The following is a 265987-nucleotide window of genomic DNA, read 5'->3' as shown; positions in this document are numbered from 1 at the left end:
ATATAAATGATACTCAGGTTTAATCTTCCACTTTTGAAAACCTCCTTTGCCAGGTTGCACGATTGGCTGCAAGTTATGAATAGGCTGCAATTGCCTCCATTTTGACCCAAACCATTATTTTCAACATCTGGCAAATGTCAATCCCGTTTCCAGCCATTCACTAGTAGTGAATCAAGTGATACAAAATCCTGGCATCCTGTTTAACCCAGGACTAAGCTTCAAACCTTGCATTCCATCAGTCACCCAGGTTACCCAGGCTATATATCAACCCACTATTGACAAAATCCACAGCTAGACATTTTTCACCTGCCATTCGCTTTCCCAATTATGCCCACGCTGGTTTCCCACTAGCTTCCTTCCATAAACACCAAACCTCAGCCAGTAGATCCTGTCTCATCTTAATATCTCTACTCAACCATCACCCCTATCGCGCTGGACATGTTTTGAGTGAGAATTAAAGAAGTTCAAATATTCTGAAGTTTCCTGGCAACATGAGCAGAGATTCCATCCATGGGATAAACTTGCCTAACACTGCATTTGTAGTAATAGATATTGCAATGTAAAGAGTTCCTACTGACCAGAAAGCTTTGTGGTCATTCAAAAAGTCCAGAATGCAGAAGTGATGAGTATTCAGTTCCTCTGTTGTAGCACAGAGAGAGAGAAAGAAAGAAAGAAAGAAAGAGAGAGAGAGAGAAAGAGGAAGAGGGGGAAAGAAAGGAGATGAGATTGTTTTGATGAGTTTCTCTATCACCTAGGAATGAGTCTGTGGTCAGGGGGCATGCATGGTGATTTAAATCCTGACCTAAAACAGCCTCTGTACAAAAAGCGAACATCATGTGATATTTGGGTGTGCAGAATCTGCTGGACTAGGTGACAATTTCCCACTCATAAGTTCCTATCAATCTGTCCAACTCCCAAACGGAAGCAGTCAACTCCCAAACGGAAGCAGTCAACTCCCAAACGGAAGCAGTCAACTCCCAAACGGAAGCAGTCAACTCCCAAACGGAAGCAGTCAACTCCCAAAAGAACCAGTCAACTCCCAAAAGAACCAGTCAACTCCAATCATCTCAGTGAACTGGAGTCAGTTTTATTCACCTTGCAGAATACATGCTCTTAAATGTGCATATTTTTTTCCTTTTTGTATATTTTTTTAAATAAAGGTCAGAGGACTATGCAGAAAAAAAATGAAGAGGCACAAATAGTTCCCATGGTAAGCAAAGAGCACAGGAATAAAGAACTAAACTAAGCAAGTTTAGTTAAGGATCAACAGCTACAAGAGAACAGCTTTCAGCTTCAAAAGTAAACTGTAACATAGTCTTTAAACAACATCCATGTGTGTTGGGTACAACAGTCTGGAATCGCAGAGTTTACAGGAAGACAGAATGCAAAGTGTCACCATAACACACATCATACATCCCTGCTACTGGTCCAGAGTCAAAACATTGATTACAATTCAGAATACATCCTTTTCATTCTTCAGCATTAAAGTATACAGGCACTCCCTGTACATTTTGTTAAAATTACAAAATGCATTATTTACATATTTGTACACACAGTGTAAACACACAATTTGTCTATTAATTACAAGTTGCTACAATGTATGATGTAAAAATGAGTCATGGCTAAAAGAGTTTTAGTTTATTAAAAAAAAGAAAAGCACTAAGCTCTCAATATTTGATGAGGGAACAGCCCAAGTACCTTCACATCTTCCTATGAATGAACAGACCTCTTGAGAATACTGCAAAGAGCAGCACTGCGTATGTGCCGTGTGCAATCTCTCCCGCTGACTGACTTACAAAAAACTGACAGAAAATGGCCAGTGACGTTGTTGAGGACAGGCAGTCCCGTCATGTGAAACAGCGCTGAGAGAGATGAGGAAACTAAGCGCGTTAAAGATATGTCTTTGGCATCAAATTAATAACATGCAATTCAAGACATGGCAGAGAGGATTGCATTTCAACCCAAAAAGAGTGCGGTGAAGTGAATAAATCATCACTCCTCCTTCCCCAACCGAGCAGCGAGACCGGCTGTGTGCATGGACTGGGCTCCTCTCCACACGCCAGTCTCACCCAATTAGCTGGCACTATACCCTGACACTCCCCAGTGGATAAAACACATTAATCAAGTAATTAAAGTGTATGTAGTGCAAATGATATAACCCATTTCTATAAAAACGTGCTACTGACTAAGCTAGAGAGATAGGCTGTGCCTAAACACACGGACAAACTGTCTCTGCACACTGTGCTGGGACACAGAAATATGAGTGTATGGAGTACCACAACACTACAGGAACACCTAGTAACAGAAACCTGAAACACTGTCCAGACGAGGCTCATACAACTTGTGCTTCTCGTGTCTGCAGCTCCATTGCCTGCCTCTACCTCTACAGACTCAAGGCAGGGCAGAGCCCAGCTGGTTTGTACTGTACAACTGAGGACAGAAACTGGCATAATGCAAGCATGGAGCTGCATACCCCATCGCTAGGGGCCATCACCAGCGATGAGGTCAGTGACAAACCAGAACACCGCCCCCACCCCCACCCCCCTATCCAGATGAGGCTAGGGCACGGTGTAGATTGGATCATGCTGTTCTGTACAATTGTGGCAGCAAATCAAGGCACACTGTACTAAACCGGTAGAGTCCTGGTTGGTTCGATGAGAATGAGGCTCACTGGGTCAGCTCTGTGGTTGGAGATTGGCTGCTGGGCCGGGGGGGGCCATAAAGTGTTACTGATGCTATGTGATTGTTCTGCATGACCTGCAAAGAAAACACAGGAACAGGTGATCTCAAATACTTCAAACATATATTTATGTATACACAAAGACATGCATGCGCACACATATGGGAAACAAGTCTGCACATGTGCATGTGTGTGCACAGAGCCACATATACATATGCACATACGCTATGTTCCTCTTGTTATTAATTTTTCCTCTACGGGCTGGTATAAGGTTCCATAAGTGGGAATTCTGCCCTCTGGTGCCTGGCTTTGTGGCCATTATTTAGGGTCTTAATGAGGAGTGCTAGGATATCTGGCTGCAAGGAGGATCAGTGCTGAGCCGATAGCCATATTACAGTAACAGTCAAAGGAAAGAGAAACAGGGGTACATTCCCCTCCCCAATGCAGAGACCAATTTATCATACCTCAAAGATCATGCGCTGCAGTCCAAAGCAGAAAGTTGATCCAAAAGGGTTTGTGTTGTTTGCTGAAGAGGATCTATGCATAAAAGCAAAGTTAATTAATATAATTCAAAGATAGAGAAAGACTCTACACCACCCAGCATGGCACCACTTCCACGTTAAGGGGCTGGATCCTCTTATTGCTCATTTCCCCCTAAAAGCTTTAAAAAAAAAATCAAGCATCTTTGCTTCATGAAAGCGCATCATCCAGAGAATGATGGATGCCATTTGAAAATAATTTTGATTCTTTTTTTTTAAGGAAGTGGCTACTCAAAATGATTGTTAAACAAGTAAAATTCCTTGGGATGTTGCCCAATTTACAGCATCCATGTGCAATATCTGACTTTTAACCATACCTAGAATTCTAAGCACGTCTTTGTAAAATAAACAAGTCGGGCTTAGCAGGAACCTCCACATGCATTTTTATTTGGTTTGTTCAGTTGTTGAATTGACTGTTTTGCGCCTCCGCCTCCACTGCTACCCTCTTATTGTTCCACTTCACGTTCAGATGCTCGGGCTGGTTTAGCACACTGGGCTAATTAGCTGGCTCTTAAACCAGACCAAGGCAGGCCAGCAGCACGGCTCAATTCCCGTATCAGCCTCCCCGAACAGGCGTTGGAATGTGGCGACTAGGGGCTTTTCACAGTAACTTCTCGTGACAATAAGCGATTTTCATTTCATACTCTACCTGTGAAGGACCACTGGCTTCTCCATGGAGTGTCCAAGCAACTCCTGAATGGCATCCCACTGAAAAATCGTAAGACCAGTATCAGTGCCATCTATTTCTCACCATTATATTGGAAGAGTTAATTAAACCTGCATGTTATTTATAACGCAGCATCTCAGCTTCATCCAGGCCTGGACACGGCGTAAGAAAGGTTAAACTTGCACGCTTGAATAGGGCAACTTAACTTACAGTCTTTCCGTTTGCCATCAATTTGTAGGCAGCATTGATGTTAGTGGTCGGAGGTCGAGTCAGCTGGCTCAAACAATCTCATGTTAGACATTTGGACATAGAATTTACAGTGCAGAAGGTGGTCGTTCGGTCCATCGAGTCTGCACCGACCCTTGGAAAGAGCACCCCACACACCTATCCCCGTAACCACACCTAACGTTTTTGGACACTAAGGGGTAATTTAGCATGGCCAATACACCAAACCTGCACATCTTTGGACTGTGGGAGGAAACTGGAGCACCCGGAGGAAACGTAGACAGGGGGAAAACATGCAGACTCCGCACAGAGAGTGACCCAAGCCGGTAATCGAACCTGCGACCCTGGAGTTGAGGTAACTGTGGTAAGCACTGTGCTACCGTGCATACTTCACCAAGATTGGGAATTTGGGTGTTGGATGGGAGGCTAAAAGGACCGGAGAGAAACAAAGTGACCCAAGTAACAAATCTGCTGCCACCTCCAAATACATCTTGCCCAGTTTCACAGCGATTTATCTAAAATTTGTTTCAAATCCTACTCTTATGCAATATAACAAAGGAAAACAGAAGGTATAATTGGAAGAGTTCCTTCAACAAACTCAAAATGGCTGCTGGGAAAGAAACAATTAAGAATCCAACAAACTGTAATTCTTAGTGAAGGAATGATGGAAACTGTGGCTCTTGCAAAGTCGAAGGTGAACAGAAGACGTGGAGCGCAAATACTCATTTTTAAAATGCCCCCTTGTGTTCTAAATTTCTACATGATTCTTTGGGTCTGGGCATCACTGGGAAAGCTGGTATTTATTGGCCATCCTTAGTTGCCTGAAACAAATGGTGGTGAGCAGCCTTATGATGCCGCAGTCCATGATTTGAAGATTCCTCCCAGTGTTGTTAGATGGGGAATTGAAGAAGCTTTGAGCCATCTGATGAAGGAACGACAATATATTTCCAATTCAGGGTTGTGCATGACTTGAAGCGGATCTCAATAGTGATAGTGTTCCTTTGCGCCTGCAGCTCTTGCCCTCCTAGAGGCTGCTTAGTGAATTGCTTGTAGAACTCTTATAGATTGTACAGCAACAGCACATTGATGGTGGGGCAGTGGACGGGGTGCCAATCAAAGAGACTGTTTTTGACCTGGATGCTGTCAAGCTCATGTAGAATGAAATGGAGCTGTGAAGGTTTATTTTTAAATGGCATGAAAAACTGGGGTAAAGTTTGTACTCCAGATGAAACATTTGTTGGGACATTACTGGGTTGCCACTTTTTGCATCCAGTGTTTCAACTGAGCATTCCCAACCAGTTAAAGAGTGGAATTTAAAAGTAAAGCTATTTGATTTGATTTGATTTATTGTCACATGTACCGAAGTACAGTGGAAAGTATTTTTCTGCGGCTGAGGAACATACACAGTATATACATAGTAGACGCAAGAATAATCAACAGGGCACATTGACAAATGGTACATCGGCAAAAGTGTGATTGGTTACAGTGTGGAACAAGGGGCCAAACAAAGCAAATACATGAGCAAGAGCAGCATAGGGCGTCATGAATAGTGTTCTTACAGGGAACTGATCAGTCCAAAGGGGAATCATTAAGTCTTGTAGCTGTGGGGAAGAAGCTGTTCCTATGTCTGGATGTGCGAGTCTTCAGACTTTTGTACCTTCTGCCTGATGGAAGGGTCTGGAAGAAGGCAAAGCCTGGTTGGGAGGGGTCTCTGATAATGCTGTCTGCCTTCCTGAGGCAGCGAGAGGTGTAGACAGAATCAATGTGGGGGTGGCAAGTTTGTGAGATGCATTGGGCTGAGTTCACCACAGTCTACAGTTTATTGCGATCTTGGACTGAGCAGTTGCCATACCAGGCTGTGATGCAGCCGGATAGGATGCTCTCTATCGCACATCTGTAGAAGTTTGAGAGAGTTGATGTAGACATGCCAAATTTATTTAGCTTTCACAGGAAGTATAGACGTTGTCGGGCTTTCTTGACTATTGCATCAATGTGAGTGGACCAGGACAGACTGTTGGTGATGGTGCCCCCCCCCAAGAACTTAAAGCTATTGACCACTAACTGCTCTATCCCACCAGATATTTCCAGGAGATGCAAGGTAGGCAAGATGTATTATAAAGGTCTTGATGTCATCTCCATCATATATGCCCCAGAAACACATCCCATCACATCAGTGTGGCATTGTGATTTCAAACAGGACATCACAATGGAGCCTGAGCTGAATGATAGGCAATATTATGCAGTGTATTTAAATTCATTAGGTACTGACTTCATTTAGAATCAAAGTTTGCCTGGTTATTGGTTTTCTGACTGTCATACATATTAGTTTTTTTCCATATCTGGTGACGTGATCTATGCTTTTATATTCAAACATTTTCCACAACGAGAGCACTATTTTCATTTGGGTAGCTGACAGTCTTTCAGGAAGTCAGTGGAGAAGTGTATTAAACATTTGGGAGGTGGTTCCCAAACACAAAACCTTGAAAAGCACTTTAAGATCTGCTCTTAAACAGTCCTGTACCAATTTGACTCCATGTCAATTTTTCAGTCCTAGACAGAACTAGCATTGTATCTCCCATTTATCCAATCAGCATAATGCACTGAAGTAAATAATTAATCCATAAATATCAACGTTGATATTTATGAATGAGCGAGATGAATGAGTACTGCCCAGATACTCTGGGTATATATGTAAGGGACGGAGGGGGAAGAAATACATAGCAATGAATTATTCAGTAGTTTCACTTCCAAAGCCTCACCTTGCTGTATGTGGTTACAGTACACGTTCTTGCATGTGCATCAACACTGTTCTCTGTTGGGAAAAACAAAGCCATCAGTAAGAGGGAGAATAAGCTAAAATAAATAAGCCAAAAAAAGTTATCGCCTCATATGCTACTACCAATTTGAAATTGTCCTACTCCAGTAAGTCTTAAGTAGTGCAAGTCTGCATGGGTGAGACACACACTTTTTGACACCCATATGTTCTCAACTGCAGAGCAGAAGAACCATTTACAATTGGCCACGTAAAGAAAATACATAAAACGATTACCATTAACTTAATGCAGTTGGGTCTTGAAGGAGAATCAGTTTTCAGTGCATAAAAGCAAATTACTGCGGATGCTGGAATCTGAAATCAAAAGAAAAAATGCTGGAAAATCTCAGCAGGTTTGGCAGCATCTGTAGGGAGCGATTAGAGCTAACTTGAGTCCAGGTGACCCTTTGTCAAAGCTTTGCTGCCAGACCTGCTGAGATTTTCCAGCATTTTCCCTCTTGGTTTCAGATTTCAGTCCAGTTGGGACAAGGAGCCTGATAAACACTAAAATCATTGCATCCTTCCGAATGAATTTACAGACTGGGCAAGCTATCACTGTTACATTAAGACTTAATGTCATGTTGTGATCTATTACTTTTTAAAAAAATAAACATTTTATTGAGGTACTTTTTGGTATTATAACAACACAATAAACAATGTACATGAAACTATAAACAGTGCAAAAGCCGTCTCCCTCCCTTACAGGTCCCACCTTTGTTAACCTCCTACTCTACGATTAATTTTCCACAAAGAAGTCGACAATTGGCTGCCACCTCCGGGTGAACCCGAACAGTGACCCTCTCAAGGCAAACTTGATTTTCTCCAAACAGAGAAAGCTAGCCATGTCCGATAGCCAGGTCTCCGACTTCAGGGGCTTTGAGTCCCTCCAAGCTAATAGTATCCGTCTCCGGGCTACCAGGGAAGCAAAGGCCAGAACGTCTGCCTCTTTCTACTCCTGGATTCCCAGGACTTCCGACACCCCGAAAATCGCCACCTCCAGACTCAGTGCCACCCTTGTTTTTAACACCATGGACATGACATTTGCAAACCCCTGCCAAAATCCCCTGAGCTTTGGACACGCCCAGAACATGTGGACATGGTTCATTGGTCCTCCTGCAGATTTTGCACACCTGTCTTCCACCCCAAAGAATCTGCTCATCTGGGCCACTGTCACTGTCTCCTCCCAGCTCCTCCTCCCACTCTCGCTCCAGCTCCTCGGTCTGCGTCTCCTCTGACCCCATAAGTTCCTTGTAAATGTCAGAGACGCTCCCTTCTCCTACCCACCCTCTGGAAAATACCTTGTCCTGAATCCCCCTTAGCGGTGGGAGCGGGAAGGTTGACACCTGTTTACGTAGGAAGTCCCGCACCTGCAGATACCTGAATTCATTTCCCCTCGTCAACCCAAACGTCTCCTCCAGCGCCCTCATACTCTGAAAACTCTCCGCCATATTCGGAATCCCCCAGCCATACTTCCCGGGGCAAACAGGTGATTAATACAGATTGAGGACTAGACCGATGCTCCCTCTGCTCCCACATGTCTCCTCCATTGCCTCCAGACTCTTAGGGCCACCACCACGAGGCTGGTCGAGTACCATGTCGGCAGGAATGGCAGAGGCGCAGTTACCAACACCCCCAAACTGGTGCCCTTTTATGAAGCCGCCTTTACGTTCCCATGCCGAACTCTCCCTCACCACCCACTTCCTGATCATGGCTATATTCGCCGCCCAGTAATAGTTACTAAAATTTGGCAGCGCCAGCCCGCCTTCTCCCCGATTCCGCTCAAGCATTACCGTCCTTACCCGTGGGGTCTTGCCCGCCCAAACGAAGCCAGAGATCACTTTGTTCATCCGTTTAAAAAAGGACCGCGGAATAAAGATGGGGAGACATTGAAACACGAACAGGAATCTCGGGAGGACCATCACCTTCACCGTCTGCACCCTCCCAGCTAACGACAACGGGAGCGCGTCCCATGTCCGAAAATTGTCCTTCATTTGGTCTACTAATCGGGCCAGATTTAATTTATGCAGCAAGTCCCATTCACGCACCACTTGAATGCCTAGGTACCTAAAGCTTCCCCATGCTAATCTAAACGGCAGCTCCCCCAATCACCTCTCCTGTCACCTCGCCTGGACCACAAACATCTCACTTTTCCCCATATTTAGCTTATACCCTGAAAACCGGCCAAATTCCCATAGAATCCTCATGATTTCTTCCATCCCCTCTAATGGGTCCGATACATACAGAAGCAGGTCGTCTGCATACAGCAAGACTCGGTCCGGCCCCAGGGCTTTACCCGCCTGCATGGCCTTCAGACCCTCCACTATCTCTTCCCGCCTGCATGGCCTTCAGACCCTCCACTATCTCTTCCAACCCGATCGAGGCCCCCAAGCCCTTCTACCAGCTCCCCGTCCACCTTTGGGAAATTCAACCCCCCCCCCCCCCCCCCCCCCAAGAAGTACCTCATCCCCTCCGGCCCCGTAGGTGGTTCCGACCCATACAGCCTATTGTAGAAACCCTTTAACGCTTATTCACCCCTGCTGAATCTCCAACCAGGTTCCCATCTCCATCCTTCACGTTCCCTATCTCCCTGGCTGCCTCTCTCTTTCTGAGCTGCTGTGCAAGCATTCTGCTGGCCTTCTCTCCATACTCATATTGCCCCCTCGCCTTTCTCAGCTGCTCCACCGGCCTCTCTGTGGTTAACAAGCCGAACTTCGCCTGTAGCCTCCGCCGTTCCCTTAAAAGCCCTGCCTCTGGGATCTCCGCATACCTCCTATCGATCTGTACTATCTCCTTAACCAGTCGGTCCTTCTCTACCCTGTCCACCTTCTTCCTACGGACTCGTATCGAGATCAGCTCCCCTCTGACCAGCGCCTTCCCAGACCATCGCTGCTGAAATTTCCCGTGTCACTGACTTGCAGGTAGTTCTGTATACATTTCCTCAGCCGTTCGCACACCCCTTCGTCAGCCAAAAGTCCCACATCGAAGCTCCAGTGTGGGCGCTGGTCACTGTCTTTACTAACCTGCAGGTCAACCCAGTGCGGAGCATGGCATGAGATTGTGGTCACCGAGTACCCCGTGTCCACCATCCCTGCCAGTAAGGCCCTGCTCAAAATGAAGAAATCAATCCGGGAGTACACTTTATGAACCTGTGAGTAGAAGGAGAACTCCTTCACTCTCGTCTGCCCAAATCTCCATGGATCTATCCTCTGCATCTGCTCCATGAACCCTTTTAGTTCCTTTGCCATTGCTGGCACCCCGCCTGTTTTCGAGCTTGACCGGTCCAAGCAAGGGTCAATAACTGTTGAAGTCCCCTCCCATGACCAACCTGTACGAGTCCAGATCCGGTATCTTCCCCAGCATCCTCTTTATAAACTCTACATCATCCCAATTTGGCGCATACACATTTACTAATACCACCTGCACCCTCTCCAGTTTCCCACTGACCATAATGTACAGACATCCCACATCCGAAACTATTCTACCCGCCTCAATCACCACCCGCTTGTTGATCAGGATCGCAACCCCTCTAGTCTTTGAATCCAATCCCGAGTGAAAGACCTGACTGACCCAGCCATTCCTGAATCTAATCCGGTCAGTTACTCTAAGGTGATCGACTGCAACATTACCACGTCTGCCTTCAGTCCCCTAAGATGCATGAACACGCGTGCCCACTTGATCGGCCCATTTAACCCTCGAACATTCCAGGTGATCAGCCTAGTTGGGGGGGCTCATTGCTGCCCCCCCCCACTTTGCCGATCAGCCATCCCCCTTTTTGGGCCTACCTCCAGCCCATGCTCTGCGCCTCCACCAGCCCGCCCCCAGGCAGCCTCCACCCCCAACCTTCTCTGTCCCTTGGTCCAAATCCCTCCCTCGTCAGCAGAACATTTCCCCTCACCTCCCCCTCCCCCCCCAGTCACAACACTCTGTAACCCAATTCCTTTGATAAACCGAACATATGCACACCCCCCATTGTGCCTCCGTGAGCACAGGTAGCTTGGTGACCCCCATACCTGGCGCCGAATAGTCTCCCACCTATTGTTCCCTCTCCACCTCATAGAAACATACTCCAACATCAAACCATCCCCACACAATTGCCCGACAGAAAAACACCAAAATCTAAACAAGCACACCTCCATCCCCCAACAGTGCAAATGAAAACCTTAACTGTTGTGATCTATTCCTTGATGATAAGATGCAAAGCAGAATGTGTGAAGATGCAGAGGTTAAGATTCAATTTTTTCCTATGAAATACAAATTATTTTCTTGCCCTACATCTGCCTTCTTTACCGGTCAAAAACCTGAACAAAATCTGCACCATTCAAGAGTCCAGATCACAGTAATGACTGCAGACAATTTGACTGTCGTGGCATCATTTCATAACAAAACTTGACATTTTGATTCAACATCTTGCTCCAATACTCTTAGCTACGTTAAGAGCTGGGGTTAGGCCGCACTGATATCTTTTCAATTTCCGGCCTGTAACTATGCACTAATTCAAGAATTGATTTCCACATCTGCGTGCCAGCAGTGGGTCTTACTGATGATTGTGTGCTGGAAGAGTTATCAAACTAAATTCAAGCATTAACAGGATTTCCTGCTCTTGGCACTACCAGACTGCCACAGTTTTGACAATTATTAGCATCTGTCCAAAATAGTCAATAGGAAAACCACTACTGGGCCAACAAACTCCACTGGTCAATAGTGCACGTTGGCCATTTTCATTGGATATTGCAATTTAAGAAAAGTTGAAATGGGACTGAGTACCAATTATACATCTTTAGTTATTAGAATGCTTAGAATTCTGAAAAACCCCAATAGATGCCAATTTCCTGCCACCCTTGCCAGCTTCCAACAAATCAGTCTCTGAAATGACTTGGTTCACTACAATTTCAAAGTCAGATAGGCCACCAATGTTTGCTTTAACCATGTCAATAAGAACTGCCCACTGCAAGAGAGATCCTGCAGTTCATCATCATCCTATTTAGTGAGGGGACCAGCTAAAATATAACAAATGACACAATCCCTTAAAAAATTTATTATGATCTCAGACCAGACCCCAACATTGACTAGGATATTGGACCAAAACTCCAATATTTTGTAAGACTGTGCGAAAAGAATGATTTGCTCCAGAAGTGATTGCATGCAAAGACAGGGCTTTGTTATTTTAAAACAAACCTTTGTTATGAATACAATATTAAACTCTAACTTCACACCCGAAGAGAACAGCTTACAATTATTCCTTAACATTACTACTCAATTGCCCATTAACCCGTAACACTACGACTCAATTGTCCATTAAACAACAAGAAAAGAAACATCCAGCTCTCAATCCAGCTTAAAAATGAACAGGACACAGTAATACTTGCTTTGCAGAACAGATTTGGGCCCCGGTTAGAATCCCTGCAGACCCTGGCTGAATGTCTTCACATAGCTGATTCAACTTGGTTGTTTCAGCCTCTTCCTCGTCTTCAGACAAGACTGCTCTGCTTTAAAATATTACTGTTTTTAAAAAACTATCCCATTGGAAAAGAAAACTGCTTTTACTAAAAAACTAGGGTTGTCAGATCAGACTTTCTTGCAAAAAGTGTTTCCAAAACGTCTCTCTCTCCCCCTTTGCTCCATCCAGCACGGACATCATAATAATAATCTTTATTGTCACAAGGAGGCTTACATTAACACTGCAATGAAATTTCTGTGAAAATCCCCTAGTCGCCACATTCTGGCGCCTGTTCGGGTACACAGAGGGAGAATTCAGAATATCCAATTTCACCTCACAGCACGTCTTTCGGGACTTGTGGGAGGAAACTGGAGCACCCGGAGGAAACCCACGCAGAAGCGGGGAGAACGTGCAGACTCTACACAGTGACCCAAGCTAGGAATTGAATCGGGGACCCTGGAGCTGTGAAGCAACAGTGCTACCCACTGTGCTATCGTTCATCTCCCCCCAAACTGGAAAAAAAACTTCCAATACTGAAAGCACACCAACTCCCCAAAGACTGTCCCCAGTCAAACCACAGTGCATTAGCCTCGATTTAAAAAAAAACACATTCCTCTGTCAATTTCACCTTCAGGCTGCTAAAATCTCCCAGGACCTGCATAACAGAAACCTTTAAAAAAAAACAGGACCACTGCAGTTAATCACACTCTAACCCTAGGCTTTTAACCCTTAAATTGCCCAATACCGTTATAATCCAATTTTCCTAAAATCTTCCATTTGTCACAAATGTAAATTTAAAGGAACAATGGTGATAAAATGAAACTTGCTGCATGAGACACAAAAATGGGGTCTCCTCCTTAAACAGGAATGGATACCACTCAAAGTGCAGGTGTGGGGTGACTGGAGTTCAGCACCAGTTGCAGATCTACAACCTGGAACCTGGATATTTAGCGAATCAAAACTAAAGCCATTGAAAACAAAGAACAAGACAGCACAGGAACAGGCCCTTCGGCCCTCCAAGCCTGTAACGGTCATGATACCACCCTTGGCCAAAACCCTCAGCATGTCCGAGTGCTGTATCCGTCAACAAATAACATTAAGATTACATAACCCCGAGGACCACAAAGATTTAAATACAGCAAGTGTAGGATGCAATTGTCTTTACTTCACCCGCAGTGCCCTGACCAACAAACTCTCCCTTGTCACTGATTCCACCCCTATCGCCAGTCTGCCATCCTAACTGAATCATGTGGTTCATAAACTCAGCTTCCTATTTGATCTCAAACTAAGCTCATCACCCCTTATCCACCCCATCATAAAGACCGTGCACTTCACCACCCAGAACGTCATCACCCAGCCCTACAACAGCCCACCTGGGCATGTTCTGTTGCAGAAAAATATATGGAAATGGATGCCACGATTAGTCAACAGCTCCATTATTGCTGTATTACGCAACTACCAGGATGGTAGAAGGTAAATTTCTATGTTCTATCAGCTGCTGAAACCCTCTTCCACACTTTAGATACTTCTAGGCTTCACTAATTATGAGTTCCTGGCCAGTTCTATATTTTCTACTTTCTATAAACTCTTTGAAACTCATTCAATGCTTGCCTCCACCTTAATCTGTATGGAGTCCTGGTCACCCAACATCTCTGGGTCCACAAACTTTGAATCTGCAATTCTCGTGTTTAAATCTCAATTCCATCACCTCTTCTTCCCTGTCAAGCACATGACCTCCTGAGCATTCTCCATTCCTCCAACTCGGACCTCATGCATTCTCTACTCCCTTCGACCCATCATTGACGACCATGCTTTCACAGCCCTAAGGCTGATATTCCTTACCCAAAGTACCCCCATCTCCCCCAGCAAAAAAAAAAAGCCTTTCACCGCCCCTCCTCGGGCTCGATGTCAATTGTTGCTTGATTTAATTTCTGTGAAGTGCCATTGGATAGTTTCCCGGGTAAACGTTTTGTATCAAAGCAATTGTTGTTATTTTGGATATGCCACATTGCCACAATCAAATAATCCCCACATTTACTTCAAGAATGAAGAAAGTTGCTCTTAATACACTTTGATCTGGAACTTGGTTGACAGAGACAGATACAGGGAGCAAGAAATACACATGATCCATAAAAAAACTCTGCTGGCAAGACTTGAGGCTCCAGCAATTAGTTTAACAAGTAGATATTCATTTTCCTAAAAACAAAATCAGAGCTTTCAAACAAAAAAAGTAATAAAATTAAACAGTGTTATGTTTATAATGAAATGCTGAATTTACATTTGTTTGAAGTATTTAAAACGATAAAGAGAGCATGAACTGCTCATTTGTTCTGTCAATTGCTCTCTTCTCGCTCAGCAACTATCTCATTTGTCTCTTCATCTGGGCACAGTGCCACAGCTGGCAGTTCATTTAAAAATGGAGCCGCAACGTCTTCTTTCAAGAACATCTGTTTTGGATTCTCTGGGACTATCGACTTGCCATGGCAACAAGAAAGCTGAAGTCTGCCCCAAAAGAAGCACTGCAAACCTCCCCCCACTGCTCCTCCATCCCAATCTCATCTGTTCCAAAGACAGGGATCTCACCTCGTTTAACTGCAAGTGGGATCTTGAAATCACAGCGATGGTATCTGCAGAAAAAAATGACAGTCTATCAAATGCCTGCAGTCATCCACACCACATAACAGCTGAGATTTCAACTCCCTTGGGTATCGAGAGGGTAAAACCCACCAAATTTAAACGCAATGGCCCAAAGAAATCAGACTCCCACACACCAAATACACACAGGACTGCGAAGACCTCCCATCTGACACAACTAATACTTAGGAGTCAAGACTCCTATCCTATCTGGAATGACAGGAACAGAAGGAAAGTTAACTCTCAATTAAATTATTAATCTGCGAAGGATTTGCTTGAATATAACAAAACTTTCCGCAACACTGGAGGGGACTGTTGCCCTGCCGATCACAATGCAGCTTTCAAACGCATAAACCGTCACTTTGAAGACGCACTTACCAAGATGAGGTATTCTTTTCCAAAGTTAAGCTATTCTTAAATTTTTACTTTTGCACAAGCTTTGACAACCAATCTCCAGGACTGCAGAAACATCATCACAAGATAAATAAAACTCTGACTGTAACCCATTATCTTAAACACAATACCAATAAAACTGATACCCGGACAGGGCATTCGTTGCAAGATCAGTCGGAAAAATTATTAAAGCCTAGTCTTCATAGAATCACAGAACTGTTGTGGCGCAGAAGGATACTATTTGGCCCATTGAATCTGCAACAGCTTTCCAAACGAGCATCATGGCTTAATGCCATTCCCCCATACCCCAGCACATTGTTTCTATTCAAGAAATTAGTGAATGTCCTCTTGAATGCCTTGTTTGAACCTGCCTCCACTACACTTCCAGGCAGTGCCTTCCAGGCCTGAACCAGTCGCTGTGTAAAAATGTTCTTTTGCGCATCACATTTGTTATTTCACAAATAACTTTTATTCTGTGCCCTCTCGTGATCAATCGATGTTTTACAAGTGGAACAGTTTCTCACCATCTACTCTGTCCAGCCCGCCCTCATGATTTTGAACATCTAACAAATTTCCTCCAAGCCTGTCCTCTCCAAGGAGAACAGTCCCAACAGCGGCAATCTATCCTCAGGACTGCAGTTTCTCATCCCTGTAACCGTTCTTGTAAACCTCTTCTTCACCCTCTCCAATGCGCTCACACCCTTTCTATAGTGTGGCACCCAGAACCGTAAACAATATTACAGTCTAACTAGTGTCTTGTATAGGTTAAGCATAACTCCTTTGCTCTTGTACTCTATGCCCCTATTAATAAAGCTCAGAATACTATATGCCTTATTGACTGCTCTTTCCACATGTCCTACCACCTTTAATACACATATACACCCAGGCGCCTCGGCTCTTGCACCCACTTAAGAATTTTACCCCTTATTTTATATTGTCGGTCTTATGTTCTTCCTACCAAAATGCATCACCTCACACTTCTCCACATTGAACGTCATCTGCCACCTATTTGCCCACTCCACCAACTGGTCTATGTCCTTTTGAAATGCCACACTGTCCTCTTCACAGTTTACAATGTTTCCAAATTTTGCATCATCCCCAAACATTGAAATTATCCCCTGCACACTAAAATCTAGATCATTAATATAGATCGGGAAAAGCCAGGGTCGCAATGCTGACCCGTGGGAACATCAGTACAAACTTTCCTCCAGCTCTAAAAATATCCATTGACTATTACTCTTACTTCTATTATTCACCTAATTTTGTGTCCACTTTGCTACTATCCATTTTATTCCTTGAGCTATAACTTTTCTCAAGTCTGTTGTGAGGCACTGTGTCAAATGCTTACTGAAAGTCTATGTACACCACATTAACAGCATTTTCCTCATCGACTCTTTGTGTTACCTCCTCAAAAAAAGCTCCAGCACATCAGTGAAATACAATTTCCCTTTTAGAAATCCCTGCTGGCTCTTGTTAATCAACCACATTTTTCCATGCGACTACTAATTCTATCCTGAATAACTGTTTCTAGAAGCTTGCTCAGCACTGGTGTAAATTGATTGGTCTGTAATTGCTGGGGATATCTTTACAACCTTTTTGGACCAGGGAATAACACAAGGAGACACGGTGGCACAGTGGTTAGCACTGCTGCCTCACAGCACCAGGGGCCCGGGTTCAATTCCGGCCTTGGGTGACTGTGTGTGGAGTTTGCACGTTCTCCTCATGTACGTGTGGGTTTCCTCCAAGTGCTCCGTTCTGCTCCCACAGTCCAAATATGTGTAGATTAGGTGGATTGGCCGTGGTAAATTGCCTCTTAGTGTCACAAGGTTAGGTGGGGTTACAGGGTTGCAGGGGTAGGGTGGGGGAGTGCGCCTAGATGAGGTGCTCTTTTAGGAGGGTGGGTGGGCCGAATGGCTTCTTTCTGCACTGCAGAGATTCTGTGATTTGGAATTCGCCAGTCGTCTGACACCTCCCGAGTCTAGAGAAGACTGGAAGATTATGGCCAGCGCCCCTGCAATTTCCATTCTCACTTCCTTCAATATCCTTGGATGCATCTCATCCTGTCCTTGTGCCTGGTCAGCGTTCAGTGCTGACAGTCTGTTCGGTCTTCCTCTATATCAATTTTGAACCCTTCCAGGGACAGAATTTCCTTGTCTGTCACCATGTACTTTTTGTTTTATAAATTCGGCTGTGTTTAAGAGAGATGGGTTTGTGTGATCCACACTGATGGGTCTTTGTCCTTCTTGGGGATCAAAGAGATCAAGGCATGTGCCAGTGTGGGCTGCAGGACCCTCTGACAGCGAGTCGTTGAACATCCCCCACTGGTGCAGAGCCAGTGCTGCTGAGAATGTGTTTTGTAAAAGTCTACGGGGGATCAGACGGTGCCGGTACATTCCCCCGATTGTATGGAGTTGATGCACTCCATGAATTCACCCAGCCCCCAATGGTGTTTTCCAGCGTCCAATTCCTGTCTTCCTCCACCACCGGCATATCCAGTCTGTCGAGGATCCGTTCCACCCCCGAGACCCTCTCCAGGGGCTCGGAGGTGTATAACCCTCGGTTAAAGTTCATAAAGGCCTTATTGACCTCGTTTGGGTCCATTACCATCCTTTTTTAATAAATTTAGAGTACCCAATTAATTTTTTCCAATTAAGGGGCTATTTAGCGTGGCTAATCCACCTACCCTGCACATCTTCGGATTGTGGGAGCGAAACCCACACAAACACGGGGAGAATGTGCAAACTGCACACGGACAGTAACCCAGAACCAGGATCAAACCTGGGACCTCGGTGTCGTGAGGCAGCAGTGCTAACCACTGCGCCGCCATGCTGCTCAAGGTCAATTACCATCCTATCGTTACTGTCCCTAACTTGAGCGATCTCTTTGCGACCACTTGTTTTCTGGACTGGTGTGGCAACATGTGGCTGGCTTTGTCTCCATGTTTGTAGACTGTGCAGACGTGTGTGTAGACATGTGCCTGGCAGAGTTGGTGGACTGCCTTCCGTGTGGAGAGCAGGTCAAATTCAATCTGTAGCATTTTCTTTTTTGTAGTTCCACAGTTAGGACCATGGAGTACTGCCAATCCACCTCCAGTATGGAGTCAATCAGCCACTGCTTGGCTTCTCCTCCTTCCTGTCCCTAAGCACAGTATAAGCTATGATTTCCCTCCTTGATCACTGCCTTCAGTGCCTCCCAGAATGTGGAGAGTGAGACCACCCGGTTGCAGGATACATGCTCATTGATGCCTTGGTATATTTTCGTACTGAATTCCTTATTGATGAGGAGAGCTGCATCCAGCCTCCATGGGCAGTGTTGGGCCCGTCCCATCTCGAACCACAGGTCAGTGTAGTGCGGCATGTGGTCAGTGATTACACCAGCGGACCAGTCCGCCTTTGTTACCTCTGGAAGCACCCTCTTTCTTACCACAAATGTCTCCATGAATAGGGCTTATACACGTGGGAGGAGAGTCATTTTTCTCACGGGTGGTGGAACCTCCACGGGTCTAACCCCTCCCTCTGCTCCACAAAGGCGTTCAATTCGGTGCCATGCCTGACACGTTACCTGTCCTGGGTTGGATATGACCAATGTCGGGGTCTGTACACAGTTAAAGTCGCCCCCATGAATAGGCGGTGGGTGTCCCAAGTCCGGGATTTCGGCCATTGTTTTCTTGACAAACTCTACGTCGTCCAGTTTGGGACGTATGTTTACCAAAACTACCAGGGCCTTCCAGGATCCCACTGACCATTACGTACTGCTCCAGGTCCGTCACCATGCTCGTGGTCGTAAATGCGACTGTCCTGTTAATCAGTGTGGAAACATGAGTGAAACATCTGTTGCACCCAGCCCTTCCTTACCCGCTATTGGCCCCTATCTCTCTAGTGTGTTTCCTGCAGGAAGGCTACGTCCACCCTCAGACTCTTGAGATGGGCAAGGACTCTGGATCTATTCACCGGCCTGTCACCTTCCATGTAACTGTCCAGATTTCTTTTCTGGGGTGGGGGTGGGGGTGGGAGGTGTTGAAGACCCCCCCTCCCCACAACCTGCGGGTTAATCGTATTTACCTTGTCAGCCCTGACCCAGCCCTTGCTCACGGACCACTCAAAATGGCCGTCACTTCCCCTTTTTCTCCATCTCCACGTGTTGTCTGTTGCAACCAGCACTCCACTCCACCCCCCCCCCCCCCCCCCCCCCCGCCACCCTCTGTCTCTCCCTTTCTCCTTTTACGCTTGTGCTTCCCCCTCCCAGTCCTGCCCCCCCCCCCCCCAAAAACAATCCCGGTCCCGCCTTCTTTTGCCCTTTGCTTTCCCGAAATTTCGGTCTTTCCTCTCCCTCCTGGAAGATGGGCCGCGGCCTCCTCCTCCACTTTATTCTCCCGCACACCAGCTTACTCACTAGTGTAGCAGCTCTACTCTTGGTCAGATTCCCCTATTTAACCCCCATCTGTCCCTCGCATTCCCCCACATCAGCTCTCGCAACTCGTCCTTGAGCCCAGGTGCGCCATCACAGCCTGCCCAGACCATTCTTGTGGACAAATTTGTTGGCCTTGAAATAATACCCTTTCCACTGGTGCGTGACCCATGACCTGGCAGGATAAAGCATGCCAAACCGCACCTTGCTTTTGTATAGGGCAGATTTGGTGCTGTTAAAATTCAGCCGAGCACATGGCCAGGTCTGTCCCAATGTCTCGACACAAGCAGATGGCATGTCCTTCCCACTTGCACCCTCTCGTGCTTTTCGCTCACCTCAGGACCTGCTCCTTATTCTGGTACTTGTGGAACTTAGGTTTTGGCATTGTGACCTGTTCTCCTCATTGTCTATTTTTCTTTTAAGCCCTTCTGGGTCTTGATCAGATTTGCCACCTCAGCTTCGAGTGCTGCGATCCGCTCCCCTTGGTCTGTGGCAGCCTTAGAGGTCTCTCGCTGTCGACATTTGGGCCTCAAGCCGCCGCTCCATTTTGACTATAGCCTCCCTCCTGGGGGATGATGTCGCCTCCACTGCTGTCTCGACGGAAGCCAAGGGGTCTCCCAAAGGTGCATGATAAACGATCCCTATGACTTTTAGAACCCCTCCTTCACCCCCCCTTTGCTCAAACGTTACTTTCTCCAAGGTCAAGAATTACAGCAAGTCCCCCTGCCATGCCGAGGCACAGGGCGGAGAAGCTGACATCCACCCCAGCACGACCCGCCTCCGGGCAATCAGCGAGGCGAAGGCTAAAACACCTGCGCCCGCACCCGCCTTGTTCTACTTTCAGAAAATGGCCTCTAGGGGACTCGGTTCCAAATTCATATGTAGTACCCCCGAGATTATACTGAGGAACCTCCCTCCAATACCTCTCCAACTTCGAGCAACCAAATCATATGTACATGGTTTGCGGGGCCCATCATGCACCACTCACTTATATCATCCACCCGCACAAAGAGTCGGCTCATCTTCGCCCTCGTGAGCTGCACCCTACACAGGACCTTCAGCTGTATCAGCCCCAACCTTGTTCAAGAGGTTGAGGCATTCACCCTTCGTATCACCTCACACCACAGACCTTCTTCCATTACCTCCCCCAACTCTTATTCCCACTTGGCCTCAATTCCTTCCATGAACACCCTATCCGCCGCCTGAATCTTCCCATAAATCGCAGACACCACCCCTTTCTCCAATCCCACTGCTGACAGTACCTCCTCCAACAACGAGGGGGCTAGCATCATCGGGAAACTCGGAAACTCCTTCCTTACAAAGTCTCAGAGCGGCAGGTACCTAAACCCTTCCCCTTGCGCCAGTCCGTACTTCTACCCCAACCTCAAAAGTTCGCCCCAGGAACAGGCCTTCTGTTACCTTGATCCCCCTCTCCTCCCATCTCCAAAACCTCCCGTCCAACCTCCCCAGGCTCAAACCTATGGTTTCCCCTAATCGGTTTCCCCTTGACCCAGACCCCAATTTAAAGTGCTGCCTCAAAATCTTCAGTGTTGCCACCACCACCGGAATCCCAGAATACTGCCATCAGAAGCAGCAACGATGCCAGCACCCTCCACTTCGGCCCCCAGCACAAACCTTCATCCATCCTAACCCTTCGGGACTCTCTTACCTACCCATCTCCCCCACCCACCCATCTTCGCCACCCAAAAGTAGTATAATACATTTGAAGGCCCAACTCCCCTGCCCGTCACCCTCTCTGCAGGACCACCTTCCTAACCCTGGCTACCCCCCCCCCCCCCCCCCCCCCAAGAGATCACCTTGCTCTCTTCTTTAAAAAATGACTTGGGTAAAAAGACCGGCAGGCACTTAAAAACAAAAATCGCGGTAGCACATTCATTTTAATCGCCTGCTCCTGGCCTGCCAACGACAGAGGGAGATTGTCCCATCTCGTCAAGTTAGCCTTCACCCTCCCCACCAAGCTAGTGAAATTGCACCTATGGAGCCCAACCACACCCCCAGATACCTGAAGTGGGTTGGCGGCCTGCAAAATGGCAGACCCCACCCCCCCCCACCCAAATCCGGCCTGGACACCATAAAATACTCCCTCTCCCCTCAATTTAGTTTGTACCCTGAAAACGACCCAAATCTTTGGAGAAGTCCCACTATGTGCCCCACTGACGTACTCAACTCTGAGATATACAGCAATAAATTGTCCACGTACGAGGATACCCAGTGTGCCATCCGCCCTCGCACTATCCCCTTCAGCAGTCCCAAACTCCTTAAAGCGATGGCCAATGGCTTTATTGCTAATGCAAATGGCAGGCCGGGGGGGGGGGGGGGGGGGGGGGGGGGGGGGGGGGGGGGGGGGAAGAACGAGAGAGAGAGAGCGCGAGAGAGAGGAGAAACATAGTAGTCCCCTGCCTGGTACCCCGTGCAGAGCAAAGTACCCCAAACTCACTATCCAAACGGACATTCACCATTGGTTCCTTATACAGTAGCCGTACCCCTCTGTAAACCTCTGCCTAATCCCAAATCTCTTTAGGCCTGCCATCAAGTGCACCCACCCTACATGACCAAATGTCTTTTCCGCATGTAGCGCCGCCACCACCTCAGTCTCCTTTCCCTCAGCCGGCGACATGATCACGTTTAATAACCTTCTGACATTCGAGAATAGCTGCCTTCCTTTCACAAACCCTATCTGGTCTTCCCTTATCACCCTCGGGAGGCACCCCTCCAGCCTAGTTGGCAGCACCTTTGCCAGTATCTTGGCATCCACATTCAATAAAGATATGGGCCGAGACGACCCACTCTTGAGGTGCTTTGTCCTTCTTCAACAACAGGGAGATTAAAGGCTGTCCCAAAATTTTTGTGGTGGAACAAATTTTTGAGCTAGCACCTCAAACATCCCCACCACCTTCAGCGCTAGCTTGTCTTCAAACTTCTAATACTCCACTGGGAACCCATCCGGCCCTGCCGCCTTCCCGGACTGCATCTTCCGATTGCCTCCTTTACCTCCAGTTCCCCCCAGCCCAGTCCTATCCTCGTCCCACACTCTCGGGTACACCAACCTGCCCAGGAATTTCCTGATCTCTTGTTCCTCTCCTGGTAGCTTCGATCTATACAGCTTCTCGAAAAACTTAATTGATCTGCTCTACAGCCACTATCAATTTTCCTGTCCTATCCCGCACTCAGCTGGCGCACTGCCTTTCCCGTAGACAACCGGTCAAACCGAGCCTGACGTTCCTTCGTCTTGACAAGAACGGTCAGATCTGCATCTCCCACATACCTCCTGTCTACCTCCAACATCTCCTCTTTGACGTTTCTCCCTCTCCTCTTTATCCAACTTGGCCTTAAATACTCCCTCACTACTGTCTTCAGGGTCTACCACACCACTGTCTACGATACTTCCCCTGTACAATTAAATCCCATATACTCCTCAATCACCTTCCCGATCTTATCACAAAAGCTTTGGTCCCCCAATAACCCTACATCCATTCTCCACCCCGGCCTTTGGGTTGCCCCCCTCTCCAGGACCACATCCACCCAATGCGGTGCACGATCCAAGATCGTTAACTCCAGCCAGCAACGCCATCCCCACCACAAAATAATCTATTTGTGAATATACTTTGTGTACCGGGAAAAGAACAAATACTTTCCAGTACTGAACAAGGTATACTTTCTACCTATACAGAACTGAAGGGAGCTCGACTTCCTCCTAAACCAAGATGGATAATCAAGCTGGATAATCAAGCTAAGAGCACTCTGTGGTGTTGTACATTAGTATAAATGGAAGCAGCTCCACAACATGGTTCAAAAGCTGCTCTCAGCATCCAATCTACAGCACTGAAATATCCAGTCCAGCAGCAGGTAACAAGTTCAAATTATACTCTCACAGTAGCTGCAAGCCTTCTGCATTGGGACCTATAGAAGACGTAAAGTTCCACAAGAATCAGCAATGCTTTTGTTACCCTTTTAAATCGCTACATTTTAGTCAGGAACCAAGACAGCGAACATTGGCTAGATATTCAGCCGAGTCACATCAATCCCAGCCCTCATCCAAAATCCATACCATCACATTGGTCAATTTTTCCTTGCCGAGATTGTAAATATTTAACACCAACGCATTGTAGAGTTCTTTGCCAAAAAACACCAGTGTTTAAAACTTCAGGAGTAGGAATAACCTCGTCTGTGCTGCATCACTCTAGGATTCTCGGCCTACAAGTATCACCGGAATGCACTGTACCCTGCTGCAGTTGACACTCACATATTGAAGTTGTAATGACCTGGGTAGTTGGTGTGAAGGACAAATTTCTTCACCTGATGCGTGGTGGCGTCAAACAGAACGTCCTGCCGAGGAGAAAGAGATGAATAAAAGTAGCAAGAAGTGAGTGAACAGTGTAAAGCCACCTCATTAATAAGTGAGACTGCTGATACGCACCACTCCCAGAGTAAAGTAGTTGAAAAAGTAGTCATTGCACTTGGAGGGAACCTGCTTGTGAGGGGAGGGAGAGTGGATCTTCATCTGTAGAAACAAAGAGCAAACAATCAATAGCCAGAATATGCACAGCGCAGTGTTGCAATGGGGCAGACCATCAAACTTGGCTCTGCGTATACACATACAAAATCTACAGCAATTTGGACAAAATACATGCGGTTTCATAACTCGAGTCTCCACAGCCAATAAAGGATATTTCTCTCTGTTACCACCCAATGTTGGATGTGGGACCTTAATTAAGTCTTCAGGACATGAAGTAAAACTGTACAGAATAGAAAGGTGCTTCTACTGTTTAAAGGTCACTGGTATTAAACAGAAGATGGGAACGGTTCTATGTGAAAGCTGCACAAATTGTTTAAAAAGCAATTTGAGGGACTTCCGGTTACGGCGATGCGGAGCTAAGCCGCACATTCGGCAGTTCCCGCTATTAAAGGACTTTTGGTCCTATTTTAGGGCCCCAAACGGCGCTGTTTCGACAATTCCCGGTGGGGGAAGGTGTTTGGAGGAAATTTCCCCGAAATTTATGGTGCTTACCCGGAGTGGGGCAAAGGAAAAGGCTGCAGCAGCTCCTCAGGAAAAGCGGGGGAAGGAGGACAAAATGGCGGCCGGCCAAGCACCCGAGGACTGGTGGAAGTGGGCGCAGGAGCAGCAAGCTGCTCTTCTGCGCTGTTTTGCGGAGCTGAAGGCTGAGTTGCTGGACTCCCTGAATGAGACTACTAACAAGCTGCTTGAGACCCAGACGGCCCAGGGGGTGGCCATTCGGGAGTTGCAGCAGCAGGCCGCTGAGCGGGAGGAGGAGGCCGTGGTCCTCGTGGGGAAAGTGGAGTTGCACGAGGCACTTGACAAAAAGTGGCAAGACCGCTTGGAGGAGCTGGACGTTCGCACGAGGCGAAGGAATTTGAGGATCCTGGGTCTGGCGGAGGGGCTGGAGGGGTCGGATCTTCCGTCTTATGTGACCACGATGCAGAGCTCGTTGATGGGAGCGGGGTCCTTCCATTTGCCCCTGGAGCTTGAGGGAGCCCACAGAGTGCTGGCCAGGAGGCCCAAGACCAATGAACCCCCACGGGCGGTGCTGGTGCAGTTCCATCGATTCAGCGACCGGGAGTGTGTGCTGCGCTGGGCCAAGAAAGAGGGGAGCAGCAAGTGGGAGAATTCGGTAGTGCGAATCTACCAGGACTGGAGTGCGGAGGTGAATAAGCGGCGGGCCGGGTTTAACCGGACGAAGGCGGTGCTGCATGCCAAGCAGGTCAAATTTGGAATGCTGCAGCCTGTGCATCTGTGGGTGACGTATAAGGACCGGCACCACTACTTCGAGTCCCCGGAGGAGGCGTGGGCTTTTGTACAGGCGGAGAAGCTGGACTCGAACTAGGGTCTGGGGGCTGCAGGGTCCGGTGCACTATGGTCGTTGCTGTTTTTGCTGTTACTGTTTTTGTAACTTTGACAGGTGTTTTTTAATGCTGGTTTTTTTACTTTTAGGTGTGGCAGGAGGGGGGATGACCCCATGTCGGGAGGGGCCGGGTTTTGGCGGGAGTTGCCGGGGTCAGCAGAAGTCAGCTGACTCACGGAAGTACCATGGAGGGTGCGTCGCGGCTAGGAGGGGTCCTAGCCTGGGGGGGGGGGGGGGGGGGGGGGGGGGGGGATAACGGGTTGCTGCTGGAATGGCCAGGAAGGAGCTGGTGTGGTCCGGGACTGTAGAGGAGAGGCGTTATCGTCATGGGGAACGGGTTGGGCGGGGTGTGCTGTCCTGGGGCGAGCAGTCGATGAGCTATGGCTAGTCGGCGGGGTGCCCTCTGATCCAGCTGATCACCTGGAACGTGAGGGGGCTGAATGGGCCGGTTAAGGTAACTAGGGTATTTTCTCATCTGAAGGGGCTGAAGGCGGACGTGGCTATGCTCCAGGAGACCCACTTGAAGGTGGTGGACCAGGTTAGTCTGAGGAAGGAGTGGGTGTGGCAGGTTTTCCACTCAGGATTAGACGCGAAAAACCGGGGGGGGGGGGGGGTGGCGATTCTGGTGGGGAAGAGGGTGGCATTCGAGGCGTCTGAGGTGGTGTCGGACAAGGAGGCAGATATATTATGGTGAAGGGTAGGCTGCAGGGAGAGAAGGTGGTGCTGGTTAATGTATATGCCCCGAATTGGGATGATGCTGGCTTTATGAGGCGCATGTTGGGCCGCATTTCGGACCTGGAGGCAGGGGGCCTGATCATGGGGGGAGACTTTAACACAGTGCTGGATCCCACACTGGACCGGTCCAGTTCAAGGATGGGTAGGAGACCGGCGGCGGCCAAGGTGCTGAGGGGGTTTATGGACCAGATGGGAGGGGTGGATCCCTGGAGGTTTGGGAGGGCGAGGGCACGGGAATATTCCTTTTTCTCCCATGTCCATACGGTTTACTCCCGAATAGATTTTTTCGTCCTGAGCAGGGGATTGATCCCAAAGGTGCAGGATGCCGAGTATTCGGCCATAGCAATTTCAGACCATGCTCCGCACTGGGTCGATCTGGAGATGGGGGAGGCACGGGACCAACGCCCGCTGTGGAGCCTGGATGTGGGGATGCTGGCTGATGAGGAGGTGTGTAGGAAGGTCCGGGGAAGTACTGAGGGGTATCTTGAGACCAACGACACGGGGGAGGTCCGGGTGGGGATGGTCTGGGAGGCTCTGAAAGCAGTGATCCGGGGGGAGCTGATTTCCATCCGGGCCCATAGGGAAAGGAGGGAGAGGAGGGAGGGGGAAGAGACTGGTGGGGGTGCTCCTGGATGTGGATAGGAGGTACGCGGAGGCACCGGAGGAGGGGTTGCTGGGGGAACGGCGTAGTTTGCAGGCCAAGTTCGACTTGTTGACCACCAGAAAGGCGGAGACACAGTGGAGGAGGGCGCAAGACGCGGTATATGAATATGGGGAGAAGGTGAGCAGGATGTTGGCGCATCAGCTCCGTAGGTGAGATGCGGCTAGGGAAATTGGTGGAGTGACGGAGAAGGGTGGGAATGTGGTGCAGAAGGGGGCAGAGGTGAACGGGGTCTTTAGGGACTTCTACGAGGAACTGTACCGGTCGGAGCCACCGATGGGGGGGGGGGGGGGAGAGAATGGAGAGCTTCATGAACAGGCTATGTTTCCCAAAGGTTCAAGAGGAGCTGGTGGAGGCGCTGGGGGCGCCGATAGAGTTGGAGGAGCTAGTCAGACGGATTGGTCAAATGCAGTCAGGCAAGGCGCCGGGGCCGGATGGGTTCCCGGTGGAATTTTATAAAAAGTATGCGGATCTGGTGGGCCCCCTGTTGGTGCGAGCCTTCAATGAGGCATGGGGGGGGGGGAGGGGCTTTGCCCCCGACAATGTCACGGGCGCTGATCTCTCTGATCCTGAAGCGGGATAAGGACCCCTTGCAGTGTGGATCATACAGGCCAATCTCGCTCCTCAATGTTGACGCTAAGTTGCTGGCGGAGATCCTGGCCACCAGGATAGATGACTGTGTGCCAGGGGTGATACACGAGGGTCAGACAGGATTTGTCAAGGGACGGCAGCTCAACACGAATGTGCGGAGATTGTTAAATGTTATTATGATGCCGGCGGTGGAGGGGGAGGTGGAGATAGTAGTGGCGCTGGATGCAGAGAAGGCGTTTGATAGAGTTGAGTGGGGGTACCTATGGGAGGTGCTGGTGCGGTTCGGATTCGGGGAGGGGTTCATCAAATGGGTGAGGTTGCTCTACGCGGCTCCGATGGCGAGTGTAGTTACCAATGGAAGGAGATCAGAGTACTTCAGGCTCTACCGTGGGACCAGGCAGGGGTGCCCCCTGTCCCCCTTGCTCTTTGCACTGGCGATAGAACCTTTGGCTTTGGCGCTGAGGGAGTCAGGGAGGTGGAAGGGCCTGGTGCGGGGTGGGGAAGAACATAGGGTATCGCTGTATGCGGACGACCCAGAGGGGGGAATGCAGGGGGTGATGGGAGCTGTTGGCTGAGTTTGGGAGCTTCTCGGGCTACAAGTTAAATCTAGGCAAGAGTGAGGTATTTGTAGTACACCCGGGTGATCAGGAGGAGGGAATTGGGAGGCTCCCGTTTAAGAGGGCAGTGAAGAGTTTCAGATACCTGGGGGTGCAGGTGGCCAGGAGTTGGGGGATCTCCATAAGCTTAATTTTACCAGGCTTGTGGAGCAGATGGAGGAGGAATTCAAAAGTGGGACATGGTGCCGCTATCGCTGGCGGGTAGAGTGCAGTCCGTCAAAATGACAGTTCTCCCGAGGTTCTTGTTCCTCTTTCAGTGTTTGCCCATCTTTATCCCTAGGGCCTTTTTTTAGGAGGGTGACTAGCAGCATCATGAGCTTTGTTTGGGCGCATGGGACCCCGAGGGTGAAGAGGGTCTTCTTGGAGCGGGGTAGAGATGGTGGGGGGCTGGCGTTACCCAATCTCTCGGGGTATTATTGGGCAGCCAATGTGTCGATGGTGCGCACGTGGGTGATGGAGGGGGAGAGGGCAGCATGGAAACGGATGGAGAGGGCGTCCTGTGGAGATACAAACCTGGGGGCCCGGATAACGGCGCCGTAGCCGCTCCCTCCTACGAGGTGTACCACGAGTCCGGTGGTGGCGGCTACCCTCAAGAATTGAGGGCAGTGGAGGCGACATAGGGGGGAAGTGGGGGGCTCGATGGAGGCTCCGTTAAGGGGGAACCATCGGTTTGTCCCGGGGAACATTGATGGGGGGTTCCAGGGTTGTCACAGAGCGGGCATCAGACAGCTGACGGACCTGTTCATTGATGGGAGGTTTGCGAGCCTGGGGGAGTTGGAGGAGAAATTTGGGCTCCCCCCTGGGGAACATGTTCAGGTATCTGCTGGTAAAGGCGTTTGCTAGGCGGCAGGTGGAGGGATTCTCTTCGCTTCCCGCGAGGGGGGTGAATGACAGGGTGCTTTTGGGGGTCTGGGTCGGGGAGGGGAAGATATCTGATATCTACAAGGTAATGCAGGAGGTGGAGGAGGCGTCAGTAGAGGAGCTGAAGGCTAAGTGGGAGGGGGAACTGGGGGAACAGATCGAAGATGGGACATGGGCTGATGCCCTGGAGAGGGTTAACTCTTCCTCATGTGCGCGGCTTAGCCTCATCCAATTCAAGGTGCTGCACCGGGCCCACATGTCCGGGTCTAGGATGAGTAAGTTCTTTGGGGGCAAAGACAGGTGTGTCAGGTGTTCGGGGGTCCAACGAACCATGCCCATATGTTCTGGGCATGCCCGGCACTGGAGTTCTGGAAGGGGGTGGAGCCGGGAGTGCAGGAGGCGAAAGAGGCCGGTGTGCTGGCCTTTGCGTCCCTAGTAGCCCGGCGGAGGATCTTGCTACAGTGTGGAAGGATGCGAGACCCCCAAGCGTGGAGACCTGGATCAATGACATGGCGGGTTTTATTAAGCTAGAGAAGGTCAAATTCGCCCTGAGAGGATCGGTACAAGGGTTCTTTAGGCGGTGGCAACCTTTCCTCGACTTTCTGGCTCAACAATAGGGTACTGGGTCAGCAGCAGCAGCAAGCCGGGGGGAGGGGGGCGGGGGGGGGGAAGGTTGACTATATTTGCTTATTTAATTTTAATTTATTTTTAAGTTTTCTTGTTGTTTACTGGGTTTGGGGGGGTGGTACATGCGTTGATACGGTCTTGGGGGTGTGACAGTTATTATGGTGTTTTATTGTTGCTTTTCATTGTTTGTTGTTATATTTTCTGTAAAAAATTCCAATAAAAATTATTTAAAAAAAAAGCAATTTGCACTGGATTCAAAAGTTATTCACGAGAAAGATCTCAAAGTCAGACTTTAAAAAAAAACCATTTTATTGAGGTATTTTTGGTATTATAGCAACAACAAAATAAACAATGTACATGAAACTATAAACATAGTGCAAAAGCCGTCTCCCTCCCTTACAGGTCCCACCTTTATTAACCCCCTACTCGAAGCTCAATTAACTAATCCCCCCACCCTGAGCCCACCCTAACAGTGACCCTCTCAAGGTGAACTTGATTTTCTCCAAACAGAAAGCTAGCCATGTCCGATAGCCAGGTCTCCGACTTCGGGGGCTTTGAGTCCCTCCAAGCTAATAGTATCCGTCTGTCTCCGGGCTATCAGTGAAGCAAAGGGCAGAACGCCTGCCTCTTTCTTCTCCTGGATTCCCAGGTGTTCCGACACCTGAAAATCGCCACCTCCAGACTCAGTGCCACCCTTGTTTTTAACACCATGGACATGACATTTGCAAACCCCTGCCAGAATCCCCCAAGCTTCCGACATGCCCAGAACATGTGGACATGGTTCACTGGTCCTCCCGCACATTTTGCATACCTGTCTTCCACCCCAAAGAATCTGCTCATCTGGGCCACTGTCACGCGAGCCCGATGAACGACCTTGAATTGCATCAGGCTGAGCCTGGCACATGCTGCAGATGCGGTGACTCTACTCAACGCTTCCGCCCATAGACCATCCTCTCTCTATTCTCCCAGCTCCTCCTCCCACTTGTGCTTCAGTCTGCATCTCCTCTGACCCCATAAGTTCCTTGTAAATGTCAGAGACGCTCCCTTCTCCTACCCACCCTCTGGAAACTACCCTGTCCTGAATCCCCCTTAATGGTAGGAGCGGGAAGGTTGACACCTGTTTACGTAGGAAGTCCCGCACCTGCAGATACCTCAATTTGTTTCCCCTCGCCAACCTAAACTTCTCCTCCAGCGCCCTCATACTCGGAAAGCTCCACTCTATAAACATATCCCCCATCCTCTCAATCCCTGCTCTTCGCCATATCCGGAACCCCCCATCCATACTTCCCGGGGCAAACCGGTGATTACTAGAGATTGGGGACCGGATCGATGCTCCCTCTGCTCCCACGTGTCTCTTCCACTGCCCCCAGACTCAGGGCCGCCACCACAGAGCTGGTCGAGTACCATGTCGGCAGAAATGGCAGAGGGAGTACAGTGCTGGCGGAAGCGACAGAGGCTCAGTTACCAATGCTCCCAGACTAGTGCCCTGGCATGAAGCCACCTCCATATGCTCCCATGCCGACCCTTCCCCCACCACCCACTTCCTGATCATGGCTATATTCGCCGCCCAGTAATAGTTACTAAAATTTGGCAGCGCCAGCCCACCCTCGCCCCGACTCCGCTCAAGCATTACCTTCCTTACCCATGGGGTCTTGCCCGCCCAAACAAAGCCAGAGATCACTTTGTTCATCCGTTTAAAAAAGGACCGCGGAATAAAGATGGGGAGACATTGAAACACGAACAGGAATCTCGGGAGGACCATCATCTTCACCGTCTGCACCCTCCCAGCTAACGACAACGGGAGCGCGTCCCATGTCCGAAAATCGTCCTTCATTTGGTCTACTAGACGGGCCAGATTTAATTTATGCAGCCGGTCCCATTCCCGCGCCACTTGAATGCCTAGATACCTAAAGTTTCCCCCCACTAACCTAAACGGCAGCTCCCCCAATCGCCTCTCCTGTCCCCTCACCTGGACCGCAAACATCTCACTTTTCCCCATATTTAGCTTATACCCCGAAAACCGGCCAAATTCCTCACGATTTCTTCCATTCCCTCTATTGGGTCAGATACATAGAGAAGCAGGTCGTCTGCATACAGTGAGCGGTGCTCTACGTCTCCCCCCCACCCTCCACCAGCCCCTTGAGGCTCTCCGAGCAATTGCCAATGCGAACAAGTGAGGAGAGGTGGCATCCCTTTCTCGCCCCCCCGGTGCAGTCTAAAATATTCCGATGTTGTCCTGTTCATCCGTACGCTTGCAATAGGAGCCTGATACAGCAACCTGACCCAGTCAATAAAGCCCCGCCCAAAACCGAACCATCCCAGTACCTCTCAGATAATCCCATTCTACCTGATCAAAAGCTTTTCCTGCATCCATTGCAATCACTACCTCCACTTCCCTACCTTCATGATCTCAGAAAGTCGGACTTAACAGTGTAACTCTCAGGGTTCACAAGTGGACGGCAAAAGGCTGCACCGTGACGGTCCCATAATCCTCCACCTAACCACCCCCAAGTCAAACTTGCCTTGTCTTCAGACTTGTAAAAGACTTTGTGTGGAGATCCCAGAGCACTCAACACATCCTGGCAGGAATCCCCAAAATACACACAACGCTCAAACGTATGCATCTTTGTATCAGCCAATACCCCAGGGCCACAACCTGCAACCAGAGAGAAAAGGGTAGCTTAGAATCAGCTCACTACATGGAATAAAGAAACATGTTACAGTTCTGTCAAGGCAGTAACATCTATTTAAGGAAGTTACCAAAATACCGGCACCCAGTGACAAAGCAGTCTGCTTCGCCAACATGCTACACTGAAATGTTGACATATGGCTTTCAAACATTCCCTACATTTCCCACCCCTGACCAAACACAATAGTCCAGCTGGGTTCGGCAAGAAATGTCAGAGACACTACAAAGCTATTGCACCAGGTTACCCTTCTGCAACTCAGAATCCAACTTTAAATAAACACCAGCAGAAATTAAAGGGTCACCTGTCAGCATTCGCAGCCAGGGGACTATGTCTGACCCAGAGTGCTCATGTTCAGAGGAACAGAAATAAAGAAATCCCTGTTCCCAGGAGCGTTACTGTGTTAATCAGTAATAAGTTCTGCAGTAGTCCACAATCAGTTAAACCGTAACCAGAGCACAATTGAAGTCAAATTCCATCTTTATTACATAGCATTCCATGATCTGTAACCAGCAATTTAGGGATCAGTTTATGAAATTCTGCCCATTTAAGCAAACCAACAAATATATCCAATGAGCAAATCAAATTCGATTTTTATCAGATGAAATTACCAAAGATGATTAAAGTTTTGTACATCGCACTCAAATTCCAATCACCTTTCCAATGCAAACTTCAGATCCTGAAGCTTTACAAAAGAGATAGCCTGATGTAGAAAGGAATGCTCTAATTTGGAATTAAAATGTACTGTTGGAGCTTCTCAATTGTCACAACCAACAAGACCAAAAGGTCAAAGGTCAGTCCAAAGTTAGCTGAACTGAAGTCAGGAGTGGCACTAGGCGAGTTGCTGTTTCAGAGAGCAAGCACAAGATACAACAGGCTGAATGGCCTCGTTCTGTGCTGTAACCATTCTATGATTCAATTCTGTAGGTTGGCATTGGGGCTCATGTAACTGGATTCATCTCAGGTTTAAGATTATCTTTGCTTTTGTCACCAGCATATTGGACAATTCCAATGCTTCCCTGGCCAGTCTCTCATGCTGTATAAACTTTAGCTCAATCAAACCTCTGCTGTTTGGAGTCTAATCTACCCCTATCCTCATTGAACAGCCACTTTGTGCTCGCTCAGTTGCATTCACTCCTGGTTCCTGAGCTCCTGGAATTCAAAATTCACCTGCCAGTGCCCAAAAATCGAGAGAACTAGTGAGGGCACAAGGGTAAGCAAATGCAAGAGCGAGCGATATATAGAGCATGAGAGCAAGCATACGCAAGAGCATGTTTTAAATATAATCCCGAGATAGACATATATAAATATAACATTAGATAGTATGTAAGATATAAGGAGAGATATTGGGGGGGGGGGGGGGGGGGGAGAAGAGAGAGAAGAGAGAAGAGAAGAGAGAGAAAAGAGAGAGATAGAGGCACACTCGGGTAGTCAGGACTAATTGGTTATTTCTGATTTGCAACAATACCGGCACCCAGTGACAAAGCAGTCTGCTTCGCCAACATGCTACACTGAAATGTTGACATATGGCTTTCAAACATTCCCTACATTTCCCACCCCTGACCAAACACAATAGTCCAGCTGATTCACCCCATCAGTGAACAACCGGAATCTTGCAATGAGACGGACATTTGGATGGGCCACTGTGTACCAGGAATCAACTGATACAACCATATAAATAAAGTGTTTACATTATCAGGTCAGATGTGGGTATTCTGCAATGAATAACTCATTCCTAACTCTCCAAAGCAGGCCCATCATCGAAAAGCACAATACTGCGGATGCTGGAAATCTGAAATAACAACAGAAAATGCCAAGAAACTCTGCAGGCTAACTCTCTCCACAGCGTCTGTGGAGAGTGTTAACATTTTGAGTCTAAATGACCATTCTACAAAGTTTACAGTCCTCAATGTTGAGTCCAGAGGGCTGTAACGAGCCTAATTGAAGTTGAGGTGCCATTCTTCCAGTTTGTGTTGGGCATCACCGGAGCATTGCAGCAGGCCTAGGACAGACACGTGGGCTTGAGAGCAAGACGGCGCGTTGAAATGGCATGTGACCAGAAGGTTGGTGTCACGCTTGTCACCAGAGCAAAGGTGTTCCGCAAAGTGGTCACCCAGCCTGCATTTAGTCTCCCCAATGGACAAAAGAACTGAACTCCAGAGGTCAAAGTGACTGCCCTTGACATCAAGGCAGCATTTGACGAGTATGGCACCAAGGAACCCAGCAAAACTGGAGTCAATGGGAAACAGAGGGAAAACTCTCCATTTGTTGCAGTCATACCTGGCACAAACGGAAGATAGTTGTGGTTGTTGGAGGTCAGTCATCTCAGTGCCAGGACATCACTGCAGAAGTTCATCAGGGTAGTGTCTGGGACCCAATCATCCTCAGCTGTTTCATTAACGACCTTACTTTTAACATATGGAATCCTATAGTAAGCAACTCACTCCCCGACTCTCCAAAGCCTGCCCACCACCCGTGATGGAATACTCCCCACTTGCCTGGATGAGCGCAGCTCCAACGACCATCCAGGACAAAGCAGCCCGCATGATTGGCATCCCTTCCACAAACATCACTCCCTCCACCACCAACGTACAGTAGCAGCCGTGTGTACCATCTACAAGATGCACTGCAGGAACTCACCAAGGTTCCTTTGGCAGTACCTTCCAAACCCATGAGCACTACCAACTATTTTGGGGGGGGGGGGGCGGGCAGCCAGACATGTCCAAGTGCTGTTTTCAAAATTGCCATCATTGGGACATCATCTACAAGGCTCTATCTTGAGTATGATGGAATGGTTTAACAATAACCTGCTCATTGTCAGTTTGGGTTCTGCCAGGGTCACTTAGCTCCTAGACTAAATCACTGGCTTTTAAAGCAGACCAAGGCAGGCCAGCAGCACGGTTCAATTTCCGTACCAGCCTCCCCAAACAGGCACCGGAATGTGGCGATTAGGGGCTTTTCACAGTAACTTCATTGAAGCCTACTCGTGACAATAAGCGATTTTCATTTCATTTCAATTACAGCTGAATACTGGAGATGAGGTGGGAGTAACTACCCTTGACATCAAGGCAACATTTGACAGAGTATGTCATCAAGAAGTCTGAGCGAAACTGGAGTCAATGGGAATCAGGGGGGAAACTCTTTGCTGGTTGGAATTATAAGTGGCATAAAGAAAGATGGTTGTGGTTGAAGGTCTATCATCTCGGTTCCAAGAAATCACTAAAGGAGTTCTTCAGGACAGTGCCCAGGGCTCTATTATTTTCAGCTGCTTCATCGATGACCTTCCTTCCAACATAAGATCAGAAGTGAGGATGTTCGTTGATGACTACACAACATGAACAGAATGGGAATGGAGGGATAGGGCCTCCGGAAGTGTAGAAGGTTTTACATTAGACGGACAGCATGGTCGGGGCAGGCTTGGAGGGCCGAAGGGACTGTTCCTTACATTTCTTTGTTCAGTACAATTCATGACTCCTCAGATACAGAAGCAGTCCATGTCCAAATGAAGCAAGACCTGGACACGATCCAGACTTGGGGTCATATGTGGCAAGTAACATAGGTGCCGTACACACACACCAGTGCCATGTAATGACCATCTCCAACAAGAGAGAATCTAACCAAACCACCCCCCTCCCCATGGCGGCATTAGCTGAATTGGCACTCACAGGGCAGCAGGTCCGATTCACGGCTTGAGTTACTGCCTGTGCGGAGTCTGCATGTTCTCCTGTGTCTGCGTGGGTTTCCTCCGGGTGTTCCGGTTTCCTCCTTCCAATCCCGAAAGACGTGCTGTTAGGTAATTTGGACATTCTGAATTCTCCCTCTGTGTACCCGAAATTAAGGCGTGCAGAAATCTTCGTAAAGGGAGTTCAAACATCTTCGGTGAACCAGGAAAAGTCCTTTCACAGACTTGATCATCAGCCTTGTATTGTGTGGTAATTATACGCTGGATTTAACTTATAGGTCTACTTGATTTGGATGTTGCTTTGGAACAGGGGAATTCATATGAAGTTCAGGGATCGAGATATATTTTGTGTGTGTTTAGTAATTCATGTTCTTAGAGTAGTGTAGTCTTGTTCGTGTGTATTTATCTTTTCTTTAATTTAGTAAATAAATAATTGCTGCATAACAACTGGACTGCGGTGGTGTGGTGATAATGCCACTAGATGAGCAATTCTCCCACAGTCCAAAGATGTGCAGGTTAGGTGGATTGGCTGTGCTAGATTTCCCCTTCGTGTCCAAAGTTTGGGTGGAGTTATTGGGATGGGGTGGAGGCGTGGGCTTAAATGGGGTGCTCTTTTCAAGGGCCAGCACAGAGTTAATGGGCCGAATGGCCTCCTTCTGCAGTCTCAATTCTATGATTATTCTCACTGGGGTTTCACTTGACTCTTCACACCATTCCAAAACCAAAACAATACATCTCCATGAACTGGTGCTCCAAGTTGAGATAATATCAGCGAGATTTGTGACAACAATGACATTTAGACGATCCACTGAAGCAGTTCAGCAAGGCTCCATTTCAAACCCATGACCACTAAAACAGAGAAGAACAAAAGCAGTAGTGCATGGGAACACCATTACCTGCAAGCTCCCATCCATTCTGACTAGAAACTGTTCTGCCATTCCTTCACTTTCACTGGGTCAAAAGTCTGGAACTCCCTCCCCAACAGCACTCTGGCTGCATCTACACCACATAGACTGCAACAGTTAATGCAGCAGTTCTTCTCAAGGGCAATAAGGGATGGGCAATAAATTCTAGTCTTGCTACCACACCCATATTTATCAAATGAATACAAAAATGCTTGAAAACGGGAAATATTCAGTGATTGGCTTGCACTCCATTTGGATCAACTGATGCACAAGTTAATAAGAACATAAGAACTAGGAGCAGGGGTAGGCCATCTGGCCCCTCGAGCCTGCTCTGCCATTCAATGAGATCATGGTTGATCTTTGTGTGGACACAGCTCCACTTACCCACCCGCTCACCATAACTATTAATTCCTTTACTGTTCAGCAATCTATCTTTGCCTTAAAAACATTCAACGAAGTAGCCTCAACTGCTTCCCTGGGCAGGGAATTCCACAGATTCACGCTTGATGGAAGAAGTGGGAAACATCCCAAGCACTGCACAACCAATCTACCCAGCAGTGGCCAGAAGCGATTCTAAAACGACTGCATTCACGAGTCTAGCAGTGAAAACCATTTCTTTGGGACACTTGCGTGGGACTGACGTACATCAGCCTTTGCCTTCAGCACTCCGTGGTCTCTCACTGACTTTGATTGGCTGGTAACCATGACAACCATGCCCATGTTCGTCATGAAATCATGTGACTTATACTCTGGGGAGCACCATTAGGAAGGCATGACCTCCTTCTGAATAAATGATAGTATCCTGTCCCAGTTAGAGCTTTGAACTGGGAATGCAGAGCAGGCAGGCATGCATGGGGTCTGTAAGGGCACAGCCATACCATGGACAGGAGGGGCTTTTCGAGAATAGATTTTGCCCAATGCCTCACTCAAGTTGTTTTTCATTTTGCAGGAAATCAAATCCTTCCAGTTGATGCTGGAGGGACCTACTTCCACATAGTAACAAGAATAGGATGGCTAAATAATATCAGATCAGAGACGCAAGCAAAATAGATTTCAAATCATGACAGTTGGGAAAGCAGGAAAGTAAAAGCGACTAACAACACACGCAATCCAGGTTCTCAGTAAATTCTCCATATCTCAAATGACTGACAAAGAGAATTGGGTGTTCAGCGTTAGAATTTACCCTCCAGTGAAGCTACAGCGTTAAAAGCAGCCCTTTCCAAACCTCTGCCACTACCATAAATAGGCCCAAACAACAATAAATAAACAAACATGTAAACACTACGAGGTCAACTGGGTTTTGCCTAAATGATTTCCAAGGCTTAAAGACTGCAAAGTTCTCATTTATGGGCTCTGCTTCAGCTTTCAATAATGAGTTCTCACCCAGCTATATACCATTTAATATTTTAATGATTTTCTCAAGAGCAGTTCAAATTCTAAATCTATGGTGAGTAGGGCAGCACGGTAGCACAGTGGTTAGCCCTGTTGCTTCACAGATTCAGGGACCCGGGTTCAATTCCCGGCTCAGGTCACTGACCCTGTGGAGTCTACACGCTCTCCGAGTCTGCATGGGTTTCCTCTGGGTGCTCCATTCCCTCCCACAAGTCCCAAAGATGGGCTTATTAAATGAATTGGACATTCTGAAATTCTCCCTCAGTGTACCCGAACAGGTGCCATAGTGAAAAAAAAAATGAAAATCGCTTATTGTCACGAGTAGGCTTCAATGAAGTTACTGTGAAAAGCCCCTAGTCACCACATTCCGGCGCCTGTCCGGGGAGGCTGGTACGGGAATCAAACCGTGCTGCTGGCCTGCTTGGTCTGCTTTAAAAGCCAGCGATTTAGCTGAGTGAGCTAAACCAGTGTGGTGACTAGGGGATTTTCACGGTAACTTCATTGCAGTGTTAATGGAAGCCTACTTGTGATACTAATAAAGATAAAGAGACCGGTTAAAGGGAAGGACTTCAATGAGGCACATTAAATATTAAAGGTACTACGTAGATGGGCAAGCCCACACCATTTCTTTCAAGATTTGCTTTGTAGTAAGAACAGAAGCCATAAAATGTTTAAAGCAGACTAGGAAGAACACTTTAAAGGTGATAAATGTTTGGAATTATTTGCTAATCATGGTATTGGCGCAAAAAACCATTAGCGGTGCCCCAAATGCAGCAGCAAGAGAGTCAGGCTTACTAAACAGTTGAGTGCTGATTGTTTCTCTTTCCTTTTTAAAAAAAATAATTTTAGAGTACCCAATTAATTTTCTCCAGTTAAGGGGCAATTTAGCATGGCCAATCCACCTAATCTGCACATTTTTGTGTTGTGGGGGCGAAACCCACGCAGACACGGGGAGAATGTGCAAACTCCACACGGACAGTGACCCAGAGCCGGGATCGAACCTGGGACCTCGGCGCCGTGAGGCAGCAGTGCTAACCCACTGTGCCACCGTGCTGCCCTTTGTTTCTCTTTCCTAAGCTTCATCCTTTCTTGCACACTCCCACATCATGGGTGCTTCACATGTGAGTCAAACACCGATTGTACAGAGCATAATCCCAATCGCATTGGTCTAAGAACATTGGAGATAACTATACAGCCCCTCTCAGCTGCTCTGGCAGCTGACTGTATTTAAATTTGGGAGCTTCCTGGATCATGGAGTTCAGTATCACAAAACATGGCTTGTTCAACCACTGAGCCAAAGGATTCAACAAGTACATTACACCACTGTCCTTCAGGTAATGCTACATGGCTGATTGACCCTGGTATTTCTAGTTGCACAAATGCAACTGGGGCTGTTTAGCACACTGGGCTAAATCGCTGGCTTTGAAGGCAGGCCAGCAGCACGGTTCGATTCCCGTAACAGCCTCCCCGAACAGGTGCCGGAATGTGGCGACTAGGGGCTTTTCACAGTAACTTCATTGAAGCCTACTCGTGACAATAAGCGATTTTCATTCATTTTCATTTCAAATGCTTTGAATCTTCATTTTCTTCTGAAGATAGTGATTCCTAATTGGGTACGATTCCACTTGTGAGCCTGGTTTCTCCAAAGTGCCTGTACCTTCTGCTTGAGTTTGGACAAAGGAGCTATCCAACTACAGGAGTCATCACAGCCAAGCCTAATTACATACATGGACTTTCAGTTTGCACGCACTGGAATTTCTGAAGATTACACGAGATACGCTTGAACCTTTTACACTCCTAAATCAGGAACACAAATCAATCTGTCACCTCAATGACAGAGTTTAGTGGACTCAGCACAATAAACAACATGCTGCAGTACAAGGCTCAGCCAGGCAGTGCATTTATTCATCTGAACCAGCAGAGGGAGACAAAGGATAATTCCAAGAGAGAGTCAGACATACAGCTAGTTTGAGAACGCCCTGTGGGGCTGGGTTAACTAGTTACTACAAACTACAACTTCTTGGGTTCCGCTGGTTATTTAGTCATAACAACACTCCAAGGATGCCCTCCCGCCTTCATGGGGAATGAAGCGATATGTTCAATATATATGCTATTGAACATTATGGAAAAGCAAACTGCCTTGCTGCTGTCAATACCTGGAAGCTCTTTCTGAAAAGCATCAGTTACACCTTGTATTTTTCATCAATAGGCATTTATCAAAGTCTGGCCTCTGCAAGGGTATTTAAATGCGAGATTCATAAAGCCAAAGGGGTCAATCTGTAAATAGTGTAATTTGACATGCACTGGAACATTTTTTTTGAGTAAACTCTCATTTACAAACATTGTGCTCTCACATATTGATGGGGAAAAGGCCAATATTCCAGATAGGGGTTGGCAATGTGTAGGTAATAAATCAGAAAGCCCAGTGTCAGACTGCAAATAATACTGACTATGCATTTCTGCATCTTAAGACACCTCAACAGTCAGATATTGAATGATTTTTTAAATACAGCAATGCTACATAAGCAAACACAGCAGCTACTTTACATATCAAACCCCATGAACAGCACAGGATTAAGGATCAGTTTACATTTTCACGCTATTTTTTAAAAATCGGTAGCGTTTGGGTAAGAAGGTTGGTCAAAGAGAACTCGCTGCTCTGAAGAGTGTCACTGAACCACACCCAAGACCCCGCAATGACCAGAACAGACGAGAGTCGCAGCTTAAGCCCCTGATAACATTGTTTCTTCAGGGCTCCATTGGGAGTATCAGCCTAGATTAACCACTCAAGGGCAGGGATGAGGCTTAAACTCTCAAACTAGGGTGGCATGGTGACATAATGGTTAGCTGCCTCACAACACCAGAGACATGGGCTCAATTCCAGCCTTTGGTGACTGTGTGGAGTTTGCACATTCTCCCCATGTCTGCGTGGGTTTCCTCAGGTTGCCTCCCATCGTCCAAAGATGCAGTTTAGGCGGTTTGGTCTTGCTAAATTGCCCCCTTAGGGTAGGGTTGCAGGAATAAGGTTGGGGATTGGGTCTAGGTAGTGTGGTATTCCGAACGGTTGGTCAGACATGATGGGCCGAACGGCCCCCTTTGACACCGTAGGGATTCTGTGATTCTGACAAGTCACACTGATTGAAGCAAGCAGCAAAGTCGGGCAAGATTAAAAGTTGTTGGTTGCATTTTCCAGAAGAAAAAGCATATGTTTATTGGGTTGACCTGTCAATGCTCGTAATTTCCCTCAGCCAATAACCAATACTGTGCCCACTCTCATCAGCCTGCGTGACTCCCACTGTGTATGGTGATGGGACACATTTCCTGGCTTTTCTCACATACACACCTTAGCTGCCCCCTTTCTATATATGACTAAACAGGGTGACTATAGCATCACTTGCGCTCCTTCATGTAAACGGGTCACTAGATTTCCCCTTTCCCAATCCATACCCCAAAAAAAGAGAGTGCAAAATGATTTGTGTTTTACCTGCTGTCAGCAGTCGCAGGCGGAGGCCCAGGGGTCCCACACCATCTCTTAATACTTCAACAGTCTCTGCATACACGTTACCATAGAAACAACTGAGTGGCATCGTGGGAGCTCTATAAAAGCCAGATTGATGCACTCAGTACACAAGCAATTCAGGAAACTCCACTGATAAACATATTTATCTTCACATGCTTAGACTCCCTGTATAATTCCCACATTCTGTGTTTTTATGGATTGTTGTTGTCTGGATGAGAGGTTGCAGTGAATATTAAACTCTATAGTGAGCATACTTTATTGTGCCGCCTGTCTTTAATTAGCCTTTAATATTTTACAGAAGTATCATGCATACACTGCGCAAGTAAGTGGCATTGACTAACCAAGCCTAAGCTTTAATTACTATCTGATGGCTGTGGGGCTGTCATAAAAACACCACAAAGGCATTGGCCATTAAAGGGGCACCTGCTGACAAATACAATCCAGGTTTAAACAGCGGGCCAGATCTAGCAATTACCAAATACGTGCAGCTTTAGGGATATGTTTTAAGTGGCAAATTGCTACAAGCTGACGTTCAGCAGTGTTCAGTTCAACTGAATGTTCTGCTTCATTAAAGTTATTGGACAACACAGATTTTTGAATCATGCAAATTTTTTATTTTTTAAAAAAACACATCGCTTGCTGATGGAACATGCAATGCCTACGGCAACCTAACCAATCAGGGAAATCACATGGTGTTCATTCTTTTGGCAGTCTACTTACTTTGTGTCCTGCAGACTGTTTGCAGTGTATATGTACATGCGTTTCACGGTAGCACCATGAGGAATCTGTAGTGAAGCCAGGCCATGTGCAAATTTGGGCTGTGTAAACACAAATTGGTTCAACATTTCTCGTTTTATTACAATCAGCAAGTGGAAATAGCGCATAAAGGAAAAAGAGATTTGGATGCCAACAACCAAGTAATGAGCCCGCACCTCCCACATCAATTAACTTGCTTGTTGCTCTCAATCCACACTATTCATCATACCCAATAACTAGACAGCCTCCACCAATCCAGATCTTTACCTTCATCTTCAATTTCTAATCCAGGATTGGCCCTAGAGTAGTTTCATCCACAGCAGATCTCACTCATTATCACATCATTCGGCATCTTCCCTTCGCGCCCCGCCCCTTCCCTTTGCACCACGCCCCCCTCCCTTTGCACCACGCCCCCCTCCCTTTGCACCACGCCCCCCTCCCTTCGCCTTCTGCTGGCATGCTCACTTCCCCCTTCAAGCCCTTAGCTGCAATCTCATTATACTCAGCCCAGGTGAAGGAGAGAGAAAGACAGGTAAAATCTGCCCTAACAGAAGAGTTGCATCACTGGGCTCGACCAGTTTTTTCATTTTACACCAGAGTACTGTGTGCAGTTCACACTATAGGAAGTGATTGCACTGGAGAGGGTGCAGAGGAGATTCGCATTGGGCTGGTGTGTTTCAGCTATCGCAAGAGGCTGGATAGGCTGGGGTTGTGCTTCTTGGAACAGAGAAGGCGGATAGGGGACCTAATTGAGTCGTATAAAATTATGCAGAACATAGATAGGGTGGATAGGAAGTGACTTTTCTCCTTCGAGGAGGGGGTCAATAACCAGGGGGCAAAGATTTAAGCGAAGGCGAGGAGGTTTAAATGAGATTTGAGGAAAAACCTTTTCACCTCGAGGATGGTGGGAATCCGGAAATCACTGCCTGAAAGGGTGGTAGAGACGGCACCCCAACTTTTAATAAGTATTTAGATGAGCACTTGAAATGCCACAGCACATAAGGCTACAGACCAAGTGCTGAAAAATGGGATTTGAATAGATAGGTTCTCGATGACCAGTGTGCTCACGATGGGCCGAAGGGCCTCTTTCCGTGCTGTAAAAACTCTGGCTCACGTATTGAGCTGCGAGAAATTGTTCCCATCTTTTTCCTTTTGCTTTTCAAACTGGGTTGTTTGGAACATTCCCAAACATATTTCCAGATAGAATGATGGCAGACTGATAGAGAGCATCACAGCTAACCGTAGCCAATCCCTGACCGATGCGGATAGCTTGAATCAATGAATAGTCATTGAAATTGGAAAACCGGGCCAATTTTCTCTCTATTTGATGGAGAGAGTTTTCACATCCTTGGCAGAGATTTACCCTAGTGATCAAATTCTGAACTTCCTGGTTGGTATGACTCAATCCACACTGTGCAGTGCGTGTACCAGCTAAGCCATCAAGGGAGCTTGTTGGGGGTGATGGGTAGTTGTGAGCTTTAGCAGTAAAGAACAATGAATCGCATCTGAGAACAATGGAAAGCTCCAGATCAATTGAGAGCAGGATCATTACAGCTGGTGACCTCACCTCAAATTTTGGAGCTTCTTTCCAGGAGTCCAGTTGAAAGGAAAATGAAAGCCCTCGGAAATTGAGATGAAAAAGTTGTTCAGCTGCATTGTACACTAGAATGCAAGAGAAAGGGAGAGCATTAAAGGTTAAAACTCATGTACTTCAACTTGTGAGCAAGCAGACTGTAAAGGATTCTCTTGGATCCCTCCCAACACAGTTGCACACTCCACTAAAGCATATTTTATTCAAGTCAACCTGTACTCTACTTGTTCATTTTTGTTTCTCTCTCACAAATACCCAGGCCTATTGGCCTACAGGCTCTAGGAACCAGGAAACCCTGATTATCCAGAACCTGTTGCAGTTACAAAGCGGTTGTGTTTGTTGAACTTATGGCTGTGTCAAGCTCAGCAGAACTGCATGGCTTGAGAGGTGAATCTGACCATTGTTCTGGCAATATACACTGTGTGCATCATTCTCACGATGTTACTGCACACAGAAACATTAGGCACAATGCTGCCTCACTTGCTGACATCCGAACCTTTCTGCTCATTCTCTTTTTCTTTGCCTAGATCCCAGAGCGGAACACCCACTATGCAAGGCAAACGATGGCCAACAACAACAAACAGCTTCCCCTGGATCAGAGCAAAAGCCCTGCCCCTACACAATAAAGGATACACTTTATAATCAACACCTACACATGACAGCGACAAAATAGCGGCAGTAAAAATAAAAAGAGCATGCGAGTTTCTCATCCTCCAACTAATTTGCGTTATAAGCTTTACTTTTAAACTCGGTTAATAGGAGCGAGCATTACAGCTAACCTGCACTCAGCAGCATCATAAGAAATGATGAGGAGGGCAGGAAAATAAATCATTTGTCAAAACATCAAAATTCATACGGCTTCACCAATCTCAGGTACAAAGCTCCTGCCTATGTCTATGACGAATTGCATTTCCTTCATTTAACAACTCCCACCCAAGTGCTAATCTGGTGAAAGCAGTTGGAAAATTGGAACCTGCAATTCTACAAATCAAAAAGAATTTTACAGCAGTCAAAGTGTCCATTCAGCCCACTCTGCCTAACAGTTCCCAAAGGGCCACCCCCACTTAATCCTAGTCTCCTGCCCATTCTATTTAAAGCTTCTTTTGTCTCCCAAAATATTATCCACTTCTCCTTTTAAAAGCTGTTGTAGATTCTGTTTTCACCACTATTCCTGGTAGGTCATCCTAGGTGCCATTAACTCTCCAAAATATATTCTCCACTCTTTTTGCAATGATCTCAAATCATGTCTTAACTTTTCCCTATTGACTTCATTGGAAGCCTTTCATTTTTACACCTTGAATTAGATTTGCTGTGCACACGCACACCCAGCAGTTACCTCCAGGATGAGTTGCTCCAAACGACTGGTCAATCTGCTCTATGGTTGGAGCTATAGCCTGAGAGTTGAAGTGTACACCACTGCAACAGAATAAGAAACAAATCAGAAAGATCCATTTAAAAAGAAAGTTTATAACCGAGATTGGAGACTTACCCAGTAGGAGGAAAAGCAGACTACAAACTGTTTTATGTTTCCCCCACTCTTCCCATCCAAAAATCAACCTCGGGGCAAATGATGCATTGCTAGCTGGCAATTACGTGCAGCAGCAGACCCAAGAGGGTCTGGATTGCCAGCTGGAATGCGTGATTTCTTTGAAGCTTGCTCCAAAATATACGAGTGGGTGTAAGTAGACAGCAGTTTTTAGTGCTCCTCCCTATGACAGAGGCATTCTTTCCACACCCTCTCCACTGATCACAATAACCACTGTTCACCACTACTCCTCGCTTTGTGGGAAGATCCCGACGCTGAACAGACTGTTCTTAGTGTTCAGTCAGAATGAATAATACAGCACAGGCACTCGAACCCTTGATATTTTCCCAGTGAACCTCTGCTAGAATGTGCAGCAGCCTAAAGGTGTTTAATGGACCCTTCCAACAAAAGGCACTGGCTGAGCTTCAGTACGTTACCAAAGCGGCTGGTATTTGTGAAAGCCTGCGTGACATCCCTACTGACAAACGTACTGCCCGAGTGCTTGCAACAGCAGCTGGTTAATGATTGGAGCACGAATTTGGACAAATTTTCCCTTCGCGATTGAGAAATAATTAGATCAATTAATTAGAACAGCAAGCATCAAAGCAGAGTTTTTTGTGGATATTGGCTAACATCAATCAAGGATGGTTTAGTTATGCATAGATAAATGCAAGGTAGAAGCTCTGCTAAGCCTGAATCAATGATAGAAGGTCCTGTCACAAGGAAATCCTAAAGAACACACCCAACCTTGTGTGGTTTGGATTAGTAACCATGATGCTTGCACTCAAACCCTTTCCAGAATTGGCACTGAGCACTGTGCAATGAGAGAATAAAAATCAAGTTAACAAATAACTGAAGTTATGGGCTGATTGGATGGTTCATTCAACACCTGAAGCTGAAGGGTTTGAAAGACTAGGGCTTGGATTCCATCTTAAGGTCACTTGTTTGTGATTAAATACATTGGAAAGAATTCACTCATGGTTATAGCTTCTTTAAGAAGCCACGTACTCTTTCAACTTCACAATACTGCTTGTAGTGGCAGCTTCTGGACAGCATTGTGATCTCCAACAATCATTTATCTGCTTAAGCGTCTGCAGAACTAGAAACTTTGCCTCAGTATTGTTGAGCTGAACTCAGTTGCAGACATTGTGAGCCAGTAGAGAAGGTGAAGTGTTATCTGGACACTCTGTTGCAGGAGGCAGTCAAAGTCCTTCAGAGTTGGTCAATGGTTATGGGTAGGAGGGTGTGACTGAGCATCAGACAGGTATGGGCACCTAGGATGCAGTGGAGGGACTTCAGTCCATTACTTTGACCAACATGTCGGAAGTACTCGCTCCCAAGTGGATCAGTGCAGGATAGCAGGTACGTTGGGCAAACCAACCACGGCATCATAGTTCAGGACGTCATTCAAGAGGACAGAGTTAAAAGGAATGCATTGGTGGTAGAAGGCAGTATAATCTGGAAAATAAGAGTTGTTGAGTTCCGAAAGTTGGATTGCCATGGTTAACAACAACTCCTCCCAGCTGGAGAAAAACCTGGATTGACAAGAGGAAGGATCCAGGTGCCATGGTTCATGTAGGAACCAACATGATAGAATTAGGAATGATGTTCGGAGTGTGGTTCAAGGAGTTAGGATTAAAATTAAAAGTAGAACCTCAAAGGCCATAACCTCCAGATGGTTATCTGAGCCACACCTCAACTGTGTAGGGATAAACAAATTAAAAGGTTAGACAGGTGGTTGAAAGAATGGTGTAGGAGGCAGGGATTTCACTTCGTGGGCCATTGGCACTGGGAAAAGACGGAGCTATTTTCCTTTGGGTCAGGCTCCACTTAAACTGGGCTGGGATCAGTGACCTGGCAAATTGAATAATTAGGATAGTAGACAGGTCTTTAAACTAATAAAGCTGGGGTGGGAGGATTCAGGAAATAGTAAATTCAAAAGCAGCAAGGAAATTGTCACGGGCAGAGTAACAGATTAGACAAAACAAAGCAGGGACAGGTGATAGGATAATTGTGACTAAGGTTACGCAAGGGAAAATTGTATAGCAAATTTCCAGAAAGGACATTAGTGAACCAGATGGGATTTAATGACTCATGACAAATGATTTCATGGTCATCATTAGAATTTTTAATTCTGGGCGGTACAGTGGCGAGCTCTGCTGCATACAGTGCCAAGGACGCCAGGTTCGATCCTGGCTCTGGGTCACTGTCCTTGTGGAGTTTGCACATTCTCCCCGTATCTGCGTGGATCTCACCCCCATAACTCAAAGATATGCAGGGTAGGTAGATTGGCCACAATAAATTGTCTCTTAATTGGGAAAATAAGAATTGGTTACTCTAAATTTATTAAAGAAAATTTTTTTATTCCAAATTTTTTTTTAAAAGCCGAATTCAAATTTCACCAAATACCGTGGTGGGATTTGAACCTGGGTCCCCACATCCTGCCTTGGGTTTCTGGATTACTAGTCCAGTGACAACATTGCTACTCCACTCACTGCCTCCTCTTGATTGAAAAATGACCAAGGTTGGGAACTAAATACAGAATTGCAGGATACCTAACATTTAGAAGAGATAGCAAAATGAAAAGAATAGCTCTGATGATAAATAGTGAAGGTGAAGACAGTAGAGAGAAAGGATCTTAACTCAAGATGCAGGATTAGTTTGGGTGGGAGCTAAGAAACAGCAAGGCGCAAGAAACATTAGAAGGAGCTGTTTATAGGCCCCGACAGTAGTGGGGGTGTAGGGTGGAGCATAAATCAGAGGTGCACCTAAGTAGGGTAATACGGTAATCGAGGCTTTAACCTTCACATACACCGGGAAACCAAACATGCAGCAACATTGTGAGGAATGAGTTTACAGGATGCAAACAAGGTACGTTTTAGATTTATATGATCTATAACCAACTAAGGAACAGGCTAATTAATAACCATGAAGTAAAGGGCCTCTAGGGAAGAAATGATAGAATTTTATATTGAAATTGAAAATGATTTAGTAGAGTCTGAGACTCGGGTTTCAAATCTAAACAAAGCAAATTACACAGATGAGTTGCCAAAGTGGATTGGGAAACTACATTAAGAGATTTGGCATTTGGCTAACATTTAAAGAATAAATAATTTACTGCAAATGTACATTCCTTTAAGATACAACAACCCCACAGTAAAGGTGGTCCAACTGTCGTTAACAAGGAGAGTTAAAGATAATGAGATTAAAGGAAGAGGCTTCTAATGCTGCCAAAACGAGTAGTAAACCAGAGGATTGGGAGGATTTAAAAATACATATGGATAAGCAAAGTGAAAAGAGAATGTGAGAGTAGACTAGCAAGAGACATAAAAACAGAGTTAATGTTTCTGTAGGCACATAAAAAGGAAGAGACTGCAGTGCCAGGGACCTAGATTCAATTCTAGCCTTGGGTGACCGTCTGTGTTGAGTTTGCATATTCTCCTGGTGCCTGCGTGGGTTTCTCCAGTTTCCACCCACAGTCCAAAGATGAGCAAGTTTGGTGAACTGACCATGCTAAAAAATGACCCCTTAAGTGTTCAAAGATGTGCAAGTTAGGTGGGGTTATGGGGATAGGGCAGGGGTGTGGACCTAGTTAGGGTGCTCTTTCAGAGGGTTGGTGCAGACTCGATGGGCCGAATGGCCTCCTTCTGCACTTTGACATTCTCTGATTCTATATGCCCAATAGAGGCAGAGATAGGTGAAATTATAGCAGGGATTGGAGAAGTGGTAGAGAAATTATCCAAATACATTGTCTTGGTCTTCAATCGGAGAAAACACAAAACATTCTGGAAATAATGGGGAGCCATGGGTCCGGCAAGAATGAAAATCTTTTTTAAAAAAATAATACTGGGGAAATTAATAAGATTAAGTAGCGACAAATCCCCTGGCCTTGACAACCTGTATCCTAAGGTTTTATGGTAGCTGCAGAGAAAGTGGATACAATAGTTTTGATCTTCCGACTTCCGGTTGCGGCTATGCAGAGCTAAGCCGCACGTTCGGCAGCTCCCGCTAGGAACGGACTTTTGGGCTCTTATTAGGGCCCCCAGCGGTACTTGATCGACGGTTCCCGACGTGGGAAGGTCTCAGTGGTAGATCCCCAGTGTTCTATGGTCTGGACCAGGAGTGGGGCCAGCAAAAAAGCGGTGGCAGCGCCTAGGAAAAAGCGGGGCAGTAAAACAAGATGGCGGCCGGCAGAGGCCTCGAGGAATGGAGGCGGTGGGCGCAGGAGCAGCAGGAGACTCCAGCGCTGCTTTCGGGAGCTCAAAGTGGAGGGGCTGGAGAGGTCAGACCTGGGGGCCTATGTGGTCATCTTGCTGAACTCGCTGATGGGAGTTGGGTCCTTCCAGGGGCCCCTGGAGCTGGAGGGGGCTCACAGAATACTGGCCAGGAGGCCCAAGCCAAATGAGCCGCCACAGGCGGTGCTGGTGCGGTTCCACCGGTTCGTTGACCCAGAGTGCGTGCTTAAGTGAGCCAAGAAGGAGCGGAATAGCAAGTGGGAGAACACGGTGGTACAGATCTACCAGGACTGGAGTGCGGAGGTGGCTAAGCGGAGGGCCAAGTACAACCGGACGAAGGGGGTGCTCCACAGAAAGAGTGTGAAGTTTGGCATGTTACAGCCGGCGCGTTTGTGGGTCACCTACAAGGACCGTCACTTTTACTTTGCGTCCTTGGAGGAGGCGTGGGCCTTTGTGCAGGCCGAGAAGTTGGACTCTAACTGAGGGTCGGGGGCGGGGGTTTGTACGTAACTGTGTTAATTTTTGGTGGGGGGGTTCTCTGTTTTATGCTGGTTGTGTGTTGTTCTAGGACGGGTGGGGCGTTGTCTTTTTGCGTGGGTTCGGTGGATGGGCTCAAGTCGGGGGGTAGACTTGGAGTGTGGGGAGCTGGTGGTGGGGGCCGACAATGGGAGCTACCCTAGAGGAAGCGGGGTCGGGCATGGTGAAAGCGCGGGCTTTTCTTTGGTTTCCCGCGCTGAGGGTGGATGGGGGCGGGGTCAGAGCTGAAAAGCACGGGCTTTTTTCCCCGCGCGAGAGGAGGGTCTGCTGATGGGCATGGGGGAGGAGAAGTAGCCCCACGTTGGGAGGGGTCTGAGGTGTGGCGGGAGTCGCCGGGGTCAGCAGAAGTTAGCTGGCTCACGGCGTGCTATGGAGGGAGTAACGCAGCTGGGAGGGGTCCTAGCCTGGGAGGGGGGGGACCGGGTTGCTGCTGAAATGGCCAGGAAGGAGCTGGAGGATGCAGAGGGGGCCGGGGTGGAGGTTTGCCGCCGTGGGAAACGGGCCGAGCGGGGGGGGGTGCTGGCCTGGGGCGGGCAGGGGATGGGTTATGGCTAGTCGGCAGGGGAGGGGGGGCAGGGAGCCCTCGGATCCGGCTGATAACTTGGAATGTGAGGGGGCTGAATGGGCCGGTCAAGCGGGCCCGGGTGTTTACGCACCTGAAGGCAGACGTGGCTATGCTCCAGGAGACGCACCTGAAGGTGGTGGACCAGGTTAGACTGAGGAAGGGATGGGTGGGCCAAGTGTTTCATTCAGGGCTGGATGCAAAGAACCGGGGTTGGCAATCCTGGTGGGAAAAAAGGTGTCGTTTGAGGCGTCAAAGGTGGTGGCTGACAGTGGAGGGATGTATGTGATGGTGAGCGGCAAGCTGCAGGGGGAGCGGGTGGTGCTGGTGAATGTCTATGCCCCGAACTGGGACGATGCGGGTTTTATGCGCGGGGGGGACGGGGGACTTTAATACAGTGCTGGATCCCCCATTGGATCGATCCATGTCCAGGACAGGCAGGAGGCCTGCGGCGGCTAAGGTGTTGAGGGGGTTTATGGACCAGATTTGGGGGGGGGGGGTGGATCCTTGGAGGTTTGCGAGGCCGGGGGCCAGGGAGTATTCATTTTTCTCCCACGTGCATAAAGCCTATTCCCGGATCGATTTTTTTGTCCTGAGCAGGGGGCTGATTTAGAGGGTGGAGGATGCCGAGTATTCGGCCATAGTTATTTCGGATCATGCCCCGCACTGGGTGGACCGTGAGCTGGGGGAGGAGAGGGACCAGCGCCCGCTCTGATGCCTGGGGGTGGGGCTGCTGGCGGATGAGGTGGTGGGCGGGCGGGTTCGTGGGTGTATCAAGAGGTACTTAGAGGCTAATGATAATGGGGAGGTCCGAGTGGGGACGGTTTGGGAAGCATTGAAGGCGGTGGTTAGAGGGGAGTTGATTTCCATCCGAGCCCATAGAGAGAGGGGAGAGTAAAGAGAGGAGAGGTTGGTGGGAGAGATGGTGAGGGTGGACAGGAGATACGCGGAGGCTCCGGATGAGGGATTGCTGGGGGAGCGCCGTAATCTTCAGGCCAAGTTCAACTTACTGAGCACCAGAAAGGTGGAAGCTCAGTGGAGGAAGGCACAGGGAGCGGTGTACGAATATGGGGAGAAGGCGAGTAGGATGCTGGCGCATTAGCTCCGTAAGCGGGACGCGGCCAGGGAGATTGGTGGAGTGAAGGATAGGGGAGGAAATGTGGTGCGAAGGGGGCTAGACGCTGGGCCCCCTGTTGGTTAGGACCTTTAACGAGGCAAGGGAGGGGGGGGGGCTTTGCCCCCGACTATGTCACGGGCGCTGATTTCCTTGATCCTTAAGCGGGATAAGGACCCCCTGCAGTGTGGATCATATAGGCCAATCTCGCTGATAAATGTGGATACCAAGCTGTTGGCAAAGATCTTGGCCACAAGGATAGAGGACTGTGTGCCGGGAGTCATTCATGAGGACCAGACGGGGTTTGTGAAAGGAAGGCAGCTGAACACCAATATACGTAGGCTTCTAAATGTTATAATGATGCCGGCGGTAGAAGGGGAGGCGGAGATAGTGGTGGCGTTGGACGCGGAGAAGGCCTTTGATAGGGTTGAGTGGGGGTATTTGTGGGAGGTGCTGGAAAGGTTTGGGTTCGGGGAGGGGTTTGTCAGTTGGGTGAGGCTGTTATGAGGCCCCGATGGCAAGCATAGCCATGAATAGGAGGAGATCGGAGTACTTTCGGTTGTACCAGGGGACGAGTCAGGGGTGTCCCCTGTCCCCCTTGCTCTTTGCGCTGGCAATAGAGCCCCTGGCCATGGCGTTGAGGGAGTCGGGGAATTGGAGGGGCCTGGTGCAGGGTGAGGAGGAGCACCGAGTGTCACTTTATGCAGATGACTTGTTGCTATGTGTGGCGGACCCAGTGGGGGGAATGCCGGAGGTGATGAAGATTCTCAGGGAATTTGGGGGCTTTTCAGGGTACAAGCTCAACCTGGGTAAGAGTGAGTTGTTCGTTGTGCACCTGGAGGATCAGGAGGAGGGGATTGGTAGGCTCCCACTGAAAAGGGCAGGGGGGAGCTTTAGGTACCTGGGAGTCCAGGTGGCTAGGAGCTGGGGGGCCCTACACAAACTTAACCTCACAAGACTGGTGGAGCAAATGGAGGAGGAGTTTAAAAGATGGGACATGTTGCCGCTGTCGCTGGCGGGCAGGGTGCAGTCAGTCAAGATGACAGTGCTCCCAAGGTTTTTGTTCCTGTTCCAGTGCCTCCCCATCCTTATCCCGAAGGCCTTTTTTAGGAGGGTCAACAGGAGTATTACGGGATTTGTATGGGCGCATAGGACTCCGAGGGCAAGAAGCAAGAGGCGCTGGTAACGGCGCCGTTGTCACTCCCTCCAACGAGGTATATCACGAGCCCGGTGGTGGCAGGTACCCTCAAAATTTGGGGGCAATGGAGACAACATGGGGGGAGGTGGGGGTCTCGACGGAGTCCCCGATACGAGGGAACCACCGGTTTGTTCCAGGGAGCATTGATGGCGGGTTTCTTAGCTGGCACAGGGTAGGTATGAGGAGGTTGGGGGACCTGTTTGTAGGTGGGAGGTTTGCGAGCTTGGGTGAGCTAGAGGGGAAGTTTGGGCTCCCCCCGGGGAACATGTTTAGGTACATGCAGGTTAGGGCGTTTGCCAGGCGGCAAGTGGAGGGGTTCCCTCTGTTGCCCCCACGTGGGGTACGGGACAGGGTGCTCTTGGGGGTGTGGGTTGGAGGGCGGCGGATTTCGGACGTGTACCACGTAATGCAGGAGGTGGATGAGGCCTCGGTGGAGGAGCTGAAGGGTAAATGGGAAGAGGAGCTGGGTGAGGAGATTGAGGGGGTGGACGTGGGCGGATGCCCTGGAAAGGATGAATTTCTCCTCTTCTTGTGCGAGGCTTAGCCTCATACAGTTCAAGGTGCTACATAGGCTCATATGACCAGGTTCTTCGGGGGCAAAGGTAGGTGTGCTAGGTGCTCGGGGAGTCCAGCGAACCATGCCCATATGTTCTGGGCATGCCCAGCGCTGGGGGTATTTTGGAATGGGGTAGCAAACACGGTGTCAAGTGTGGTAGGATCCACGGTCGCGCCAGGCTGGGGGCTCACGATATTTGGGGTAGCTGTGGAGCCGGGAGTGCAGGAGGCAAAAGAGGCCGGTGTTCTGGCCTTTGCGTCCATAATTGCCCGGCGGAGGATTTTGCTTCAGTGGAAGGATGCGAGGCCCCCAAGCGTGGAGGCCTGGATCAATGATATAGCGGGGTTCATTAAATTGGAGAGGGTGAAATTTGCCCTGAGGGGATCAGCACAGGGTTTTTTTTTAAGACGGTGACAGCCTTTCCTTGACTTCCTGGCAGAACGGTAGGAAAATAGGTCGGCGGCAGCAGCAGCAACCCGCAAGGGGGGGGGGGGGGGTTATTTTTCGGTGGAGGGGAGGAATGTGTTTGTTGAATATGCCGGGTTTTGGGGTTTTTTTCTTTTTTTGGGGTTTTTTTTTTCGTTTTTGTTGTTAATACTATTTTCTTGTTGATATTTTCTGTTTTTGATATTTTGTGAAAATCTCAATAAAAATTATTTTAAAAAAAAGTTTTGATCTTCCAAAATTCCTTAAATTCGAGATTAGTTCCCAATAATTGGAAGGTAGCAAATATAAACACTGCTATTTAAGTAAGGAGGAAGAGAGAAACTGGAAATGATCAGCCAATTAGCTGTATGAAAATGCTGAAATCCATCAGGAATGTGATGAAAAAAAAATGAAAATCGCTTATTGTCACGAGTAGGCTTCAACAAAGTTACTGTGAAAAGCCCCTAGTCGCCACATTCCGGCGCTGGTCCGGGGAGGCTGGTACGGGAATCGAACCGTGCTGCTGGCCTGCTTTCAAAGCCAGCGATTTAGCTCAGTGAGCTAAACCAGCCCCTATAACTGCGCATTTAAAAATTCTAATAGGATTAAACAGAGTCAGCACAGGTATGGACAGAAAACAAAGTAAGAATAAACTGGCCATTTTGCCGTTAATTATAACTAGTGAGGTATTGCAAGGATCAACACTTGAGCCGCAGCTATTTAAAATCCATATCAATGACTTGGATGAGAAGACTCAGTATAATATGATTCAAATTTACTCACAATATAAAATTATGATGTGGAGATGCCGGTGTTGGACTGGGGTGAGCACAGTAAGAAGGAAGGAAGGAGCAGTGCTTCGAAAGCTAGTTTTCGAAACAAATCTGTTGGACTTTAACCTGGTGTTGTAAGACTTCTTAATATAAAATTAGGCCACTGAAGTAAGTACTGAGGAGGACGCAGAGAGGTTGCAGAGAGATATAGATAGATCAGTTGAGGGAGGAAGGAACATGGCAGATGGAAAGCAATGTGATCAAGTGTATAAAATAGAAAAGGAAAATATTTCCTAAGTGAGGAGACACCGTGAAACATTTGTATTCACAGGGACCAGGCTTTCCTTGATGGAAAGTTAGCATGGAAGAACAGCTAGCACTCAGCAAAGCAAATGGTACAAGGGGATTGCAGTATACAAGGAAAGATGTCTTCCGACAACAATGTAGAGCATTGAAGAGGCCACACCTGGAGTACTGAGTACAGTTTTGGTTTCCTTGTCCAAGAAACTTCCAGTAACTTAATTGCAGTGTTAATGTAAGCCTACTTATGACAATAAAGATTATTCTTAGAAAGGAAGTACAATGAGGGTTGCTGGATTAGTTCCTTTGATAAGAGATTTGTCTGATGAGGAGAGATCACAGATTTGCTACAGCACAGGAGATGACCATTTGGCCTATTATATCTGCACTGGCTCTCCAAGCGAGATCGAGTGGACTGGGCCCATATTTCCTGGAGTTTGGAAGATTGACATGATTGCATTGAAATATACAAAAATTCTTAAGGGGCATGACAGGGTAGATCTTTAGGTATGAAAGGAATGGAGGGATAGGTGGACAGTATGGCAAGGTGGAATTGAGGTTGAAGATCAGCTATAATCGTATTCAATGGTGGAGTTGGCACAAAATGGGAAAATGACCTACTCCAGCTCTTATTGCTTATACTTCTTATAACAACATTTTGTGATACGTTGGTGCTTATGATACGTGAAACAGCAGAGAAAGACCTCTACTAATCTTTCACGTTAGAGACATTACAGTACATCAGGTATCCATTCAGCCTACTCCTGCTCTCAGTAGAGGAATTCAAATCAGTCCTGTTCGATCCCAAGAGCTCTGCAAGGTAAAGTGCCGAACCCAATTACCCTTTGAAGTCAGTGATTGTCATCATTCTACTACCCTCGTGGGTGGAGGGTTCCAGGTCATTGGCACTTCCTATGTAAAAATGTTCTTCCTCACATTTAACACCCCAATCCCGTATCTGCTTTTCCTTGTCTATATTATTGAAACACCACCTTCTCTAATCTAACCTTGTAGCTAAAATCCCTCATCCCTGGAACCATTCTGGTAAACCTCCTCTGAACCCTATTATGTTCTTCGCATCCTTCCTAAAGTGCGACGACCAGACCTGGCCTAACCAGAGCTTAATAAAAGGTTCACTATCACCCCCTGACGATCTGGAATCTTTGAAGTAATTATAGGTCCTGCGATAATTCCTAAAGTAAACAAGCAATCCAGTATGGTTCTCAGAGCTGTCACGTTCGAGTTTTTATCCATAATTGGTCATAGTCTACGCCGTGGGGGTGGTATAAGCATTGCTTGCTGTTCACTGCAATTATGTACGTTGCTGTCAATCCTCCCTCTGTCCAGTTTCTGATGTTGTCTGTCCACCCAGTCCTTCTCTGACCTGTTCTTTCTTGATGTTTTAACTTGTCGCCAAAATTGGATTCTTATCCTGTCCTTTCCAGTGGTTACACTTAAAACTTCCAGCTTCCACCTTAAAAACTCAACAAACCCTTGCCTCAATTTTCATTGGGCAGGCACTCAAAAATCTATCCTGTAATAGGGATGCACAAATACTTTGTAATTACCAACACAGAAGAAAGGCAGCTTTGTTGGATTACACATTGTTCAATGATCTGTGACAAATGTTGGCAAATTTTTCAAAACAAACATCGTTCGAGGTAAGCTGCAAGTCAATTGTGAAGAAGACAGTGCCACAATGGCCAATAAAACTGCTTTTCCAATGTGACTACATAGCCAGAAAAACAAACTACTCAATGGAGGCTAGGGTTAAAATAAGACGACAAAGAGAGTTGTTTTCATTAGATAGCTATACCAAACTCCCTTCACAAATTGTTTGTTGGCAACTTCAGAGCAGCACTGAAAGAGGCCTAGAGGCCTGCGAAAAAACACCCACCTATCCTATTCTCCTCAAGTTGGCGCATGATAAAAGTAGGCTATAGGAACGCAAAAGATCAGAAATATTCAATCTGACAAACAAGATAATCAAAAATCTTCAATTAAGAAAAGGAAGAAGAATAATAAATTATAACATCTCAGATTAATTCTAATGTTCGATTGCAGTGGTCCCTTTGAACAAATGTCATTTTCTATTAATGTGTTTATAAATTGCCTGGCATGTGAAATTTTTTTTCTCTTTTTTTTAATGAATTTAGAGTACCCAATTATTTGTTTCCAATTAAAGGGCAATTTAGCGTGGCCAATCCACCTACCCTGCACACCTTTGGACTGTGGGGGTAAAACCCACGCAGACACGGGGAGAATGTGCAAACTCCACACGGACAGTGACCCAGGGCTGGGATTCAAACCCAGGTCCTCAGCACCATAGTCTGCAGTGCTAGCCACTATGCCACGTGCCGCCATGCATGTGAAAATTAATGGAATTAGCTGCTGTCAAATAAACTTTAAAAAAACATAAGCCTACTCAACCTTAAAATGGACAACCCCATTTTACTCACCAGTTACCAGACAAAAGAAAAAAAAGTGGAGATTTTCCAATCAATTGGTAGGAAAATGCAGTAATCTATGCACTATTAATGAATAAAATGTTCCAGATTAGTAGTTCTCAACTTGGGTGGCAGCACAAGTGTCCACTCCTGGTCTCAGTATCAGTGGAGTAGAGGTGGGAAAGAGCAGAGGCTGAAGTGCCTAAAGACAAAGCTGCCACGCATCATAAACACAGTTAATGTAAGGAGTGCTCTATTCCTGCGGAATCGTACTCCACCTAGGCATCAATACTAGTGGGAAGGGTATAGATCTTTTTCTCTCTCTCAAATTAAATGACACTATCTCTACCTAGTCTCATATCAGGGACTTGTGTGTTAGGCAAATGGAAAGCCACTACATGACAGAAAACATTATTTTTGAAATTTTCAAATAATGGCATTTTCAATTGTGTTAGATTTGAGCTTTGGGTCTGTGCTTGTTCTTGGCAGCGGTAGTTCAGTCCAAACATAAAATCTGGGTTTCCCTTTTCATGTTAAAATACTGTCTCATCATAAAAATTAACACACAAACTCCAGGGAGCTTTTATTTACTAGAGAAAACACACCATACGATTATTTTCATTAACTTTTTACATTCTAACATCTTTAAACAAAAAGATAAATGGGAATTCAGCATACTCAGTCTTGGGATCAGTTTACCAAAATATATTTGGATAATGCACAGTATGTTCTTTCACGGTCCTGGTTAACACCACTGCAGCCATTGGCTTATACTTTGGCAAGATTGGTTAACGAGGGAAGCACAGTAAAAATACTCACCAATATTTCAATTTAACTTTACTCAAGTCATAAACTTCAATGACCTGTAGGGGTGGGGAAAAAAAATGAAAAAGGTTAGTTTTCCCATTGTGCCCCACAAATTACATCAGATTTGGAGATAGCGAGAGGCCTCCCTGCTGTTGCTGCATGTGCATCATGATTCTGTATTGTTTCGTCTCCATCCTGCTATACCTACAACTAGGGTGGGAAACAGGTAAATAATTTGCTCTTTAACTACCTCTTATAAATACATAACTAGTCACGGTTAACATTTGATCAAATCTCTCTCTTACCAAGTACTAAATGATACCTTCACAGCCTTCAGCCACTTCCCTTCACCTCGGCTAACTGAAATGAAAAGTTTACTGTGTGAAGACAAAGTCCAACACATCTACTATTCACCACCCAACCTATTGGCTGTTCTCCACTCCCTTGCAATAAAGGCTAACATTCCATTTGATTGCCTAATAACTGGCTGTAACTGCCGGCTTTGTGACACAAGGACACCTAGATTCCTCTGTGCTGCAGCATTCCGCAGTCTTCCTTCATTTTAATAATTTTATACTTTTCTATTCTTCCTGCCAAAGTGGACAAACTTCAATATCTGTACATTATAGTCCTTCGAAATGTTTGCCTTCTCACTTAACCTGCCTTTTTCCCGTTGCACATTTTGTGTCCCCTTCACAACTTGCTTCCCCACTTTTGTGTTATCAGTAGATTCGGGCACAATGCACTTGGCCCCTTCATCCAATTTATTAGAAGAAAGAGAAAATGCTGGAAAATCTATAATTAATGTAGATGGTAGAGTTGAGGGACCGTCACTTAACCTGGGTACAATGCACTTGGCCCCCTTCATACAAGTTATTAATGTAGATGGTACAGAGTTGAGGCACCGTCACTCAACCTGTGGCACTCCATTAGTTAGTTTGCCAATCTGAAAATAACCCAATTATCTTGACTTTGGTTTCCTGTTAGCTCGCCAATCCTCTCTCCATGCTAATAAATCGTACACAGCAATTTAAAAAAAATAATTTACGGGATGCAGATATCGCTGGCTAGGCCAACATTTATTGGCCATCCCTAATTGCTCTTCAAGTCAGAGTGGCAAATGGTTTGAAGGGGAATTTCCAGATGAGGGTGCTCCCAAGTGTTTGCTGTTGCCTTTATCCTTCAAGATGGTAGCGAGTTTGGAAGGTGCTGGCGAAGGAGCCTTGGTGAGTTCCTGCAGTGCATCTTATAGATGGTACACGCTGATGTTACTGTGCGTTGGCGGTGGAGGGAGAAAATGTATGTCGATGGGGTGACAAAGTGGGCTGCTTTGTCCTGGATGATGTCGAGCTTCTTCAGTGGTGTTAGAGCTGCACTCATCCAGGCAAGTGTCGGGTATTCCATTACACTCCTGACTTGTGTCTTGATGATTGTGGATAGGCTTTAGGGAGCCGGCATTGTAAATTCTATGATTCTATGAGTCAGGGGTGTTACTCACCACATGGTCCGGGCCTCTGACCATTTCTTGTAGCACACTATTTATATGGCTAGTGCAGTTCAGTTTATGGTCAATGGTAACACCCAGGCTGTTGACAGTATTGAATTCTGTGATGGGAATGCCATTGAATGTTATGGGGCAATGATTTGATTGCCTCTTGTTGAAGATGGTCATTTCCTGGCACATGAGTGACACAAACATTGCTCGTCACTTGTCAGCCCAAGCCTGGATATTGTCCAGGTCTTGTTGCACTTGTCTGCTTCAGTATCTGAGTGGTTGCGAATGGTGCTGAACATTGTGCAGTCATCAGTAAACATCCCCACATCTGACCTTATGTTGGAAGGAAGGTCATTGATGAAGCAGCTGAAGATGTTTGGGCCTAGGACACTACCCTGAGGAAACCCTGCAGTGATGCCCTGAAACTGAGATGATTGAACTCCAACAACCATAACCTTCTTCCTTTGTCCTAGGTATGACTCCAAAGAGGTTTCCCTCAGATTTCCATTGACTCTGGATTTGCTAGGGTTTCTTTTTCATATGCTGCCTTGATATCAAGGACAGTCACTCTCGCCTCACCTGTAGCATTCAGCTCTTTTGTCCATGTTTGAACCAAGGCTCTAGTGAGGTCAGGAGCCGAGTGACCCTGGCGGTGCCCAAATTGAGCAACCGTGAACAGGTTATCGCTAAGCAAATCTCCATTGATAGCACAGTTTTTGTTAATAAATTTAGAGTACCCAATTAATTTTTTCCAATTAAGGGGCAATTTAGCGTGGCCAATCCACCTACCCTGCACATCTTTGGGTTGTGGGGGCCAAACCCACACAAACAGGGGGAGAATGTGCAAACTCCACAGGGACAATGACCGAGAGCCAGGATCGAACCTGGGACCTCGGCGCCGTGAGGCAGCAGGGCTATGCGCTGCGCCCCCGTGCCGCCCTACTGATAGCACAGTTGATGTTCCCTTCCATCACTTTACATGAGAGTAGACTAATGGAGTAGTAATTGGCTGGGTTGGATTTGTTCTGCTTTTTGCGTACAGGCCATACCTGCGCAATTTCATATTGTCGGGTAGCTGCTAATGTTGTAGCTATACTGGAACAGCTTGGCTCAAGGCATAGCAAGACTTTGGTGCTATTGCCAGAGTGTCAGAGCCTATAGCCTTTTCAGTATCCAGGGCCATCTACCATTGGATATCATGTGGAGTGAATCAAATTGGCTGAAGACTGGCATCTGTGATGCAGCGGACCTCTAGAGCAGTCAGAGATGGATCATCCACTTGGCACATCTGACTGTGTTGATTGTTTCAGTATTGTCTTTTGCACTGACATGCTGGGCTCCCCAATCATTTAGGATGGGGACATTTATGGAGCCTCCTCCTCCAGTTAGTTGTTTAATTGTCCACCACCATTCACGACTGGATGTGGCAGGGCTGCAGAGCTTAGATTGGATCTGTTGGTTAAGGAATTGCTTAGCTCCCCGCAACCTCACCTAACCTACACATCTTTGCACACTGAGGGGCAATTTTATCATGGCCAATCCACCTAACCTGCACATCTTTGAACTGTGGGAGGAAACCCACGCAGACACAGGGAGAAAGTGCAAACTCCACACAGTGACCCAGGGATGGAATTAAAACAAGGTCCCTGATGCTGTGAGACGGCAGTGCTAACCACTGTGACACTCAATCTTCTGGCCTACCCACTAATCCTCGCAGATCTACTGCTTTTCTTTTAACATGATACTATCCTTACCTTCCTTAGTTAGCCACACAAAGCTCCCTTTGGTATTGTACACATTCCCATATCAGAAAGCCAAGAATGCAGGGTGCTGACTGAGTATTTACATCAGATTGGTACTTGCCTAGAGTTAACAATGCCTTTCACAAAGCATAAGACTGGTGTATGAACACTTTAAAAACTGGCAGCAACAGGAAGCAAAACAACGAACGTTGAGTTTTGTGGAGAACTTTCATGATTCCGCCTCAAATTTCCGATTTACAGTTTGGGCCATTCCGGTTGAAAAGGAGCAAAAACTCTAACCATCGGCACCATACGGTTCGAGATAAGGGGCCTGTAGATTAAAATACGCGTTTTTGTTAATGGCCTAAAATGGCTTTCAATTGCGAGATTGGATGTCTCTGTAATTCATGGAGTCACCGGTACTGCACAGACCGTCTCTTCAGACCTCCTGGTAGCAAATGCCATACCAAGCATGGAATTCCACGTCAGATGCGCAGAACATTACTCAAAAGGGCCTGGATGTGATAGTTTACTCATCATTCAAGGTCTGGACAAGCTGGTAAAGCTATTAAATGAAAATGAATAGAGAGATAAAGAGCCAGAATGAATATGGCAGCCTAGTGGTTATGGTGGTGAAGTAGAAACCCAAAGGCTAATAGCTCGAGTGATGGAAAGTTGTCAACCTAAGCTTTTAATAATTTTGGGGGTGAAAATGAAAATGGTTTGGGATTTCTTCCCATAAAATTATTTTTGGAAAAAAGATATGAATACTGGAGGTTCTGTTGGAGCTTTGGAAAGTATTGGTACAATTAATCAGAGCAGCTCAAAACCATAATAAGACATGATAATGAGTTAGGTTATGAGGAGAGATGAGAATAAAATTAAGAACGTAAGAACTAGGAGCAGGAGTAGGCCATCTGGCCCCACGAGCCTACTCATCATTCAATAAGATCATGGCTGAACATTTTGTAGACTCAGCTCCACTTACCCATCTGCTCATCAAAATATCTTTTTGGGGTTGTGGGGGGGGGGGGGGGGGTAAGATCCATGCAGACACGGGGAGAATGTGCAAACTCCACACGGACAGTGACCTGGGGCCGGGGTCAAACCCGGTTCCTCTACTGTACTTTACAAAGTTTTTATTAACATACTAACAAAGTCTACCAGTTGCAGGAACAAAGGACAAAATTATTAACACATCTCAGGATGTGGTCATATAACCTATGGATAACTTTTGAAGTACAACTGTTTGCTTACAAAATCAACACACAATGAGGGTGTGGGAGGGGTGTGAAGAGAGAAGAGTGGTGGAGGAAGAGAAGTAAGAGAGAACACGACAAAGGGGAACAAGGGAGGAGGATGAGCAGAAAGTTACATCTCCTCATGATGGACTCCCTCCAACAGCAGAAAAATATTTTGCTCTGTCCCCAAAATCTTAAAACCTCAATCAAATCACACTTCAGCCCTCTATATACAAATCATGATCATTGAACAGTTAGTTTGTTTAGTTTTTTTTGAACAAAAGATGAATGTTGCTTAGGACACCTGGGGAACTCAGCTTCTCTTCTCCAAGCAGCACCTCTTCAACCACGAGGGGAAGCCAGAGCCTTGTTTTTTGTTTTTGTTTTTTTTATAAATTTAGATTACCCAATTATGTTTTCCAATTAAGGGGCAATTTAGCGTGGCCAATCCACCCACTCTGCACATTTTTTTGGATTGTGGGAGCGAAACCCACGCAGACACGGGGAGAATGTGCAAACTCCACACGGACAGTGACCCAGAGCCGGGATCGAACCTGGGACCTCAGCGCCGTGAGGCGGTTGTGCTAACCACTAGGCCACCGTGCTGCCCTCCAGAGCCTTGTTTAAAAGAAAGCCAACACCAGGCAGCACGGTAGCATGGTGGTTAGCATAAATGCTTCACAGCTCCAGGGTCCCAGGTTCGATTCCCGGCTGGGTCACTGTCTGTGCGGAGTCTGCACGTCCTCCCAGTGTGTGCGTGGGTTTCCTCCGGGTGCTCCGGTATCCTCCCACAGTCCAAAGATGTGCGGGTTAGGTGGATTGGCCATGCTAAATTGCCCGTAGTGTCCTAAAAGTAAGGTTAAGGGAGGGGGGGGGTTGTTGGGTTACGGGTATAGGGTGGATACGTGGGTTTGAGTAGGGTGATCATGGCTCGGCACAACATCGAGGGCCGAAGGGCCTGTTCTGTGCTGTACTGTTCTATGTTCTACCTCCAACAATGCAGCACTCCTTCAGTACTGCACTGGACCATGGTCGAGATTGCACGTTCAAGTCTCTAGTTCATAGCACTGCTGCCTCATGGCGCCGAGGACCCGGGTTCGATCCGGCCCAGGGTCACTGTTGGTGTGGAGTTTGCACAATCTCACCCCCACAACCCAAAGATGTGCAGGGTAGGTGAATTGTCCACTCTAAATTGCCACTTAATTGGGAAATTAAAAAAAAAAAATTATCTAGTTCAAACCCTAGGCTCCGAGGCCCGAGTGCTACTACTAAACCAAGCTGACACTTACATTCCCCTTTTGCCCACACCTTGCCAGTGTTAATTCAAAACCAAGAGGAAACAAAAGGCAGATGCACAAGTCTAAACAAAGTGACACTGTGGCCATTCCCCATGAATTAGGAGCAAAAGAACATTATGCCATTCTTTGAAAACATTCTGTATTCCAAACAACTTTTGCAGCTGCCTTTCTCAATGCCTTGGCTCCAACCCAAAAAAGGAACAATGGCATGAAGCTTGATGCCAACTTCAGACGAATTAGAAGATCTGTTTCACAGTGTCAGAATAGAAAACTAGAATCCAATACAAGAGTCACAACTCCACACCCCAGGTTGGGTTGCACTGCCATGTGAGGCTGTTAGAGGAGATCTGAAGACTTGCCTGTCCAACCAGCAAAGCAAAGTTGACATAATTCATTCAGCAGGATCTCTACAGATTGCATTAAAAAACAAAACAAATTTAGAGTACTAAATTCATTTTTTCCAATTAAGGGGCAATTTAGCGTGACCAATCCACCTACCCTGCACATCTTTGGGTTGTGGGGGCGAAACCCAAGCAAACACGGGGAGAATGTGCAAACTCCACACGGACAGTGACCCAGAGCCGGGATCGAACCTGGGACCTCGGCCCCGTGAGGCAGCAATGCTAACCACTGCACCACCGTGCTTCCCCATTAGATTGCATTTTAAAAGTGCATTCCCATCCCCAGCACACAGAGCAACTTCAATGAAATGCAGTGAAATTTTCAATCCAGAGTTTGTCCAAAGCAAAGCACAAGTTATATTTACAACTCCTTAGATTTACAAATTTGCAAAACCTGCATCAGCGTACCTCTCTGCCTGACAGAGGCAAGTGGAAATTTAATCTGCAACGCAACCTCTTCCATAATATACTGGTTGGCGCCAGAAGTGAGCGCCCATTTCACTACTTGGTCTACTATAGAACAGATTAACCTAGGCTTTTCCCCCCAGCATCCCTTTGACTGGGTACATCACCAGCAGAGCAGAACCTCCATAGAGCTAATGCAGATGGGGAGAGACTTGCTGAGGTTGGCTAAGAAGGCTACAAGCAGGAAAAAGAGTCAGCCAGGATAAAGAAAAGCTCCCTTTTCAAATTCCCCAATTTTGTGGAGAAAAACAACTTGTTAAATCCTGCTTCTGTTAACCCTCAAGAGTATGTCGCACAGATTTCATTATTCTATATTTTTTCAAACACCTCAGTTCTATAGAAATGCAGAGGGATCAGGTATTTTATGGCATTCTCTAAATAACCTGTCATTTTTACAGTATTGCTGTCATCTTCAGGGACCAGCTGTTTGGAATAGCTCCCTTTTAGGGTGGGCTTTCACGAATTGAGACATGCTTTCAGATAGGCCTGCTCCTTGTACCTCACAAACACTGCAATTACGGTCAATGGATTGAAAAAGAATGCAGATTTAGGACCCAGCATAATAGAGGCAGGGAGAGATCACTTTGCTTTGGCCCTGTGAAAGTTAACTGCAATTTTCCACCATTTCTAAGCTATTTAGCGAACACTATAAAACTGCCAGTGCGCTGGCACACTTGCACAAATGGTGATGAAGTGTGGTGCAATAGTGTACGCATACTTTTGTGAAATGAAAGATGGATTCCACGATTTGTTCCCCACCTAAGCATCCCGTTCTACTTGCCTGCCCACGTTCCTCCATCAGCCTCAACAGGATAGTCTGGACCCTAAATTGCTCAAAGGACTACTTGTGGCAATAAGCGATTATTATTATATTATTATAATTAATATAATATAATTAATATTCTCCTGCTTTGACAGTGCATAGGGGCTCTACACAGTAACTTCATTGAAGCCTACTTGTGGCAATAAGCGATTATTATTATATTATTATAATTATTGCCATAATCCTCCAAGAACCCAACAAATATTCCTGCTAACGGCAGCAAGTTCCAATAGATAAATCTGGCAGTTAGTATCGGTGGGAATCCTATGCTCAGCTGCCAGACAGCTGTGGCAGGTTACCACAAGGTGGTTAGAAAGTTCAAATTTTCATGGCAGCTTTCCAACCAACATCTAAATGCTGCTTGAGAGGTCAATGGCCTCCACATCTGAGCAACAGCCCCTCAGGTAATTAACCACAAAAATGTTCATGGCTGAAGGAGTCGAAAGTGTGAGCAGTACACTGCACTCCCCATTGAGAAAGAGGAACATATTCAGCTGCTTGCCTTTTATTGGAGTTATCCTTTAAGCCACAGAACTGTGCTGCAAACATTCTTGCATCCCGAGGGAACAAAACTGAGACTCCAGGCAAGGTTTCTGCCATGAAGGGAAAATAAGAATTCGACAGCAGCAAACATTGTGGAAACATCAAGAATACCAAGACTTGGCAATTTTTTGAATGAGTTTAATGCCCATCACTTTAAATGCAGTCAAACCCTATCTAAAACTTTCTCCAGCAAAATTAACACACAATTTGGTAAATTTTAAAATGCCCTTTTTATTACTATGTATTAATGTAGGAATTTGACATTTGTAATGAAACATGGGAGATATTAAAATAATATACAGAACAGGAAATAGTAGAGAACATGAAGAGGGAGTAAGACTATAATCGACCTCACCACCCCCCCACCCCCCCCCCCCCCCCCACCCCCGACCCTACCTGCTCAGCCTCATCTCCACTTTCCCTTCTGCTCCCCAGATCCCTTGATTCCAAGGGGCAAACAACATGCATCGCTGCCTTAAATATATATATTTTTAAAAATAATTTCTATTGGAATTTTTTACAGAAAATATAACAATAAAAAGCAACAATAAAACACCATAATAACTAACACCCCCAAGACCGTATCAACGTATGTATCACACCCCCCCCAAACCCAGTAAACAAGTAAACATAGTCAACGTCCGTCCCCCCCCCCTGGTTGCTGCTGCTGCTGACCCAGTACCCTATCGTTGAGCCAGAAAGTCGAGGAAAGGTTGCCACTGCCTAAAGAACCCTTGTACCGATCCTCTCAGGGCGAATTTGACCTTCGAGCTTAATAAAACCCGCTATGTCATTGATCCAGGTCTCCACGCTTGGGAGCCTCGCATTCTTCCACTGTAGCAAGATCCTCCACCGGGCTACTAGGGACGCAAAGGCCAGCACACCGGCCTCTTTCGCCTCCTGCACTCCCGGCTCCACCCCAACCCCAAAAATCACGAGTCCCCAGCCTGGCTGGACCCTGGATCCTACCACCCTCGACACCGTCCTCGCCAACCCCTTCCAGAACTCCTCCAGTGCCGGGCATGGTTCGCTGGACTCCCCGAACACCTGGCACACCTGTCTTCGCCTCCAAAGAACTTACTCATCCTAGACGCGGACATGTAGGCCCGGTGCAGCACCTTGAATTGGATGAGGCTAAGCCGCGCACATGAGGAGGAAGAGTTAACCCTCTCTAGGGCATCAGCCCATGTCCCATCTTTGATCTGTTCCCCCAGTTCCCCCTCCCACTTAGCTTTCAGCTCCTCTACTGACGCCTCCTCCACCTCCTGCATTACCTTGTAGATATTAAATATCTTCCCCTCCCCGACCCAGACCCCCGAAAGCACCCCGTCACTCACCCCCCTCGCGGGAAGCTAAGGGAATCCCTCCACCTGCCGCCTAGCAAACGCATTTACCTGCAGATACCTGAACATGTTCCCCAGGGGGAGCCCAAATTTCTCCTCCAAATCCCCCAGGCTCGCAAACCTCCCATCAATGAACAGGTCCCTCAGCTGTCTGATGCCCGCTCTGTGCCAACCCTGGAACCTCCCATCAATGTTCCCCGGGACGAACCGATGGTTCCCCCTTAACGGAGCCTTCCACTTCTCCCCTATGTCGCCTCCACTGCCCCCACATCTTGAGGGTAGCCGCCACCACAGGACTCGTGGTATACCTCGTAGGAGGGAGCGGCCACGGTGCCGTTACCAGGGCCCCCAGGCTTGTATCTCCACAGGGCGCCCTCTCCATCCGTTTCCATGCTGCCCCCTCCCCCTCCATCACCCACTTGCGCACCATCGACACATTGGCCGCCCAATAATACCCCGAGAGATTCGGTAATGCCAGCCCCCCACCATCTCTACCTCGCTCCAAGATGACCCTCTTCACCCTCGGGGTCCCATGCGCCCAAACAAAGCTCATGATGCTGCTAGTCACCCTCCTAAAAAAAGGCCCTAGGGATAAAGATGGGCAAACACTGAAAGAGGAACAAGAACCTCGGGAGAACCGTCATTTTGACGGACTGCACTCTACCTGCCAGCGATAGCGGCACCATGTCCCACTTTTGAATTCCTCCTCTATCTGCTCCACAAGCCTGGTAAAACTAAGCTTATGGAGAGTCCCCCAACTGCTGGTCACCTGCACCCCCAGGTATCTGAAACTCTTCACTGCCCTCTTAAACGGGAGCCTCCCAATTCCCTCCTCCTGATCACCCGGATGTACTACAAATACCTCACTCTTGCCTAGATTTAACTTATAGCCCGAGAAGCTCCCAAACTCAGCCAACAGCTCCATCACCCCCGGCATTCCCCCCTCTGGGTCCGCCACATACAACAGCAGGTCGTCCGCATACAGCGATACCCTATGTTCCTCCCCACCCCGCACCAGGCCCCTCCACCTCCCCGACTCCCTCAGCGCCAAAGCCAAAGGTTCTATCGCCAGTGCAAAGAGCAAGGGGGACAGGGCGCACCCCTGCCTGGTCCCACAGTAGAGCCTGAAGTACTCTGATCTCCTTCCATTGGTAACTACACTCGCCATCGGGGCCTCAGAGCAACCTCACCCATTTGATGAACCCGTCCCCGAATCCGAACCACTCCAGCACCTCCCACAGGTACCCCCACTCAACTCTATCAAACGCCTTCTCTGCATCCAGCGCCACCACTATCTCCCCCTCCACTGCCGGCATCATAAGTTCGAGTCCAGCTTCTCCGCCTGTACAAAGGCCCACGCCTCCTCCGGGGACTCGAGTAGTGGTGCCGGTCCTTATATGTCACCCACAGACGCGCAGGCTGCAGCATTCCAAATTTGACCTGCTTGGCATGCAGCACCGCCTTCGTCCGGTTAAACCCGGCCCGCCGCTTAGCCACCTCCGCACTCCAGTCGTGGTAGATTCGCACTACCGAATTCTCCCACTTGCTGCTCCTCTCTTTCTTGGCCCAGCGCAGCACACACTCCCGGTCGCTGAATCGATGGAACCGCACCAGCACCGCCCGCGGGGGTTCATTTGTCTTGGGCCTCCTGGCCAGCACTCTGTGGGCTCCCTCAAGCACCAGGGGCAAATGGATGGACCCCGCTCCCATCAACGAGCTCAGCATCGTGGCCACATAAGACGGAAGATCCGACCCCTCCAGCCCCTCCGCCAGGCCCAGGATCCTCAAATTCTTTCGCCTTGTGCGAACGTCCAGCTCCTCCAAGCGGTCTTGCCACTTTTTGTCAAGTGCCTCGTGCAACTCCACTTTCCCCACTAGGACCACGGCCTCCTCCTCCCGCTCAGCGGCCTGCTGCTGCAACTCCCGAATGGCCACCCCCTGAGCCGTCTGGGTCTCAGCAGCTTGTTGGTAGTCGCATTCAGGGAGTCCAGCAACTCAGCCTTCAGCTCCGCAAAACAGTGCAGAAGAGCAGCTTGCTGCTCCTGCGTCCACTTCCACCAGTCCTCGGGTGCTCGGCCGGCCGCCATTTTGTCCTCCTTTCCCTGCTTTTCTTGGGGAGCTGCTGCAGCCTTTTCCTTTGCCCCATTCCGGGTAAGCAGCATAAATTTCAGGGAATGTTCCTCCAAACACCTTGCCCCACCGGGAATCGTCGAAACAGCGCCATTTGGGGCCCTAAAATAGGCCCGAAAGTCCTTTAATAGCGGGAACTGCCGAACGTGCGGCTTAGCTCCACATCGCCGCAACCGGAAGTCCCCTTAAATATATTAAACGGTGGAGCATCCATAACCCTTTGGGGTAGAGAATGCCAACAGCTCAGAACTCCTCAAGTGAAGAAATTTTTCATCTCAGTCCCAAATGATCAGCCCCTCATCCTGGGACTGTGCCCCCGTTTCTAGATTCTCCAGCCAGGGGAAATGATCTTTTGTTGCCTACCCTGTCAAGCCCTTTAGACTCTCGTGTGCTCTAATAAGATCATCCTTCATTCTTGTAAATCCAGAGAGAAGTATCTCATCGTAGGAACCCATCCAGTGAACCTTGGTTGCAACCCCACTTGCAATCCAAGTACATCTTAAATTTGAAAGGAAAACTGTATACAGCACTTCGGGTGTGGTCCCATCAAAGCCCTGTAACAATTACAGCAAGACTTCCTTATTCTTGCGGTCAAATGCCCTGGGAATAAATGCCAACATTCCAATTACTTGCTGTGCCTACTTGTTAACTTTCCAATCCCAAGAGGAAAGTGAAGGGTTAAGTTGGCTTCCCCATTCTTAGATATCCCAAATTTACTGCTGTATCATTCATAATGGACCGAGAGAAAGAGAAAGGATACCAGACGATGTTACATTACACGGATTTGCTCCTACTCACTATTTGGAACACTGTTGATCTTCCACATTCAAATGGGGGAAATCAAAGCGCACATCATTTTCAAACTTTGTTTGTAGGGCTTCTTCCAAAGCTAAATTGGCAAAATAACTGCAGCAAAGACCATTGGGCCAATGTGTTGGTTCTTAGGTGAAGTCATATTAGTCTCAGTAAGGACACTACAATTAACCTCAATGTCCAAGCTAGAAAGAAAAATATCAGCTCTGGCCTCTGCTCTTAAATCACTATTTTAAGATTCCTGCTGGATGTGCTCACTATGGACGTGCAAGATGAGGACTGCATTTGGCCATGTCCCCCACTGTCAAATCGCCTGCGGCTACTCATCTAGACTTGATTCCTTCAAGATCTGTGAAGCAAATGTGACAAATTAGAATAGAAACCTCTTTCTGGCAGTATGACCCAGCTGATCTCATTCGGAATAGAAGTCAATCAACTGAACTAACAAAATGGATTTTCTAGTGATAAATGTCAAAGCACTCCAGGTCATGGAAAGGAAGCTCTACAAATGGAGGAAGAACTGCATTGAGGAAGGGGGAGGATCAATAGAAGGTATGTAATCTAAAATTAATTCAGCCTTTACATACAAATTAATTGTGCAAAGAAAGGAAACTTTAATGTTATATCTAACATGGAGTAATGATTTGGATTGCTCATGCTACAGGATAAAGATTTTGGCTATACTGCTCAGTTAAAATAACAAAATGATTTTTCAGCTATTAGTCTCAGAAGTAAATTCCAACTCATGGCTTAATGATTAGCTAAGGAATTACTTAACAAAATGACACCAACACTAAGCAGTCTATGGGGAGATAGCATAGGTTTAATTAATATACTGTCATAAAACATAGGTTTAATTAATATACTGTCATAAAACAAACAGTTGGCCAAATTAAGAAATAATCTTGGTACAATCTGTTTAGAAAACAAATTCTCCCTGATTGAGGAACAAAATGCTGTTTTCTTTCCAGAGAGAACAAGATCTCAAATGGACCACAGTGGACCTGTTGTAAAATTAAAACCTATGGGATTAAAGGAGAAATAGCAGCATGGGTACAAAATTAGTTAAGGACCAGAACGCAGAGAGATTAATGAGGATTGGTTGTTTTTCAGGCTGGAGGTAAGTGTTCAGTGGTGTTCCCCTAAGTCAGCATTAGGATCACTGCTTTTCTTGATATACGCTGATGACCTGAACTATGGTATACAGGGTACAACTTCAGATTTGCATATGACACAAAACTTGAAGTGGGGGGGACAAGAGGTTGGTAATAAAAGGCTTCAGGAGAATGAAGACAGTTTAAATTTAACACAGCCGATGTGAAATGAAAGATTTTGGTAGTTACAGTCAGAAAGGGCAACATGAACTAAACTTGATAACTTGAAGGGTTGGAGCAACTGAGAAACTCAGAGGCATCATGCATAAAAGCATGGAATTATATTAAATCCAATATGAAACACTAGTTATACCCCTAAAGAACACCACTGAACACTTCCCTCCAGTTTGAAAAACAACCATTCACCATAACTCGTTGTTTGTTGTTCCATAGCTAATTTTGTATTCTGTTGCCACTGTCCCGTATAACCTCATGGCCTTTAATCTTGTTAACACATCTATTATGTGGCACTTTGCCAAATGCCTTGAAAATCTATACACCCATGAACCGCACTAGACTCATTGACACTCTGTTCCTTCAAAGAATTTGACCTATTTAGTCAAACTATATTTGCCTTTCATAAACCTGGGCTGACTTTCATTTATTAGCCCATACAGCCCTGGCCCAGAGTGGAAGGCAATGGCAACGTAGCATTGACCAGCATTTTCTGTTGGTTTCAGATTCCAGCATCCGCTGTAATTTGCTTTTAATCGAGAAGATATGGTTTTGCAAAAAACTGAATTAAAAAATAAAGTTGGGGTTTCGAGGAAAGAAACAATTGCTGAGCAAAATTACAGAAATTTCATGGCAATAAATTGTTAAATTAAAATAGAATAATAAAAATGACCAGAGTGCGATAGGGTCAGTGAATGCGCGTGGCAGTAGGTGTTGCAATGTGATGGGAGAGAGTGAGTGAGTGAGACACCAGAGACTACGTGTCAGGAAGACTCATACACACCACATGCACACGCACGCACTCCTCAACCGGCATTTTGAAACTGCTGTAGGCCAACTAGAGGGGCTCTGCGGGCTGCTTCTGGCCCACCAGCTGGAATTTGGACAAATCCAATCTAGTACCTCAGCCATGCCCACTGCCTCTTCAAGATGATCTCAGGCTGAATATTTTTGGGGATCCTGACGTGCCACCACCTGGCCCAAAATGGGAGCCAACCCCAGTTCAATGGGTGGCACTTTGCTGGGGATGGCCAATTAACATGCTGCTATCCAATTGAGGACAATAGCCCAGTCCTGTGATTGGACCGGCAATTCACCTGCACCACTGCTAATGGTGGCTGCTGCTCATGCTGCAGCACCAGGTTCAATGGACTTCAATGCCAAAGTTCCCTTGACAAGGAGTGGGCAAACTGGGTCCAGGAAGGTCATAGCAACTGGGGTGGGGAAAGAGAGCAAGCTGGAGCATGTTGCTCCAGTGGCACCACAACCGTTAGTTTAGGCATTGCAGCTGGATTGAGTCAATCCATGAGCCATGGAGTGTCAATAAAAGGAGGCCCTGCTGGGAGGTCACCAAAGTATACCTGGCGGTCTCCCAATGTGACTGCAGGTCCACCCAATACATGTAAAATCTTGTAGGAATGGGACATGGCCGTTCATTAAGGCTTACTAAGATGGCTGAGCTACTGAAGTACCCAACAATGAAACATGCCATTGTGGCAGGAGGAAAATAGGCTCCTCTCCCAAAAACTTCTCCCACCATTTTGCCAGTTCTCCTACCTCCCAGCTTGACTCCAATGGACCTGGAAAATTCAGCTCCCACTAATGGTCCCCTAATTCGTCCTGCTCTTCAATTTTTGTGTTCATAAATTAAAGGGTTCCCCATTAATTTTAGCAGTTAATCTATTGTCATGTTCTCTCCTGACCCCTTATTCTCTTTACCTCCCCCGCCTCCGATTGTATTTTGAACCATACAATTGTCCAAAGTCTATTCTTTCTGTCTCACGTTAACCTCAATATCTGTGGTCATTCAGAGAGCTCTAACTTTTTATGCCTTTCCTCCCTCCCTCAGAAGAATCTGTCTGCTCCATACCTGAACCATCTCATTGAAGGCCCCACTTTTTTCAATTGCTGATTTGCCTGTCAATGTTTGATTCCAATCCACCTGAGCCAGATCCCTTTTGAATTCACGGAATAGTATTTTTTAAATATAAATTTAGAGTACCCAATTATTTTTTCTCCAATTAAGGGGCAATGTAGCGTGGCCAATCCACCTATCCTGCACATCTTTGGGTTGTGGGGGTGAAACCCACGCAGACATGGGGAGAATGTGCAAACGCCACACGGACAGTGACCCAGGGCCAGGATTTGAACCCGGGTTCTCAGCGGCGCAGTCCCAATACTAACCACTGCGCCAGATGTCATCACTGAATAGTATTTTTAAGTTTGATTATAGTTCATCCTTTTCCATAATGATTCTAAACTTGAAATTATAAATGCTGCCCCAATGAATCTTGTTCAACTTCTTTCCCAGAACTAGATCCAGCACTGCCTACTTTCTTGTTAGGATGGAAAGACTGATCAAAAATGTGTTCTTGTACACATTTCCTCCCTTCCTCCTGCTCTCTTTACAATGCTACTATCCTGGTCTATGTTAGGAATTCTCATTACCACAGCTCTGCAGTTCTAGCACCTTTCTGTAATTTGCCTGAGAATTTGTCTGAAAATGTATTGCTCATCTCCATCCCACTATTTGGTCAGGTTTGATCTACATCAAACGATGCAATAACTCCTCTATCATTCCTTGATTTTTACTGAAATAGATTGCCTTTGGTCCCTTAATGAGATCTTTCCTTTTGGGGGCTACAACTTCCTCCCCCACTAACCCCAAACCCACCCTTCAATATTGACCATCTTTCCTGAATATTCTGCAGAATGAATAAGTTCCCAATCCTACCTTTCTTTGAGCAGTTATTGCTGTTATTGCTACTTTATCATAGCACCATGTAGCAACTTACATGTACTGTGCATTTCAGTTTATTCAGGTTTTACATATTAACAATCAACCAACAAAAACACAAGAATGCCAATCGTACAAATAAAACAAAGAAAAATTAACTAACTTAATCTCTTAACCTAAAATACTTAACAGCTGACAATGTCTAGATCTTTGAAAAAGAAAATAAACAGTTGCTATTTCTCCATTAAATGCCTAATGCAGGGGTGTCAAACTCAAATACACCGTGGGCCAAAATAAAAAAATCGGGACAAGTCGAGGGCCGGACTGGTTCAATGTTTTTTTGCAAAACTTATTGAAATGAACTTATTGAACCTGGAACTAATAAAGCTTAGGTTATTGCCTATAAAAACAACATTAAATATTAAATAAATAAATAAATTAGTTGCATTTATTTCTTATTGCTTTATCTGGAGCTTTTCCAGAGTAATTTCTAATGAAAACATTTTTCCACAGGCCAACACTTTGTGATTCACACTATACCTGAATAAACTCGGCATCAGCCATATCATACGCCATAGGCGCTTCAATTGCTGGGGCCAGCTTTAATAGTAATTAGATATTATTAGGGCAGCACGGTGGCCTAGTGGTTAGCACAACCGCCTCACGGCACTGAGGTCCCAGGTTCGATCCCGGCTCTGGGTCACTGTCCGTGTGGAGTTTGCACGCTCTCCCCGTGTCTGCGTGGGTTTCGCCCCCACAACCCAAAAACGTGCAGAGTAGGTGGATTGGCCACGCTAAATTGCCCCTTAATTGGAAAAAATAATTGGCTAATCTAAATTTAAAAAAAAATTTAAATTAAAAAAAAAGTAATTAGATATTATCTCGCGGGCCAAAGATAATTCCACCGTGGGCCGGATTTGGCCCGCGGGCCTTGAGTTTGACATATATGGCCTAATGGTAAAGTTAGTTTTCTCTAAATGTAAAAGGACATCAAAAGTCCCCTAACCAGGCATTAGGCAAAGTGGGACACATCCAATCAAGCAGTATCCACCTCAGGGCTCTCGGTAAGGCAAAGGCGATAGCGTCCGTGAACACGTCACCAAAGTGCTTGAGCCCCTATACTTTCCAAGAGTTAAAAGTGGAGCCTAGCTCAGAAGGCAAGAAAAGGTAGCTATTACAAATAGGGCCCAGAGAAGATGAGGACAGGAGTTTTAAATGTCAGAACCGCTTTCCAGTTTAAGATAGGAGACCACCTTGGCTTCAAGGAGAGTATAGCAGGAGAAAAGGGCAATGGTGCAATAACTATGGCAAGGAGAGTGGATGCAGTGAGAGAGTGAGCCTCCATTTGGCCCCAGATTGAACCGCGATTGGTGATTCACAGTAAGATTTTTTGGTTATTGGCTGCCCAGTAATAAAATAATATGTTTCAGAGGACCAAGCCTCCGATCTGTCGATCCCTCTGGAATAGAATGCGGCAGCTTCTGGGATTTTTACCCGCTCAAATAAAAGCAGATATACATTTATTAACCTTAATAAAAAAGGATTTGGGCAGAAAAAATGTGGAGGCATTGAAAGAAAAAGGAAAATTTAGGGAGTATGTTAACTTTTATTTTTTGAATCCTGCCAGCCAAGGATATAGGAAGATTGTTCCACCTCTGCAAGTCCTTTCTGACATTGTTGACCAGGGGATAGGGTGGAAGTGAGGGCGTAACTGGGTCAGTGCAGACTCGATGGGCCGAATGGCCTCCTTCTGCACTGTATGTTCTATGTTCAGGCTGGAATAAGCTTTGTGAAGCGAAGCCCAATTGTGGGCCACCCTGCCCAAGTAATGAAAACTTGTACGAGAAAGGCAGAAGGGCAACGTGCCTAAATGGGCTCACCTCCTGGGGGTTGGAAAAACATTCACTACTGCCTCGATTTAATTTATACTCCGAGAAGGAGCTGGAAGTATTAAGTGTCTCCATTATGCCATTGATACAGGGAGTTGGGTCTGTAATGTAAAAAAAGTAGGTCACCTGCATAAAGAGATACCAATCCTCCACCTCGTCCCGATTAATACTTTTCCCTCTGCCATTGATTGGAAGCCTTCATGGCTATAGAGAGCAGAGAGAGAAAAGTGGAGGGAATGGACACCTCTGCCTAGTGCAAGGGGAAGTAGTCTGAATATAAAGTATTCATAGGAACATATAAATTAGGAGAAATAGGCAATTCAGCCCTTTGAACCTGGTCCTCCATTCAATCAGATCATGGCTGATCTCTTCCTGGACTCAAATCCACCTCCCCACCTGTTTCCCTTTAACCCATTTTTAAAATCAGGAATATATCTATCACCTTCTTGAAACCATTTAATGATTCAGATTCCACTGCGCTAGGGACAGCGAGTTCCACAAATTCACCACCCTCTGTGAGTAGTTGTTACTCCTCATCTCAGTTCTAAAACTACAGCCTCTCAACCTATATCTATGACCTCCTGTTCTAGATTTCCCATCAAAGGGGGAACATTTGTTCTACGTTTACATTATCAATCCCTTTTAATATTTTATATACCTTAACCAGATCCCCTCTCTTCCTTCTAAACTCGAGCGGGTATAAACCCAAACTTTTAAATCTCTACTCATATGTCAACCCTTTCATCCCCGGACTCAATCTGGTAAACTTCCTCAGAACTGCCTCCAATGCCACCACATCCTTCCTCAAATTAGACCAAAACTGGGAGCAATACTCCAGATGTAGTCTCACCAACACCCTACTCAATTGCAACAACACTTCTCTACTTTGATACTCGTTTTTTTGCAATAAACGCTAACATTCGTATGAATGCTGGCCATAAACTCCAAGAGACAAATTTATGGCCGAATTCGACCCTGTCAAATGCTTTCTCTGCGCCAAGGGTTGCTATCACCTCTGGCTTGGGTGCAGGAGAGGTGGAATAGTATAATAGTATAACATTTAAAAGGCAACGTACATTAGCAGATAATTGACGGCCCTTTACAAAACCTGTTTGGTCTTCAGAAATTATGCTTGGAAGGAAAGGCTCCAAATGGAGCACCAGAGCCTCACCAAACAGCTTAACATCAGAGGTTAAAAGCGAGATGGGTCGGTGCAAACCACATATGGTCAGGTGCTTGTCCCTCTCAAGGAACAAGGAAATAGAGGCTTGAGTTAGGGTCGGAGGGAATGAACCATCGGATAGGGAGCTGTGAAACATATCTAACATCAATGTGTGAGCTATTCCGAGGACCCCCTATAAATTACGATCGGAAAACCATCCGGGTCAGAGGCCTTACCAGCCTGCATCTGACCAATGCATTTTAAAATCTCGTCGGGGAGCAAGAGGGAGTCCAACTCATAACGCTCGACTGTTTCAACAGCTGGGATAGGCAAGTTATCCAGAAAATCAGACATGATTGACTTGCTCGTAGGAGGGTCAGATTTGTACAGGTCACAGTAATAGGATTTAAAAGCTGCACTGACCCAAGGGGGCCCGGGTTGAAAATCTGGGGTATTTTACAGGAGGCTGCTTGCTGTTTAATTAGGCGAGCTAGAAGACGACTGGCCTTTTCCCCATATTCGTGAAAAATACCCCTGGAGTGTGGTAGCTGACATACAGCCTTTTTGGTGACAGGAGCTCAGTTTGAGTCTGCAGCTTTTGTCTGCTTGCGTATAGTTCTGGAGTGGGATCGAGTTAGGCCATAGTTGAAATACTGTGTCCAAATCTGGTCACCACACTACCAGATTAGGAGGCTTTGGAGAGAGTACAGAAAAGATTTACCAGGATGTTTCCTGGTATGGAGGGCATTAGTTATGGGGAGAGATTGAATAAACTGGGATTGTTCTCCCTCGAGAGGTCTGATAGAAGTTTATATAATTATTAGGGGTACAGATAGCGTGAACAGTTTGAGGTTTCTCCACAGTGCAGAATTGAAAATTACAAGGGGGCACAATTTCAAGGGGAGATGTGTGGGGAAGTTTTTCTTTTTACACAGAGGGTGGTGGTGGCCTGGAATGCACTGCCAAGTGAGGTGGTTGAGGCAGATATGTTAGTGACCTTTAAGACTTATCTGTGTAACTTGGACTGAGGGACAGAGATGAGGTTGGGGGCGGGGGCTGCCTGGGAATGGACTGGTGGAGGTGTGGAGCACGGGCTGGAGGCGGACATAAAAAAGGGGATGGCTGATCGGCAGGGCGGTGGTTTAAACGGGCCGGTCAAAAGGGCACGTGTATTAGCGCATCATAGGGGACTGAAGGCGGACGTGGTAATGTTGCAGGAGACGCACCTGAGAGTAACGGACCAGGTTAGACTGAGGAAAGGCTGGGTCAGTCAGGTCTTTCACTCGGGACTAGATTCAAAGACTAGAGGGATCAATAAGCGGGTAGGTGTTTGAGGCGGGTAGAATAGTCTCGGACGTGGGAGGTCGATACATTATGGTCGGTGCAAAGCTAGAGGGGGTGCAGGTGGTATTAGTAAATGTGTATGCACCAAATTGGGATGATGTGGAGTTTATAAAGAGGATGCTGGGGAAGATACCAGACCTGGACTCGCACAGGTTGCTCATTGGAGGGGACTTCAACACAGTTATTGACCCTGGCTTGGACCGGTCAAGCTCAAAAACGGGCAGGGTGCCAACAATAACAAAGGAACTAAGAGGGTTCATGGCGCTGATTTGGGGGGGGGGGGGGGGGGGGGGGGGGAATGAAGAAGTGTGCGAGGGGCTGAGGAAATGTATTCAGAGCTACCTGCAGGTCAATGACACAAGGGAAATTTCAGCAGTGGTGGTGTGGGAAGCACTGAATGCGGTGGTCAGGGGGAGTTGATCTCGATCCACAGGGAGAAGGTGGACAGGGCAGAGACAGACCGACTGGTAAAGGAGATACTACAGATTGATAGGAGGTATGCGGAGACTGCAGAGGCAGGGCTTTTAAGGAAATGGCAGACGTTACAGGCGGAGTTTAGCTTGCTGACTACAGGGAGGATGGTGGAGCAGCTGAGAAAGGCAAGGGGGGTGATCTAGGAACATGGAGACAAGGCCAGCAGAATGCTTGCACAGCAGCTTAGAAAGAGAGAGGCAGCTAGGGAGATAGGGAAAGTAAAGGACGGAGAAGGGAACCTGGTTGGAGATTCAGTAGGGGTGAATAAGGCATTTAGGGATTTCTACAGCAGGCTATACAGGTCGGAACCCCCTACAGGGCCGGAGGGGATGAGGCACTTCTTGGAGGGGCTGAATTTCCCAAAGGTGGACGGGGAGCGGGTAAAAGGGCTGGGGGCCCCAATCAGGCTGGAAGAGATAGTGGAGGGCTTGAAGGCCATGCAGGCGGGGAAGGCCCCGAGTCCGACGGGTGCCCAGTGGAGTTTTATAAAACGTTCTCGGGGATGTTGGGGCCGGTGTTGTTGAGGATGTTTAATGAGGCAAGGGAAAGAGGGGTATTGCCCCCGACGATGTAACAGGCAGCGATTTCGCTGATTCTTAAGCGGGACAGGAACACGGAGCTGTGGGGGTCCTACAGGCCGATCTCCCTGTTGAACGTAGATGCCAAACTGCTGGCCAAAATCTTGTCCTCCAGGATCGAGGATAGTGTTCCGGACGTTATTGGGGAGGGCCAGATGGGGTTTGTTAAGGGCAGGCAGTTGGTGGCCAATGTAAGAAGGCTGTGAAATGTGATCATGAGGTAGGGAGGTGGAGGTAGTGATCGCAATGGATGCAGAAAAGGCTTTTGATCAGGTACAATGGGACTATCTGTGGGAGATACTGGGACAATTCGGATTCGGGCGGGGCTTTATTGACTGGGTCAGGTTACTGTATCAGGCTCCTGTGGCAAGTGTATGGACGAATAGGAACAACATTGGACTATTTTAGACTGCACTGGGGGACGTGACAGGGATGCCCCCTCTCTCCACTGTTATTTGCGCTGGCTGCAGAGCCGTTGGCAATTGCTCAGAGCCTCGAGGGCTGGTCCAGAGTGGGGTGGAGCACAGGGTTTTGCTCTATGCGGATGACCTACTTGTGTATGTTTCGGACCCAATAGAGGGGATGGAAGAAATCATGAGGACTCATGGGGAATTTAGCCGATTTTCGGGGTATAAGCTAAATGTGGGGAAAAGTGAGATGTTTGTGGTCTTGACGAGGGGACAGGAGACACGTCTGGGAGAGCTGCCGTTTAGGTTAGTAGAGAGAAACTTTAGGTACCGAGGCATCCATTTGGCGCGGGAATGGGACCGGCTGCATAAATTGAATCTGGCCCTGCTGGTGGACCAAACGAAGGACGATTTTCGGAGATGGGACGCACTTCCGTTGCCTCTGGCTGGGAGGGTGCAAACGGTGAAGATGACGGTCCTCCCAAATTCCTATTTCAGTGTCTCCCCACCTTTATCCCGCGGTCCTTTCTTAAGCGGGTCAACAGAGTGATCACGGGCTTCATCTGGGCGGGCAAGACCCCGTGAGTAAGGAAGGTAACGCTTGAGCGGGGTCAGGGAGAGGACGGGCTGGCGCTGCCAAATTTTAGCAACTATTACTGGGTGGATAATATAGCCATGAACAGGAAGTGGGTGGTGGGGGAGGGGTTGGCATGGGTGCGTATGGAGGCGGCTTGATGCATGGGCACCAGTGTGGGGGCATTGGCAACTGCGCCGGCACAGTACTCCACCAGTCCAGTGGTGGTGGCGGCCCAGAGAGTTTGGGGCCAGTGGAGGTGGCATTTGGGAGCAGTGGGAGCATCGGTCTGGGCCCCAATCTGTGATAATCACCGGTTTGCCCCGGGGAGTTTGGACGGGGGGTTCCAGTAATGGTGGAGGGCAGGGATTGAGAGGATGGGGGATATGTTCATAGAGGGGAGCTTTAAGAGTATGAGGGCATTGGAGGAAATGTTTGGGTTGGCAAGGGGAAACAAATCCAGGTATCTGCAGGTGCGGGACTTCCTTCATAAACAGGTGTCAACCTTCCCACTCCTACCGCTGTGGGGGATTCAGGACAGGGTAGTTTCCAGAGGGTGGGTCGGAGAAGGGAGCGTCACTGGCATTTATAACGGAGCTTCTGGGTTCAGAGGAGACGCAGACCGAGGAGCTGAAGCGCAAGTGGGAGGAGGAGCTTGGAGGTGCAATAGAGGGTGGTCTATGGGCAGGCGCGTTGAGTAGAGTCAACACATCCGCAACATGTGCCTGGCTCAGCCTGATACAATTTAAGGTTGTTCACCGGGCTCACATGACAGTGGCCCGGATGAGCAGATTCTTTGGGGTGAAGGACGGGTGCGTAAAATGTGCGGGAGGACCAGCGAACCATGTCTACAGGTTTTGGACATGTCCAAAGCTTAGGGGATTTTGGCAGGGGCTTGCGGACGTCATGTCCATGGTGTTAAAAACAAGGGTGGCACCGAGTCCAGAGGTGCAGATTTTCAGGGTGTTAGAAGACCCGGAGAAAGAGGCAGATGTTCTGGCCATGCTTCCCTGGTAGCCCGGAGACGGATGCTATTGGAGCATGGAGCAAAGTCGGAGACCTGGCTATCGGACATGGCTAGCTTTCTCTCTTTGGAGAAAATTAAGTTCGACTTGAGAGGGTCACTGTTAGTGGTCAATAAGGGTGGGACCTGTACGAGAGGTAAATGGCTTTTGCACTTTGTTTATGGTTTCATGTATATTGTTTATTTTGTTGTTGTTACTATACCAAAAATACCTCAATAAATTGTTTATTAAAAAAAAGACTTAACTGTGTAGGTACATGAACAGACGGGGCATAGAAGGATACAGGTAGTTGGAGTAGATAGGACACGTGATCAGCGCAGGCTTGGAGGACTGAAGCGCCTATTCCTGTGCTGTATTATTCTTTGAATGTGGATGCGAAGATATTGGCAAAGGTACTGGCGGCTAGGTCGGAGGGGGTGCCACCCGATGGTGATAGGGGAGGACCGGACGGGGTTCGTGAAAGAAAGGCAGCTATTCTCAAATGTTAGGAGGGTGCTCAATGTAATCATGACTGCAGCTGAGGGAAAGGAGACAGGTGGTGTTTGCACTGGATGCGGAAAAGGCACTTGATCGAGTGGAATGGGAGTATTTGATTGCGGGTTCTTGAGAGGTTTGGGATTGGGCCGAGATTGATGGAGGAGGGGGGCAAGGGAGTGGCCAGGGTTAGGAAGGTAGTTCTGTAGGGAGGGCAGCAGGGGTTGGGCATCCCCAATTTGTTATATTACTATTGGGCGGCAAATGCCGAAAAGGTGAGATGGCCCCGGGTAAATACTCAAGTCCGGTGGTGGTGGCAACGTTGAAGATTTGGAGGCAGTTCAAGTAGCACTTGAAGCGGAGGGTGGGGTGTGGGGAGATGCCAATTTGGGGAAATGATAGGTTTGAGCCAGGTAAGTTGGATGGGAAGTTAAGATGTGAGGAAAGAGGAAGCAGGGTATTCAAAGACCTGTTCCTGCAAGGTTGTTTTGCCAGGCTGGAAGAGTTGGGGGAAAAACATGGACTGAGGCAAGGAGAAGGGTTTAGGTACCTGCAGCTCCGGGACTTGGCTAAAAAGGGGGTTCAGAGCTTCCAGACAGTGCCGGCCCCCTCATTGTTGGAAAAGGTACTGATGGCAGAGGGAACAGGGAAGAGGGTGGTATCGGCGATTTGTACAAGAGGATTCTGGGGGAAGACAGGGTATCCATGGAAGGGATCAAAGCTAAGTGGAAAGAGGAGTTGGGGTAGGCGATGGAAGATGAGCTGTGATATGCGGTGCTACAGAGGGCGAATGCCTCAACCTCACGCGCAAGGCTGGGGTTGATACAGCTGAAGGTCGTGTATCGGGCACAACTCACGAGGACAAGGATGAGCCGACTCTTTGAGGGAGTGAAGGATGCATGGTAGCACTGTTGGAAGGAGCCCCGCAAATCATGTACATATGTTTTGGTCCTGCTCAAAGCTGGAGGAATATTGGAGGGAGGTATTCAAGGCCATTTCGGGGGTAGTGCACGAGAGCTTGGAGCTAGGGTCCCTAGAGGCCATTTTCAAGGTGTCTGACCGGCCATGGTTACAGGCTGTGCGGGGGCAGATATCTTGGCCTTCACCTCGCTGATTGTCCAGAGGCAGGCCCTGTTGGGGCAGAGGTTAGCGTCTCCACCCTGTGTTTCACCTTGGCGGGGGGGAATTTCTAACTCTCAAGAAGGTGAAGATTGAGAGGGGATGAAGGAAGGGTTCTACAATCATTGGGGATTGCATACATTGTTTACGGGAGGATTATTAATGCTCTTTTGTTTCTTACTTGGAATGTACAGGTGATGTTTGGGGATGTCGTTTGGGGGATTGGTACTGTATTTGTTTTTGTTTTCTTTTGTTGTTTATTTGATGAAAATGTGGAAAATGAGAATAAAAAGATTTTAAAAATATATTTATGATAGAGTGGCCTTCCATGTAAAATCCCTCTGCTTCTTGCCCATCCAAGTACCAACTTCTCTTCAAAAGTGTGAAACCTTGCGATCACTGGACAAGGAGGATTTGCAGAGCGAGGCTTAGATTGAAGCGGACAGTGGGCCTGGTATAATTGTGGGGGAGATCGAAGTACACCCTCACCCACCATCTTGTGGAACAGGGATGAGTAGGGGTGCAGCCTTCGATCCCCTCATGGTAACCTCACAATATGAATGTTGTCTTCAGGATCTGTTCTCAAGGTTGTTCAGCTTATAGATTAATGTTCTGTTATCTTCGATCACAGAGCAAGGTCAGACTACAAGGGGTGACCCTAACACTATGGTCAGACAAGGCAGTCTCCATGCCCGCGAGCTTTGACGGTCTTGCTGGTGGTCTCAAGAACTAAATGAACATGGACCGAGGCCGCCTCAATTAATCGTTTGCAGATCCCCAGACAAGCGTTTTTGATACTTCTCAAGCTCGACAAACAGAATTTGTGTGAGTACTTTGGCTGTTAGTTGAGTGGCTGGAGAAGAATCTGCCTCCGCCATCTTACCTTCAGTTGATTGGAGGGAAGCTTGTCATTGAGATTCAGGCCAATTCTCTTTTGGCTTTGTTTCCCTAGGGCATCGCAGTACTCTACCCAACTGATTTCCAAGATTTCCCCGATAAAGGCGATAAAGGTCAGGTTTCCAGCGGGAGCATGTGGGTTTTCTCCTCACATCATGCCACTGAAGTCCCCCACTGTGCATTTATAATCATGTATGCTAAATCGATCTTAGACTGCTTTGCATTTGACCGCTGTCTGATTCCTATTTTGGAACCAAACTGGGAGTGCTATTTGTCTCTCCTACCTCACTGCTCAGCCTGGGTGTCTGCACCATTTATCTCAATGGGCTAAATAGCTGGTTTGTGATGCAGAACAAGGCCAGCAGCGCAGGTTTAATTCCCGTCCCAGCTTACCCAAACAGGCGCCAGATTGTGGTGACTGGGGGTTTTTCACAGTAACTTTATACTTGTGACAATAAAAGGTTATTTATTTATTTATTTTTTTTTACTACTTATGTTTTGTTCTCAAATGTGTCAGCCTGGTGACAAATTAGTTTAACTTCTTTCCAGCAGCACTAGTTAAACATTCCTGTGAAGATGTCGGTCTCAGAACACTTCAAACTTCAATCGGTTCCTTCCGTCCCAGAACTGGTCCTAATGCCCCAAGAATGTGATGCCCTCCTCTAGCACCATGGCTCCAGGCATGCATTTAATCTGTTTGATCCTATTTCTATACTTACTATTGCATGCCACCAAATATAATCCAGAGATGCCTACCTTTGACATCCTGTTTAAAAGCTTCAGTTTAACTAATTAGAAAATCTATTTCATACAATGAATAATATTTTTGCAAGTGTCGGTCCAACATAAAAAGCTTACATTTTCCACAATTTTCTTTCTGCACTGAGAACTTTCCTGGATGCTTAGATAACCAGAGTGTTGATTAACAGGTATTAGGAACAATAGAAAACCTGATAGAAAACCTCAAGAACTTGAAAATTAGAAATGACCTCATATAATCATTGGAACAACTAATGGCTTTCAGCTTTGGGAGCTCAGCAAGGACAACATGGTTAATATCAAATCACTGCACATGGGGCAGACTGTGATAGAACATTTGGCAAGGTGTGCCACTCTACAAAAGGTATATATATTATTTTGTTAAGAGTTGCTCGAGCGTTGCAACAAAATTTGAAGTTTCTCTGATCGAATTAGTACATCACATCTCAAAAACATGCAAAATGTTGCATATGGGTATAACGAGGCAAACTCCTGAGGCGAGGTGAGAGTGAATGCATTTGACATGAAGGCAGCATTTAACTAAGTGCGGCATCAAGGAGCCCTAGCAAAATTGAGATTGATGGGAATCCACCTCCAACAAGAGAGAATCTAACCATCTCCCCATGATTCTCAATGGCATTACCATCACTGCATCCCCATTGTCAACATTCAGAGGTTTAACATTGACCAAACTGAACCAGACGAGCCATGTAAATATTGTAGGGACAACAGCAGAGAATTCTGTGGCAAGTAATTCACCCCATTACTCCTAAAAACATGTCCGCATTGACAAGGTCAACAGGAGTGCGATGGAAAACCTTTCACTTGCCCGGTTGAGTGAAGCATCAACACCATTTAATAAGCGGGTCACCATCCAAGGCCTGCTGGATCAGCATCCCATCCACACCCTCCACCACTGGTGCACAGCTACAGCAGTGTGTACCATCTACAAGATGCACTGCAACAACTCACTGGGGCTCCTTCATCAGCACCTTCCAAATCCTCAAACTCGATCAAGAAATACAAGGGCAGCAGGTGCATGGGGACACCACCACCTGCAAATTCACCATCAGGTCACACAGCATTCAGACCTGGAACTATATTACCATTCCTTCACTGTCACTGGATCAAAATCCAAGAACTCCATCCTTAACAGATGGTGAAGTGTACACCACCAATTTCTCAAATACAATAAGTAGCGCGTGTTACATGCAACATGTATTTTTACATGCACATTATAGTCTGGAGCTATGGATAATGATGGTAGAGGCTCCAACTTACCTTCCATCACAGGGCTGACCACAAATCTATGTCGCTCCTAATGCTCGCCATGGGTATGCATTGGAATGATTTGCAGGTTGATAATCAACCTATTTTCCTGTGTCATGAATGTACCTTGCTTGGTCAAGTCCTGGGGTGGGACTTAACCTCGAGCTTATGACTCAAAAGCAGGGATAAGACCACAAGGCCTCCAAAGGGCAATTAGGAATGGATAATACATGCTGACACCTGCACACCAAGAAATATTAATCAAATTTCCCAATTACAAATGATGTGCATGGTTATAATGGAAACTGCCTGTGTAAACTTACATTACTAATTACACTCTTCTGTCAATGGTGAAGCTGTAACACATCAACTATGTATTGCCCAGCCCTTTGGCTCATAATACAGAAAAATCTTCTTAAATGTTGCTATCTATAATAATACTGTTGTCTGTCTGGATTGTTTTGATTGGTCCCTTTAAATGGCGCGTCTGTTGGTGAGATTGTGGGGTGGATGGCGCAAGCAGAGACACCTGGGACGTGCAGTCGAGTGGAGTGCATGACGCATATGCCGCTGTGAGCAGTTGATGGCAGTAGCTGATTGGGGTGGGAAGAGTGAAGGCACGGGGAGCCCAATAAAGGTACTCTGGCTGGAGATTGGGCAAGATTTGGTTAAGTGTGGCAAAATGGCAGGGACAATCATCTGATGCCATTTATTTATTTTTTAAATAATTTTTATTCAAATTTTCAACAAATTTTAACCAACAAAACAAAGAAAACAGTAACCCCACCCCCCAATACAAAAGCAATAAATTAACAAAAATAATGAGCATGAATCCATGAAACCACACACCCATCCCCCATAGCGAACAAGTAACCCCCCCCCCCCGGGGTTGCTGCTGAAGTTGACCACCCCCTAATGCTCTGCCAGGAAGCTGCCACCGCTGGAAGAACCCTTGCAACGCCCACTCAGGGCAAACTTGACCCTCTCCAGATTGATGAACCCAGCCATGTCGCTGATCCAGGATTCCAGGCTCGGGGGCTTCGCATCCCTCCACTGTAAAAGGATCCTTCGCCGGGCTACTAGGGACACAAAGGCCAGGATTCCGGCCTCTTTCGCCTCCTGCACTCCCGGCTCCGATGCTACCCGAAAAATTGCGAGCCCCCAGCCCGGCTCCACCCTGGAGCCAACCACCCTTGACAAGATCCCTGCAACACCCCTCCAAAAGCCCTCCACGCCGGACACGCCCAGAACATGTGGGTGTGGTTTGCTGGGCTCCCCGAACACCTGTCCTCTCCCCCAAAGAGCCGGCTCAGCCTTGTCCAAGTCATATGCGCTCTATGCAGCACCTTTATTTGGATTAAACTAAGCCGCGCGCAAGAGGAGGAGGAATTCATCCTCCCCAAAGCATCCGCCAACGTCCCCTCCTCGATCTCCTCTCCCAGCTCCTCCTCCCACTTCTCTTTCAGCTCTTCCACCGAGGCCTCCTCCCCCTCCTGCATCACTTGGTAGATTGCCGAGATCCTCCCCTCACTGGCCCACGTCCCCGAGAGCACCCTGTCCTGAACCCCCCTTGGCGGCTACAGTGGAAACTCCGCCACCTGCCGCCTAACAAACGCCCTAATCTGCATATACCTGAAGGTATTCCCTGGTGGGAGACCCCACCTCCCCTCCAACTGCTCTAAGATCGCAAACTTCCCATCGAGAAAGAGGTCCCCCATCCGCCTGATACCTGCCCTGTGCCAGCTCAAAAACACTCCGTCCATCCTCCCTGGTACAAACCGGTGGTTCCCCCGTATCAGGGACCAAACTGAAGCCTTCACCTCCTCCCTATGCCGCTTCCACTGCCCCCAGATTTTGAGGGTAGCCACCACTACTGGACTCGTAGAATACCTTGCTGGGGGGAGCGGCAGCGGCGCCGTCACCAGCGCCTCTAAGCTCATGCCCACACAGGATGCAGCCTCCAACCTCTTCCATGCCGCCTCCTCCTCCATCACCCACCTACGTATCATTGCCACATTCGCAGCCCAGTAGTATCCACACAGGTTGGGCAGCGCCAACCCACCCATTTCCCTACCCCGCTCCAGGAATACCCTCGGGGTCTTCTGCGCCCACACAAACCCCGTAATACTCCTACTGACCCTCCTGAAAAAAGCCTTCGGGATCATGATGGGTAGACACTGGAATAGGAACAAAAACCTCAGGAGCACTGTCATCTTAACCGACTGGACCCTGCCCGCTAGAGAGTGGCAACACATGCCACCTCCTAAACTCCTCCTCCATCTGCTCCACCAGCTTCGTAAAATTTAGCCTATGCAGGGCCCCCCAGCTCCTGGCTATCTGACCAGTCTGAAGCTCCTCTCTGCCCTTTTCAGCTGAAGCTCCCCTATCTCTCTCGCCTGGTCCCCCATATGCACCACGAACAGCTCACTCTTCCCCACGTTGAGCTTATACTGAGAGAAGTCCTCGAACTCCCCAAGAATCCTCATTTCCTCCGGCATCCCCCCCTGCGGGTCTGCAATGTACAACAATAAATTGTCTGCGTACAACGACAGCCGGTGCATCTCCTTCTCCTTCCCCCCCCCCCCCCCACTATCCCCCTTTAGTTCCTCAATTCCCTCAGCGCCATGGCCAGGGGTTCAATCGCCAACGCAAACAGCAGGGGAGATAGGAGGCACCCCTGCCTCGTCCCCCGGTACAACCAAAAGTTCTCCAACCTCCTCCCATTCGTCACCACACTCGCCACCGCGGCATCATACAACAGCATCACCCATCTAATAAATCCCTTACCAAACCCGAACCTCCTCAAAACCTCCCACAGGTATCACCACTCCACCCTGTCAAAGGCCTTCTCCGCATCCATCGACGCCACTATCTCCGCTTCCCCGTCCACCGCCGGCATCATTATGACATTAAGAAGCCGCCGCACATTAACGTTCAACTGCCTCCCCTTCACAAAACCAGTTTGATCCTCGTGAATAACCTGCAGCACCACATCCTCCACCCTCCTCAATATCTTGGCCAGCAGTTTCGCGTCCACATTGAGGAGCGAAATCGGCCTGTATGACCCACACTGGAGGGGGTCCTTATCCCGCTTCGGAATCAATGAAATTAACGCCCTGGACATCGTCTGCGGCAAAGCCCCCCCTCCCTTGTCTCATTCAAGGTCCTCACTAGCAGCGGGCCCAGCAGGTCTGAAAACCTCTTATAGAATTCCACCAGGAACCCATCGGGCCCCGGTGCCTTCCCTGACTGCATACTCCCCATCACATTGACCAGCTCCTCCAGCTCAACAGCCGCCCCCAGACCCTCCACCTGCTCCTCCCCTGCTCTCGGGAACTCTAGCTTGTCCAAAAAGCGGTCCATTCCCCCCTCCTCCCCAGGGTGCACTGACCGGTATAACTCCTCATAGAAGGTCCTAAACACTCGGTTAATGCCACTTGCACTCCGCACCAGACTCCCGCCTCCATCCCCAACTCTCCCTATCTCCCTCGCCGCCTCCGGAGCTGGTGGGCCAGCATCCAATTCGCCTTCTCCCTGTATTCGTATACCGCCCCTTGCGCCCTCCCCCACTGCGCCTCCGCCTTCCTGGTGGTCAAGATATCAAACTCCGCTTGGAGACTACAATGCTTCCTCAACAGCCCTTCTTCCGGGACCTCCGCGTACCTCCTGTCCACCCTCACCATTTCTTCCACCAACCTCTCCTATTTCTCCCCCCTCTCCTTATGTGCCCTAATGGAAATCAGCTCCCCCCTAACCACTGCCTCCCAGACCACCCCCACCTGCACCTCCCCATTATCATTAGTTTCTAAATACCCCTCTATGTACCTCCTGACCCGCCCGCATACCTCCTCACCGACAGCAGCCCCACCTCTAACCTCCACAGCGGGCGTTGGTCCCTCCCCTCCCCCAGCTCTAGGTCCACCCAATGCGGGGTGTGATCCAAGATGACTATCACCGAATACTCCGCCCCTACCACCCCGGGATCAACGCCCTGCTAAAGACAAAAAAGTCAATCCGGGAGTAAGCCTTCTGGACGTGGGAGAAGAACGAGAATTCCCTACCCCCCGGCCTCATAAACCTCCAAGGATCCACCCCTCCCATCTGGTCCATGAACCCCCTCAGCACTGTGGCCACCGCCGGCCTCCTACCCGTCCTGGACCTGGAGTGATTCAGGGCTGGGTCCAGCACTGTATTGAAATCTCTTCCCATTATCAAGACCCCCCGTCTCAAGGTCTGGAATCCAGCCCAGCATATGCCGCATAAAGCCAGCATCGTCCCAATTTGGGGCGTACACATTAACCAGCACCACCCGCTCCCCCTGGAGCCTACCGCTCACCATCACATATCTGCCACAACTATCCGCCACCACCCTGGACGCCACAAACGACATACGCTTCCCCACCAAAATCACCACCCCCCCGGTTCCTCACATCCAACCCCGAATGGAACACTTGCCCAACCCCCCTTTCTCAACCTTACCTGATCCGCCACCTTAAGGTAAGTCTCCTGGAGCATAGCCACATCCGTCCCCAGCCCCTTCAAATGCGCAACCACCCGGGCCCGCTTGACCGGCCCATTCAGCCCCCTTATATTCCATGTGACCAGCCGAATCGGGGGGCTATTCACCCTCCCTCTCCGCCGGTCAGCCATAACTCTTCCTCGGCCAACCACATGCCCGCAGTCCCCGCATGGCAGAACCTCATCCCGACCCCACCTAGCACCAACGGTTCCCCTTCAGCCCTTCCAGCAGCAGCCCGGTACCCCCTCCCCCTCCCTAGCTGCGTTGCCCCTCTCATTGTACTTCTGTAAGTCAGCCGACTCCTGCTGGCCCCGGCTGCTCCCGCCACCCCAACGACCCCCCCCCCCCCCCCCCGGTATGACCCAACCACCATTCCCCCCCCACCGGCACAGTCCTCCTCCCCCCCCCCCCCCCCCCCCCCCCGACATTCATACTCCAGCGCGGGAAAAAACCCGCACCTCCAGCTTAAACCCCGCCCGTCGACCCAGAACGCAGGAAGAGAAGGCTCACACCACAGCGGGCCTACAAAACATCCCCCAAGCTTCCCACAAGAAAGAAAAAACAAAAAAACAATAGAAAAGAAGTCTCTGCCTGGACAAAGGCCCAGGCCTCTTCCGGGGAGTCAAAGTAGTACTGGCAGTCTTTATAAGTGACCCAAAGGCGAGTCGGCTGTAACAGGCCAAGCTTCACCCCTCTCTTGTGCAGCACTGCCTTCGACCGGTTATAACCAACCCTCTTTTTCGCCACCTCCGCACTCCAGTCCTGGTAAATTCAGACCTCCGCATTCTCCCACCTGCTGCTCCTCTCCTTCTTAGCCCACCTCAGCACACATTCTCGGTCGACAAGCGGTGAAACCGCACCAGCACCGCCCTTGGCGGCTCGTTCGGCTTGGGCCTTCTCACCAACACTCGATGGGCCCCCTCCAGCTCCAAGGGCCCTTGGAAGGACCCCGCTCCCATTAGCGAGTTCAGAATCATGACCACGTAGGCCCCCAAGTCCGAACCCTCCAGCCCCTCCGGGAGGCCCAGGATCCGCAAATTGTTCCGCCGCGAGCGGTTCTCCATTTCCTCCATCCTCGCCTGCCATTTCTTCTGGAGCGCCACGTGTGACTCCACCTTCACTGCCAGGCCTAGGATTTCGTCCTCATTCTCCGAGGCCTTATGCCGGACCTCGCGGATCTCTGCCCCCTAGGCCGTCTGAGTCGCTGTGAGCTTGTCAAGCGAGGCCTTTAGCGGTTCCAGCAGCTCAGCTTTCAGCTCCCTGAAGCAGCGATGGAGCAGCTCCTGCTGCTCTGCGCCCACTGCCGCCACGCTGCAGATTCCCCGCCCGCCGCCATCTTGGTCTTCCTCTCTCGCACCTTTCTCTGCTCCAAAGCTGATTTTTTGACCGCCCCGCTCCTGGTCCGGTCCAGTCCATCCACCGGCAGAGAGGCGCAGCTAATGTCTTCCCACACCGGGACAAGTCCGACCAGCGCCGTTACGGGCCCTTAAAAGAGCCCAAAAGTCCGAAAAAAGCGGGCCCTCTGAACGTGCGGCTTAGCTCCGCATCACTGCAACCGGAAGCCCCATCTGATGCAATTTATTTGAAATCTATCCTGTGTGCTAAAAATTAAGATTCACTAAATTTAATGAAAACATCTCAGAAGAGCTGAGGAGAATTGTGTCAGTATTGATTCTGCAGAGGAAAAGGATGATTACAATCCATGACATCCAGAGCCTCAATGCAGGCTTATTCCAATGGGCATGCCATCATACAAAATTAGACTCAAGTGATGAGCGTTTAGAATGTCAATGGGAAACTTGAATCCTAAATAAGTATTGGTCATGGAAAGAGATGGTAGTTAGGAAGCACTTCCTTCAAAGACAAATGCTGAAATTATAACTGGCAGATTTCAAGGAAATAAGAGTTTATTCCTCGAATAATATCGAGCCAATCAGATGCAACTCTTTACAACTAGGAGAAAGCAGTTCACAATTACTTTAATATTCTTATGGATCTGTTAATTTAGCTACAAATAAAAACTCATTAAAAGCAAGACTTTAAAATAAGGACTGAGTTGTACCTGTGAACCCTCATTCAATTATTCCGTTCTTCCCACACTGATTACATCTCCACTTTACTTCTTAATACAGTGCCATATATTTTAACAAAATATAATGCCCTGTCACATCACAATATCTCAATTTTTCATATAAGAATTAATTTTTAAACATACTAACTGCTGTATGGGAAAACAAAGCATAAAAGTGTGTCTCTAACCTTTAGTCTCTGATTATAAGCATCGAAAAGTAGTTTGATTCCGTCCTGAGTCAGATTAAGGATGAGGTCATGGCTGAGTGGCGACTGCAAGCAACAGAAAACATCATCAAAAAAAGTAAGAGTGACAACACCCTTCATTACATTTATAGTAAATAGTTGCATTAAAGTTCTTTTGCACAACCATGTCGAATGGATTGCTAATAAATGACTTGCTCTCACTAAAACTCAAGGGCCTCAAAAAGGGCATAGAGCTGGTTGCACTTCTGTACTAAATCAAGTATTGCTTTTTATATTCATTTTTGGGGTTTTGGAATCCTGGCAAGGCAGCATATAATGCCTATCCATAGATATGGAGAAGGTGATAGTGATGCCAGCCTATCGTAATGGTCCATAACTTGGGTAGGGAGGGTGTAGATGTTTTTCCATGGGACAATTGCTCTTGCCCTTTTCGGTGGTCAAGGTCATTCTGGAGGAAGATGCTGCGGAGTGATGAATTGTCACAGTTAATCTCAAGAGTGTACACCCTGCACCTTTTGCAATGAAGAAGGAGCCGTGCTCCGAAAGCTCGTGTTTGAAACAAACCTGTTGGACTTTAACCTGGTGTTGTAAGACTTCTTACTGTTTTGCAATGAACAAAGAGCAAAAGAACAAAGGACAACACAGCACAGGAACTGGCCCTTCAAGTCTGTACCGATTATGATTCAACCGTTGCCAAAACCCTCAGCACTCTTTTGCGCCGTATCCCGCCAAACCCATCCTATCTATGTGTTTGGAGGAGGAGAGGAGGGGGGGGGGCAAGCAGCTTGGATGGACCAATCGAAATGGTGAACCTTTCAGAACAGTAAAAGCATTGAGATGTTAGGAAGAGGCACTCGAAAATAACCACATCTACCCTGCTGGAAAATCTCAGCAAGTCTGGCAGCATCTGTACGGAGAGAAAAGAGCTAACGTTAGCTCTTTTCTCTCCCTACAGATGCTGCCAGACTTGCTGAGATTTTCCAGCAGTTTCCCTTTTGTTTCAGATTCCAGCATCCGCAGTAATTTGCTTTTATTACATCTACCCCGCTCATCTGTGTTGATACAGTTAGGTTTTTGGTCAAGGTGGCCCCCAAGTTGTTGATGGCAGATTTGGCAATGATAGTGTTGCAAAGGTCAAAAGGAGATGACTGGGCTTTCCCTTGTTCAAGATAATAATTATCTGGGACATGCGTTGTGCAAACCATGCCAGATAAATCTCATGGAATTCTTTGATGTGACAGATAAGATGGATAGGGTGGATGTATTGTATGTGGAGAGTCAGAAGTCTTTGAAAGTGCCAAACAGGGTGTCATTAGAGATTTAAGTAGTAATTGAACTCAGAGAAGGGCAATAAATTGGATGTAAAATCGAGCAGAAGGGATGAAAGCGTAGCAGTCATAGGCAATTTATCCAGCTAATTTGAAGTGTGCAGCGAAGCCGTAGTTTCCTGGGACTGTTTCTGTTCACTGTGCACCAATGTTTGTGCACAGGGGTTTAAGTGCTCATATTTGCAGACATTAAAATTGGAAGTAGAATAAATAATTCTGAGGACCAAGAGAAAGCTACAAGAGTGGTGAATTGGTGAATGAACAAAAGTAGCAAATGAAACATGGAGAAGGCTGTAGGATAGCATTTACCACATCTGATTTATTGTTTACAAGAGTTCACAAGAAAGATTCCTGGAATGAAGAACTTGTCGTATGAGGAACGGTTGAGGACTCAGGATCTATACTCGTTGGAATTTACAAGGATGAGGGGGGATCTTATTGAAACTTACAGGATACTGCGAGACCTGGATGGAGTGGACATGGAGAGGATGTTTCCACTTGTAGAAAAAACTAGATCCTTTAAAAAGAGATGAGGAGGAATTTCTTCAGCCAGAAGTTGGTGAATCTGTGGAACTCTTTGCCGCAGTAGGCTGTGGAGGCCAAGTCACCGAGTGGGTAGCACTGCTGCCTCACGGCGCCAAGGTCCCAGGTTCGATCCCGGTTCTGGGTCACTGTCCGTGTGAAGTTTGCACATTCTCCCAGTGTTTGCATGGGTTTCTCCCCCACGACCCAAAGATGTGCAGGGTAGGTGGACTGGCCAGGCTAAATTGCCCCTTAATTGGAAAAGTTTAATTGGGTACTCTAATTTTTTTTTTAAAAAGTCACCGAGTGTCTTCAAGACAGAGATAGATAGGTTCTTGATTAATAAGGGGATCAGGGGTTATGGCGATGATAAAAATATCAGCCACGATTGAATGGCGGAACAGACTCGATGGGCCGAGTGGCCTAATTCTGCTCCTCTGTCTTATGGTTCTGTAGAAAGGGCATACTGGGTAACCTTTCATATTTTTAACTAGATGTCAGAGTTGTAGCTGTATTAGAATAGTAAGGGGAATGAGTGGTTACAGTGCTGAAGATCTGTGCACCTGAATCAGGGTGTTGTCAGGGCCCCAAAGCCATTGCTGCATCCAGTACAGCTTGCAGTTTCTTGATGTTACATGTGGTCAATTGACTGGACACTTAACACTAGGAGTGGATTAACCAAAGACACAGAAATTCAATGGGATTACAAAGATGAGACTGGTTCCAATGAGTCAATCTTCAATTCTTACAAACCACCATTCAACGGTTGCTAAAGTAGCTTGTAATCTATACATTTATTACTGAGTTTACGGAGCTGATACAATTTGGAAAGTTATTTTTTGTTTTTCCTCCCCTCAAGGAACTACCAAGTCTTGCTGTGGTGCAGTTCCACAGGTGACTATTCCTCTAGTGCTTCACCAAACAGGCATTCTTCAATTGTGAGTCAATATAGCAAATAAATTATCTCGGAGTCGAATCCCACCATTCACGCATATAGGCAAGTTCCACCAGAAGTTGACAAGTGGCAGCAGTAAGGTTCAGGATTGTCTTTCTGTCTCCTCACAACTCTGAGGCCACATGGAGCACCCCAAATACTGCAACAACTCTATGGATTATAAATACAAGATAATCACTAATAAACCCATAAGGAATTCATCAAAAATTGCTTTACTCAGCACATGATTAGAATGTGACATTTGTTACCACAAGGAGCAGTTGGGATGTAGGGCAGATGCATTTGAGGAGAAGTTGGATAAATACATGGAGAAAAGCGGCTTATGCTGATGTGTCTGAAAGGAGGAACCAGAAATAGAGAGGGGTGCAGTGAGGGAATTCCAAAGCTTAAGGCAGCTGAAGGCATGGCCATCAATAGCGTAGCGAATAAAATCGTGGATGTGCAAAAGGACAGAATTAGAGTACCTTAGATATCTTGGGAGAGTTTTAGGGTTACTAAGGTACAGGGAGTGTGAAGCATGAGGTAATGGTAGGATTTTGTAACAAGGATAAGAGTTATAAATTTGAAGCATTGCTGGACTGGGAACCAATATAGGTAAATGAGCACAAAAGATGGGTGAACAAGACCTGGTCCAAATTAGGGCTTGGACAGCAGTGTTTTGGACGAGTTCAGAGTTTTCGGAGGAAGCATCACAAACCAGCTGTCCAGTTGACTGAGCTAAACCAGCCCATTTCTTGCATTGTTGGAATTAAAAGCCCTTCTTGAAACACACCTCTTTCATCAAGCTTTCTAAGTCACCTCCCCTTATATTATTTTTAATTTGGTGTGGATTTTTCTATGAACCTTGTTTTTTTGTCCCCACAACCACTGCTATATAATTGTAATTATTTGTTGTATTATTGATCTGCTGCACTTCCTCAGATCCTCTCTCAGGGTCTTTATGACTACCCACAAGCAAGGAGGCCAAAACTAGGCCTAACCAAGGTCTAATACCTGGACTGCATAGCATTTGTTCTGGATTTAATGTCCCAGTCGGCACCTCTTATTTGCTTTAGGAAATAACAATTTGTTCATGTGTTATAAAACATTTCTCCTGCTCCACAGCCTTAAGCGCACAGCCCTACATGGTGTGTAGTGCTTAGTGTTTGTCACACACAACCCCTCAGAATAAAGAGCTACCAATAAAGTGATAATAGCATTTTCTTTTTGAAAACATGAGCATGCCCACATCTACCAATAACATGCGCACCAGGTTTAGTTCGTGGAACAAAGCTTTCACAAATGGTTTGCAGGTCAAAAATAGACCAGTCCATAGACAATTCAGCTCCAGCTATCTAGCTTGAAGTTGGGCGAAGGACATCAGTTTCCATTTTAAGCCAAGTTATGTCAAAACTATTATAAAAACTGACATTTCTACCCTTTAATTCACTGACAGTGCTGTTTTGATCCCATCATGTGTCTGGGTACCAAGCAAGGGGAGGATTGGTCTCAGCTCTCATATGCCTCCCCAGACCACAATTGGAACAACCTCGCAGGAAAATGGACAATATGTTGAAGGGCAGCTTGAATACTTCTCATTATTAAATAGATGTCAAATGTTCAACATAACATAATTGCTACAAATACATAGCACAACCAACCATAACTGGAGAGGGAGAAACGTTAGTGCTTTGTTCGCGACAAAATATCTTCCCAGGTGCTGATGAAACTCATACTATCCTCAAAATTCTCTGGCTTTATTTCAATTTTTGTGGGGATTATATGGCAAAAATCCTGAATCAAGCAGCTCTGCGAACGAGAGAAAAGTTTAGACAAGTTCAACTGAAAACCTACTGGGCAGTCAGCCAGTAAATTAACCACTTTCCAGCCTAATCCTTATGGAGTGATGCCAGGAAAACAACCTACAATCTAGCATCTTCATGCTTAGCTATTAACCTTGGACCTTTTGAATGTAATTGGAAATATCAATCTCTTCAATACAAAATTAAGCTCTTTTCCCCATTTCATTCTTAAAGCATCATGGGGGCAAATAAATTAGCTTCCCCGTCCCCAGGCAAAAGAAATATCAGACAGTCGCGCAGAAGTTTCCCTTTGTATTCCATTTCATTCAGAACTGCATTTCTTACCACGTTAGATAATAACTGTACCCCAGAGCATTCATTGTTCACTTCAGAATAACTTAACCAGACCATAAAAGATGGAGGGCTAATCCCACTGTACCAACAAGCCCTGTTCCCACCAGAACAGCAAGTATGCCTACTAGTCACTACAACAATTTATGAAAAAAGATAACAGCTTGAAGAGTACCAAACTATAACTGTGACATTTGCACCAATTACCTATCGGGTCCCAAATCTGGTCAACACTGCACGTCAATATTCTTGGTTCATCCAAAATATGCAGTCAGAGACCTGGCTAGTGAATGTGGGTTAATAATCAGCAGCGAGAGCAAATATTGCGACAGCATAACGTCTTTTGCCTTTAACTGCGACGTACATTTTACTGAGTGTTAAATTAACACCATAACTGACTGGAAACAAACTGCTCCCAAAGCAAGCTTGTGGGCTGGTCGCACTCACCTGTTCACTGTAGAGAACCTGCACATTTTTTATGATACGACAGTGTTTTTGGAGAATAGCAACACCCTGAGCCAATGGCATTCCTGAAAAAGAGAAACAATGCAAATTAATCAGTTTATAACCAGGTCTTTCCATCTGGTCTATATATTCTGGGCATGTCCGAAGCTGAGAGGATTCTGGCAGAGATTTGCAGAGGTCATGTACACGGTGCTAAAAACAAGGGTGCCGAATCCAGAGGTGGCGATTTTTGGAGTGTCAGTAGATCCGGGAATCAAGGGGGCAAGAGAGGCCTTTGCCTCCTTGGTAACCCGGAGACGGATATTGCTAGCGTGGAGGGACTTGAAGACCCCGAAAACAGAGTTCTGGGTTAGCGACATGGCCTGGTTTCTCAGACTGGAGAAGATTAAGTTTGCCTTGAGGTCAATGCTTGGGTTCGTCCGGAGGTGGCAGCCATTTGTCGACTTCTTCGGGGGAAACTAAATGTCAGCAGAGGCAATAGGAAAAAGGCGGGTGGGGGGGGGGGCGCGGGTGGGAGGTCGGGCTATTTTCTGATTGGGGTAGGTGGGATTTGTTAGGAATGGAGATGGTTTACGCACTATGTTTATATTTGTACTGTTTACTATTATTATCAAATTATAAATACCTTAATAAAATGTTTTACAAAAAAAAAGAAAGCTGGGGGGGGGGGGGGGGGGGGGGGGAAGAGGGAGAGAAGAGACAAAAAGAAATCAATAATACCTGGCAAATCATTGCAAGCCACTCAATTCCAGTAAACAGCTTGCACAACAGCACTGGCTGAGATCCAGGAGCTCTGCAGGGTGAAATTTTAGATACACACGCACACACATTGTAAAGGGGGACAAAAATAAACACATGAAGGAGATGAGCAGGAAAGAGGAAAATAGCTCACTATCAGCAAGAGAAGAGATTGAGGAGAATAAGTGATCTTGTTGTTGCATTCAACGTTTTCACAGGGCTCAACAGGGTAGATGCAGGCAGGATGGTTTTCCCTGGTATGAGGGGAGGTCTGGAACCAGCAGACAGTCTCAGGACAAGAGGTAGTCCATTTAGGTCTGAGATGTTGAGGAATTTCTTCACTCTGTGATGAATCTGAGCGCGGAGGCTCAGTCATTGAATATGCTCAAGACCGAGATCAATAAGTTCTAGGGCTAGTGCTGGAAAATAGCACTGAGGTAGCAGATCAGTCATGATCTGCTTGAAAGGCAGAGCAGGGTCAAGGGGCTGAATGGCCTACTCCTGCTCTTATTTACGATGTTCCTGAGTTAGTTATAAATGTGCAGGTTATGAAACTCAGAGCACCAATTTGGGAAACTTACCACAACCACGCCATTTCTGAAGTCAGTTTTTTCACTCAGTCATTGTTAAAATACCTAGCAGAATGCCTTTAGTCTAGGTAAGCCATTGTTAATAACATATTGAACAAAACAACCAGAGTATTCATCAGGTACTGAATGAGGGCGATCAATCAAATATTATTTTAATTTTTGAGGGTCAGTGTTGAACAATGGCTGTTGAGTAATGCTGAACATCCAATTTCAGTACTGAGCACTCCCAGGTTGCATACAGAACAGTTAGATGCAGATCAAAGCTCCTTGCATTCTGCCCAATAATATTCCTTAACCCCAAATTCAGACTAACACCCATTACTACATCAGTTAAACATTTTCTTCCTACCGCCACCACCAGCACCATACCTTGGTGAGCTAAACTTAAAATGTAATGAGCTGTGTTGTGGGGACTCAAGGAACTGGGTCAACACAGCATGCAACAGTTCACCCTGGACATAGAGAGACAACTGTCATTCCATTATTCTGAAGACTAATTCACGTCTCAGATGGAAGCAACTGTGCAAATAAACTATATCCCCCAACCTCCGAACTGTTCTGTCCGCCATCAATCACCTTTGTCCCATTTCCTTCCACTCATTTGTGTGTGATAGCTCTCAGACAATGGTCATCTTTGGGAAATTCGCATATGTATTTGTTGTTCATCTGTAAGCCTATTGTTCTTAGAGTAAACCCCACCTTACTGTGACTTGTCATCCACACATGCAATTTCAATTGGCTTTGCTGAATTGCAACCAGGAGCTGGAATTGTCCCCTTTCCAAGCACAGGGTGTTAGGCCAAATGGAGCATTCCCCATTGTCTCATCTGAGATCAGCTAACTCAACACAGGGGGCAATCGATAATAGTCTTTGTGGTAATCATCCAAGATTAAAAAACTGAAAACAATGCAGCTACAGATCAAAGTTCTGCCTGAAACTTAAACCTATTAAATATAGCACTTATGAATGGGTTACAATGCACTGATTTACTGTAAGAAGTCTTACAACACCAGGTTAAAGTCCAACAGGTTTGTTTCAAACACGAGCTTTCGGAGCACGGCTCCTTCTTCAGGTGAATGGAAAGGCTTGTTCCAGAAATGTTTATATAGACACAGTCAGAGATGCCCCGGAATGCGAGCACCTGCAGGCAATCAAATCATCAAAGATGCAGAGAGAGAGGTAACTCCAGGTTAAAGAGGTGTGAATTGTCCCAAGCCAGTTCAGTCGGTAGGCCTCTGCAAGTCCAGGCTTGTTGGTGGGGGCCGAATGTAATGCGACATGAATCCCAGATCCCGGTTGAGTCCGCATTCATGCGTGCGGAACTTAGCTATAAGTTTTTGCTCAGCAATTTTGCGTTGTCGCGTCTCCTGAAGGCCTCCTTGTAGAATGCTGACCCGGAGATCAGAGGCTGAATGTCCTTGACTGCTGAAGTGTTCCCCAACTGGAAGGGAACAGTCCTGCCTGTTGATAGTCGCACGATGCCCGTTTATTCGTTGTCGCAGTGTCTGCATGGTCTCGCCAATGTACCACGCTTCGGGACATCCTTTCCTGCAGCGTATGAGGTAGACTACATTGGTCGAGTCGCACGAGTATGCGCCGCGTACCTGGTGGGTGGTGTTTCCACGTGTAATGGTGGTGTCCATGTCGATGATCTGGCATGTCTTGCAGAGATTACCCTGGCAGGGTTTTGTGGTGTTGTGGTTGCTGTTCTGAAGGCTGGGTAATTTGCTGCAAACAATGGTTTGTTTGAGGTTGCGCGGTTGTTTGAAGGCCAGTAGTGGGGGTGTGGGGATGACCTTGGCAAGATGTCCATCCTCGCTGATGATGTGTTGGAGGCTGCGAAGAAGATGTCGTAGTTTCTCCGCCCCAGGAAAGTACTGGACGACGAAGGGTACTCTGTCAGTGGTGTCCCGTGTTTGTCTTCTGAGGAGGTCGGTGCGGTTTTTTTGCTGTGGCGCGGTGGAACTGTCGATCAATGAGTCGAGCGCCATATCCCGTTCGTACGAGGGCATCTTTCAGCATCTGTAGGCTGAGTTCCGCACGCATGAATGCGGACTCAACCGGGATCTGGGATTCATGTCGCATTACATTCGGCCCCCACCAACAAGCCTGGACTTGCAGAGGCCTACCGACTGAACTGGCTTGGGACAATTCACACCTCTTTAACCTGGAGTTACCTCTCTCTCTGCATCTTTGATGATTTGATTGCCTGCAGGTGCTCGCATTCCGGGGCATCTCTGACTGTGTCTATATAGTAAGAAGTCTTACAACACCAGGTTAAAGTCCAACAGGTTTGTTTCAAACACGAGCTTTCGGAGCACGGCTCCTTCTTCAGATGTCTATATAAACATTTCTGGAACAAGCCTTTCCATTCACCTGAAGAAGGAGCCGTGCTCCGAAAGCTCGTGTTTGAAACAAACCTGTTGGACTTTAACCTGGTGTTGTAAGACTTCTTACTGTGCTCACCCCAGTCCAACGCCGGCATCTCCACATCCTGATTTACTGTGCACTTGCTGTGTTAAATATGAACAATCATCTCCAGCATTCCGTTTTGGGTTATAATTTTCAGATTCCATTTTATGCCACTAAGCAATCAATAAAAAGCAATTGTAATTGAAAACAGAACTTCATTCACCACCAACATGATAGGTTCATAGACATTCCCCTGAGGCCTACACCTGGTAAATGAACAGCTTGATAACTACAGAGAAAAACAGCCCATAGCAGGAGCAAAAAAAAAGCATTGTTGGCTCAGGGCAGTGGCATGTAAAGATGCAGTGTCCATTCTCACTCTATTCAGGCTTCAATCAAAGCTCAACAAAGCCTGGTTCAAAGAGCAGAGAGAAAAAGCTGCCAAAAGGTTATGACAGTTCCTCCCACATGGGGGCTGGGAAAAAACACAGCATGCATAAAACAAACTGGAGTCCAACCAGGGCAGTAACTCAATTGTAGCAACTGGCTCAAGGTGGTACAATTCCGAACACAATGCCCAAGTAATTGCAAAGTTGGCAATTAGAGCTAAGTACTCTATTTATTTTGGACTAGATCAACTGTGTTCACTTATTTGCAGTATCATGTGTTTGAAGTACATTTGAAAAATTAATGCATGCATTTTTAAACATATATTTACAACTAACAAATAATGGGAAGCTTGAAATCATCCAGGACAAAGCAGCCTGCTTGATTGGCACCCCTTACACAAACAATTATTCCCTCCACCACTGACAAACAGTAGCAGCAGTGTGTACCATCTACAAGATATATTGCGGAAATCACCAAGGCTCTTTTGGCAGCATCTTCTAAACACGCTACACCTCTACCATCTAGTAGAACAAGGGCAGGTGTCACGGTGGTTAGCACTGCTGTCTCACAGCACCAAGGACCCAGTTTAGATCCTGGCCCTGGGTCACTGTCCATGTGGAGTTGGCACATTCTCCCCATGTCTGCGTGGGTCTCACCCCCACAACCCAAAGACGTGCAGGGTAGGTGGATTGGCCATGCTAAATTGCCCCTTAATTGGAATTTTAAAAAAATAAATAAAGGACAAGTGCAGCAAGCACATGGGGACACCACCACCTGGAAATTCCCCTCTAAGCCATTTACCATTGTGATTTGGAAATATATTACTGTTTCTTCACTGTCGTTAGGTCAAAATTATGGAACTCCCTCCCTAAGAATACTGTGGGTGTACCTACACAGGGACTGCAGGGGTTCAAGAAGGAAGTTTGCCACCACTTTCTCAAGGGCAATTAGGGAAGGGGCAATAAAATGCTGGCTGAGCCAGCAACGCCAACAGCCCATAAATGAATAAAAAATTTAAAGTAGTAAAACTTTTGTGCACACTCATCTGGATTTAGGCTTTTTAGATGGTTGCTCTGCTCTTTGTTCATTCAGTTTAAAGATACCTGCAGCCAGGGTGAGGTTGGCACTATGAAACAGGGTCTGGTCCAGGGAGGCGTGGCTGCCAATGAACAATGACAAAATTCTTATAGCAGAACCACGCTATGGTTGAGTGGCAATATTCTCTTTGGTCAGCAGTGCCCAATCATGCCCAGAAATAACCAAGCTGTCAACTATATCGAAATGGTGCAGGTGTAGCAATGGGTATGGTGCAGGTGAGTGCAGAGAAACAGGCTACGAGACTGTGAGCCTGTTAATCTCAACAGGAAGCTATAAATCCAGGCAGAATTTATTTTCCTTGGAAAAGTCATCAATAACAAAATGTACAACTAAAAAAATTAAGTTGGTTCATTACATTGCAAGAAACTACACTTAATGGCTGTCAGAGCTGTATGACTATGTAAACCCATCAGAAAAACTGCTGATAATGGATTGAAATGATTTCCCTTTCAAACTTTATGAAAAGGCTAACAACAGAGCAGGAACACTACATCCAACATCCACAAATCAGACTATACATGGCATTTTACAAATCAGTTACCTAAAAGGTTCTACTTTCCTTATAACCGTGATTTCCAAAGAACACATCCTGGGGCTGCGCATTTCATTTGATCAAGGATTCCATCATAGCACCTCCACCAACTCCAAAGCCAGGTGTTTATAAACAGAAAATAGACAATCATATCCTCTGTGTTATGTTGAACATTTAAATGTTTTGAGCAAACAGGAGTACACTACTGCAAGTGTAAAGCATGGAACTAAAGGTAAGGGTTGCGGTTCTGTGTTCTTGCAGATGACAGATACATCAAGAAAACACTTTTAGACAAGAAGCTGGTTGAAGCACATATTGCTTGCTATGAAAGGTCAAAAAAACCCAGCAAGAGGAATTAATATTTTAAAGCAATTCTTAAAAAATTATTAATTTACAGCATGTAGCTTTTGCTGGCTAGGCAGGCATTTATTGTCAATCTCTAGTTGCCCTTTAGATGGTGGTGGTCAGTTGCCTTTTTGAACCGTTGCAGTCCCGGAGATGTTGGTACACCCACAGTGATGTTAGGAAGAGAGTTCCAGGATTTTGACCTGGCAGCAGTAAAGGGATGCCGATATATTCGGGCAGCAGGGTAGCATGGTGGTTAGCATAAATGCTTCACAGCTCCAGGGTCCCAGGTTCTATTCCCGACTGGGTCACTGTCTGTGTGGAGTCTGCACGTCCTCCCTCTGTGTGCGTGGGTTTCCTCCGGGTGCTCCGGTTTCCTCCCACAGTCCAAAGATGTGCGGGTTAGGTGGATTGGCCATGCTAAATTGCCCGTTGTGTCCTAATAAAAGTAGGGTTAAGGGGGAGGTTGTTGGGTTACGGGTATAGGGTGGATACGTGGGTTTGAGTAGGGTGATCATGGCTCGGCACAACATTGAGGGCCGAAGGGCCTGTTCTGTGCTGTACTGTTCTATGTTCTATGTTCTATGTTCTATATTTCCAAGTCAGGATGGTGAATGACTTGGGAGGGGGACCTCCAGGTGTTGATGTTCCCAGGTATCTGCTGCCCTTGTCCTTCTAGATGGTAGTCATCAGTGGCTTGGAAGGTGCTGTCTAAGGAACCTTGGTGAGTTCCTGCATCGTATCTTGTAGATGGTACACACAACTGCCACCGTTCGTCACTACTTGCCACTTGTCAGACCAAACCTGGATATTGTCCAGGTCTTACTGCATTTGCACAAGGACTGTTTCAGTATCTGAGGAGTCGCAAATGGGGTGCTGAACATTGTGCAATCATCAGCAAACATCCCCATATCTGACCTGATATTGTAAGAAAGATCATTAATGGAGCAGCTAAAAATGGTTGTCCCTAGGACACTACCCTGAGGAACATGTGCAGTGATGTCCTAGAGCTGAGTTGATTGACCTCAAATCACCTCAACCATCTTCCTTTGTGCCAGGTATGACTCAACCTGTGAAGAGCCCCCCCTCCCAATTCCTCTTGACTCCAGTTTTGCTAGGGCTCCTTGATGCCACACTTGGTCAAATGCTGCCTTGATGTCAAAGGCAGTCATTGTCACCTCACCTCTGGAACTCAAACAAAATTTCTCAACTCAACTAAACTAAACAAAAACAAACTGAAGTGGTTTACTAAAATAAGGTGATAAATACAAATTTAACAGTGCAGTCCAGTATACACAGTTCCAAGCAGCAAATGTAACAGCTGCACCAGGAGGAACTGTATGTGGCACTTTCATTTTCTTCCCAGTTAATATATTATTATAGAGGGTGGATACTTTAATGTACAGGGAAAGTACATTCATCCAGCCAGCTTCAAGAACAGTACAAAGGTCAGCATTGAAAAAAAATTATCAACAACAACTTGCACTTATAGTACCTTCAATGAAGTAATACATGCCAAGGTAATTCATATCTGTGTTAACAAAATTTAACACTCAGCCACACAAGGATGTGACCAAAAAGCATGTCAAAGAGATAGGTGTTAAGTAGCATCTTAAAAAGGAGTGAGAGGTGGGGAGGTTTAGAAGAAAACTCCAGAGCTTTGGACCAAGGCAGTTGACAGTACAGCTGTCAATGGTGGAGCCATTAAAATAAAAAAACAGGAAGTACAGGAATCAGCATTGGTGAAGTGCAAACACTTCAGAGGGTGATAGGATTTTAGGAGGCTACAGATGGGGAGCGCTAGAAGGATTGAAAGTAGAAGGAAGATCATTTTAAAATTGAGGCACTGCCAGACTGGGAGCCAAGGTAGGACGGTGAGAAGATAATGGGTAAATGCGATTTGGCGAGTGTCAGGAGTTCAAAATAGTAACTAAAAAACAGCAAACCTGTTGGCCTCCTTAGCAGTGACCTGCAGAGGGGAAATATTAGAACCCTTCAATTTTAATACGCACATACCTAGTGGAGGCACTATTGGCCTAAGATGGGCACTGAGACAGCATGATACCTGCAGCGATTGCATTTGAAATCAGTGTGCTGAGTTCCCCTGTGACCCACAACAATGTGCAGATTTTTATAACTGAAATTCTTTTGTGCATTATCTGAGGATGGATGTTCTTGCTATAGAGGTAGTGCAGCTGATTCCTGGGATGGCAGGACTGTCATATCAGAATTAAATTGGTTAGGATTGTATTCATTGGCATTTAGAAGGGCGGGAGGGAATCTCGTTGAAATTTATAAAATTCTAACAAGATTAGACAAGGTAGATTCAGAAAGCATGATCCCGATAGTGGGGAGTCCAGAACTAGGGGTAATATTTTAAGAATAAGCAGTAAATCTTTTAGGATTGAGTGGAGGAGAAATTTCTTCACCCAGAGAGTGATGAGTCTGTGGAATTCATTACCGCAGAAAGTAGTTGAGGCCAAAATGTTCAGAGATTTCAAGAAGGAATTCGATATAGCTCTTGGGGCTAAAGGAATATGGGGGAAGGCAGAATAATACTGAATTTAATGGTCAGCCATGATGATAATCAATGCTGGTGTGGGCTCGAAGGGCCGAATGGCCTACACCTGCTTCTATTTTCTATGTATGTTTCTATGTACGACAAGATCCCACTTCACATAAAAAGGTAGCTGTTTTGCTCAACAAATCTTTTTTTTTCTTTTATAAATTTAGAGCCCCCTAAATTTAGAGCCCCCTACCTTGCACATCTTTAGGTTGTGGGGGCAAAACCCACGCAAACACGGGGAGAATGTACAAACTCCACATGGACAGTGACCCAGAGCCGGGATCGAACCTGGGACCTCAGCGCCGTGAGACTGCAGTGCTACCACTGCGCCACCATGTTGCCCTTGTTCAACAAATTTGATTCCAATCATCAAATAATCATTTGAACAAGCAATCTAATTTCCCTAGAGAGTCCCATCTGACTCTCAAACGACAAATAAATTTAGAGTAGAAATTGGCTGCCAGGTAACGGGAAAAGGTCCAAGATGAAGACATCACTAGATATATGGCTACACGCACATCTCATTAAATAAGTGGTTTACACTCAATGCCAGCATCAGGGATACTAGGCCAGCCTAGTAAAATAGTGATAACTTAAGACTATCTTATCACAATTACAGGAATTAAAGTACTTAATAGGCATTGATTAATTGTTGATAAATTAGCAGAAAATAAGCATGTCTCTTTAGGTGGCAGTCCACCAAGAAGTTATACGTGACCTCCTCAGGAAGATGGCTGGGCAGAGCACTTGTTTAAAAGTAGAATATGCACAAAACTGCATATGCCCACATTCTGGGATGGTCTGCTCAATGCCTAGAATACCCTCGGATTGTTACAGGTGAGAAGTAGATTGGCAACCAATCAATTCAAAACTCCTCATATCTCAGAGTCTAGCCCCCCTCCTCCTCACTGATTGGTAGCCCCAATTCCTCCTCGCTTAATATAACTCCCCCCTTTCCCTCTCCCCAAATACTTTACAAAAGCAATCTCTCTCTCGAATACCATTCTCCCTCCTTGGACCTCATCAGAACAATACGCCTCGTCTCTCCATAATGCTCCAAATAGATGAAGTCCCCAGATCTTCTACCTCCCCCCTTCCCACGGGGATGCAATATTTACCCCCAAAAGCACTCGTTCAAAAAAAAGTTCCTTTGTACTCACCTAAAGCGAATTCCCATCGTTCGTTCCCCAGAGAGCGCTCGGGCACCACTTCCAGGTCGAGCATTGGCCCGGCTGCAGGCGAGGAGGCGGGTGGATCCAGGCCCGGCTGCCCTGCTGGCGGAGCCGGCTGCCGCTGTGCCCCGGGTAAAGGGACCCGGGGGCCGTTGTGTCCCGGGTACAGGAGCCCGGGAGCCGCTGTGTCCCGGGAATAAATGGTCGGGTGCGGATCCGTCCCGGGTAGAAAGAGCCGGGGGTGCCTGTTGTGTGTGTGTCCCGGCTTTTGGGAGGGGGGTGCAATGCCGCCGGATCTCAATGGTTTTTTTTGGGGGGGGGGAATCTCGGTGTTAGGGCTGCGGGCCGGCAGTGGGGGATGTTTTCCAAGTCTGGGCCGTTGGCTTGTTCTCAACCCCGAACAATAACAGCCTCCTCTTCCATCACCATCAGCTGATTATACAATAACCACTTCCGTCCGAACAGCTTCCGGGTTACATATACACACGCGCGTTGAGGTGATGAGCCTTCGGTTGTTGTCAACGATTGGGCTTTTGAAAAACAGAGATATATAATATTATTTGTTATTCATGTCAGAGGCAGCGACTGCGGCAGGCCTGTGCAGCAGTAAACATTGTCCTCCTCCTCAAGCGTGCCGTCGCCCAATCGGCGGAGGCCGCACCGCCCCCGTCACGTGACCCACCGAAGCCGGATTGGAGGCTGGCGGGCTCCCTGGTCACATGCACCAGGCCGGCTTGCGGCTCGAGCGGTCACGGAGGGCTGGCGGTGGTGAAGGGGGTGGCGTTGCCTTGGTTACCATTCAAGCCACCCTCCCCGCTCAGGCCTTATTCACTCAACTCATTGAGCCTGCCTGCAAATGGATCTCTGGATCTGCGCATCCCAATGGGCGGGAGTATCTGCAGCAGAGCAAACTGTCTGTCAGGTGGTGTAGAGTGTGTACTCCAATCTCAACAAGTGCACCGAACACCCCCTTCCCCCCCCCCCCCCCCCAAAAGCATTAACCTTCAGTTGGAATTATTTTGGGTTAAACCCATCTTCACCACTCTCCAGTGAGTAATTTCACAAGTCGGCATGATTTAGGGGCTGGTTTAGCTCACCAGGCAAAACGCTGGCTTTTAAAGCAGACCAAACAGGCCAGCAGCACGGTTCGATTCCCATACCAGCCTCCCCGACAGGCGCCGGAATGTGGCTTTTCACAGTAACTTAATTGAAGCCTACTCATGACAAGCGATTTTCATTTCATTTCATTTCGATAGGCAAGTTAACGGTAAGTATTTTGGTCTATTTAACCATATCAGAGTTGGATTCTGGCTTGACCAGCACCAAAAGCAGGGTTCACTGGATACAACATGTACTAAGATAGAAATTACAACCTGGCCACTTGGACAAGCCAGCCCATATCACTATTTACCCTCCTTGCAAGCACATATCCTGCTTCCATTTGCCCACTCCATTCCCGGTCCCTTTATCCTCATCCACATGTTCAACGTACCCCGAACAGGCGCCAGAATGTGGCGACTAGGGGCTTTTCACAGTAACTTCATTTGAAGCCTACTCGTGACAATAAGCGATTTTCATTTCATTTCATTTCAAATGTTGACATTTTTATGTCAACAACAACCCGGAAAGTCAATTCCAAAATCTCTCAACTCTGAACAAGTTTCTCCTACACTCTGTTCTTAATATTTAGATTAAGTATTTTAAGTACTTATTACTCACTTTCGACCCGTTAACAATCTTTACCCAAATCCATCCTTGTTTTTTTGAATATTTATATCAAATTAACCTGTAAGATATCAGGGGGCTTGACAGGTAGATGCCAAGGGCTGTTTCCCTTTGTGGAAGTTCAGAAGGCATAATCTCAGAGTAAAGGGTCGCTCATTTAAAACTGAGATGAAGAGGAATTTCTTCTGAGGGTGGTGAATCTGTGGAATTCTTTACTGCAAAGGACTGGAGGCTGGGTCGTTAACTATGTTCAAGGCTGCGATAGATTTTTAATCAGTAAGGGAATCAAGATTTCTGGGGATAAGTTGGGAAAGTGGAGTCAAAGATTGCAGTGCATCAAGCCTGCACCAACCCTCTGAAAGAGCACCTTACCCAGACTCACTGCCCTGCCCTGCTCCATCCCTCTAACCTGCACATAACTGGACACTAAGGGGTAATTTTATTATGGCCAATCCACCTAACCTGCACATTTTTGGACTATGGGAGGAAACCCACGAAGACACGAGGAAGTGCAACTCCACACAGATAGTCACCCAAGGCTGGAATTGAACCCAGGTCCCTGGTGCTGTGATGAAGCAGTGCTAACCACTGTGCCACCATGATCTCATTGAATGGCAGAGCAGAATGGGCTGAATGGCCTATTGCTGCTCCAAATTTGTACTGCTTGATCCAGTGAATAAAGCCCCAGTTTTCCAAAACCTTTAATGTACTTGGGTACTGTAGACAAATGTGTATAAAATAACTGAAAGTTTCACACCTCAGGATTAAGTCTGGAATCATTGCAATATACACCTGAAATAGTAAAATGTATCCAATATACATTCCTTATTTGTTCAACAGACCTAAAAAATGTTAACATCATTTATTTTTGGTGAAGTTTAAATTTGAGATGTGTATGTAAAGTTATGCAGAAGGATAAGCGCTATTTTTGAGAGTTGCACAATGTTGATCTGATGCAATAAACAAGGCTATCTGAATGTGGCGCATTATGTAGAAACTGAAACACAAGTTGCGACTTTTCTGGCAAAATAAGCACGTGGGTGATAGCCAATGAAACTTGTGAAGTGAACACTGAAAGAGATTTTTTTCTGTTGATTTTTTTAATGGCTAAATCTGCTTGCATGTCAGCAGCACGATCAGAAGAATTGTATTTAAAGCTGTTGTTGAGTATGAAACCAACCATAGATTGACATGATCTATACCTTATATATGATGCAGAGAACAGAGATTTCTGTTGGCATATGATGTGGAGAGTAGACTTTTCCGCCCTCGACAGCACTAAGTTACGAGCTTTATGCTCTATACAGGGTTCCCAAACCTTTTTGATCGTGTACCCTATTCAGATTTACCAACTTTTTGCATAGCCCTCCAGGCAGTTTCATTTTTAACTGCCCCACTAAAGACATGTTTTGTAAATCATAATTGCACAATTTTTTACTTGCCACTCAGCAGCCCCTCTTCCCCACGCACTTGCTCAGCAAACTCTCTCCCCATGTACCCTCCCCATTCACTTAGCAACCCCTCTTCTCAAACCTCCTCCCCTCCAAACTCACTCACTCAACAGCTTCTCTTCCCAAACCACCTACTCTCCATTCACTCTTGTATAACCATTGTGAGAAAGCTCCAGCAGGATGATGGTTTCAGGTAGGCTGGCCATGTCTATCCAGCAGCCCACCGAACTGTGGGCGAAGCAGCCACCTCTCCCACTCAGACAGTGTTTTGATCAACTGCTGCTGCCCTCGCACCACTGTGCTACAGTACTCAGGCTCATGTGCTGCCACTCACCTTCCCACTGCTTGCTGCTCCTCCCATCACAGATCGTTTCTCTCTGTCACTTGTTGCTGATAGGCATCCCAGTGAGGTGCACAAATGCTAATAAGAGTTTCCGTTAATCCAGATTTATTTAAAATTAACTGAATTTAAATTCCCCAGCTACCATAGTGAGATTTGAACTCATGCCTCCGGATCTGAAGTCTGGTAACATGACCAATATGGTACAATTCTGAACTTAACCGTGACTTAATTGACTCAGTCATTCTGCAGGAGCACATGAGGCTGTTAAGAGATAGGCTGCTCTATAGAGATAGGCTGCTCTATATGGAACCCAAAATGCTTTTTGTCCCACAAGAAGCAGACCATGGGAAGGGCACTTTGCTCTTGCTGTGAGAGATCCAAAGGAGAGTGCTTCACTATTCTTATTTCCTTCTTGGCTCTTCTTCCCTGGATACTGATGACAGTCATGTGAGACAAATGATAACAAAATGGTGTAGCATAATCTATTCTGGAATGTCAATTGATGATGATACTGGACCCAATCTTTACTGAGACTTACTGAGTGAAACATTGCAAGCCATACAGAAATATTACTCAAGTCAAGAACTTGTGGATAGTGTGACATAACTAGCTAAAACTGACAGACCAGAAAAACTGGCACCTGACCAAGTTTCTGATCCCATATCATCTTGACCACATTGATCTCCAACTCTACCTCATCTATCACTGCGGAAAACCTCATTCATGCTTATGGCCCTACAGAATCACATATTTCAATGCTCTTCTGGATAGTCTCCTGCCCTCAAATCCTCATGGACTTGAAACTCATCCAAGATTTGGCTGCTGTATCCTTTTCCACAATCATGTTTCACTTAAGAGTCATCACCCAGTCTGCACTGAATCGATAATACCCTCAACAATTCAAATTTTAAATTTCCGTCCTTGTATTAAACTTTCATCGTTTGCCCTTCCCAATGTCTGTAACTCCCTCAAGCTCGGTCTCGTTTGTGCCTTCCCATCCACACCATCAATAAACTTCATTCCTCTGAATCTGACCTCTTATGCTTGCTGATTTCTCATCACTTCACTATTGCTGGCTGTAGCTTCAGCTGTGTAGGCCTAACAGTCTGGGATTTCCCCTAAACCCTTTCAGTTTTTTTTATAACCCACATTTTCCATCAGGCTTTATCTCATTGCTACAGCCATCTCGATTTTGAAGCAGAGACCATTTATTTGATTTTGCTCTCAAATGCTTTGAGACTTTTTGCTGTGTTAAAGGCTCTGTATAAATTACATATTGCTTGAAAGTGAATGTGACTACCTGCAGGTTAGTAAAGAAAGTAACTAGCGCCCACACTGGAGGTTAGATGTGGGACTTTTGGCTGACGAATGGGTGTGCGAGCGGCTGAGGAAATGTATTCAGAACTACCTGCAGGTCAACGACACGGGGGAAATTTCAGCAGCGATGGGAAGCACTGAAGCCAGTGGTCAGAGGGGAGCTGATCTCGATACGGGCCCAGAGGGAGAAGGTGGACAGGGCAGAGACTGACCGACTGGTTAAGGAGATACTACAAATCGATAGGAGGTATGCGGAGATCCCAGAGGCAGGGCTTTTAAGGAAACGGCAGAGGCTACAGACGGAGTTCGGCTTGTTAACCACAGGGAGGGCGGTGGAGCAACTGAGAAAGGCGAGGGGGGGCAATCTATGAGTATGGAGAGAAGGCCAGCAGAATGCTTGCACAGCAGCTTAGAAAGAGGGAGGCAGCCAGGGAGATAGGGAAAGTAAATGATGGAGATGGGAACCTGGTTGGAGATTCAGCATGCGGTGAATAAGGTGTTTAGGGATTTCTACAGTAGGCTGTTTAGGTCGGAACCCCCTAAGGGGCCGGAGGGGATGAGGCACTTCTTTGGGGGGGGGGCTGGATTTCCCAAAGGTGGACGGGAAGCTGGTAGAAGGGCTGAGGGCCCCGATCGGGTTGGAAGAGATAATGGAGGGTCTGAAGGCTATGCAGGCGGCTAAAGCCCCGGGGCCGGACGGGTACCCAGTGGAGTTTTATAAAACCTTCTCTGGGATATTGGGGCCGGTATTGATGAGCATGTTCAATGAGGCAAGGGAAAGAGGGGTTCTGCCCCCGACGATGTCACAGGCCACGATTTCGCTGATTCTGAAGCAGGACAGGAACCTGGAGCAGTGTGGGTCCTATAGGCCGATATCCCTGTTGAATTTGGATGCCAAACTGCTGGCCAAAATTTTGTCCTCCACAATTGAGGATTGTGTTCCGGACGTTATTGGGGAGGATCAGACGCGGTTTGTTAAGGGTAGGCAGTGGTGGCCAATGTAAGAAGGTTGTTAAATGTGATCATGGTGCCCCCGGAAGGTAGGGAGGTGGAGGTAGTGATCTCAATGGATGCAGAAAAGGCTTTTGATCGGGTAGAATGGGATTATCTGTGGGAGGTCCTGGGCGGGTTTGGATTTGGGCAGGGCTTTATTCACCGGGTCAGGTTGCTGTATCAGGCTCCAGTGGCATGTGTACGGACGAATAGGACAACATTGGACTATTTTAGACTGCACCGGGGGACGAGACAAGGATGCCCCCTCTCCCCACTATTGTTCGCGGTAGCTATAGAGCCTTTGGCAATTGCCCTGAGAGTCTCAAGGGGCTGGTCCGGGGGGGGGGGGGGGGGGGGGGGGGAAGGGGAGTGGAGCACAGTCGCTCAATGCAGATGACCTGCTTCTGTATGTATCGGACCCATTAGAGGGGATGGAAGAAATCATGAGGATTCTAAGGATATTTGGCCAGTTTTCAGGGTATAAGCTAAATAGGGGGAAAAGTTTGCGGTCCAGCAGAGAGGACGGGAGAGGCGATTGGCGGGGGCTGCCGTTTAGATTAGTAGGGGGAAGCTTTAGGTACCGAGGCATTCAAGTGGCGTGGGAATGGGACCGGCTGCATAAATTAAATCTGGCCCGGCTAGTAGACCAAATGAAGGACGATTTTTGGAGATGGGACGCGCTCCCGTTGTCATTAGCTGGGAGGGTGCAGACGGTGAAGATGACGGTCCTCCTAGATTCCTGTTCGTGTTTCAATGTCTCCCCATCTTTATTCCGCGGTCCTTTTTTAAACGGGTCAACAAAGTGATCTCTGGCTTTGTTTGGGCGGGCAAGACCCCGTGGGTAAGGAAGGTAATGCTTGAGTGGAGTCAGGGAGAGGATGGACTGGCAATGCCAAATTTTAGTAACTATTGCTGGGTGGCGAATATAGCCATGATCAGGAAGTGGGTGGTGTGGGAGGGGTCGGCCTGGGAATGTATGGAGGTGGCACCAGTTTGGGGGCGTTGGTAACTGCGCCTCTGCCGTTCCCGCTGGCACGGTACCCCACCAGCAGTGGTGGCGGCTCTGAGAGTCTGGGGGCAATGGAGGAGACACGTGGGAGAAGAGGGAGCATCGGTCTGGTCCCCAATCTGTAATAATCACCTGTTTGCTCCGGGAAGTATTGATGGGGGGTTCTGGATATGGCGGAGAGCACGGATTGAGAGGATGGGGGATATGTTTATAGAGGGGAGCTTTCCGGGTACGAGGGCGCTGGAGGAGATGTTTGGGTTGGCGAGGGGAAACAAATTCAGGTATCTGCAGGTGCGGGACTTCCTACGTAAACAGGTGTCAACCTTCTCGCTCCCACTGCTAAGGGGCATTCAGGACAGGACAGTTTCCAGAGGGTGGGTAGGAGAAGGGAGCGTCTCTGACATTTACAAGGAACTTATGGGGTCAGAGGAGACGCAGACCGAGGAGCTGAAGCGCAAGTGGGAGGAGGAGCTGGGAGGAGAGATAGAGGATGGTCTATGGGCTGACGCGTTGAGTAGAGTCAACGCTTCCGCAACATGTGCCAGACGCAGCCTGATACAATTCAAGGTCGTTCATCGGGCTCACATGACAGTGGCCCGGATGAGCAGATTCTTTCGGGTGGAAGACAGGTGTGCAAAATGTGCGGGAGGACCAGTGAACCATGTCCACATGTTCTGGGCGTGTCCAAAGCTTAGGGGATTTTGGCAGGGGTTTGCAGATGTCATATCCACGATGTTAAAATCAAGGGTGGCGCTGAGTCCCGAGGTGGCGATTTTCGGGGTGTCGGAAGACCCGGGAATCTAGGTGGAGAACGAGGCAGACGTTCTGGCCTTTGAACATAGAACATAGAACAGTACAGCACAGAACAGGCCCTTCGGCCCTCGATGTTGTGCCGAGCAATGATCACCCTACTTAAACCCACGTAACCCGTATACCCGTAACCCAACAATCCCCCCATTAACCTTACACTACGGGCAATTTATCATGGCCAATCCACCTAACCCGCACATCTTTGGACTGTGGGAGGAAACCGGAGCACCCGGAGGAAACCCACGCACACACGGGGAGGACGTGCAGACTCCACACAGACAGTGACCCAGCCGGGAATCGAACCTGGGACCCTGGAGCTGTGAAGCATTGATGCTAACCACCATGCTACCGTGAGGCCCCCAGATTTGCTTCCCTGGTAGCTCGGAGACGGATACTATTAGCTTGGAGGGACTCAAAGCCCCCGAAGTCAGAGACCTGGCTATCAGACATGGCTAGTTTTCTCTGTTTGGAGAAAATCAAGTTTGCCTTGAGAGGGTCACTGTTAGGGTTCGCCCGGAGGTGGCAACCATTCGTCGACTTCTTTGTGGAAAATTAATCATCAGCAGAAGGGGGGGGGGGGGTTAGTTTAGCTTAGAGTAGAGGGTTAATAAAGGTGGGACCTGTAAGGGAGGGAGACGGCTTTTGCACCATAGTTTCATGTACATTGTTTATTGTGTTATAATACCAAAAAATACCTCAATAAAATGTTTATTTAAAAAAAAGAAAGTGAATGTGACTGAGGTTGCGAAATATGTATAATTTTGTCACTGACATTTCCAATGTGCCTCTAAATTTAACTGTAATCTATCCTGATATCAAAAAGTATTGGCTGATTGTGTGGATCTCAGTTACAAGAAGTGCAATTTAAAGTTGCTCATAATTAGAAACCTTTACAGCTGAACACTTGACTTTTTAATGGCCTTGTAATGTTGCCCTATTATTGCACAGAAGTTCCATGGTCCCCCCTTGTTGTAAGTGGCCTTTTACAATGTTCTATTTATGGAAAATTACTATGTGTTAGTTGACATCATTGCCAGAGATAAGCCTTTCTCATCCATTATTTCTCACCACAGGATTCACAAGTGTAATTACCCTCCTGTATTTAAAGGCACTTTTACACATTGTCTCAGCGCAGTTCGAGTCCTGGAGTTTGATACCAAAATCACTTGTCTTTAAACGGTTCCTATTTTTGCACTGAAATAGGAAACTTTCAAAGATATGCTAAACAATATATGACCAAAATGGAAATGAAACGAGTGGCACTTGCTGCCCTAGGAAAGCTCTGTCCAGTTGAAGAGTTTGCACAGACCATTAGGAACCTGGAAACAGGAATAAACAGGTGAGGTTATTCACTTTGGTAGCAACAGCAGGAAGGCAGATTATCGGAATGGCTGTAGAGTGAGAGGGTAATGTGCAATGAGACCTGGGTGTCCTTGTTTACCAGTCGCTGAAAGTAAGCTGCAGGTGCAGCATGCAGTATACTGGCCTTCATAGTGAGAGGATGAGTACAGGAGCAGGAATGTCTTGATGCAATTATACAGGGCCTTGGTGAGACCACAGCTGGAACAGTGTGAGCAGTTTTGGTCTCTATCTGAGGAAGGATTTTCTTGCTATAGAAGAGGTGCAGAGGTTTACCAGATTGACCCTGGGCGGCGGGACTGATGAATTAGGATAGATCAAGTCGGTTAGGATTATATTCGCTGGCGTTCAGAAGGGGGGGGAATCTCATAGAAACCTATAAAATTCTAACAGGACTAGACTGGGTAGATGCAGGAGGGATGCTCCTGATGGCAGGAGAGTCCAGAACTAGGGATCATAGACTAAGGATTTGGGGTAAACATTTAGGACTGATAGGAGGAGAAATGTCTTCACCTAGAGAGTGGTGAGGCTGTGGAATTTGCAACAACAGAAAGCAGATGAGCAAAAACATTGCATGTTTTCAAGATGTTAATATAGCTCTTGGGGCTTAAGGGATCAAAGGATATCGGGGAGGAGGGGCAGTGGAACAGGTTACTGAGTTGGATAATCAGCCATAATCATAGTGAAGGGCGGAACAGGTCCGAAGGGCTGAATGGCCTACTCCTGCTCCCATATTCTGTTTCTAGGAGTAGATTATTCAGCTCCACAAGCCTATTCTGCCATTCATTCATGATTTATCTAAATCGTACCTCCACCTAGGTTTCATGTTCCTTACCTAACAAAAATCTATGAACCTCAGTTTTGAAATTTAAAAAAACCTTTTCTCGGTTCTTTGGAGAGTGTTCCAGATTTCCACTGCCATTTGCATGAAGTGTTACCTGATGTCATGTCTGAGCAGCCCAGTTATAGAAGGTGCGAAGACTGGCAGTAATGGTGAAGAATGTGGCTGAGTGGAAGTCAACAGTTTTTAATTGGAATGCCTGTCCACCTTTCACATTGATTTGCATTCTGGACACCCAAAGACAGACAGCAAGTATAATGACTTCAGAAAGTAAAGGACTGTTGAACCAGAGGAAATATGTTCGTCAGAATTCACCAGAGATGATCAGTTACTTTGGTGAGTTTACTGCAGGCAATCAATTATTGCTGGAACTCATACAAAACATCTAATTCCAGTTCACGTTTATCAAATGTAATGAAAAATAAATTAAATGATTAAAAGTTGCTTAATATTGAAATAGGGGGGGGGGGGGGCAGCACGGTGGCGCAGTGGGTTAGCCCTGCAGCCTCACGGCTCTGAGGTCCCAGGTTCGATCCCAGCTCTGGGTCACTGTCCGTGTGGAGTTTGCACATTCTCCCCGTGTTTGCGTGGGTTTCGCCCCCACAACCCAAGATGTGCAGTGTAGGTGGATTGAACACGCTAAATTGCCCCTTAAATTGGAAAAAATGAATTGGGTACTCTAAATTTAAAAAAGAATATTGAAATAAGTTTGTATACTTTAAGTATATCTCTCTCTCGGCATGTTATACCTTTAAACTGTCAGTCTATTCACATTGCCCTACTCACACCTTCACCAAGAGATTTGCACTAAAATTAGAACAGAAAATGCTGGGGAAACTCAGTCTCGCAGCATTTGTGGGGAGAGAAACAGAGTTAATGACTTCTTCAGAACTAAACAGAGAGGGAAATATGATTGATTTGCACCACTGTTAGTTCAGCACAATCTCAGTTTCAGGGGCTAGTATTGCTGCCTACACATGAAAGACTAAAAGCCACAGCAGGGTTCAATGTACAATTTGCATTAATCAGAAGCTTGTTTAGTCTGTGATACCGAACCAATTCAACAAAATAAAAGATAATTCCATGCATGTTTGTACCTATAATTTCCCATGTACTGTACCCAATATCTGTACGGTTCAGACACAGCCTTTAATTGTCTCACAGGGAGGAAGGAAAATTGGAGGATAGATCGCTCAGGTTATTTTCATACAACCCTAGCTATATTGGCAGAAAGCAATCAGCAGGCCACCTGTCCACTTGCCAGAAATGGTGCATCATATAAAATAACACACAAAGCAAAGATGGTTTTTCCTCATAGAAAAATATTTTTAAAATTTTAAATTAACATCCGATAGTTACGTCATCTTATACCAAATTTATGGAAGTCAGGGTGATGCTAGATCATTAATGTTACTTTACAAACTGCTTCACGATAATTACAGTGTAAACACTACATTGGATTGGATTGGATTTGTTTATTGTCACGTGTACCGAGGTACAGTGAAAAGTATTTTTCTGCAAGCAGCTCAACAGATCATTCAGTACATGGAAGAAAAGGGAATTAAACAGAATTCAAGAAAATACATGAGACTACATAATAGGGCAACACAAGATATACAATGTAACTACATAAGCATCAGTTGAAGCATACAGGGTGTAGTGTTAATGAGGTCAGTCAATAAGAGGGTCATTTCGGAGTCTGGTGACAGTGGGGAAGAAGCTGTTTTTGAGTTTGTTCGTGCGTGTTCTCAGACTTCTGTATCTCCTGCCCGATGGAAGAAGTTGGAAAAGTGAGTAAGCCGGGGTGGGAGGGATCCTTGATTATGCGGCCCACTTTCCCCTGGCAGCGGGAGGTTTAGATGGAGTCCATGGATGGGAGGCAGGTTCGTGTGATGGACTGGGCGGTATTCACGACTCTCTGAAGTTCCTTGCGGTCCTGGGCCGAGAAGTTGCCATACCAGGCTGTGATGCAGCCCGATAGGATGCTTTCTATAGTGCATCTGTAAAAGTTGGTACGGGTTAATGTGGACATGCCGAATTTCCTTCATTTCCTGAGGAAGTATAGGCACTATTGTGCTTTCTTGGTGATAGCATCGACGTGTGTGGACCAGGACAGATTTTTGGTGATGTGCACCCCTAGGAATTTGAAACTGCTAACCTTCTCTACCTCGCCCCCGTTGATGCTGACAGGGGTGTGTACAGTACTTTGCTTCCTGAAGTCGATGACCAGCTCTTTAGTTTTGCTGGCATTGAGGGAGAGATTATTGTCGTTACACCACTCCACTAGGTTCTCTATCTCCCTCCTGTATTCGGACTCGTCGTTATTCGAGATCCGGCCCACTATGGTCGTGTCCTCAGCAAACTTGTAGATGGAGTTGGAACCAAGTTTTGCCACGCAGTCGTATGTGTACAGGGAGGAGAGTAGGGGGCTAAGTACGCAGCCTTGCGGGGCACCAGTATTGAGGACTATTGTGGAGGAGGTGTTGGTGTTCATTCTTACTGATTGTGGTCTGTTGGTCAGAAAGTCAAGGATCCAGTTGCAGAGTGGAGAGCCAAGTCCTAGGTTTTGGAGCTTTGATATGAGCTTGGCTGGGATTATGGTGTTGAAGGCGGAGCTGTAGTCAATAAATAGGAGTCTGATGTAGGAGTCCTTGTTTTCGAGATGCTATAGGGATGAGTGTAGGGCCAGGGAAATGGCGTCTGATGTGGACCCGTTGCGACGGTATGCGAACTGAAGTGGGTCAAGGCGTTCCGGGAGTATGGAGGTGATGCGCTTCATGATCAGCCTCTCGAAGCACTTCATTACAACTGACGTCAGGGCCACTGGGCGGTAGTCATTACATCCCTTTCTACCGTATAAAAACATTGGTGCAATAAAATCCAGAGTCTCACAAACAGCATTGTCATCTCTTGACAAAGTTGGAGCTTGGTAGATGTTGGTAATGACTTTTATTAAGTCTCATCTAAGCTCTGGAGGAAATAGAGCTCAGATGGATAAATCATCATTCATTTATTACACCAGCCTGACACTCACGAATTGATTTCCTAATAGAAGTGCAACTATCTCAAAAGATAGGGCAAATTAAAACTAAAATAATTATTTGAGAAATATGCCAACCACAGAAGGAAAATGAGAGGATCAGACAAGGTCCAAGCCCCAAATACACAGAATACTGATGGAGTTGGGGAAGGAGATAACTGGGGCACAAACAATAATTTTCCCAAAATACTTAGAACATGAGCCGAACAACTGGAGGAAAGCTAATGGTACACTCCCTACAGAAAAAAATTGATAAGCCAGGAAAATAGCTCAATTAGGTTACCCTCACTTGCAGGTAAACCTTTAGAGATTACAGTACTGGTGGAACCTTATGTAAGGTACAAGCTAATTGCAGATATAGATTTTTTTATGATCAAGGTTCAAGAGTAATTTAATTGTATTTTTGAAGAACCAGAAACTGTTAGATAAAAGTGGAGTGGTAGTCTATATCTGGATTTTTAGAAGGCTTGAATAAGGTGCGACATAAGAATCCTAAATCAAATTTTAAAGCACAGAAACAGACCATTAAACCTAACAGCTTTTCTGTTTTCTTTTTTTTTAAATAATTTTTATTGGAATTTTTTTACAGAAAATATAAAAATATAACAAGTATAGCAACAAGCAGTAATATGCAACTAACAGCCCCATAACACCCACAATTCCCCCCAAACCGTAACATCACATGTATCACACTCCCCCCACCCCCCCGCCCCACCCCCAACAAGAGAACTTAACCATAAATTAAAATTAAATAAATCAAATTTAAATAAAATAAGCAACATAATCAATGTCCCCCCCCCCCCCCCCCCCCCCCCCGGGTTGCTGCTGCTACAGTCCGAGTACCCTATCGTTGAGCCAGAAAGTCGAGGAAAGGTTGCCACCGTTTAAAGAACCCTTGCACAGATCCTCTCAGGGCGAATTTGACCTTCTCTAGCTTAATGAAGCCCGCCATGTCATTGATCCAGGTCTCCACGCTTGGGGGCCTCGCGTCCTTCCACTGTAGCAAAATCCTTCGCCAGGCTACTAGGGACGCAAAGGCCAGCACACCGGCCTCTTTCGCCTCCTGCACTCCCGGCTTTACCCCAACCCCAAAGATCGCGAGTCCCCATCCTGGCTTGACCCTGGATCCCACCACCCTTGACACCGTCCTCGCCACCCCCTTCCAGAACTCCTCCAATGCCGAGCATGCCCAGAACATATGGGCATGGTTCGCTGGACTCCCCGAGCACCTGACACACCTATCTTCACCCCCAAGGAACCTACTCATCCTCGTCCCAGTCATGTGGGCCCTATGCAGCATCTTGAATTGAATGAGGCTAAGCCGCGCACACGAGGAGGAAGAATTTACCCTCTCCAGGGCATCAGCCCATGTCCCGTCTTAGATCTGTTCCCCCAGTTCCCCCTCCCACTTCGTTTTCAGCTCCTCTACTGACGCCTCTTCCACCTCCTGCATAAGCTTGTAGATATCGGATATCTTCCCCTCCCCGACCCAGACCCCCGAGAGCACCCTGTCGCTCACCCCCCTCGCGGGGAGCGCAGGGAATCCCTCCACCTGCCGTCTAGCAAATGCCTTTACCTGCAGATATCTAAACATGTTTCCCGGCAGGAGCCCAAATTTCTCCTCCAACTCCCCCAGGCTCGCAAACCTTCCGTCGATAAACAGGTCCCTCAGCTGTCTAATGCCCACTCTATACCATCCCTGAAATCCCCCATCCATGTTCCCCGGGACGAACCTATGGTTCCCCCTTAACGGAGCCTCCATCGAGCCCCCCACTTCTCCCCTATGTCGCCTCCACTGCCCCCAAATCTTGGGGGTAGCCGCCACCACCGGACTCGTGGTATACCTCTTGGGAGGGAGCGGCCACGGCGCCGTTACCAGGGCCCCCAGGCTTGTATCCCCACAGGATGCTCTCTCCATCCGTTTCCATGCTGCCCCCTCCCCCTCCATCACCCACTTACGCACCATCGACACGTTGGCCACCCAGTAGTACCCCGAGAGGTTGGGCAACGCCAGCCCCCCCCCATCTCTACTCCGCTCCAAGAAGACCCTCTTCACCCTCAGGGTGCCATGCGCCCAAACAAATCCCACGATGCTGCTGGTCACCCTTTTAAAAAAGGGATAAAGATGGGCAAGCACTGGAAGAGGAACAAGAACCTCGGGAGAACCTTCATTTTGACGGATTGCACTCTGCCCGCCAGCGATAGCGGCACCATGTCCCACCTTTTAAATTCCTCCTCCATCTGTTCCACTAGTCTGGTGAAGTTAAGCTTATGAAGAGCCCCCCAACTCCTGGCCACCTGCACCCCCAGGTACCCGAAACTCTTCACTGCCCTCCTGAAGGGGAGCCTCCCAATTCCCTCCTCCTGATCTCCCGGGTGCACTACAAATACCTCGCTCTTTCCTAAGTTTAGCTTATAGCCCGAGAAGCCCCCAAATTCCGCTAACAGCTCCATCACCCCCGGCATTCCCCTCTCTGGGTCCGCCACATATAACAGTAGATCGTCCGCATACAGCGATACCCGGTGCTCCTCCCCACCCCGCACCAGACCCCTCCATTTCCCTCACTACCTCAACGCCATGGCCAGCGGTTCAATCGCCAGTGCAAAGAGCAGGGGGGACAGGGGACACCCCTGCCTGCTCCCACGAAAGAGCCTAAAATACTCCGATCTCCTTCCATTTGTAACTACACTCGCCATCGGTGCCGTGTAAAGCAGCCTCACCCATTTGATGAATCCCTCCCCAAATCCAAACCTCTCCAGCACCTCCCACAGGTACCCCCACTCAACTCTATCAAACGCTTTCTCTGCGTCCAGCGCCACCACTATCTCCGCCTCCCCCTCCACTGCCGGCATCATGATAACATTGAGCAGTCTCCGCACATTCGTGTTGAGCTGCCGCCCCTTGACAAATCCTGCCTGATCTTCATGAATTACCTCTGGCACACAATCCTCTATCCTGGTAGCCAGGATCTTCGCCAGCAACTTAGCGTCTACGTTAAGGAGCGAGATAGGCCTATATGATCCGCACTGCAAGGGGTCCTTATCCCGTTTTAGGATCAAAGAGATCAGTGCCCGCGACATCGTCGGGGGCAAAGCCCCCCCCCCTCCCATGCCTCATTGAAAGTTCGCACCAGCAGGGGACCCATCAGGTCCTCATATTTTTTGTAAAATTCTGCCGGGAACCCGTCCGGCCCCGGGGCCTTACCTGACTGCATTTGCCCGATTCCCCCCGACTAGCTCCTCCAACTCTATCGGCGCCCCCAGCCCCTCCACCAGCCTCTCTTGAACCCTTGGGAAACATAGCCTGTTCATGAAGCTCTCCATCCCCTCTCTCCCCCTCGGAGGTTCCGACCGGTACAATCCCTCGTAAAAGTCCCTAAAGACCCCGTTTACTTCTGTCCCCTTCTGCACTACATTTCCACCCCCATCCTTCACTCCCCCAATTTCCCTAGCCGCATCTCGCCTACGGAGCTGATGCGCCAACATCCTGCTCGCCTTCTCTCCATACTCATATACCGCGTCCTGCGCCCTCCTCCACTGTGTCTCCGCCTTTCTGGTGGTCAACAAGTCAAAATTGGCCTGCAACCTGCGCCGTTCTCCCAGCAACCCTTCCTCCGGTGCCTCCGCATATCTCCTGTCCACCTCCAGAAGCTCTCCCACCAGTCTCTCCCTCTCCTTCCTCTCCCTCCTTTCCCTGTGGGCCCAGATGGAGATCAGCTCCCCCCGGATCACTGCTTTCAGAGCCTCCCAGACCATCCCCACCTGGACCTCCCCGTATCATTGGTATCCAGATACCCCTCAATGCTTCTCCGAACCCTCTTACATACCTCCTCCGCCAGCATCCCCACATCCAGGCGCCAAAGCGGGCGCTGGTCCCGCGCCTCTCCCATCTCCAGATCAACCATGCGGGGCATGGTCCGAAATCGCTATGGCCGAGTACTCGGCATCCTGCACCCTCGGAATCAATCCCCTGCTCAGGACAAAAAAGTCTATCTTTTAGAATAAACCCTATGGACGTGAGAGAAAAAGGAATACTTCCGCGCTCTCGGTCTCCCAAACCTCCAGGGATCCACCCCTCCCATCTGGTCCATGTATCCCCTCAGCACTTTGGCCGCCGCCGGTCTCCTACCCGTCCTTGAACTGGACCGGTCCACTGTGGGATCCAGCACTGTGTTAAAATCTCCCCCCATGATCAGGCCCCCTGCCTCCAGGTCCGGGATGCGGCCCAACAATCGCCTCATGAAGCCAGCATCATCCCAATTCGGGGCATATACGTTCACCAGCACCACCTTCTCTCCCTGCAGCCTACCCCTCACCATGATATATCTGCCCTCCTTGTCCGACACCACCTCAGCCACCTCAAACGCCACCCTCTTCCCCACTAGAATCGCCACCCCCCGGTTCTTCGTGTCCAATCCTGAATGATAAACCTGCCCCACCCACCCCTTCCTCAGACGGACCTGGTCTGCCACCTTCAGGTGGGTCTCCTGGAGCATAGCCACGTCCGCCTTCAACCCCCTTAGATGGGAGAGCACCCTGGTTCTCTTAACCGGCCCGTTCAGCCCCCTCACGTTCCAGGTAACCAGCCAGATCAGAGGGCAAGCCGCCCCCCCTCCCCCGCCGACTAGCCATAGCTTGGCAGATGTTCGCCCCAGACCAGCACACCCCGCTTGACCCGTTCCCCATGGCGATAGCGCCTCTCCTCTTCCCCCCCGGCCCCCATCGGCTCCTTCCTAGTCGTTCCAGCAGCAACCCAGTATCCCCCCCCAGAGGCAGCTTTTCTGTTTTCATGTTACACATGAATCTCCTTCCATCTTAATTCAACTCAATTCGGCCCATCAATATATTCCTTTATTGTTTTATATTTATCCAGCTTTCCCTTTTCAGATTAACTGTATTTGCCTCAATCGGGCAACCATTTTGATTTGGAATAGTTGCACGACACACTCCGATCTGGATTGCTCAGAATGATCCCTGTTGTAGGTGAATCTCCAGTGAGCCTCTGATACAAAGAGCATGAGTGCCAGAAGACAGAACCAAGGCCAAGGACACAGCCCCTCTCAAGAGTGGTCACATCAGTATGGTGCAAGCGGGCTACAATAGCCCATACAATTACACTTTGCCACTTGCAGGCAAGAGAAAATGTGGAGAAGCAAAAAGATGGACTCCCTTGCACGTGTTTGAAAAGAGAAAGTATTTCAATGGTGAACTGCAGAGATCAACCCAGTGCACTATTAGGCATAGCCACACCACCAATTTATCATCCAAGTGATAATGGCAGTCACTTGAAAGTGTACAAAATCAATAATATTGAACAGAATATGAAAACGAAAGCCTCAACACACAAGTCTTAATGCTCGCTTACAAAATTCAGCCAGAGTCCAGGAATTTTATCGAGTTAAACATTGGATCTTTTTGTTTCAAAAGTCAAGGCACAAGAGAAGGCATCTGTATGGATTTAGGTGGCCAATGAACAGAAAAGAGAGGAGAGCTGAAAGGATTGAGGAGTTGCTAGTGCCCCCCCCCCCCCCCCCCCCCCCCCCAAGAGGACTGTACTAGGATCTTGTTTATTTTCTTATCTATACTTACTTAACAAACCTAAATCCATGGAAACAATTGATGGGTTTCAGCTGGCCTCCATAATAACTCAAATAAGCACATACATACAAGCTAGGAGGAGTAGGCCACAGCCCCTCAAGCCTCCTCCGCCATTCTTGGCGGATCTAACTCCACAATGCCAACTACCCTGATAACATTTTGCTTATCAAGAATCTCTCTCCTTTTGTCTTAAAGATATTCAAATATTCTGCCTCAACTACGCTTTGGGAAAGCGAATTCCAAAATCTCACAACCGTCACTTTTCTCTGTTCAACTCATTTCTTATCCATTTCCTGGGTTTACCTTGGGTGATTTAAAAAAATATAAACAACGCCTTTTGAGTGGAACTTTGTCAAATGTCTTTTCAAAGTCTTGCAGATATCATAGAGCCTCAGTCCACTTCAGTTATCACTGAAAAGTCAAAGAAATTGGATCAGACAGGATTTTGCCCAAATAAATCCATATTTATTGAATTGCCATTTCAAGTATTTATCATTAACCTCCGATAATTAATTCTATAATTTTACATAATATTATGTAAAAGCTACTGGGTCTTTAATTTCCTTTATCCATTTTGCTCTTTTCTGTGATCAAGACATTTAGTCAGTTGCCAATTTCCTGGTAAATCTTCAGTAACCAGTGCTTCCCTCACAGAACTATTCTTTATTCCTGCCATCAAAAGCTTACCTTTTTAGCATCTTCACTCCCAATCCTCTTCTGATCAAATTCAGCCAGATAGGAAAGCCATTGGTTTCGCTGCTCAGGTCAGAGATAAAATTGAGTTGCTCCATTGAAGTTTCTGCGATCCAAATATCCATTAGACTCCGCCTAAGAGTGGCTATCCTCATGAAAGGCACATAAATCATGGTTGGGAGGGTCCTAGTGGCTTCAGGGTAGGTGAGTAACTCGGTATTTTAATCACTTACCCGTCTGGTTTTCGTTGGTCATTAGATTGAAACTTCTTGCTATTTTCTAAAGGCATTTGATCTCATTTACTGCCTCTCAAAATCCTTATTGGCTACATATTTCCAGCCTCCAGTTCACTTCCAGCACCGAATAAGATTGTTCATACCGAACACTGACTATCTTCCACTGTGATCCATTCTATCCAGACTCCATTTTCTCCACACCATTTTAACGATTTCCAATTACAACCATAATCTGTTCCACACTTGGTTTAAGTACAGCCTTCCTCTTCTGCATCAACCACGTTTATAGGAAATGTCCCTAGTTACCTCCACCATTGAAGGTGGGGAGAAGTAATGTTTTCCCCCCCATGTGTTAGTCCATTAACAATACATCTCAAAAACTAAGCTCTTAATAAAAAGATGAGTTATTTTTTAAGTGTTGCTTCACAAAACATCAAGCAGGCAGGGAAGAACCTCCCCTAATTGTAATAATGTTGAGTTAACACGGCATGGCAGCAGTATACACTCTACTGAATGCTCTTTTCACTTTTTATTTAAAGCTATTCATTTACACAATTTTTTTTCCCTTCAAACATTAAAAGTACACTCGAGAACATTACTTATACTTTCCTCAGATGGGCAGCATGGTGGTGCAGAGGTTAGGACTGATGCCTCATGGCACTGAGGACCCGGTTCGATTCTGGCCCCGGGTCACTGTCATAAGAACTAGGAGCAGGAGTAGGTCATCTGGCCCCACGAGCCTGCTCCGCCATTCAATGAGATCATGGCTGATCTTTTTTTGGACTCAGCTCCACTTTCCGGCCCGAACACCATAACCCTTAATCCCTTTATTCTTCAAAAAAAACTATCTATCTTTATCTTAAAAACATTTAATGAAGGAGCCTCAACTGCTTCACTGGGCAAGGAATTCCATAGATTCACAACCCTTTGGGTGAAGAAGTTTCTCCTAAACTCAGTCCTAAATCTACCTCCCCTTATTTTGAGGCTATGCCCCCTAGTTCTGCTTTCATCCGCCAGTGGAAACAACCTGCCCGCATCTATCCTATCTATTCCCTTCATAATTTTATATGTTTCTACAAGATGCCCCCGCATCCTTCTAAATTCCAACGAGTACAGTCCCAGTGTACTCAACCTCTCCTCGTGATCCAACCCCTTCAGCTCTAGGATTAACCTAGTGAATCTCCTCTGCAAACCCTCCAGAGGCAGTATGTCCTTTCTCGGGTAAGGAGACTAAAACTGAACACAATACTCCAGATGTGGCCTCACTAACACCTTATACAATTGCAGCATAACCTCCCTCGTCTTAAACTCCATCCCCCTAGCAATGAAGGACAAAACTCCATTTGCCTTCTTAAGCACCTGTAAACCAACCTTTTGCGACTCATGTACTAGCACACCCAGGTTTCTCTGCACAGCGGCATGTTTTAATATTTTTTCATTTAAATAACAATCCCTTTTGGTATTAATCCTACCAAAATGGATAACCTCACATTTGTCAACATTGTATTCCATCTGCCAGACCCTAGCCCATTCACTTAGCCTATCCAAATCCCTCTGCAGACTTCCGGTCTCCTCTGCACTTTTTGCTTTACCACTCATCTTAGTGCCGTCTGCAATCTTGGACACATTGCACTTGGTCCCCAACTCCAAATCATCTATGTAAATTGTGAACAATTGTGGGCCCAACACTGAACCCTGAGGGACACCACGAGCTACTGATTACCAACCAGAGAACACTCATGATTCCCCACTCTTGCTTTCTATTAATTAACCAATCCTCTATCCATGCTACTACTTTACCCTTAATGCCATGCATCTTTATCTCATGCAGCAATCTTTTGTGTGGCACCTTGTTAAAAGCTTTCTGGAAATCCAGATGTACCACATCCATTGGCTCCCCGTTATCTACTGCACTGGTAATGCCCTCAAAAAGATTCCACTAAATTAGTTAGGCACAACCTGCCCTTTATGAACCCATGCTGCACCTGCCCAATGGGACAATTCCCCTCTATATACCTCGCTATTTCTTCCTTGATGATAGATTCCAGCATCTTCCCTACTACCGAAGTTAAGCTAACTGACCTATAATTACCCGCTTTCTGCCTACCTCCATTTTTAAACAGTGGTGTCACGTTTGCTAATTTCCAAATGGTCGGGACCACCCCAGAGTCCAGTGAATTTTGCTAAATTATCACTAGTGCATTTGTAATTTCCCCAGCCATCTCTTTTAGCACTCTGGGATGCATTCCATCAGGGCCAGGAGACTTGTCTACCTTTAGCTTGCCCATCACTACTTCCTTAGTGGTAACAATCATCTCAAGGTCCTCACCGGTCATAGCCTCATTTCCATCAGTCACTGGCATGTTATTTGTGTCTTCCACTGTGAAGACCGACCCAAAAAACCTGTTCAGTTCCTCAGCCATTTCCTCATCTCCCAGTATTAAATCTCCCTTCTCATCCTCTAAAGGACCAATATTTACCTTAGCCACTCTTTTTTGTTTTCTATATTTGTAGAAACTTTTACTGAGTTTTTATATTCTGAGCAAGTTTACTCTCATAATCTATGTTACTCTTCTTTATAGCTTTTCTAGTAGCTTTCTGTTGCCCCCTAAAGATTTCCCAGTCCTCTAGTCTCCCACTAATCTTTGCCACTTTGTATACTTTTTCCTTCAATTTGATACTTTCCCATATTTCTTTAGATATCCACGGTCGATTTTCCCTCTTTCTACTGTCCTTCCTTTTTGTTGGTATAAATCTTTGCTGAGCACTTGTGAAAAATCACTTGGAAGGTTCTCCACGCTAGCATTGTGGATAGCACAATTGCTTCACAGCTCCAGGGTCCCAGGTTCGATTCCGGCTTGGGTCACTGTCTGTGTGGAGTCTGCACATCCTCCCCGTGTGTGCGTGGGTTTCCTCCGGGTGCTCCGATTTCCTCCCACAGTCCAAAGATGTGCAGGTTGGGTGGATTGGCCATGATAAATTGCCCTTACTGTCCAAAATTCTATTCTATTCTATGATCAACTGTTTCACCAAAGTCTTTGCTCTCAGTCTACCTTAGCTAGCTCTTCTCTCATCCCATTGTAATCTCCTTTGTTTAAGCTCAAAATACTAGTGTTTGATTTTACCTTCTCACCCTCCATCTGTATTATAAATTCCAACATATTATGATTGCTCCTTCCGAGAGGATCTCTAACATGAGATCATTAATCAATCCTGTCTCATTACACAGGACCAGATCTGGGACCGCTTGTTCCCTCGTAGGTTCCATTACATACTTTTCGAGGAAACTATCGCGGATACATTCTATAAACTCAAGGCTACCTTGATCGACCTGGTTAAACCAATTGACATGTAGATTAAAATCCCCCATAACTGCTATACCATCTCTGCATGCATCAGTTATTTCTTTGTTTATTGCCTGCCCCACCATAATGTTACTATTTGGTGGCCTATAGACTACTCCCATCAGTGACTTTTTCACCTTACTATTCCTTATTTCCACCCAAATCGATTCAACCTTATCCTCCATAGCACTGATGTCATCCCTTACTATTGCCCGGATGTCATCCTTAAATAACAGAGCTACACCACCTCCTTTACCATCCACTCTGTCCTTCCGAATAGTTTGATACCCGTGGATATTTAACTCCCAGTCGTGACCATCCTTTAACCATGTTTCAGTAATGGCCACTAAATCATAGTCATTCACGATGATTTGCGCCATCAACTCATTTATCTTATTCTGAATACTACGAGCATTCAGGTAAAGTACACTTATGTTATCCATGTTGAGTCTGCAATTATCCCCGTGTCTGCGTGGGTCTCACCCCCACAACCCGGGGATGTGTACAGTAGGTGGATTGGCCACGCTAAATTGCCCCTTAATTAGGATAAAACAAAGAATTGGGTACTTTAAATTTAAAAAAAAGTAATTTCCTCAGATGTGGACCACCGTAACTATACCTCTTCAAAACGTATTTTGATACACACAATTTATCATCCTGTAAGTTACCATTTAAAGTCTTTCAACTTTCCAGATTACAATTTCTCTCCATCTGGCAAAGTGTGCCTGAGTGCAAGCTATCCGTTTGTGTTTCTAGCTGCTTGCTGCTCAGAGGTCCTGTTTCCTTTTGCATTTGTAGATAGTCTATCATCTGTTAAAATAATCCTTTGGGCAGTATTACAGGCTTATTACCTTACTATTGCTACCGGTTTTAGTAATTCACTGTTGTCATTTCCTTGGCTTTCATTGGCAATTCAGCATGATAACCCAATCATTGATTATAGCAGTCCCCAGTTTTGAATTGTTACTCTCTGGGTTTGCTTTCCTGGTTGTTTTCATAGATGCGTGATGACTCTTGAGGTCAATATAAAAGTAGCTTTTGTTACTCATGTAAATTCCAATCACTTTCTCTAAAGCCATACCCTCTTCTTTTAGTTTTAACTCAAGTTTAATGTTAGTGGACAATTGTATCTTTCTGCCTTGTGAAACTTGGTGTTTTTCTTCATAAATATCCCATAGTAAACATTACCTTCATCTTACTGCATCTCTCTATTAACTTTGCTCATTGGCCTATTTCTAAAGGTGGCTTTGTCTCTTGATTTTCTGCCAATTTTCTCCTTAGATGTCCCAGTACTCGGCGTGTAATCTTCATCCATTTATATCCTTTAGAAACCAAGTGTCCTTTTGAATTTCCAATCACCACAAAAGTCATGTCTAATTTCACTAATGTTGTACTATTTATAACATTTGGGATAGCAATTTCTTTGAAGTTCTACCTCCAGCTTTCAAATTTACCTGGTTACATGACTACAGTTGATCCATGTACCCCATTTATTAAAAAATGTTCCAATGGAATTTGTAACTTTAATCCCAATATCAATTCCTTTGACACCTGTGCATCTCAATGCTTTTCAAAGTTTGTAGAAGCAGCTTCCACAGTTGACGGTTGACAGGAAGGGTTTTCAATTGAATTTACAAATATGATTTAAAAAATTAAGACAGAACATAACAGGTTTGACTTTACAGAAGTTTATTATGAAAGTAATTTAAAAAGAAAATGCTTTAGATTCAACAAAAGGTAGCAAAAGCTATTCTGATAAATCAAAGCAACTCCTGAGGGAGGTGTACTATGTAAAAAAAAGATGCAATTCTTTCTACTTAAATAGAGATTGGAAAAATGTATTAAATCGCATCAATAACTTAAAACCAGTAACTTAAAAGTTTTGAATTCTTTGCACTAAATAGCAGAAAGCAGACATTCCAATCCTAATGCCAGCATTAAGATATTTTATGCAGAGCAAGAAATAGCCACCAAGACCGCTGGCATCCATTCCACATTGTACAGCTGTCAGGGTCCAGGGAACTGTCAGAATTCATTTGGTCACTCTTCACATGTCCAGCACATGATTTATTTAAACTGGAAGCAGTGCACACACTGTCAGCCCAAACTGCCCCCTATATTCAGGGTTAAATAAGTGTGCCAGGAGTGGCATAAAATAGAAATAATTAAGTTATTGATATTGGATTTTTAAAAATACTGCACATTAATTGATTTACTTTAGAAAAAGATTGAAAATCAATTTTAGGTAGGTTTTACGGTTTTGTTTGAAGCTGAATTTGGAAAATGGATGGGGCAAGCCAAACTGAAATGTTTTTTGTGTTGGACAGTCTCCTGCTCCCCAATCTTCTGCTGACTACTTATTCTTAACATTTTTTAAATGTTGCTCTGGTAAAATGAACTGCTTCCTTATGTGGCTATCTCTTAACAGGATACAAAAGTCAAAGCTAAAAATTACTAATAAGCAAACAATGCATTTCCTCTGTGCTCAAGAAAAGCAAAAGCGAACCGATGTAGAATTTAAGGCTCTTAACCTCTACCAGCCCAGAATTTATTACAAAAAGCAGAAAATAGAATCTCTGGGTTTCCTGCTACTTAAAAAAAAATTAATTTAACTGCAACACATTTGACCAAATTAACTGATACTTCTTTCCTGCATTTTTTGGTTAAATCACCAACGGTGAGAAATGGAGACAAACAAAACATAAAAGGGCTATGTAAAAATTCATCAAAAACAGAATAAAAAATACAGCTTGCATAGAAAACAGTCACACACAGATTGTTACCGGCTACATGCATACAACAAGAAATGCAGATACTGTAACATAGTGCAATCCCTGGCAGTTTGTGCAGAATGGGACATCCAAAGGCCTGGGGCTGTGGGGACAGGACAAATATTTCTTGTTCCGTGTTAAAGCATCTCCACTTCTTTAAAAACTTGGGTCTCACTGAAAAGCTGCTTGATCCCCTCAAAATGACCCATGGCGAGGCTGCTCCGAGCACTTTTAACGTAGCTTGAGCTCATCTCCGCTCCCCAGATTGGAGCCGGGACTGGGATCCTGCCTGCGTTGCTAGTGAGAAAAAGAATTAGATGGTCAGAAGGGAAACAAATTTCCAGATTACAACATGTATATAAGTTCAGAAGTTCCTTTGTGTTGAGGTTAATTCCACCATGAACACAACCCCATTTTCACCCATTCTCTTTACAAAAGATCAACTATGAAGTCAATTACCAATGTAAAGACTTGTACCTGATTTCAAAGTCTGTCGAGTTTTTTGATAAGGAGGACAACAACTGAAGAAAGAGAAGGGAGATGGGAGAGAAGCTAGTGACAGGTGCATGGCTAGGGATGAACCAAGACTTGCTGGGCATAGGAAATGGGGGATCGTGGTGGGGATAAGGAGCAGACAATTCACCAGGTAGTCTCAATTTCAAGTGACAAGTACATGATGTAGTTGGATTTGTTGAACCTAAGGATGGAGGGGCCGGGAGAGGGTTTTAAGGAGATAAGATGGGAGTCAGGAAGAGAAAAAGGGCAGCCATCTTTGCTCCTCAGGATGATCTTGAAGTAATCTGTGGTTCAATGAAGAAAGCAAAGCCTGATATCCCTTCATATCATCTGGTTATATCTGGTGACAGATGGCCACAGTTGTATGTTAGTTATGTGCACATCTAAGCCCAGAGACTCGATGGGACAAAGATGGTATCCATATTACAGTGAAATGACTGGAATTTAACAGAATATGGGTTTTTCTGGTGTCAAGGTATCAAGTGTGAGTGGGTGGTTGAGCAGACTGACAAATGCTGTAGAATACTGTGGCAAATACAGGACGGATGGTTAGGCAGTTGGTTTCCTCCCATAAGTCGCGAAAGATGCGCTGTTAGGTGAATTGGAAATTCCGAATTCTCTTTTTGTGTACCCGAACAGGCGCCCGAGTGTGCCGACTGGGGGATTTTCACAGTAACCTCATTAATGTAAGCCTACTTGACACTAATAAAGATTATTATTTTCAAAAGTAAAACATCTTCAGAGAACAACATATGCCAAATGGGAAACAAGCAATAACAATCCTAACCACTGGCCTCAAGATCTGTCCCTGAAGACGATTGTAGCCTCTCAAGGCTGACCGTTTGAGAGGCTGACTGTTTGTGGGACATTGGAAAAGGGAAAGGAGAAATGGAATGCCCAGCTGGCTGAGAAGAGGGCCCAGAGAAAACAGTGGCTAGTAAATACTGACTTTCTCAGTCCAGTCTTCATCTGCAGCAAATGTGACGTAGTGCTGCACCAGAGCAGGGCTCCTTAGCCAGAGGCAATGTTTAACAGAATTTAGAGTACCCAATTATTTTTTTCCAATTAACGGGCAATTTCGCACACCTTTGGGTTGTGGGGGTGAGACCCATGTAGACACAGGGAGAAAGTTCAAACTCCACACAGACAGTGACCCGGGGCCGGGATCGAACCCGGGTCCTCAGCTCCATGATGCAGCAGTGCTAACCACTGCACCACCATGCTGCCAATGTTTAACAGAATTGACCAAGATGCAAACCATCATCTCATCAAGACAGAAGGGTGACAAAAAATAATCCTCTTCTAGATCTAACAGTTGCCCACGTACTGCTACCTGCTTACATATTTAATACCTTTAATGTCGAAGCATTGGACAAAATGCACAAGTTGTAACACAGTTATACAACCAAAACAGCTGCTTAACAATCAGTCGTGACGAGTTAGATGTGATTACTGGTTCAAGCATAGACATAGCTATCATCCACACTTCCAAATGTCAAATGCAAATTGTTTTCTACTCAAAGCCATTGACAATACTTTGATTTAATTCCAGTGAAATTTTACTTGTGCTTTCAATGAGACACTTTCAGCATGGGTACTGCAGTAACATTTCTGAAAGGATTGTAGACCCAGCTGTGTTTCACTGGGTCCAAAATTGACCTCTCCCGCCAATTTCACCTATTTCACCTAAACCTAGAATGAGCACCCTATTGATTCAACCTAAATCTACATCTAATATCATTCCTTCCCATTTGGCATTTCCCAGGATCATTTTCAGATACTGCGAAGTCCAAGAATCAAAACATAAAATTTATGGCACACGAAGGGGCCATTCAGTCCAACATGTCTTTGCCTCAACTGTTGTGAAATTATTGCACCCATGGAACTGGGGCAAAGAAATAGTCTATTGCTATTTATCAGAATGTTTCCCAATCATTGACTGGCCTGCAATCAGTCTATCCTTTCCTCCCTTTTTTGACAACAGTGCAAGATAGCTGGCATGCTTGTTAAGATTGAAAAATGGCCAACACCTCTGCTATTTCTATCTAGCTTCTTTCAGCAGCCTGGGTCACATTTCACCTGGGCCTTATGATTTATTTACTTTCAACAATGATAAACCCCATAAACAGTACTCTTATGTTTATCCCATCTAATATTTCACACATCTCCTTAACTGCAATATCTGCTTCATCCCCCTCGTTTGTGAAGACCAACACAAGTTATTCATAAAGAACCATGTCAACATCTTCCATCACCACACAAAGGTTACCTTTTGATCTCTAATAGATTTAATACTCTTTCTTTGGTTATACTTTTGCACTTTATACATTTAAAACATCTTTGGAGCCAATATTGTTTCATGCACTATTTTCTTCTTAATCTTACCCTTCTACTTTCTATATGCCTCTAGATTTTATGCAGTATTTGAGCTCATGGTACCTGCCATAAGCTTCCCTTTTTGCCTTATTTCATCTTGTATGCTTTTCCAGGGTGTCTAGATCCAGAAGTCCCATTCTTCCTTCTGGACCTCCTACCTCCTCCTTGAATGCCGCCCATTGCTCAAATGCTGATTCACCTCCACAATGTTTGCAGGCTGCTTTTGTCAAATCACATCTTAGGCTAATAAAACCAGCCTTGCTCCCGGGATTGATCCCTCAGAAGGAAACTTGCCCCAGCCTGTCTTACTGAATTCAATTCTCAACACTGAATGTCACGTGGTCTTGAAGCTACTGTACCTCCATACAACATGCTCACTTGTGAACTTCTTTCTCCACATACATTTTTAATACATCCTAGTTTACTCAACATCAACCACATCCAAACATAGGATTGCTTATGAATATTTTGTTTCCTTAAAGTTTCAACATTTTAGATTAAAACATTTCACGTTTTAATGTGTTTTATGTAATGCATTTCAGATTTCAAATGGGATAGTTGCATACTTAACAAAAATCAATTTCAGAAAGAGACTTGCGCAGCCAGTCTGTGAAGCTGATGAAAATGAGTCACTTTTTTCAACAAGTTTTCAAAACAATTTGAATTCGCCCTACAGAAAAACTTGTACAAAAGTCAAAAGCAGCACCATGAAAAAAAATCATAGGATACAACAGCACAGGAGTCACCATTTGTTCGACTGAGTCTGCATTGGCTCTTTTGAAAAACAATCCAGTTATTTTCAGTCCCCCCACATCACTGCAATATTTTTTCTTCAGGTATTTGAGAGCTGCAAGCACTTGAAACCCATGTCTTTGAAAGATTTTCTTTAAGCAGTATTTTTGTATGTAAAACTGAATTTTTACATTCCATCTCCATTCCCAAGGTCAAGCAAATGACAAACTGTTCTTGGTGGAGTTGCTTGAAGGAAGAATGTTGGTTAGAAGACAGCAAATATGCGAGTAATGCATTCTGTTCAAAACAACTTGGCTACATTATGCACATTCATTCAGAAATCTATGAGGTGTACACAGAATCCTACAGCAGTTACCTTCATCGCAAAAGGGTTGGAATACAAAGGAATGGGAGTTTTGCTCCCATTGGAGCATGGGAGTTACAACAGTTGTAACTATTCAAGTTGCAACTATTCACAGTTGCATATTGCAACACAAAGGACAAGAAAAGTTTAGGCAACTAAAAGCAGAGAATGTTTTTGAAAAGGAACCTATTTGCCCAAAGAATATTCCAGGACACTTTCAACCTACTTTCACCACCTCCTGTAATGAATGGCTGGTTAGTAATGACCTTGGTAAATCACAAGTCTTTTAATTTTAAACTATAAAGCAAGCAGCAACTCAATTTACCAAAAAAATGTAACCTGGTCAGTAAACTCTAAACATCCATTTACTTAACTGAAGACAATGAGCTGTGAAGCCTCTCTTTGTGCTTTAACATTCAATGGTAGCATCAGCTAAACATACTGAGGTAGTGTTGCACAATTTTTCAAATAGGACATGAAAACACATGGGGTTGTCAGTGGATTGCTTGGTCCTGGATGGTGGATGCAAAATATCCTATGTCACTAACCGGAGAGCAGAGGAGTTCTCCAGTTACTCTGGCCAGCATTTGTCTCCCAACCAACATCTAAAGTTGATGATCGAGTCATTTGTTTTATTTTGGGAGACTGATGTGTGAAATTTGGCTACCATGTATCCTACATTACAACAGTGACTGAACTTCAAAAGCATTTAATTGGCTGTGAAGCACTTTGTGATCTCCTGAGGTGTGAAAAACACAACATAAATGTGTGACATCAGGAACACGTATCATCTTATTTGGGGCATGTAGTTCACACAGAAGTACTGCAACTAAATATAGGAAGGCATTAATAAACTTTCAAAACAACCATGTAATTGGGAAATGGATCACAATATAAATAAGTGAGATGGTATATTTTGGTAGAATAAGGAGCCCACATGCTCCTTAGAAAATAAGCATTTAAAGAGGTAGAGGAACTGGATAAAGGAGCACACATACAAAAATCACCAAAAGTAGCCACACAGGTTTATAAGCAAAGCAGTCAGGTTCATTTTTAGAGAGGTAGAGGTAAAACTAGAGAAGTTATGTTAAACGTGTATAGAATCTTGCTTGGACCTCATTTGACTACTGTGAACAGGTTTGGTCTCCATATTATAAAAATGGATCTAGAGGAACTGGAAAAAGTGCAAAAATAATTTATTACAATATCAGAACGGAGTGGGCTATACTTATCAGGCGAAGATTGAACAGATTTGAGAAAAGACTGGGGTCACCTGATAGAGGCCCTTAATATTACTAAAGGGGTTGATAAGATAGATGTAGAGAAAATAGGCCCCTGGAAATCGCCAATTCTGGCCTCTTGAGCATTACCCATTTAAATCACCATTGATAGCCATACTTCCAGCTACCTAAGGCCAAGGCTCTGGAATTCCGTCCAGTGACCCCTCTGCCTCTCTCTACTTCCCTCTTATCCTTTAAGGCATTCATCAAAACATAGCTCTTTTGGTCAAGAAGCCAGGAGATGTTAGGTTCAATTTTAGTTGATAATTTTCTTGCAAAGCACCTTACGATGCTTTACTAAGCAAAGAGGACTACATAAATTCAGGTTGTTGGTGCCGTTTCCACTGGTGGGCAAAACAAAACCATAAGGGCATCAGTATGTCAGTAATAAATTCCAATGGGAAAATCAAACAAAACTTATTTACCCAGAATGTAGCTGGGGCGTTCGCACTGCTGCCTCACGGCGGTGAGGACCCAGGATCGATCCTGGCTGCTCCGCATCACTGTGTGGAGTTTGCACATCCCCCCCCCCCCCCCCCAATCCGTCTGCGTGGGTCTGTCACCCGCACAACCCAAAGATGTGCAGGGTAGGTTTATTGGCCACACTAAATTGCCCCTTAATTGGGTATTCTAAATTTATATTTTTAAAAAGTAGCTAGAAATTGGAACTCAGCAACACAAGTAACCAAGGTAAAAGGGTGGTTAGATAAAACATGAGGGAGAAAATAATGTTGATGCGTGGGAGAAGGATCAGACTGAATATCCTGTTTCTGTGCTGTAAATTTCATATACTAAATGCAAGTCTTTTCCTTCCACTGGCCAGGTTTATTTTTCTCAGGCTGTTATCTAAATACCATTTCAGGTCCTTTATGTCCCATCTTCCCATATGCGTCGAGATTTTTAAATTCAGCTTCGGTCAAGAGACAGAAAGAAGGAAACTTATATGCCAGCTAGCCTAATATCCAGCATTGAGAAAATGATGGAATCCACTTAGAAAAGTTCCAAAATCACAATACAATTAGACAGTCTCAACATGGTTTTGAAAGAGAAATTATATTTGGCAAATTTATTAGAGTTTGAGTATGTAACAAGGTCGAGAAAGGGAAACCAGTAAGCAGTATATTTGCATTTCCAAAAAGGTATTTGATAAGGTGCCACGTAAAAGGTTACTACACAAGATAAGAGCTTATGTCGTTGAGAATTATATATTAGCATGGAAGAGGATTGTCTAACTAACAGAAAAGTCAAAATAAATAGGTCAATTTCAACTTGGCAAACTAACTAGTGGAGCGCCACAGGGACCAGAGCTGGCACCTCAACTATTTACGATCAACATGGATGATTTGGTTCAAGGGACTGACTGTATCATAGCTACATTTGTTGATTATACAAAAATAGATAGGAAAGCAAGTTTTGAAGAGGATACAAATAGTCTGCAAAAGGATAGGCTAAATATGTGGGCAAAAAATTTGGCAGGTCGCATATCATGTGGGAAAATGCTTTGGCAGGAAGAGGACAAAAATAGATTATGAATGCTGCAATAAAGAAAGCTCCACTAGTTACAGTTTTTTCACCCAAAGGTTCGTTAATCTTTGGAATTCTCTGCCCAAGAGGATGTTAGATACTCCAATGTTGAATATAAGTGATGATGTGGAGATGCCGGCGTTGGACTGGGGTGAGCACAGTAAGAAGTCTTACAACACCAGGTTAAAGTCCAACAGGTTTGTTTCAAACACGAGCTTTCGGAGCACGGCTCCTTCACCTGAAGAAGGAGCCGTGCTCCGAAAGCTCGTGTTTGAAACAAACCTGTTGGACTTTAACCTGGTGTTGTAAGACTTCTTACCGAATATAAGTGAGGCTGCGATAGATAGACTTTGGTCTCAGTGAATTGAAGGATATAGGGAGCAGGAAGGAAAATAGAATTTAAGCCCAAGATCAGCCATGATCATATCGAATGGCAGAGCAGGATAAATACGACATATAATCTACTGCTCCTATTTGTGTTCTTGTGGGATGAAGTATAAAAGTCTTATTACAACTGAACAGGGCATAAGTGAGACTACACCTAGAATATAGTGTGCAGTTTTGGTCCCCTTATATTGAGCGATATACTTGTATTGGCAGTGGTTCTGAGAAAGTTCACTCAGTAAATTCCTGGGATGCAGGGGTTGTCTTGTGAGGGAAGGTTGAGTAGGTTGGGCCTGTACCCATTGGAGTTTTGAAGAATGTGAAGTAAAATATTCTGAGGGGGCTTGACAGGGTAGATGATGAAAAGATGTTTCCCTTTGAGAGAAAGTAGAATTAGGAGGTACAGTTTAAAAATAAGGGATGGATCTCCCATTCAAGACAGAGGAGGAGAAGTTTCTTCAGAGAGCCTTTGGTTTTTAGAATTCCATTCCAAAATGATCAGTGCAGGCTGGATTATTGAATGCATGCAAGGCCAGATTAAACAGAGTATTGATCATCAAGGGTTAAGGGAGATAGGCAGGAAAGTGGAGATTAGGGCACAATCAGATCAAACATGATTTTATGACAAAACAGACTCAAAGGGCCAAATGGCTAGTGCCTGCTCCAATTTTTTGTGTCTCAGACTATTTTCATAAATTATGATCTCACTGTGAGTGTTTTTGCTTTCCTAACAATTTTGAGAAATTATCAGCCTACTTCTTTTACTATGTGCTTGTCTATAAACTTCCTTAACTTTTGAGGTGGCCAGAGACCCTGGTTCAATTCTGACCTCAGGTGATTATCTGTGTGGAGTTTGCGCATTCTCCCAGTGTCTGTGTGGGTTTCCTCAGCATGTCCCGGTTTCCTCACACAGTCCAAAGATGTACAAGTTAGGTCAGTGTTCTTCAAAGTCGGGGGTGCGGTGGGTCGCGGAGCCGTTGTCCGCGGCGCTCCTGATCGCGCAAATCCCCGCGCAGCAGCCGGCTTTTCATAATGCCGGCTGCAAGCGGCCGCGACCATGAAAAAAAAATCACCTGCATTGCGCATGTGCGTTGATAATTGGGCACGCATGCGCAGTGCGGCCGCTATTTTTTTTGAACGGTTGCAGCTTTTTGTTTCACAAGTTCTGTAGTGGTTTTTATTCATTTATTTTATTCATTTGATTTGTTTTACAAGTTCGGGGGGGGGGGGGGTTTATTCATTTTTTCATTTATTTTATTCATTTTTTTTACAAGTTCGGGGGGGGGGGGGGGTTATTAATTTTTTTCATTTATTTTACTCATTTTATTTATTTATTTTACAAGTTCAGGGCGGGGGTTTATTTGATAAAACTTTACAGGAAAAAAATTCAGAACTTTGGACAGATGGAGACTCCATCTTCATCCAACAGGTTCCACTGGAGGAGCGTGTACGAGGGCCAAAGGGACCCAAAACCATTTCCTCCATTTTTGGATGGAGGAAACAGGGTAAGAGAAAATGGTGGTTCGCACAGGTCGGCCGGCGTGGGTCGCGAAGGTCGGCTGGGTTGGGTCCCGAAGGTTGGCCGGTTGGTAAAAATTGGTCCCCGGAAAAAAGGTTTGAAGAACACCGAGTTAGGTGCTTTGGATATGCTCAATTGGCCCGAAGTGGGGTTACGGGGATAGGGTTGGGGATTGGGCCCGAGTAAGGTGCCCTTTTGGAGAGTGGGTGCAGATTCGATTAGCTGAAAGGCCTCCTTTTGCACTGTAGTGATTCTATAGTGCGGCAAGTGTTTAAGCTTTAACAATTAAACTGAGGGCGGAATTTTCCGCTCCCGCGCGGCATCGGGAAGGCCGTCGTGAACTCGGCCTTGTTTCACGACGGCCTCGGAGGCCTCTCCTCGCACCCTAGTCACCTCCCCCCAGGGGTCTAGGAGCGGCGCTCCATAAATCTCAGCCGCCGGGCCTTCACGCTTGTGTCAAGGCGGCGCGCCGAAAGTGACGCGACAGCGGCGCCTAAGTGACGTCAGCCGCGCATGCGCAGGTTGGCCGGCTCCAACCCGCGCATACGCGGCTGACGTCACGATGGCTGCCGGCTCCAACCCGCGCATGCGCAGTTGCCGTCTTCCCCTCCGCTGCCCCGCAAGACGTGGCGGCTTCATCTTGCAGGGCGGCGGCGGGGAAAGAGTGCGTCGCTTGGAGACGCCGGCCCGACGAACGGTGAGCTCCGATCGCGGGCCAGTCCCCTCCCGAGCACGGCTGTGGTGCTCACTCCCCTCTCCGCCCCCCACAAGCCACAAACGAAGATTTGGCGCCATTTTCACGACGGCAGAGACCAGGTGTGGTTGCCGCCGGCGTGAACAGGTCGGGAACGCCAGGCGCTCAGCCCATCCGGGCCGGAGAATCGCCGGATGCCGTGAAAAACGGCGAGCGGCAATTCTGCGAGGGGGGAGGGAGAATCGCGTGGGGTGCCAGGGCGGGGTGCTGAGAGTCGCCCGGCCCTCCCACGATTCTCTCACCCGACGTGGGATGCGGAGAATTCTGCCCTGATTGTTTGAAAGGCAAATTAACAATAGCAAAGACACCAAAGATCTTGCAGCAAGATAAATGATTTGCCTCAAGTAGGGAAAAATGTTGACTGCCACAGTGTAATTAATATACTTAAATGCTGCTTTTGTTTCAGTCTCTGGAATCTCACTGTCCTGACCACCTTTCTCCAAAGACTTCAAATGGACCTTCTGATTTGAAACAGGAGCAAGAAATGCTTCCTAAAAAAAGAGATGGACAAAATAAATGCTAAATCCCACATTTAGCTCAACAAAGACTGCTCAACATATATTTGACCCAATACCATATGAGGTTTCTATTTGAACTGAATGACTTGGTCTTCTCCTGGACACTTGGTTTGGTTGATTTTTAAGCAACTCTTGTATAAGGATGAAGTCACCATAATTCCATTGCCACCAACATAGGTTTCTGACCCACCAATCACTTCCTTCCCTCTCTGATTAGATACTCAAAATCCTGTCACTATGTCACAGTGGTCCACCTTGACTATGTCACTGTGATTAACAGACCATACTCTTTTTATGTCAAGTAGTGAGAACTGAGTAGCTTCTTGAATTACCATATTTATTTGCTTGAAGTAATATTTTATTTCAATCCTCCAAATCGACTCACTATGCCACAGCATATGAGCCAGCGTACCACTAAATCTTTGCATCAACGTATTCATTTGATGGAAGTATGGTGGATCTAAGTAGTTTTATATGGCGCAGGTAGCCCAAGTGACTGGCGGAGATAAAACTAGTCTTTATGTCAGACAAATTCTCTTTAGGGAGCCTAACAAGTGAATGGTCTGCCATGCATGTTCACATCCACAGATATCTGGATTACCATGAACAATATACACCATTATTTCAAACAATTTCTGACAGGAGTCAGTCCTAAATTCAAAAACGTCATCAATAATGGATAGAATTGCAATGCAGCTTAATTTTAACACTCGGGTTTACCTATATTAACATCACTCATGGATCCTGAAAATATAACCCTACCCCTTAGTGATACTAGCCTGGGTTTTAGCTTATATTGATTTGATTTATTGTCAAGTGTACTGAGGTACAGTGAAAAGTATTGTTCTGCGTACAGTCCAGGCAGATCATTCCATACATGAGAAACATAGGACATACAATAAATACACAGCGTAAATACATAAAACACAAGACATTGGATGAAGCATACAGAATGTAGTGCTGCTCAGTAGAGAAGATGCGTGGAGATATCTGTTCAGTATGCAAGAGGGTCATTCAGCAGTCCGGTAACAGCAGGGAAGAAGCTGTTTTTGAACCTGTTAATGCATGTTTTCAGACTTTTGTATCGCCTGCCTGATGGAAGAGGTTGGAAGGTAGAATAACCTGGGTGAGAGGGGTCTTTGATTATGCTGCCCCCTTTCTCAAGGCAGCGGGAGGTGTAGACAGAGTCAAAGAATGGGAGGCAGGTTCACATGATGGATTGGGCTGTGTTCATGACTCTGTAGTTTCTGACAGTCTTGGGTCAAGCAGTTGCCATACCAAGCTGAGATGCAGCCAAATAGAATGCTTTCTAATAATAATCTTTATCACAAGTAGGCTTACATTAACACTGCAATGAAGTTATTGTGAAAAGCCCCACGTCGCCACATTCCAGCGCCTGTTTGGGTACGCAGAGGGAGAATTCAGAATATCCAATATTCAGCACATCTTTCGGGACTTGTGGGAGGAAACCGGAGCACCCGGAGGAAACCCACGCAGACACAGGGAGAATGTACAGACTCCACACAGACAGTGACCCACCCGGGAATCGAACCTAGGACCCTGAAGCTACAGTGTTACCCACTGTGCTACCATGCCGCCCCTATAGTGCAGCTGTAAAAATTGGTAATAGTCAATGTGGACATGCCAAATTTCCGTAGTTTCCTGAGCATGTTCCATGCATGTGGATTTTACTAACGGGCATGTTTAATATTTTTCCTGTTTGGTTCCTGCCCAGAGGTAGCACGTTTTGACAGGAAGCCAGCTGCATACGGTTGAAGCCCATGAGAGCAGAACTGTGGGAAGGGTAAAAGATAATTATTTGGAAAATATAATGGGTTGTGGATGTCACTAGTTCGGTCAGCTGTTGCTGCCCACCTTAATTACCCTAGACATGGTGGTGGTGAGTCACCTTTTGAGTCACTGCAGTCCATGTGGTGTTGGTATACTCACAGTGCTGTTAGGATGGGAGTTCTAGAGTTTTGGTCCACTGAGGAATGGCATTAAAGTCAGGATGGTGTGCTCCTTGAGGGGAGTTCCCGTGCATCTGCTGTCCTTATCCCTCCAGATAGCAGAGGTCATGTGTTTGGAAAATGCTGCTACAGGAGCCTTGGTGAGTTGTTGCAGTGCTTCTTGCATATGGTACAGTCTGCTACGACTGTGCATTGGTGGTCGAGGGATTGACTACTGAAGGTAGTGGATGCGATGCCAATTAAGTGGACTGCTTTGTCCTGGATGGCGTCGAGCTTCTTGAGTGTTGTTGCAGTTGCACTCATCCAGGAGAGTATTCCATCACTCCTGATTTGTGCCTTGTAGATGATTTCCAACAATGGTAATAACACTGAATGTCAAGGTGGGATGGTTAGATTATTCTGTTGGAGATGGTCATTTCCTGGCACTTGTATGGTGCAAATGATATTTGCCGAAGTCGGAATGTTGTTCAGGTTTTGTTGCAAATAGACATGGACTGCTTCAGTACGCGAGTCATAACAAATGGTGCTGTCCACTGCACAATCATTCACGAACATCCTCACTTCTGACCTTAAGATGGAAGGACGGTTAATTGATGAAACAGCTGAAAATGGTTGGGCTTAGAACACTACCCTGATGAACCCCTGTCATGATATCCTGCAACTGAGATAATTGACGCCGACAACCACAACTATATTACTTTGTGCCAGCCAGGACTCCAACCAGTGGGAGAATTCTCCCTAATTCTCATTGACTTCAGTTTTGCTGCAGATGCTGCCAGACCTGCTGAGATTACCTTTAGTAATGTTATCTATGCTCACACTGGAACTTTTCTGGTTTCTGGTTCTCAACAGGTTTTGATGTGAATGCATGGGCCAAAAGGAGGTCACTAAGTTGGTTCAAATTGTACATTGACATTCCTTCCTCAACTGAATCATGTTTTGGGGATTTTGTATTGATATTTCCTAGGGTTCAATGCCACAAGTCACTCCCATCAATTAACCTTGCACCAAATCTAGAATGCAACTTTCCTTTGTAACCAATAACTGGACAAATGATACTACAACCTCAAGATTAAAAGAAACCCTTTACCTAGACATTAACTACTAATACTGCTACTACTGCTGGCTGATGAATTTTTCTTTAGCTTAATATGGGAGACTGGATAAACACTACCAGCTTGTGACAAAGACCTTAAGCCAATACATATTCTTACATAAAGGTTTCCTGCACGGTGGTGCAGTGGTTAGCACTGCTACCTATGGCGCTGAGGACCCGGGTTCGATCGCAGCCCTGGGTCACTGTCCGTGTGGAATTTGCACATTCGCCCCATGTCTGCATGGGTTTCATCCCCATAACCCAAAGATGTGCAGGGTAGGTGAAGTGGCCAAGCTAAATTGCCCCTTAATTGGGGAAAAAAATAATTGGGTATTCTATGGGGGTGATTCTCCCAAATGGAGCCCAAGTGTTCACGCCATCGTGAACGCCGGCGCGTTTCACAACGGCGCGAACCGGACCCGGGTACGACCGATTCTGTCCCCCACAGGTGGCCAGCACGACGCTGGAGCGGTTCACGCCGCTTCAGCCTCCCTTCCCGGCGTCAAATGGGCGCCGCGCCAACCTGCGCATGCGCGGGGGACTTCCGCGCGCCGGCCCCGACTCAACATGCCGTCGGTGTTCAGGGGCCAGCCGTGCAGGAAAGGAGGCCCGGAGGAGAAGAGGCCGGCTCACCGATCAGTGGGCCCTGATCGCGGGCCAGACCCCATCGGAGGCCCTCACCCCTCCAACAGGCCGTCCCCCGACCGTTCGTGCAGAGTTCCTGCTGGCAGCGACCAGGGGTGAACGGCGCCAGCGGAACTCTGTCGTATCCCCGCGACCGCTCGGCCCGTCCAGGCCGGAGAATCGGCGGCTCCGCCAATTCCAGCGGCGCGCCAAATGCGCCGGCGCAAATGGCGCCAATTTCCCACACCTTGGAGAATCGTGCGCCGGGGTTGGGGTGCAGTTGCGCCGATTCTCCGGCCCGATGCGGGGCTCGGAGAATTGTCCCCTAAATGTATTTAGTAAATACATAAACAAACAAATAAAAGATTGTGTACATTTACAAAAAGCAGTATTGTTTTATGGTTATAAAACACCGTTGCCTTTTGGCAATTGACTATAAAGTGCATAGTAATTTTTAAAACTATCATATGCAAGTCAAGTCTCTTTCAAATTAAGATGTTAATTACATTGGGTTCTAGCCAATTAATGTCTAGCTCTCTTTTCAAAAGACTGAAATAGCTGTCAAAGTCACTAATTCCAGATTCAGTGCCTTATTATTTGATGTGTAACTAGGACTTGAGACATTTTACTTATCACTGCACACCGACTAGAACAACACTTTAAACAGCAAAATGCTGCAATGGAACAAGATATTTGGGATAATGAACTAATTCAAACAATTATAAGCAACAACAAAATATATCCTTGGGCAAGTATCTGATGATTTTCTGCTCAGCAGGGATTGCAAGTAGTACTTTTTATTCCGGCAAAATGACCTAGATGCCAGAATTTGTGTCCTTTAGTATGTCGAATCTGCTGCACTTCATCTAACTCATGGTAGTCTAGCCTTTTACAAGATACCATGAGGGGAGATACCTTACTCAAAACAATTCCGTGTCGCTGCTGTAGCAGAAGTCACTGCCCTCAAATCTACAAACTGGCAGCAGGCAATCTTGACATTAAAGGTATGTCATTGCAATTTCAGACTTCGCAACCTTTGCCTGACTCTCTAGTCATCCAAGCTTGCTCTGCAACCACAGCGGCCATAACACCCCATCATTCAACTCCAGGGCTAGTTTGGCCACCTGTATGAAATGCTGAGACACAGCATATCTTATTTATATATTTGATCCAGACAGATATATGGGTCTAAAGTGGATATTCCTTTAAGTTCAGTTTCCCTATTCCCACGCATTAGCAGACCTCACATCCTCTACAATCAGAGAGCACCCTTGTTGCCAAATATCCAGTTAAACTGCAATGTGACCTGCAGATTTTAAAGACTCATTTATGTAAAAAATAGAATTATATAGCTCCTAATTGATGAAATTAATGAAAACCATCCTTGCACTAAGGGTGTGACCTACTGTAGTAGTCATCGATTCCCCCCTCAATTCAAAGTTTACATATCAAGATTACACAATTTTGATTAATGTTTCTTCTGATATTATAGATACCTGTTGCGTCTGAGTTGGCTGGAATCTACTTGAATTTGCTCACACCCCACTAATTGATGTATAGCATAGTATTTGTTTCTACTTTTCTCCAGAAATTAATAGCACTCAGTCAGGATAAATTTATTTTTACACACAGGCCACAAGTACTTTCTAAATATCTACAGCTGGGTTCAATAGATGTTTTTTTTGTATTTAACAGCAATCAGCCTGTATTCTTTTGAACCTTCAAACATTTCCACACAACAATTTTTTACCCACACGCTCATTCATTAAAGGCAGCTGGGATCCTACATGTCCTATCAATTCTGAATTAAATCAATTTGGATCTTGAATTTACAATGACCCTAAGGATGCACATTTCCAATTTTAGGAGAACTTTCAATTCGGTGTATCTGTCCATACTTGAAACACCATACTGCATACAAATTAAAAAAGAAAAAGCTGCTTTGCATGAATAAGTTCCATTTTAGAGTTAATTCTTTTCTGGAAAGGAAAGCAGCAGGTCTCTCCAAATACTACATTTCTGTACACTAATACCAGTCTGCTAACTGCATGACTGTGGGAGGATGCAACTTGCCATGTTGTATGAAAGTTACAACATGCCAAGATGGGACAGGACGTGAGAATCAGCTGGTCTTGTCTTTTTCATAAGGTCATATATCCCAGAAGATTCAAATGCATAACATGTGCAGACTACGTAGCTTCGCAAAAGTAACGGTCTCAAGAGTATATACTGGCTAAATCATCACCAACTTGCTACCACTGAAAGGCATGACTGAAGGCAAGTCAGCTATGGTCAATGTTAGGCAGCAATTTTAAACACAATAATCAAAAGTCCATTCATTCAGACTACAAAGATTGCATTTATGTAGTTTTTTTTCTGGAGCATGGAAATTTGAAACAAAACAAAAACAACAGAGGCATGCAGAATGTTTACCAAGATAATGGCAAAATATCTGTCCATCTCGTTTTACAGTTACCCAATTTCTGTGAAGAGGGATGCTGAATATATAGATGCAATTCTTAGTGGAAACACTGGATGGTGCTAAAAGCAACACCACCGGCTATCGCTAATTAAATGTACCCCAATGGTAAATTATAGATAGTGATGTTACCCAGCTGACTCTGAAAACTGCTTTACTTTCATGGAGATACTCCCAACATGGACAATTGAGAGTTTTAAAAAATTAATATTTTTTAGAAAGATTCACTCAAACGTCAGAGCACAATATGACAAGTTTAAAGTGCTTTTACTCATGATCTTTCAGTAAATGATCAGTTTTGTTCAGCTGCCCATGTACATTTTTGTTCTCATCTTTACATGCCCAAGTGTGCTCAGTCTGGTCACACACTAAAAATAAATGAGCGACTTCCGGTTGCGGCTATGACCAGCTAAGTCGCACGTTTGGCTGCTCCTGCTACAAAGGTGTTTTCGGGCCGATTGGAGGGCCCCAACGGCGCTGTAAGGACAAATCCCGGTGGGGGAAGGCTCCCTGAAGAGAACCAGACCAACTTTATGGTCGGTACCCGGAGTGGGGTGGTAAAGAGAGCAACAGCAGCTCCCAAAAAAAAGCGGGGGAAGAAGACCAAAATGGCGGCCGGTGGTGCACCCGAGGAATGGAGGAAATGGGCGGAGGAGCAGCAGGCCGCTCTCCTGCGCTTCTTTACGGAGCTGAAAATGGAGCTCTTGGAGTCAATGAATGCGACGACCACCAGGCTGATGGGAGCCCAGGCGACCCAAGAGGCGTCGATTCGGGAGCTGCAACAGGAGATGACTGCGAGGGAGGAGGAGGCCACGGTCCTCGTGGGAAAGGTAGAGGTGCACGAGGCACTCCACCTGAAATGGCAGAGCCGTTTTGAGGAGCTGGATACCCGAATGAGGCGGAAGAACCTGAGGATCTTGGGCCTGGCAGAAGGCCTGGAGGGGTCAGACCTCCCGGGATATGTAGCAGAAATGCTGAGCTCCCTGATGGGTGCAGGGGCCGTCCCTTCGCCCCTGGAGCTGGAAGAGGCCTACAGGGTCATGGCTAGGAGGCCAAGAGCAAATGAGCCCCCGAGGGCGGTGCTGGTGCGGTTCCAGCGACTCAGCGACCGTGAAAGAGTGCTGGAGTGGGCCAAGAGGGAAAGGAGCAGCAAGTGGGAGAATTCGACGGTGAGGGTCTACCAGGACTGGAGTGCGGAGGTGGCAAAGCGGCGGGCCCGGTACAACCGGACGAAGGCGGTGCTACATGCAAAACGGATCAGGTTCGGAATGCTGCAGCCAGCGCGCTTGTGGGTCACCTACAGGAACCAACACCACTATTTTGAGTCCCCAGAGGAGGCGTGGGCCTTTGTACAGGAAGAGAAACTGGACTCGAATTAGACCCAGGGGATACTTGGCGGCCGTAGCCGCTCGGGTACTTTCAGCTGAATTCTTTGTTTGGATTTTGAACTCTTGCTGTGGTTTTTCTTCTGATGTTTTTTCCCCCTTTGCCAACTTCCCTTAGTTATTGTTATTGTGGTTATTCATGGTTATTTATGGTTATTTATGCTGTTTGGTAGAGGGCGACTGTTAAGTACATTGTTATTTGTTATTTATCTGTTATTTATAATGTTAAGTTGGGGAGGCGGGACGGGGGGGGGAGAGCAGATCGGGGATATGGGCTCCTAGGGGGGGTTCTTTACAGGCATGGACGGGGACGGGGGTGGAACTGAAGATGGCGGGGTGGGGTGTGGCAGGGCGAAAGCGCGGGCTTTCCTCTGTTTTCCCGCGCGCGGGGCAGAGGAGGGGGGAGGGGAGGAGTGCGGGGCGTGGCTAGCAATGGCGACCTTTCCCGCGCTGGAGCGGGGCCAGGGAGGAGTGGCAAGGGGGGGGAGGCCCCCCCCCCCGAGCCGGGGGGAGTCGGAGTGTGGCAGGAGCAGCCGGGTCAGCGTGAACCAGCTGACTTACGGGAGTACAATGGAGGGTACATCGCGGCTAGGAGGGGTCCTAGCCTGGGGGGGGAGGGGGGTTAGGGAGGGACACCGGGTTGCTGCTGAAAAGACCAGAAACGAGAAGTGGAGGACTGGAGAGGTGGGGGGAGGGGGACATCGCCATGGGGAGCGGGTCAGAAGGGGAGGGTCGACCCGGGGCGAACAGGGAACAGGACATGGCTAATCGGCAGGGGAGGGGGGCGGGTCATCCCGCGACCCGGCTGATCACTTGGAACGTGAGGGGGTTGAATGGGCCGGTCAAGAGATCAAGGGTATTCTCACACCTGAAGGGACTGAAGGCTGATGTAGCAATGTTACAGGAGACCCATTTGAAGGTAGTGGACCAGGTTCGCCTGAGAAGGGGGTGGGTGGGACAGGTGTTCCACTCTGGATTGGACGCAAAGAACCGGGGGGTGGCGATTCTGGTGGGAAAGAGGGTGTCGTTCGTGGCGGAGGAGGTGGTGGCGGATAAGGAGGGTAGGTATGTGATGGTGAAGGGTAAGCTGCAGGGGGAGAAAGTGGTGATGGTCAACGTATATGCCCCGAACTGGGATGACGCGGGTTTTATGAGGCGCCTATTGGGCCTCATTCCGGGACTGGAGGCAGGGGGCTTGATCATGGGGGGGGACTTTAACACAGTGCTGGACCCCGGGCTAGACAGATCGAGCTCAAGGACCAATAGGAGGCCGGCAGCGGCAGAAGTGCTGAGGGGGTACATGGAGCAGATGGGAGGAGTAGACCCATGGAGGTTTGGTAGGCCGAGGGCGAGGGAGTATTCCTTTTTCTCCCACGTCCATAGAGTGTACTCCAGAATCGATTTCTTCGTGTTGAGCAGGGGGCTGATCCCGAGGGTACGGGAAGCTGAGTACTCGGCCATTGCGATCTCTGATCATGCACCACATTGGGTGGATGTGGAAATGGGGGAGGCGCGGGACCAGCGCCCGCTGTGGCGGCTGGATGTGGGGCTGTTAGCGGACGACGAGGTGTGTAAAAGGGTCCGGAAGAGCATTGAGAGCTATCTGGACTTGAATGACACGGGTGAGGTGCAGGTGGGGATGGTCTGGGAGGCCCTGAAGGCAGTGATCAGGGGAGAGCTGATCTCCATAAGGGCGCATAGAGAAAGAAAGGAGAGGCAGGAGAGGGAGAGGCTGGTGGGGGAGCTATTGGAAGTGGATAGGAGATATGCGGAGGCACCAGAGGAGGGGCTGCTGGGAGAACGGCGCAGCCTGCAGGTCAAGTTCGACCTGCTGACCACCAGGAAGGCAGAGACGCAGTGGAGAAGGGCACAGGGCGCGGTTTATGAGTATGGGGAAAAGGCGAGCAGGATGCTGGCACACCAGCTTCGCAAACGAGATGCGGCTAGGGAGATTGGGGGAGTGAAGGAGAGGGGCGGGAAGGTAGTGCAGAAGGGGCAAGAAGTGAACGGGGTCTTCAGGGATTTTTACAAGGAGTTGTATCGGTCTGAGCCGCCGACGAGGAGAGGGGGAATGGAGGACTTCCTAAACAAATTGAGGTTCCCAAGGGTCCAGGAGGGGCTGGTAGAAGGGCTGGGGGCGCCAATAGGGCTAGAGGAGCTAGTCAAGGGAATAGGTCAGATGCAGGCGGGGAAGGCGCCGGGGCCAGATGGGTTCCCGGTGGAATTCTATAAGAAAAATGTGGACTTGGTGGGACCGGTACTGGTACGAGCCTTTAATGAGGCGCGAGAGGGGGGGGTTCTGCCCCCGACAATGTCGCAGGCTCTGATCTCCCTGATATTGAAGCGGGATAAAGACCCCGTGCAGTGCGGGTCCTACAGGCCTATCTCGCTTCTGAACGTGGATGCCAAGTTGCTGGCAAAGATCCTGGCAGCTAGAATAGAGGATTGTGTGCCAGGGGTAATCCATGAGGACCAGACGGGGTTCGTGAAGGGGCGGCAGCTCAACACGAACGTGCGGAGATTGCTGAATGTAATTATGATGCCGGCAGTGGAGGGGGAGGCTGAGATAGTGGTAGCGCTGGACGCGGAGAAGGCATTCGATAGGGTGGAGTGGGAGTACCTGTGGGAGACGTTGGAACGGTTTGGGTTTGGGGAAGGCTTTATTAAGTGGGTGAAGCTGCTCTACTCGGCCCCGACGGCGAGTGTAGTGACAAACGGGAGGAGGTCGGAGTATTTCGGGCTCCACCGAGGGACCAGGCAGGGATGTCCCCTATCCCCCCTACTTTTCGCACTGGCGATTGAACCGTTGGCGATGGCACTGAGGGGTTCAGGGGGGTGGAGAGGACTGACTAGGGGAGGGGAGGAACATCGAGTATCGCTGTATGCGGATGATCTACTGCTGTACGTGGCAGACCCAGAAGGGGGAATGCCGGAGATAATGGAACTATTAGCAGAGTTTGGGGACTTTTCGGGGTACAAACTAAATTTGGGCAAAAGCGAGGTTTTTGTGATACACCCGGGGGACCAGGGAGAGGGTATTGGGAGACTCCCCTTCAAGCGAGCAGGAAAGAGCTTTAGGTACTTAGGGGTGCAGGTGGCAAGGAACTGGGGGACCCTCCACAAGTTGAACTTTTCCAGGCTGGTGGAACAGATGGAGGAGGAATTTAAGAGGTGGGACATGGTACCGTTGTCGCTGGCGGGGAGGGTGCAGTCAATCAAAATGACGGTCCTCCCAAGGTTCTTGTTTTTATTTCAGTGCTTGCCCATCTTCCTCCCTAGGGCCTTCTTCAAAAAGGTGACGAGTAGCATCATGAGCTACGTGTGGGCGCATGGCACCCCAAGGGTGAGGAGGGTCTTTTTGGAGCGGAGTAGGGACAGTGGAGGGCTGGCACTACCCAATCTTTCGGGGTACTACTGGGCGGCAAATGTGTCAATGGTGCGCAAGTGGATGATGGAAGGGGAGGGGGCAGCTTGGAAACGAATGGAGAGGGCGTCCTGTGGCAACACAAGCCTGGGGGCCCTAGTAACGGCACCATGGCCGCTCCCCCCCACGAGGTACACCACGAGCCCGGTGGTGGCGGCCACCCTCAAGATATGGGGGCAGTGGAGGCGACATAGGGGGGAAATGGGAGGTCTGTTGGCGGCGCCAATAAGAGGGAACCATAGATTCATCCCGGGGAACATCGACGGGGGATTTCAGAGCTGGTACAGGGTGGGCATACGGCAGCTGAAGGACCTGTTTATAGAGGGGAGGTTTGCGAGCCTGGGAGGGCTGGAGGAGAAGTTTGAGCTCCCCCCGGGAAACATGTTCAGATATTTACAAGTGAAGGCATTTGCTAGACGGCAGGTGGAGGGGTTCCCCCTGCTCCCCAGTAAGGGGGCGAGTGATAGGGTGCTCTCGGGGGTCTGGGTCGGAGGGGGGAAGATATCAGACATCTACAAGATAATGCAGGAGGCGGAAGAAGCATCAGGGGAGGAGCTGAAAGCCAAGTGGGAAGGGGAGCTGGGAGAGCAGATAGAAGACGGGACGTGGGCGGATGCACTGGAGAAGGTCAATTCTTCCTCCTCGTGTGCGAGGCTGAGCCTCATTCAATTTAAGGTGCTGCATAGAGCTCACATGACGGGGACAAGGATGAGCCGGTTCTTTGGGGGTGAGGACAGGTGTGTCAGATGTCTGGGAAGCCCAGCAAACCATGTGCATATGTTCTGGGCATGTCCGGTGCTGGAAGGGTTCTGGAAGGGGGTGGCAAGGACGGTGTCGAAGGTGGTGGGGTCCAGGGTCAAACCAGGATGGGGGCTTGCGATCTTTGGGGTCGGGGTAGAACCGGGGGTACAGGAGGCTAGGGAGGCCGGAATACTGGCCTTTGCATCCCTAGTGGCTCGACGAAGGATATTAATTCAATGGAAGGACGCGAGGCCTCCAAGCGTTGAAACTTGGATTAACGATATGGCTAGCTATATTCAGCTAGAAAGGATCAAATTTGCCCTGAGAGGGTCGGTACAGGGATTCTCCAGGCGGTGGCAACCTTTCCTTGACTTTTTAGATCAGAGATAGACGTTCGTGGCAGCAGCAACCCGGGGGGGGGGGGGAGGGGGGGGAGGGAGGGAGGGAGGGAGGGAGGGAGGGAGGGAGGGAGGGGGGGGGGGGGGAGGGGGGGGCAGCAAGGGTCGTGGGGGGACATGCACGACTGTAACGCGGGCAAGTCTGCTCGCTGCTCATGTCTGAAACTGTAGGCTGCCTTGTTTGTTAAGGTTGCCTGGGGGGGGGGGGGGGGGGGGAGGACTGGTGCGCGCGAGAGGGCGGGCGAGGGAGGGACATTTGCCTAGAGGGATTGTGTTGTAAATAATTTAAAAATTAGTAGGGGTAAATGTTTGTATGGAAAAACTCTTTCAATAAAAATTATTTAAAAAAAAAAAAAAAAAAAAAAATAAATGAGCCCCATAATTTATTGTAGTACGCCCAACTTTACAATAACTTAAGAGTCAGTGTGAGCCACGGTTTCTACAGTGTGTTATCGTGTATACAGGTGTACACTTTGAATATACCGTAATGCAGATTTAATTGATCAATTAATGCATTGACAAGATAGAACAGTGAACATGAAGCTGAAAAAAATCAAATCTTAATAAATTGAGCTGGGTGGGAAGAGAGGGGGGGGGGGGTGCATACAAGGATTATGAATGTGAAACTTTGCAAGTTAAAACTTTATCTGGCAGGTCATTAGTCTCCCTCACCCTCCACCATCCCCAAATTGTGATCCTTCTTAAAATTCAAGATCTTTTAACATAATTTTCAATTCCATTATAATTACGATAGTTCATCCCATCTACTTTCAGGATACAATTTCCTTTCCTATCCTTCATATTTATTCATTAATAGCTCCCTATTCCGACAGTGCATCTTTAGAATTAACATCAGAGGTGCTTAATATTAACAAGCAATGCCAGGATTGAAGAAGTTTCCACAAATCAGCAACATATACCAGAACAGATGCAACTATCATGCTCTGATGAAATTTGCACAAGACAAATCATGGCACTCAAAAGCTCCAGATATATCAGACTATACAATCAATTAGACTGGATATTCTATTGTGAAATTATATTATTTCAAAATTAATTATTTTTCAAAAGCTCACACTGATTTGTCACATTCTTTTAATGGAAATAGTGAAAACAATAATCCATTCATTCTAGTAAAACAGAATGAAAATAATCTAAAGTAATATCACACATATTAACAAAATTTTATATTCAGCAGTTCTGAGCATCAAACATCTTTTTTGAAGATAATCCAACAATCTAAACACCACTGAACTGTGTAAACATTTATGTTTAAATCACAACTCGAACCTGCGGCTCATCACAAACCACTCGGATCAATGGCTTTCAGATTGCCAGAAAGCGAAGATACACATTTGAAAGAAAAGTCAAGACTAATCTTATACTTGTATCACCATTGATTTTTGACATAACATTTTCCCTTTTTAGTCTGGCTTGAAAACCTTTTATGAAAAACTGTAACAGGATAGCGTACGGGAGCAACAGAACGATAGCAGATTTTGTTCCTTTGCTGTAGAGATAATCGATGAACATCTTTCAATACAATTAAACAACGATTATAAATTGTCCTTTCGTCTGGCCCTACCCATTATTCGAAATTCCATTGCTTTAAATTATTCAGACCTGATCATTATTTGTGCATTTTAACTTTAAAGTTGACTTTCTTTTAAAATGAGGAGCGAGTAAAGAAAGAAGTCTCATTACAATTGCAATGGAAAGTATCCATAGTTAACTAATGCCTGACTAAACAGCAAACCTGCATTTTCTCGAAAACTGACCATTTTTGCTGAAGAATTCTATGCCTATTACAATCTATGTGTTAAATTCTGGTAGAATGTCAGTGAATGAAAATGCATATAAAATGAGAGACATACGGTGGCACAGTGGTTAGCACTGCTGCCTCACAGCATCGAGGACCTGGGTTCGATCCCGGCCCCAGGTCACTGTCCGTGTGGAGTTTGCACATTCTCCCACTGTTTGCTGGGTCTTACCCCCACAACCCAAAAAGGTGTGCCGGGTAGGTGGATTGGCCACGCTAAATTTCTCCTTAAATAGAAAAAAAATTGGGTACTCTAAATTTATTTATTTTTTTTAAATGAGACACATGGATAAACCCCACTATTCAGCTCCAAAAATGTCATCCAGTGACTCTGGCTAAATGCACTACACTGAACCACAAAGACAATATCAATCTGAACTTTCAGTCTATGCCATGTTAATCAGCCAAATTAGAAACATGCTTTTTTAGGATGTGAGAGAAAAAGGGACAATAATTCGTCCTGGTCACCATCAGGCAGGAGAAAAGTCCTCAAACCCCCAATTTGGGTTTTAGCTCCTGCTTACCAGTTGCCCTGCTGGAAAGACTATGTGGATGAAGGTACCACACTTGGAGTTTGCATATTCATGGAAACGGTTGTTGCCCAGGTGCACAAAGAACAGCCTCAAGACCAACACCAACTACTATGGAATCTTGTATCCTGATAATCATTTTTCATATATTCAGAACCTAAACCTTGCTATCAATTTCAATATTTTCAGAGTGTTGTGATCTTGGCACATCCCCCTTTAAGGCCAAAACACTGCTAAATGTGACAGATTAAATATCGATCAATCAACCTAAAAACCGGGATTCAGAAGCTGCTGTGGGCCATCAGCTGCAGAATTGCATTCCACCACAATCTGTTATCTCATTACCAACAATTCCGTGGACCACCCCTGATTCAATCAGCATGTCCTCTGCAGGTTCAACAGATGCAAAGGAACTATGCAAATAATAGGAGGTGATAAGCAACACATTGAATATACCCCAAATATACCCTAGCCCACCTTAAATTATGTTGGGAGTCTAGCACAGGTGCAAAAAAAGGCCAAGTGTTTGGAACCATATTTTTAAAAATTATGTTTGAAATTTTACATTTAAAGAAAATATTGCAAGCTAAAAAATAATGCAGTACCCAAAGCAAGGAAGGAAAAAATTAGAACACAAAAAGCACAATAGGGAAAGGAGAACAACATAACAAGTGGCTTAATACCATCACTTAATGATCCAGCACAGCCTTCTCTTCCTGGATTCCAGATCACCTACACCCATGTAGGAGCAAGGAATGGATATCATATCCACCGTTGCAAAAACAAGAAAAATGCCTGGAAACCACAGATCTGTGAAGAGTTACAAGCATACTACATAACGCAACAAAACCCAAAACCTAGCCCAAAGCAGGACCACAATTATAACAAAAGGAGGAAGAGGACTGGAAACAGTATGTTCAGACTATGGTCAGGCCCGCCAGGCCTCCCAAGGCAGAAAAGAAACAGCCCTATCCGGCTAACCCACCAGATGACAACACTCACCAGCGAAGAGGAGAACAGACCACATAATCAACAAAAAAGGGACCAGTCTCCTTCAGGGAACCATAGGACATCCACCAAGGCACAATGACGGCCATTTCCAATCCCTCACGACAAGCATCAAGAATAGGACGATACTGGACCAGTGATCGATTGGCCCTCCCGACCGCTGGCCTTGCAGACAGAATATGTCTTTTGTTTTTGCAAAGGTGGGTATGATATCCATTCCTTACTCCTGGGTGCAGGTGGTCTGGAATCCAGAAAGAGAAGGCTGTGTTGGATCATTAAGTGATTAAGCCACTTCTCATGTTGTTCTCCTGTCCTATTGTGCTTTTTGTGTTCTAATTTTTTCCTTCCTTGCTTTGAGTCAGATGCACCCAGCCTCCAAATAAAGATATCCAAGGCATGGCAGCCTCAATTGGGATACCATCTCCCATCTTTTGTCAAGGACTGGGCTCAGGGGGACACCACACCTGGCCCTCATCTTCTGAATCCGGTAGGATACCAGACACACCATGCAGTTGGATCTCAATGACACGAAGGCGGCCCCTCAACAGAGACAGTGCTCTTTCAAGTGCAAGAACCCTCTGATGCAAGTCCACCACTCTTCTAAAGGTACCCTGCACTCCCTTGAAGTGAGCTTTGACAACATGCGCTGTAGAATCAAAGTTCTCCGTCAAGACAACATCTTCAAAGGCAGCCATCATCCATTGCACACCGCACTGCCAAGGCGAGAGCCTGCTCAGCAACAGCTACACCATTCCCAGCTGGGCCTCACCCCAGCTCCCCTCATCTCCCCATGAAAGAAACAAAGACTTAAGCATTTTAACCTCAGCTCTTTCTCACAAAAAGACCCATCAGGTACTTCCTCGGACATGGTGCAAGCCATGTAATCCAAGAAAAAAGAAGAAATGTGCATCAGGATGAATGATTAAAAGATTAGCACAGATTAAAATAAGCGTTTCTGTGTTCACATCATGTGAGCACCCCCCCCCCCCCCCCCCCCCCAGACAGTGCATTTAGCCAAAAGTATAGTGTGATCCTTCTCAGCCTCCAAATTCATTCCATGCAAAATCAAGAACAGCCCAGTGCACTGGGTGCAGCAAGAATATGGCCTCAACAGCTTCTCAGCTGCCAGGCTGAAGACCTTTATGCCATGCTGTTCCAACACATGCCATATAGTTAACTTGGAAAACTGCCCAAATAGGTTCGGTCCACAATAAGTCAAATATATGTAGCTAGGAAGGAAATTACAATAATAAAAACAAAAAATGCTGGAAATACTCCGGTCATGCACTATTTATGGAGGGGAACAGTTAATGTTTCAGGTCAATAACACTTCAGATATTACTTGAGCAGAGTATTTTCAGCAATTTGTTTTATTTCAGCTTTTCAACATCTTGTCAAGAAACCGTGATAATATGAGAAATCAAAGAAATCCAGTCATTGGGAATATGCTCTACAGGTTGTATGTTTTTTTTTTACTATTTAAAAATGGAAACTGTGTAGTGGTAGAGACAGTTTGTCTAGGATGATGGAACCAGTGCTCAGGATGTTTTAAAAAAATTTTTTTTTTTTTTTTTTTAAAAAGAGTACCCAATTATTTTTTTCCAATTAAGGAGCAATTTAGCGTGGCCAGTCACTGACCCCGCACATCTTTTTGGTTTGTGGGGGTGAGACCCACGCAAACTCAGAGAATGTGCAAACTCCACATGAACAGTGACCTAGGGCCGGGATCGAACCCAGGTCCTCAGCGCGTGAAGCAGCAGTGAGTGCTAAGCACTGTGCCATCGTGCCACCTTGTGCTCGAAATGTTGATGAGCCTACCAATCCTACAAACAGATGTTTACCTGCGACAAGTTGGTTACAAAGGAGAATAGAACGTCAAGTGTTTGAGTAAGATATTAGAATTTCAAAGGAAGATATGAGATCTGAACTTTACAAGTACATTCTAAAAGTTGGACTGATGAAATGAAGGTAATTAAGAGTGACTTCTGAGATTAGTTCAGGTAGGATCAGAGTCAATCTGGCACAAATTGTCCTTGGATACTAAACACCTCAGTCCAGGACACTTGCTGCACAAGTTCCTTTGCTCAGCATCCGAGTTCCAAATATCTTTAGCTGCTTCAGTGACCTTCTACTTATCATAAGGAAATAAATGTGGCTGTTTCACTGATGATTTATACAGTCCATTTGCAATTCATCAGAAAATAAAGCAATCCAGGCCCACATGCAGCAAGAATTGAACATTATCCAAGCTTCAGCTGATAAGTGGCACTATCATTCAAGCCAGACAAATGTCAGGTGTTAAGTAAAGGAGGTGGGGGGGTCATTTAAACAGTACCAATTTATACTCTCGGCACCTGCTTGCAAACAGAAAGATGTTTTTCTAAGTTTCCCTCTTTATAAGCAGTGGCATGTTTCCCAACCCCTTGGTTTTGGTGTGATCCAATTTTTTATTAATAACCTCACAAGATAACTTGGTATCCTTGCCATTGCTATGAGTGCAGGACAAGAAAAAATTTATTTTTTCCAGCAAAAGTCTTAGTGTACTTGCTGTCTGTGCAGAGTCTGCATGTTCTCCCAACGTCTGCGTGGGTTTCCTCAGAGTGCTCCAGTTTCCTCCAAGTCCCGAACGAAGTGCTGTTAGGTGATTTGGACACTGAATTCTCCCTCAGTTTACCCGAACAGGCGCTGTACTGTGGCGACTAGGGGATTTTCACAGTAACTTCACTGCAGTGTGAATGTACGCCTACTTGTGGCACTAATAAAGATTTTTATTAAGGAGTTTAAAAATTACTATCCATTTATTGTAAATATTATCTCACTCATTATTATTTTTTTCAGAATTGGTAAAAACGTAGTTTGTAACCATCAACATAGTTACTGGTTGGATGAAACAATGAAATATTCCTCCATTTTCTACAAGGCTTCCCAGCCACTGGTCCTCCCATTGGCAGCTGAGAACATATTTCACTGGAACTGCACTGAAGGCTCTGTATGTTTCACAGCAGTGGTAGCGGAGGAGAAGCCCACAGCCGTTGCACTCTCAGTTGCCCCAAGGCGTTGACTAGAAGCCCAGCAGCTCCAACTCCAATCACCACCAGCTTGCCTTGATCCTTGGGTCTCACCCAAGTGCCTGACAGCCACCAGCACCATAGAAAAGTAGAGCGCCATGAGGAAGACGGTGCTGACCAGTGCCTCCACCATCCAGACAGTCACTGCCTCCAAAGGAGAAAGAGGGACGAAGACGAGAAGCTGTTTGGTTCTTGCATTTCTGGTGACCCCAACTTCAGAAGAATCATAGGTGCAGATCACTGCCCTAATATCCTAGTGGAGGACTACTTCCGGTGGCGACCATGGAGTGAAAGGTCACACATTTGGCAGCTCCCGCTCTTGGTGGTTGTTTTGCGGCTTTTAAGCTGGATTTCTCAAATCCAGGAATTTTTCAAAATATAGGTGTAAAAGCGAGAGAATGAAGTGACCCATAGTTTATGGAGCTGCGCCCGACAAAAAATCGGAAAAAGAGAAATCAAAAGTTGGCTGGAAGAGAGGACCAGAGTTTGAAGGAGGCAATGGCAGGGAAGCAGGGTTCGACCTCGCCAGCTCAATGGACCAGTTGGTGGACTTCTTGACCGAAATGTTCACTCAACATCGCAAGGAATGTGCAGAGAACCTGGCCCAGGCTGTGGACTCGATCAGGGCGGTGGTCGACCATGTGGAGGAGAGATTGCGACCCAGAGACAGGCGATCCAGACATTGGAGGAGCTGGCGGTGGAACGAGAGGAACAGTCCACTGCGATGGCAATGGTGATCAGGAAGCTACAGCACCAACAGAAACAGCTGCTGGAGAAGGTGGAGGACCTGGAGAACTGTTCTCGGAGACAGAATATCCGGATCATCAGTCTGCCAAAGGGGAAGGAAGGACTGGATGCCGGTGCGCATGTGGGGAAGATGCTAGAGAAGGTGATAGGGGAAGGTTCGTTCCCCAAGCCGTTGGAGGTGGACCGGGCCCTTAGGGCGCTTATGTGTAAGCCCCACAGGGGAGTGAACCCCCGAGGGCGATGTGGTATGGCTGCATCGGTTCCTAGATAAGGAACGCATCACGAGGTGGGCCAAGCAGACAAAATGGTGCGTGTGGGAAGATTCTGAGATCTGGGTGTACCAGGATTTGGGAGCAGAACTCGCAAGAAGGAGGGCGATTTTTAATAAAGTCAAGGCGGTCCTGTACGAGAAGCAAATAAAGTTTGGTCTGCTTTACCTGGCTGTCTTTGGCTAACCTATGAGGGTCGGGAACTGTACTTTAGCTCGCTGCAGGACGTGGCGGACTTCATGAAGGACAATAACTTGGTAGACAAACAAGGATCTTAAACCTTGACTGTGGAGAACTGAGTTAGAAATTACGTGTCGCCCTTTTAAAAACCTTAGTCTTTTAACTAATTTAAGTTGTGATGTTTGAAAAGATATTTTTACATGTTTTTACATGCATAATTCCTTTTTCTTTGTCCGGTCTTTCTTTCATAGATCATAAAATTTACAGTGCAGAAGGAGGCCATTCGGCCCATCGAGTCTGCATCGGCTCTTGGAAAGAGCACCCTACCCAAGCCCACACCTCCACCCTATCCCCATAACCCAGTAACCCCAACCAACACGAAGGGCAATTTTGGACACTAAGGACAATTTAGCATGGCCAATCCACCTAACCTGCACGTCTTTGGACTGTAGAAGGAAACCGGAGCATCCAGAGGAAACCCACGCACACAAGGGGAGAACGTGCAGACTCTGCACAGACAGTGACCCAAGCCGGGAATCAAACCTGGGACCCTGGAGCTGTGAAGCAATTGTGCTAACCACTATGCTGCCCATATTCTTATTTGGTCCTGCTTGAGGGTGTTAGAACATATAGGATTTTGTTAAGGGTGGAGGGGTGGGTCTCTGTGCTTGGACCTTGGGAGGGATTGTTTGTTTGTTTTTTGTCTGCTTTGTGCTATTGTTTTGGGAACTTATACTCGGGGGTGGGGGGGGGGGGGGGCACGGACGGACCAGCAGGTGGTAGGATGCTAGGCACCGGGAGCTGCCAAGCTAGCTGGGAGGGCTAGTTCTCGGAAGCAAAGTGGGGGGGGGGGGGTGAGCTGAAGATTAGTTGGGGGGGGGGGGGGGCTGCTGCTGACAAGGAGGGGACTTTTAGAGGGTTGGAGGGGGAAGAGTAGATGACGGTAGCTGCCGATGTGCAGACCATGGGCCAAGGGCTGGCCTAGGAAAGTTTGTGGGAGGGGGATAGGGTCCCCCCCCGACCAGGCTGGTTACATGGAATGTTCGTGGACTGAATGGGCTAGTCAAAAAAGCTGAGATAGCTGAAGGTGGACGTGGTCATGTTGCAAGAGATCCACTTGAAGCTGGGAAACCAAGTTTGACTGAAGAAGGGATGGGTTGGACAGGTGTCCCATTCAGATTGGACTTTAAACAGTGAGATGGTTAATAAAAAGGTGGCATTCGAGGTGGGTAAGATAGAGGCAGACCCGGGGATAAATTTATTATCGTAAGCAGGAAGCTGGAGGGAATGGCAGTGGTGTTGGTCAATATATACGCCCAAACTGGGATGATGTTGTGTTTGTCAGGAGGGTGCTGGGGAAGATCCCGGACCTCGACTCGCACCGGCTGATTATGGGAAGGGGGATTTTAATACGGTTCTGTACCAGAGGCTAGACCGGTCGAGTTCTAGGTCAGGAAAAGTATCAGCAATGGTGAAAGAACTGCGGGGGTTTATGGAGCGCATGGCGGGTGTGGGGGGGGATCCGAGGAGATTTGGGAGGCTAAGGAACAAGGAGTATTTATTCCGCTCCCATGTGCACAAGGTATATTCCAGGATAGACTTTTTCATACTTGACAAAACTTTGTTAGTGGGGGTGGAGGACACTTGAGTATTCAGCAATCGTGGTGTCGGACCACACTCCACACTGGATCGACCTATGGAAAAGCACAGGAAAGACCCTGCGTCCACAGTGGAGGTTAGATGTAGGGCTATTAGCGGAGGACGAGGTTTGTGAGCGGGTGAGGGAGGCCACTTTACATAAAGAGCAATGACACGGGAGAGACCGCGGCAGGGGTGGTTTGGGAAGCATTGAAGGCTGTTATCAAAGGGGAATTTATTTTGATTCAGGCCCACGGGGAGAAGACTGAACGGGCGGAATTGAACAGGCTGGTAGATGAAATCTTATAGGTGGACAGCAGATATGCGGAGTCTCCAGATGAGGAGCTCCTGAAGGAGCATCACCTTCAAATGGAATTTGGGCTCCTGTCCACAGGTAAGGCAGAAGGGCAGTTGAGGAGGGTGAAAGGGGCAATATACAAGTAGGGGGAGAAAGCCAGTAGGAAGTTAGCACATCAACTGAGGAAGCAGGAGGCGGCGAGAGAAATTGGGAAAGTAAAGGATGTGGGAGAAGGTAGTGGTGGTCCCGGGGGACGATAAATGATGTGTTTCGTGAATTCTATAGTCGACTATGAATCGGAACCACCAGCCGGGGAGGAGGGTATGAAGTATTTTTTGGAGAGGCTAGAGTTCCCGAAGGTAGATCAGAAGCTGGTGGAATGCCTGGGGAGCCCAATTGAGATTGGAGAGGTGATAAGACGGTTTGGGGGCGAAGCAATCAGGTAAGGCCCTGGGACCTAATGGATACCCAGTGGAGTTTTATAAAGTTTTCTGGGTTACTGGGGCTGCTTCTGGTTAAAGCCTTTAACGAGTCTAAGGAGCCGGGTGTGCTCCCCCGAACGTTATCACAAGCATCGATATCTCCCATCTTGAAGCGGGACAAAGACCCGGAGAGATGTGGATTGTACACGCCGATTTCCCTTTTGAACATAGACGCTAAATTGCTGGCAAAGATTTTGGCCACACGTATTGAGGATTGTGTCCTGAAGGTAACCGGGGAGGACCAGACAGGATTTGTGAAGGGCAGGCACCTGACATCCAACGTTAGATGGCTCCTGAATGTTATAATGATGCCAGTGGAGGGGTGTGAGGTTGAGGTGGTAGTCACTATGGATGCAGAAAAGGCCTGGTGGAGTGGAAGTACCTATGGGATATTTTACGCAGGTTCGGGTTTGGGCAGGGATTTGTGGATTGGGTCCGGTTGCTATACCAGGCTCCGGTTGCGAATATAAGAACCAACCAGGTCCGGTCAGAATATTTTAGTCCCTGTAGGGGGACAAGACAGGGGTGCCCGCTCTCCCCACTATTGTTTGCCCTGGCCATAGAGCCCTCGGCAATGGCCCTTAGGCCATCAAATGTTTGGCGGAGGATAGTGAGAGGATGCACAAGGTCTCGCTCTACACGAACGATTTACTGCTTTATATCACAGACCCGCTGGGGGGGGGGGGGGGATGGCTGGAATTAAGGGGCACTGGAAGAATTTGGGCGGTTCTCAGGATACAAGTTAAACATGGGAAAGAGCAAGGTGTTTGCGATGCAGGCACGGGGGCAGGAAACTGAGGGAGTTAACTTTTAAGGTGGTGGGGAGGAGCTTTAGGTATCTGGGGATCCAAGTGGCTAAGGATTGGGGACAGCTCCACAAGTTAAATCTGGGTAAAGCGGTCGAGCAGATGAAAAGGGATTTCTGCAGGTGGGACATGCTTCCGCTGACACCAGCGGAGAGGGTGCAGACGATGAAGATGACAGTCCTCCCGAGACGGCTGTTTTTTTTCTTAACGTCTCCTGATGTTTGTCCTAAAGGCCTTTTTTTTAGGAAACTGATTGCGGCGATCTCGGGTTGTGTGTGGGCTGGTAAAACCCCCGAGGGTGAAGAAGGCACTCCTGGAAGGGGCCACGGGGAGGTGTTTGGCCCTTGAGTTTTATTAATTATTACTGGGCGGTCAACATTTCGATGGTCAGGAAGCGGGTCGTGGGGGTGGGGTCTGTTGGGAGCGAGTAGAGGCGGCATCCTGTAAGAGTACCTGTTTGGAGGCTTTATTGACAGCGCCCTTTCCGTTCTCACCAGCTCGGTACTCCACAAGCCCAGTGCTAGTGGCAGCCCTGAGGGTGTGGGGACAATGGAGACAGCACGAGATTGGAGGGGCGTCAATATGGTCACCGATCTGTGACAATCACCGTTTTGTTCCGGAGGGGCTGGGTGAGGGCTTTAGGAGGTGGCATCGGGCAAGGATTGAGAGATTTGAGGATTTCTTCAATCAGGAGGGTTTCCTGAGTGTGGAGGCATTAGAGGAGTTTGAGTTGCCGGGTGGAACGGGTTTTGGTACCTACAGGTACGGGATTTTGTCCGGAGGCAGGTTCCAAGCTTTCTTTGCCTCCCTCGAGGGGACTACAGGATAAGGTAATGTCAAAAACGGGGGTTGGTGAGGGGAGGGTCTCGGAGATATATAAGGAGTTGATGGACTGGGATGGGGTCCCTACCGGGGAGGTGAAGAGGAAGTGGGAAGAGGAGCTGGGAGGAGAGTTGGAAATCAAGTTATGGGAAAAGGCTTTGAAGAGAGTTAATTCATCCTCGTTGTGTGCCAGACTTAGCCTGATCCAGTTCAAGGTGGTTCATAGGGCCCACATGACGGTAGCCCGAATGAGTAGGTTTTTTGATAAAGTGGAGGATAGGTATGGACGCTGTGGGGGAAGCCCGGCGAATCATGTACATGTGTTTTGGGCGTGTCCGAAGTTGAGGGGATTCTGGCAGGGACTTGCAGACATTATGTCAGAGGTCCTGGAAGGGAGGGTGACTCCGAGTCCAGAATTGCCAATATTTGGGGTATCGGAAGGTCCGGGGATCCCCAGGGAGGGGGAAGGCTGTTGTCCTGGGCCTTCTCCTCCCTGGTGGTCTGGAGACGGATTTTGCGTAGATGGAGAGACTTGGAACTGCCACAGTCAGGAGTGTGGGTCAGTGACATGGCAGGGTTCCTCAGGCTGGAAAAGATTAAGTTCGTCTTGAGAGGATCAATTCAGGGCTTCGCCCAGAGGTGGCAGCCGTTCATCGACTTCTTCAAGGAAAATTGAACGTCAGCAGTGGGGGGGGGGGGGGGGGGGGGGGGGGGGAGATTCCTGACAGTAACCATTCAACAAAATATTAATGAATAATGGTATCTAAGAGAAATGTAGTATCAAAATTGCGCACACCATCAACTTGGTCAAGGGATGAAACAAATTAACACATTATGTATTGGTGCTGAAAATCTTGGGTTCATATATTTAAATGCAAACATTTTCTTTGATGCAGGTAGTTTCAATTTAATAAGTGGTTTCCAGCAACATATCTGCTAATTAAAATTAAGTATTCCCGAATGATTAAATGGTGGAAAGCAAGGAGCAGTAGAAACCCGAGAGAATTAGAGGTCCATTCACACAAATCTCTAAAATATGGTAATCAGATACAAAAATAATCAAAAAGCTAATGGAATGTCTGCCTTTATTACTGAAGATCGAATAGAAAGGGCTTTGTACAACTTTGCTAAAGCTATACCAAGCCCTGGTTAGGCCATATGTGGAGTGCTGAGTACAGTTCTAGAAAGTATGACAGTAAAGTAATGTAATGTAACACAGGTTCATCAGAACATTACAAGGTTTCCAAGCGTTAGATTGAGATTATATATACGCTAGGGGCTAGGCTTGTAATTGTCAGAATAAATTAGGTTAAGGGGAGATTTGATAAAGGAATTGACAGGGGGGTAGATAAAGAAAAACCTTTTTCACACAGCCCTAAAAACAGCCATTCAGGAACGATGTTATGAAACGATTCTTCAGAGTTGGAGAAATGTGCAATTCTCTCCCATAAAAGCTCACTCAGTTAATTTTGGCAAGCAAAAATCCATCGATTTTTAGATTTATTATGTAAAAGGATATAGAACTAAGACACCAAGTCAGGTGGAGAGAGTTAAGATACAGATTAGTGGGTGCCGGAAAAGGCTCATGAGGCTATTTCCGTTCCTAGGTTTCCAGTACAGCAAGTCAATATTCATGGCAGCAGCTCTCAACCCCACAAATAAGACGTACATGTGCACCTCGAGGTTCTCGAAGTCACACAGCACCACATCATTCAATTGCCATTCCTTCATTGCCACAAGGTCCAAATTCTGCAACTCCCTATCCAACAGCATTGTGGAAGCACCGTCAACACATGAACTGTGCAGTTCAAGTAGTACCAATTTCTTATGGGCAATTAGGAATGCACCATATATGCTGGCCTTGCCACCAACACCCATGTTGATAAAATAGATTAAACAAATCTGTTAACTCAAAATACTGTTTAAAAGCCAGTTTCTCTCCCCCTTCTGACCATATTCTGTTCCATTGTATTCAGGTTGTATGCCATACAACCAGAAGGCTTCGCAATTCATCGGGCGGACCGCAACACGTCATCAGGCAAAACAAGGGGTGGAGGGGTTTGCCTCCTCATCAACTCCTCCAGGTGCTCGGATGTGGCGGCTCAGGCAACCTACTGTTCCTGAGAGCTGGAATACCTGACCGTGTTGTGCAGCACTTACTACCTTACACACAAATTCATTTCAGCCATTATCACAGCAGTCTACATCCCGACCCAGGCAGAAGTGAAGGCAGCGCTGGACAAACTGTACATAGTTATAAACAGAAAACCTGAAGGCCTTGTTCATCGTGGCCGGGGACTTCAACAAGGCCAAACCCAAGAGTGTACTGCCAAAATTCCACCAACACATCTCCTGTCCCGCAAGGGGAGACAACGCTCTTGACCACTGCTACAGAAAACTTAAGGGCGCCTAGCAAACAATCGCCCGATAGCACTCCTTCTCCCGGCATACAAGTAGAAACTCAAGCGGGAGAATCCGACTGAGAAGGTCGGACAATGCTGGTCCGAGGAAACACAAGAGCTCCTATGTGACTGCTTGGAGACAGTGGACTGGTCCATATTTAAGAACTCAGTGACTAACCTAAATGAATATGCCACCACCTTAACAGACTTCATCAGCAAATGTGTGGATGACTGTGTGCCAAAGAAAGCAGTACGTGTGTTCCTCAACTGGAAACCATGGCTTAATCGGGAGATTGACTCCCTACTGAAGGACAGGTCTGGGATGTTCAAGTCAAGCAACCCTGACCTATACAGGAAGTCCAGGTACGACCTCCACAAAGCCATCCGGGATGCCAAGAGACAATATCAGAACAAGCTAGAGTCACAGACTAGCGTTACAGACTCTCATTGGTTGTGGCAAGACCAAACGGGCTACAAAGCAAAGCAGAGCAGTATCTCCGGGTGCAGCGCACCCCTCACCATTGAATTCAATGCATTCTATGCTCGGTTCGAGCAGGAAACCAACGATGCGTTGTCAAGTGCCCCAGACACACCTGTACCCACCGTCACAGCTTCTGAATTCAGATTGGCCTTCCTGAAAGTGAAGCCGCGGACGGCGCCGGGGTCCCTGGTCACGCACCCAGAGCCTGCACGGACCAGCTGGCAGAAGTGTTCGCGGACATCTTCAACCTGTCCCTACTCCGCTCCAGGTCCCAACCTGCTTCAAGAAGACCACTATCATACATGTGCCTCAGTGACTACCGTCCGGTGGCCCTGACATCAATCGTAATGAAGTGCTTTGAGAGGTTGGTCTTGAAGCACATCAACTCCATATTCCCAGGATGCCTAGATCAACTGCAATTTGCATACCGCTGCAACCGGTCCACAGCAGACGCCATCTCCCTGGCCCTACACTCATCCCTGGAGCATCTTGAGAACAAGGAGCACGGTAGTGGGCAGCACGGTAGCATTGTGGATAGCACAATTGCTTCACAGCTCCAGGGTCCAGGATTCCGGCTTGGGTCACTGTCTGTGCGGAGTCTGCACATCCTCCCCGTGTGTGCGTGGGTTTCCTCCGGTTTCCTCCCACAGTCCAAAGATGTGCAGGTTAGGTGGATTGGCCATGTTAAATTGCCCTTAGTGTCCAAAATTGCCCTTAGTGTTGGGTGGGGTCACTGGGTTATGGAGATAGGGTGGAGGTGTTGACCTTGGGTAGGATGCTCTTTCCAAGAGCCGGAGCAGACTCAATGGGCTGAATGGCCTCCTTCTACACTGTAAATTCTATGTAAAAAGACTCCGACATCAGACTCCTATTTATTGACTACAGCTCCACCTTCAACATCACAGTCCCAGCCAAGCTCATATCAAAGCTCCAAAACCTAGGACTTGGCAACTGGATCCTTGACTTTCTGACTCACAAACCACAATAAGTAAGAACAAACAACAACACCTCCCCCACAATAGTCCTCAATACCAGGGCCCCACAAGACTTAGCCCCCTATTATATTCCCTGTTCACACACGACTGCGTGGCAAAATTTGGTTTCAACTCTATCTACAAGTTTGCTGACGACACGACCATAGTGAGTCGGATCTTGAACAACAATGAGTCAGAATACAGGAGGGAGATAGAGAACCTAGTGGAGTGGTGTAACAACAACAATCTATCCCTCAATGCCAGCAAAGCTAAAGAGCTGGTCATTGACTTCAGGAAGCAAAGTACTGTACACACCCCTGTCTGCATCAACAGGGCCACGGTGGGGATGGTTGACAGCATCAAATTCCTAGGTGTGCACATAACCTAAAATCTGCCCTGGTCCACCTACTTCGACATTACCACCAAGAAAGCTCAACAGCGCCTTTATTTCCTCAGGAAACTAAGGAAATGTGGCATTCCACACTGACTCTTACCAACCTTTACAGATGCACCATAGAAAGCATCCTATCTAGCTGCATCCCAGCCTGCTCAGCCCAAGACCGCAAGAAACTTCAGAGTCGTGAACATAGCCCAATCCACCACACAAACCTACCTCCCATCCATTGACTCTATCTACACCTCCTGCTGCCTGGGGAAAGTGGGCAGCATAATCAAAGACCCCTCCCAACCGGCTTACTCATTCTTCCAACTTCTTCCATCGGGCAGGAGATACAAAAGTCTGAGAACACGCACAAACAGATTCAAAAACAGCTTCTTCCCCGCTGTTATCAGACTCGTAAACGACCCTCTTATGGATTGACATGATTAATATTACACTCCTGTATGCTTCACCAGTTGCCGGTGTCTATGTATTTACATTGTGGACCTTGTGTTGCCCTAAAATGTATTTTCTTTTTATTTTCATGTACTAAATGATCTGTTTGAGCTGCTCGCAGAACAATACTTTTCACTGTACCTCAGTACACTTGACAATAAACAAATCCAATGAAGATAAAACGAAGCCAAAAAATGTCTCAGCGGCTTCAGCACATAATCATCACTGGCAATGAAATATCCGTCTGAGAGGGCTATATTGTCGGAGATCTGTTCTTCTATGAAAAGTCCTGTAGTGTTTGTTGGTTCAGGTGGACTTCAAAAAGAATCAACACACAAAAAGAGGCGAGTGTTTTTCTGGTATTCTGACCAACATGTCTTTCTCAACAAAAACAGACTGAAGTGGTTATTTATCTCAGTCACTTGTGGGATCTTGCCGTGTTCAAACTAATTTTTGACAACTAATCAAAGTGCTCTTGAATGTAATGCAGTACATTAAGAAAATATTGATATGAGCAGTGATAAGGTGCCATAATGGAAGACGTTTTTGTGGACTCAAACTGATAAAATACAAAGTATGCAATATTAGGTCATAATCAGCAAGTGAGTGAAGTCATTTTTGATTAGGAATGCTTCCAAGTCTGGGAGGGATGAAGGGGAGGGTAGAGTCTCGGGTATTTATAAGGTGCTCATGAGGGAGGAAGGGTCCCAGACAGAGGAACTGAAACTTAAATGGGAGAAGGAGATAGGCGGGGAAATGGAGGATGGGCTGTGGGCAGAGGCCCTGAGTAGGGTAAACTCGACCGCGACATGTGCTAGGCTCGGGCTGATCCAATTTAAGGTCGTTCACCGGGCCCATATGACGGTGGCTCGGATGAGCAAATTTTTCGGGATAGGGGACAAATGCGCTAGGTGCGCGGGAGGACCAGCGAACCATGTTCACATGTTCTGGGCATGCCCTGAGCTGAGGGGGTACTTGGAGGGATTTGCGGGGGTCATGTCCCAGGTGCTAAAAACAAGGGTGGTGATGAGCCCAGGGGTGGCAATTTTTGGGGTTTCGGAAGACCCGGGCGTCCAGGGGGAGAAAGAGGCCGATGTGCTGGCCTTTGCTTCCCTGATAGCCCGGCGACGAATATTATTGGTGTGGAGGGACTCAAAGCCCCCGAAGACTGAGTGGTGGCTTGCGGACATGTCGAGTTTCCTGGGGATGGAAAAAATCAAGTTCGCCTTGAGGGGTTCTGTGCAGGGGTTCACCCGGAGGTGGCAACCATTTATTGACTTCTTTGCGGGAGAGTGAGCGTCAGCAGGGGGGGGGGGGGGGTTAGAGTAGAGTAGGAGGGAAAATATGGCGGGTAGTACCGGTGGGAGGGGAGCGGGCTTGTGCAATATGTTACGGTGGAAGTATTGAAAGTACGTGGATGTTTGCACATTTTTGCCTTTTTTGCTTCCTTTCTGATGATGTCTGTAACTGTTTATAAAGCCAAAAACTACCTCAATAAAATTGTTTATTAAAAAAAAAAGGAATGCTTCCAAGGCGTGAATGAAAAGTTCTCCACCTACTCAAACTTCCAGTTTGCATTGCTCCATTAGACTTCATGTGCTTTACAATTTTTAGCACAATATTCAAATGCAGTTCAAGACATCTGCAGATCCACACTGATACTCAAGACCATTCAAAAAAATATGCAAAGACTCATCCAAACTCAAAACGTTAGTCCCCTTCTCGTTCCACAGATAGAATACCTTCAGTACTGAAGGAGGCCAATGACCCATCAAGTCGTCACCGACCCTTGGAAAGAGCACCCTACTTAGGCCCACACCCCCACCCGATCTCCATAGCCCCAGCTAACCTTTTGGATTCTAAGGGGCAATTTAGCATGGTCAATCCACCTAAACTGCACATCTGGACCGTGGGAGGAAACCAGAACACCCAGAGGAAACCCACGCAGACACGGGGAGAGCATGCAATCTCCATACAGACAGTCACCCGAGGCTGGAATTGAACCCGGGTCCCTGGAGCTGTGATGCAACAGTGCTAACCACTGTGCCACCCATGCTGTCAGACCTGCTGAGATTGTACAGTATTTTCTGTTTTTGTTGCAAAAGCATGCATGTCCATTCACGACTTCTTATGCATGCCTCACTGAATTGATCTTTCGAGCTGAGGCAGCATGCAAATAAAACAGGAGGGGGAGGATGCATGTGTGCTCAGAAATGGGTTGGGGGGAGCAAATAGATGCAAGGCAACAAGCAGGGTCAGTCTCTGCACACGAAAGGGGAGACAAATACAGATAAAGTTGCGAGAAAGAGCTGAAGGCAAAAAATGCATGAGAGGCTGATTACAGAAGGTGAGAGGTAGGGGGAATTAATGCGTTAGAATAGTATACATCAACAGCCCTCCTGTATCTTGGTTAAGTAGCTTTTTTCAGACAGAAGGGGTAATACATACAAACTGCCTATTGCTGTGAAATCCGGCGCTGCAATCTCTGTAGGGGATGGTGGGTAGGGTGAGTGGAGTAATGATAGTTATTTATGTTTTACCTAAGGGACTGTAATCTGTTCTCTATTAAAGTAATTTCAAATAAGGAAATGCTTGTTTTTTTTTGCTTTAAACAACTTTATAAAACAGAGTGTGTGTTCTGCCAGGAAAAGCACAGCCACTGTACAATGCTGGATTGCTTGCAGAGCACCCAACAGATCAAGCACAGCTGGGTTAGTTTAAAGTTTGCTTTAATATGCCTTAAATATTGACATTCATTTTATTTTAAAAATGGATCAGTTGCTAAGTTTGTCATTTGTGCATGGAGCAGTTCAACCGTCCCACTCAACTGTGTGCTTGTAGGAGTTAAAAAGACAGACTGCAGTTCAACAGGAAAACGTGCCCCAAACAAGACATGCAAAGCACCAAAAGGAACAAAGCCAGCAGGTGACTGCCACCATGACAGCAGTACTGGAATTGGCTGAAGTATTTTGCTTTACAATTCCTTTAGTAGAACAAATGTTGTGAATTAAATCACACATTTTCATGACCATGCATTTAAACTCAAGCTGCAGTTTACGTAGAAAATAAATGATTTTTTATATCTCTATTTTAAATTGAATTAAATAGTGAAGAACTTGGACCATAAGGATCAAATCTCTTTTATCTGGACTGGATTTAAATCACAAATATGATTTTAAACCAGTTTGTAATGGGTGCTAATCCAAAAGAGAAAACTGATTTTGGGATGCTTTTTCTACACCAGTAGAAAATGGAAACGATACACTGGTGTAATAATACAATATTCTGGAGGCAACTAGGGTTAAAATTTGCATTAAGATAAAACTAATCTTGCACAGCCATAACCTGGGATTCTCATAATGGACAGAGCCAGCATTACAATTTCTGATTAATACAAAAGCAAAGTATTTAAGATGCTGGAAATCAAATGAAAATAGGAAACACTAGAAATGATCAGCAGGTCATCCGCATCCTTGGAGAGAAGAGTGTTGACGTTTCAGGTTCATGAATTTTCATCAGAACTCCAAACAGATCTCTCCACAAATGCAACCAGACCAGAGTATTTCCAGCATTTTCTATTGTTAACTAATTCTCAGAACTGACATTTTCCACTGTACAGAATCACACAATGGATACAATGCAAGTGGAGGCTAGTCGACCTGTCATGTCTATGCTGGTTGCCAAAGAAGCAATTCACTTAGTATCATTCCCTGCCTTTGTGATCCTTCCAGTATGCAGTGTTCTTCAAAGTCGTGTGGTCACGGGCAGTTGTCAGGAGGGTCGCGGAGCCATTGTACACGGCGCTCCCTATCGTGCAAATCCCCGTGCAGCAGCCGGCTTTTCATAACGTCAGCTGCAAGCGCCCGTGAACATGTTAAAAAAAAATTCGGCCGCATTGCGCATGCGCGCACGATGATCAGCGCGCATGCGCATTCTGCGACATGATAAAAAAATTTGTTCGCATTGCACATGCGCACACACATGCACAATGCGGCTGCTATTTTTTTTTTAAACGGTTGCAGCTTTTTGTTTTACAAGTTCTGTAGTGGTTTTTATTCATTTATTTTATTCATTAAATTTTTTTTTTTCATTTATTTTGTTCATTTTTTTTACAAGTTTGGGGGGTTTTATTCATTTTTTTCACTTATTTTACTCATTTTTTTTTAAACAAGTTCGGGGGGGGGGGTTTATTTGATAAAAAATTTACAGGAAAAAAATTTGGAACTTTGGCAGATGGAGACTTCATACTTTCCCACACCAGAAGGCTTCACCTTCATCCAACACGTCCCATTGGAGGAACGTGTACGAGGGCCAAACGGACCCAAAGCCATTTCCTCCATTTTTGGCAGCAGCAAACTAGGTAAGAGAAAATGGTCGGCCGGCGCAGGTCGCTGGTAAAGCCGGATTTACCGGCTGGTAAAAATGGGTCCCTGGAAAAAAAGTTTGAAGAACACTGCAATAATGGGAACAGATTTTCTCCTCTCCAATGTATGCAGACATCTTGGATACTGTATACCTCTATCTAATCTCTGTCAACCTTCTCTTCTTCAAAGAAATCCAGTCCCAACTTCTCCAATGCATCTCTGTAATTGAAGTTCCTCGCCCCCAAGTACTTTGGGAGGATAAGAACAAATAAAATCATTCCTGACATGCTAAACTTCAAGAAGATCAAGGCTTCCAGAGTCATTCTCTGGAAACGTCTGCAGCACAGTAAACCTTTACTTAAGATTTCCTGGAATACATACATGAATAAATAATATTACATGCTATAGCAGAGTAATACCCCTTCCCTCCCAACTAACACAAAAAGTGTCCTAACCTCTCACCTCCATGTCGTCCCGATGGGATCTTTCCCTGTCCTCGAAGTCCCTGGCTCTCCGTCGCGCATCATCAAACGCCTGCTGTGCTAGGGTATCCTCCTGCTACAAGAATAAATAGCTGAATGCAAGCTTTAATAAAATAGCAAGAGTCATTAGAATTAGTACGGCATTAAAGAATTTTCTGCAGAATCTCATATGACATTATATCCAAAAGTTCTCATATAACCGAGGTGTCACTTCTGTAACAGACATCATTCAGCCTGTGCTTAATCTCCTAGTTGAACAAGCATGTTGAATGAAAAATACCAATGAAATTCATTAGCATCAACATATTTAAGGACTTCTGCCTCTGTCCCTTTCCATAGCACAACTAGTGTAATGGTAGCCTGCTCACAAAACCATTGTGAAGTGGCACTCCAGATGCTGGCAACATCCGACTGGAAACAGTGGTCAACAGAGCATTCACTTCTCCCTCTGCCCACAGTTTCACTATCTGTTATATTTTGCTGGTCCAAAACATTTACTTGTGATAATTCTATCAATGACAATTCAAAAAGTTTCCAATGAGCAAATATTCAGGCCCTGACTTCCGGTGGCAGCCATCAAGTGAGTGGTCACATATAAAGTGGCTTCTACCTGAGGACTAGTTCTTTGGCTCTTTTTGGCTGTTTTACAGAGGTGGTGCAGGTGGAAGAGTGAAAATATTCAAGAGCAAGGTTTTCTCCTCTGGTGGGTGATATTGAAGAGTTACCAGATGAGGAGTGTGTCAAGCAAGGGGCATTCTCCGGACCTGGAGGACATGCATGGCACAGGAGGGGTAAAGATATCAGAGGGATTGTGGCATCATTGCCCACACAGTGGTCAACAGAGCATTGGGTAGAGTTCCTTAACAAACAGAGGCTCGCGGTCATGGAGGACCTGGTGAGAGTGGCAGAGCTAATTTGGGCTGCCTTGGAGAGGGTGGAGCAGCAGCCGGAGATGCAGAATGCGCCGATTTAGACGGTGGAGGAGACAGTTGCTGACGGCGATTATCAGATTGCCTCTTTGGACTGGATCGGCAGTACTTGGCCTCCCCAGACGAGGAATTGTTGAAGGAAAGGAAGAAACTCCAGATGGAGTTTGTACTTTTATCGATGGGGAAGGCAGTGGGCCAGTTGCGCTGGGTAAGAACGGCATTTTTGGTGCATGGGGAGAACACCAGTAAATTGCTTGCTGATGTCAGGTGGCAACAAAGAAGATGGGCAGATAAAGGAATCTGGGGGCAGGGTGGTCTCTGATCGAGGGAAGCTGAGTGGGGTGTTTGAGGCCTTCTAATTTGGGGCTGTACAGGTCAGAGCCCCCGGGGTGGTAGTCTCAGACATGAAGCGATTTCTAGTTGGCTTGGACTTCCCGGTGGTGGAAGCACAGAAAAGTGCTGGGGCTGGGGACACCACTTGGGCTGGAGGAGGAGATGGATGCATTGGTTCAATGCAAGCCAGGAAGACTCCAGGCCCGGACAGATTTCCAGCGCAATTTTATATAAAGTTAGTGACAAGTTGAGGCTTCAACTAATGGAAATGTTTAATGACTCGTAAGCACGGGGTCGAGTGGGAGTACCTTTTCGAAGTGTTGGGGAGGTTATGTTTTGGGCTAGGGTTTATTGGCCACATTAGGTTCTTGTAAAAGGCCCCCATGGTATTTTAGTTTGGGTATTTTTGTTTGTCCCAGGAATAAGGCAGGGATGTCCACTTTCCCTTTTGCTTTTTGCATTGGTGGTTGAACCGAGGACGATGGCACTTAGGGCATCGACCGGAATGAAGGATAATAGAGATGCGGGGTGTAGAACATGGAGTGTCCCTATGTGCGGATGACATGTTGTTATACGTTACAGATCCGATATCTAGTATGAGTAGGATTATGGAGTATCATTATTGGGTGGCAAATGTTGAGAAGGTTCAGAAATGGGTCGTGGAGGAAGGGGCGGATGGAAGAGGCTTAGTGTATGGTGACAAGTTTGACGGCACTGGTGATGGTTCCACTTCCGTTCTCACCGGCTAAGAGCCCGGTGGTGGTTGTTTCGATACGAGTTTGGAATCAGTTCAGGCAACATTATAAGCTAGAGAGCATGTTGCTGTGGACGCCGATCTGTGGAAATCATTGATTTATTCCAGCAGGGTTGAATTCAACGTACAAGATTTAGGAGATAGAGAGATTTAGGGACTTGTTTGTGGACGGTAGATTTGCAGAGTTGGGGGGGGCTGTTAGAGAAGTTTCAGTTGACAGGGGGAAACAAGTTCTGGTACTTGCAGATTAGGCATTTTGTGAGGAAGGAGTTAGTCATGTTTCCATAGCTACCGCCCCCTTCATTGCTTGAAAAGATTGTCTGAGGATGAGATAGGGGAGGGCAAGGTCTCGGATATCTATGGGCAGTTAATGGAAAGGGAGAGGGCCGCGATGGAGGAGATAAAGAGGAATTGTGAGGAGGAGCTGGGGGAGGTGCATTTGAGGGGAGGATCTGGAATGAGGCCGTGCGAAGGATAAACACGACCTCCTCATGTGCAAGATTGGATTTAATTCAAAGTGGTGCATAGAGCACATGTGTTTAAGGGGGCTGGCAAACCACACACACACATTTTGATCCTGCCCGAAATTGGTGGGGTTTTGGGAGTCCTTTTTGGAGACAAAGATATATATATTTTTTTAAACTTAAGGGTATCCAATTTTATTTTTCCAATTAAGGGGCAATTTAGCGTGGCCAATCCACCTCCCCTGCACATCTTTGGGTTGTAGGGGGGCGAAACCCACGCAAACACGGGGAGACTGCAAACTCCACACGAACAGTGACCCAGAGCCAGGATCGAACCCAAGACCTCAGCACCGTGAGGCAGCAGTGCTAAATACTGCGCCACCGTGCAGCCCCTTGTCAGAGATCTTGAGGGTGAACGTGGCCCGTGACAATGGATGGCAATATTTGGTGTATCAGACGATCCAGGAGTGCAGGATGGGAGAGAGGCTGATGTGTTGGCCTTTGCCTCCCTGATAACCCAGAGGAGGATCTTGTTAGGATGGCCGGCTCCAGAACCCGGCCAAGGGCAGTGGGGTGGGTGAGTGACCTGGCGGAATTCTTACATCTGGAGAAGTTTGCCATTGGAGGGGGGAATGGTGCAGTTTTGTTTTACAGTTATAAAGTGGTGCGGCATCTTGGAGGGGGTGTTTATAGTAAGAAATGTATACGGATGGGTGTAATGTTGTATTTTGTATAATGAAAATGTCCTGAACAAAGATATATTTTTTTAAATATTCAGGGCCTGAAATTGGACTTTTCGCACTTGTTTGTTGGACACAAGTGTCCTAAGATCTCCAAAATGGCATCCGAGTGGGTGAATTATCATATTGGTGCAACTTGTTTCACGTTGCAAAATTCTACAGGGAGCTGCCTGGCAGTAACCAATGGACTAATTGCTGATTTCAAGGTTTCTGCATAAAACAGTGGCAACCAAGATATGGTGTACTTGTAGACTCTTGGAATACATCATGTTTTGAAGATTGAAGAAAGGCCATGCAGGGTCAGCCTTACTGCTCAAAGACAAGTATTTTAGATTTAAGTCATTTTGAAACTCAACGGTGTAACAAGATAACGAAAAAGATTCTCATTCGCATAGAGTCTTTCATTACCACCTAAGATTTCAAAGCACTGTAATTCATTTCAGCCAAGAACTGATCGAGAACATTCAGTCATAGATGGCAAACCGGAGTTTCTAACAAACATGCCGCTGCAGATGTAACACTAATCAAATCAATGAACCAAATTTCTTAACATTCTCCCCATGATAGCAGCACATTAATAAGTTAGCCAGAGTCTCTGAGATTCATGGAAATTGCCTTTTCTGGCCAAGGCATCAGGTTGCATCATAGTTACTTATGAATCCATGTACTGTTAAGATACTGGACCAGACCCCAACATTTGTTAGAATACCGGCCAAAGAATACCGGACAAGAACCCCAAACAATTTTTTTTTTAATTTGTAAAACTGTGAAGGAAGGATACCTCACCCCAGGAGTGATGACTCTGACCTATAGGTATCTTTTATGTTAAAACAAACTTTAATTTAAACACACAATTAACCACATTATCAAATAAATTGCTTTACAATTATCAGTTAGACAGTTCTTAAACAAAAGTAAAAACTTGAACTTACTAACCATACCTGCTACTAACTCCAATTAAGCAACTCAAAACAGTTCAAATGCCACTCATAAATAAAGTTAACAAAACAGGTTTACTTGCTCAGTTGTGCAGAAACTTTTGGAGAGAGTTCCTTTCAAGAGCAGATTCAGTACACTTCTGCTCAACCTAACAGCAGTTACCTCAACATTCACCTGAGGAAGGAGCAGTGCTCCGAAAGCTCGTGTTTGAAACAAACCTGTTGGACTTTAACCTGGTCGTGTAGGACATCTTACTGGGCAAAATTGCTGTTCAACTTATTAAACCTTCAGTCTTGTCAGACTCAAATCCTAATGCAAATAAAAAACTAGACAGCCCTGGCTCCTCACATTAATTATCTACTCTCCAGGAAATCTCCAGTAATCATAATATACCATTAGCCCTTTAGCTGTAAATTAGAGCTTTAATTAGATAGAGTCTGGATACCTTTAATATTACTGCAACATATACCTTAACCCAGGGTTTTGATAACTTTACTGCTGTAAATATAAAATATTTTATATACCCCAATTTCATGTAGGGAGTCAGCAGCACAGAAGTAAACAAAAAGACAAATTACTTTCTGCAATCTTTGATTTGATGCATCATCAATACAATGCAGGACATGCTGGTGCCACAATAGAAATGCAAGGTTATAGGTGTTAACCTCTTAAAATATTTGATGCAACAACTTTAGGAAGTCAACCACAGGACTATTCCTTCAAGTCTAATATGTGGGGAATATTCCAAATGCAAATGCTCAATTCTGTTAGAAGATTTGAGGCATAAAAGCCCTTTACACAGTTAATGGCAACAAACAGCACATTTAAGCGGAAAGATGAGCTGTAGTACTTTACAAAATAAAAGGGTGCATGGAACGGGGTGGGGATGTGGGGAAGGAAAGAAAAACCATACATTGAGCAGTTAAAACATAGGTTAACGGAATATGACCAAAAGTTATGCAAACATTGAAGAGCTCAACTGCTTGTGATTCAGTGCAACTTCTTAAATAAGTCCCCCAAATTAAACTAGTAGTGCATACTATATTTTTCAATGTTATAAATTTGGGATTCAAGTGCACTCATCATTTTTTAAAATTCGTTCAGAGGATGTGGGTGTCACTGGCTGGACCTGCATTTATTGCCCATCCCTCATTACCCATGAACTGATTGCTTTACTAAGCCATTTCAGAGGACATCTGAACAGTCAACCACATTGCTGTGGGTCTGGACTCCGGGTCGGGTAAGGGTGACAGATTTCCTTATCCAAAAGGACTTTAGTGACCCAAATAGGTTTTTACAATAAACAATGGTGAATTCCAGATATTTATTGGATTCAAATTTCACCATCTCCTAAACCTGGCTTCCCAGAAGATTACCCTGGCTCTCTGGATTACTAGTCCAGTGACAATATCACTAAACCGCTGCCTCTCCTCATACGTACTTCTTTTTAATACAAGGCTAAAGCAATACAATCAGAATAGAATGCTCTTTCTCACCATTATTTTTTTCCCTTTCCATTCGTGAATGTATCAAAATGTTTTCTAGACTACAGTTCCATGTATAGCAGACACCTTTTCGTACACAACCCAGGTCCAATTTTTTTTTTTCAAATCACAAAATAATAAAGGGCAGAAGCCCTTCAGCCCATCTGGTCTGCACCAATGCAAGAAAGACACCTGACCTGTCCACCTAATTCCATTTTCCAGCATTTGGCACATAGCCTTGAATGTTATGACGTGTCAAGTGCTCATCCAGGCTCCCAGGTTCGATTCCCCGCTGGGTCACTATCTGTGCGGAGTCTGCACGTTCTCCCCGTGTCTGCATGGGTTTCCTCCAGGTGCTCCGGTTTCCTCCCACAGTCCAAAGACTTGCAGGTTGGGTGGATTGGCCAAGATAAATTGCCCTTAGTGACCAAAAAGGTAAGATGGTGTTATTGGGTTATGGGGATAGGGTGGAAGTGAGGGCTTAAGTGGGTCAGTGCAGACTTGATGGGCCAAATGGCCTCCTTCTGCACTGTATGTTCTATGTTCTGTGTACTTTTGAAAAGGATTGAGACAACTCACCTCTACCACCGACCCAGGCAGTGCATTCAGACCATCACCACCCTCTGTGTAAAAAGGTTTTTCCCAAAATCCCCCTAAACCTCCTGCCCTCACCTTGAACTTGTGCCCCCTCGTAACTGACCCTTCAATGAAGGGGAACAGCTGCTCCCTATCCACCCTGTCCTTGCCCCTCAAAATCTTGTACGCCTCAATCAGGCCGCCCCTCAGTCTTCTCTGCTTCAGCGAAAACAAGCCAAGCCTATCCAACCTCTCTTCATAGCCTAAATGTTCCATTCCAGGCAACATCCTGGTGAACAGCCTCTACACCCCCTCCATTGCAAACACATCCTTCCTGTAATGTGGTGATCAGGATTGCACACAGTATTCCAGCTGTGGCCTCACCAAAGTTCTACACAACTCCAACATGACGTCCCTGCTTTTGTAGCCTATGCCTCGACTGATAACCGCAAGTGTCACATATGCCATTTCCACCTCCTTATTAACCTACCCTTCTGCATTCAGAGATCCATGGACAAATACTCCACAGTCCCTTTGTTCCTCAGAATTTCCCAGTGTCAGGCCATTCATCGATAACATCCTTGAAAGTGTATCACCTCATACTTTTCAGGGTTAAATCCCATCAGCCCCTTTTCTGCCCATTTGACCATCCCGTCTATATGTTCCTGTGACCCAAGACACTCAACCTCACTGTTAACCACCTGGACAATCTTTGGGTTATCCGCAAACTTACTGATTCTACCCCTATATAGTCATCTACGTTGTTTATATAAATTACAAACAATAGGGGACTCAGCCGTATGACACTGACTTCCAGTCATTAAAGCAGTCATCTGTCATAACCCTTTATCTCCGATAAATAAGCCAATTTTGAATCCACCTTATTAAGTTACCCTGTATCGCATGTGCATTTGCTTTCTTTTATAAGTCTAATGTGGGACCTTGTCAAAGGCTTTGCTAAAATCCATGTAAACTAACTACATCAACTAGACTACCCTCATCTACACACCTGGTCACGTGTTCAAAAAATTCAATCAAATTTGTTCGGCATGAAATGAAATGAAATAAAATGAAAATCGCTTATTGTCACGAGTAGGCTTCAATGAAGTTACTGTGAAAAGCCCCTAGTCGCCACATTCCGGCGCCTGTCCGGGGAGGCTGGTACGGGAATCGAACCGTGCTGCTGGCCTGCTTGGTCTGCTTTAAAAGCCAGCGATTTAGCCTGGTGAGCTAAACCAGCCCCTATGACCTCCGTCTGACAAATGCTGACTATTCCAGATCAAACCTTGCCTATGTGAAGATAGATTCCCTCCTTCAGAATTTTCTCCAGTAGTTCTCCTACCACTGACGTGACACTCATTGGTCTGTAGTTCCCGGATTATCTCTACAACCTTTCTTAAATAGTGGGATCACATTAGCTGTTCTCCAGTCCTCTGGAACCTCCCCCGTAGCCAGAGAGGAATTAAAAATTCAGGTCAGAGCCCATGCAATTTTTAAAAAATATATAACTTTAGAGACCCAATTAATTTTTTTCCAATTAAGGGGCAATTTAGCTTGTTCAATCCATCTACCTTGCACATCTTTGGGTTGTGGGGGTGAAACCCACACAAACACGGGGAGAATGTGCAAACTCCACACGGACAGTGACCAAGAGCCGGGATCGAACCTGGGATCTCAGCGCCGTGAGACTGCAGTGCTACCACTGCGCCACCGTGCTGCTCTAGAGCCCATGAAATATAGGCAGCACGGTAGCGCAGTGGTTAGCACTGCTGCCTCATGGTACCAAGGACCCAGGTTCAATCCCGATCCTTGGTCACTGTCCGTGTGGGGTTTGCTCATTCTCCCCGTGTCAGCGTGGGTCTCCCCCCCCCACAACCCAAAGATGTGCAAGGTAAGTGGATTGGCCATGCTAAATTGCCACTTGACTGAAAAAAAATAATTGGGTACTCTAAATTTATTTATTTTTTCTTTTAAGAGTCCCTGCAATCTGCTCCCTTGCCTTCCACAGCAGCCTGGGACACAACTGATCAAGACCTGGAGACATGTCCACTTTTAAACCTGCCAACACCTCCAATACCTTGTCACTCACTGTATAACAACTTGCTCAAGAACCTCAGTATTTCTCCCCAAGTTCCATGTCTACCTCCTCATTTTCTTGGGTGAAGACAGATGAAGTATTTGAATTCTGGCCTTCACCCACTTGTGTGCGAGTTCCTCTATAGTTTAGTCACATGAGTCCTTCACAGACACTTTTATGTACCGTTAGTAATGGCAGCTTGTCTTTGGCTGCATCCACACCTCAGAACGTATAAGCAAGGGCTTATAACAGTGGCTTGAAAAATACTTTGAAGTGACTTTCCCCATTCAGTACTAGATTCATTTTCCCCTTGGTCCCGACTCTTTCCCTTGTTATCCGCTTTCCATTAATATACTTGAAATTTTCCCTATTTTGACCAGCCATAGCTTTCTCATATCCCTTCTTTGCTCTCCCAATTACTTTCTTCTGCTCCATACTGCATTTTCTGTACTCCACAAATGCCTCTGTTTATTTGCTCCCCTTGTACCTGCTAAAACCCTCTCTTTTCCCTCTCATCTTATCCTGAACGTAGCGGGTCACCCATGGTTCTGGGCTTGTTACTCCTTCCACAGTGTACTAACTGGTTATTAAATCATAAGTAACTCTCATTATACAAAATGATTTACAACGTAAACCAATTTATAAATGAATTTAAGAGGAGTCAGATTGGTTGCACCAAACTGTTTTTTAAACCCAATTCACTTGGGGGTTAAATTAGTAAAATACCAACTTGGTGCTCAAGGGCCAGAGCACCAAAGTGCTATAATAAGAGACTCCTATGTACAATGAACAAAAACATATGCTTACATCTTGCAGATAGGAGCTGCGGTGAACTCATTACAACTGCAAAGTAAAACAACGCATTTCTCAATTCCTTGCTTACCTGTGCACGATCTTCATCAAATTCCAGACAGCCCATGCCATCAAGTCGCTGGAGGTCAATCCAGCCCTTCCAGATCACACATACTCCATTAAGAATCATGGGAGCCTTCAGGGAAACCTACATGTTAACAAGATACTGAATTAAAAATTAAGGACTGATGATAGCTGTTGGCTCTATTTACAGACCAAGAAAAAGTTGCAGCTGGAGCTGCACCAGCAATCTTATATAATGAGAAATTAAAAGAGTAGATTAATTAAATAAAACATTGAGATGAGGACAATCACATTACATGCCCAAGAATTGTTCTGATTATCAGAACATTTCATTACCAACTATAAATTCTCCGATAAACTGTTAAGAAGGCATCACATTGTAATGAGATTGAAATCTAATCCATTCTCCCATATCATAAAATCTTGGTTGGATTGATATTTTCCTATCCATGAAACTATTAAATATTTAGTGCAAAATAGTAATTGTAAGCCAACCGATTCAAAATATTATGGGAAAGAGTGATAGGTTGGTTTATGGAAAGATGCACTGTCTGTAGGAAAGTATTTCCATGTTTTATGCACATTATTTAAGGGTCAAGTAATAAATGAGAATGTTACACCTTCTACAAAGACCAATAGATCACTGGATTGACTGAAACTGTTTAGATATTCAGGATCGATGTATGTTCAGATTGAGATCCAGATATGCATATTTAAATTAGTCATTCGGCTCATTTAAGTATATATTCACCAGATGCACCCGGGACCCAACAACCTCACCTACATGTTGTTTAGCACTAGTCCACATAAACATGGACAAGGTGTAATGACACCGAGGCGGTCACCCAGGCCATTGGAGACCCCAGGGTGGTTAAAGACAGAGCAGGGTGGTACCGTGACACTCCCCAGGTACCTTGGCACCACCAGGGTGCCCAGGTGGCACTATAAGGCTGGCACTGCCAAGGGTCTTGGCCTGAGGGGTCCATGCCCATGAAAGAAGTGATGAGGGGGGTACGAAGGGACATCAAATGAGATGGGGTGATAGATGGAGGTCCTGAAAGGCGGGGGATTGGGAGGCTTGAAATGAGGGACCCTTAGCGGGGTGTCCTCACCCAGGCTGGGGGTGGGGTCGTTCCCATGTGTGCAGGAGATGACATTGTCTGTGGGTGGGGTTTTCACCCCACAAGTGCATGTTTTGCTTCCTGGTACCTTTTATAAGTGGGCTATGGGAGCCCCTTCAAGCTCACTTCGAGATCGGAGCACCCTTTCAAAATGGCTGCCCAATCTCGGAGGAACTGGCCTCGCCATCGAGTTCAGTTCCTCACTATTGAAAGATTTCTAATGAGGGTAGAATCTCCCTGAGGCCCACAAAAAATGGCTTAGTATGGGTGAATACTGGTGAGCATCTCACCCAAAAAGCCACCAGGAAACACCCTGCCAAACTCACCCAAAAGAGAAACTTTATTTTTTGGTTGAATTCCGCCCATTGTATTTACGGCTCTTCTGGGATTCAGAAAAGTGCAAGGCTTCAACATATTCCTTTTGTTTGCAGAGAGCAGGTCCCCTAAGTTTCAATGTATGTTGCTTGTATCTGCGTCTAAATGAACCACGTTATGAGCTCGATTGATCGATGGTGTTGCTATTAGTACACTTGGGGTTGTTCAGCAAATCTACTCAATTGCAAAATCACATTTAACAGTAAACATTTTGTTTTGGGTTTTACCAGCACAGGTTGGTTGAGTATGGTCTGTACTCTGCTAGGGTCAACTATCAACCAATTAGCACCCTTTTCTCCTGCAGTATAAATTGTGATTGTTTGAAATTTGCCCACTTATAAAAGGTACCAGGAAGCAAAACATGCACTTGTGGGGTGAAAAGTTACTTGTGCATGTCTTGGCATAGCAAGTATATGCTAAAACTGGATTACGAGGCCGGAAAAATTGGGTTGTCTTCTGTGCCAGATTGACTTATATACTGTGATTTATGGCAATTGTTTCAATTTTGTGACATCAGTGAGGAAATGTTGTTGTTAAAAGTTCACATTGCTGAATGCCTTAAACGGTGCCAATAGAAAATAGCACACATCAGAGCTTCACTTCCCCAACACATGCCATTTCGGAAATAACGGAAAATACTGGAAACGATTTTCTCCAAGTTATACATTGTAGGGCAGCACGGTGGCCTAGTGGTTAGCACAACCGCCTCACGGCGCTGAGGTCCCAGGTTCAATCCCGGCTCTGGGTCACTGTCCGTGTGGACTTTGCACATTCTCCTCGTGTCTGCGTGGGTTTCGCCCCCACAACCCAAAAAAATGTGCAGAGTAGGTGGATTGGCCACGCTAAATTGCCCCTTAATTGGAAAAAATAATTGGGTAATCTAAATTTATTTAACAAAAAAAGTTATACATTGTACGGCAATCAGCAACGGTTGCAATTAGTATTAGGGGAGGTGGTGGCATAGTGATATGTCACTCGACTGGCAACCCAAGGTAATGCTCTGGGGGCTTGGGTCTGAATTCCGCCATGGCAGATCTGGAATTAAAAGTCTTAATGATGACCATGGTCAACTATCATAAAAACCCTTCTGGTTCACTATGTCCTTTCGGGAAGGAAATACATCATCCTTACCCAGTCTGGCCTACATGTGACTCCAGACCCATAGCAATGTAGTTGACTTTTAAAATTCCCTCTCTATGACTGAGCGAGACACTCAATTCAAGGGCAATGAAGGATGGGCAATAAATGCTGGCTGAGCCAATTGCGTCCACATCTCACGAATGAATATAAAAACATTAAAATTGTTTGGTTGCAAAGGAGAATGAAATATTAGACAATGTTTTGCTTTCTCTATCATATGAAATCTTTGATGTGACGGTCACATTTCCAATCAAGCCTTTTACCAATTACTTTGTGCCAATCATTGTGGGCTCTTATTTTTTTAAATATAAATTTAAAGTATCCAAATAATTTTTTTCAATTAAGGGCTATTTAGTGTAGCCAATACTAACCACTGTGCCACCATGCTGCCCCTGTGGGCTCTTATTTTTACTGGTGAAATACAAGGTGTAGGTTCTTTGAAATTAGCAAGGTTCCGTCTGTCAGTCGTTCTTCAGAGCAACTTTCCCCTTGCACTAAACCTTTGCCAATTTGTTAATAATTAAATGCAAAAATAATGATGTAAAGCTTTATCAAAGGGACTTCTATGTGCAACACTGAGCAAACAAGATATTTCTCAAAACAAAACCAGTTGGTAAAACCTTTCACTGAACACCAAATGTGGCTATTCTGAAACTTATGATTGCATGCTTTAAAAAAAATAAAAAAATGTAAGTACCCAATTCATTTTTTCCAATTAAGAGACAATTTAGAATGACCAATCCATCTACCCTGCACATCTTTGGGTTGTGGGGGCAAAACCCAAGCGAACACAGGGAGAATGTGCAAACTCCACATGGACAATGACCCAGAGCTGGGAACCTGGAACCTCGACGCGGTGAGGCAGCAATGCTAACCACTGCGCCACTGTGCTGCCCTTATGATTGCATACATGAACAGTTAACATTTAGACAGAAAGCAATCAGTATATGAAAGTACTTTTTCTGGGGAGCAAGGGGAATAATAAAATCATGCCGAGTTGAATAATGTATACAGATGTTCAAGTAAATTGCAAACTCATTTGCAGCTGGTTACTCCAAGTTTCCATCAATTTTATCTTTGTTTACAAATTTCTCTGACTTAAATTAGCTGGAAAGCTTTTGGCAAGGATTTTGCTTCTGAACAGAAGATGTGCGTAAATGCTTTTGCACATAAAACCTCCTTTGAGATGTGGAAGACACGGAACTGGATGCAAGCCAATACCTATAGCATGTCAGCTGATCTGTACACTTGCCCTCATGACTTCCTGTATACTGTGGTTGCCTTCCAACTGCCTGCAGAGCTGTCTGTTGTCAGCCAACTTCCATACAATGCCTTAACGTCTGTGCAAAGAACAATGCTTAGAATATTCAGTCCACCTATCCCAACCCATCTTATGACCACCACATCAGTCCAATTTTCGTCATCTGAAAAGAACCATGTCTAACCGGAAAGAGAGGGAACAGCAGTCTATGTAACAAAAACTGTTAAACCACACACATCCTCCAACAGTAGTATAATTTCACCAACCCCTGGAAAGAATCTACCATGGCTCCGGCGCGCACCCCCCCCCCCCCCCCCCCCCCCCCCCGGTTTTACCCTGGTTAATTATTCTTACTCTGGATTGTTCTTTGTCCTTTTCCATAGTCATCCTAAATCTTATGATACAATGATCATTGTCCCCAAAATGCTGTCCCACTGACACAATCTATTTGACCTACCTCATTCTCAAGGACCAGGTCTATCAGTGCCTCTTTTCTTGTTGGGCTGAGAGTAATCTGGAGATTACTACGTTGGAAGTCCTGCTTGCTAATTTTCTACCAAGCTCCCCAAATTCTGACTGCAGGACCAGATCCCTCTTTTTACCTATGTTGTTGGTACCGATGTGGACCACGACTGCTTGCTGTTCACTCTTTTCCCCCTCAAGGTGCTCTGCAGTCGCTGTGACATCCTTGACCCTGGCAGCAGAATTACAACAAATCATTCTCGATTCACATCCGCAGTTGCAGCAATGCCCATCAGTTCCCCTAATTATCACGTCATCTACCACTATTGCTCTTTTAGACTTCCTTGCACTTGTGTGCAGCTGAACCACCTGCAGTGCCATAGATGTGGCTCTGGCTGCACTCCCCAGATAACCATCACTCGTCAGTATTCAGAACTGAACACTGGGATGCACTCAAGGGACTCCTTACGATCTGCCCATTTCTTTTTGACTGCCTGGTTATCACCCATTCCCCCTCTCTCTGCAAACTCAAACTGTGCGATTGATCACATCTATAAACACACATTCCATGTAGCTCGGGCCTCATGGATGCATTGCAGTGATGCTAGCTGCTGCTCAAGTTCTGAAATCCAGAGCTCAAGCTGCTGTAACTGAGAATGCTCCCTGCACAAATGATTGTCCTATACATGGGAGCACCCTGCAGTTCCCACATTGCACAGAATATGCACTCTAGGTTGGAGGAGCGCTGCCATTCCTAGTTTGCTGCAGTGTGCACAGTGCCAAGCTGAGAGTTTAGTGAGTGAGGCAGTTCAGTGAAAGAGGTGCTCCGTTTTCTACCTTTTTCAGCCTCCAGTAGTTGGCTCTTACTTCACTACAGGGGAAGACAGTGTTTGGTGGGGAATGGGCGAGTTATTCAACTTATTCAAATTGTGACAACTGGTTTTTAAAATTACTTTGACAGGTTAGCTTGGCCGAGTACAATGTGCATCCTGCAGCAAATTAGATGTCATGGATGCACCATGTGTTTTAGATAAACATATGTGTGACGTGACACTGGCTCCAGAAGTTAGAGCTCTGCATTTTGGAACTTGAGTGGTGGTTGGAGTCATTGTGGTACGCCTGCAAGGCAGTGAAATATGTCGATAGCACATTTTTGTCAGACCGCAGGTTAGGAGCATCCAGGCAGAGCAGGAATGGGTGACTTCCAGGCGGTCCAAAGAGAACCAGGAAGGTAGTGCATGAGTTCCCCCAAGTCCATCTTGCTCGCTCATCAGTTTTCCATTTTGGATCATAAAATCCCTAGTGCAGGAGGCCATTCAGCCCATCGAGCCTGCACCAACCCTCTGAAAGAACACCCTCCCCAGGTCCAATCCCTCACCCTATCCCCACAACCCCACCTAACCTGCACATCTTTGGGCATAAAGGGACAATTTTGCATGGTCAATCCACCTAGACTGCACATCTGTGGAAAGAAACTAGAGCACCTTGAAGAAAACCAGAGAGTCACCCAAGGCCAGAATTAAGCCTGGGTCCCTGGCACCGTGAGGCAGTAGTGGTAATCACTGTGCCACCCCTTTTGAAGGCGATTGCAGCCAGATCCAATACCACAATTATCACGGGTGGTTCAGCTGAACAGGAGAGGAGGAAGAGCGATAGCGACAGGATCATGGATGTAATGGAACAGCTGCAGAATACCTTTCTGGGAGAGGGTGAACAGCCAGAGGTACCAATGATATAGGTAGGATGAGGACCTCAAAAGTTATTTCAGAATTACCACAGTGCCACATGCTACTGAACATAGTGATAGGATGATTGAGCAACCGGTCATGTGGCTAAAGAAATGGTGTATGAAGAAGGGCATCAGATTGGGACCGGTTCTAGGGCAGGTGAGATTCGTACAAGCTGGACAGATCACACTTTAACAGGGCCAGGACTAACATCCTCGCAGGGAAATTTGTTTGAGATGTTGGGGAGGGTTTAAACTAGTCTGTCAGAGGGATAGCTCAAATTGGACGGAAAAGCTTGGAACAGGAAGTGTAATAATCTTTTTTGTCACATTTTTTTAAATTATAAATTTAGAGTACCCAATTCATTTTTCCAATTAAGGGCAATTTAGCGTGTTCAATCCACCCACCCTGCACATCTTTGGGGTTGTGAGGGCGAAACCCACGCAAACACGGGGAGAATGTGCAAACTCCACATGGACAGTGACCGGGATCGAACCCGGGACCTCGGCGCCGTGAGGCGGATTTATTGTCACATGCTGGCTTGCAGTAACACTGTAATGAAGTTACTGTGAAAAGCCCCCAGTCGCCACATTCTGGCGCCTGTTCGGGTACACTGAGGGGGAATTCAGAATGTCCAAAATTACCTAACAGCACGTTTTTCGGAATTTGTGGGAGGAAACCAGAGCACCCGGAGGAAACCCGTGCAGAGACAGGGGGAACATGCAGACTCCGCACAGACAGTGACCCAGGCGGGAATCGAACCTGGGACCCAGGCAAATAAGCAAAATTAGACGGCAGGTGAAAATAAGGTGAGCATGAACTAGCCTTAGATAATTTGAGGTTATTGGGATGATCTAATTGCCATTACAGAAGCATGGGTAATCAAGACCATGAACTAAATATTCAAAGATATTCGACATTTAAGAAGGACAGGTAAAAGGAAAAGAGGTGGTGTTGCTCTGATGGGGATGGAATCAGTACATTTGTAAGGGAGGATCTCAGATCGGAAGAACAAAATGTGGAATTTGTTTGGCTGATACTAAGAAACAGCAAGGCACACCAAACATTGGTAGTTGCTATTTATAGGCCACAAAACAGTAGTGGTAATGTGTGGCAGTGTTAATCAGGAGATTAGAGAAGCATGTGGCATGGGTAATAACGGTAATCATGGGTGATTTCAATCTGCACAGAGATTGGCAAGTCTGCCCTAATGCTGTGGAGGATGGGTTTTTGGAGTATTAGAGGTTTTTTTTAGAGCAGCATGTTGTGAAACCGACTATTTTAGATTTTGCATTATGTAACAAGGACTAATAAGTGACTATAATGACAGAATTTTACATTATGTCTGAAGGTGAGGTGGTTCAATCTGAAGCCAGGGTGTTAAATTTGAACTGTTACAGACGTCTCAGCAGTGGCTAAGGTACTGGACCAGAACCATATACTTTTTTTTAAAGGTTTTAATACGCAGCAGAAAGACTGATTCGTTCCGTGAGTGATAACATAAGAAATAGGGCTTGGTTATTTTTTAAACAAACTTTATTAAACAAGAGAAAAACAACTTTTAAACTTCAACCATCACAATCACAGATTGCAGAACAGAACAACCCTCCCAGAACAAGGATACAGCCCCCCTCGTTCTCACATTTCATCCCACCAGCCTCCGCATGCAAAGCATGATCCTCCGCCATTTTTGCCAACTCCAGCATGATGCCACCACCAAACACATCTTCCCTTCACTCACTCGGTCAGCATTCCACAAAGACCCCCCCCCGGAGATAATCTAGCCCACTCCTCCACCATACCCAGTACCTCTCCCATTACCAATGGCACCTTCACATGCTTTCACAGAAGGTGCTACACCTGCCCCTTTATCTCTTCCATGCTTAACATCCCAGTTCCAAAACATTCATTTCAGGTTAAGCAGCATTTCTCTTCCAATTTGGTCTATTGCATTCGCTGCTCCCAATGTGGTCTCCTCTATATTGGAGAGACCAACCCGCAGACTGGGTGATCGCTTTGCTGAGCATCTTCGGTCTGTGCGCATTCAGGACCCTGACCTTCTCGCTGCTTACCATTTTAACAAAAGACCCTGCTCCCATGCCCACATATCTGTCCTTGGCCTGCTGCAATGTTCCAGTGAAGCTCAATGCAAACTGGAGGAACAATATCTCATCTTCCGGTTATGCACGCTACAGCCTTCCGGTCTCAACATCGAATTCAACAACTTCAGATGATTAGCTCTACCCCACCTCAACCCATTTGTTTTCATCCCATTTCATTTTAACTGTCTTTTACCATTTCTTTCTTTCTTGTCTTTCTTAATATATATAATCCACCTTTCCTTACCGTTTCTCCTCTTTGCTTCTCCCTTCCCCTCCCCCCACATCTACAGTTCACTCTCTGATGTCAGTTTCTCTGCTGTTTGGCCTTTCACATCTTTTGTTCTCTCTGGGGACTGTCATTAGCACTCTTTCCCCTTGGTTTCTGTGGCTATTAGCACCCGGTTTACCTGGGTTTCTGTGGCTATGACTCATCTTTCATTCTCACTCCACAGTATAAATATTTCCCACTTTCTCTTTTGTTAGCTTTGACAAAGAGTCATTGGACTAGAAACGTTAGCTCTTTTCTCTACCTACAGATGCTGCCAGACTGGCTGAGATTTTCCAGCATTTTCTTTTTGGTTTCAGATTCCAGCATTTGCAGTAATTTGCTTTTATATTTTAATAACAGATTGCATGTAGTTTCCATACCCGAACACACAAATTCCCATTAAACAGATCAAAGGAGCATGCAGCTCTCATTCCACTGAGAAAGCCAAGCAAAGATGATACTTCCATTTATGAAGCAATTTTTCTTCTCTTAGTGAAGTTCCTTCAGAACCCTTATCAAAAGCCTGTGTTTGGAACAGCTTTCCATGACCCCTCTCTGTGGCTTTTCAAATCCTTCTCCCACCTGTTCAAACAGGATTCTTCCTCTCTCCCACTCTCTCTCTCTGAGCTCCATCCAGCCCCTCAAACAAAGGTTCTCTCCAGAGGTGTCCAGACTTGAACCCACTATCGTTACCTTGGCTGTCTGATTTCCCACTTGGTGACTATCCTCCAAAATTCTATAGATTCTGGAACAGCTTCTGCAGATCCGAGGGTAGCAAATATCACCTCACTATCCAAGAAGTCGAGAGAGAAAAAGGGGACTGCAGACCCGTTAGCCTTATTTCAGTAGTACAGAAATTGCTGGAATCTGTTATTAAGGATGCGATAAATCAACATTTAGATAACAATGATCCTATTGGGCAGAGTCAACGTGGATTTATGAATGGGAAATTACAATTGACGAACCTGTTAGAAGTTTTCTTTGATTTGGTTTATTTATTGTCACATGTACTAAGGTACAGTGAAAAGAATCGTTCGGTGTATAGTCCAGGCAGATTGCTCCATACGTGAATACATAGAACATACTATAAATATACAATGTAATTAAACATAAGATATAGGGTGCAACATATGGAATATAGTGCTACAAAACTAGAGGCAAAGGTAGAAAGATCAGTTCAGTTCATAAGAGGATTCTGGTAACAGCGGGGAAGAAGCTGTTTTTGAATCTAGTGGGATGATAGAGAAAATGCTGGAAAATCTCAGCAGGTCTGGCAGCATCTGGAGGGAGAGAAAAGAGCCAACGTTTCGAGTCCGATGACTCTTTGTCAAAGCTTTCAAAATTTCTGAGAGAGGTGGCTGAAGAAATAGCGGAAGCGTTGGTTGAGATCTTTCAAAAATCACTGGAGTCAGGGAAAGTCCCGGACGATTGGAAGATCGCTGTTGTAACCCCCTTGTTCAAGAAAGGATCAAGACAAAAGATGGAAAATTATAGGCCAATTAGCCTAACCTCGGTTGTTGGTAAAATTCTAGAATCGATCGTTAAGGATGAGATTTCTAAATTCTTGGAAGAGCAGGGTCGGATTAGAACAAGTCAACATGGATTTAGTAAGGGGAGGTCGTGCCTGACGAACCTGTTAGAATTCTTTGAGGAGGTGACAAGTAGGTTAGACCAGGGAAACCCAGTGGATGTGGTCTATCTGGATTTCCAAAAGGCCTTTGATAAGGTGCCACACAGAAGGCTGCTGAGTAAGGTGAGGGCCCATGGTGTTCGAGGTGAGCTACTGGCATGGGTTGAGGATTGGCTGTCTGACAGAAGGCAGAGAGTTGGGATAAAAGGTTCTTTTTCGGAATGGCAGCCGGTGACCAGCGGTGTCCCACAGGGTTCAGTGTTGGGGCCACAGCTGTTCACCATATATATTAATGATCTGGATGAAGGGACTGGGGGCATTCTAGCGAAGTTTGCCGATGATACGAAGTTAGGTGGTCAGGCAGGTAGTGCTGAGGAAGTGGGGAGGCTGCAGAAGGATCTAGACAGTTTGGGAGAGTGGTGCAGGAAATGGCTGATGCAATTCAACGTGAGAAAATGTGAGGTCTTGCACTTTGGAAAAAAGAATCCAAGCATAGACTATTTTCTAAACGGTGAGAAAATTCATAATGCCAAAGTACAAAGGGATCTGGGAGTGCTAGTCGAGGATTCCCTAAAGGTAAACATGCAGGTTGAATCTGTGATTAAGAAAGCGAATGCAATGTTGTCATTTATCTCAAGAGGGTTGGAATATAAAAGCAGCGATGTGCTACTGAGCCTTTATAAGACTCTGGTTAGGCCCCATTTGGAGTACTGTGTCCAGTTTTGGGCCCCACATCTCAGGAAGGACATACTGGCACTGGAGCGTGTCCAGCGGAGATTCACACGGATGATCCCTGGAATGGCGGGTCTAACATATGATGAACGGCTGAGGATCCTGGGATTGTATTCATTGGAGTTTAGAAGGTTAAGGGGAGATCTAATAGAAACTTACAAGATAATACATGGCTTAGAAAGGGTGAACGCAAAGAAACTGTTTCCGTTAGGCGAGGAGACAAGGACCCGTGGGCACAGCCTTAGAATTAGAGGGGGTAAATTCAGAACAGAAATGCGGAGACATTTCTTCAGCCAGAGAGTGGTGGGCCTGTGGAATTCATTGCCGCGGAGTGCAGTGGAGGCCGGGACGCTAAATGGCTTCAAGGCAGAGATAGATAAATTCTTGATGTCGCGAGGAATTAAGGGCTACGGGGAGAATGCTGGTAGGTGGAGTTGAAATGCCCATCAGCCATGATTGAATGGCGGAGTGGACTCGATGGGCCGAATGGCCTTACTTCCACTCCTATGTCTTATGGTCTTATGGTCTTATGGACTCGAAACGTTAGCTATCTCCTTCCTGTACTCTGACTCATAAAACATACAGTGCAGAAGGAAGCCATTCGGCCCATCGAGTCTGCACCACCCACTTAAGCCCTCACTTCCACCCAATCCCAGGAAGCCAATAGCCCCATCTAACCTTTTTTTTGGTCATTAAGGGCAATTTATCATGGCCAATCCACCTAACCTGCACGTCTTTGGACTGTGGGAGGAAACCGGAGCACCCGGAGGAAACCCACGCAGACATGGGGAGAACGTGCAGACTCCGCACAGACAGTGACCCAGCTGGAAATCGAACCTGGGACCTTGGCGCTGTGAAGCCACAGTGCTATCCACTTGTGTTACCGTATTGCCTCTAATTTAGAGTACCCAATTATTTGTTTTTTTCCAATTAAGGGGCAATTTAGCCCGGCCAATCCACCTAACCTGCACATCTTTGGGTTGTGGGGGTGAAACCCATACAAACACGGGGAGAACGTACGAACTCCACACGGACAGTGACCCAGGGCCAGGATTCGAACCTGGGTCCTCAGCGCCGTAGTCCCATTCCTAATCACTGCGCCACCGTGCTGCCCATTCTCGTTCTTGTTTGAGATCCAACCCACTACGGTTGTGTCATCAGCAAATTTGTAGATGGGAGTTGGAGCCAAATTTTGCTGCACAGTAATGTGTGTATAGGGAGTATAGTACGCAGCCTTTCGGTTTCCTGGTATCGAGGACTATCGTGGAGAAGGTTTTGTTGCTTATCCTTACTGATTGCGGTCTGTGGGTCAGGAAGTCGAGGACCTAGTTGCAGAGAGGAGCCGAGTCCTAGGTTTTGGTGTTTGGATATGAGCTTGGCTGGGATTATGGTGATCAAGGCGGAGCTGTAGTCAATGAACAGGAGTCTGACATAGGTGTCCTTGTTATCAAGGTGTACCAAGGATGAGTGTAGGGCCAGGGAAATAGCATCTGCTGTGGACCAGTTTGGCAGTAGGCAAATTGCAGTGGGTCAAGGCAATCTGGAAGATTGGAGGCGAGATGTCTCATGACTAACCTCTCAAAGTACTTCATAATAATAGATGGCAGGGCCACCGGGCAGTAGTCATTGAGGCACATTGCCTGGTTCTTTTCCGGCACCGGTACGGTAGTGGCCTTCTTGAAGCAGGTGGGAACCTCTGCACGGTGTAGGGAGAGGTTAAAGATGTCTGCGAACACACCTGCCTGTTGGTCTGCGCAGGACCCGACTGCACGACCGGAGACTCTGCCAGGACCCACTGCTTACCACGGATTCACTTTCGAGAAGGGCTATCTAACTTCTGAGGTTGAGCCAGTAGGTATGGGTGAGTCCGAGGCTGTTGGGGCAGGTGACATTGGTTTGGTGGCTTCCTGCTCCAAACCAGCATTAAATGCATTGAGTTCATCGGGGAAGGGTGCTCTTTTGCCAGAGATTCTACTCGGCTTTGCTTTGTAGCCCATAGAGAATGCTTTGTAGAGGATGCTACTAACAGAATTGATAAAGGGAATTAGGTGGACATAGAATACTTAGATTTTCAGAAGGCTTTCAATAATGTCCCCCACTGGATGTTGATTAGCACAATTAAGGCACGTGGGAGAGCAGGTAATATATTGGCTTGTATTAAAGATTGGTTAACAGGCAGAAAACAGTAGCAACAAATGCGTAATTTGTGCATTGACAGGCTGTAGCTAGTGAGGTACCGCAAGAATCAGTGTTTGGGTTCCAGTTGTTTACAATATATATCAATAATTTGAATGTGGGTACCAAACGTAATATTTCCAAATTTGTGGATGACATAAGGCTGGTGGCAATATATGTTGTGACGAAGATGCAAAGTGGCTTCAAGGGTAATTTGGACAGATTTAGTGAATGGGCATGGTAGATGGAATATAAAATGGAAAAAATTGAGGTTATCCAATTTTGGTAGGAGAAACAAATGTCCAGAATATTTTTTTAAATGGTGAGAGATTAGAAAATGCAGATGTAGAGGCTTTCCGGTTGCGGCTATGACCAGCTAAGTCGCACGTTTGGCTGCTCCTGCTACAAAGGTGTTTTCGGGCCGATTGGAGGGCCCCAACGGCGCTGTAAGGACAAATCCCGGTGGGGGAAGGCTCCCTGAAGAGAACCAGACCAACTTTATGGTCGGTACCCGGAGTGGGGTGGTAAAGAAAGCAACAGCAGCTCCCAAAAAAAAGCGGGGGAAGAAGACCAAAATGGCGGCCGGTGGCGCACCCGAGGAATGGAGGAAATGGGCGGAGGAGCAGCAGGCCGCTCTCCTGCGCTTCTTTACGGAGCTGAAAATGGAGCTCTTGGAGTCAATGAATGCGACGACCACCAGGCTGATGGGAGCCCAGGCGACCCAAGAGGCGTCGATTCGGGAGCTGCAACAGGAGATGACTGCGAGGGAGGAGGAGGCCACGGTCCTCGTGGGAAAGGTAGAGGTGCACGAGGCACTCCACCTGAAATGGCAGAGCCGTTTTGAGGAGCTGGATACCCGAATGAGGCGGAAGAACCTGAGGATCTTGGGCCTGGCAGAAGGCCTGGAGGGGTCAGACCTCCCGGGATATGTAGCAGAAATGCTGAGCTCCCTGATGGGGGCAGGGGCCGTCCCTTCGCCCCTGGAGCTGGAAGAGGCCTACAGGGTCATGGCTAGGAGGCCAAGAGCAAATGAGCCCCCGAGGGCGGTGCTGGTGCGGTTCCAGCGACTCAGCGACCGTGAGAGAGTGCTGGAGTGGGCCAAGAGGGAAAGGAGCAGCAAGTGGGAGAATTCGACGGTGAGGGTCTACCAGGACTGGAGTGCGGAGGTGGCAAAGCGGCGGGCCCGGTACAACCGGACGAAGGCGGTGCTACATGCAAAACGGATCAGGTTCGGAATGCTGCAGCCAGCGCGCTTGTGGGTCACCTACAGGAACCAACACCACTATTTTGAGTCCCCAGAGGAGGCGTGGGCCTTTGTACAGGAAGAGAAACTGGACTCGAATTAGACCCAGGGGATACTTGGCGGCCGTAGCCGCTCGGGTACTTTCAGCTGAATTCTTTGTTTGGATTTTGAACTCTTGCTGTGGTTTTTCTTCTGATGTTTTTTCCCCCTTTGCCAACTTCCCTTAGTTATTGTTATTGTGGTTATTCATGGTTATTTATGGTTATTTATGCTGTTTGGTAGAGGGCGATTGTTAAGTACATTGTTATTTGTTATTTATCTGTTATTTATGATGTTAAGTTGGGGAGGCGGGACGGGGGGGAGAGCAGATCGGGGATATGGGCTCCTAGGGGGGGTTCTTTACAGGCATGGACGGGGACGGGGGTGGAACTGAAGATGGCGGGGTGGGGTGTGGCAGGGCGAAAGCGCGGGCTTTCCTCTGTTTTCCCGCGCGCGGGGCAGAGGAGGGGGGAGGGGAGGAGTGCGGGGCGTGGCTAGCAATGGCGACCTTTCCCGCGCTGGAGCGGGGCCAGGGAGGAGTGGCAAGGGGGGGGAGGCCCCCCCCCCCGAGCCGGGGGGGAGTCGGAGTGTGGCAGGAGCAGCCGGGTCAGCGTGAACCAGCTGACCTACGGGAGTACGATGGAGGGTACATCGCGGCTAGGAGGGGTCCTAGCCTGGGGGTGGGGGGGGAGGGGGGTTAGGGAGGGATACCGGGTTGCTGCTGAAAAGACCAGAAACGGGAAGTGGAGGACTGGAGAGGTGGGGGGAGGGGGACATCGCCATGGGGAGCGGGTCAGAAGGGGAGGGCCGACCCGGGGCGAGCAGGGAACAGGACATGGCTAATCGGCAGGGGAAGGGGGCGGGTCGTCCCGCGACCCGGCTGATCACTTGGAACGTGAGGGGGTTGAATGGGCCGGTCAAGAGATCAAGGGTATTCTCACACCTGAAGGGACTGAAGGCTGATGTAGCAATGTTACAGGAGACCCACTTGAAGGTAGTGGACCAGGTTCGCCTGAGAAGGGGGTGGGTGGGACAGGTGTTCCACTCTGGATTGGACGCAAAGAACCGGGGGGTGGCGATTCTGGTGGGAAAGAGGGTGTCGTTCGTGGCGGAGGAGGTGGTGGCGGATAAGGAGGGTAGGTATGTGATGGTGAAGGGTAAGCTGCAGGGGGAGAAAGTGGTGATGGTCAACGTATATGCCCCGAACTGGGATGACGCGGGTTTTATGAGGCGCCTATTGGGCCTCATTCCGGGACTGGAGGCAGGGGGCTTGATCATGGGGGGGGACTTTAACACAGTGCTGGACCCCGGGCTAGACAGATCGAGCTCAAGGACCAATAGGAGGCCGGCAGCGGCAGAAGTGCTGAGGGGGTACATGGAGCAGATGGGAGGAGTAGACCCATGGAGGTTTGGTAGGCCGAGGGCGAGGGAGTATTCCTTTTTCTCCCACGTCCATAGAGTGTACTCCAGAATCGATTTCTTCGTGTTGAGCAGGGGGCTGATCCCGAGGGTACGGGAAGCTGAGTACTCGGCCATTGCGATCTCCGATCATGCACCACATTGGGTGGAGGTGGAAATGGGGGAGGCGCGGGACCAGCGCCCGCTGTGGCGGCTGGATGTGGGGCTGTTAGCGGACGACGAGGTGTGTAAAAGGGTCCGGAAGAGCATTGAGAGCTATCTGGACTTGAATGACACGGGTGAGGTGCAGGTGGGGATGGTCTGGGAGGCCCTGAAGGCAGTGATCAGGGGAGAGCTGATCTCCATAAGGGCGCACAGAGAAAGAAAGGAGAGGCAGGAGAGGGAGAGGCTGGTGGGGGAGCTATTGGAAGTGGATAGGAGATATGCGGAGGCACCAGAGGAGGGGCTGCTGGGAGAACGGTGCAGCCTGCAGGTCAAGTTCGACCTGCTGACCACCAGGAAGGCAGAGACGCAGTGGAGAAGGGCACAGGGCGCGGTCTATGAGTATGGGGAAAAGGCGATCAGGATGCTGGCACACCAGCTTCGCAAACGAGATGCGGCTAGGGAGATTGGGGGAGTGAAGGAGAGGGGCGGGAAGGTAGTGCAGAAGGGGCAAGAAGTGAACGGGGTCTTCAGGGATTTTTACAAGGAGTTGTATCAGTCTGAGCCGCCGACGAGGAGAGGGGGAATGGAGGACTTCCTAAACAAATTGAGGTTCCCAAGGGTCCAGGAGGGGCTGGTAGAAGGGCTGGGGGCGCCAATAGGGCTAGAGGAGCTAGTCAAGGGAATAGGTCAGATGCAAGCGGGGAAGGCGCCGGGGCCAGATGGGTTCCCGGTGGAATTCTATAAGAAAAATGTGGACTTGGTGGGACCGGTACTGGTACGAGCCTTTAATGAGGCGCGAGAGGGGGGGGTTCTGCCCCCGACAATGTCGCAGGCTCTGATCTCCCTGATATTGAAGCGGGATAAAGACCCCGTGCAGTGCGGGTCCTACAGGCCTATCTCGCTTCTGAACGTGGATGCCAAGTTGCTGGCAAAGATCCTGGCAGCTAGAATAGAGGATTGTGTGCCAGGGGTAATCCATGAGGACCAGACGGGGTTCGTGAAGGGGCGGCAGCTCAACACGAACGTGCGGAGATTGCTGAATGTAATTATGCTGCCGGCAGTGGAGGGGGAGGCTGAGATAGTGGTAGCGCTGGACGCGGAGAAGGCATTCGATAGGGTGGAGTGGGAGTACCTGTGGGAGACGTTGGAACGGTTTGGGTTTGGGGAAGGGTTTATTAAGTGGGTGAAGTTGCTCTACTCGGCCCCGACGGCGAGTGTAGTGACAAACGGGAGGAGGTCGGAGTATTTCGGGCTCCACCGAGGGACCAGGCAGGGATGTCCCCTATCCCCCCTACTTTTCGCACTGGCGATTGAACCGTTGGCGATGGCACTGAGGGGTTCAGGGGGGTGGAGAGGACTGACTAGGGGAGGGGAGGAACATCGAGTATCGCTGTATGCGGATGATCTACTGCTGTACGTGGCAGACCCAGAAGGGGGAATGCCGGAGATAATGGAACTATTAGCAGAGTTTGGGGACTTTTCAGGGTACAAACTAAATTTGGGCAAAAGCGAGGTTTTTGTGATACATCCGGGGGACCAGGGAGAGGGTATTGGGGGCCTCCCCTTCAAGCGAGCAGGAAAGAGCTTTAGGTACTTAGGGGTGCAGGTGGCAAGGAACTGGGGGACCCTCCACAAGTTGAACTTTTCCAGGCTGGTGGAACAGATGGAGGAGGAATTTAAGAGGTGGGACATGGTACCGTTGTCGCTGGCGGGGAGGGTGCAGTCAATCAAAATGACGGTCCTCCCAAGGTTCTTGTTTTTATTTCAGTGCTTGCCCATCTTCCTCCCTAGGGCCTTCTTCAAAAAGGTGACGAGTAGCATCATGAGCTACGTGTGGGCGCATGGCACCCCAAGGGTGAGGAGGGTCTTTTTGGAGCGGAGTAGGGACAGTGGAGGGCTGGCACTACCCAATCTCTCGGGGTACTACTGGGCGGCAAATGTGTCAATGGTGCGCAAGTGGATGATGGAAGGGGAGGGGGCAGCTTGGAAACGAATGGAGAGGGCGTCCTGTGGCAACACAAGCCTGGGGGCCCTAGTAACGGCACCATGGCCGCTCCCCCCCACGAGGTACACCACGAGCCCGGTGGTGGCGGCCACCCTCAAGATATGGGGGCAGTGGAGGCGACACAGGGGGGAAATGGGAGGTCTGTTGGCGGCGCCAATAAGAGGGAACCATAGATTCATCCCGGGGAACATCGACGGGGGATTTCAGAGCTGGTACAGGGTGGGCATACGGCAGCTGAAGGACCTGTTTATAGAGGGGAGGTTTGCGAGCCTGGGAGGGCTGGAGGAGAAGTTTGAGCTCCCCCCGGGAAACATGTTCAGATATTTACAAGTGAAGGCATTTGCTAGGAGGCAGGTGGAGGGGTTTCCCCTGCTCCCCAGTAAGGGGGCGAGTGATAGGGTGCTCTCGGGGGTCTGGGTCGGAGGGGGGAAGATATCAGACATCTACAAGATAATGCAGGAGGCGGAAGAAGCATCAGGGGAGGAGCTGAAAGCCAAGTGGGAAGGGGAGCTGGGAGAGCAGATAGAAGACGGGACGTGGGCGGATGCACTGGAGAAGGTCAATTCTTCCTCCTCGTGTGCGAGGCTGAGCCTCATTCAATTTAAGGTGCTGCATAGAGCTCACATGACGGGGACAAGGATGAGCCGGTTCTTTGGGGGTGAGGACAGGTGTGTCAGATGTCTGGGAAGCCCAGCGAACCATGTGCATATGTTCTGGGCATGTCCGGCGCTGGAAGGGTTCTGGAAGGGGGTGGCAAGGACGGTGTCGAAGGTGGTGGGGTCCAGGGTCAAACCAGGATGGGGGCTTGCGATCTTTGGGGTCGGGGTAGAACCGGGGGTACAGGAGGCTAGGGAGGCCGGAATACTGGCCTTTGCGTCCTTAGTGGCTCGACGAAGGATATTAATTCAATGGAAGGACGCGGGGCCTCCAAGCGTTGAAACTTGGATTAACGATATGGCTAGCTATATTCAGCTAGAAATCAAATTTGCCCTGAGAGGGTCGGTACAGGGATTCTCCAGGCGGTGGCAACCTTTCCGTGACTTTTTAGATCAGAGATAGACGTTCGGGGTCGTGGCAGCAGCAACCCGGGGGGGGGGGGGGGGGGGGGGTAGCAAGGGTCGTGGGGGGACATGCACGACTGTAACGCGGGCAAGTCTGCTCGCTGCTCATGTCTGAAACTGTAGGCTGCCTTGTTTGTTAAGGTTGCCTGGGGGGGGAGGACTGGTGCGCGCGAGAGGGCGGGCGAGGGAGGGACATTTGCCTAGAGGGATTGTGTTGTAAATAATTTAAAAATTAGTAGGGGTAAATGTTTGTATGGAAAAACTCTTTCAATAAAAATTATTTAAAAAAAAAGAAAATGCAGATGTATAAAGGGATTATGTGTCCTTTTCAATAAGTCAATGAAAGCTAACATGCAGATGTAGCAAGCAATTGGGAAGTTTCATGGAATGTTAGTCTTTATCGCAAGAGGCTTTCAGTATAAGAGTAGTGAAGTCTTGCTTCAATTGTATAGAAGATCGGTTAGGCTCCACCTGGAGTACTGTGTGAAGTTTTGGTTCCCTTACCTCAAAATGGATATTTTGCACACAAGAGGGAGTGCAACGGAGGTTCCAGAGATGGCGGGACTGTCTTATAAAGAGAGATTGGGGAAACCAGATTTGTGAGTTTCAAAGACTGAGACGTGATCTCATTGAAACCTACAAAATATTTAAAAGATATAGACAGGGTAGATGGAGCTAAGATGTTTCCACTGTTTGGGGAGTCTAGAACCAGGAGACAATTTCAAAATAATTTAGGACCGAGATGAGGAGGAATTTACTCAAGAAGTGTCGTGAATCTTTGGAATTCTCTACCTCGGAGAACTGTGGATGCTCAGTCATTAGCAACAGTTGACAGATTTCTATATCCCAATGACGGTTATATGGGGATAGTTTGGGGGGGGGGGCACTGAAGTGAATGGGCAGCCATAATAGTTTTGAATGGTGAAACAGGCACGCTCGAAAGGCTGAATGGCCTTCCTCTATGTAATATACTTTACAAGTACTAATAAATCCTACTAATATTTAACAACATTGTTCATTGCAATAAGCCTCACTTTAAAAAAGGTAATACTCACATTTTCTTCAGTTAATTTTTAAAATAATTTTTAATATTCCAGTTGTCGAGACTCAGTCGAGACTCGAGACTCAGTCCCCTAGCAGCAACACTCAGCCAATCAACTTACAAGTTCCTGTGATGTCGCACCTCAATTTCTGTTTCTGAACTCTGGTTTCTCTAGCCTTCTGTTCTCAGAACTCTCAACCTTCTCATACTGTTTTTCCCATCTGCTCTGAATTCTCACCGCTTTCTCACACTGCTGTTTTAAAGGCGTCAGGATGTCCCAAAATCCTTTGCTCTTTTTGAAGAGCGGTCTCGGTTGTAATATATGAAATGTTAAGAACTGCAATGTAAGCAGACACATGTTCTTTGCCTGCTCCTTAGCATGAAGATCTCATGAAAGGTTGTTTCAAAACCTAGGATCTCCCCCCCTCAGCTATGCTGTTTCATGATCCACAACAACTGGTCAGCCTTGGATTTCTATCTGACCACATTCTAACTCTTCCCTCTCTTCTGATGACTCAGAAGCTTCTGAAGCGCGTTTCCGGTTGTGGTCGGAAGAGTGCAGCAGTAACCATGCCCTCCCACAGCTTCTGTAACTGGAGATCATGAATCAGTACAGTCACAGCAATGTCCAGCAAAGCCACACCAACAGGAAATGGCCGAGACCACAGACAACCAGTCTGCCCTCCCCCAAATCACACTTCCTAAAAAGAGCCTTTCAGAAATCTGCATTCCAACACAGAGACAGAGCTCTGACTCATCGTTCTTGCTCAGTCGTTATGAATCTGATCATTCATTCACTAACAGACCACAACTATCTCAACTGCATCCTACAATGTTCCCACCTGCTCCTGAATCATCTGTTTGCCAGAAAGTACTTATGATTAGCACCCTATGCACCAAGTCTTATGGGAAAGTAGGAAGTGTGCTTTGATATCATGTACACTTTTGAGATTTCTTTAAATCATACACTAGGAGGGCAGCATGAGGCACAGTGGTTAGCACTGGGACTGCAGCGCTGAGGACCCGGGTTAGGATCCCGGCCCTGGGTCAATGTCTGTGTGGAGTTTGCACAATCTCCCCACGTGGGTTTCAGCCCCACAACCCAAAAGATGCGCAAGTTTGGTGGATTGGCCACGCTAAATTGCCCGTAAATTGGAGAAAAAAATAATTGGGTATTCTAAATTTATTAACAAAATCATACACGAGGGCTAATGTAGAATTCTTTCAACTCTAGGCAACAAGAAAAAACAATGTTAGCTGACAGAAAGTTCCAAATTGGAATAGTCATAGGTGGGGGCCGATGGGCCGAATGGTCTTCTTCTGCACAGTAAATTGTATGTCTGTGTCTATGTGGGGGCCACCCCCTGGAATGAACCTACCAAGGTGAATGTTATGTGGAATTTACAGCCGCCACTGTTCCTAGCTTACTCAAATCAGAGCTAATGGACTCCTACACTCCGTAACCAGAAATGGAGTTCAACAAAGAAAAGCTAATAACACCAGTTAAGTGTGAAAGACCACCATCGATCTCCTATTGTAGATCAATGGCTTTTTAGCTTACAGCCATCCTGAGTGGATAATGGCTGTTGACCATGTGACCAAAATGCATTTCGGTAGCAGCCATGAGCTGAGCGGTCACATGAAAGGTGGCTCGCATGAAATCCTCGATTGCGACCTTTTTATAACTCCAGGAAACAGGCACCAAAAATATTTACAATCCTTCAGCCTAACCCCCGCAAACTGTATCGACAAAAGGGGGCCGGGGGGGGGGGGGGGGGGGGGGGGGGGGGGGGATGTCAGCCGTCAAAAGGCCAGCAAGGACGAGGGGAGGGAATCGTCAGCCTCAGAGCCGACAGCCACGCGAGCCAATACAGCACCAGGAAGCACTGACTCCACAGTTCTCGGCGCAGACCCAGGCACGGATGGACAAATTCACGGGCTTCATCACCTCCGAGCTCCAAAGACACAGGGAGCTGAAGAAAGACCTCCTGGCAGTCATCGTGATAGCATTGGAGGCTGCGACAGCCCACACGAGGGAAGCAATGGCCAAGATGGAGCAGTGGCTTGAGGCCCAAGAGTCAATGGCAAGAGACCTCGAGAAGGCTGCCACGGACCAAGGGGACTGGATCACGACACTCGAAACCGAGGTGGCAAGATTGATTGATTGTTGTCACATGTACTGAAGTAAGTGAAAAGTATTTTTCTGCAGCCAAGGGAATACTTGTAGAAGTATTTTTCTACAAGGGCCAAGTACATACATAGTAGACAAAATAATAATCGACAGAGTACATTGACAGTGGTACATCAATGAAATGAAAATCGCTTATCGTCACGAGTAGGCTTCAAATGAAGTTACTGTGAAAAGCCCCTAGTCGCCACATTCTGCCGCCTATTCGGGAAGGCTGTTACGGGAATCGAACCGTGCTGCTGGCCTGCTTGGTCTGCTTTCAAAGCCAGCGATTTATCCCTGTGCTAAACAGCCCCATCAAGAAATAGTAAGAGACAAAAAGGACCAAAAGAAAAAGCCAACGACCAGGAGAACACTCACGACAAGAAAACTTCAGAATCGCGGGGCTGCCAAAAGGAATGGAGGGGAGGAACCCCTCAGCCTTCAACGCCATCATTCCTACGAAACGCATCTCCAAACTCCGTGGCCTTGGCATCGGTTCCTCCCTCTGCGACTGGATCCTGAACTTTTTAACCCACAGGCCACAATCAGTAAGGATGGGCAACAACACCTCCTCCACGATCATCCTCAACACCGGTGCCCCACAAGGCTGTGTCCTCAGCCTCCTACTATACTCCTTGTGCACCTATGATTGTGTAGCCAAATTCCCCTCCAACTCGATTTTCAAATTTGCTGATGACACCACAGTAGTGGGGAACCACTACACTAGCAAATAAGCTGGTGTACAGGAGGACTGTGAAGGAGGAGGCCGCAGCGCACCTTCCGGAGGGAGTGCCTGACAGAAGGGTGGGGGAAAACAGAAACTCGGGGGAACAAAGGGCAAAAAAAAGGCAGAGAGGGGGTTGAAGCAAAGGGGGGAGGGAGTAGGGTAAGAGCACTGGTTGCAACAGACAACACATGGAGATGGAGAAAAAGAGGAAGTAGTTGCCAGCCATTTTGAGCGGCCCAAGAACAAGGGCACAGCTGACTGGACAGGGCCCATAAGGTCAATATGGATAACCCCACAAGGGTTTTGGGGGGGGGGGGGGGCAGTCCCCCCGCCCCCAATTCAGATAGTTACTCGGAGCATGAGGGGCCTCAACAGGTTGGCGAAAAGATCCAAAAGAGGGACGGGGCACATAATGGTCAATGGCACCTTGGAAGGGGCCCCAGTAGTCTTGGTAAATATATACACTGCGAACTGGGACGATGCAAAGTAAGCCAAGAAAACGATGGCCGAAATCCCGGACTTGGACATATGCCAACTGATCATGGGGGCGGCTTTAATTGTGTACATGATCTAATATTGACAGATCCAACCTCAGGACGGGTAACGTGACAGGCATGGCACGATAATTGAACGCCTTTATGGATCGGGTGGATGGGAAGACCAGTAGAGGTTTCACCACCCGAGAGATAAACAATTCTCCTTCTTCTCCCACTTGCATAAGACCTGTAGCCACCTGGGGTGGCCACTGCCCAACACAAAATGGAAGATTACAAGGAATGCAGGGAAAATGGATAGTTAGAGGTTCCCTAGTAATGCATGTCCCCTTTGACATAGCGCCAACCAGAGACTGTTAGATAAAAAATGTTGTGCCATAATTGAGGAAAGTGTAGAGGCCATGGGATCATGGGAACGCAAAGACACCGAACGTGGGTGATCCTTCATGATTTCTCATGAGGATCACAAGGAGGGAGTGTAGCCACCTGGGGTGGCCACTGCCCAACACAAAATGGATGATTACAAGGAATGCAGGGAAAATGGACAAGTTGCAAAAGCAAGCATCTTACAAAAGCGCTTGTGTATTCTGACTACTGCAGAAACCAGTTCTGAATGCTGCAGAAACCAGACAGCACTGTGAAAGAAAACAAGTTAGCATACTAATGAGGCGATACCGGGCGATTCCCATGTACAATAGAAACAAGTTAACGCTAATCAATACATTTAATAGAAGGCCAGACTTCTCGGCGCCAAACGAAGTCCAAAACAATAAGTCCCAAGGACCGCCCAGTGATCGAGGTACTGCCCCGTTATTGGGGAATTCAAATCAATCGATTGGGAAGAGACCCAATCGATTGCGAGTGTATAGAGGGTCCACCCAGGTGGGCGCCAGACCCTGAGAGAGGTATAAGACAGAGACCCCGACCCCAGCTCTCTCTCTCTGCCAGCCTCTCCTTGACCAGCCAGCCCTCCCAGCAGAACACCGTTGCAGCAGAAGAACCTTGAGGAGGAGAGGCCTGGATAGCAGCCGCCAACACATAAGTGTTGTAAAAAAGGGGCCTCACGGTAGCATGGTGGTTAGCATCAATGCTTCACAGCTCCAGGGTCCCAGGTTCGATTCCCGGCTGGGTCACTGTCTGTGTGGAGTCTGCACGTCCTCCCCGTGTGTGCGTGGGTTTCCTCCGGGTGCTCCGGTTTCCTCCCACAGTCCAAAGATGTGCGGGTTAGGTGGATTGGCTATGCTAAATTGCCCGTAGTGTAAGGTTAATGGGGGGATTGTTGGGTTATGGGTATGTGGGTTTAAGTAGGGTGATCATTGTTCGGCACAACATCGAGGGCCGAAGGGCCTGTTCTGTGCTGTACTGTTCTAAAGTGTCATACAACACACGCTAAGAGAGTAAACACTCCTGACCCCCTTTAGACCATAACTACTGGAAGCCTGCGGACCCAGGACAAAGCTAGAGGCCGTTGTTCCCTGATCCGGCAGTCCCCTTATCCAGATAAGTATTTGGCCTATTAGTGGTAGGATTAGCCTAGTCTTATAGTTTTATATGCATGATTAGTAGATTACTGGAATATAATAAACGTGTCTTGTTTGAACTTACTAACTGGTGTATGGATTTATTGCTTTGAACTTGAACTTGAAACTTGTGGCGGTATCTTAACGATACCTGGCGACTCCAAAGCTAAGGAACGAAACAGAGCCAAATTGAGTGTTAAGCACACTCACCCAGAACGAGCAACAGACCTACTCATGGATAGAATTTTCTGTGGCAGGGAAAAGGGTGCTCCCAGGGGTAACAAAGTTGGAATACTCTGCCATTGCAATATCCGGCCACGCGCCACATTACATTGACGTGTGGTTGGAGAAGGGACAAGCCCAGCACCCCCATGGAGTCTGGATGCAGCTCTACTCGCTAATAAGGAATCTTGCACTAAAATATCCCAAGTTGGGTGGGACAGTGGTTAGCACTGCTGCCTCACTGTGCCAAGTAGCCGGGTTCAATCATTTACTTATCATTTTTCTATTCTGCTTTACTAGGAATAGTTGAAACTGAGCATTGCGGAATAATTGCATCACTATGGATCCAAAGCAGCCTTGACCGTTTGAAGTGAAGTTTGCACATTCTGCCCGTGTCTGCATGGGTCTCACCTCCACAACCCAACAATGTGCAGGTAGGTTGTGTTATGGGCCAGGGTTTAGAGAACTCCAAAGTGTATCACATAGTTCACCTGACCCACAACTTTTAATAGATTGTGGTATGGAGAGCACACGGCCCACTCTACAGGTGTGGTACAGCAGAAATGGAAAAATATTTTTTAAAGCAAAACAATGTTTATTCCATGAACTCAAGTTAACCTTTTTAAAACATAGTGAACATCTTAGCAACCATCAATTTAAATACTACGTATCCTGCAGCCAGAACAGGAAGTCTCACTCCCTGCCTTCTGGAAGGCACTGAAGGCAGTGATCAGGAGCGAAATTATAGCCTCCAGGGCCGTTAGGGACAGGTAGGAGGGGGCAGCCAAGCAGCGGCTGATCGACTCCATACTGGAGGTGGATTGGCAGTACTCCATGGCCACAGCCGTGGAAGTATGACTGAAAGGAAAAAGTTGCAGATGGAAATTGACCTGCTCTCCACACGGTAGGCAGTCCACCCGCTCCGCCAGGCTTTTTGGGGGGGGGTGGTAGCAGACCTAAACGAGGTCAAGAAGGAATTAACGAATAGTTACAAAGGACTATACACCTCCAAGCCCCCGGAGGATGAAACAGTTCCTCAACAGACTGGATTTGTTAAAGGCAGACAGCGAACAGCAAACATCAGGTGCCTGCTGAATGCAATAATGATCCCACCCGGTGAAAGGACACGAGGGGTGATCGTGTCTCCCTGGACGCTGAGAAAGTTTTCAATCCAGTAGAATGGAAGTACCTCATGGAGGTGCTTGAATAGTTTGGGTTCAGAGGGAGGGGTTCATCATGTGGGCTAAGCTCCAGTACAGCCCTCCTATGGCGAGCGTATGGACATAAGCCACCAGCTGAATACTTCCAGCTACACAGGGGAACAAGACAGGGATGCCCGTTATCCCAACTCCTGATCGCGCTGGCAATCGAACCACTGGCTATTGCCTTATAGGCAGATTGGTGGGCGGGCATTCGGAGATGGAGCAGAGAGCATAGACTCTCACTCTATGCGGAAGGCCTGCTCCTCTACATGTCTAACACCCTAGCCAGTATGGAAAAGATAACCAGATTCCTTAGAGAGTTTGGGACCTTCTCAGGTTACAAACTCAACCTGGGAAAGAGCAAAATCTTCCTGGTAAACCCCCAAAAAGGGAAGAGCGGAGCTGAAAGAACTGCTGCTCAAAGTCACTCAGATCAGGTATTTGGGGAATGTAGGTGGCCCATACCTGGTGGAAACTCAACAAATGGTACCTCCCCAGCCTGGTGGAGGTGGTGAAGAGGGACCTTCGAAGATGGGATTCACTCCCACTTTCACTGGTCAGGTTACAGACGGTCAAAATGAATGTGCTGCCTAGGGGGGAGGGGGGGTATTCCACAGCGAGGTTGGCACATGAGAGACCTGGCCCTACGAAATCTTCTAAATCTTTCTGCCACTGGAGAGGGTGAAGGGGTGGCTAAGGGAGTCGAAGGCAGACTGAGGAGGCCTCCTGCAAGGGGACATCTCTCGGAGTGCTGGCCACCACACCATTCCTGGCCCTCCGACATACACACTCCAGGAGCCCAGTGGTAGTAGCCGCCTTAAGGACATGGAACCAGCTTCAAACTTGGCGAGATGACCATGGGGGCCCCCATCTGCAACAAGCACACGTTCGCACCGGCGAGGATAGATGCCACATTTGGACATGGAGGGAGGACAGAAGGACGCTCACAGTAGAGGACATGTGTTTAGACAATAGACTGGCAACCCTGGGGGAACTGAGAGAGAGGTTACAACTCCCGAAAAGGAACATGCTTAGATACCTGCAGCTGTGTGACTTTCTCCACAAGGAGACAACAAGGTTTCCCCAAGAGTCCTGGCACACATTTCTGGACAAAATGAGAGGGCTGGACTGGTCAGGAGATGACAAATGTGGCAACTTCTACCAATGACTTATAGAAAAGGTCAGGACCCCACTGGATGAGACCAGACGGAAATGGGGGGAGGAAATGGGCATTGAGATAGGTGGAGGACTCTGGATCGAGGGGCTGCATAGAGTCAACTCCATTTCCCCTGCACTGGGGAAAGCCTGATGCAGCTCAAGGTAGTGCACAGAGCACACCTTACCAAGACGCATAGGAGCAGGTTATTCCCGGAGGTGGAGAACAAGTGTGAGCATTGTCGGGGAGGCCAGGCCAATCACACCCACATATTCTGGTTCTGCCCCAGACTCTGAGCTCTGGGCGCCCTTCTTTGAGGCTATGTCTAAGGTAGTGGGGGCCGAGATGGAGCCGTGCCCATCTGTGGTGGTCGTCAGGGTGTCAAGAGCATCCAGAGCTCTGGACAGGAAAGGGGGCAGACGCCCTGGCCTTTGCTCACTGATCGCCAGGCAGAGACTTCTGCTTTCCTATGAATTGACATCAGTTTTTTTTGTTACGTACAATCAAATTCAGCCTGTCTTGACCGCTTTATATTTTTTAAAAACCTTTGAGTTACAAAGGTAATTCCTTGGGGATCTTCTGATTTAGAGGGAAGCCGGATGAAGATGTATTGACTTTTGCGCACATGCCTCGGCAAACATTCTGATTGGTTTGCTGTTCAAAACCATCAAGCCAGAATGTACTGCAGCCAGCAAACAAAGGGCATCCACCGTTGCTTGGAATTTCCCGTGCCATGATACTGGAAATTAATGTAAATGGAGTTGCGCTCTCTTTAGGGCATCTGAGATCTTTGCCAACAAGACAAGCAACTGTATATACCCATAGCAATTAGATTGAAGTATGGTGAAATGAACTGTGCCGTCTAAACCAGGATGTGTAGGCATCAAATCCTGTACAGAAAGTGAAATTGGGAAGTTACAGCCAGTAGATGGCAGGGGTGGGGGTATCGGGGGATGGGGTTAGGGGAGGGGGGGGTTGTTCTGCTGACGGGAGAGGGACTTGAAATAGGCACTGGAAAAGAGGTCGAGGGTGGAGGCAGCCAAAGGGCGGGCCAGGAATGGCGCGACGCACGGGTCAGGGGCCGGCCCGAGAAAGGCTATGGCTAACCGGCGGGGTGGGGGGGGTGGGATGTGCCCCCCGACCAGGCTGATCACCTGGAACGTCAAGGGACTGAATGGGCCGGTTAAGAGGGCGCGGGTGTTCGCGCACTTGCGGGCCCTGAGGGCGGACGTAATTATGTTGCAGGAGACACATCTGAAAGTGTCAAACCAGACCAGGCTAAGGAAGGGCTGGATTAGCCAGGTCTTCCACTCGGACTTGGACTCGAAGTCCAGAGGGGTGGCAATCATGATCAACAAGCGCGTGCAATTTGAGGCAGAGGGCATATCCGCAGACGGGGGGGGGGCAGATACCTGATGGTACGGGGCAGACTGGAGGGGAGAAGAGTGGTGCTGGTGAATATATATGCCCCGAACTGGGATGACGTGGACTTCATTAAAAGGGTGCTGGGGAAGATCCCGGACTTGGATTCTCGCAGGCTAATAACGGGAGGTGACTTTAACATGGTCCTTGACCCGACTTTGGATCGGTCGTGTCCCAGAACGGGTAGACTCTCAGCAATGGCAAGGGAGCTGAAAGGGTTTATGGAGCAAATGGGGGCAGTGGACCCCTGGAGAGATGGACAGCCAACAGGAAGGGGCTACTCGTTTTACTCGCACGTCCATAAAGTATATTCCAGGATAGATTTCTTTGTACTAAGCAGGGACTGTATGGGGGAGGTAAAGAACACGGAATACTTAGCAATTACCATTTCAGACCATGCCCCGCATTGGGTGGACCTGCAGTTCGGGGGAGCGAGCTATCAACGCCCGCAATGGAGGCTAGATGTGGAACTGCTGTCGGAGGAGGGGATCTGCGAGAGGCTCCGGAAATGTATAAAAAAATTACCTGCAGGTGAATGACACTGGGGAGGTCTCAGCGGCGACCTTGTGGGAGGCGCTAAAGGCAGTAGTGCGGGGGGAGCTGATTTCAATTGGGGCCCACAGAGCCAAGGCAGACCGGGCAGAGATGGATAGATTGGTCAGGGAAATGGGTTGGATAGATGAAGAGCACGCGGAGTCCCCGGGGGAGGTTTTACTCAGGGAGAGGCAGAGACTACAGGCGGAACTGGGGGCACTATCCACGAGCAGGGCCGTGGAACAGCTTAGGAAGGCGAGGGGAGTGGTGTAAGAGCATGGGGAAAAGGCTAGCAGACTGTTAGCGCAGCAACTCAGGAGGAGGAAGGCGGCCAGGGAAATAGGTAGAGTGAGGGACGAGGGGGGGCGCAAAGTGGAGGATCCGGCAGAATTGAATAGGGTATTCCGGGACTTCTATCGTAAGCTGTATACTTCGGAGCCGCCGGAAGAACCGGAGGGGATGAAAAGGTTTCTGGACGGGTTAACATTCCCAACAGTTGGGGGGGGGGGGGGGGCGGCGAGTGGAAGAGCTGGGGGCCCCGATTAGAGTAGAGGAGGTATTGGGGGGCCTAAAGGCCATGCAGTCGGGGAAGTCCCCGGGGCCGGATGGATACCCAGTAGAGTTTTATAGGAAGTTCTCTGAGCTGGTGGGCCCGGTCTTGGCGAGGGTTTTCAATGAGGCAAGGGACAGAGGGACCCTGCCGCCGACAATGTCACAAGCCACCATATCTCTGATATTGAAGCGGGGTAAAGACCCGGAGGTGTGCGGTCCTACAGACCAATCTCCCTGATTAATGTAGACGCCAAGCTCCTGGCAAAGGTACTGGCGGGTAGAATAGAGGACTGTGTACCGGAGGTGATTGGGGAGGATCAAACGGGGTTCGTGAAAGGTAGGCAGCTGGCGGCCAATCTGAGGAGATTGCTCAATGTGATAATGATGCCCCCGGCGGGTAGAGAGGTGGAGGTAGTGGTGGCAATAGACGCCGAGAAGGCCTTTGACCGGGTGAATTGGGACTATCTATGGGAGGTGCTCGGACGGTTTGGGTTCGGGGAGGGATTGGATCAAATTATTATATCAGGCCCCGAGGGCCAGCGTCAGGACCAACAGAGAAGTGTCGGAGTACTTTAGGTTGTACCGAGGGACCAGACAGGGCTGCCCGCTCTCCCCGCTGCTGTTTGCGCCGGCCATAGAGCCGCTGGCGATTGCGCTGAGAGCCGCAGAGGGTTGGAAGGGGATGGTGAGGGGCGGGGTTGAACACAGGGTTTCTCTTTATGCAGACGACCTGCTCCTGTACGTGTCGGACCCAGTGGCCGGGATGGGAACTATACTGGGAATGCTGAGGAAGTTCGGCCAGTTCTCAGGATACAAATTAAATACGGTCAAGAGTGAAATGTTTGTGGTCCAGGCAAGGGGCCAGGAGAACAGATTGAGAGGGCTACCGTTTAGGCTAGTTGAGGAAAATTTCCAGTATTTGGGAATCCAGGTGGCACGAGACTGGGGCAGGCTGCATAAGCTAAATTTGGCCAGGGTGGTGGAGCAAATGAAGGGAGAGTTTCAGAGATGGGATGCACTCCCGCTGTCGCTGGCAGGGAGGGTGCAGACTGTAAAGATGATAATCCTCCCTCAATTTTTATTTATTTTTCAGTGCCTCCCGATCTTTATCCCACAGTCCTTCTTCAAAAGAGTTAACGGGCTGATCATGAGCTTTGTCTGGGCGGGAAGGTCTCCGCGGGTGAAGAAGGCGATGTTGGAGAGGAACCGCAGCGAGGGAGGGCTGGCTTTGCCGAGTCTGGTCAATTATTACTGGACGGCCAACATCGCTATGATAAGGAAGTGGATGGTGGGTACGGGGTCTATTTGGGAGCGGGTGGAGGCGGCTTTGTGCAGGGGCTCCAGTTTGGAAGCCCTGGTCACGGCTCCTCTACCGCTGCCGCCGGCCAAGTACACCACCAGCCCGGTAGTGGTGGCGACCCTGCGGATATGGGGCCAGTGGAGGAGGCATGTGGGGGAGATGGGGGCGTCTGTCTGGGCGCCAATCTGCGACAACCATCGGTTTGCCCCCGGCAGTATGGATGGGGGGTTCCGAGTATGGCGGCGAGCAGGGGCGGGAAGGGTGGGTGATATGTTCCTGGAAGGGAGCTTCGCGAGTTTGAGGAGCTTGGAGGAGGAGAAATTTGGGTTGGTAAGGGGAAATGATTTTAGATACCTACAGTTGCGGGACTTTGTTCGTAGACAGGTCCCATCTTTCCCGCGCCTCCCGCCAATGGGGATCCTCGACAGAATAGTCTCTAGGAGGGAAGAAGGGGAGGGCAGAGTCTCGGGTATATATATAAGGTGCTCATGAGGGAGGAAGGGTCCCAGACAGAGGAACTGAAACTTAAATGGGAGGAGGAGCTAGGCGGGGAAATGGAGGATGGGCTGTGGGCAGAGGCCCTGAGTAGGGTAAATTCGACCGCGACATGTGCTAGGCTCGGGCTGATCCAATTTAAGGTCGTTCACCGGGCCCATATGACGGTGGCTCGGATGAGCCAATTTTTCGGGATAGAGGACAAATGCGCTAGGTGCGCGGGAGGACCAGCGAACCATGTTCACATGTTTTGGGCATGCCCTGAGCTGAGGGGGTACTGGGAGGGATTTGCGGGGGTCATGTCCCAGGTGCTAAAAACAAGGGTGGTGATGAGTCAAGGGGTGGCAATTTTTGGGGTTTTGGAAGACCCGGGCATCCAGGGGGAGAAAGAGGCCGATGTGTTGGCCTTTGCTTCCCTGATAGCCCGGCGACTAATATTATTGGCGTGGAGGGACTCAAAGCCCCCGAAGACTGAGTGGTGGCTTGCGGACATGTCGAGTTTCCTGGGGATGGAAAAAATTAAGTTCGCCTTGAGGGGATCTGTGCAGGGGTTCACCCGGAGGTGGCAACCATTTATTGACTTCTTTGCGGGAGAGTGAGCGTCAGCAGGGGGTGGGGGTGGGGGTAGAGTAGAGTAGGAGAGAAAATATGGCGGGTAGTACCGGTGGGAGGGGAGCGGGCTTGTGCAATATGTTACGATGGAAGTATTGAAAGTACGTGGATGTTTGCACATTTTTGCCTTTTTTGCTTCCTTTCTGATGATGTCTGTAACTGTTTATAAAGCCAAAAACTACCTCAATAAAATTGTTTATTAAAAAAAAAAGTGAAATTGGCAGAAGACAAGAGGTTGGATTGTGAGGGTAAAAAAAAGGGGAGGGGGGGTTGAAGGTGTCCTGTAATCGAATATCTAGGAGAGTGACTGTCAGTGAACTTTAGAGGAACAAGGCAATTACTTTGCGTCTGGCACTTAGACTGGCTGACGACTGGTTCTTAAAAGGCAACGGTGACACAATCTTTCTCTGCAGTTGTCTTTTCTGTGCTTTCTGCAGTCTGCCAGGGTTACTTCTGGGTTTTATTCTTATTACAATTTAAAAAACAAATTATTGGCATTGGGAGTTAGAAAAACAGAGTTTTGCCTTTAAATGACAATACGACAACAACGACAATGGTATACAACAAAATAGAAATAGCACCTGGCACAGAGAGCTGGGGGGGGGGGGGGGGTGGGGGGGGGGGGGGGGGGTGTTTTGGCGTTGCCAAATGTTCTTCATTATTATTGGGCGGCGAATGTGGACAAGGTGCAGCGGATGTGGGAAGGAGAAGGGTAGAGTGGGTTAGAATGGAGGAGGAAAAAGATTTCCGATGGCGACCATGGAGTGAACGGTCGCACATTTGGCAGCTCCCACCCATGGTGGTCTTTGTGAGGGTTTTAAGCCGGATTGTTGCAGGAAATTTGTAGAGAAAGGATGTAGAAGCAAGAACAGATGGAAGGGACCCCAGTTTATGGAGCTGTGGCCCAGAAGTCATTGGAAAATAACGAACCAAGCGTGGTGACGAGTGTGGAGCGGACAACATGAGTGGAGATGACGGACGAACAGGGTCGGAACCCGTCAGCTCAGTGGTCGATGGACCAGTTGGCGAGCTTCTTCAATGAGAACTTCACCCAACCTGGCCCGGGCAGTGGTTGACCGCATGGAGACGAAACTGGCGGCCCAGGGTCAGGCGATCCAGAGATTGGAAGAGCTGGCGGGGGAGCATGAGGACCAGTCCACCTCAATGGCAGCAGAGACTGGGATGCTGCGTGACCAGCAGAAGAGGCTGCTAGAGAAAGTGGAGTACCTAGAAAATCGTTCTCAGAGCAGAACATTCAGATCGTGGGTCTGCCGGAGGGAATCGAAGGATCAGACGCTGGTGCATATGCGGGGAAGATGTTGGAGATACTGCTTGGGGAAGGTGTGTTTGAACGACCACTGGAGGTGGATCAGGCCCACAGGACACTGATGTGCAAGCCCCAGGGGGGTGAGCCGCCGAGGTGTACCAAGACCTGGGGGCAGAGCTCACAAAAAAAGAGGGCGAGCTTTAATAAGGTCAAACCGGCCCTGTACAAAAAGGGTATCAAGTTCACACTAATGTACCCGGCCCAGCTATGGGTGACTGACCTATGGGGGCCAGGAGTGGTACTTTGGCTCGTCGAAGGAGGCAGCGGACTTCATGAAGGAGAATAGACTGACTGGAGAAGGAGGATCTTGAACTTTGACTGAGGAGAACTGAACTATGTTTTGAAAACTTTGGATCCATGTTGTTTGGAATTATTTTGGGGGTTTTGCTCGTTTCTTGCTGGTTTTTTGGGGTTTGGTTTGGGGTTAGGCTGGTATATAATAATTTGTAAATTTGTAATTTATAAATTTTACGGCAGCACAGTAGCACAGTGGATAGCATTGTGGCTTCACAGCACCAGAGTCCCAGGTTCGATTCCCCGCTGGGTCACCGTCTGTGCAGAGTCTGCACGTTCTCCCCGTGTCTGCGTGGGTTTCCTCCGGGTGCTCCGGATTCCTCCCACAGTCCAAAGACGTGCAGGTTAGGTGGTTTGGCCATGCTAAATTGCCCTTAGTATCTAAAACGTTTAGATGGGGTTATGGGGATAGGGTGGCAATGAGGGCTTAAGTGGGTCGGTGCAGACTCGATGGGCCGAATGGCCTCCTTCTGCACTGTATGTTCTATGTAAAGGAAGGTGGGTGGGCCTTTGTGCTCAGACCTTGGGAGTGATTGCGGGGAGGGAACCAGTAAGGGGGGGTAAGATGCTAAGCACCGTTGGCGGGGCTGCCAGGCTAGCTGGGAGGGCTAGTTCACGGAAGCAAAGTGGGGGGTGAGCTGAAGACCAATGTGGGACCGGGGGGGGGGGTGAGGAGATGGGAGGGGGATTGGGTGGGGGTGTGGGGGACTAGACTGCTGACGAGGAGGGGCTTTTAAAGTGGAGGAGGATTGATGACGGTGGTTGCCCGAGGACGGGCCAGGGGAGGTGCGGGACATGGGCCGAAGACTGGCCTGGGAGAGGTTTTGGTTGATAGGGGGAGAAAAACAGTCTGGTCACGTGGAACGTTCGGGGACCGAATAGGCCAGTCATAGGAACCAGTGTGTTCGCACACTTGAGGCAACTGAAGGCGAACATGGCCATGTTGCAGGAGACACATCTGAAGGTGGGGGTTCAGATTAGGTTGATGAAGGGATGGGTCGGGCAGGTGTTTCATTTTGTCAAACAGTCGAGTTTGTCAGACAAGTGCTGGGCAAGATCCCGGACCTGGATTCATATCGGCTGATTATGAGGGGAGATGTCAACACGGTCCTGGATCCGAGGCTGGATCGGTCGAGTTCCAGGTCTGGGAAGGCATCAGCTATGGCAAAGGAGCTGCGGGGTTCATGGAGCGCATTGGGGGGGGGGGGGGGGGTCCGTGGAGATTTGGGAGCCAAGGAGTAAGGAATTTTCATTCTACCCCCATGTACGCAAGGTATATTCCCGGATAGAGTTCTTTGTGTTGGACAAAACGCTGCTGGCTGAGGTGGTGGATCCTGAATATTCAGCAATTGTGGTGCCAAACCACACCGTGCACTGGGTAGACCGGCAAGTCAACAAAGGGAAGGCCCTGCGGCCGCAATGGAAGTTGGATGTGGGGCTGTTAGCGGAGGAGGAGGTGTGCGAGCGGGTGAGGAAGGCCATTCAGGGGTATATAAAGATCAATGGCACAGGTGAAGTTTCAGAAGGAGTGGTATGGGAGGCACTGAAAGCGGTTATTGGGGGGGGGAACTCATCTCAATTCGGGCACATAAGGAGAAGACTGAGCGGGCGGAGTTGGACAGGCTGGTAGGTGAAATTTTACAAGTGGACAGGAGGTACGCGGAGTCTCCGGATGACGGGCTTCTGAAGGAGATTGAGAGACTGCAGCTGGAATTTGGGCTCCTGTCCACAGATAAGGCGGGTGATGGAGTGTGAAGGGTGTATGAATATGGGGAAAAAGGTTAGGAAATGGGTACTTGGGGAGGGGTTCATGTGAGAGCAGGTAGAGGTGGCATCGTGGAGACTAACGGCACCTCTGCCGTTCTCGCCGGTTCAGTACTCCACAAGCCCAGTGATAGTAGCAGCCCTGAGAGTGTAGGGGCAATGGAGGCAGCATATGAGACTGGAGGGGGCGTCGATGTGGTCACCGATCTGTGACAATCACCGGTTCGCTCCGGGGGGGGGGGGGGGGGGGGGGGGCTGGATGGATGCTTGAGGATGTGGCAGCGGGCAAGGATTTTGCGATTTGTGGACCTTTTTATTGAGGAGGGTTTCCCAAGCCTGGAGGAGCATCAGGAGTTTGAGTTACCGGGTCGGAACGGGTTTCGATACCTGCAGGTACGGGACTTTGTCCGAAAGCTGGTTCCAAACTTCCCTCACCTCCCTCTAAGGGGACAACAGGTTAAGAGATTAGGTGATGTCAAAAACAGGGGTTGGGGAGGGGGAGGGTGTCGGAAATATATAAGGAATTGATAGATTGGGAAGGGGATCGAGGAGATGAAGAGGAAGTGGGAAGATGAGTTTGGGGCGGGGGGGGGGGGGGGGGGGGGGGGGGTTGGAACTTGGGCTATGGAGAAGGCCCTAAAAAGAATCAATGCATCCTCGTCGTGTGCTAGGCTTAGCCTGCTCCAGTTCAAAGTGGTCCACAGGGCTCATATGACTGAGGCCCAGATGAGTACGATTTTTGAAGAGGTGGAGGACAGGTGGGAGAGCTGCGGGGGAAGTCCGGCGATCCATGTACATATGTTTTGGGTGTGGCCGAAGCCGAGGGGATTTTGGCAGGGATTTGCAGACGTCATGTCAGAGGTCCTGGGAGGGAGGGTGACTCCGAGTCCAGAGGTGGAAATATTTGGAGTGCCGAAGAATCCGGGAAGGGGGGTCACTCGGAGGTGCCAGCCATTTATCGACTTCTTTAAGAAAGCTGACCGTCAGCAGAAGGGGGGAGGGGGCGGCATGGAAGTGCAGAATAAGGGCAGGGAATCTAATATATGGGTAGCTGAGTGTTAGGGTAGGAGGAAAGTTGGGTATGTTACTGTGGGGCTTCGCATTTGTCGGACTTTTCTGTTATTTAGAATGTTGATATGTTATTATAAATGCCTCAATAAAATGTTTCCTAAAAAAAGAATGGAGGAGGAATCTTGTACGGGGTGATGGCAGCATTGCCAATGGCTCAGAGTAGGTATTCAAGGAGCCCGGTGGTGCAGTCCACAGTGAAGGTATAGAATCAGTTGAGGAGACATTTTAGGGTGGAAGGGATGTCGGTGCTAACGCCGCTGTGCCAGAATCATGGGTTTGAGCCGGAGGGGATGGATAGTGTAATGAGTAGGTGGAGGGAAGTGGGGCTGGTCAAGGTGAGAGATCTGTATTTGGAGGAAGGGTTCACCAGCCTGGAGGAGCTAAGGGAGAGGGTAGAGCTGCCGAGGGGAGTGAGTTCAGATATCCGCAGGTTTGGAGGGGGTTCCCTAGGTTGCCGCGATACACCCTGCTGAAGCGACTGTTGCTTCTGGATGTTGAAGGGGATGCAAGAATTGGGGATATATACAAGTGGCTGGAGGAGCAAGGAGGCAAGTGGGTGGTGAACATCAAGGAGAAATGGGAAGCGGAGTTGGGAGGGGAGATCAATTGGGGAGTACGGAGTTAGGCACTGCGTAGAGTAAACGTGACCTCCTCTTGTGCAAGGATGAGCCTGATACAGTTTAAGGTGGTGCACAGAGTGCATATGACTCGGGTGAGAATGAGTGGGTTCTTTCAGGGGGGGAGCAGGTGAGTGTGAGAGGTGTGGGCAGAGGCCAGTGATTCACGCTCACATGTTTTGGGTTGCGAAAGAAGATTCTGGGCGGGAGTGTCACTGTCTTAACCAGGATAGTGGAGGAGGTGGTGGACCCGGATGCTTTGGTGGGGTTTCAGAGAAGCCGGAGCTCATGGAGAGGAGGACGGCCGATGTCTTCGCCTGCGCCTCTCTGATTGCACAGCGGCGAATTTTGCTGGAGTGGCGGTCGGCATCGCCACCAGGGGTAACGGCTAGGTTGGGTGACCATAGTGTTTGGTGTAATTTAGCTCGTAGTATTTATGTTGCATTTATAAGTTAATCTTATAGAATCATGGGTTTGAGCGGAGGGATGGATAGTGTAATGAGTAGGTGGAGGGAAGTGGGGCTGGTCAAGGTGAGGGATCTGTATTTGGAGGAAGGGTTCACCAGCCTGGAGGAGCACAGCGGCGTTAGCACCGACATCCCTTCCACCCTATAAAGTAAATAAAGTATTATTGAACTTGAACTAACTAACTGGTTGTTGGGTCATTGATTGATATCCAGTTGAATCTTATGGTGCTATCATTTGATACCTGGCACTCTGAAAGCAATATAATATCAATATCTAGACAAAGGGCAACCTTATTGACTGCCATATTTATAGTGAGTAAATATAGCAACATTTGCACATGTGAAGGACAATAACAACAAAAGGTTTGTTTTACTCACCACTAGGTACACCTCGGAGACACTACTCCAGGAATACTGACAGCCTCATGGACTCATGGCATCAATTTAATGTGCTGTCACTGGTGAGGTGCAGAAAGTCAGTCTCTTCATTTGGAGTCAGCTGAGTTAGTAATTGACTCTAGGGTCTTAAAACCAAAATGATTTTTCACTCACTACTTCTCTTTCAAAATCTGAAACTTCTCCGGAAAGTAGTGACAAGAAGTGTTGATCAGCGCAGCCAAATGCGACTGAATAAGGCTCGTCAGTTTATTGACAGTTCCCTTACTTACACTGTTTTCTTCGAGGTCTCATAGCAGTGTGGGGAACATGTAGTAGTTTTGGCTTTGTGCTTGTACTTGCCAAATTTTCAATGACTTTTGGAAAGCATCTATTTCGTCACAGTGCCAAAAACAATCACCCTTCCCTTGCAATTTTGAGGTTCAATTCATTTAGAATTGAAAAGACATAGTTAGCATCCAAGTTGAATCAGCCAGAAGGGATGATTTCTCAAGGAGGAAAGCATTCACTCCATCACACGAACCTGCCTCCCATCCATTGACACCATCTACACCTCCCGCTGCCTGGTGAAAGTGGGCAGCGTAATCAAGGATCCCTCCCACCTGGACTACTCACTCTTCCAACTTCTCCCATCGGGCAGGAGATACCAAAGTCTGAAAACACGCACGAACAGACTCAAAAACAGCCTCTTCCCCACTGTTACCAGACTCCTAAACGACCCTCTTATGGGCTGACCTGATTAACACTACATCCCTGTATGCTTTACCCATTGTCGGTTTTATCTAGTTACATTGTGTACCTTGTGTTGCCCTATTATGTATTTGCTTTTATTTCCTTTTCTTTTCATGTACTTAATGATCTGTTGAGCTGCTCGCAGAAAAATACTTTTCACTGTACCTTGGTACACGTGACAATAAACAAAATCCATCCAAATCCATGGATTTCTTACCTCAGTTTGTAAACTCTGACAGGCACTCGACCCCTTGCCAGCCAATGTACCCTTGTGTGGAACAAAAAGTGTGTGCTCGGCCTTCATAGCGTAAGAGCCTCAAAAGCCTGGTATTGAGTTTGCTGCATGTAATGAAATTCACAACTTTCACAATTCCTTTCAACGCCACTTCAAGATCGGATGGAATCCCAATTCAATGTCAATGCCTCGGTGAATAAAACAATTATTCCGGACCAGTTGCTTCCTTAATCCTTATTATAACGTCGTTGTTCTTCCAGTCATGTTGGCCGCCCCATCGCTTGTGATTCCTCTGCAATGAACCAGTTGAGCCCGCACTTCCAACCACGTAACTATTCAATGCTTCAGAAATCTCTGTGCTGGTTGGTAATGTCAGGCAGCATAGTAAATCCTCAACAAATTCATTGTGCCAATCATAAATAATGTAAACTAGCAATGTTGCACAATCTGAAACATCTGTACTTTCATCCAGTTATAATGAGAACTCCTGTGCTAAATTTAAATGCAAAATAAGCTGGGCTTCTAAATTCTCAGCGATACCATAAATTTGGCGAGCCACAGTGTTTAAGTGGGATGCATTTCAGTACAAGCCATGTCTTATGTTGCAGGGAGAATTAATCTCTGCTATAATGTGGGATATTTTCTCTTTAGCTACACCAGTAAGCTACCACATAGAGGCTAATTGTGCTTTGTCATTCAATGTTACATTTCGGCTAAGGACTTCAGCTGATGATTTAGGTTTGCACTGCATCCTTTGAAAAAATCAAGACGTTTGTCCTCGAATTTGCCATGCATTCAAATGCCTATTGAAGTTTGGGGATTTTTAACTCTAATTTGCCAGTACTTCCTTGCATACAACACACGTGGGCTTTGCATCCTGATTTGCACTGGCACGATTAACAAATACATACCTCAAGAAATCATCTTTATACTGTGTAGTAATCCACAGGAGGCAGGAGTTCCGTCACCACACCAATATTTATTTACAATAACGATATTACAGGAGCAGCTACAGTGCTGCTAGCAGTCCAGTCAACTTAAGACTGGCTCACAAAGCCTACACAGGTGATTATATGGGCCCCCTCAATGAGCTATCATTGAGGGAGCTCATACTCCAATGGCCAACCAATAAAGCCAATGGAGTTCATTACACCCCCCCCCCCCCCCAAGGTCCGAGGAATTCCTGCCAGCTGGCATTCCTCTGACCTTCTTCCTGCTCCTCATGTCTGGGTCTGTCACCACTGTGTCGTCCGCCGGGTCGTTCTCCGAAGTGGGCGGGGTGTACCTTATAGGTGCCCGTCTTTTCCTTGACGACCTCCTTGGAAGTTGTTCTTCCTCCTCCTCGGGGAGAGGTGTCGCGGCGGCCTCGTCGAGTGTGTCCATCTCGACTCTGACGACTGGATGACGTGGTCTGGAGAAATTGCTCGGGGCTGGGTGTGGGTATCCCTTTCCGTCTGGGCTATCACAGCTTGAGGCGGTCCTGCTTCGCCTGCCTCCAGGTGTGGTTCCGCTGCCCTTATTTGGTCTAGGTGTTTCTTCAGCACCTTACCTCCTATTGAAACCTCATAGGATATGGGCCATGTTTGGGACTATACCGTGCCTTTGACCCACGTTGGTCCATTCCCATACTTCTTGACCCAAACCGGTTCCCCCCACCTGGAAATGTCTCTGCTACCGACTATTATCATGCCCCTGCGTTGGGCCTCCTGTTGTTTCTCCACTTTCCCCGTTAAATTTGGGAAAAGGAGACTCAGCCTCGTTCGCAGCCGCCTTCCCATTAGGAGTTCAGCTGGCGGTATGCCCGTTGTGGAATGCAGTGTGGTCCTGTAATCAAACAGCCAGCGGGAGAGCTTTGTGTCTATTGACGCTGCCGGCTGCTTCTGAGTCCCGCTTTAAGTGTCTGGACTGCTCTCTCTGCCAGGCGTTGGTCGCTGGATGGTAAGGGGCCGTTTTGATGTGACGGACTCCGTTTTCCTTCAGGAATTTTCCAAATTCCCCACTTGTGAATGCCGTTCCGTTGTCGACACCAATACCTCCGGAAGTCCATGTGTTGCAAACGAGGCCCTGAGCTTTTCAATTGTCGATGCTGTGCTTGCCGTGTTTACCCGGGGACGTCCAGCCATTTGGAGTGGGCGTCCACTATCACCAAAAACATTGAGCCCATGAAAGGGCCGGCGTGGTCAATATGCAGGCGGGTCCACGGTCTGCCTGGCCATTCCCACGGGTTGCAATGGCGCCGCTGGTGGCACTCTCTGCCCCGTTGCACTCCTGGCACCGACGTACCAAGGCTGCTATGTCTGTGTCCAAACCTGGCCACCAAACGTTAGCTTCGAGCTAGCATCTTCATTTTAGACACCCCTGGGTGTCCGTGATGTAACTCAGTTAAGATGCCTGACGGGCCCTGAGCTGGGACGATTATCCGGGCTCACCATAATAGGATACCTTCTTCTACGGTTTATTTGGTCCCTTCTGCTCCAGTATGGGTGCATCTGGGGCTCCACTGTCTTTCCAGTTCCCCTGTTAGCAGTAATTGCTTCATCTGGCTAAAAGAGGCAGCACGGTAGCATGGTGGTTAGCATAAATGCTTCACAGCTCCAGGGTCCCAGGTTGCGATTCCGGCTGGGTCACTGTCTGTGTGGAATCTGCACGTCCTACCCCTGTGTGCGTGGGTTCCTCCGGGTGCTCTGGTTTCCTCCACAGTCCAAAGATGTGCGGGTAGGTGAATTGGCCATGCTAAATTGCCGTAGTGTAAGGTTAATGGGGGGATTGTTGGGTTACGGGTATAGGGTGGATACGTGGGTTTGAGTAGGGTGATCATTGCTCGGCAACAACACGAGGGCCGAAGGACCTGTTGTGTGCTGTACTGTTCTATGTTCTAAACTGGGTCTTTTTGCGTCCCACAACCGAATATGTTGTGCGTCTCCTGGTAGGGTGTCCAAAAAATTTTAGAGTCATTACTGTCTCCTCTGCTTTGGTCTTTGAGGCGGAGTATCCGGGAGTGGAAGTCTGCTCAAAGCATCTGCATGTGCTACTCTCGTTCATGGTTCTGTGCTCCAGAACGTATCTATATGCGCTAGTAGCAACGCCCAGCGTTGGATTCTAGCTGATGCAATCGGGGGTATTGACTTGTCTTCTTTTAATAACCCTAATAACGGCTTATGGTCCGTCACTATGGTGTATTTCCGCCCGTACAGATACTGGTGAAATTTTTTTACTGCGAATATCACCGCCAGTCCTTCCTTCTCGACTTGGGCGTACTTCCTCTCAGCCATCGCCAAAGTCCTCGAAGCATAGGCTATTGGCCGTTCTTCCCCGTTCCTTCCTCTATGGGCTAAGACGGCTCCTACCCCGTAGGGGGATGCATCACAGTGACCACCAACTCCTTCCTGGGTCATAATGCTCTCTAGGACATTTTCGGATGACAGCTGTTCCTTAATGTCCCTAAATGCTCGGTTTTGGCGGGTGGGACCATTTCCATTCTTGCCCCTTTTTTAGTAGCTGGTGGAGGGGTTCTAGGATGGACGCCCTATTTTCAATAAGTTTCCATTAAAGTGGGCGTGGGGCTTCTTTTATTGCCCTTACTCTGTCTTCTAAGGGATGTAGCGTGACTCGTCTACTTTATATCCCAGGTACGTCACTTGTGGGCCAGAAAAACACATTTCTCCCTTTTTAGCCGTCTATGCCTGCCTTTGCGAAACGCCCTGAGCACTTCCTCCAGGTTCCTTAAGTGTTCCCTGTTCTGTCCTACCCGTGGTTAAGGACATCGTCCAATAAATCACCACCTGCGGTAGTCCTTGCAGAATATTTTCCATCGTACGCTGGAATATAGCGCAGGCTGATGACACTCCAAAAGGTAGCCTAGTATAACGAAAAAGGCCCTTCAGGGTGTTGATCCTAGCGAACTTCTGGGAGCCCTTGTCCAGTTTTAACTGCAGGTAGGCGTGGCTCATGTCTAGTTTCGTGAACAAAAGCCCACCTGCCAATTTGGCGTATAGGTCGTCTATTTTCGGGATTGGGTATTTGTCCAGCAGTGAGTATTTGCTTACTGTCTGTTTGAAATCTCCACAGAGACGTATCGAGCCGTTCTGGCTTCAAAATTGGTAACCACCGGCGCTGCCCATTCGAGAATTTTACTGGTCTGATAATGCCGTCGCGCCGTAACCCTTTCTATTTCATCATCTTACTTTCTTCCCTTAATGCAAAAGGTCCCAGCCTGGCCTTACAAAATTTCAGAAGGGCTTCTGGTCCACGCGCAAAGTTGCTTTGGCGCCTATGATTTCCCCCAAACCTTCCTGGAAGACCTCCGGGTATTTTTGGAGTACTCCACTCATTGCCCGCTTCCACTCTGGAAAATTGTCATCCAATCTAATTTTAGGTCTTTCAGCCAGTTCGTCCCATTAAGCTCGGTCCGGAGCCCTTACTATCGTCAACGGTAATTGAGCAATTGTTTCTCATATTCCACAGGTACATGAGTCGTGCTAGAACTTCCAGGGGTTCCCGTGTAGGTTCTTAAGTTTTGGCGATGTTTTTGTTAGGGTTAGTGGCTGGAGTCCATCTTTGATTTTTCTAAATGCTGCCACTCCCATATTGATATGGCCCACCCATGTCTATTTCCATTATTCCCGTACCAGCCTCCCCGGACAGGCGCCGGAATGTGGCGACTAGGGGCTTTTCCCAGTAACTTCATTGAAGCTACTCGTGACAATAAGCGACTTTTCATTCATTCAATTTGTCGGCGCCAGCTTCACCCGTGGGGTAATCTTAATGGGTTCTGCTTTCTTCGTTGTAATATTATATAATTGGTTCCCCTTCGGAGGAGGATGGGGCGTTCTAGGTTGTGTACTTCCCTGCGTCCCCACCTGCTATCCTCTTTTGCCACCTCCATAGGGTTTCTATCGTTTGTAACCCAACTCTGTCTGATGCCAGACAACGGTCCTTCTCTGTTGGGGGAGCCTCAGCCGGTACTTCCCTCTGTCTCCAGTTAGTCCTGGCAGACTTGGGGGCAGTTCTGGGGTTTTCTTTTTTCCCTCTATTCCTCAGGTTTTTCCTGAGAGCGGCTATCTGGTAGCAGGACCCGTTGTGGTAGTCCCTCTCACAGGTATCTACCTCCATTGGCGTGCCTGTAGTTCCTGCGCCCCACTTGCTGCCTTTTCTAGGGACAGTGCGAGCTGTAATGCCTGCCTGCAGTCTAGCTCCGTTTCCGCCAACAGGCGTTTCTGTATTGTGAGGTCGTTTATACCACACACTAACCGGTCTCGAAGCATTTCATTTAGCGTCGGGCCGAACTCACATTTTTCCGCTAGCCTTCTCAGGCGGGTCAAGAAATTCGTGACTGACTCCCTGTCTTCCCGCTTCGCTGTACCTACGCAAAATGAGGGGTGGTTTTGGGTCGTAGTGCTCTTTCACCAATTCCGTTACCTCTTGGAAAGTTTTCGTGTCTGCCGCATTGGTACAAGTCAGACTACGTATAATGGCGAAAGCGGAAGGTCCGCACGCCGACAGCAGGATAAGCCGTCGCCTTTCGTCCGTCAATATATCATTTGCCCGGAAGAAGTAACACATTCTCGCCACATACTGGGACCAGTCCTCAATAGCCGGGTCGAATGCCTCTAACCTCCCAAAAAACGGCATTTTTAAAATGGCAAGGCTTACCCTCCGAGTGCGACAGCTGGTCTCCGCAAAATTCGTAGTTTACCTCGTCACCACTGTAGTAATCCACGAGAGGCAGGAGTTCCGTCACCACACCAATATTTATTTACAATAACGATATTACAGAAGCAGCTACAAACAGTGCTGCTAGCAGTCCAGTCAACTTAAGACTGGCTCACAAAGCCTACACAGGTGATTATATGGGCCCCCTCAATGAGCTATCATTGAGGGAGCTCATACTCCAATTGGCCAACCAATAAAGCCAATTGGAGTTCATTACATACTGCTTTGTTCCAGTTTTCAGTTTGCTTTGTTGGCTGTTCTCCAGAAGCCCTGGAGCTCTGTACAGCGTTAATACTAGCACTGCTTTATTCTGCCTTGGATTCTCCTGCGCAGCTCTCTCCAGCAGATTCCGTTGTGAAATCCTGACCTGTGTGCGCCTCTGGCTCTCTCTTCCTTTAACAATACGATCCATCTTCAGTTCTTCACTGTCCTGATTCCTTGCTTGCTCGCAGTTTGAATTCCTCTGATTTCCTGGCAAAAGCACAGCCATACAGGGTGCGTTAATTCAGTGTACGTGTCGGGCGCATGATCCACTCTCTGATGTCTGCTGCCTCTTCTGGTTGGAAGACTGCATCGTTCCATTTAAAAGCCGGTAGCGACCATAATTGGCAATTTAAATGCTGGGTGCAGCCGTTGAGCGCTTCTCCTGTGATCGGGAACGCCACGACCGATCATGCCAAGACCCTCCCAATACCCGCCCATGAACCACGTGACCTGCAATTTGAAAAACCCTGGTATATTAAGAGTCAAAATAACGACATGGAATATCAAATCTTTAATAGCTGCAGAGGTTAAAAACTTACTTTTGGCCAGGCCAGTAATGAGTTTTGGAGGACTTTGCAGAGCCAATGCTAGTTCTACATATTTGGATGTAATGTAGTGTTTCAACCATTTGGTTGCAAATGGGAATTTGATGAGTTTTAATTAGTCCTGTTTAGAACTAAGTATATTTGTTGAAGGAACTAAGGCCCAAAGCTTAAATTCTTAAATTAGCAGACAACCTCCAGACCAAAATTCAAGAACTTTGGAAAGTCAATTTTGTAACTCGTGTTAACCCACATTCCAAATACTGATGAGTTTGCTGTGTTTTTTCACAAATTTTGTATTTGATTTCCAATTATATTTCTGTTCTCAGTTTATTTTTCTCAAAATACAATTGTGGTCAGCTAATAAGATTTTTTTTTGGCCTCACAAAAAGATTCAAAACAGCAGTTGAATGGAAAGGACTTCAGAGCTGTCCTTTGAATCTTGAGTGATGAGTACTTCTTCAAAACCAAATTTTAGCAATTCCATTTTCTACATTCCAGTGTGTGTTTATATTTAGTAATTAACAGCTTCACAAAAAAAAGCAACGTCCTTCAGGCAAGAGAAGAAAGGAAGTTAACGGCTTGAGTTACAATATGGATTTTTGTTAAGGATTGCTAAAAATCAATGGCCCACAAATATGCACCCAAGTCTGCGAGCCTTTCAGATTGAAATGACTGAATGAAAATGGCACACTTACAAGAGTTCAAGCATTTTATGCATGTTTTGACAGATTTTTCTTCTTAAAAAGGTAGGAACATTCTGACCAGTCTCACTTTGTTGAATGGAATCAGGGGAAATAACTTTGGATGTGAACCTTTAATCTATTTCAAAAGTTTAGAAAGACACATCTGTCCAAAATGTTAGAGAATCAAAAGACAGTGGCCCAGATCAGTGGCAGAGGTGGGTTACAGGTGGATATGGAATTTGTGTCTGCAATTGAGTGGTAACTTTATGTTCCCCTGAATTCTTTTACAGCTCAGCACCCTCTGCAGGAAACCAGAGTGAGAAAGCAGGCCAAGATACAGCATGGCTCTTCAACCAGAAGAATCTTCACAGACATGCAGAGTCTAAATCAGGAAGTATAAATGAGAAAAAAGTAATTGTAAAAATCATGCACAGCAGAAAAAACATGAGACTGAAAGAGATAAAGACAAAGTGAAAGTCATTTTTACTATCTCCAACAATGGCAAAATTCTGAAGGAATGAGAATCCACACTTGTAAAATGGATCTTTCATGGACAGGAAGGCTGTTTGGTAGTAATTAAGACTTGGCACACAAAATTCACATATACATGAGTGTACCAACCTAAACGTTTCTGGCATGGTTAGAGAGTAACTGTTAGGTAAATTCTACAACTTCCTACCTTTAAATAGATTTCAATGCTGAGTTCATTGGCAAAGTACCAGTGGAGTGCAGCTTTGGAGACTGCAACTTTCAAATACCCACGTTTAACAACATGTATGGACTCAAGAAACCGATGTTGTACTTGCATCATAATTGCAATGAGCGGACTTCCGGTAGCGGCCATGTCCGACTAGGTCGCATACACGGCAGCTCCCGCCGGGATCGGGGTTTCGGGCCTTCAAACGGGCGGCACCGGCACTTAGAAGGTGAATACCGGCATGGGAAAGGATGCTGGAGAGGTTCCCCTCACTGCTGTAGTGGAGGGAACTAGGAGTGGGACCGTTAAATGAGCGATTGCGGGGAAGAGAGCGGAGCGGGTCCGGGAGGACAAAATGGCAGCCAGCGCGGACCATGAAGCGTGGGCCCAGTGGTCGAGAGAGCAGCAAGACTTTCTGAGGGGCTGCTTCGCAGAGCTGAAGACGGAGATGCTGACCCCTATGAAGGCCTTTATGGAAAAGATGGTGGAGGTTCAGAGGGTACAGGACAAGGCAATCAAAGAGGTGGAGAGGAATGTATCCGAGAATGAGGTCGAGATCCTGGGCTTGCCGGTCAGGGTGGAGGCACATGAGGCCCGACACAAGAGATGGCAGGAGAGACAGAATGACCTTGAATATAGGTCTCGGAGTCACAATCTGCAGATCCTGGGCCTCCCTAAGGTGTGGAGGGGCGGACGCGAGCACATATGTGACTACAATGCCGGGGATGCTGATGGGAGCGGGGGCCTTCCCGTGGCCCTTGGGAACTGGACGGTGCGCATAGAGTCCTCGCGAGGAAATAGAGGACGAACGAACCACCGAGGACAATGGTGATTAGGTTCCATCGCTTTACAGACAGGGAGCGTGTCTTGCGTTGGGCAAAGATGGAGCGGAGCAGTAAGTGGGAGAACGGCGAGATTCACATATACCAGCACTTGGGAGCTGAACTGGCGAGGAGGCATGCGGGTTTCAACCGGGCTAAGGCGGTCCTCCACAGAGAAGGGGTGAAGTTCGGGCTCCTGCATCCGACGAGACTTTGGGTAACATACAAGGACAGGCACCATTATTTTGATACGCCGGATGAGGCGCAAACATTCATTCAGCACGAAAAGCTGGACTTGAACTAAGGGATAGTTGCACGTGGGTGAAACGCGCTGGCGGAGATGTGTAACCAGGTGTTGGCCTGGTGTAAGTTTGTTAATAGAATTTAAGTTTGTTTGCTTTTCTTTTCCTGTTTTTTGTTTCAGGGGGCAGGGTAACGCCCGGGTTGTGCTGTCCAGTGCACGGGAAGGATCCGGATGGCACTTGCCCTCTTACCCTGTGGGGGAGGGGGGGTTTGGGGGCTCGAAGGAGGAGACAATAGTAAGGGTAGAGATAGAGGCGGGAGCGGCCGGGGTCAGCAAGGGTCAGCTGACTTACGGAAGCGCAATTGGGGGGGGGGGGGGGGGAATCAGTGCTAAGCGGGTGCTTGGCATGGGGGGCTGGGAGGGGTGCTGCTTTGCTGACTGAAGGGGAGCCAACTGTTGGGGATAGATGGAGAGTCGGGTTGGGGGGCCTCCGGCTGAAGCGAGCAGGGGGAGTGGGCACGTAGCTGGCCGAAAAAGGGAGATGGCTAGTCAGCGGGTCAACCCCCGTCCAGGCTGATCACGTGGAATGTGAGGGGCCTGAACGGGCCGGTCAAGAGGTCCCGCGTGTTCTTGCATTTAAAGGAGTTGAAGGCGGACGTGGCCATGCTGCACTTAAAGCTTGCTGACCAAACGAGGTTAAGGAGGGGATGGGTGGGCTAGGTTTTCCACTCAGGGCTAGACTCAAAGACCAGAGGGGTGGCAATTCTGGTTAGTAAACGGGTGGCGTTTGAGGCAGGGAGCATCGTGGTGGACAAGGGGGGCAGGTACATAATGGTGAGTGGCAAGCTACAGGGGGCCCGGGTGGTGTTGGTGAACATGTATGCCCCGAACTGGGATGATGCGGAATTCATGAGGCGTATGTTGGGTAAAATCCCAGACTTGGAGTTAAGTAACTTGATCATTGGGGGGACTTTAATACGGTCTTGGATCCGGCGCTAGACCGGTCTAAGTCCAGGTCGGGAAAGAGACCGGCGGCAGCCAGGGCCCTGTGGGAGTACATGGATCAGATGGGGGCGTGGACCCGTGGAGACTCGCGCGGCCACGGGCGAAGGAGTTCTCCTTTTTCTCTCACGTCCATAAAATCTACTCGCGGATTGACTTTTTTGTGTTGAGAAGGGCGTTAATCCCGAGGGTGGGGGTTGAGTATTCGGCCATTGCGGTCTCGGACCATGCTCCGCACTGGGTGGACCTGCGACTGGGGGCGGAGCAGGGGCAGCGCCCTCTCTGGAGACTGGATGTGGGGCTGCTAGCAGATGAAGAGGTGTGTGGGCGGATAAGGAGGAGCATTCAGAACTATGTGATAACGAATGACACAGGGGAGGTAACAGCAGCAGCGGTTTGGGAGGCTATGAAGGCAGTCATCAGAGGGGAGTTAATCTCTATTAGGTCCCACAGAGAGAAGAGGGAGCGGGCGGAGAGGGAGAGGCTGGTGGGAGAGATGCTTAGGGTAGACAGGAAGTACGCGGAGGCCCGAGGGGGGGGGGGCTGGTAAAGGAGCGCCGGAGATTACAGCCGGAGTTCGATTTGCTGACCACGGGGAAGGCGGAGGCGCAGTTGAGGAAAGTGAAAGGGGCAGTCTACAAGTGTGGGGAGAAAGCAAGTAGAATGCTGGCGCACCAGCTTCGCAGGAGAGGGGCGGCCAGAGAGGTCTGGGGAGTGAGGGATAAGGAAGGTAATACGGTGTTGAGCCCAGAGAGGATCAATGAAGTCTTCAAGGAGTTTTATGGGGAGCTGTACGAGTCAGAACCCCCGAGGGGAGGTGAAGGAATGAAGCAATTTATGGATCGATTGAGGTTCCCAAGGGTGAACGAGGATCGGGTGGAAGGACTGGGGGCCCAGATTGTGTTGGAGGAGATAGTTAAGGGACTGGCAAGTATGCAGTTGGGCAAGGCCCCGGGTCCGGACAGCTTTCCTGTAGAATTTTATAAGACGTTGTCGGAGCTACTAAGCCCGCTCCTGCCAAGAACCTTTAACGAGGCAAAGGAGAGAGGAACCCCCCCCCCCCCCGGACGATGTTGCAGGCATTGATCTTGCTCATTTTGAAGAGGGAGAAGGATCCGCTTCATTGTGGGTCCTACAGGCCGATATCGCTCCTGAATGTAGATGTCAAATTGTTGTCAAAAATTCTGGCTACCAGAATAAAGGACTGTGTCCCAGGAGTGATCGAGGAGGACCAGACGGATTTCGGTAAGGGCAGGCAACTGAACACAAATGTGAGGAGGCTCCTGAATATTATTATGATGCCCTCGGAGGGAGGGGATGCAGAAGTAGTGGCTGCAATGGATGCAGAGAAGGCCTTTGACGGGGTGGAGTGAGAGTGCCTGTGGGAAGTGTTAGGTAGGATTGAATTCGGGGAGGGATTCATAGGGTGGGTCAAGCTACTGTATCAGGCCCCCATAGCAAGTGTGTCCACGAACCGGCTGAGGTCGGAGTATTTTAGACTGCATCGTGGGACGAGGCAGGGGTGCCCCCTATCTCCGTTACAATTTGCCCTGGCAATTGAGCCGTTGGCCAATGGGGGATGGGGGAGGGCTTGCGGATCCTGGAGGACTTTGAGAACTTCTCAGGGTTCAAGTTCAACATGGGGAAAAGTGAGCTGTTTGTAATCCACGCTAGGGGTCAGGAGGAGAGACTGAGGGAGCACCCGCTCAAGATGGTGGAGAGGAGCTTTCATTATTTAGGTATACAGGTGGCTAGGAACTGGCATGCCCTACACAGGCTCAATTTATCTCGGCTTGTAGAGCAGATGGAAGGAGACTTTAAAAGGTGGGACATGCTCCCGCTTTCACTGGCGGGAAGAGTGCAGACTGTGAAGATGACGGTTCTTCCCAGATTCCTGTTCATTTTTCAGTGCTTCCCCATTTTCATCCCCAAATCCTTCTTCAAGCGGGTGAACAGGATTATCACGGGATTTGTGTGGGCAGGGTGGAGGAGAGATGCGCGAGATGTGCAGGGAGTCTGACGGACCATGTCCATATGTTTTGGGCATGCCCGGCGCTTAAAGAATTCTGGCAGGGCTTTGCGAGGGCTATGTCCAGGATTTTGGACACGCGGGTGAAGCAGAGTCCAACAATAGCGATCTTTGAGGTGTTGGAGGATCCGGGAATGCAGGAAGCGAAAGAGGCCGAAGTGTTGGCATTTGCCTCACTGGTAGCCCGGAGACGGATCTTGTTAATCTGGAGTGACTCAAAACCCCTGAGCGTGGAGACCTGGGTTAGTGATATGGCTGGGTTCCTCAGCCTAGAGCGAATAAAGTTTGCCTTGAGAGGGTCCTTGCTGGGGTTCTCCAGGCGGTGGCAACCTTTCCTTGACTTTCTAGGGGAGCGATAAAATGTCAGCAGCAGCAGCAACTGGGGGTGAGGGAAGGGGGTTTAGGTGGGGGGGGAATTGTCTATTTAATGTATATTTGAGTTTTGTATAATGATAACAGCCACTTAGTTTTGTTAAAGATTTTTCGTTTATTTTTCTGTTATGTAAAAATTCTGGTTGAAAAAAGCTTTAATAAAAACAATTAAAAAAATAATAATTGCAATGAGCACTGACAGCCTCATTTTTATTCTTAACAGAATATCTGAGCCATAATCCTTTAAACCAAAGTTTGGCACGACAAAGGACAGAAATGAAAGTATCGAGGAATACACCAATAAATGAAACGGGAAAACAAAACATGTAGAATTATCCACAGTTATTCTTATGGAGTCTGGGTAAATGTTGAGCACAAAATATTCAAAATAAGTTGCAGAAATATCAAAATTAATTCAGTAAATCACAGATTGATCAGATACCAACCCCAACTCTCTACTAACTGATTATATTCCCCAGTCTCTTCTTTATCCACAAGGGCATGCAATTGCTTTAGTCCGTCTATACTACTTCCATAATCGTTTGATAGTACAGACTGGAGAATTGCTGAGGAAGAAAAGAAACACTCATAGCTTTTCATTTGCGCTCAATTGGACAGTTTGCAATCATATCAATCGTAAAGGGAACAACAATTTATACAGCATGGGAAGAATGCTGAGATTTTCCAGCATTTTCCCTTTCGATGGGAAGAATGCTGTTTGGTTGGCAAGTGGACTTTGATTGGTAGAGCATTGCCATGGTGAATACATGAGGGAACAGTTAACTGCCAAGTTTTTGTTCAAATTCAAACCAGGCAGGAGGACGCTTGATTAATCACGGCATTGCCCTGGAGAAGAGGGAATGGCTGACCCCCCCCAGCTTTAGTTTAGTTGAAAAAAAGAGCAATAGTGGACATGCTCCTTCTATCTGCAAAGGACAGAGCAGTGTATGTGAATATATGTAGTTTCCAGAATGCACAAGTGAACCAATCTGCCTACTCAGCTGAGCTAAAATTAGATTTGTGTAATTTTTTGCACCACATCTAATGTTGGGCGCTATGTTTTGAGTTTTACAAGAATAGATTGACTGGGTAGTCAGTACTGCCTGTTGCAAACAGTTGAAGGGACGTAATGTTTGACATGATTTGCCAGTCATTGGGATGTACAGCCTTTTACATTGGCACTGAAATTCATATACACATTACTCATTGCTCTAGAACGCGAGGTCACGATAGTATCAGAGGTGGTAGATTTACAACTGAAATGAGGAGGAACTACTTCTCGCAGAGGTTGGTGAAGTTGTGGAACTCGTTGCCCCATAGTACAGTGGAATCAGAGTCATTAAATGGTTTCAATAAGGAGATAGAAATATTTCTGATTTTAAAACAGGTTGAAGGGATAAAAGGAACAGATGGGGAAGTAGATTTGATACCAGGAGGAGATCAGCCATGATCTGATTGAATGGAGGAGCAGGCTCGAAGGGCTGAATTACCTACTTCTGCTCCTAATTCCTTTGTTCCTATTTGTGTGATCATTGTTCCCAGATGCATTCTCCATGTCAATACTCAGGTAAATGTGGTGTCCTAGCTATTTTTATTCCTCAAAACAAAACAGGAGAAAAGATGTGGGCGGCACAGTGACGAGCACTGCTGCCTCACACCACCAGGACCTGGGTTCAATTCCAGCCTCAGGTGACTGTCTGTGTGGAGTTTGCACTTTCTTCCTGTGTCTGCGTGGGCTTCCTCCGGGTGCTCCCGTATTCTCCCACAGCCCAAAGATGTGCAGCCAGAGGTTTGGCAATGCTAAATTGTTCCTTGTGGGGTTGTGGACGTGGGGTGCTCTTTCAGAGGATCAGTGCAGACTTGATGGACCAAATGGCCTTCTTCAGCACTGTAGGAATTCTTTGATTAATCTGGTCATTATCATATTGCTGTTTGCAGCGGTTTGCTGTGTGCAAATTGACTGTCGGGTTTCCTACATTACACAGCTGAAATGTACTTCACATCAGTGCAGCTGACATAAACCTTACAACATTTACACCTGGGAACTTTAAAATACCACAACAAAGCTCCAATAAACTGTTCTCTTCCTTGTAAATGGAACACATTACCCCACATTTGTTTGAATATAATCAATGGGAACAAAATCCAAATGGATTAAGTGGGTTTTACATTTTAGAAAATGGCTACATTTCAACATGCCACACAATACAATTTGAAAAGCTTGAATGATTTAAGGAGCATTTATTGCAGTTTCCATTGACAAATACTCAATTATATATATATTCTTGACATCAGTGATACAACTAGCACAATTGTTTTTGCCACAGTTTCTTGAAATTATTTTAACTATGCTCTACTTATATTTTAGCATTTGTAATTTAAAAACCAACTTCAAGATGTGCAGTTTAAGTTATGGGGTTATGGGTGTAGGGGGAGTGGGCATGGGTAGAGTGCTCATTCGAAGGGTCGGTGCAGACTCAATGAGCCGAATAGCCTCCTTCTGCACTGTAGGGATTCTATGACCACATGGAGAAAAATCCCATGCATTGTAATACAGGCTTTTCTTTGTAGTGGAATGGAGGAGGAAGAGTGTATTTACTGGGATGAATAAGGGAAAATCTCAATTAAAATTATGTCAGTTACATTGCTATTAACTGTTTCATCCAATTTTGTTCCGATATCTTACTCTTACTATTTACTTTTTATATGTGCCAAATGTTAAAATGCACCTTAAACTGCTTGTAAACTTTCCAGTAATAGCTAATACTGTAGTCTAGTTTTCCCTTACTCCCCTACATTGAACAATCATCTTGCGATTATGTAAGCATCTTTAGTTTTGATTCTTGGTTTCAAACCTTGTCCAATATTTATAATCTGCAATTATCCTTGAATCTATGTTGATCAACACTATCTTTTTATGCATATAAAATATACTATATTCAACTTCCTAAGAACTTACTAACCAGCAGACTCAATGAGCCGAATAGCCTCCAGCTCCTCCATTCCACTACAAAGAAAAGCCCGTATTAGAATGCATGGGATTTTCTCCATGCGGTTATAGAATCCCTACAGTGCAGAAGGAGGCTATTCGGCTCAGGAGGCTGACCCTCATTCTCACTGGAGGCTCACTCATTCTCACTGACCATCAATGAAAGCTCATGGCATTAAAGGGTTGTGAAAAAATCTCTGCCTTCTACAGCCAATCCTCCTAAGTAACTGAAAGGAAAACCCAGATGAATCCATGGGACAGAGCGAAATACCAAAACCCGCAAGCATTATGTTCCAGGGCGTCTGAGGTTTTGGAAAGTCTTGCTACACTGCTTGTCTATTCCAAACTAATAGTTACAGGCTCTAAGGCTTGCACTTTCCTTATAGTACGTTCTTTAAAATTCGTTGTGTGACCTAATTGTACAGTCTCCCCACCCCCCCCCCCCCCCCCCCCCCCCCCCCCCCCCCCCCCCCCCCCCCCCCCCCCTCCCTGCAAGAGCAATTTAGATGGTTAATTTGTGATGAATGTAGGAATTTCCTTGTATATTTTGTTGTGGGTATTTGGTGCGGTTTGGAGCCCTGCGTTGATGTGTGATGACTGCTGTGGCCAGTTTAGGGGGGTCCTGGTTTGAGGGGCAGACCTTTTTCTGTAATGAGAGGGTTCTGTGGGGAGTACATAACTGGAGACCTAGTGTTTGATTTTGGTGGGATGGTTGCTGAAGCAGTCAGGTTTTGGATTGGGAGATGAACAGACAGAAGCTGTGCCCAATACAATTCAGTTAACAGATTTGCCTGTAGCCAGTTTCTGGAGAAGAAGACAGTTCAGGATTGACTGTGGACAGACCAGCAGCTTTTCTCAAAGCAGTTTAGTTCAAAAGATTTTGCCTGGGAATAGAACAGCAGTTTCTGGAAAAGCTGCCAATTTAAACAGTATTTTGAGACAGACAAGATTCTGCAAGCTAGGTCCTAAAGGATATCGCTTTCTCAAATTGGTTTATCCAAGACATCTCTTTACAGCAAGTATTCCGGAGTCTGCTAACTATATATATTTTTTTGTAGGGATGAGAGCCATGCAGACACGGGGAGAATGTCCAAACTCGGGACCTCGGCGCATTGAGGCAGCAGTGCTAACCACTGCACCACTGTGCCACCCACTGCTAACTGTAATGAAAAATGGATTGTGACCGGAGAATGGTTTTTGGTTTGAGTGAAATAAAGATAGCAGTTAGGATTATTCCATTGTATTGATAAGCACTGTTAATTGGTAATTGAAAGTTACTGTATTTATATGTTAAATTAGTAATAGCAGTGTTAGTAATAAAGTTGTATTCATACACCATATCCCCATTGTGCATGAAATCACTCCTGCAGCGAAGTATTCTTTCCAAAGTCTTACAAATTAAATAAAATATTGGGGTTCCTGTCCAGTATCCTAGCAACTGATCTGGTCCAGCATCATAATAAATTCCAAGGTCCTTTCCCCTTAAGTTGAAAAAGGTTACAACGTGTGGACATGTTCCTTCTGTCTGCAAAGGATGAGCCCTGTGGGTGAACATATTAAATAAGTTTGTTGTTCTAGGAATAAAAAACGCATGCAAATAATTGCAGCCCATCATGTACTGGGTGTGAACTGTATTGTTGTTAGTTGTGTCCATCCCATTTTAAAGAACGATAGAACTATTTGACTTGCCTGCACTATTACTGTACAACTATCAGTGATGGTCAACTTAAGAATTTAACTCCTAACCTTTTGCACAAGTGAAAATGCTATTGCGGGCAACATGGTGGCGCAGTGGGTTAGCCCTGCTGTCTCACCACACAGAGGTCCCAGGTTCGATCCCGGCTCTGGGTCATTGTCCTGTGTGGAGTTTGCACATTCTCCCCGTGTCTGCGTGGGTTTCGCCCCCGCAACCCAAAGATGTGCAGGGTAGGTGGATTTGCCATGCTAAATTGCCCCTTAATTGGAAAAAATTAATTGGGTACTCGAAATAAAAAAAAAGAAAATGCTATTGCACATATGCTACCAGACTGTGTTCACAATTTATAGACATTACATTTATGGAGCTTAGCCACAGGCATCACAAACAGTACCACAATGCAGGTGCTAGAGCTCTTAATCCCTCAAGTAATTAATGACACTTGAGGTCTATAGATCTCTCATTTTCTCTTTCTATGTAAATCAACATATGCAAGAGAGCAAATCAGGCTGAACCACATCATACAACTTCAGTTAAAGGCAGTAAAGTGACTTAGACTTTGTAACAGAGCTAATTAATCCAATCTTAACTGACATTTAAATGTTTTCCTCCTCAAAGTGCAACTTCTCCCATTTTTAGTTTGCCTCCATTACACACTCCTTTCTCCTTCCAACTTCTCAATTACACATCCAAAAAAAAAACTACTGGACGAGAACTGATGGGCAAGTGGGAGTCAGAAGACAATTGTCAGGAAGTGTAAACAGGCAGCAGCAAGGAAAGAATGCTTTAAAAGCCAGCACATGACAGTTCTCATTATAAATCTAACACTGAACTAGTTGCAGTGATCAAGTGATTTAAAACTATTGAAATTGGGATTGCATTTTGACAATAAACAGTAGTAGCTTCCTCAATGTTTCTCAAATATCAGTGCAAGAAGAAATTGAAATTACTTCAAAGTTACATGCATATCTGCTGCAGACGTTTAAAGTTTTCTCTCCTTCAGTTTACCTTGGCATCGCTAATTGTTTCCTGACACCGGTCATATCCATTACTGGTCTCCATATATGTGTTATATCCTGGCAAAACACATTTCACTTATTGTGCAGCTTCAATAGTTCACTTCAAAATATACATATGCTCACCCACATCATGCCAACTCACTAACATTCTCCAGTTTGCACATAAATAGGACAGTTTTGCTCCTTCTCATCTGAAGCTGAAGTTAATATGACCTGAAGACAACATGACAATGATGCTTCAGCAACATTTAAAATGGCTTGATCTGCAGAATCTGCCACATATGAAGCAGGTGGTGATTGGAGGGCTTAACTGAGTTGTTGGGAGGTTTATGCCTTTGGATGACAAAACTCCAATATCATATTTAAAATTAATTGATCAAGTACAGATTGTCACTTGCATAAAGGAATTCCAAACTTCTACCACACTTAACCTTAGAACCTTCTACTGTTTTTACTTCTGAAAAGTTTGGCTCAAATTTTTTAGACCACATCCCCTGGTCCTAAGCACCCCAGTGAGCTGAAATATAGAAAATCTGTTATCCAGTATGTTCTGGGAACGGAGGTGCCAGTTACCTAAGTGACTTATCTAAACAGAAAGCTCGAGTACGATCAATCGGATGTCGAAACCTTGCAGGAGATGCAGAAACACATGAACTGAACAAGTGGCGCCGAGGGGAGACGGAGCTGCAGAGCAATGGAAGGTTGAGGCTGTAGCGCAGTGATTAGCACTGTTGCTTCACAGCACCAGGGTCCCAGGTTCGATTCCCAGCTTGGGCCACTGTCCGTGCAGAGTCTGCACATTCTCCCAGTGTCTGCGTGAGTTTCCTCCGGGCGCTCCGCTTTCCTCTCAAGTCCCAAAAGGTGTGGTTATTTGGACATTCTGAATTCTCCCTCTGTGTACCCGAACAGGCACTGGAATGTGGCAAATAGGGGCTTCTCACAATAACTTCATTGCAGTTTTAATGTAAGCTTACTTGCGACAATAAAGGTTATTATTATTAATAGGCGAGCTTGACATCTGTCAAAAAACAGACCCAACCCCTGAATTGTGATTAATAGAGAGCATTCTGGTTCGTAGAGTGCTAGATAGTAGAAATGTTACTCTAGTTTCTATCAGTCCTGCATTTTCCCCGTAACATTGTGAACTTTAAACATATTACCCCCTTATCTTTTAAACTTCAGTGAATACAAACCTAGATTATGTAATTTCTCTTCCCAATTTAGTCCTTGGAGCTGTTATCATTCTGGTAAATCTACTCTGCACCCCACCTAATATATATTTTGGGAGGGACGCACATACACTTGCAGAGCATCCTGTTCAGGCCCAAATTGGATGGACTTGCACTTAGCTAGCCTGAAATCCATTTGCCAGTTTTGCCAATCACTTTGCAGTTTCTCTTCATAATTTTAGGATTCCACCTGCATGGCTTACAATGCCACCCCACCCATCTTTGGGTCAAATTTGGGAATGTGGCTTGCTATTCAATCATCCAACTCACTCCATCATTTGGAAGCCTGAAACAAGAAGTCTTTCTGAATGCAAATAAACTAAATCTAAATTTCTGACTCAATGTATTTTTAGGTGGGGAAAACATAAATACCAGAGTCCTTTAAACTGTACACAAGTACTCCATAATCTAACCTATCATGCACACTGCAATTATAGTATTAACTGCACCATCTTACTAAGCACACCATGATACAACAATCGTTTATACTTTGACAGATGAAAGGTAAGTAAGACAGTAACGTGCTTCTCTCAACTCCAGCACCTGCTCTAAACACATTGGCTGGGAAAGCATTTCGAAGGAAACCTGAGTAAACACCATAGTTGACACAGGGTGGGTTCCATTGCTTAATGCTCTATTGTTCAGGTTATTTGATCAGTAACAAAAGAATTAGAACACCTGCAACAAGTCAAGCATATTAACACATTACAGCAGCAACCATCAACACAATCACTCTTTGCCACAATCCCTCGCCATCAAAAACCATCATATTGAGTCTCAAGGCTCCCCCATCACATGCCTCAGTATGTAAGCACGGGAAGAAATAACCAGTGTAATCTGATTAAATGGATGTTTTAAATGTAGTTCTCTAAGTTCTACAGTCTTATATGAACCTATTTTATTGCAAATTGGGTTACAAGAGAGAGCTAACATTTCAATCTTTACCACGGTCAGTTTGACATTGTGATCATTTCTTTACATTACAGGAGCCATTTAAAATATATTCTGAGCAGGGCCCTGCCTTAACTGAAATACACTCTGAAGACTGGTATGATTGAAAACCAACAAATTTGTTTATATTAAATAAAATAAAGCAGGATACAGTTTTGCACAAGAGGATCACTACATTCCTAAAATGAAATGTTCCCCTCACTGTGAATACACTAATTTGAATTACTTAACAAAAAATTAGCTTTTGTCTAGTGCATCAAGTTGCGTTTTTGTGTTATTTTTGTAACATTTTTGTAAACCTACGTTACACTCCCTCCAAGGCCAAAATATCTCTTCGGCTCTTAGAAGTGCCGATCCTTGTATGGAAAGTAAATTAGCATTCTTGCACAGGTCACATGATAACAGTGGCCACTTTGACTTCCCTGTAAAAAGCATTGGAAGCTACATTCAACAGAAATCAACCTTCAAGAAGCTCACCAGTCTTCAAGAAGCTTCAACTCCTGGAGAGAGAAATGCATCTAACAACGGCGACCATCTGCTGCAAGTGCCACATCTACTTAGACATGAGAATTTAGGCAATCTGACCCTCTCAAGGTGGTAATCTCATTACAATTTCAACTTGGTGCCAACTACAGAATACGCTGCCATCACTACTCAGCAAAACCTCATTTTTAGTCTTAGCAGTTACTGATTTTAAAAAGCAGTAAGTATCTAACTAAGTATCATCTAAAAAAAATTTTTTTTAATTTAGATTACCCAATTATTTTTTCCAATTAAGGGGCAATTTAGCGTGGCCAATCCACCTACTCTGCACATTTTTGGGTTGTGAGGGCAAAACCCACGCAGACACGGGGAGAATGTGCAAACTCCACACAGACAGTGACCCAGAGCCGGGATCGAACCTGGGACCTCAGCGCCGTGAGGCGGTTGTGCTAACCACTAGGCCACCGTGCTGCCCTAGTATCATCTAAATTAACACAAATATGACATTAGCATTCAGATCTTTGTTTGTGCAGCTCTGGTAAGTACACACAGCTAGTATATAAACTAATGTCAACTGGCCTCCAAAAACCTTTGACTAAAAGCATGTCCTCCAATAATCAAATCCAATATAAGTCAAATGCATTATATTTAAAAGTTGTATGGATGAATTAAACTTATGGGGAAGCCAGTTGGATCAGAGAACAAACCCCATGCTTCTGAAATGCTAAGCTGGGCAGAAACTAGTCCACCATCTAGGGATTTGAATTTAGGTGAAACCTGCTGTCAAAGAATCATTTAAGTTGGAGATCTTTATTCTTCCAACTTGTCCAAAGCTGCAAAATTACTGCTAGCGATCCCCATTTTACGTTTTTATACCCTCATCTGTAAAGCACGGATTGCTTCACACTTGTACTTTAAAGAGAATGAACTGCAGGGTGATGAGAAACTACAGTGGCGGTCAGGATGATTCTGCCACCCACATTGTGACTGAACTAAGGATTCTGAAGGCACTGGGGAAGCACTGTGCTAAAAATCCAACCATCATAGTCCCCCTTCAGTTACTGTATAATTTCATTAACTTGCAATACATATCTCTCCTCCAGCATCAGCTTTCAAGACTCCCATGAGGAAAACATTATTACTCTTTCTTATAGGCATTTCCAAATCTAACCACATATATCCCGCCAGTGACAAACACAGTCCGTGAGAACAAATTTATGTGCCTCGTTGCTGCTGTTTTGGTATTGAATCTCACTTCCCCTTGAGATACTAAGGTATATACTTTCTAACCAAACTCCTTCTACTACTTTGCACTCCCTCAATAAATATCAAGAATTTCTTCAGGAGCTGGCATGCTTTCCTAGTAGAATCCTAGGCAGAACATTTTCTTTACAGTAGAGACTATGAAGACACTCTGCTTGCCACCTTTGGGTTGGACCTAGCTGTGAGAAATGGTTCCTGAAAACAATTCAGGAAACTCAGTGATGTAATCTGAAGTGGCCTGCACTCTCTTCTCGATCATTTATAAATTACTGTAACTTGTGCCACCAACTTGAAAAGCATCAGGAACTGTTGCATGTGAACACTAGCTGCACTGCAGTTTCAGCAGGCACACAGATTCTACCACCATGATGATGGGTGATGCAGTTTTGCTCCCAGACCAGTTTAACACTGCAGAAAGCCCAAGTTAATACTTCAACTTCAACACTAAACAATATTTTTCTTTTCATTTATTGGAAGAAATTAGCAAAGTTGTGCGTGGTGAATTCCTACACAGCCTCGCAAGTTAAGATGGTAGATAAACAAACAAAAAAAAAGAAAAGTACAGCACAGGAACATGCCCTTCGGACCACCAAGCCTGCACTGACCATGCTGCCCATCTAACCTAAACCCTTTTAGTGGGTAGAGGGTAACAGCAGGGAGGGTCGGGCACAGGGGTGTTGGTTATTTATTAGTTATTAGATTTTATACATTCATACATATATATATATATTTTTATATAAACGCCTTAATAAAAATATTGAAAAAACCCCACACCCTTCTAAAAAGAATAAAGAAAGGAAAATAGTAGGGACTTATTTCCGAGAACCATGGCTTTGATCCCCAAATTAGGCAACTATTTTTTGTTTTTGATTCTAAACTAGGTTTTATTAATTTCTACCAATGGCAAAACTCCACATTTAGTTATGGTTTTGCAAGACTGGCTGTCTCCCAAATTGGTTGCTGGGGAGGGATGAGAGAAGAGAGAGAGAAAGAATATCTACTTTTGCCACTAAAAGTACCTTGCTGCTTGCTGTTAAAATGGTCATTCAGGGTAACATTTGTTTTTCCATTAACTGAATTGCAGTAAAAGATGTCATAATAGACCAATAGACCAGCTTGTTAAAGAAAAACATATTTCAGCGTCAGAAAGCAGAGTTACATTTAAAAGCATCGCTCATTTTAAATAGCCTGACACTGCATCTGTGCAAATGCAGGAAGTACTCCCCCTAGTGCTGGAGCACAAATAAACAACCTTCATAAAAATACAAAGCTTGCAATGCAACTGTTTAGGAACGTAAATGTTGAAGAGCGCTGTTACATCAGCATTCCCAAACAATTTTATGTCAGAGTACACCGGCGGATACCTTATAGCACAAATAGGCAATTAGCCCAACTAGTCTGCACAAGGGCAAAGTCTTCCGAGGTTGTCTTCGCAGCTCTGTTGTGGGTGTATCACCAGCAACTGATTTGTTGGTAGGGACGAAATAGGTTAATGAAATCGCAATGAGCCAATCTCGGCTGTCATGAAATTCCAGCTAAGACTAGTCATCGACCTTTCCCACCAGCAGAATAGTAAATCCCATAGAACGACACCAGCAATAAGCCAAAATTCCACCTTGGTAACACCGATTAGCCGAATTTTCCCAAGCTTGTCATATGATTGCGTCAACCAGATTGGAGTTAGACCACTGAAAAGTGAAAAATCATGGAGCACGAGAAGGCCGCTGACCCTAAAGAGTCAAATGAATGCCAGTCCACTTATCCACAGTAACTTCATTGCAATGTTAATGTAAGCCTACTTGTGACAATAATAAAGATTACCTGTTTCCGCAAGCAATACCACAAAAGCTGTGGAGATGCTCTGAAATTTCACAGTACAGCACAAAATCATGCTAGACTGCATTGATAATATGGTGAACTATATCATGCACATATAAAGACAGCACACTTAAGCAGAAAAGCATTAGAGAAACTACCAAACTTTTTCAATGCAAAGTTCCATCCTTTCACAAGGACAGCTGACTGTAAGGAGTGAACAAATTGAATAAAGACCCTTCCACACATGTACTGCTTTACAGTGTTTTCATTTAGCCTTTGAATGCTGTTTTTGACATAATCTGTGTGTCGGCATATCGGGTTAGGTGGAGATGCATTCATGTGGGAATGGGGCCTCCTCAGCTATCAGTTAATATGAATTGGAGGCAGATCCCTGGGATCGACTCATTTTTACTGTACATCAATTCTGTAGCAAGGAATGTTGAATGATGTATTTTGCATTACAAACAGATACTGTAGGCCAACTGGTCCTATGCCAGCGTTTGTGCTCCACACAAATACCCTCCTACCTTAGTTTTAATTTATCAGAACATCCTTCTATTCTTTCTCCTCCATGTACTTATTTAGCTTTCTCCGAAAACAGACCTGTGCTACCCCTCCTCAATTACTCCAGCAGATTCTACATTCTAATCACTGGATAATTTTTTTTCTTTTGAATTCCTTATTAAACTTTAGTGACTTTCCTTTAATTATGCCACACGTCTTTTGTGTTCTTCCACATCTTCATTACCTTTACCTGTCAAGGCCTATCATCTCAACAACTTCTATCTGATTCTCTTAGCCTTCCCTTTTCCAAAGAACAGCCCAGACTTTCTTAATAGTACAACCTCACTGTTCTGGTACCATCCATGTAAATTTTTGTTGTTTTCCTTTTTTTGAAAACACCATCTCCAGTGTCCAAATATCTTTGAATAAAGAGACAATAACTGTGTACATCTCGCCAAAGCATGGTCCACCAAGGTTTCTTACATGTTTAACCATATCTTCTCCGCTTTTTAATTCTATTCGGATAGAAATTCACACCAGTTCTTTGTTTGAATTTGTTCAGCTTTGTTAACCAGCTGTGCTTCTTTTAATGAAAAGGAAAAATACTGGAAATACTCAGCAGGTCTGGCAGCACCTGTGGAGAAGAATTATGTTTCAAATTGACGACCTTTCATCAGAACCAAGGGCTCATCCTTTGCATCCCACTCCTGTTTCTCCTCTACCTATTTAAACCATTAAATGCGACAATAAATAAAGTTTATGTAATGTGCACTCTGTGCCTAAAATTTCTGTATACAGTATGATGAACTTGGCTGGATTGTTCAGGAGTGTTACCAGGTAGAACTGCAATATTTTATAGCTCTGGAAGCAGTTTGTGCCCCAGCATATGGCTTTCTGGAAGAGCAATCCAGTTAGTCCCAACCCATACACATAGTCCAATATATTTTTCAAATATTGATCATATTTTGATCAGCAATTATCACGGCTTCTGGTCGGGAATTTCATGTGTAACAGAATTCTAAATAACAAGTATTTCCCCTAACCTCCGCAGTGCTTTATAAACATGATCATCAACCCATTGTCAATTGTCGTAAAAAACCCATATAGTCTTTTGGGAAGGAAATCGGTCATCCTTACCTCACCTGCCCTCCATGTGACTCCAGATCTACAGCAATGGAGTTAGAACATAGAACATACAGTGCAGAAGAAGAAGGCCATTCGGCCCATCGAGTCCGCACCGACCCACTTAAGCCCTCACTTCCACCCCTATCTCCATAACCCCTCCTATCCTTTTTGGACATTAAGGGCAATTTAGCATGGCCAGTCCATCAAACCTGCACATCTTTGGACTGTGGGAGGAAACTGGACCACCCGGAGGAAACTCACGCAGACCGGGGAGAACGTGCAGACTCCACACAGACAGTGACCCAGCGGGGAATCGAACCTGAGACCTGGCGCTGTGAAGCCACAGTGCTAGCCACTTGTGCTACTGTGCTGCCCCTAATCAAGAGTGATTCTTAACTACCCTCAGCAGTCTCTTCATTCTGAGCAATAAAGTCGTAACATGCATAACTATGTTTTTTCTGAAAAGAATTCTGCCGAAAAGAGAACGGTATTATGACGGACTTGAAATGTTTCAGAGCCCAGGCTTCCATTCAAGCAGTAGCAAAATTGAATGCTAAATACAAATTATTTTATTTTAAAAAGGGGGAAATACAATAATGAGGTTCTTACAGAAAGTCATCCTCAGGTATTTCTAGAATCTAAAACTTCTAACCATAATGCTGTACATACAAGTTTACAGCTTTAGTCGGATAGGCTGTGCTGTTACTCAATATTACTAAGCAAGCACTGCACCTGGATCACCAAAATAATTCTTACTGCCAATAAGCGTGTAGTAATTCCCTTAAACTTTCCGTGTGCTGAACAAATTAGCCATCTGAACACATCCATGACCCACTCAGATTCCAAACACATACGACTAAAAATATTAAAGCAAGTCTCATTTTGCCTGATTACTTCAGTAATTAACCACACTTTACATACCAACATGTTTCAAGACAGCCACACCATGAAACCAAGAATTCATCTCCCGAGGGCATTTGCTCTAATTTTGACAAAATACAGTACTTTCTTTGCAGCAATCTACTTTTGTATCCCCTGCAGATTATTCATCCTACAAAGTCAACAGTTGATTAGCCAAATATCAAGCACCTCTCACGCCGTAATACTAACATGCTGGAGCAAGGTGAGTTGACAAGATCAGTCAGTTTGGGGAAGTAATTCAAACGAGAGGAATTCATACCAAAAACCAAATGAGTACAACAGATATACATCTTCAAATACATGGTCCAAGCCAGAGTATTTATATCTGCCCATTTAATTTCTCAAAATATTTGTATCAGCCAGTACTACAAAATTATATGTTCAAATTTGCTAACTAGGCATAAAAAAGTTTTATAAAGGAAACTTGCAATCAATGAATATATTTGTTTATGTACAAAACAGTGAACTTCCTTGTTACACAAAAAAGCCAACATGGCACCATTGGGCAAGTTTTTATCTTCATAAAGGAGGTAGTGCAGTTGAGCAATTCTTCACCTGTTCTAGAACCCAGCTAAATGCTGTTCCACTAAACATGCCAAATTCTCCATGCATTATCCATAATAACTGGTGTCATGAATCTGCCTGGAGACAGCATAGACAGTATTCAAAGGGCCTCAATTGGTATGTCTCTCTCCCAGTAACGTGTTTAGAACAGCAACTTAGATAATAATCAAGTGTGAATATTTTATGGAGGAGAAACAGTCCGAGAAATACATATGTTAATGCACGGTCAAGGATGATGATGGGGGCAGTCAGCCGAATACACAGAAGGCATAATCAATGAACAACAAAGGTATAATTGACCAGTTTCCATTAGGCATAAGAGTAGAATTAGGTCATTTAACCCATCGAGTCTGCTTCACCGTTCAATCACAGCTGATATGTTTTTCATCTCCATTTTCCTGCTTTCTCCCTACAACCCCTGATCCCTTTATTAATCAAGAACCTATCTATCTTGTCTTAAAGACACTCAGTGATTTGGCCTCCACAGCCTTCGGCAGACATGAGTTCCACAGATTCACCACCCATTGGCTGAAGAAATTCCTCCTCATCTCTGTTTTAAAGGATCGTCCCTTTAGTCTGAGATTGTGTCCTCTGGTTCTAGTTTATCCGACTAGTGGAAACATCCTCTCCACGTCTACTCTATCCACTGGACCACTGGAAAATGAGGCCGGAGAAATAGTAATTGGAAACAAAGAAATGGCTACTTTGCACGAGTCTTCATTGTTGAAGATACCAGTGGGATACCAGAACTTCAGGAGAATCAGGGGATAGAGGTGAGTGTAGTGGCCGTCACTAAGGAGTATGTGCTGGGGAAACTGAAAGGTCTGAAGTTGGATAAATCACCTGGACCAGATGCAGTGCACCCCAGGGATCTAAAAGAGTTAGCTGAGGAGATTGTGGAGGCATTGGTGGTTATTTTTCAGGAATCACTGGAGACAGGGAGAGTCCCAAAGCACTGAAAAATGGCAGAAGACTGGGAATTATAGGCCGGTTAGCCTGACTTGGGTCATTGGTAAGATTTTAGAATCCATTAATAATCTTTATTATTGTCACAAGTAGGCTTACATTAACACTGCAATTAAGCTACTGTGAAAAGCCCCTAGTCGCCACATTCCGGCACCAAGCCAGGAGGCCAAGCTTAGAGCAAACAAGCTTCTAAGTCTTCGAGCCAAAGCAGTGCAGTAAACTTTCATAACATCTTCACTGGGCCAAGAAAAGATGGTTCCCAGATTGAGTATCACTCCTGCATTATATAAGTATAGCTAGTTATTCAATTTGGTTGTTGCTCTGGGAACAAGGGGAAGCTTTAGAGCTCAGGTGCCATAGATATATTTTGTAGCAAGGGGTACATTCCATAGAAACAGTGTATGTTTAATAATTCATACATGTTAATTGCATGAGAATAGGGTAGTCAGGTTTGTGTGTATTTGTATTTTCTATAATAAATAGTCTTTAATAATTGTTACACAACATCTGGGCTATTTACTCTCACTGGGGTTTCGTTCGTCTCCTCACACCAAAACAAAACAATATACCCCCACAAGCTGGTATTCCATGTTGGGATACCTTCGCAAATAACATCAGCATGTTTAGTGGCACTGGTGCAATGGGTTCCTATCCTCTCCTTGCCTTCGACGTGATTTTTTTGGGAGGGAAAGGCGACAAATGAAGGAGAAGAAAAAGATCCAAGTAGCAAGACATATAACCAACAGGCTGGTGAAAAATACTTTATGCTGTTGCAGTGCTCAGTTTCTATCAGTCAAGGTCACTCAAGCTTTCATACAATTGCAGAACATCACCATGGTAGTAGACTTTCCTGCACTTCACAACACAAAACTCAACTCCTGGTGGTATATTGGTTTACTGATACCACAGAAAAGTTAACGGCTGTACCCATATGTGTACATTGTGGTACAATGTTTTCTAGATTAATAAACTCAAAACCTTCTCGCCTTCGGTGTATTTTGTACAGACTTCAACTGAAACAGATCTCATGATGAGTTGTGCAAAATAGGTTCACATTAGAATTGGCAAAGAAAACAAAGTTGAGTTCTGAACACAGGTTCTTAATTTCAGCTGCCTCCTTCCGAGAACAAAATCAACTCAGTACAGCTCGTTCAAATGGGGTATAAATGAGAATTAAAAGTAAAACACAAATTAACAAAGTATGCAACATTAGTTTTTCTGAAGTAATCATAATTGTATTTTTGATCAGAAATGAAGTCAGATATTGGAGCACCATTTTATAATAATAATAAGATTCAATTTGAAATGGAGCACTTAGCTGTTGAGCTCAAGACTGAACTACAAAGTGCCGTTAGGTCACAAATGATAACATATTGAATGAAATAGTTTCCAAATTTAAAATAAATGGTGCAAAGAAACTTGTTTAAAAGCTAAAAGGTGAACCATTGGTCTCAAGACAATACCGCAAGTCAAAGGAGGAAACAACTTCCCCATAAGCACATACGCTCTCTCTTTCAATATCTATTACTTACACAAATATTTAACCATCTCACTGAAGAACTATTTTTACATATTGCATAAACTCTCAACACTATAAACACTCATATTATCCAATTTGGATCCCCTGCAGTTGACATCAAACTAAAGACATAATTTGGTTTGATTTTGTAGAAATAGCAATACAGTCTGTTGAACTTTTAAATGCTAACAGATAGCCCAGTCTAATCAAATCACTTGGACGGGATACAATTTAATGTTCTTACTTTCTGAATAATTATCCTCTAGAATGTTAGAATCTCTGCCTCAATAGCTCTTTATTCCATTGTATAAACTTTGTGGGGTCAAATCTTTTCAAACTTTTTTCCTTTCATTCTCCCAGTGATAATCCAGTTTACATCATTCATTATTTACCCTATCCAAATCTTCCATTATCTTGCAAAACCTCAATCCCTGCCCTGACAGAATACATTTTTTTTCAGTGCCCCTTCATAGTTCTAACCCTGATTCCTAGCATAATGCACTGATTTTTTACTGTATCTTTTAAATGGCTCCAAATTCCTTCCTACAATCCTTGCTCAAGTTTCTTGCTATTAGGTAAATTTCCTCTCTCACTTTATCACCACACCCAATTGTTATTTCAGATTCAACATTGAATTGCACCAGCCAATTATTACCCACTCATAAGCAGCCTATTTATTGTCCTTCTGCAATCTGCCTCCATTTGCTGATGCTCAATATGGCATATGTAATATGTGTGCCTTCGACCAAATCGATTACAAGCAAGAAATTTCGGTAGAAATTCTTTGGGCACATCACTACCCACATCTTAAAGGAATAGTTACCCTCCAATCAGTTTTTTGTGTAACTGTCTAAATTTGCAGGATCATAATCAAACACTTGAGCGCCACCTTAAATGGCTTCAAATATACAGGGATAACATTCACACCATTCACAGAATCGGTTACGGTGCAGCAGGCCAATTGGCCCATTGAGTCTGCATGAGAAACTCACCTAGTTTCATTCTCCCACTTTCCCCATATTCCTGAACATCAAATAACAATCCAATTTCCTTTTGGATGCTTTATCTGAACCACCACACACTCAGACAAAGCATTCCAGATCTTAACCACTCATTGCGTGAAAATAGTTTCCCTCATCACTATTGCTCCTTACTCTGCCAGTTCCTCGGATCACAACTAGCTCTGACAAACACAATCTATCCATCACAATTTCATGCCAATTGCCTCAGATTAGACAGAGCTTTTTATTACTTTCTAATTTCAGTCACTATTGTGGACCCTGGAGATCCATCCACAACCAAGGCAACACAAAAACATGCAAATTTTGACGCTGTAATTGTTCGCCTTTGAAGAACAGTAGTATAAGAATGAGAACACTGATATTCCACTGTAACTACACCCATTTCTATAATACAAGTCTACCATCAAACTCAGTTTTCGCTGACCTGTAATGAATCATTTCCCTTTTCTAGGAATCACCGACTGACAAAAATTGGATTACTGGCTGTTGAAACAAACTGATTTTTCACAACTAAAACGAGTCACTTCTGGACTTTGTTTTTATCACCCAAGATAGGCAGATTATTCCAATCAGTCACCTTCTATGCAAAAGGAGCATAAAGGAGAGGTTGGGGATTAAAGCATCTGTAGATCAGACCACGAGTGAGAATTGAAGGGAGGAAACACTGCAACATCATGGGACATGGATTCATTTGGGGTAAGTATACTGTTAAGCTTTTAATTTAAATTAATCAACTATAAAAGTAAGACTCAATCAATTAGCAGTATAAAAACTAAAATCAATTTGTTACAAAAAAGGGAAACAACTGATTGATGCATCTATTTAAGCCTATTCCTGTTATGTTATTAATAGTCTAATAAATAGAGGCGTGGCAGAACAAGGCTTCACAGTCCCATGGAGTGCATATCCTGTTCCATGTGGGATTTACAGGATGTTTTTCCTATTTTGTGCAGTAAGTATCAGCTGAAGCTCAAGTTTTGGAGCTTTCTCCCTGTACCTCTTTTTGCTATTAAAATCAAAATATTATCCATCGCTTCTTGAATACATTCAGTGACTTGACCTCCAAAGCCTTCTGTGGTAAAGAATTCCACAGGTTCACTACCCTTTGAATGAAGAAATCATTCCTCATCTCAGTGATCCATCCCGTATTCTGAGACTGTCCCCTGGTACTAGATTCCCCAGAAAAAACATCCTCCCTGCATCTAGTCTGTCCAGTCCTGTTAGAATTTTATAACGTTCAATCAGATCAATCAGAAAAAGGGTCTTGCAGGAAGATGTTTGGAAGCGAGGAAAGAAAAGAGCAAGCAGATTCTCAAAAGTTAAAACATCTAGACTATTCATGATAACACATGCGAGTGAGTATAGAAACAGGAGGACAGCAAATTACTGCTTGACTGGAGAAGTGGTACTGGGAACAGGGCTTTGGATTCCTGGGAAATTAGAACTAGTTCTGAGGAAGATGGGAAGTGAACATGTCGGATGGGTTGCACCGGAACAGTAAGAGATCAATGTCCTTGCAGAACTGTTCGTTAGTACTATTGGGAAGGATTTAAACTGAATTGGCAGAGAGATTGGAACCAGGGGATATGAAAGAGGGGAAACAAATGCACAGAAAAATGGAAGGGAGAAATAGCACTAGATAAGAAATAGTGAGGCATCAGATGGGGGCGGAGTAAGAGGAAATGCAGTGAGACCTAATTTAGGCTCGCTGTACCTACATGTGAACACGGTTTGTGGTAAATAAGGTTGGTGAGCTGCAGGCGCTGTTATCCATGTGGAAATATGATATTTTGGTGATAACAGAAGCCTAGCTCAAAACAAAAGGCAGGACTGGGCGCGACCTACTCTTGGATACAAAGTCAGTAAAGAGGTGGTGGTTGAGATACTGGGTGGGTTAAAATTGATAAAAGGTATGAGAAAGATTGGCTATATTCAAGGTTGAGAAGTCACCAGAAGTAGATCAGATGTATTTGAAGATACCAAGCTAAGGGTGGAAATTGCAGAGATACTGATCATAATTTTCCAATGCTTCTTAGAGACACGAGTTCTGCTGGAGGACTGGAAAAGTGCACGCATTACACCTCATTCCAAAGATTTTAGAAGGATAAACCCAGCAACTATAACAAGTCAGTTTAGCCTTGGTGGTAGAAAGGTTTTTTAAAATATGGGACAAATTGTCAGTAAGATAAATGTAAATTAAAGTAAGTCAGCATGACTAAAAGGCATTTTATAAAGTGCCACATAATAGGCTTGCTAAAGTCCATTGGATAAAAGGGACAATGGAAGCATGCATACAAAGTTGTCTGAATGATATGAAACAGAAATGAAGCAGTGAACACACTGGAAGTATATAATGGGCCGGTAATGCCACTGCTTTTTCTGATCTATATTCATGACAAATGTACAGACATAATTTCAAATTGTGCTGATGACAATACTTTTTTTTCCCCCACAGTAACTTCATTGCGGTGTTAATGTAAGCCTACTTATAATAATAATCTTTATTATTGTGACAAGTATTGTGAACTGCGAAAAGGATAGTGAGAAATCTAAAAAGGACCTAAGCTATTGTTGATTGTCATAAAAACCCATCGAGTTCACTAATGTCCTTTCGGGAAGGAAATCTGCCATCCGTACCTGGTGTGGCCTATATTTGACTCCAGACCCACAGCAATGTGGTTGACTCGTAACTGCCCCTCCCCCAGGGCAATTCGGGAAAGGCAATAAATGGTGGCACAGCCAGAGACACCCACGTCCCATGAACAAATAAAAAATAATTAAAGGAAAAATTCTACAAGAGCAGAAGGGCTTGGGGTGTATGTGCAGAAATCATTGAAGTTGGCAGGTGAAAACAAGAAAAATAAGGTATAGGAAATTATGGGCTTTGGGGATTTACGGTAAACTTGTATAAAACACTGGTTCAGGATCAACTGAAGTATTCTGTCCAACTTAGGGCATCACACATTAAAGAGGTTGTGAAGGCATTTGGACTGGAGACATTTGAGAAAGATTCCAGGGACAAGGGATTTCACTTTGGTGGATGGATTAGAGAATGGAATGGAGAATGGTCATTCATCTCAAGGCGGTGGAGATGAGATTTGATGGTGTTCAAAACCATGAGTAGACAGGACAAAGTATATAGGAGGGTCAAGAACCAATAGCAATATGGGGAAATGGGACTAACTGTTAAGTGAATTGGCATGGATATGACAAGCTGAATGGCCTTGTGTTCTAACCATTCTATAATTATCCAATTTAAGTTGATATTTTGCCAGTTCATATTTATGACAGTTGATACTATATTCATAATTCTAAAATAATGTATTCAGAATTCATTGTAACTAATATACTTGTATTATTCCATCTGTAAAAGCTGATCTCCAGTCTCTCCTTGTAGCTCATTTGGCTATCCCTATACCCTCACCAATGCTTGCAAATCTCATTTCATAGATATCATAGAATTTACAGTGCAGAAGGAGGCCATTCGGCCCATCGAGTCTGCACCGGCTCTTGGAAAGAGCACCCTACCCAAGGTCAACACCTCCACCCTATCCCCATAACCCAGTAACCCCACCCAACACTAAGCGCAATTTTGGACACTAAGGGCAATTTATCATGGCCAATCCACCTAACCTGCACATCTTTGGACTGTGGGAGGAAACCGGAGCACCCGGAGGAAACCCACGCACACACGGGGAGGATGTGCAGACTCCGCACAGACAGTGACCCAAGCCGGAATCGAACCTGGGACCCTGGAGCTGTGAAGCCATTGTGCTATCCACAATGCTACCGTGCTGCCCGCAATTACCAGAAGTGCATGCAGTACTCATTGTTGCCCAACCTCGATACACTAGAGTCTCAGCAAAATCCCATAAGGGTTTGTATCTATTGTTCTGGCTATATATCTAATTATTTTAGCTTTGCTAATTACTTCACTATACTGCAAACAATTAGCACATATCAGCAAATATGCAGCTAGTATAAAACACTTCACTGTTCATATTCATATTAAATGCATTAATAACACCTATACAGCAACATACAGTCTAGAATATCTGGATTTCTCCCAATCAGAAGAATGTCAGGACCCGTTTCTTACCTTGCCTGCATCACGCTCAAAGTCCACATACTCCCGAGTGGGTGTTTGTCGCTGATCTCCATGCCAATTTGCCGGAAAAAACTGCAGAGATAGATTGGTTCCAGAGGCCACAAAAGCCTTTCAGAAAAATCAATACAAACTGTATTAGAAACAGGACTTTAAATAAATTATGCAGTCATTTATTTTTTACATCAGTGCTGCATCCTGAGGTTATAGTCTGCCAGGCTGCACCATGTACTTCAAACTCTGAAATTACATGATAAAACATGGACTCATCATTTCTCAAGTGTACATTTCCAGGGATCGGATTCTGTTTTGACGCACAGCCAAGAAGATGTCGATAGCATGGGATACGGCACTAATCAATAAGCCAGCCATCAGTTAACTACAGTCACTGCCCAGAACAATTAAGCATTTTGAAAAGCTGAATGTATAATGATGATTATTTCTAGTGAGACAAGATCAAATAAAATCAGGAAGGGAGACTTTAACAATAACTGATAACGATCGGTTACACACCCCTCAAAAAACATTATGGGACTGAATTTGGTATTGCAGCATGATCTATACAGTGCGAATGTCATGTTGTTCCAGAGGGGTGGTGGAAAGGTATTGAGCATGCTGCAAAGTTGCAAAGAGAAATGACAGTGGAAGAAAGATCAATAGCAGATGTACAGAATAAACCACCATGTTTCAAAGAGACCAAATCTCTGCATTAATTCTTCGATTCAGGAATATAATGCTGCATCCTGTGCTCAATTTCGAATTGTTTGCCTGGGATTTATTTTGTCAAACTACAGCATATTTATTCATGTGACAGCAACTCAATCTATTTAATGCATTGATATAGGAGCTTGCACAAGCCTGCCACACAAATAATTGTCTTTTTTAAAATCAGATTTTAAAACAGCTCAAAAACAGACTTGCCATTGTACAAAAATAGAGGAACAGCCAAACACAAGAAGAAATATTTACAGGAAATGCTGGAAATATACAGGTCTGGCAGAATCTGGAGAGTTAACCTTTCGGGTCAATGACCTTTCATTCTTTTGATTCTGATGAAAGGTCATTAACCCGAAACATTCACCCAGTTTCTCGCTCTAAAGATGCTGCCAGACCCATGAGTATTTCCAGCAGTTTTTATTTCAGATTTCCAGCATCCACAGTATTTTGTTCCTGGCCAAATATTTTTTTGTCCCCTCAAAATCAGCATGCTTGTGGTCTAAAAAGATGCAATGGTCTTCCTTAAGTACTTTAAAAAAAGAGAAACCTCTTCCTTTTGCTGGAAAATGTTTGATTAAATATGCCACATTTTCCAATTAAAAGCTTGTGAATTTTAATGATTCTTTACATGGGTGAAATCTGGCTCACTAAGAACTCAAACTATCCTGACAGCTTAGAGTCAAATTTGAGACATGCTTCACTCTCTCAAGTTGACATACCAGGAGTGTTCACATTTGACCCTGATGTGCTTGATTATCTGATCTCAGTTTAAACAGTGGCAAGAAGTACCATTTTATTTTAATCCATTCATGGAATATAGGCAGAGGCCAGAATATATTGGTCATTGCCAATTGTCCTACAAGGTCTTGAATTACTGAACTCTATTGACGAAGCTATTTCCACTATAATTAGGGAATGAGCCCCAGAAATTTGGTAGTAACAATAAAGGATCAGTGATATATGGTGTTCAACATGGAGGTTGTGTTCCCACATGCTTGCTACCCTCGTCTTTCTTGGTGGTAGAAATCATTTGTTTGAGAGGGGCCATAAAAGAAACCTCAGCAAGTGCCTCTTGTAGATGATACTTCCTCAGCCATGGTACAGTGCTTTGTTCTGGCTGATGTCTAGCTTTGCAGAGTGTTGGGAGCTTCACCCATCTAGACAAGCTTAAAGTATTCCAGCACATTCCTGATTTGTGTCTTGCTGGAATACTTTGATGGTAGAAAAGCTCTGGGGAATTAGGAGGAAAGTCATTTGTCACAGAATGTGCACCGTCCCACCAGTTCCTGGCTGGCCCAGTTAGGTTTCTGGTCAATGGTGAGGCCAGAATGACTATGGTTAATGCCACTCATTCTTGTTGGAGACAGTCACTGTTTGACATGTGGCATGTATGTTAATTTCCCAAAACACCAAGCAGTAAGGGAAACACTGCTCTGTGAGTGGAACTTTTATCATGAAGTGTCATCAAGCAGAGTCTAAGTGGTATTAAAAGAGAATTAGTTAATTATAAAATAAAAAATATTGTGGATTATGAGAAAGCACACAGAAGCATAGGATTAGACGAGGTGGCACACTTGTAGAAAGCACAAGTATTGGACTTAATGGGTGATACAATCTGTGCTGTGACAAAATGATTACTTTTGCAGCAACCCCTACTGGAAGGGTTCATCCACAAATGCTACAAGATGACAGGATTGTGCTTGGTCAAGATGTCCTCCAGAATCAGACAGCTTGTCTGTGCTGATTGTAACAGCTGAAATATGATTGGGATATGGACGATTGGATTCAACCCAGGGGGAATTAACACTTAAATTAAGATGTGCTCGTGCAAGAAATATTTCACATTTGTGGAACTTTATTTTACCCAGAATTTCAGAGACTGAACAAATATACGATTACCGACGATGTGTACAAGTAAATTGAATGTAAAATAACCATATACTGCAAAATAAGTTATTTTCTCCTACTTTCTCAAATTTCACTCATTTATCATAAAAATAAAACCTATGCAGATCTTAGTGGCGGTAATGATCTTAACAGTGTACTACCGAGGCCCAATTGATACCAAGTTGCCTACCAAAATTTGCCATTCCCTATGTTAGATTCCCCTATGTTAGAGGTGCTTTAATCAAAATGGCACTTAATTTACAAGTTCTTTCTGGACAAGAATACAAATAAGCCATGTAACTGGGACTATATATAGCTGCACTCCACTGCCAACAAAGGTACATTTATGAGATAAATTTATCTGAGCTAATGAAACACTTGTTTGAAGTAAAATCCTGCCAGCCTGTACCGGCGCTCAAGAAATATACCGGGAGCTTTGTGAGCCAGATTAAGATTTGTCGAGCCTCATACATCTGCAAACGTTAAATAAATAAAGACAAGATGTGAATCATAAAGGCCTAAAAGTTGAGCAATGCCACTGAATTCAAACAAATAATATTTGAGTGTCCAATTATTTTTCTGCATGAGGGAAGCTGCTAGTCCCAAGAGGACTAAAAAAAATGTTTGGCAGTTCAAAATGTAATTCATATTGACAGATCAGTCAGGAGAAAAAGCTTTTTGCTCAGTATCTTCATGATCCAGTTTCATCCTTAGCAGTTGGCTTATTTTGACTAATGCATTGCAAAATAGGCCAATGCGAACTTTATCTGGACTAGACCGACTGTGCCCACCTAATACCAGATGCATATAAAATCTCTTTCAGGACAAATGGTCATCTTTACCTAGGGAATCACTTCTTCTTAAATTTCATCTCTCGGTCAAAGAATATTATCCACAAAAATCTGAAATATAAACGTTAAATGCTGCAAACATGCAGCATCCAAAAAGGAAATAAAAACAGGCTGTCAACTCCACCAGCATCCTGGTGGAGGGTGCCACTCAAACTGTTGGTGGACCCTTCCTCTCTCCTCTACACATTGGCGACCCGCACTAGAGTTCACCACTTTCCCCGTTTGCATGCACAGGAACAATGTAAGAGTCCCGCCGGGCAGCCTGCCTGACTCTTTGGCGCAGTTTTGCGGATGCCGCTCCTCGCCAAGTTACTTGATGTCAACTACCGTCGATGTTTTGTTGGTGCCCATAACCAAATGAGGATGAGTTTTACTTTAGTACTCACAATCTCGGACCTGCCGTCCCTGCACGCGTTCTGAAACCGCATCTGTCTCTCATCGTGCGGCCGGTCGCGGAAACCTGTGTATTTAATCTGGGAGGGGGTGAGAAATGAGGAGGAAAAAAGTTAAAACGGTCGCATGCGAATGGTGAATGGGCGCCCGGGAAGCCTCCCCACCCTTCTCCCCAAATCGGGCGGCGGGGGGGCTTTCAACCTCAGTGCCAGTGGGTGGCCGGGTGGCCATGTGTCTCTCTCCCCCCCGAGCCCGGCTCCAACTCCGGCCTCTCCTCCCTCCCCCTCCTCACCCGAGCGGCAACTCAGGCAAACTTTCCCCGCGCACCGCACTCCCCAGCCCAGCTCCGCTCCAGCCCAGCGCCGCTCCTCACCTCGCACTCCCGGCTAAGTTTGCGGAAGAACTCCTCGTTCTCGAACTTGCTCCTCTGATCGGGGACAACTCGCGGCATCTTTCCCGGTTCCCTCCCTCTCCGAGTGACTGTTGGACTTGGTGCTGCCGGCTCGAGCTGCCTCACTCTCTCTCACTCAGCGCTCACTTCCTCCAGGCTCGCGGGCGGCGCCTCTCGCGCTCTCACTTCCTTCCCCAGGAACTTCACTCACTGCACCATTCGCAGCCCGCGCGGGCCGGCGGCGCGCAGGCCCCGCCCCCCTTTGACATGGGGGACAGCGCAGCTCGTTCGCCCAGAACCCGGAGGTGGCCGGAATTCAACGATGTTTGCCGAACGCCCCGGCAGCACGGCGCCCAACAGACTCGGAAGTAGCCAGCGGGACTTCGGTGCTGACATGCTCCACTCATTCCTGGCATACCCCACCACAATACAAAGCATTCATGCACTAACACGATAACTTGCAAAGCGCGTCAACATGTTATCCTGCATAATCTAGTAGAATAATCTATTTAATGGGACTGCAGTCTCCAACGCAGTCCCAATTACACCCACCAGAGGCAAACAGCTATATGGTAGAATCTACAGTGCAGAAAGAGGCCATTCGGCCCACCGAGTCTGCACCAGCTTTGGGAAAAAGCACCCTACCTAAACCCACACCTACACCCTATCCCCATCACCCCAACTAATCCTTTTGAACACTAAGGGCAATTTAGCATTGCTAATCCACCTAATTTGCACATCTTTGGACTGGGAGGAAACTGGAGCATCCGGAAGAAACCCACGTGGACAGCGGGAGAACGTGCAGAC

General features: G+C 46.6%; 2 protein-coding genes across 3 annotated transcripts; both read right to left on the bottom strand.

Moving 5' to 3' along the window:
- Window positions 1-1046: 1046 nt before the first annotated feature.
- Window positions 1047-109792, bottom strand: c9h16orf70 (chromosome 9 C16orf70 homolog). Its single transcript, XM_038806940.1, has 16 exons — window positions 109141-109792; window positions 99292-99374; window positions 93890-93973; window positions 58794-58837; window positions 45638-45717; window positions 44278-44372; window positions 42675-42772; window positions 41919-42031; window positions 32291-32424; window positions 24233-24316; window positions 24059-24141; window positions 14944-14987; window positions 6871-6923; window positions 3869-3927; window positions 3145-3217; window positions 1047-2757 (listed from the first exon to the last, which is right to left on the bottom strand). The coding sequence occupies exons 1-16, from the start codon at window positions 109202-109204 to the stop codon at window positions 2668-2670; spliced, it is 1281 nt and encodes a 426-aa protein (XP_038662868.1). The 5' UTR covers window positions 109205-109792; the 3' UTR covers window positions 1047-2667.
- Window positions 109793-133583: 23791 nt separating this feature from the next.
- cbfb (core-binding factor subunit beta) lies at window positions 133584-265424 on the bottom strand. 2 transcript variants are annotated; one of them, XM_038806939.1, is made up of 6 exons: window positions 265163-265424; window positions 264783-264869; window positions 260936-261052; window positions 187151-187267; window positions 177945-178047; window positions 133584-134979 (listed from the first exon to the last, which is right to left on the bottom strand). In XM_038806939.1, the coding sequence occupies exons 1-6, from the start codon at window positions 265238-265240 to the stop codon at window positions 134930-134932; spliced, it is 552 nt and encodes a 183-aa protein (XP_038662867.1). In that variant the 5' UTR covers window positions 265241-265424; the 3' UTR covers window positions 133584-134929. The 2 variants fall into 2 exon arrangements, with proteins under 2 accessions (XP_038662867.1, XP_038662866.1); XM_038806938.1 differs by having other exon boundaries at window positions 177952-178047; window positions 265163-265423.
- Window positions 265425-265987: the final 563 nt, after the last annotated feature.

The sequence above is a fragment of the Scyliorhinus canicula genome, chromosome 9, assembly GCF_902713615.1.
Source record: "Scyliorhinus canicula chromosome 9, sScyCan1.1, whole genome shotgun sequence".
Classification (NCBI taxonomy): domain Eukaryota; kingdom Metazoa; phylum Chordata; class Chondrichthyes; order Carcharhiniformes; family Scyliorhinidae; genus Scyliorhinus; species Scyliorhinus canicula.
Note: the sequence above shows the minus strand (reverse complement) of the source record. Positions and strands in the feature narration are given on the sequence as shown.

Coding starts and splice junctions, on each gene's coding strand:
- c9h16orf70 (XM_038806940.1), bottom strand. CDS start 109,204: ATGCTCGACCTGGAAGTGGTGCCCGAGCGCTCTCTGGGGAACGAACGA. Junction 32,425..41,918: donor CCTGCGACTGCTGACAGCAG/GTAAAACACAAA, acceptor CTCTGGTTGCAG/GTTGTGGCCCTGGGGTATTG. Junction 24,142..24,232: donor ACTACTTTACTCTGGGAGTG/GTGCGTATCAGC, acceptor TCTCCTCGGCAG/GACGTTCTGTTTGACGCCAC.
- cbfb (XM_038806938.1), bottom strand. CDS start 265,240: ATGCCGCGAGTTGTCCCCGATCAGAGGAGCAAGTTCGAGAACGAGGAG. Junction 264,870..265,162: donor AACTTAGCCGGGAGTGCGAG/GTGAGGAGCGGC, acceptor ACCCCCTCCCAG/ATTAAATACACAGGTTTCCG. Junction 187,268..260,935: donor TTGAGCGTGATGCAGGCAAG/GTAAGAAACGGG, acceptor GTTAACATGTAG/GTTTCCCTGAAGGCTCCCAT.